This window comes from Rhinoraja longicauda, chromosome 42 (genome assembly GCF_053455715.1).
Source record: "Rhinoraja longicauda isolate Sanriku21f chromosome 42, sRhiLon1.1, whole genome shotgun sequence".
Lineage (NCBI taxonomy): Eukaryota > Metazoa > Chordata > Chondrichthyes > Rajiformes > Arhynchobatidae > Rhinoraja > Rhinoraja longicauda.
Genome location: NC_135994.1, coordinates 6732246 through 6985721, shown reverse-complemented (window position 1 = coordinate 6985721; position 253476 = coordinate 6732246). Strand labels below are relative to the sequence as shown.

General features: G+C 45.2%; 1 protein-coding gene across 10 annotated transcripts; it reads right to left on the bottom strand.

Moving 5' to 3' along the window:
• Positions 1-24282: 24282 nt before the first annotated feature.
• r3hdm2 (R3H domain containing 2) lies at positions 24283-228511 on the bottom strand. Of its 10 annotated transcripts, none has more exons than XM_078431560.1 (26): positions 228250-228511; positions 149044-149253; positions 144974-145183; positions 132568-132609; positions 131869-131958; positions 123119-123251; positions 118206-118284; positions 116303-116362; positions 110514-110654; positions 106732-106840; positions 103434-103529; positions 99995-100026; positions 99839-99892; positions 97423-97649; positions 94960-95114; positions 85616-85717; positions 71937-72167; positions 60449-60572; positions 59044-59201; positions 56204-56355; positions 52158-52258; positions 46013-46182; positions 39437-39581; positions 35893-35993; positions 35164-35248; positions 24283-24948 (listed from the first exon to the last, which is right to left on the bottom strand). In XM_078431560.1, exons 3-26 carry the CDS (start codon positions 145136-145138, stop codon positions 24608-24610), a joined length of 3093 nt encoding a protein of 1030 aa, XP_078287686.1. In that variant the 5' UTR covers positions 145139-145183; positions 149044-149253; positions 228250-228511; the 3' UTR covers positions 24283-24607. The 10 variants fall into 10 exon arrangements, 9 of the variants coding, with proteins under 9 accessions (XP_078287686.1, XP_078287689.1, XP_078287687.1 ...); XM_078431563.1 differs by lacking the exon at positions 228250-228511 and adding an exon at positions 178552-178628; XM_078431561.1 differs by lacking the exon at positions 228250-228511 and adding an exon at positions 176262-176497.
• Positions 228512-253476: the final 24965 nt, after the last annotated feature.

Here is a 253476-nt window from a genome sequence, read left to right as displayed (position 1 = left end):
AATTCCCGTACACTAGCACTATCCTACACACTAGGCACAACTGAAACCCAATTAACCTACAAACCTTGGAGTCTTTGGAGTGTGAGAGGAAACCGGGGATCTCGGACAAAACCCATGCGGTCACAGGGAGAACGTACAAACTCCGTACAGACAGCACCCTTATTCAGGATCAATCCCGGGTCTCTGGTGCTGTGAGGCAGCAGCTCTTCCGCCGCGCCACCGTGCCGCTCAGGATAAGTTGATGGGAATGTTGGGAGAGCATTCGTTATTGGGAAATAAGTGGGGGAATGGGATATACATAAACATGATGGATATAAGGAAATATAACACGAGGAGTGTTGGACAAACCTAATGTCATTAAAAGATCTAACATGCGCAAGGTAAAGCACCTTCTGTCTTGTCTATTGTTGGTAAAATTGGCTCCAGAGCAAGTTGATTACAGAGCTGGGAAGGTGAGCATGCAAGGATGATAACATCTGTGGAACACAAGCCAATGGCCTGCAGCAAAATCATCTGTTGTTATTGGCAAGGGGCCTGGCTCGGGTGATTTAGCAAGTATCAAGTTATAAGGTGAGCCACACATTCACTAAACAGGAGCAGGCAAGAAAGATATGGAAGATAACACAAGAAAATACAGATGCCGGAATCTTGAGAAAAGTGCTGGAGGATCTCAGTGTGTCAGGCAGCATCTGTGGGGCGACATTTCAGATGATCAGTATCAGTCTGAGGAAGGGTCCCGACCCGAAACATCTGTCTATTCTTTCCACAGATGCTGCCTGCCCCACTGAGTTCCTCCAGCACTTTGTGTTTTACTCTAGAAGAGAACAAATTGGGGCCATCGGTTAGGTGGAGCCCAGCGGGATCTCCAGAAAGTGTTCTGTGGCAATTTCACATCAAATGAGATCTTTACAATGTAATCCTGGTGTACATTTCAGCAAGACATGTGTTGCCCTGGGCACAACTGACGATGTATACTGGAGTTAGCAGTTTCAGAGAGGTGAACCTCTGATAATGGCGGGTTCTGGCTCTCTTTGCCGTCGCCCCGGCCCAAGGTTGAGCTCAAGTAAAGGAGGTCCCGTCATCTTGGCCTTGGCTCCAGGGCTAGAGTCCTGGGAGGGAGGGATGGAGGGAGAGATGGTTTGAGGCAGGGGAGGGGGAGAGGAAGGGAAGGACTGGAGCATTAACAGCAGCAGGAGGATATTCAGCCCTATTTCGTCTGATCAGCCATTCAGTGAATTCAGGGCTGATCAGCAACTCCACACCATGCAGCTGTCCACCTCTGAATCTTACGATACTTTTGTACAGGAACCCCAAATCTGAAGCTTTAAAACTTGGCCAATCTCTGTCTGGGGCTTTGCCTCAGTTGCTCTCTGGTCAAGGGCTGGCTCGAGTGGAGCACCCACAGTGGGCCACACTGAAACGCACCGACATTCAATTCCTCATGTGTGGGGAAGAACTGCAGATGCTGGTTTAAATCGAAGGTAGACACAAAATGCTGGAGTAACTCAGCACGACAGGCAGCATCTTTGGAGAGAAGGAATGGGCGACGTTTCGGGTCGAGTCCCTTCTTCAGACTGGTCAATTCCTCATTGCCCTGCTCTCCACTGACAGTCGCCCTTGAAACCTGCTGTACAACTCTGCCTTTCCATCTGTTGATGGGGCCATGGGTTCATACAGCACCGAAACAGGCTTTTCGGCCCACTGAGTCCGTGCTGACCATCAACCACCCATTTACACTGATCCCATTTTATTCTCCCCACATTCCCTTCTACTCGCCCCAGATTCTACCCTTCACCCACACATTCGAGGGCAATCCACAGCGACCAGTTAACCCACCAATCTTCACGTCTACGGGATGCAGGAGGAAAGCGGAAACCCACGCGATCACAGGGAGAACGTACAAACTACACACACAGACAGCACCCGAGGTCAGGATCGAACCCGGGTCCCTGATGCTGTGAGGCCGCAGCACTGCGCCGCCCTACATGGTTCCGGCAGAAGCTGAGACGAAGGAACCTGCGGATGCTGGAATTTTGAGCAAAGCGCAAACGGAACTCAACGGGCCTGGCAGCATCTGGGGAGGGAAAAGGACCTCCAGTCTGAGGTGAATGCATGACTTAACAGCAATCCCATTCCTTGTCATCGTTCCACAAACCACGGGACTCCATCCCGCGAACACAAGTCCCAGAATTTAATGCAAATTGATTTTCAGAACGTTATTGTGCACCTTGTATCATCACACGTTGCTCTCCCATTTTAAACCAAAGGCCCACCACACTCTTCAGACTGCCTGTGCCCAGCATAAAGGAGAGATTTCAGTCTTACTACGACGTAGCATAATTGGCACGCAACAAAAGCTTTTCAATGTACCTCGGTAAATGTGACAATAAACTAAACTGAAACTTAGAGGGCCCGTATCACAAGAACCATTTTTCTCAGAGGTCTGGCCACTGCTTCCCCTGCCATGTCTCTCTCAGTATACTTCCCTCAATTGGACATTGGACTGCCTGTGTATGAGGTTCTGCGGGGTGGGGTGGGGTGGTAGCCGATGGTGGGGGCGGGGAGTTCCAGCAACTGTTTCACTCCAGAACTATCTGGGCCCAGAGAGAGACGCGGGAGCTCGCTATTAATAGAAAAGAAACTGCACTGGAATCCAACACCGTTCTCAAATATGGCACCTTGCTGCTTCTGCCTCGTCTCATCTCCTCACTGGACTGGGCTACAGTGGGTGACAGGACCTCAAATCTATCCAGCTTCCCACCTCCCTTAGTCTTCTTGCTTCCTCCAGCATTCTACAAGGCCCACCTGCCAGTTTCAACCTTGTTAATGTCCATAATACCATAAGACATAGAATGGACTGCACGGTGGCGCAGCGGTAGACTCACAGGGCCAGAGACCCGGGTTCGATCCTGACCACGGGTGCTGTCTGTACGGAGTTTGTATGTTCTCCCGTGACCTGCGTGGGTTTTCTCCGGTTTCCTCCCACACTCCAGAAACATGCAGTTTTGTAGATTAATTGGCTTGGTTGTGCACCCCCTAGTGTGTGTGGTGTGCGGGGATCGCTGGTCGGCGTGGACTCGGTGGCCCAACGGGCCTGTTTCCGCGCTGTATATCTAAACTAAACAGAATTAGGCCATTCGGCCCTTCGAGTCAACTCTACCATTCAATCATGGCTGATCTATTTCTCCCTCTCAGTCCCATTCTCCTGCCTTCCCCCTATCCTTTGACAACCCGTATCAGACAACAGGCCTCAATTCTTCACCTGGGCTTCACTATAAATCAAACTCAAAGTCATAAAACGGTAGGTAGTCCCACGCATTTGAGCTTGGCGAACAGTCTGCTGTGGGTGAGACTGCATGCACATTGTTTACACGTGACTATCCTCCGCTCACTGCATCCTCCGCTCTCTGGGGAAATTGTTCTGCTTTTTCTGGGAGGACTTGCTGCAATCTCCCACCATTTCGCTTGCCCTTTCAATCGACTATTTACTGAGTAAATTGACGTCATGTTCTGTGGAGTATTTTGCTCCCCATGAGTACAGTGGTGAAACAACTGAACCACTGGACCAAAGAAATTGGGCCGACTCATAGAGCCGAGCTCAAATGCCACCGCGACTGTCGATTCAGTTGATAATGTGGAGTTGCGAACCTCCACTCCTGATCTGATGGTGGAACGAAGGTGACTGATGGCTGGGTCTGGGACACATTGCTGAAGGACTCCTGCAGTGATGTCCTGGGTCTGGTGTGATGGACATCCAACAACCACAAACATCTTCCTGTGTGTAAATAATGACTCCATCTAATTGGGGTGTCGCCCCTTTGATGCCCATTGACTTCACTTTTACCAGGGCAACCTTGATCCTACGCTCTGTCAAATGCTGCCCCAATGTCAGGGGCCAGTTACTCTCATCTCCGTGGCCCAACGCTTTGGTCCAAGCACAACTGTGCCGGTGCTGCCCAAACCAGGCTTCTATGAGCAGGTAATTGCTCAGACGCGCCACTTGGGAGCAAAGGACAGACTCCCAAGACTTTGCCAGTAATTGAGAGCAGACTGAGCGACAATGAGTTGGGTTTGGGTTGGATTTGTCCTCGTGAATGGGGCAGACATGGGCAATTGTCCACACTGTTGGGATGTTGCTGGCTTTTAATGCAGGGCTGGGGGTGGTGGGAGAGGAGGGGTGGGGGGAAAGATGATGTGTGGACAGGGATGGAGGGTGGGGGGGAGGGGTGGTGGGAGAAGATGGGGAGACAGGTTGGGGGAGGGATTGGGATGGGAGAGGAGTGGGACGAGAGGATGGAGAGGCATGTGGGAGATGGGGGGTGGAGAAGATGGGGAGGGTGGGAGAGACGATGAGAGGGAGAGGTGGGGAGGGGATGGTGTGAGGGGGAGGCAGGGTGAGTGTGGGGAAAGAGTGGGTGGGGAGGATGGATGGAGTCACTCTCTGGTCAATGAGGAAGGATATTCTTGCTATTGAGGGCGTGCAGCGTAGGTTCACGAGGTTAATTCCCGGAATGGCGTATGTTGAAAGACTGGAGGACTAGGCTTGTATACACTGGAATTTAGATGGGTGAGAGGGGATCTTATCGAAACGTATAAGATTATTAAGGGGTTGGACACGTTAGAGGCAGGAAACATGTTCCCAATGTTGGGGGAGTCCAGAATCAGGGGCCACAGTTTAAGAATAAGGGGTAGGCCATTTAGAACGGAGATGAGGAAAAACCTTTTCAGTCAGAGAGTTGTAAATCTGTGGAATTCTCTGCCTCAGAAGGCAGTGGAGGCCAATTCTCTGAATGCATTCAAGAGAGAGATAGATAGAGGCTTTAAGGATAGCGGAGTCAGGGGGTATGGGGAGAAGGCAGGAACGGGGTACTGATTGAGAATGATCAGCCATGATCACATTGAATGGCGGTGCTGGCTCGAAGGGTCGAATGGCCTCCTCCTGCACCTATTGTCTATTGTCTATATTATCTTTGGGAGGCAGTTCCTGTCTGGGTCGACGTCCAACCCTTCCGTGGCCGACCATAAATCCGAGAGGACACCAGAAAATCTCCGGGACCCCACCCGTTCCCACCCCACCCAACCCCACCCCACCCGTTCCCACCCTTTCCCACCCCACCCCATTCCACCCCTTCCCACCCTATCCCTTCCCACCCCACCCCATTCCACCCCACCCCTTCCCACCCCATCCCTTCCCTTCCCACCACACCCCTTCCCACCCCACACCACTCCTTCCCACCCCACTCCACCCCTTCCCACCCCACTCCACCCCTTCCCACCCCACTCCACCCCTTCCCACCCCACCCCATTCCACCCCACCCCATCCCTTCCCACCCCATCCCTTCCCACCCCACCCCATCCCTTCCCACCCCATCCCTTCCCACCCCACCCCATCCCTTCCCACCCCACCCCATCCCTTCCCACCCCACCCCATCCCATCCCACCCCATCCCTTGCCACCCCATCCCTTCCCACCCCTTCCCACCCCACCCCTTCCCACCCCACCCCATTCCACCCCACCCCATTCCACCCCACCCCATTCCACCCCACCCCTTCCCACCCCATCCCTTCCCACCCCATCCCTTCCCACCCCACTCCTTCCCACCCCATCCCTTCCCACCCCACCCCTTCCCACCCCATCCCTTCCCACCCCACCCCTTCCCACCCCACCCCACTCCACCCCTTCCCACCCCACCACAGTTACAGAGCAGCGCCCGTTCGCATTAGCGACCGCCGCCTTCTGTTCCATGAGACAACTTGGCACTTACTGAAGGCAGGCGATTGAATTTCCCCACAGGGGCGCCGATAGCCGGGCCCGGGGCAGCTAGCCTGGGCTCTGTCCCTGGGCTATTCCCAGCCCGGAGACGAGGAGACCATGCGGACTTCTCAACGCCTTAAATAGGACATCAGCTCTCACTCAACTTGCAAATCGCAGAGTTTAGCAAACCCACATTACAACTACTCCCCGAACAAAGTTTTAAACTCAGCGTAACTTTCATGTATTTCTTTCATCTGCTCCACATCACCGTCTTTTTCTCTCGTTTCCCTCTTCCCCCGACACAGTCTGAAGAAGGGTCTCGACCCGAAGCGACACCCATTCCTTCTCTCCAGAGATGCTGCCTGACCCGCTGAGTTACTCCAGCACTTGGTGTCTATCTACAAGTTTACCGCGGGCGCTTTAACGCGGTGAGAGAGAGTGGGGAATGGCCACTGAACCCACCTTGCTGCGGTTTGCTGGCTGTCCTGGGTGTAGAGTCGCCTGTCCGCGGCCGCCCAGCGGGCCGATGTGTCCCACCTCGCTTTCAGCTTCCACTGGGAGCCGCAGGGGCTCGCACCGAGACGAGAAGCTCACCCCGGGCTGACTGCGGGTAATTGGAGCCGCTCTCCGCCCGGAGCCAAGCATGAATGAATGGGCCCTTCCCTAAAGAATCGCCCTTGCGTAATCCGCAGGAGTCCGGCGCTGGGGTCGCGATCTGCCTCGGAAACCCGTGGGAAGCGGGTAGGGTGTGATCCAGGGTGCGGGGACAAGTTTCGAACAGTCACCCGCTCCCCACCGAGATCACAGTCCCTCACCCCACCCGCTGCACGGTAGCTCACACACATTGTACACACACACACACACACAGCGCACACACATAGCACATACCACAGGCACACAACACATACATACAAAGCACAACACATACAGAGCACACACACACAACACATACAGAGCACACACAACACACTCAATACACACACAGAGCACACACACACACACACAACAAAGCACGCACACATAGCACATACCACAGACACACAACACACACATACAGAGCACACGCACACACACAGAGCACTCGCAAATACACATCACACACAGCACATACTGACGCACACAAACACACACAATATACACACAGAGCACACACATACAGCACACACAGAGCATACGCACACACTGAGCACACGCACACACACCACATACACACAGAGCGCACGCACACATCACACACATGCCACACACACACAGAACACATGCACATACATCACACACACACAGAGCATACACATATACACAGAACACACAGACACACGCACACAAACATACAATACTGAACACACACGGACAACGCACAACACACACACGAAACATACAAAATACATGGCATACACACATACAAAACCACATACACATAACATACACACAAAAACACATACAAAACAGACACAAAACACGCATACACAGGAATACACAGATACACCTGCACATGGACAGTGTATGGTGGAGTACACTTGATGAGCCAAATGGGCTAATTCTGCTCCTTGAACTTATGAACCTGTAGATGTCCACAATGTAATGGCACAAAAAGAAATGACTGGACAAAATCAAATGGACAATGGATGCAGAACGGCAAAACTGGGAGCAAAATAATCTCCAGCAATATTGTCGAGCAGAGGGATTTTGGAGTACAGGTCGATAGTTCCTTGAAAGTGGCGTCACAGGTAGATAGGGAGGTCAAGAAGACCTTCGGCACATTGGCCTTCATCAGTCAGGGTACTGAGTATAGAAGTTGGGAATGTTGTGTTACAGATGTACAAGGCGTTGGTGAGGCTACATTTTGGAGTATTGTGTTCAGTTTTGGTCACCCTGCTACAGGTGGGATGTTGTTAAGCTGGAAAGAGTGCAGAGAAGATTTACGAGAATGTTGCCAGGTCTCGATGGCCTGAACCATAGGGAGAAGCTGGGTAGGCTAGGACTTTATTCCATGGAGTGCAGGAGGATGAAGGGGATCTTATAAAGGTGTATTCATCACGAGGGGAATAGATTGGGTGAATGCACCATCTGGGTGAGACTTTTACCCAGTTTAAGGAACCAAAAACCAGTGGACTTAGATTTAAACTGAGACGGGAGGGATTAAATAGGAATCTGAGGGGCAACTTTTTCACATAGATGGGTATATGGAATGAGCTGCCAGTGGAGGTAGTTGAAGCAGGTACTATAACAACATTTAAAAGACATTTGGACTGGTGTATGGGTAGGAAAGGTTTAGAGCGATATGAGCCAAACGCGGGCAAATGAGTCTAGTGTAGATGGGGCATGTTGGATGGCGGTGTGACTTCAAACTATGAAGGTAGGCAGGCAGATTGGCTAGGGTAAAGTGGGAAACTACATTGAAGGTTGAGACAGTGGGAAAGCAACGCCTGTTTATATTCTTTTTAGGCACAAAAATACAACAACAAAACTGGGTCAACAGGAGAGTTTAAAAAATAATATTAGATCCAAGGAAGAGGTTCTTAAAGTTGCCAGAGGTAGCAATAAGCTGAGGATTGGAGCTTTTTTGGTGCTCCAGTGTGTACAGTGAGGAGCACACTGACTGGTTGTATCACAGCCTGGTTCGACACCTCCAACATCCAGCCTTGAAGCACTGCCTCAACAAGGCAGCTAACATCATGAAAGACCCACACCACCCTGGTCACGCTCTCATCTCGCTGCTACCATCAGGGAAGTGGTGCAGGAACCTGAGAACGATGACCTCCAGGTTCAATCACAGCTTCTTCACAGCAATCTTCAGGCTGCTGAACCACTATGCACAACCCTAACCACAGCCTCAGCGACAAACCACCACGGACTTTGTACGAGGTAGCACTGCGTACATCGGTTTTCACTATTGTGGTCTAGTTTAGTTTAGTTTAGAGCCACAGCGCGGAAACAGGCCCTTCAGCCCACCGAGTCTGTGCCGACCAGCGATCCCCGCACACTAACACTATCCTAAACACACACGGGATAATTTACAATTTTACCAAGCCAATTAACCTACAAACCTGCACGTCTTTGGAGTGTGGGAGGAAACTGGAGATCTCAGAGAAAACCCACGCAGGTCACGGGGAGAACGAACAAACTCCGTACAGACAGTTCCCGTAGTTAGGATGGAACCCGGGTCTCTGGCGCTGTGAGGCAGCAACTCTACCGCTGCGCCACCGTGCTGCCCAGTTACTGATACTATATTGTATTACTGTTGCTGCATATTTATTTGTTGTGTTGTTGCGTTAATGTGCCTGTAGAGCTGCAGCAAGTAAGAATTTCATGGTTCTGTCCCTAGTGTATATGACGATTAAACACTCTTGACTCTGGACGACTCTCGGATGCAGTCTGCATTTAGAGACAGAACCTTTAAATGGGACTCTAACTTTTTTCCATCCTCCGCCCCCCTTTGCTCCCTGCCTTTGCTTTTGTGGCCTGTTTACTTTGCTCAGTACATTTCTCACTTCCACATTGGCTTTATTTCTCTCCTGGTGGTCTCCCCCCTCAGGTTGCCGCCCCTCTGCCCAGCATGAAGATGCCCACCCCATGGGGCAATCGGTGCTGTTCTTGCCCGTCCAACACGTACAGGTCACACCCGCTCCACAAACCCTCCCAAAGTCTCCAAAGTCCAAAGCTCCCTCACCGACCCTCCAGCCGCCCCTCGTCACTGATCCAAGATGGCGCCCAAGCCAGGCGACACTTTGCGTGCTAGTCACAGAAATGGATCTGCAATCACACATTACAATCTCCACTCTTTTATCTGTACACTGAGGACGGCTCAATTGTAATCAGGTATTGTCTTTCCGCTGACTGGTTAGCACGCAACAAAAGCTTTTCACTGTACCTCGGTACACGTGACAATAAACTAGACTCAAACTCAACTCAACCTGCCTTGTTCCCCTATTTCTCAGATAGTTCTCAGATTGGAGATGGCAACTGTAATCCCACTAGAAGACCATAAGATCATAACGATGTACGAGGAGAATGAAGGCATTCGGCCCATCGAGTCTTCTCCGCCCTTCGATCTCTCCCTCTCAACCCCAAATCTCCTGCCTTCTCCCCATAATCTTTGACACCCGCACTAATCAAGAATGAAAAGGTGGTTGCACATGAAGGTAAGTTGCAGGGGTCTGGGGAGAGGGGGAGGCGGGACAGGTGGCATTGCTGCTGTGTGAGCTGACATGCACTGGATGGGCCAAAGACCATCTGTGTTGTAGTTAATAAGTCAGCCTTGATGTAGTGATCTCTAAAGGTCAACATGCTCCTAACTCCAGGTCTTTACACCGATCAGCCAAAACATTATGACCTGATGAGCAAAACATTATGCCCACCTGCCTAATATGCTGTTGGTCCTCCGTGTGCAGCCCCATACGCAGCAGGGTGCGATGCACTGTGTATTGTGACACATTCCTCCCGTGACCACCATTAAAGTTTTCTGTGACTTGTGCCATAGTAGACCTTCTGTCGGTTCGGACCAGACGGGATAGCCTTCGTTGCCCTCACGCATCGATGAGCCTTGGGCGCCCAACACCCTGTCTGTCGCCGGTTTGTGGTTTGTCCCTCCTCAGATCACTGTCGGTCGGTACTCACCACTGCTGACCGGGAGCACCCCACAAGCCTTGCCGTTTCAGAGATGCTCTGACCCAGGCGTCTGGCCATAACAATTTGGCCCTTGTCAAAGTCGCTCAGGTCTTTACTCCTGCCCATTTCTCCTGCATCCAACACGTCAACTTCAAGAACTGACTGTTCACTTGCTGCCTAATATATCCCACCCCTTGACAGGTGCCATTGTAACAAGAGGATCAATGTTATTCACTTTGCCTGTCAGTGGTCATAATGTTTTGACTGATCGGTGTATATACACCGGGGCTCCATTCGACACAGGAGCTGTTCGACACAGGACACTGTTTACTTTGATTATTAGATTAACATTCATTAAGCACCATTTAATGAAGTGCCTCCTGGCCTCTAACCATTTTGCTCTTTCTGCTGCCACATTGACATTTGCAAAATGCATCTTATCAACTATTTTATTAACGTTAATATGTGCCATTTAGAAATCCGATGGAGTACTGCCTTAATCATCTGCACTCTCTTAAACGGCATTTGCTTTGTACAAATCAATTCCTGTTCTCAATTAGCCCATCTTTGCAGATGGGTTGTGATTTGATCTGATGCCCACTAGGCAGCATGGCGGCGCAGTGGTAGAGTTGCTGCCTTACAGCGCCAGAGACCCGGGTCCGCATCGACCAGCAATCCCCGTACACTAGCACTCTCGTACACACGAGGAACAATTTACAATTTTACCAAGCCAATTAACCTACAAACTTAGACGCCTTGAGAGTGTGTGTGTGTGTGTGTGTGTGGGGGGGGGGGGGGAGGACTGGAGCACCTGGAGAAAACCCACCCAGGTCACGGGGAGAATGTACAAACTCTGTACAAACAGCACCCGTAGTCAGGATGGAACCCGGGTCTCTGGCGCTGTGAGGCAGCAACTCTACCGCTGTGCCCAAATGTCATCTGCCCAAATGTCTTTTAAAAGTCATAATTGCATCTGCTTTCATCGCTTCTTCTGGCAGCTCGTTCAAGATGCAGACGACCCTCTGAGTGAAAACGTTGTCCCTGATGTCCCTCTCCCCTCTCCCCTCAAACTGCCTTCCTTGCATGTTCCTCGTCCACTCAAAACTACCAATGACTCACCTGGCAAAGGTTTTTATGTCAATAGACAATAGACAATAGGTGCAGGAGGCCATTCGGCCCTTCGAGCCTGTACGCACCACCATTCAATGTGATCATGGCTGATCATTCTCAATCAGTACCCCGTTCCTGCCTTCTCCCCATACCCCCTGACTCCTAATCAAATGTACAGCACTTTGGTCAACGTGGGTTGTTTTTAAATGTGCTATACAAATAAAATTGACTTGACTTGACTTGACTATCCTTAAGAGCTCTATCCAGCTCTCTCTTGAATGCATTCAGAGAATTGGCCTCCACTGCCTTCTGAGGCAGAGAATTCCACAGATTCACAACTCTCTGACTGAAAAAGTTTTTCCTCATCTCAGTTCTAAATGGCCTACCCCTTATTCTTAAACTGTGGCCCCTGGTTCTGGACTCCCCCAACATTGGGAACATGTTTCCTGCCTCTAACGTGTCCAACCCCTTAATAATCTTATACGTTTCGATAAGATCTCCTCTCATCCTTCTAAATTCCAGTGTACACAAGCCTAGTCGCTCCAGTCTTTCAACATATGATAGGCCCGCCATTCTGGGAATTAACCTAGTAAACCTACGCTGCACGCCCTCAATAGCAAGAATATCCTTATCCTATCAATAGTTCAATGATACTTTATTGTCATAGAGTGATACAGCGTGGAAACAGGCCCTTCGGCCCAACCTGCCCACACCGGCCAACGTGTCCCATCTACACTAGTCCCACCTGCCCCCATATCCCTCCAAACTTGTCCTATTCATGTACCTGTCTAATTCTTAAACATATCGATAATCCTCAACTACCTCCTCTGGCAGCTTGTTCCATATACCCACCACCCTTTGTGTGGAAAAAGTTACCCCACAGGTTCCGATTAAATCTTTTCCCCTTCACCTTAAACCTATGTCCTCTGGTCCTCAATTCCCATACTCTGGGTGAGACACTCCGTGCATCTACCTGATCTATTCCTCTCATGATTTTATACACCTCTATAAGATTCCTTCGCATTGTGAGACCAGCCGCATATTGAAAAATTTCAGGTTCACATCCTTTTTTCCCCCAAAATGTGCACTTTGACTTATTGTGGGTTAAATACATAGGTGGCAGCACTGTGGCTGAGTTATGGTCACCAGAAACATGTGTAGGCATTGCCACCTAGTGGTGGCAGAGTTGGCCGCCCTGCCACTGCTGTGACGGCTCCCATTACAGACATGCCCTCTTTGCCCTTTCTAAAAAGTGGACCAGCAAACATTTGGAGAAAGTTAGCCAAAAACAAAAAAAAGCCAAACTTGTTCAGGCCTTGATAAAGGTTGTCTGTCTAGAAACTCCGAAGATAGACACAATGTGCTGGAGTAACTCAGCGGGTCAGGCAGCATCTGTGGAGAACATGGATAGGTGACGTTTCACAGAGTGCTGAAGTAACTCAGCGGGTCAGGCAGCATCTGTGGAGAACATGGATAGGTGACGTTTCACAGAGTGCTGAAGTAACTCAGCGGGTCAGGCAGCATCTGTGGAGAACATGGATAGGTGACGTTTCACAGAGTGCTGGAGTAACTCAGCGGGTCAGGCAGCATCTCTGGAGAACATGGATAGGTGACATTTCACAGAGTGCTGGAGTAACTCAGCGGGTCAGGCAGCATTTGTGGAGAACATGGATAGGTGACGTTTCACAGAGTGCTGGAGTAACTCAGCGGGACAGGCAGCATCTCTGGCGAGAAGGAATGGGTCAGGATCGAGGGAAACTAGAGATATGGAGGGGTAAAGTGTGAAAAGGAAAGATCAAAGCAGACGGTGTTCATGGAAATGTAGAGAGGTTCATTGTTGGCTGAGGGGAAGGTTACAATGAGGTATTACAATTAATCAGAGAACTGGGAAGGGGAGGAACGAAGAGAGAGAGGGAAAGCAAGGGTTACTTGTTGAGAAGTCAATGTTCATACCGCTGGGTTGTAAGCTGTCCAAGCAAAATATGAGGTGCTGTTCCTCCAATTTGCGTGGGTCACCAGAAACCCCAGTGTGTTTCACACAATCAAATTACGAAGAGGAGAAAAAACGTGAAGTTGTGGGCCTGCGATGCCCGTGGACTGTGGTTCTGTTGGATTAAAGGGGAATGACTCAGGCAGATCTGAGCCCGGGGTGCCAGCACCTGGACCCCTCCTCCCCCACCGTTCTCAGCTCCCTCTTTGCTCTATCTTTTTTTAAGGATATTTTCAAGGCGCAGATAGACAGATCCTTGATTAGTACGGGTGTCAGGGGTTATGGGGAGAAGGCAGGAGAATGGGGTTGAGAGGGAAAGATAGATCAGCCATGATTGAATGGCGGAGTAGACTTTCGTTTAGTTTAGTGTAGAGATACAGCACAGAAACAGGCCTTTCGGCCCACCGAGTCCGTGACGACCAGCGATCCATGCACATTAACATTATCCTACACACTAGGGACAATTTACAATTTTACCAAAGCCAATTAACCTACAAACCAGCACGTCTTTAGAGTGTGGGAGGAAACCGGAACACCCGGAGAAAACCCACGCAGGTCACGGGGAGAACGTACAAACTCCACACAGACAGCACCGAACACACAGTCAGGATGGAACCCAGTGTGTGGCGCTGTGAGGCAGCAACTCTACCGCTACGCCACCGTGCCGCCCATGATGGGGTGAATGGCCTCATTCTGCTCCTCTAACTTATAAACCTATTAACTTACAAACTATCCATTGTACAATCCGTTTGAACTGATTGGCATCGTTTCAACGTTGACGTTGGGAGAATCTGTCATCCAGCATTAAAGTGTGTGGGAGTGTTGTCCGCAGTTGCTGTTGACACCTCGAATGAAACCCGATGAACTGTGTGCGTGGAGATTTGCTGGACTGGAACCTACAATCCACCTACATGGGGTTAGCACCAGTGATAAAGACAAATTGCCTAGGAAGAAAACTGCAGATGCTGGTTAAAATCGAAGGTAGACACAAAATGCTGGAGTAACTCAGCGGGACAGGCAGCATCTCTGGAGAGAAGGAATGGGTGACGTTCTGGGTCGAGACCCTTCTTCAGACTGATGTCCCTGCTTCCCCTCTCTATCCCCTCCCCCTTCCCAGTTCTCCCCCAGTCTCCTACTGCATCCGATCTCTGTCCCGCCCCCTCCCCTGACATGTCTGAAGAAGGGTCTCGACCCGAAACGTCACCCATTCCTTCTCTCCAGAGATGCTGCCTGTCCCGCTGAGTTACTCCGGCATTTTATAGACAATAGACTATAGGTGCAGGAGTAGGCCATTCGGCCCTTTGAGCCAGCACCACCATTCAATGTGATCATGGCTGATCATTCCCAATCAGTACCCCGTTCCTGCCTTCTCCCCATACCCCTTGACTCCGCTATCCTTAAGAGCTCTATCTAGTTCTCTCTTGAAAGCATTCAGAGAATTAGCCTCCACCGCCTTCTGAGGCAGAGAATTCCACAGATTTACAACTCTCTGACTGAAAAAGTTGTTCCTCATCTCCGTTCTAAATGGTCTACCCCTTATTCTTAAACTGTGGCCCCTGGTTCTGGACTGCCCCAACATTGGGAACATGTTTCCTGCCTCTAACGTGTCCAACCCCTTAATAATCTTATATGTTTCAATAAGATCCCCTCTCATCCTTCTAAATTCCAGTGTATACAAGCCTAGTCGTTCCAGTCTTTCAACATATGACAGTCCCGCCATTCCAGGAATTAACCTAGTGAACCTACGTTGCACGCCCTCAATAGCAAGAATATCCTTCCTCAAATTTGGAGACCAAAACTGCACACAGTACTCCAGGTGCGGTCTCACTAGGGCCCTGTACAACTGCAGAAGGACCTCTTTGCTCCTATACTCAACTCCTCTTGTTTTGAAGGCCAACATTCCATTGGCTTTCTTCACTGCCTGCTGTACCTGCACTAGGACACCCAGATCTCATTGTATGTCCCCTTTTCCTAACTTGACACCATTTAGATAATAATAATAATAATAATAATAATAATGCATTACATTTGTATAGCGCTTTTCTAAAGACTCAAAGACGCTTTACATGGTTTACTAAAACATAGAGAAAAAAAATAGATAAGTAAACGAACAGAAAAGGAAAATAAGGTGAGGTGACGGTCAGTGGTTGAAGGCAGTGCTGAACAGGTGAGACTTCAGTGATGTTTTGAATGTGGTGAGTGAGGAGGAGTCTCTGATGGTCTGAGGTAGTGAGTTCCAGAGGGTGGGAGCAGCGATGGAGAAAGCCCTGTCCCCCCAGGATCTGAGTTTGGTCCAGATGGGGGGGGACAGGAGGTTAGCAGCAGCAGAGCGGAGGGTGGAGGTGGGAGTGTGCCTGTGGAGGAGGTCAGTCAGGTAGGATGGGGCCAGGTTATGGAGGGCTTTGTAGGTCATGAGGAGGATTTTGTACTGGATTCTCTGGGGGATGGGGAGCCAGTGGAGCTTGTAAAGGACAGGGGTGATATGGTCACGGATCGGGGATTGGGTGAGTAGACGGGCAGCGGAGTTCTGGATGTGTTGGAGTTTGTTGATGATTTTTGAGGGTGAACCATAGAGGAGGCTGTTGCAGTAGTCCAGACGGGAGGTGATGAAGGCGTGGATGATGGTTTCTGCAGCTGTGGAGGAGAGGGATGGACGGAGACGGGCGATGTTTTTGAGGTGGAAGAAGGCTGTCTTGGTGATGTGTTTAGTGTGTTTGTCGAAGGAGAGGGTTTGATCAAGGATGATTCCAAGATTCCAGATGCGAGGGGAGGTGGATACTGGGAGACCATCAATATTGAGGATGAAGTTGTGGGTGGATTTGGTGAGCGTTTTTGGTCCAAAATAATCTGCTAATAATCTGCTTTCCTATTCTTACCACCAAAGTGGATAACCTCACACTTATCCACATTAAACTGCATCTGCCATGCATCGGCCCACTCACACAACCTGTCCAAGTCACCCTGCAACCTCATAGCATCTTCCTCACAGTTCACACTGCCACCCAGCTTTGTGTCATTTTGTGTCTACCTAAGACAAATTGCCTCCCATTTTGCAATTCAGAGAATAGGTAAAGAAATCTTCCAGACACAAACACGAAAGGCCTTGGAAAGATATCAACAACCTCTCATTCATTTCACCCTATCTTTAGTATATCTGCTCTGTTTGGATGGCATACAAAAACAAAGCTATGCGCAGGACCTGGTTATACGTGACAATAATAAACCTGCCTATAACCCGGAGCCCCTACCCACCGGTCTGTTCAGCCAAGTTTTGTCCCTCCTGCCCCCACACCCACCTCCCATCCTTCCCACCCGCGTCCTGTCCCTGTAGCCTCCGTTCCCGGCTCCCGCTGACAATAACACCGGCTAACATGCCAAAACCAGCGGTTGGAGAACTGAACTGGCAGCTCAGGTGAGAGTGGCCGAACTTGTGCAGTAAAGCTCTCTTCCATCTGCGGGAGGGGCCTGCAGAGGCTGGTTGTCACCGAGCGCCTCAAGTTACATGGGAGGTTGTGGGTGTGGAGCGGGAGGGTCATTAAACAAAAATAATAAAGCAGGCACTGGGCCTGTACTCGCTGGAGTTTAGAAGGACGAGGGGGGACCTCATTGAAACGTACAGAATAGTGAAAGGCCTGGATAGAGTGGATGTGGAGAGGATGTTTCCACTAGTGGGAGAGTCTAGGACCAGAGGGCACAGCCTCAGAATTAAAGGACTATGTGAGGATGCTGTTCATTGACTTTAGTTCAGCATTCAACACAATAGTCCCCAGCAGACTGGTTGAGAAGCTGCTGGAACTGGGGCTTAGCACCCCTCTGTGTGCCTGGGTCCTGGACTTTCTCACTGCCAGGCCCCAAGTGGTCAGGATGGGGGAACACACATCTAGCTCCCTCACCCTGAACATAGGATCCCCCCAGGGCTGCGTCCTTAGCCCCCTACTGTACTCCCTGTACACACATGACTGTAGGGCCAGGTTCAGCTCAAACTCCATCATCAAGTTTGCTGATGACACTGTGGTGGTGGGCCGGATCTCCAACAACGATGAGAAGGCCTACCGGGAGGAGGTGGCTGATCTGGCACTCTGGTGTCAGGACAATAGCCTCCTCTTGAATGTCACTAAAACAAAGGAGCTGATTGTGGACTTCAGAAGGGCTAAACATCCAAGGACGTACACGCCACTGGAGATAAATGGGTCTATTGTGGATAGGGTGAGCAGTTTCAAATACTTGGGAGTCCGCATCGCAGAGGATCTGACGTGGGCAACGCACATTGCCGCACTGGTGGGTAAGGCTAAGCAGCGCCTTTACCACCTTAGACAACTGAGGAAATTCAGAGTGTCGCTGAGGATCCTTCATTGCTTCTACTCTGGGGCTGTAGAGAGCATCCTGTCCGGCAACATTACAGTCTGGTTTGGGAACAGCTCTGCCCAGGACAGGATGGCCCTGCAGAGAGTAGTGCGTTCGGCAGAACGCACCATGGGAACTACACTCGTCCCCCTGCAGGACCTATACATCAGGAGGTGCAGATCCAGAGCAAGCAAGATCATGAGGGACCCCTGCCACCCCAGTAACGGACTGTTCCAGATGCTACGGTCAGGCAAACGCCTCCGCTGTCACGCTGTGAAAACGGAGAGGATGAGACGGAGCTTCTTCCCACAGGCCATCAGGACTGTCAACTTTGATAACCCCAGAGACTAAATTTTTGTCGACACTTTTTGTGCTATGTTTAGTAACTTATTAACTTTATTTATATGCTGTAACTGTAATTATTTTTGTGCACAACCCGCAGGCATTGCCACTTTCATTTCACTGCACATCGAGTATGTGTATGTGACAAATAAATTTGACTTGACTTGACTTGACTTTAGAAAGGAGATGAGGAGGAATCTCTTCAGCCAGAGGGTGGTGAATCTGTGGAACACATTGCCATGGAAAGCTGTGGAGGCCGAGTCAGTGGATATTTTTACGGCAGAGATAGATTCTTGATCAGTGCGGGTGTCAGGGGTTATGGGGAGAAGGCAGGGGAATGGGGTTAGGAGGGAGACTTGATGGGCCGAATGGCCTAATTCTGCTCCTGTCACGTGTGAATTTATGACCTTATGATCCCTCAGCGGCCGGGACCGGCGACTGAGGCCGGTCGCCACTCTTCACACGAGGACAGCACACGGCTGGCCCTGGGTGACTAAGATGCCTCTTGCAGCGCCCACTTGGTTCAATATCACAACTCTTTGCAAGCTTGCCAGCCATCGAAAAGTTCAGCGAGTCTCAGAGAAATCGGCAGCCGATTGTTGCGAGACCCTGAAGGATTGGCATCCGGCTCACTAGTGCCACCGGGGTGGGGGCGGCGGGGGGAGAGGGGCAGAGTATCGGCAGGGAGGGGGGCAGAGTACAAGAGGGGCGGCCGGAGCCGGGCTTTGCTGTTGCCCAGCGCTGGCTCTGCGGATGGAGCCGGCGTTGGGGCAGGGATAGCGGGGTTGCGAGGGCGCAGGGCTCCGGAGTGCTTGTGTTTTTCTGCCTCCCTGTAAACTCCCAGGGCCCGAGTGAGACCGCACCTGGGGTACTGAGTGCAGTTTTGGTCTCCAAATTTGAGGAAGGATATTCTTGCTATTGAGGGCGTGCAGCGTAGGTTCACTAGGTTAATTCCCGGAATGGCGGGACTGTCGTATGTTAAAAGAGTGGAACGGCTAAGCTTGTATACACTGGAATTTAGAAGGATTAGAGGGGATTTTATCGAAACATATAAGATTATAACCATATAACCATATAACAACTACAGCACGGAAACAGGCCCGTTCGGCCCTACCAGTCCACGCCGACCACTCTCCCTGACCTAGTCTCATCTACCTGCACTCAGACCATAACCCTCTAATCCCCTCTTATCCATATACCTATCCAATTTACTCTTAAATAATAAAATCGAGCCTGCCTCCACCACTTCCACCGGAAGCCCATTCCATACAGCCACCACCCTCTGAGTAAAGAAGTTACCCCTCATGTTACCCCTAAACTTTTGTCCCTCAATTCTGAAGCTATGTCCCCTTGTTGGAATCTTCCCCACTCTCAAAGGGAAAAGCCTACCCACGTCAACTCTGTCCGTCCCTCTCAAAATTTTAAAAACCTCTATCAAGTCCCCCCTCAACCTTCTACGCTCCAAAGAATAAAGACCCAACCTGTTCAACCTCTCTCTGTAGCTTAAGTGCTGAAACCCAGGCAACATTCTAGTAAATCTCCTCTGTACCCTCTCCATTTTGTCGACATCCTTCCTATAATTTGGAGACAGGAAGTTAGAGGGAGATCTGGGAAGGAGGAGGCAGAGGAACTATCTAAAGTTGGAGAAGTCAATGTTCATACCGCTGGGCTGCAAGCTGCCCAAGCGAAATATGAGGTGCTGTTCCTCCAATTTCCGGTGGGCCTCACTATGGCACTGGAGGAAACCCATGACAGAAAGGTCAGACTGGGAATGGGAGGGGGAGTTAAAGTGCTCGGCCACCGGGAGATCAGTTTTGTTAATGCGGACCAAGCGCAGGTGTTCAGCGAAGCGATCGCCGAGCCTGCGCTTGGTTTCGCCGATGTAAATAAGTTGGCATCTAGAGCAGCGAATGCAATAGATGAGGTTGGAGGAGGTGCAGGTGAACCTTTGTCTCACCTGGAAAGACTGTTTGGGTCCTTGGATGGAGTTGAGGGGGGAGGTAAAGGGACAGGTGTTGCATCTCGTGCGGTTGCAGGGGAGAGTGCCCGGGGTTGGGGTGGTTTGGGTGGGAAGGGACGAGTGGACTAGGGAGTTACGGAGGGAACCGTCTCTGCGGAACGCAGAGAGGGGAGGGGATGGGAAGATATGGCCAGTGGTGGGGTCCCGTTGTAGGTGACGGAAATGTTGGAGGATGATATGTTGGATCCGCTGGCTGGTGGGGTGGGAGGTGAGAACGAGGGGGATTCTGTCCTAGTTGCGAGTGGGGGGAGGGGGAGCAAGAGTGGAGCTGCGGGACATAGAGGAGACCCTAGTGAGAGCCTCATCTATAATGGAGGAGGGGAAGCCCCGTTTCCTGAAGAACGAGGACATCTCGGAAGCCCTAGTGTGAAACACCTCATCCCGGGCGCAGATGCGGCGTAGACGGAAGAATTGGGAGTAGGGGATAGACTTTTTGCAGGGGACCGGGTGGGAAGAAGTGTAGTCCAGATAGCTGTGCGAGTCGGTGGGTTTATAGTAAATGTCCGTCACTAGTCTGTCTCCTGTGATGGAGATGGTGAGGTCCAGAAACGGGAGGGAGATGTCGGAGATAGTCCAGGTATATTTAAGGGCAGGATGGAAATTGGAGGTGAAGTGTATGAAGTCAGTGAGTTCTGCATGGGTGATAATGAGAGAAAACTTGCAAGAGATATCAAAACCGATAACCAGAGCTTCTATGGATAATAATAATAATTATTAATTAATAATAATTATTATTATATATAAGATGTTGGGGGAGTCCAGAACCAGGGGACACAGTCTAAGAATAAAGGGGAGGCCATTTAAAACAGGTGAGAAAAAACTTTTTCACCCAGAAAGGTGTGAATTTGTGGAATTCTCTGCCACAGAGGGCAGTGGAGGCCAATTCACTGGTTTAATGTAGATATGTGTGAGGTTATCCACTTTGGTGGTAAGAATAGGAAAGCAGATTATTAGCAGATTATTTTGGATAGAGTTCTAGGGGCTAGTGGAATCAAGGGGTATGGGGAGAAGGCAGGCACGGGTTACTGATTGTGGATGATCAGCCATGATCACAGTGAATGGCGGTGCTGGCTCGAAGGGCCAAATGGCCTCCTCCTGCACCTATTTTCTATGTTTCGAAGATTATTATATATAAAATGGTAGCTCAGGTAAGTGGGGGGGGGGGGGGGGGGGGAGTCCTGGGGAATTAGACGGGGGGGATTTAAAACAAAGACAAGGAAATGGGAGATAATTGAAACCAGCATTCTTCACAGTGGAAAGCATTGCAAAATATCCTAAAGATAATGGATGGGCTGGTTTCAACAAGGAGGGAGTAATATGTAACAATCCCTATCACACAGGACAAAGTATTAGAAAAACTAATGGGAACTAAAGATAGGGAAGTCACCAGCACCCAATTGCTTGTAGCCGGGGCGTTGGAAGGAATTGGCCACAGGGATAGTAGAACCTTTGGTTGAGGTTTTACAAAACTCACTGAGTTCCAGCAGGGTGCCAGTGGATTGGGAAACCATGCATTGAGGATGGAAGGAGGCAAAAGGCAGGAAACTATTTGTGAGCAAGCTCAATATCTGTTGGAAAGATGCTGGAGTCAACATTCAAGGAGTATTCATATTCAAGGAGTATGCTGGAGTTAACATACTGCTAGTCACTTAGAGAAGTTTAATGCAATCAAACCAAGTCAACACATGTTTATGAATTGGAAATGGACAAATTTGCTGGAGTTCTTCGAGGATATAAAAAGCAGGGTTGATGGAGGAGAGTTTGCGGAGGCAGTCCATGCAGGTTTCCACAAGGCATTTGATAAGGTGCCATATAAAAGGCTGGTGCATAAGATACAAGCTCGTGGTGTTAGGGGAAGCGTATTAACATGGATTGAGATCTGGTTATCTCAAGGAAGGCAGAGTCAGATTGAATGGGTCCTTTTCAGACTAAATAGACAAGACGAGTGTAATGATCAACGATCAGGTCTTGGCCTTTAGTATTTACTGACTGAGAGGAGACAAAGTGTAAGGTATCTATGTTTGATGATGACACAGTAAGAGGTGGGAAGACATGCTCCAATGAGGATATTTGGACACTGCAACAGGATACAGATAGGCTGAGTGAGCAAGTGAAAACCTAGCAAATGGAGTTGAATGCAGGAAAGTATGGGGTCATGTACTTTGGCAGTAGGAATCAAAAGGTAGTTATTATCTAAATGGAGAGACTGCAAATGCGTGAAGTGTTCATGTACACGAATCACAAAAAGATATTGGCATGCAGATGCAGCGAGTAATTGGCTCGGTATGTGGAAAATTGGCATTTACTGCTCGGGTTAAGAGTTTAGAGATAGGTAGGTTTTGTTGCAATTGTACAAGGTGTTGGTGAGGCCACACCTGGAGTACTGTGCACAGTTTTGGCCGAGATATTTAAGAAAATATATACTAGCGTTGGAGATGTTTCAGAAGAGGTTCACTTGGGTAATTGTGTGGGAAAGAACTGCAGATGCTAGTTTAAATCGAAGGTAGACAAAAAATGCTGGAGTAACTCAGCGGGTCAGGCAGCATCTCGGGAGAGAAGGAATGGGTGGCGTTTCGGGTCGAGACTCTACAAGGGTCTCGACCCGAAACGTCACCCATTCCTTCTCTCCCGAGATGCTGCCTGACCCGCTGAGTTACTCTAGTATTTTGTGTCTACCTTCACTTGGGTATTTACTGGGGTGAAAGGGCCTATTGAGAGAGATTGAAGGAGGTGTACCTGTATTCTTTGTAGTTGTGATGATCTTACTGAGACGTGGGTGATGATAAGGGGTGGGTCACAGGAAGTTTCAAGCAGTGCCAGAGTCACACGTGAGGGGGACATCACTACGGGACTTGGGGACAGTCATTTAAAAGTGGGTCGCGTAGGAATTTCTTCTCGAAAATCTCTGGAATTCTCTGCCCCAGTAGGTTATGAAGGCTGGATCATTGGGGATAGAGTAAAGAGGTAGATCACCTTTCAAGACAATAGAGCCCTGCATGGGTGCAAGACCATAACCTTTATATGGGAGGAGGCCCTGGTACATACCGGGAATAGGTTATACAGTCAGCAACTCACTCAACAGGGTATGCTGTGCAGGCGATGGAGGACCATTGATTCATTGAGGTGCAGAAACTGTATAAACGGAGGAAACATCCCATCTGGTAATGGGCCCCTTCTAGTGCAAATAATTTTATTCCAACAGGATAGGAATGTTTGAGGTTGGGCTGCCAGTGGAAGTCCTTTGTGAATCTTTCCCACTCTTTCACCCAGGGTATTATCCTGTTGTCATTATCATGATGCATCTTCCTTCATCCTCCCAACGTTGCCACGGATATGACAGCCACCTCCTGTCCTTCCACCTTCTCTACTCTCAACCCCAGCTGTTGCCTGTCCGAGGGGTTTGTGCGTAACCAGCGCCTCTCATCATCACCGCCACGCATGAGCAAAGGTCAAGTCTCAGTCTGCCCCAATGGACAAGTTCCAACTATGTCACATCACCAGCAAGGGTATGGATCAACAGTGTATCATTACAATTCCATTCTCTGATCTCTTTCAACCCGATGATCACTTCTGGCCCACTAGTTACTATTTTCATCACCCAAACCTAGGGATGGCCAAATCCATGGTGCCCATCCTTGACTTAAAACCCATTCCCGAACCAATTGCCCAGATGCTTACAAAACTATGACGTCCCATTCAACCTAGTTCAGCAGTCTGAAGAAGGGTCTCGACTTGAAACGTCATCCATTCCTTCTATCCAGAGATGCTGCCTGTCCCGCTGAGTTACTCCGGCATTTTACGTCCATCTTCGGTTCTATACTCTACAGGCCACCAGGACAACTTAATCCGACCGTAATATAGTCTATAATATATATAATATATCTCAAACATCAAATATCCCTCTACTAAAATCCCAATCCAGGTTTGTGTCACCTTTTATTGCCCCTTGTTGTTATGAAGTGCCTTCGAGTGTTTCTCATTGAAGGCATTGTATAAATACAAGTGGTTGCATTTATATAACTTATACACGTTAGATACGGGGGAGTAAGTTGTGTCACCTTGCAAATAAAAGACAGCTTAAAACAAAGAAGATATTGAGAGTCTGGACTGGCAGACAAACTTTTATAATTAAAATCAAAAAAACAGGTTAAATAAAATTTGTCGTGACCATACACAGTCAACTGTTTGTGTCACTTAAATAAGCTTCTTCTAATACGTTTGCACAACAGAAAAAATACACATGGGTTGTGTGGGTGTGTAAAATGGAAGTTAAGGGAAAAAACAAACTTTTTTTTCCAACTGATCACTAACTTTCCTTAATTATGTCTAAAGTGATATTTGGACAAAACAATGCACTACAGGAACAACGCTGACTTAAAACAAAGCCAATACAGTCATTCAAAGGAGAGAAGAAAAAGGAATTTTCAAATATCCATTGGCTACTGGGAACTGGCTCTTTCTAGAATGCGAAGATCATAGCTTCTCTTGGCTGTTCGCAGTTTAAACCTGTTTGTTGAATTATTCAGTCTGATAGTTGCATTTTGGGCTGCCATGGTCGAAGGGAACACGGCAACAATTGTATAAAGTGCAGCTAGGTCCCCGGCATTCTTTGAGTTCTCTGTCGCTCTGTTACAGTCCCCTGAGCCACTGCTGCGCTGCTGAGAGTCTTTGAGCCACTGGATTTTGGCACCGGACATTGAAAGTTGACTGAAAAGTTTGTCTGCTTCAGTGCGAGTGATTCCCTCAGGAAGATCTGTTACCTCTAAGATTCGGCCGACAACTGAAATGAAAAGAAGAGAAACATGCTAAGTGGCTCCAAGGCACAGAAATGTCACATGTTCATCGTTCATCAGTATATTATACTAGGCTCACATACCTGCAGCCGGGCTCAGCTTTAAACCAATTTAACCTATTCACGGTGAGCAAGATTACACATGAGACTTCAGTAACCGTGCTCTCTGTAAAATCATTTGTGGGCACGGTCCTATGAATTTAATGAGCGCTTTAGAGCACAGTGGGTACTCTCACCAAATCTCACTGTACAAGTAGAGCTGTTCTCCCCTTTCTAATTTGCAAATGTCACAGATATCTGCAGCCAGTATCTCCAAATGCGCATTCAAAACGTGGAGGTAGACACAAAATGCTGGAGTAACTCAGCAGGTCAGGCAGCGTCTCTGGAGAGAAGGAATGGGTGACGTTTCGGGTCTGTGAAACGTCACCTATCCATGTTCTCCAGAGTTGCTGCCTGACCCGCTGAGTTACTCCAGCATTTTGTGTCTACCTTTGATTTAAACCAGCATCTGCAGTTCTATTTCCTTCAAAAAGTGGAGTTTGATCATCATTGCTGCCAGCGTTTCCTGTCGGGTGGGAAGGTATGCAACTCCAGAATGGCGACAAATCTTTTGTGCAGGGGTATAATACCGTGCCAAATAAGTGAGGTTTCTTTGTGAACTGGGTAAGTGGCAAACTGTGCAAAACAACCAACGGTAGCATCGTTCCAAAACTCAATGCAATCCCATGGTGGCACCATGATAACCTCACTGTTCATTGTCTCCTGAAATCCTCTTTGAACGACACATTGACAGTTAAACCACATTTTATATGCATATTTAAGTAATATTACTTCATATCTGTCGTGGACTCGCCACAGAAGGCACACCAACGCCTCTTCTCCCTAAGGAGATTGGGGCAGTTCGACATGTTGAGGTTTATTATTGTCACACGTACCAATGTACAGTGAAAAGCTTTATTTGGCATGATATCCAGACCGATCAGATACCACACGTAGGAGAAAAACTGCAGATGCTGGTTTAAATCGAAGACAGACACAAAATGCTGGAGTAACTCAGCGGGCCAGGCAGCATCTCGGGAGAGAAGGAATGGGTGACGTTTCGCCCGAAACGTCACCCATTCCTTCTCTCCCGAGATGCTGCCTGGCCCGCTGAGTTACTCCAGCATTTTGTGTCTACCTTAGATACCATACAGAGATACATTCAGTTCAAACAAAGAGCAAAGGGGAAGATACAGAGTGCAGAATGTAGTTCTCAGCATAGTAGTGCGCCAGTTCCTTAAACAAAGTCCAATGTCTTCAATGGGTAGAAGTGAATCAAAATTAAAAGAGAAACACGCTAAGTGGCTCCAAGGCACAAAAATGTCATTTAGTCATCGTTCATCAGTATATTAAACTAGGTTCACATACCGGCCACCTGCAGTGAATTGAACAGCAGCCTAGCTTATGAAGGGACGTTCAGAAGACGGATAACAGAGGGAAAGGAGCTGTTCCTGAGTCTGGTTGTGTGTGGTTTTAAGCTTTTGTACCTTTTGCCTGACAGGAGCAGAGAAGGAATGGACGGGGTGGGCCAAGTCTTTGATTATGTTGGCTGCTTTTCTGAGGCAGCGTGAATAGTAGATGGGGCCAGTGGTGGGAGTGTGGTGTGTGTGATGGACTGGGCTACATCTACAAATGGTGGGGAGTGTGGGTGTGTGTGATGGACTGGGCTACATCTACGACTCTCTGCAATTTCTCGTGGTCTTGGGCAGAGCTGTTCCCAAACCAAGCTGCGATGCATCCCGACGGTCTTCTTTCCATGGTGCATCTGCAGAAATTGGAAGTGTCATGGAGACATGCCAAACTTCCCCAATCTCCTCGGGAAGTAGGGGCATTGGTGTGCCCTCTTGGCTGTCGCATCAGTGTGGCTCCAGCTCTTACAAACTTCTACAGATGCAGCCAACATCATCAAAGACATGTCTCACCCTCTGCACCCTCATTGTTTCTTCCCTCTGCTCCTGTTGGGCAAAAGGTACAAAAGCTAGAAAGTGTGCACCACCGGACTCAGGAACAGCTTCTCCCCCTCTGTTATCAGAATTCCAAAGGTGCTTCTCTCAACTGGGGTACTGTCCGATTCACCTCTACCCCATTGCGGACATTGGACTTGTTGTATGGAACTGGCGTAGGAAAAAAACTGCAGATGCTGGTTAAAATCGCAGGTAGACACAAAATGCTGGAGTAACTCAGCGGGTCAGGCAGCATCTCGGGAGAGAAGGAATGGGTGACGTTTCTGGTCGGTGTCGACCCGAAACGTCATCCATTCCTTCTCTCCCGAGATGCTGCCTGACCCGCTGAGTTACTCCAGCATTTTGTGTCTACCTATGGTCTATGGAACTGATGCGCTACCATGCTGAGAACTATATTCTGCACTCTGTATCTTCCCCATTGCTCTACTGTTGTACTTGAGTTTGACGTGATTGTATTTATGTGTAGTATTATTTGATCTGACTGAATAGCATGCAAACAAAGCTTTTCACTGTACCTCGGTACATGTGACAATAATAAATCTAAATCTAAAGAGAGCCTGAGACTTATTTCCCATTGTGCAACATTAATATAGAGCATGAACACTTATACAATAGGCTTAAAGAATACACATCCCAATAAGATCCTGGTAGACTGGTGTGTTCCACGGTCGTGCTGAGACATGTATAGAATTAACATGTACGCACATAGTGCTTCTGACTTTCCCTTTACATTCCACAATTAATCATCGATATATTGACTCTGGCATTTCTTTCAACATTAATTTATGGCAGGGATTATTTGAGTTTGTAGATTGATTCTCATGGGAACAAATCCCTTTGCCCAGAGGTGAGATTGGATGTTTATTTCAGTGCCTTTGATCCACAAGTAACCATATCTGCATCGTTTTACATCGTTCTGGAGCTTCGACCAGGCATTTGTGACGTAAGCATTAGGGAGGCATCGAAAGATGCCATTCCCTGTAACTTTCGAAGCATTATGGACTCACCATTATTCGGCATTCCCAGGAAAACAAGGTCTTTACAGTCCAGCGCCAGACAAAACCCAAATAAGGCCAGTCCCACATGTAACCCTTTTTTTGCTGGGGTCTTCCACAAGCTGATTTCCCCCCTCTCTAATCCACTGGGCAGTGATCAGAACATAGAACAGTACAGCACAGGAACAGGCCCTTTGGCCCACACTGTCTGTGCCAAACATGATGCTAATTTAAACTAAACCCCTATGCCTGCATGTGATTTATTCCCTGCATATCCATGTGCCTATCCAAATATCTCTTAAACCAGCAGAAGCTCTGGTTCATTTCCCCCGTTCTTCCATTCACCGAGGAGGAGTTTGTACCTTCTCCCTGTGACCGTGTGGGTTCTCTCCGGGTGCTCCGGCTTCCTCCCACATTCCAAAGATGTGCGGGTTTGTAAGTTAATTGGCTTCTGTGAATTGGCCCGAGTGCGTGAGATGGGAAAGTGGGATGACGTAGAACTAGTGAGCCATGGTCGGCGAGGACTCAGTGGGCCGAAGGGCCTGTTTCCACGCAAACCTAAACGAGACCTTTTTCCTCGACCCAGCAACCCCCGAGGCCCCGATTTCTACCATCTACCTCCATCTGGTCCTGAATCAAAACTCAAGGATGAGGATAACCTCACCAATGAGAAGCTCACATTCCTCCTCATGCGGCCATTTTCCAGAAACACATGCATTGTGCCAAAGCAGCATTATAAATGTTGTTAATCCCAAATGATTGTTTGAACAGCTCGGAATTTGTAAAATAAACACTGAGGCAAGATAGTGAGATCCTGGTACTCCGATGAAAAAAAACCTTTCTTAATAATTCTGTAAGTGGTCATCTATTCATCTTCTTTATTTAAAACATTCTAAAAATTATCAAATTGTAAATTGAAAATTGGATCGAGAGAGAAAAAAGAGACAAAGGATAAGTCAGTTTGATCAATCAGTTCCATTTCAAACCTTCTGCACTGAATGGTTTGTTCAACTGGCATAAATGCAGCAATTCCTTGAAACTCACCTGGGGATGAGGGCAAAATTGCCTTTCTCACAAAGCTCAAGAAAAGCCAGCAGCGGGGAAGGAACAACTACAAAAATACTTTGAGAATGTACCTCACAAAAACACAGTCATCACGTGGTGGGAGAGCTGGCCATGAGCTGATGTCAATGATTAGAGTCATGCAGTCTTAGTGTGGAAACAGGCCCTTCGGCCCAACTAGCCCACACCGCCCAACATGTCCCAGCCACGCTAGTCCCACCTGCCTGCATTTGGCCCATATCCCTCCAAACCTGTCCTATCCATGTACCTGTCTAAATGTTTCTTGAAAGGTTGCGATAATCCCTGCCTCAACTACCTCCCCCGGCAGCTCGTTCCGTACACCCACCACCCTTTGCGTGAAAAAGTTACCCCTCAGGTTCCTATTAAATCTTTCCTCCCTCACCTTAAACCTATGTCCTCTGGTCCTTGATTCCCCTACTCTGGGCAAGAGACTCTGTGCTTCTACCCGATCTATTCCTATCATAATTTTGTACACCTCTATAAGATCACCCCTCATTCTCCTGCATTCCAAGGAATAGAGTCCTAGTCTTGACCCAAAAGTCACCTATTCCTTTTCTCTAGAGATGCTGCTTGACCTGCTGAGTTACTCCAGCATTTTGTGTCTATCTTTGATGTAAACTAGCATCTGCAGTTCCTTCCCACACACATTACGTCTCTCTTTCCCAGTTCTGAGGAACAGTTAGGGCTGAAACTTTTACTGTTTAGCTCTCCACAGATTCTGCCTGGCTTGCTGAGTGTTTCCAGCACTTTTTCCTTTTGTTCGGGAAGCAAATACTCGTGTGGCCATTGGAAATAAACATTGCTCAGTTTAAAAAAAAAATATGACCAGCATTATTTGCTTTTAAGTTTATAAAATTAAGAACATCAGATGAAGTAGACCCTAAGATAGTCACAAAAAGCTGAAGTAACTTAGCGGGACAGGCAGCATCTCTGGAGAGAAGAAATGGGTGATGTTTTGGGTTGAGACCCTTTTTCAGATGAGGGGGAGTCGAAGGGAGGAGACCCTAACTCTGTCACTAATAAATGCAACACTTTCAGCTTTGGATTGTCATGTAGCAAAGGATTTGGGAATAGTTTAAACAATGAGTAGCTTGATTCTTCATTGCTGGGCTAGAAAACATTAGTGAGCAGATTATTGCGCTCACTGTAAATGTAGCACACACTGGAGCATCTCACAAACCTGCAACCTCTACCACCAGGACATGTAGCAGCACATGGGAATATCTGGAAGTGTAGGTTCCTCTCACCGCCCTGATTTGGAAACACTGCTCCCTCCCCGTCTCTGGGTCTAAATGCTGGAACTGCCTCCCTAACAACACCCTGGGAGCACCATCACCGACTGCGGTGGTTCCAGCAGATGGCTTTCCACCACCTTCTCAAGGGGCAATTGGGAGCAGCAAGAAATGCTGGTCTTCCCAGTGGCACCCAGATCCCCAAAAATCTTTACAAAAAGCGTACATAAAATAGCCCCTGCCCTCCTAAATCTGACCGTCCAATAACAAAGGTAGATGCAAAATGTTGCAAAAAGTCTGAAGAAGGGTCTCGACCCGAAATGTCACCCATTCCTTCTCTCCAGGGATGCTGCCTGACCCGCTGAGTTACCCCAACATTTTGCATCTACCTTTGATTTTAACCAGCATCTGCAGTTTTTTTCCAACACGTCCAATAACAAATATGTTTATTCAAACACACTGATGGCCCATAATAGACAAGACAATAGGTGCAGGAGTAGGCCATTCGATCGTTCAAGCCAGCACCACCATTCAATGTGATCATGGCTGATCATTCTCAGTCAGTACCCCGTTCCTGCCTTCTCTCCATACCCCCTGACTCCGCTAGCCTTAAGAGCTCTCTCTAGCTCTCTCTTGAATGCATTCAGAGAATTGGCCTCCACTGCCTTCTGAGGCAGAGAATTCTGCAGATTTACAACTCTCTGACTGAAAAAGTTTCTCCTCGTCTCCATTCTAAATGGCCTACCCCTTATTCTTAAACTGTGGCCCCTGGTTCTGGGCTCCCCCAACATTGGGAACATGTTTTCTGCCTCTAACGTGTCCACCCCCTTAATAATCTTATACGTTTCAATAAGATCCCCTCTCATCCTTCTAAATTCCAGTGTATACAAGCCTCGTCGCTCCAGTCTTTCAATATAATTTCCCTTTAATCCATAATTTCAGCGTGCAGAATCTCACAAAGAAACGCATGATATCACTACACTGTGACGGAAGCAACTTCATTTTACTGGGGTGGGGGGGGAATAGTGAGCAAAACTTTGTGTCCTGCCTCTCAAAGGCACTGAGCATTTGCAAAGGTCATTGCCGGCATGAATTATTCATTTACTGAATTGGTGGGAGGATTTTGTTACCAAAGAGGTTTATTGGCAAGCAAGCCCGAGCAAAGTATTACATGGAAGTATAAAGGCTTTTAGGACTAGATAGATCCCTTGAGCCCGATAGCATATCGAGTATACAGATGGAAGAGGCCAGTGGCAAATTCACAAGGCACTTTCTCCAGCATGGAAACATTGGTTGCCAGAGAGACTCTGCAAAAAACGTTCATGTAAAACAGCAATCAATTTAATACAGACAACTATAAACTAGTGGCTTACCACTGGCTTATGATTAATGGGTAAAATAACAATAGTAAAACCAGCTCAATAATTTCCACACAGAGGTAGCTCTCTGCAATTGTTTTGGAAAGTTAATAAGGACTTCATGAGGCTTTAAAATGTTAAAAAACACCAAATATTGGAACTAGGAAGGAGATGAGGAAGACTTTCTTTAGCCAGAGGGCAGTGAATGTGTGGAATCCATTGTCACAGAAGGCTGTGGAGGCCAAGTCAATGGATATTTTTAAGGTGGAGATTGACAGATTCTTGACTAATACGGGAGTCAGGGGTTATGGGGAGAAGGCAGGAGAATGGGGTTGAGAGGGAGAGATAGATCAGCCGTGAATGGATGGCGGAGTAGACTTGATGGGCCGAATGGCCTAATTCTGCTCCTATCACATATGAACTTACTCAGTAGGTCAGACATTATTTGGCCTGTTGAGTGTTTCCAGCAGTTTTGACTTTTGTTCGGGAAGCAAATACTCAAGTGGTCACTGGAAATAAACATTATTCAGTTGTTTAAATAAAATATGACCGGCATCGTTTGCTTTTAAGTTTATAGAATCAAGATCTTCAGAGGAAGTAGACCCTAACCCTATCACTAATAAAAGCATCCCAACCCTGACACTCCCAACTTTAGATTAGTCATGTAGCAAAGGATTTGGGAATCATTTAACAATGGATTATTTGGCTTGACAATTCATTGACAAGTAGAATTTTATTTTCATTTTCAGCAAAACGTTAACAATAGTGTGTCGTAGGTGTGGGGGGAGGGGGTGCAGGACACTGGTCCTACCTATAATCAGGAAGCATATGAGAAGGGCAAGCTTATGTATGTAATCTTTAAAGTACCCCTATAAAATCAGTCACATTTAAATTCCACTGCATACATCTGGCAAAATGCTACTGATATTGGTAAACCATTTATTTTAAGTGGGTTACTGCTGATGAGAAAATATCAATTAGAACATCTAGGCTAAATAGTACACACAGGTGTCATATTGCAAAGTAGTACTTACGCTTCTGTCACTTAAACGCACACAAGGGAACAAAGTGTAAGCTTGTTAAATTGGAAATAAAATAGGGAAAGTAATGGAGGGATGGAGTTAATTGCTGAACGGCTTAAATTGGTTATGCAACCAATACTGACCGTTGATGAATGTAAACGAGTTTTGGGAGAGAACGCTCAAAACAACAAAAGATGGGTTCAACATAAGGAAACTAAGGGACCTGGGACCTGGGGTTTGTGTTTCCAAAGGTTATAGTGAGGCTTCATAATGCACTGTGTGGAGCTCACCGGGAACACTTGGACTGTGAGGTAGATCGCAGAAGGTAGAAGTTAAGCAGAAGGTACAGTCAATTATTTTAAGAATAACTGTGACAGGTAAGGTGAAGCCAAAGCATTCTAAGATCATGCCATTAGACACATGACTTAAATGTAAACGTCAAACAATTGAAAAGGCTTTACTGAAATGGTGATAAATAATGAGGCAAAACAATAAAATGTGTTAGGTGAGCACATTACCAGGTGAGCACATTACCAGGTGAGCACATTACCAGGTGAGCACATTACCAGGTGAGCACATTACCAGGTGAGCTTTAAAGTGAGCAGTAAGCCTTTTCTATTGTCCACTTTCTCAAATCCTTACCCCAAAAGTCATTATTTTCTACATACAATTGACAAAATAATTTCTAAATACAGTCTCAGAGACAGGAGTGTTGGCCATTTAGGCTCTGAAGGCTATTCCACTACTCAGTGAGACCGTGGGTGATAAGCCACTTCACTCCATATACTTGTCTTTGCCCAATCTTCCTTTGGTTAACACAGGTCTGTCCATATCCAACCAGCAGTTATATACGATGGTTCACTTATTCTGCCTGTGGGTTTGAAGGATCTCTCCAATGGCTTGAGATGTATTACATGTGTATTTGATATCTCAGATGCCTGTAGGAGGGGAGGGATCACTGCTGCCTGATAGATCTGCCATGAGATTTGTGCACAGTCTGAGGGGTTGATCTTCAAATACCCTTTTCCTCACTCGATCAGAGGCTCTGCTAGTGCACTGATGACCAGAGAGATGAGGAGCGGTCTATGTTTTTCTAGAGTGCGTTTCCTTGCGTTCTTGCATGAGCGTTGGCATCCTGAAGCAAATGTACGGTGGAGATAGATTTCCATGGACAGCCAAATTCGAGTAGGATGCTCCATTATGCCTCTCAAACAAAGAAGTCGAAAGCTTTAGTGGTCAAATCAAGTCATGTGGTATTGGTCCTGCTCCTTGTGTCTCTCGGTGTTGATTGTAGTGAAGATCATATCTACTGTGCCTCGAGATGAACGGGATCTTCACGAAGGGGCTGGGGAATATTTCTTCGACCAGGTGGCTGAGGAGGATCTCACGGTCTCCTCTCAGGGTCCATCCCCAGTATTGTGCCGTGAATACACGAGGTCGGCTCCAATCGGCACACACTCTTTTTCAAGCTCTTTCATGGCAAAAGATTAGCAGGTTGATAGATTCAAGGTTGTCCTCAAAGCTTGCTTGAAAAGGTACAACAACCCATTGACTCCAGGCCATCCCTGACCCATGACCATTGATAAGGTCAATCAGTCCATGAATCGGGAGCACACAGCCACCCTGTGTATGTAGTGGAAGGAGAACACCACCTCACAAATTACACACCTACTCGGATAACCATCTCTCGCTCAACAGGAGATAGAGTCTTCAGGGTCCACACTGGCTCCAGTTATCCCAGAGCCCACAGGACAGGAGTGGAAGCAAGTGATCCTCAACCCTGAGGGGATGCCTAAAAACAATCTATAACTGACCCAAAATATACTGCCATTTCAGAAAGATTATTTCTGATTTCCTGGCTTCACTCCCGAAGAGCCGATATCTAATTTTTAAGCTGTGCTGTCTTGCCTTAGACTCCCCAGCCAGCAGAAATATTCAGAGGCACAAGAGAGTGCAGGTGCTGGAATCTGGGATAAAAAAACAAAGTGCTGGAGGAACTCAGCGGGTCAGGCAGTGTTGAATGCCCATTCAATGCCCACAGATACTGCCTGACCCGCTGAGTTCCTCCAGCAGATTATTTTAGCAGACATATTTTCTCTCTCCTTAAACCAAAGTTCCTCTGGTGTTGTCCTCAATGAAAAATCAAGCAAATTAGCTGCATGTTCTAAATTCCAGGGAAATGTAATCTCCCTTTGTAATTTAACGCATGGAGAACAGGTATTATTCTGGTAAATCCCACATTGCAATCTGTCCAATTTCCTCTTAATTAAATGTCTTCATTCAAATGATCCAATAAGACAAGTATTTGTGCTTGAACTCCCACTCTGCTCTATTATTTGCATTGCTTAATTGGAATTATTGGATAATTGAAAGTTGGTACAGCAACAAATTAACAGCAGGCAGTACATGAATCGTGATTCCACCTTTAATAAATCTCATTCCCCAGCAGTGAAAACTCTGAAGAGAAGACAAATTATTGACATAATTTCTGTGATGGTTCAGATACTAACCAACATCACCTGTGCCAAGATCGGTAGATGCAGATTTCAAGGTTGGCTTCTTCCCTCGTTTAGTGTGTTTTGTACTGCATGGACCCTTTAAATAGAAATAGATCAATGGAGTCTGTTTATATGGCAGCATGAAACTTAAAGCAAGAAATACAATGAACTGGCAGAGGGCTCCAGATTAACTAATAGTCTGCATCATGGCTACAGGTTATCGATCCACCCTCTCAACCAATGAACAGAACACAAAGCCTAAGGATAGGAAATAACTACAAATAAGTGAAATAGAGAACATGCAAATAGGTTTTTTATATTTTATTTAACAAATAATCTATAGAACAGTTTATGAAACGGCATTTCTTTCAGAGAGACTTATTCGGAAAATGCAGGGAAGTGTTTCAGTGGCAATGGGAGAAAGTTAGAGAACGATGCGATGGAACTTGTTCGCACAGGCATTGAGGAACAACGGTTGTCCCTTGCACTGTGTGTGCAAATATTGACACATCCCCAGGATCCCAGTGCAAATACTAGTGGTCTTAGAACCACTCACCACTCTGACAAATCTTGTACACTGTTGGGAAATATTTAAAGATTCATCTGCAAATATTCTTAACAATATACAGTATTTGTTCTATTTTCACAGAGCACGTACGGTTAACACAGAAGCAAACCAAAATTAGCCCTAAGTTGTTGTTGAGAACAGCTCTTCCCTCATGCGCTTTTCTCAATCCATACCTGATGAGCTGAATACTGGCACTGTCCATGGATTACTGGAGGTGGACATACTGGGAGGTTGTACTGCAAAGGCTGACCGAGTAAAGAATAGCGAGTATCACCTGATCAAGAGAAACAGGAAAATAAGCAACTGCTTTGCAAGCACACGGAGTACCTTCAGCCACCTGGACCACAAGGGTGGTAAGACTGAGAAACGTACAAAAGGCACAGGCAGTTCAGGTTTCTACGTAGCTGTGGCTCAGTATTCAGCTGACCTACTGCTCCCTTCCTTGCCTTAGTTCTCATATCACATAATCAATAAGTACACTATAGTGAGCATCAACTGCTAAAGTAACATTACCTGCCATGTTGGTTAACAAGCATCTTGATTTTGTATAATAGTGCCCTCAACCCATTTGAAATATCAATGCAATTTGTTTCATATGGTTTTAATGTTTTCCCTTTACAGTTTTTTGACCAAGGGGTCTGGCCGATATCTTTTGACCAAAATTTGTTAAGCTAATTGAAAAAAAGACAGGGGCAGCACAGCAGTACACCTGCTGCCTCACAGCTCCAGTCACCCAGATTCAATGCTGATCTCAGCTGTTGTGTGTGTATGGTGTTGCATCTTCACCCAGTGATCACTTGAGTTTCCTCCGGATGCTCTTGTTTGCCCGCACAAGCCAACACGTGCCCACTGGCAGGTGAATTGGCTTCTGTACATTGTCTCTAGTGTGCAGAGTGACAGGATCTGGGAGGGGGGGAGGGAAGTTGATGGGAATGTGAAGAGAATAGAATTGGATGGTGGTGTGGCGGTAGAACTGCTGCCTCACAGCGCCAGAGACCCGGGTTCGATCCTGACTACGGAGCTTGTCTGTACAGCGTTTGTACGTTCTCCACATGACCTGTGTGGTTTGTAGGTTAATTGGCTTGGTATAAGTGTAAAATTGTCCCTAGTGTGTGTAGGGTCGTGTTAGTGTGCGGTGATCAATGATCGGTGTGGACCCGGTGGGCCGAAGGGCCTGTTTCCGCGCTGTATCTCTAAACTAAACTAAACTAAAGAATAATATGTGTTAGGCTGATATTGTTAGGCGTAAATGGCTGGGCTGATGACTGAGAACTCAGTGGGCCGAAGGGATGGGTGGGAGATGAGCAGATGGAGGGGGTGGAGGAGGGAACTGGGCGACTGGCGTGGTGGTAGTGGAAAGAAAGTTGGGCGCAGTGGGCCGGGGCAGGGGGAAGGAAAAGCTGGGTAGAGTAGGAGGGTCGAGTAGGAGAAATTGTAGAATTCAATGCCCATACACCCACGGAATATGTGTTCTCAGTTAGCATTCTTCACACTGGTAGTGGAGGAGGCCGAATGCAAGTAGGTCAGGATGGTGAGGGGAAGGGGAATTAAAATGGTTAGCAGCTGGGAAATCCAGCTGTCCCTTGCTTGGCTGACCGAGTGCAGATGCCTGAGATAAGGTTCCCCCCTTGACTAAATCCATGCTGATACTTATTTATCAATGAGTCAAGTTAAATAATTAAGGGTGTAACATGTAGAGAAGAGTGTAACTTGACCCACAGACTATGATTACATTGGGAATTGCAATGCCAGTAACAGAAAACCTAATCTGTCCCTGAAGAAAACAAACTCCTTCCATTATTGGATTGCAAGACAATTCAATGCCTACTGCAGCAGGTTAATCAAAGACTGCTCGGATAGGTGGTTAAAGGTGAGTCACATCTGACAAATTGAGTAAGAGTTTCAATGGATAAACTGAAGGCTGGAGTTGTACTGGATATGGATTATCAAAATATTTATTATTTTAGGCACATGGTAAATAATGAAAAGTAACAACATGGATAGAATGTTTTTGTTTGGACCAGAAATAAAGAATTGGGATAAATGTAAGATAATCAGACAGGAGAAGAGATGGAAGTGATGTACGTAACTAACCTATAGTTGTTAGGTTGCCCCTGAACCTCCTCACTCCCAGCTTTCTCCCACAACCCCCTCCCTACAATCAGTATGAAGAAGAAGGGTCCTGACCAAAATGTCACCTATCCATGTTCTCCACAGATGCTGCCTGACTCGCTGAGTTACACCAGCACTCTGTGAAACATCACCTATCCATGTTCTCCAGGGATGCTGCCTGACCCGCTGAGTTACTCCAGCACTTTGTGTCTTTTTTTAACCTATAATGTATTGTAAGTTTATGTTCTAAAGTTCTAGGAGCAGCATTAGGCCATTCGACCCATCAAGTCTACTCTGCCACTCAACCATGGTTGATCTATCTTTTCCTCTTTAGGCAAGGCAAGGCAAGTTTATTTATATAGCACATTTCATACAGCAATGGCAATTCAAAGTGCTTTACACAGAGCATAAAAAAATACAGAACAAGGAGAAAAGGTAGGAAAATACAAATAATATGAGTAAAAAGATAAATAAATAAATAATAGTTATAATTAAGATTAATAGAGTAATGGGGGATCATGACAGAAGCCTCCTTTACCCATTTTCCTGCCTTTTCCCCTGACACCCTTACTAATCAAGAATCTGTCAATCTCCACCTTAAAAATACAATTGATGGCCTCCACCACCATTTTTGGCAATGAATTCCACAGATTTACCACCACTCTATTAGTGTCCCAAATGTACACAATTGGTCTTAAAGAATAGGAACTGAGTATGGGGGTTGTGAATGACTTTTTCTTGTGTGGTAAAGAGACTGTATGCGTGTGTCTATGTGCATGCATGTGCCCATGAGAGGAGGGAGAGGGGAGGAAATGCCTTGAAGAGGACATTCTCGACAATGTTGCTCAGTTGCCTGTAACTTGTTAGCTGTAACCCCACGACGGATTCTTTGCCTGTGCCAACACTAGAGCAGCAGAGGTTACAAATATCAAAACCATTTAAACAGTCTGTTAAAACACACTACAGTACCTTTCGATAGGTGCTATTTCTACAAATCTAAATATCCGTTAAAAGTTTAGTGAAGTAATATATTTTGTGTTTAATGTTCGCCAGGTTGATCCCCGGGATGGCGGGACTGACATATGAGGAAAGATTTGAAAAAATGGGCTTGTATTCACTGGGGTTTAGAAGGATGAGAGGGGATCTTATAGAGACGTATAAAATTATAAAAGGACTGGACAAGCCTGATGCAGGAAAAATGTTCCCAATGTCGGGGGAGTCCAGAACCAGGGGCCACAGTCTTAGAATAAAGGGGAGGCCATTTAAAACTGAGGTGAGAAGAAACTTTTTCACCCAGAGAGTTGTGAATTTGTAGAATTCTCTGCCACAGAGGGCAGTGGAGGCCAATTCACTGGATGAATTTAAAAGAGAGTTAGATAGAGCTCTAGGGGCCAGTGGAATCAAGGGATATGGGGAGAAGGCAGGCACGGGTTACTGATTGTGGATGATCAGCCATGATCACAATGAATGGCGGTGCTGGCATGAAGGGCCGAATGGCCTACTCCTGCACTTATTTTCTATGTCTATCAAGTTTCTGTGCACTATTACAATCAATATACATCATATGTTCAACACATTTTACACATCATTGGCAGCATTATTCACCTTGTGCTGGCCCCACAGGTCTGGAGAACTGGGCAATAAGTGGCAGTGGTGCGAGACCAGGACAGACGTTTGTCACATTCGTCACTGGAGATGGCGTTGGAGATTGTGTTGGTGAGTTTAGAGGACTGTTTAATTGTGCGTTGACCTGAGGAAATAAACATCAAAAGTAAAAAGCAACCACGGGTAAATAATTTTAATTTAAAACTGTACAGTATTTATTTCCCTGCAGACCTTTTCAATACAATTAAGTATTAGTTAAGTTTTAGTACTGCTCAGCACAAACCAACCGAGAATTCTTTAAAAATGAACCTGGTAACTTCTGGTGGAAGGATTGGTCAATTTAGCAGCGGTGGAGTTGGCATATCAGTGGCACAGCAATAGAGTTGTTGCCTTACAGTGCCAGAGACCCAGGTTCAATCCTGCTGTGCAGAGTTTGTATATTCTCCCGGTGACCGCATGGACTTTCTCCGGTTTCCTCCCACGTTCCAAAGACGTGCAGATTTGTAGGCATCTGTAAATTCTCCGTAGTGTGTAGGATAGAACTAGTGTATGGGTGATCATTGGTCGATGTGAACTCAGTGGAATGAAGGGCCTGTTTCCGTGCTGTATCTCTAAACTCTGCCCAGATTAAAAACATCAGGTTTGTGAGTACATTGTGGGTCAACTTTTGTATTAACATCTATGTACTAAAACTCTTGTTTGTTTGTTTGTTTGTTTGTTCCTGAACTACAGCCAAAACGGTACACGATAGCGTGACAATTTTAGGCCCACCTTACTCACCGTCGTCCCTTTGGTGCTAATGGAAGTAGTTTCATTGAAATCGGTGTTATATTTTTAAATGTATTTACATTTTTTTATTTAAATCTATCTCCCAGGGAGGGAGGAAGGATAAGGGGGGTGGAGGGGGATGGAGTGGGGGGAGGGGAGGAGGGAGGGAGGGGGGGAGGGAGGGGAGGAGGGAGGGAGGGGGGGAGGGAGGGGAGGCAGGGGGGAGGGAGGAGAGGGTGCTGCACCAATGCAGGAGATGTTTGGGCCCAAAGGGTCCACTTGGTCTAGTTTTCTATTAAAAAGTTCCCTGACAATATTCAGAATGGAAACTGTGTACACAAGTGTAATTAAGGCGGTATCGTGAATTAATTATATTTCCCCCAGTTTTTCCGCCTGCTTTGCAAGACGAGCCCTTGTATTTCAAAACACCCTGTTTCCCAAATTGCCATTTGTCTTCTTAACTTTAATAATATCAAATCAAGACCGTATTAAAAAGGTGGAATAATCAACTTTCAAGTGGTGACTGTCTTATGTGTGAATGTCATTGTCCAATAACCGGTGCTTCATTCAGGTACTCATGATATCTACATCTGTTATTGTGACAGTTGTGTTTTACGACCTCAGATCTGCAAATATTATACATTATGCTCTGGACAGTGCTGTTGTCTGTACTTCATTTCAATGCATCTATTCCATGAGTACAAGACTTCACAATATTTATAAAACAATTCAGTTGATTGCACAAATGAAACAAATCTTACAAAATCTATCAAAGGTATTAAATTCAACTGCTCAACACAGGAAAGAGCCAGGATTTAACACGTGAAATTGAGTTACTGCACAAAACCTGAAGAGACTGGTAAATTGTTCACTAATGATGTCTCGTCTACTAACTGTGGAAGAAAACAAAAGAAAACAAAAGAAAACAAAAGCTTGATGCGACTGTACAAAATAGTTCATTTAAAAAAAATCCCCAGTCAAGTGCTTTAACTAATTTGAGGTATCCTATTTCAACATAAGATCATAGTCGTAAAAGTGAATGCTCTGGTTAAAAGCTGTACAGTGACCTCCCAGATTCCTTCATTCCAGCTTGTCTGCTAAGCTGTCAATTCCTGAGGAAATGATTGACTGGCTCAGATGAATGTGTAAAATGCTACGCCATTAACAACACACTCACAGCGTTCATATAAAAAAAACATGGAGAAACTGAAAATGATAACTTCACAAAGCATAAATCACAGGGGAATGGATTGTTAAACAAACCTTTCTCCAAGAAAATCTATGTGTTACTATTTTTGTCCATCTTGATAGAAATTTGGCCTGAAGATTTACCTTGATAGAGCCACAACACCAAATAATAGCGTGATAAGGGTGAAGTGATAAAGACTCAGGTGATGCAGATTACTTTGGCAATTACCAGAAATAATCGTTGTTATAGTCCCCGTATCTCACGAGAAGATCAAGCCAGCAGTTCAATTGAAGGAATCGAGAAACTCTCCAATTCCCAAGATACAGGCTTGTGAGATTTTATTTATTTTTTGCTAAAGTTGATTTATTCATAGATCCATTCACAGAGAGATGGTGTTTGTAAATGTACAGAATAGTTAAGGGGCATGTAAAGAAATATATTTTCATCTACCTCCCTTAGATGCAGTCTTTCCTTAACCAACAGTACAGAAATCTTATAAATAATGCTGCACAAAATTGTGAAACAATTCTTGTAAGGAAGGAAAAATGGAGTTCTTCCTTGCCACTACGCTCTTTTATGCTGTGTGATCAGTCACTAGTGAATGTTGGAAACTAAACTGATCGGAAAGGATGATTAGCCAATGCTGCCCTTGGCTTTGAAGAAGGGTCTCGACCCGAAACGTCATCCATTCCTTCTGTCCCGAGATGCTGCCTGTCCCACTGAGTTACTCCAGCATTTTGTGCCTGCCCTTGGCTTTCCCACTGGCTGAAGAGGCCAGTGGCTGTCTCCTCCGTGGGACTCTGCCAATATTTCCATGCAACCCGAGTGCTCAGAGGTGCACTGCTGGAGTTGTTAGAGGCTCACATACCATTATGTTTTTTGTAGGAAGGAACTGCAGATGCTGGTTTATGCCGGGGATAGGCATGGGGTGCTAGGGTGGCTCGGCGGGTCGGGCAGCATCTCTGGAGAGGAGGGATGGGTGACGTTTCGGATCGGGACCCTTCTTCTGACTGGAGGTCATCTGTTGCCGGCCTTGACATATCGCCTCCAGTTCTTTTCTCGCCTCCAGTTCTTCCCTACCAACCCTCTCCCCTCTACTTTCAGTCTGAAGAAGGATCCTGACCCGAAATGTCATCCATTCCTTCTCTCCAGAGATGCTGCCTGCCCCGCTGAGTTACTCCAGCTTTTTGTGTCTATCTTCCATTATCTTTTTTGTTGCAAAGTGCCCTGCTTAACATTGTAGCCAGGACATGATCACAGAACAGCTTCAGAGGAGCCTAAGAGGCAAACTTCGACATAAAAAAGACGGAGGAGGTCAAGCTGACCAGGTCTTTAATTTTACCGTGCCCATGATTTATAATAATGATTATAGGATACCAATTTAAAATAATGGCCTTCATTGACCCAGAACAGGAATGGAGCAAAACATTATTTCCTAATAACAGTCAATGGAGTTTGGCAATGTGTCCTTCAACAGGAGGGAAAGTAACTAATATCATGGACACGACACACAACTAAGCTCCCATTATATTATTACATTCAAAAGTCTGACGCAAGTACATACGATACGATAATACTTTATTGTTCGATCAAGTCTAAATTTGTTTCTTGCTTCTCAGCAGCTCCACTTGCAACATCAACAAAGACAAAGAATTTTATTCAAGAAACGAGGATACATATATTCACCATAACATTACAATCACAAATGACGACACATTCAAGACCCTTCAACGTACATTTGATTTGTTCTATGTTTAGTTTCAGGATTGACTGGTGCACAAAAGAGTGCTTCAGTCTAACCTTATTAGATCTTTGTACCCTCATAATCACAGAAGTATGATCATATGTTTGTTCCAATGGAAGGGAGGACTCTTTCTCTACACTTTTAGTAGCTGTTCTTTCTTATCAGTCTGATGTGCTTTAGATGCCATTCATTACAATACTGTGGTGGTATGGTCACAACATTGAGTGATTTTTTTCTGTATTTTCTGACTTATGGATAAAATCAACTTATGTACGTTTGTTAACACAGAACCCGGGCATGCCTGCACACATGAGTAGCAGCGAGGACATTAGTGGAGCTGAGTTAATTATTTTGTTGCACAATTGACTTATGCTATTGAAGGAAAATATGATTAAAAAATCTGAAAACCGAGGTGTGGTTTCAAAATATTTATTCTTTCCACTTCTCTTTTTTTTTTTAAATGATTATATCTGGAGCGTTTGGCACTCCTGAAGAGAGGTTAAGCCCACATTTGGGCTTTATGGTGAGAGGCAAGGGATAATTTGACCACACACATTATTGAGTCTGGATTTGAAAATCACATATACTGTTCTTAAGTTTATATTCCCATTATAAATTTTCATGTCTACATTTACAGTGGAAACTTTAGAGATAATGCGTGGAAACAGGCCCTTCGGCCCACCGAGTACGCGCCGACCAGCGATCACCCTGTACACTAGCATTATTCTACACACGAGTGACAATTTTAAAACAATTTTACTGAAGCCAATTAACGTACAAACCTGCACGTCTTTGGAGTGTGGGAGGAAACCGGAGCACCCGGAGAAAACCCACGCAGTCACAGGAAGAACGTACAAACTCCGCACACAGACAGCACCGGTAATCATGATCGAACCCAGGTCTCTGGCGCTGTGAGGCAACAACTCTACCTTTGCACCACTGTGCTGCCCTGCCTATTTAAACCGTCTATTTAAGTTGTATGACTGCAATTATATATCTTTACTGGACATATGATGACAAAGGCAATAATTTCAGGGCAAAGGACAAAGAGCAGGGTCATCAAACTAATTGCATAGTGTTTTAAAAGAGCTGGAACAGCTACAGGAAGGTCAATGGCCTCTTTCTGCTGCATTAATATGATGTTCCAAAGGCAGGGGTGGGGGAAGGCAGGTATTAAAATCATCCCCTCTCCACCGAAGAGCAGGTCATGGATGTCTCTACTATGAGCAAGTCAACTTCATGCTGCCTTTCAACAGTGAATATCGACACGAGTTCCAGCAGATGGTTAATTGCAGAGAAAACAGCCGTCCTGCAAACTTTCGTATCAAAATTGTCATCTCGTGACTGATACTCAGAGTATTAACTCTTATTTGCTAATTATAAAGGAGCAAGTATAAATCAGAACAAATGTCTTTAATGACACTTTTGGGTGTTAAAGTCAACGGCACTAGAAAATGAATGTTGGGGGTCACAAAATGGGATTAAGCCATTGCCGATCCACACCATGGAGTCGACACATTAAATTTGTGCTGGTTGTTTATTATGGTTTCAACAATCAGCCAGGGTCAAGGAAAGAGCGTTCACGTCACGGCCCTGTTTCCACCAATCTTTCCACCGCTACGCACAAGAGGCGCAAGACGCCATTGTATGCAGATGCCGAGAAGTGTGTCCAGCTCTGGCTCAGCAATTTCTAATCTTGTGATGTGGACTCAATGAGAAGAAGCAATCAGCCAACACTAACCAAGCCCTTAGTGCTTCCCCAGCACCAGATCAAGGCCACCCAGCGCTGCCTGTGCCTCTAGTATGTGGTCGGTGAAACCAGTGATGGAAGTCAATCCAGAGGATTTAACAATTACTTGGAAGAATTCAATTTTGAGATACAAAACGAGAAAGTTGTTCAAGATGCGGACTCTTATACATCGGCAAGACCAAACGCAGACTGGGCGATCGTTTGGCGGAACACCTTCGCTCAGCCCGCGTGAACCTACTTGATCTCCCGGTTGCTGGACACTTTCATTCTCCTTCCCATTCCCACACAGACCTCGGTCTCCTCCACTGTCAGAGTGAGGCTAAACGCAAATTGGAGGAACAGCATCTCATATTTTGCTTGGGCAGCTTACAGCCCAGCGGTAGGAATACTGATTTCTCTAACTACAGGTAGCCCCGGCATTCCCTCTCTTTCTATCCCTCCCCCACCCAAGTCGCACCAGCTTCTCGTTCTCACCCAACAAACAGATAACAATGGCCTGTTTGCTTTACCATCGTTACTTTTTTTGCACGTCTTTCATTCATTGTTCATTATCTCTCCACATCACCGTCTATATCTCTCGTTTCCCTTATCCTTAACCAGTCTGAAGAAGGGTCTCGATGCTGCCTGTCCCGCTGAGTTACTCTAGCCTTTTGTGTCTATCTTTGGTTTAAACCAGCATCTGCAGTTCCTTTTTACACGAGTGATAGGTGGATACAGATTAGCCTTTAAAAAATCCACAAATATGTGGTCCTTCCTGCTGTTGAATGTAGGGTCCTTCATGTGTGCCCAAAACATTGCCACATCTATCAAGAGCAATTTGGCACCAATTCCACAGTGTACAATGACAGACGTCACAAGCTGTGCACTCTGGTTTAGTTTAATGATAGAGCGCGGAAATAGGCCCTTCAGCCCACCGAGTCTGTGCTGACCAGCGATCCCCACACACGAACGCTATCTTGCACACACACACGCTGGGTCAATTTACAATTTTACCAAGCCAATTAGCCTACAAACCTGGATTGTAACCTGGATTGTACCTGGGTACATGTGACAATAAAATATAATTGAATCATTGACAGGCAGTAGCATGAACCAAAGGCAGATAATGAAAGGTTAATAAGATACCTGGGTGGGATTCTCAGGATTATAAAGCTCAGTGGGTTTCTGCCCTCGCTGCTCCACACTATAGTATTTGCACTGGTTCCACTGGGGTAACAAAGGAGGCTGAGAGGGCTGAGGGCCATTGGGTACACTCAGCTGCATGACCACAACTCCATGACTGGGTGCTGGCACACCTGAGATAGGGAGACAAAAAAATAAAATGATCAATGTCCCCACAAAAGTTAAAGCACCATCAAAGTAACAGGTTGCAACTCACTTGCACACAATCCCACTCTGAGAGTCTTCATTCAAAATATACTCACCTATTTTAGGATCAGAGGGTACTGGCTAATACAAAATAGCAGCCAAAAGACACCAGTGACAGCACAGTTTAGAGAGACAGTGCCCTCCATAATGTTTGGGACAAAGACCCATCATTTATTTATTTGCCCCTGTACTCCACAATTTGAGATTTGTAATAGAAAAAAAATCACATGTTGTTAAAGTGCACATTGTCTGATTTCAATAAAGGCCATTTTTATACATTTTGGTTTCACCATGTAGAAATGACAGCAGTGTTTATACATAGTCCCCCCATTTCAGGGCACCATAATGTTTGGGACACAGCAATGTCACGTAAATGAAAGTAGTCAGGTTTAGTATTTTGTTGCATATCTTTGCATGCAATGACTGTTTGAAGTCTGCGATTCATGGACATCACCAGTTGCTGGGTGTCTTCTCTGGTGATGCTCTGCCAGGCCTGTATTGCAGCCATCTTCAGCTTATGCTTGTTTTGGGGGCTAGTCCCCTTCAGTTCTCTCTTCAGCATATAAAGGCATGCTCAATTGGGTATCATCAATGAAGTGAGTCAATTGGGTATCATCATAAGTGAGTCAGTACCTTCAGCAGCCGTACATGCCCAGGCCATAACACCCCCACCACTGCGTTTCACAGATGAGGTGGTATGCTTTGGATCGTGAGCAGTTCCATCTCTCCTCCATACTTTGCTCTTGCCATCACTCTGATATAAATTAATCTTCGTCTCATCTGTCCACAAGACCTTTTTCCAGAACTGTGGTTGCTCTTTTAATTACCTCTTGGCAAACTGTAACCTGGCCATCCTATTTTTGCGGCTAACCAGTGGTTTGCTGCTGTAATTTCTACATGGTGAAACCAAAATGTATAAAAATGGCCTTTATTAAAATCTGACAATGTGACTTTAACCACATGTGATTTTTTCTATTACAAATCTCAAATTGTGGAGGCAAATAAATAAATGATGGGTCTTTGTCCCAAACATTATGGAGAGCACTGTAAATCACTTTATTAATGTGCCTGTCTAGGTTATATTTAAATCAAATTTGCAAGCCTGGTCAGGTTCTCTGCCATCCCACAGCAGTAAACGTTCACATTTCAATATCTGATTTGCTCTAGTTTAAGTGAATAATTTTGAAAATCATCTCAACACATTTGCAGTCTTCTAATCTTTTATTTTAAAGTGCTAAATTTGAGCAGCATAAACTGCACCTGCATGAGACTAAATATGAAACCATTGATGTTTAACTTAAAAGCTGCTTCCCAAACTTGCTGAAAAGATACCACCTTTTATAATCCCAGTATATCAGGGTATTGTTGTTAAGTGTTCAGTGCGATCCTTTTGAAACCAGTGATTTCAAGTGTCTGGATAGAGAGCAAAGAACAGGTTGTAAAGGTCCAGTCGGTGATGAATTGGAATGAGCAGCTCCAAGAACGTTGGAATGAAAGATGATCAAGTCTCTTCACTGTTGGAACCAGGGAACATTGAGTAGAACAACAATATTGATCATGTTAGTCATATGGCCAAATAATAGCTGGAAGAGTTATTGCACTTCAGGATACTTTGGAATCCTTAGAAAATAAGAACAAGCACTCACTTGAATCCTGATTTCAGTATCGTTCTGGAGGACAAGTTCAGGGCAGTAAAAATACAATGAGACAAGCAACAGACCATCTCTCTGTCCCTGGACACTTGCAGACTCCTGCACACAAAGGCAGTAAATAAAGACAGTGGGCCAAATGTGGATGGAGTAAAGCATTTGCTGCGTGCCCACTCGTATTTTTGCTCTCTTTTTGTGCATGTTTTGGTTTTACCTTCATTTTGCCCACAACATTGTTGGAAATGCAAGCTGGTAACGGCGCAGTGAGGGCAACTGGGTGTCTGAGACCTTGGTGAACAGAATCAACAGCATAGCTTCTTTACTAGCAAGATTAAAGCATTGAGAAATAAACATCCTCTGACTAAACCATCTGTAGTCAGAGGGTGGTGAACCTGTGGAATTTATTGTCACAGATGGCTGTGGAGGCCAAGTCATTGGGTATTTTAAAGGTGCAGATTGATAGATTCTTGATTAGTACGGGTGTCAAAGGTTATGGGGAGAAGGCAGGAGAATGGGGTTGAGATGGAGAGATAGATCGGCCATGAATGGCGAAGTGGACTTGATGGGGCAAATGGCCTAATTCTGCTCCTATCACTTATCAACATGTAGGGCTGAGAAGGGGAAGTGATTTAGAGAGGAAATTCAATGTCAAACCAGAGACGCAAATAGAGGAAAAGGAATGGATTAAGAGCAAGCAAACAAAGGTAAACCTAGTCATAAAAGAAAGAATTGACATTTTAAAACCCAGAAATGATTCACAACCCTACGAAATGAGAATCCATGCACGTTTACTTTCTAAGCGAGAGAAGTTAATTTGTAATCACTAACATTTATTGTACAGTTAGAAGTTTACTTACACTGATAATGACTAAACTTTCTGTGGTGAGTTTAATGTGCAAGCTCCTGAAAATCAAGGAAAGGTTAAGCGCAAGATGCTACTTCCTTGAAACTGGTGGTGATTTGCAATCTCTCACCACAATTGCTGGCCAACTTGCGCTTTGATAATGCTGTCAGTCGTTCATACATTGTTACATTTTTGAAAAAAAATCTGTCCCAGATTTAATGCTGTCCTTGGGTAAATTCCAGCCAAAATTGAAAGAGAATTTGCGACTGCAATCATCCCAAGCAATACCACAAGATATTTCCTCCATTGGTATCCGTTGGAGTATTGGAGGGACTGCATCTCAGCTCAGCTTTTGACTTTTTTGAGGGTGTACCTCCCTTTGCAGCTAGTTACACGGCTGTAGGTGCTGATGCCAGTGATTCGTGCATTCACATGAAAGTACCAGAGGCCCGCAAACTAGATGCCAGAAATACTTTAAGAGCGCTCATCTCAAGAATGTCACCAAATGACTTTACCACTCGCTGCCCAATGCCATGAGATTAGGGTCCCCCAGTTTATCAATGAGAAGATTCCAATTACAGCAGTACGTCAGTTATTAGGCTAGTCAATTGTGACTTACGGTTCCCTCCGCAACTCCCTGGTCCACTCGTCCCTTCCTACCCAAACCACCCCCTCCCCGGGCACTTTCCCCTGCAACCGCAGGAGATGCAACACCTGTCCCTTTACCTCCCCCCTCAACTCCATCCAAGGACCCAAACAGTCTTTCCCGGTGAGACAGAGGTTCACCTGCACCTCCTCCAACCTCATCTATTGCATCCGCTGCTCTAGATGTCAACTTCTTTGCATCGGCGAGACCAAACGCAGGCTCGGCGATCGTTTCGCTCAACACCTTCGCTCAGTCCGCCTTAACCAACCTGATCTCCCGGTGGCTGAGCACTTCAACTCCCCCTCCCACTCCCAGTCTGACCTTTCTGTCATGGGCCTCCTCCAGTGCCATAGTGCGGCCCACCGGAAATTGGAGGAACAGCACCTCATATTTCGCTTGGGCAGCTTGCAGCCCAGCGGTATGAACATTGACTTCTCCAACTTTAGATAGTTCCTCTGTCCCTCTCTTCCCCTCCTCCTTCCCAGTTCTCCCTCTATCTTCCTGTCTCCACCTATATCCTTCCTTTGTCCCACCCCCCTGACATTAGTCTGAAGAAGGGTCTCGACCCGAAACGTCACCCATTCCTTCTCTTCTGAGATGCTGCCTGACCTGCTGAGTTACTCCAGCGTGTTGTGAAATAAATACCTTCGATTTGTACCAGCATCTGCAGTTATTTTCTTACACTATGTTTTTTCTAGGTATATTTTAAGACTGTGTCGAGGAACAGTCGCCATTTTGAAAATAAAACAAGGTAGTTCATTGCAATGAAAGCAGTGTATATTCCTCTCTCTCCCATCTCTTCCAGTTTCCCCCCATTCACACCCAACAAGACTGTCACAGTCAGCCTTCATGCCTCACAGAATCAATGGACTTAATATCTCACTGCACAATACAACAGGACTACTGCAGGAAGGTGGGGGAGTCCAGGGCATTTTTCAAGACAGATCCTCAGTATTTCTGCTTACTCTTAAATATATTTTAAGAAATCGAATTTCTTGCTGTAACTGAGCTAAAATGTATCCTCTGTTGAATGTGCCCTTTACTCTGGAACCTGGTCCCATTAATTGTCCATGGCATTGTTAGTCGGTCCACTTCCTTAGAAAACTGTAGTAGGTTGGATCCGCAGATGCTGGTTTAAACCAAAAATAGACACAAAACGCTGGAGTAACTCGGCGGGACGGGCAGCATCTCCGGAGAGAAGGAATGGACCAGAAGGGTCTGGACCCAAGACGTCACCCATTCCTTCTCTCCAGAGATGCTGCCTTTCCCGCTGAATTACTCCAGCATTTTGTGTCTATCCTTAGAAAACTGATTTTTATAAGTGCTAGTTTTGGTGTGATTTTTTTCTCTCCATGCACAACTGTCATTGTTGTTGGCCAAGCAGAAAACCACTTATTACCATGCCTTGTAGAGATTAAATGAATCTCTGAATCGTCACTAAAAGACCAGGAACTGGACACTTAGCTGCTCGAACCAGCTCTGCTAAACAATAAGATCATGACTGATCTGATATTGACCTCAGCTCCATTTTCCTGCCTGTTCCCCATAAACTGTCATCCCTACTGAATGGCTGAGAGAGTTCTGTAGACATTACCATTCTCCGCAAGGCAAAAATTCCGAATCTCAGGTTGTTTCTCATTCCTCATCACACAAGGAGGGACTCGTGGGTAGGCAAGAGTGACTGAACAATCCAGAAAGCACAGAACCTACTAAATACAGTAGGGTTTTATTACCACGGTGGCGCAGCGGTAGAGTTGCTGCCTCACAGCGCCAGAGACCCGGGTTCCATCCTGACTACGGGTGCTGCCTGCACGGAATTTGTACATTCTCCCCGTGACCTGCATGGGTTTTCTCCGGGTGCTCCGGTTTCCTCCCACTCTCCAAAGACATGTAGGTTTGTAGGCAAATTGGCTTGGTATAATTGTAAATTGTCCCTAGTGTGTAGGATAGTGTTAGTGTGCGGGGATCGCTGGTCGGTGCGGACTCGTTATCTCTAAACTAAACGAAACTACCATTATTGTGGTTACTTTCCGTAAACCAGGGACCAGGCCATAGGTGGATGGAATTGGTTGGATGTGGGGGTGGAAAAAGGGAGGTCAGTGATCAGACTCTGATCCCTGGCTCTGTAAGAAAGGTGGCAAGCAAGTGTTCCTGCACATTAGGGGTGCATTCTCTGTGGGAAATTTTAACACTCGGAGTCTTGTGGACATTCTTGTGGACCACGATGTTAACTTCCAGCTGAGCGTAGACTTAAAAGGAAACTGCCAGTCTGCAAAGCATCGACAGACAGTACTGCTTGGAATAACGCTGCCTGACCTGAGCTTTTCCAGCTCTTTTGTGTTTTTAGAATGATCCTTAGTTTTAAAGCCACGGAACTTAACAGCCACAGTCAAACCAAGTCTGGTCAAAGGGTATGTGCCTTCTGTTCTCCCTGGGACAGTGCCCCAAGATCCTGGATCACTCTCACCAGGTTCTTCAGACATTGCTGTCATATTAGCCATTTCCATTCATTCAGGCAACACAAATGGATTTACTCCTGGGGATTCTTAATATTTTTCTGCCACCAAAACCCTTCTAAAGAGATCTACAGTTCATGCCGTGTTTGTGACTAATTAGGCTCGGTATGAAACAGCAGAGAGGGGGTGATGAGCAGACAAGTTTTTACAGATGCCCTATCAAGAGTGCTAGCACTGATGGCCGCTGGTGCTTTGCCAAGTTGCCGAACGCTAATCTGAACGTGTGCGAGAGTAAATTTGCACTAACCTGTATATTGTTGCTGCATTTGCGCTGGGTTACAAGGAGAGGGAGACTGAGGCATCTGGTACTGCTCTGGACCAGGTGGCTGAAGGAATCCAACCGATTGGCTGAAAAAGTTTTGCCCAGTTTAGTTTTATATCAAGCAGCTGTACACAGATTAACTCACACAATCTATCTATATCAGTCAAAGGCAAGTGTGCAACACGAGTGTGTCGTGTTACACCTGCAAGTGTGGCCTCAGAGGAGTCGCACCTTAAAAGTGTCACCCCTCAGGTCATCACTCCTCCAAATCGTACGTCCAAAGGGGCAGAACAAATCCATGGTTGGCTCAAAGAACTACGTATCCCTTGTTGTCAATTGATTCCCCCAATGCTACTGTTTTTGACAGTATGAAGCAAACCATGTCAATCACTTAAAATCACTGTTTTTAGCTGCCAAATTCGTTAATACTTAGTTCACTTTATATCGCCACCAATGACATTTACAGAGTAACACAAAATTTGTGCAATGATGGGGGGGAAAAAAAAATCATTAAACTTACCCATGAATTCATTTACTTAATATTAGAAATGGACGCAAAAAAAGAAATCCCATCATTTTGGCCTGCCTTGCTGCCTGGAGTTTGAATTACAAACTGCACCTATGCCTTGGATGCTGGGGTTACCATCTACTATGGACAGATTCTGTGTGCAAAAGCAGCGGACTATGGGGATTGTTTCCTCACCACCGCCTGCAGAACTACAATACAGATAGGGTGCCATAATTGACCTGCAGAGAGAGATTGGGGGAAATAAACTGTGTGACATGCACATGTACAAATGTGACAAAGCAGCGAATTGTGACTTGCAGTCTTCAACCATTCCCTGTGGAACTTTAACGCTCTGAGAACATCAGGAGAACCCGTTTCACGTAACAGCAGGCAAACCAGTTACCAAAAATAACTGAAATTGGAGCAGCAAAAAAAAGAGAAAAAAACATTCAGCGATTCAAACAAGTTGTTAAATCAAAACTTTCAGCTGAAGAAATCTTACTGGGATTAATCTTTGCGCAGAGCTGAAGTGGCATGCTGCAAGAGCTTGACTAGTGATCTTGGACATTGAAGCAGAGGTCAGCCTGTGAGGCCCAGACTGTGACGAGGAACGGCAATTCAAGTTGCCAGCCAACATGACGGTGGGCAAGTTGCCGGTTGACAGACTTGCCCACACCGTGGACAAACGGCAGCAAGAATCAAAAACTCATCTCAGAAAGCAAGCCAGGCAGAGGGAAATATAATTAAAAATCAGGAGAATAACCAAGAAAAAGAAGCAAGTGGGATAGAACGCAGACAACAGAATGTTTGATGAATGACATCTATGGAGGGTGTAAAGAGGGAGGTCAGCCCAGGGGACCACTGGATTTATTGTGTGGGAAGGAACTGCAGTTTAAACCGAAGATAGACACAAAAAGCTGGAGTAACTCAGCGGGACAGGCAACATCTCTTGAGAGAAGGAATGGGTGACGTTTCGGGTCGAGACCCTTCTTCAGACTGAAGAATGTTCAGGTCCAGGGCCCAGTCTGAAGCAGGGTCTCGACCCGAAACGTCACCCATTCCTTCTCTCCAGAGATGCTGCCTGACCCGCTGAGTTACTCCAGCACTCTGTGAAACGTCACCTATCCATGTTCTCCACAGATGCTGCCTGACCCGCTGAGTTACTCCAGCACTCTGTGTCTATAACTGGATTTATTGGTCTGTCGGAGACAAAGACACAGATGGGGGATTCTGCACCTTATGGGTTGAGGACATGGTATAGCTGATATTCAGGGGGTCTACATAGGCAATCTTTGGGACATAACGAGGTTGAAAGTTCAGCTTGGGTCAAATAGGACACCGTGGTTGCAGTCTGGGACATTAACCATGGCGGGGAATATCTTAATGGCTGAGAGTTTTCCTGTATCTAGCAGCAGTAAATTGCAACTCATCAAAAACTGTACTTCAGCCAAGCCATCTGCTGGAACGGAGGTACTGGAGGAGCAAAAGAGGTAGTAAACAGGTCGAGCTGGATGTTATTAGTGTACGTGTGGATGCTGAGTCCTATCTGTGGTTAGTTTTCCAAAGGGGCAACATGTAGATGGGGGAAGAGGGGTGAGGATTGGTCCTAGCATCGGAAGCAAACACTACAAGATTCACCATGTGAGTTATGGAGGTTGTATGTTATGGTGTAAGGAGCTGGAAACATGAGGTTTTGGAGAGTTAGAATAAAGTTACTTACACCCCAAGCAAGTTTCAAAAAGTGGCCGGTAAAAGATAATACCAATGTAGCATCTGAGAGACCTGTACTCTTCAGCATGAGTACAGTGTGCATTTTTTTTTAACCTAGAGTCAGTTATGATATATTGCTGCAGTAAATTTGCTGCATTACTGCGATGAGCGAAATGCGATTGCGTTCAGGCTGAGTTGGGGCTGCAGTGAGCGTTAAAAAGCATGTTCAGGTCCAGCGCGACCCGGTGATCATCATATAGGAGATCTACTTCTGCCCTCAAAGCTCAAAGCAAAACAATACACTCATGTAGTGTGAAACACAATGCAAATCCCCACACGTTTTGCTTTTGTTTTCCAAAGATAACAACACCCTTTACTTTCCGAACATCCCCATTATCCTCCTTCAGTTGGCAAGGCCGGGTCCATGGGGATTTACAATGCCTCTTGGAACAAGTGTTAATCATTCATTAAAACGAACCTTTGGTGAAATTCCAAGTTAGGCTGTTCAAGCTGAACCTTGAACATGGGTTCCCAGTGTGGTAGAAAGGAACTGTGCACTGCTTGGCTCAGGATTGAAACACGGGTTAACAACCTGTAAGCTCCTATGATCACATTTCAAGAAAAATACAGCAGCAGCAGAAAATCCCATTACAGCTTTAGGGAGAAGACCACAAAGACTGTGTCATAATGAACAAAAAAAATCTATTTTAAAGCTTGCATTCACATGTATGTCAAAATCACAGATTTTCTAAAGACAGATTTATGTGTTTATAGGTTTCTGGACAAAGTAGTGGCGCGGTGGCGCAGCGGAGAGTTGCTGCCTCTCGGCGCCAGAGACCCGGGTTCCATCCCGACTACGGGCGCTGTCTGTACGGAGTTTGCACGTTCTCCCCATGACCCTGTGGGTTTTCTCCGGGAGCTCTGGTTTCCTCCCACACTCCAAAGACGTGCAGGTTTGTAGGTTAATCGGTTTCGGTAAACTGTAAATTGTCCCTAGTGTGTGTGGGATAGTGCTAGTGCTTGTCGGTGTGGACTGGGTTAGGCCGAAGGGCCTGTTTCCACACTATCTCTACAGCCTAAAGTAAAGTTGTACCTGCACTCGGAGTAAAAAGAGATGAAATGGATGGGGTTCTTTCTTCCTGTCTGTGAGTTAGCATTGGTGTTGAGGTTGTCCACACCAAATTGTATGCCAATTCCATGGTATTATCCAATTCTAGACAGAGCGTGAACATCTGATTGCGATATCGACCATGTACTTTTGCCGCAAGCTTATTTTGTGCAAGGTTGCGCTCTGCCAAACAGGTAAGATGGAGTTGCTGCTCGGCCTTTGGCTCTGCAGTGAGCCGCCTCAGTAAGTGAGCTCAGTTCACTGGAACACCAAGGCTCATCATCATACCTGTGGTTTCGCGGAAAACCACCCAAACTGGATGAGTCCAAGGTCAGGGCAGAATGTATGCATGATCTTTCTTCATCAAAATGATGTGAAGAAATCACACACATGGACTTTGGAAATGTTCGTTACAGTATATGATATTGAAGTGCATTTCGCTGCAGAGTCACCCTCATAACTCTATTTACCATTCCTCTATTCAAAGGCACTGCTTCAGGATTTTTGCACTGGTTAGGCTTAATTCAACATTAAATGCAGAAGCTTTAGTGCAGTGGAAAAAGAAACAGTCACAATCAAATGATTTCTCCGTAGTCATTCCGATTCCAGGTTAGAAACCGTGTCTCAGATTTGCGAATGAGCGACACCATGCTTCTTAAAACACGAGGTGCTAACGGGTGCATCTGCGATATAGCAGTCTCTTACCTTGTGCTATTTTGCTGCGATGGTGGAATTACACTGTAATACACTGGAACTCCTCCACCAGGCAGTGTTCCCTGCACAGACTGACTCGGTACCATGACAGGCTGCTGGTAGGTCTGCTGTACGACTACTTGAGAATCACTGGACATTGGCACCTGAGTGGTCAATAAAAGAAAAAATCAGTTAGCAAAGAGAGAGAAAGCCTTTCTTGGTAGATTGTCATTGTTATATAGCGAGACACTGCCCACTGAAGTGCCTCCTCCAGTGCCATAGTGAGGCCCACCGGAAATTGGAAGAACAGCACCTTATATTTTGCTTGGGCAGCTTACACCCCAGTGGTATGAACATTGACTTCTCCAACTTTAGATAGCTCCTCTGTCCCTCTCTTCCCCTCCCCCTTCCCAGATCTCCCTCTGTCTTCCTGTCTCCACCTATATCCTTCCTTTGTCCCGCCCCCCTGACATCAGTTTGAAGAAGGGTCTCGACCCGAAACTTCGCCCATTCCTTCTCTCCTGAGATGCTGCCTCACCTGCTGAGTTACTCCAGCTTTTTGTGAATAAACACTGCCCACTGAACCTGTGCTGACCTTCAATCACACATTTACACTAACCCCATTTTATACTCCCCACCTTCCCATGAATTGCTCCCAGATTTCACCACCTACTCACACATTCAGCACAATTTACAGCGGCCCATTAATCTGCCAACCTGCACGTCTTTGGTGGTGTGGGAGGAAACCAAAGCACTCAGGGAAACCTACACAGACACAGGGAGAATGGGTGTGGCAAACTCCACATAGACAGCACCCGAGGTCGGGATTAAACCTGGGTCGCTGGAACTGGCATCCACATAATTAAAATAAAAGTTTCACATCCTAGTGACAAATCCACAACTAATTCTTCCACCTACTTATCAACACTGCCTGTGCCTGGTTATACAAGTGTCAGGACCAACCCTCATGTTATAGTTCCTGTAACCTCCTCACATTTCTTGATTCTACAGGTCTTTACCACAATACTTTGAACCAGCATCCAGGGGTCAGCAACTCATTCTATCTGTGCTCTCAACTGCTTGGCCAGCCTGTGCTGTTCTGCTGTTTCAAATAATTCCACCACGGTGGCGCAGCGGTAGAGTTGCTGCCTAACAGCGAATGCAGCGTCGGAGACCCAGGTTCGATCCCGACTACGGGTGCTGCCTGTATGGAGTTTGTACGTTCTACCCGTGACCTGCGTTGGTTTTCTCCGAGATCTTCGGTTTCCTCCCACACTCCCAAGACGTACAGGTTTGTAGATTAATTGGCTTGGTAAACGTAAAAAATTGTCCCTCGTGGGTATAGGAGAGTGTTAGTGTGCGGGAATCGCTGGGCGGCGCGGACCCGGTGGGCCGAAAGGGCCTGTTTCCGCGCTGTATCTCTAAACTAAACTAAACACTTATTCTCTCTCTCAGCCAATATCTCTGAAGCCCGGAGTTGCTACTATCTTCGAGTGGTAACTCCAGGGTCCAGCCACCCACTAACTCAAGTATATGTAGGAAGTGGTTTAAATCAAAGATAAACACAAAATGCTGGAATAACTCAGCGGGTCAGGCAGCATCTCTGGAGAGAAGGAATGGGTGACGTTTCAGGTCTCGAGGTCTCGACCCGAAACGTCACCCATTCCTTCTCTCCAGAGATGCTGCCTGTCCCGCTGAGTTACTCCAGCATTTTGTGCCGATCTTCACTAACTCAAGTCCTCTCCACCTTGTGTTTCCAGTCTTTGCCCTCGAACATCTATGGTCATCCAATATTTATGACTTTGACCAGAACCACATGCCAGAGGTACACATGCAGAAGAGGAGATAAAAGGATCAGGTACCTAGAATTTGGAAGGAGAGGTTTAAGTCTTTTACCTGTCACAAAGGGAATCAGGTTTGTTTGGAGCCCAGGCTTGGGTTTTGGGGGCTGGTGGTGATGTGTGGTAAGATGGGGAGAGGAAATTAAGGCAGAGGAACAAGGATACCTGATAAGCAAGGAAGTGAAAAGCTACCCATGGGAGATGGGAATGTGGAGTTAAAGTTACAGATTGGCATGATTTTATCAAATGACACCTCCGTGACACACCGGTCAACCTGAGGAGCACCTTCAGCAACAGACTGGTTCCACCAAGATGCAGCACAGAACGAACGCCACAGGACATCCTTCTTCCCTGTGGCTGTCAAACTGTACAACCCCTCCCCCTTCTGTCGTGGTGTAGACTGACTCCCTTACCTCCCCAGGACCCGAAACGTCACCCATTCCTTCTCTCCAGAGATGCTGCCTGACCCGCTGAGTTACTCCAGCATTTTGTGCCTCCCTTCGATTTGAACCAGCATCTACAGTTATTTTCCTACTAAATTTCCTGGAGGACAGTTGACAGTAAATGAAAATTCCCCAGTGAAAAGAACGAGGCAATGGAGCTGCAGAACCAGACTCAGTTTAACGTTTGCTCAAACTCCAGCATTGCATAAAACCAGCAGTCATTGGAGGTGGTCACAGATCAACCTCATATTCTTCCTTACATTGCATGTTTGGATGATAGGCAGCGAAGAACAGATTATGCCCACTGCAACTTTGCTTAATTGTTTAATGGTGCAGCCATATATTTTATCCCGTTTGACAAGCACTCACACCAATCTAATCAGAAGCACCTTCTCACATTTTCTTTTCTTTGAGGAGAGGAATGAACTAATGCACACAGGTAAATAATGCTTTGCTCGATAAATACGATCAATAACAAATCTATTTATGGAACAATATTTTATGAAAATTCGGTTCATTGCATATCTTACAACATTAGAAACCTGGTGTTTCCCCCCAGAATCATTACCTGATACGATGGAACGGATGAGTATTGGACCATCATTCCCTGCATCTGATTTCCGAGATTGTTTCGCGGACTGTTCATCAAGCCTGGTGTCTGAGGTTGCTGTACGCCCATCATTCCCTGGTAGGTCTGCTGCTGGTTTGGTATCACACCCTGTAAACCTAGGTTCCAAAGCGATAAGTTGACTAAGAACTGGACCATTGGTCACATCGTCACCAACAAAAGAACAAGCGCCGCAAATGTTAGAAGCACAATGTCCCGCTGCGTCCGAGGAATGTTGCTGCACACGGAATTTCCTTGCAAAAAGACACAGGGGCAAACTCTCTCCCTCTCCAGGGCAGCCAGTGAAGGATGCCAAAAGAAGAGAAAATGGATGACTGAAAATCAGCCTTTAAAAAGGTTGTACGCAAAAAGAGAGAAGCAACTTCAGATACATTTATATCGATCAAAGTTGAAGAATAACTTCACTGAAGAGCCTCTGTTGGTTTCTAGGGGGTTAACGTGATTAAATAAACTTGTTGATGTGAGGAAAGGGCTTTTTATTGTTTATTAATATTTCTGGATGCAGTTACCACTGACATCCCCAATCACCCTTAAGGTGGTGGCGAGCTGTCTTCTTGAACGTGGACAGTCCTTTTGATGAAGTTGCTTCCACAGTGTGGTTGTAGAGAGGGCTCCAGGATTTAGATCAGTTGATGATGAAGGAGGGCCACTAGATTTCCCGTCTGGACAGCACGTGACTTGGAGGGGAAACTGTGGGTGGTGGTGTTTCCCTGCACCTGCTGGCCTTGACTTCTCGATGGTACAGGGTATGAGTTGGGGAGGTGCTGTCAGAGTAACTGGTTTAATATATGTCATCCTTGTAATCGAGGCAGTGCAGCGTAGGTTCACGAGATTGATCCCTGGGATGGGGGGACTGTCATATGAGGAAAGATTGGAAAGACTAGGCTTGTATTCACTGGAGTTTAGAAGGATGAGAGGGGGTCTTAAAGAGACGTATAAAATTATAAAAGGACCGGACAAGCTAGATGCAGGAAAAATGTTCCCAATGTTGGGCGAATCCAGAACCAGGGGCCACAGTCTTAGAATAAATTGGAGGGCATTTAAAACTGAGGTGAGAAGGAACTTTTTCACCCAGAGAGTTGTGAATTTGTGGAATTCTCTAACACAGAGGGCAGTGGAAGCCAAATCACTGGATGGATTTAAGAGAAAGTTAGATAGAGCTCTGAGGGCTAGTGGAATCAAGGGATATGGGGAGAAGGCAGGCATGGGTTATTGATTGTGGACAATCAGCCATGATCACAATGAATGGTAGTGCTGGCTTGAAGGGCCAAATGGCCTCCTCCTGCACCTATTTTCTATGCATCTTAAATCATCTTAAGCCCGCAGAGCAAGGCACTTTGCTTACCTGTTTGTTGCGCTGGCTGAGGCAGCTGTTGACTGCGTTGAGAGTTGTAAGGAACCTGGGAGAGAGGCCGATACTGCTGGTTGGAGCTTTGGTACTGCCCGGGGGGATAATACGATACTGGTATCTACATCAAGACAAAGGGACAAAATAATCCAGTTGACACTGTTACTGTAAGTACCTGGGCCATCTATCATTATCCTACATCCATAAGGCCAAGATGTCATAACACATTACGGTAAACATTGACAACGTACCAGAGCCTGTTTTATGATATCGAGGTCGATAGTCATTGGGGCATGAGATAAGATGCAGTATTTAACCAAGGGATTCAGATAAACGTTCCATTAATAACTTTAAACGCCAGTGTTAGACACGCTCTTCCAAGAGTAGGAAAAAAACTGCAGATGCTGGTTAAAATCGAAGGTAGACACACAATGCTGGAGTAACTCAGCGGGACAGGCAGCATCTCTGGAGAGAAGGAATGGGTGACGTTTCGGGTCGAGACCCTTCTTCAGACTGATCGGTCTGAAGAAGGGTCTCGACCCGAAACGTCACCCATTCTTTCTCTCCCGAGATGCTGCCTGTCCCGCTGAGTTACTCCAGCACTCTGTGAAACGTCACCCATTCTTTCTCTCCCGAGATGCTGCCTGACCCGCTGAGTTACTCCAGCATTTTGTGTCTAAGCTCTTCCAAGATAAAACAAATAAAGTACCATGCACTACGCAATCCCCAGGTGGACACTTGCATGATGTGCAGCAGCTGTTGATGTGCAGCAGCTGTTGGTGTGACCTTTGCAGAAGATACCCTTGCTGACTCAGCATCAACTGACATTGAATTTAGCAATTTCCGTTGTGGCCCCAACTACACCGAAATATTGATATTATTACACTAAATAATAATAATAATAATAAACATTTATTTTTTATAGCGCTTTTCCAAATGCTCAAAGACGCTTTACAAAAACAGTCAAGACATAAAAACAAACGGACAAACTATCCTGACGGAGAAGCGGCGAACAAATAGCGTCAGCATCCTCTCACGTCAGGGTCCGGCAGTCAACAATAAAGAACACAAGACACACAATTACAATTTTTAACACAAACAGCCATCACAGTGATTGCTCCAGGCACACCCTCACTGTGATGGAAGGCAAAGAAAAGTCTTATCTCCTCCTCATTCTTCTCCCGTGGTGCCACGAGTCGATCGAGGCTCCCGACTTTTGAAGCCCCCAACGGGCGATGGAAAGTCCCAGGGCCGAGCCGAGCAGGCCGATGAAGGTCCTGAGCCCCCACCGGGCGATGGAAAGTGCCGCGGCCAGGCCACGCAGGGCGATGAAGGGCCTGCGAGCGGGTCAATCAAACCTCGCGCTTCGGGGTGGTCGAAACTGCTACGGCTGGAGCTCCCGAAAGCCGGTCGCCAGCCAGGGACCTGCGAGCTCCCGATGTTGTGGTCTGCAGGGCCCACGGCCGAAGCCTCCGAGATGGTAAGTCCAGGCCCTGCGACCGGAGTCTTCAAGGTCGATCCCAGCTGGAGGCCGCCAACTCCACGGTGTTAGGCCGTAGCACGAACGGAGACACAACACGGTAAAGGTCGCATCTCCGTTGAGGAGGAGATTAGAAACAAAGGTTTCCCCCACCCCCCCCCCACATATACAGAGTTAAAAATAAATCAAAAGAAACATTTAAACGATAACAAAGACAAAAACAAAAAAAAAACAGAGAGACTGCCGGTGAGCCACAGCTGCAGAACACAGCCACGCCCCCTATCTGCTATCCTTAAAACAGTAACAAGAAACATGAAAGCTGACCAATGCTGGTCGGATAATGAATGAGAATGGTGAACAAGTCCACCGTGGGTCAGTTACGCTTTGCAGGAACTTCTTAATATATTCACCTTTCTGTAACTTCAAGGAATTGTTCTGTAAACAGATGAGAGGCATCCCAAGTGGAGATCTACTCCCACTGCTAAAACAATTTGCAAGCATCAGTAGCTATGGATGGGGTAATTAGCCTGATGTGACCAGCTAGTGCCTCTTCACATTCATCTCACACTGCTTGGCAGCTTGGAATGCTGCAGCTATATAATCAAGCTACCATTGCTGCCACCTAGATTAATTACTGATAGCTGCGAGAATGCTTCTGAGGTCAGATCCTGCGAACATCTTCTCATGAAAGCTGTTGGATGAGACCTCATGGCCACGTGAATAAGCGTGTGACATTTTACTAACGGATCCTGATGCAAATGCCGTGGTGTGACTGAGAAGAAACCGGCAGATGAAGGAGTGAAAATCCTTCAAACTGTGAACAGCACGACTCTGTGTCACGAAGCAGGGGTAGTAAGAGAGGTGTCTTTTGGCACATCCAGCATCACAAGGAGCAATACACCAATCAGCCAAAACATTATGACCACTGACAGGCGAAGTGAATAACATTGATTATCTTGTTGCAATGGCACCTGTCAAGGGGTGGGATATATTAGGCAGCAAGTGAACAGTCAGTTCTTGAAGTTGATGTGTTGGATGCAGGAGAAATGGGCAGGAGTAAAGACCTGAGCAACTTTGACAAGGGCCAAATTGTTCCGGCCAGACGACTGGGTCAGAGCATCTCTGAAACGGCAAGGCTTGTGGGGTGCTCCCGGTCAGCAGTGGCGAGTACCTACTGACAGAGGTCCGAGGATGGACAAACCGGCGACAGGCAGGGTGTTGGGCGCCCAAGGCTCATCGATGCGCGAGAGCAACGAAGGCTATCCCGTCTGGTCCGAACCGACAGAAGGTCAACTGTGGCACAAGTCATAGAGAATGTTAATGGTGGTCACGGGAGGAATGTGTCACAATACACAGTGCATCGCACCCTGCTGCGTATGGGGCTGCACACGGAGGAATAAAAGCATATTAGGCAGGTGGGCATAATGTTTCGACTGATCGGTGTATAACAGAGGTCCTGGGCTAAAGAGAGAGGACAATCCAGGCTGTAACATTGGAGGTACAATAACTACTACTGTTCTGGTTCTCAAGCATTCCTCTTTATCCTCTCAAAGTTTATATTAATCCAAAGTAACATACATCCTTTGTATGATATGGTTTATGTGCAAGTCGCAACCAAAAATGAAGAAATCTATTGGCAAAAGAAGCAGAGATAACCAATAATATGTTGTAAAAGGGATTTTTTTAAAAACCTGATACAAGTAATGCTATTGTGCATAAGAGGTGCCTGTAAACACACCAACTTGAAGGACTGCTTGGACCTACATTTTACGGGTAGTATTGACGATCATGCCTAAAGCGATTGCTTCACGCCTTCCCTTTGGCATTTAAACAGCATTGTTGGACACCCAAACATTGCTTGTGAAAGTCATGTTGGGATTGAGAAGTCATGGTGCTCCTGGGTTCCCCTGTGCAATGCCATCCTGAAAGTGACTGCTGTTTCAACATTGTCTGTTCCCCCCCCAGCTGTTTCGCAAATTCTTGCAATTTACAGCCTGCAATTTACAGGTGCAGTTTTACTGCCCGCTCTTAAAGGGGCACACTGCAGTATGAGAACAGTCTTTGAGATACAGGGAATCGTTGCTGCAGAATGAATGATCGTGCAATAGAGGGGGGGGGGGGCGGGAAGGGGGTGACTGCATGCTCCTGGGCATTGGAGAAACTTGGACAGGCCAATGCTAGAGCAGAGACGGCAGGAACCATGTTTGTACAAGGCACCACAGACACCCTCCCGAACAACAGGTCTCTGTGGGGATATACGTGGTCCCTGAATCCCTACTCTGCAGCAGCCTGCAGTGGAGATAAATGACTGTTGTCACATTGCCTGCTCTTGGGGGCTAGACACGAAGTTGATGAAGTCTCCTCTCTGAGCGTGGAGTTTGGGAGAAGCTTGGACTTTATTGCCTTCCATCACAGTGAAGAATGTGGGGAATCCGCTGTGGTGGATATTTACGTTAACATTTATGTGGTTGTGTGTCTTGTTGCTTTTTTTTAGTATGATTGTATGGTAATTTGAGTCTCACTTGTACCTTAATTGGTACATGTGACAATAAACTGACCTTTGAAGATGTCCTAAAATACTTGCAAAACTGGAAAGAGTTGCTCTCATGACTTTCTAGCTCATGAAGTTCAACATGGAAGCACCTAATGAGATGATTTTCAGTAAAATTACTTTTTCATACAATTTTTGACCCATAACATGATGAAGCGGGCACATTTGCACATCTAACTTCTGAAAGCTTTCTTCGAGGGGCCTGGAAGTCACTAGCAAGGCTCATTCCTAATGGCTGTGAAAAGCTAGTGTTGAGCTGAACTTTTGAACCCTTGTCGTCTGGGTGCTGGCATCCTCAAAGGGCCACTATGTGGGAGCTATAAGATTTCAACCCAATAAAGAAGGAACAGCTTAAGTTAAGACAACGTGTGACTGGGAAGGGAATTTGGAACTATAAAATCCAGTTTTATATTTTTATGGCTGCTTCAAGAATGGCACGGAAAAATTGAAACAGAAAAATAGAATGGGAACGAAAAAATAGAAGCATAGACAATAGGTGCAGGAGTAGGCCATTCAGCCCTTCGAGCCAGCACCGCCATTCAATATGATCATGGCTGATCATCCAAAATCAGTACCCCGTTCCTGCTTTCTCCCCATATCCCTTGATTCCATTAGCCCTAAGAGCTAAATCTAACGCTCTCTTGAAAACATCCAGTGGATTGGCCTCCACTGCCTCCTGTAGCCAAACAATGCAAGTGTTTTACATTATAATTCCTGAAAAAAGTTATTTTTAATAATCTTGTGTGCCATTTAACAGCTGGAGTCAAATTGGAAAGAGAGTACTTTATTCCAGATAGGTTAAGGAAAAGTTTTACAATATCAGGAAAGTCCATTGAACTTTCTGTCAGAGAATATGATGAAGCTATCATTGGCTAATATATTGCAATGGAACTGGGACACGAAGAAACTGTACCATTCTTAGCAGATGGAATAATCATCAATTAGGGCATGGTGATGAACAGTGCAGAATGGTACTCAGGCATACAGACAATACTGTAAAGAGTTGCAACCTCATTGGTACTGGTATCAGCTTATTATTGTCAGTGAAAATCTGCATGCTATCCAGGCATGCATACCCCATGTACGAGTACACGAAGGTTGTGCATAGAGAAAATAAATATAGTGTTTAGGAAAGAACTGCAGGTGCTGGTTTAAAATCGAAGGTAGACACAAAATGCTGGATTAACTCAGCCGGTCAGGCAGCATCTCTGGAGAAAATGAATGGGTGACGTTTCGGGTCGCGACCCTTCTTCAGAAATAGTGTCACCGCTGCAGAGAAATCCCGGATATAACAAAATGTGCAAAGGCCGCAACGAGGTAAAATGGAAGATTGGGAATTTATCCCGAGCATATGAGCGGTCCAGATAAGACAGGGTCCTTGCATCTGGTCCTTGCATTTGTCCTTGCATCTGGTAGTACATGCTTTCAAGCTTCTTTATCTTCTCCCCGATGGTAGAGGGAAGAGTAGAGACTGACCAGCATGTGATTGCTCCTTGATCATGTTGGCTGCTCTCTCTCTCTCTCTCTCTCTCTCTCTCTCTCTCAAGACAGTGTGAAGTACCGATAAAGTTGATGGTGCGGGGAGAGGCTACTTTGCTTGATGAACTGGGCTACGTCCTCAACTGCCTCTCATTTCTTGTGGTCTTGGGCAGAGCCGTTGCCATACCAAGCTGTGGTGAATTTGTACAGGCTGATTTCTATAGTGCAGCCGTAGAAATGGTGAGAGTCATTGGAGACATGTGGAATTTCCTTAGTCTTCTGAGGACGTAGAGGCATTAGTCTGCTTTCTTGGACACTGCATAAACATGGTTGGACAAGTACAAACTGTTGGTGATATTTCCGCCAAAAAACTTGAAGCTGGTATCGGTTTATTATTGTCATGTGTACCGAGATACAGTGAAAAGCTTTTGTTTGCATGCTCTCAGTCAAAGCAAATCATACCATACGTGAATAAAATCAAGCCATACACAAGTACAACATCTAGTGCAAAGAGATAAACACCAGTATGCAGAATATAATGTTACAGCATTATAGTGTTACAGCTGTAGAGAAAAAGCCCAAGGTCCACAATGAGGTAGGTTGGAAGATCGGGACGACACCCGCAGCTTGTTGGAGGACCTTTCAGTAATCTAATAACAGCGAGGAAGAAGCTGGTCTGGATCTGGTGGTACGTACTTTCAAGCTTTTGTGTCTTCTGCCCAAGGGAAGATGGGAGAAGAGGTGATGACCTGATGTGAAGAAGGTCTTGTGTAGGAAAGAACTGCAGATGCTGGCTTAAATCGGACATTGACACAAATAGCTGGAGTAACTCAGCAGGACAGGCAACATCTCCAGAGAGAAGGAATGGGTGACGTTTCGGGTTGAGACTGAAGAAGGGTCTCAACCCGAAACGTCACCCATTCCTTCTCTCCACAGATGCTGCCTGTCTTGATCCACTGAATACTGAAGAGTTACTCCAGCTTTTTGTAATAAAAGGTCTTTATGTTTGCTGCTTTGCCAAGGCAGCGTGTAGTGTAGGTGGATTTGATGGTGGGGAGGCTAATCTGTGTGATGGACTGGGCTACAACCACATCTCTGTGCAATTTCATCTAGTCTTGGACAGAGCTGTTGCCAAGCCAAACCGTGATGCATCCCGATAGTGTGCCTTTTATGGTGCATCTGCAGAAGCAGGTAAGAGTTGTTAGGGACATGCCAAGCTTCCTTACTATTCTGAGGCAGTACACGCATTGGTTTGCTTTTGTGGCCGTGGCATCAATGTGGTTGGTCCAGTACAAATCGTTGCTAATGGTTACACCTAAGAAGCTTACCACCATTATCACTTCAGCACCATTGATGCTTATTCGGACATGTACTCCTCCTCACCTCCTGAAGTTAATAACTAAGTCAACCTTTCCCACGACGTTTTGGTGCCATTGAGGGAGAGGTTGTCATCCTGACACCATGCTACTAAGTTCTCTATCTCTTTTCTGTACTCCGTCTTGTCATTGTTCGAGACCTGGCCGACCATGGTGGCGTCACCCGCAAACGTGTAAACAGTTAAGAGCAGAATTTGGCCGCGCGATCGTGAGTGTACAGGGAGTATTGTAAGGGGTTGAGAACACATCCTTGCGGGGTAGTGGTGTTGAGGATGCTCTATCCTTACTGATTGTGGTCTCTATGAGTCAGGATATCAAGGATCCAGCGGCAGAAGAGGATGCGGTCTCCCAGTTCCCGAGTTGAAGGCGAGTTTGGCTGAGATTATGGTGTTGAAGGCAGAGCTCTATTGAGAGGATCAAGACTGTCTGGGTCACTGGAGTTGATGGGCACCATGACCAACCTCCCAAAGCACTTCATGACAATAGATGTCAGAGCTATCGAAAGGTCGTCATCTGACTTGTTTTGGCACTGCAGCGACTGTGCTTTTCTTAATGGTAGGAACCTCGGATTAAAGGAGGTGGTTATAGATGTCCATGACTACTTCTGCCAGGGGTTCTGAGGTCATGCCAGGGCCATTTGCGTCCCACGGGTTCACTCTCGGGAAGGGGAATCTGATGCCAGCGACATCATCTACACGCCCAGAACTAAAATTACTGCGGTCCTCGGCTTCAATGGCCATCTTCGGATGTGACAAAAGTGACTCAAAATGTGGACTGTTATTCTCTCTCTGCAGTTGCTGCCTGGATGTGTGAGGATTTCCAGAACTCTCTGGACGTAGTACATATTTCCAGAATGTGTAGTATTCTGCTTTTGTGTTCTTATCAGGGCAATTCCTGGTGCGTGGTGCTAAAACATCCAATGTGCTCATTCAATGCCTTTGTCTTTATGTAGTAAAAACATCCTGTAAGACGTGTGCATTGCCGGTGGTAATAACTTTGTCTCCCAGTTCCGTAGGAATGCGGATGACTCCACAATTAACTGATGAGCTGTAGGAAATACAGTTGAGTTGCTATCCATATCTGCAACTAACCCAGCTGGGCCTAGGTCACTGCAAAAGCCCCTTTACAGTTGTGGTTGCAACTCAATCATTCCTTCCAAAGGCGGCATATCCCTCTTGCCGGTTGAGTATTTAAGCTGCTCTTGCAGTAGACTATACATAGCCATGCAGGTCAGTATTTCATGATGTCTGCCCATGGGTTATATGAATTTCTCTCTCATGGTTCCTTCAAAATGGACTCCAACTTTATTGAAGTAGGCTTGACTGTCATATGAGGGCTATAAGAAACGAAGGAGCAATGCTGAGATGCTCGGGCGGCACGGTAGCGCAGCGGTAGAGTTGCTGCTTTACAGCGAATGCAGCGCCGGAGACACAGGTTCGATCCTGACTACGGGTGCTGCACTGTAAGGAGTTTGTACGTTCTCCCCGTGACCTGCGTGGGTTTTCTCCGAGATCTTCGGTTTCCTCCCACACTCCAAAGACGTACAGGTATGTAGGTTAATTGGCTGGGTAAATGTAAAAATTGTCCCTAGTGTGTGTAGGATAGTGTTAATGTACGGGGATCACTGGGCGGCACGGACTTGGAGGGCCGAAAAGGCTTGTTTCCGGCTGTAGATATATGATATGATATGATATGATATGCCTCGCCACTGTACATACGTGTATGACTGAGATCTCCACACAGGTACAACTTACACAATCTTTTATAAACTGTCTTGCACTCAACTTTTCTCAAGACGTCTCGGGTGGAAAATATCAGTACATATTTAGTTGCTGGCACAGAATTCAGATCATCTATCAATGCAGGCACTGCTTTCGTGTCTACATGTGAAAACAGGCCCAAAGTGTGCAAGTGGTGAAAGGTAGGCAACGCTGGGCAGATGCCCAAAAGCTTGCTCAGTAGAGTAAGCTACTTCTGCTATGCTGTGCACATGTGCGCGTGTGTCTGGTTGAAGTAGGGAGGTTGACTTGCTAAGTGGCATTCTCCAGCTTCAGTCGTTGGATGAGTACATCCGCCTTGCCCTGTGAAGAGAGCACACAGTACAAGGTGAGCAAATTAAGACAATTATTTGCATGATCATTATAATTCAATTATGGATTTGTACAAATTCACTGCGTGTGCAAACAACAACAAAAAACATCTGAATACAGGATACATACCGCAAGAATGGCATCCTCCTCCAATCTCCACAAACCCCATGCTTTCCAGCGTGCCCTGCTGAACAGAACTGCAACAGTTTACTTCTAAGGAATTAACGTTCGCCATCTGGGGCCCTGCCCACCTGTTGCATGGTGCCAACATCCATATATGCAAACAGAAGAGTTTAAAGACACGAGCATAGGGGATTGAGACGGGATATTTACAAACATGCAGATTCTCCCTGGAGAACCTCGGTCAAGTCATCACAGCGTGCAATACAATTCGCATCACTTGCTCTCTCATTTTTCTAAGTACAGTCCTTTGTAATCTGAATTACTTTTCTTCCTGGATGCTAGGGTCTGCTCCTCCTTTAAGACAGATCTTAACCAAATGTTTGGTCTTCGGTCTACTTATCTTATACCACTTGCTATTAAATGTGTGTTTGAAAATACTCCCTTGATGTCCTTCAGGAGAGTTAACTTTAAAAAGCACAATGAAAATGCAAGGGCCTCAACATCAGGCCTTGCCTTGCCTTCTCAATCTGATAAGGCACCTCACAGAGAATCCTTGTGTGAAGCAGATTTCAAGTGACTTTCAACCCAATCATCTCGGGTGAGCTTAAAATCCAGATGCAAGAGTTAAACCAAAAAACCCAAACCAGTCACTGCCATGAGAGATAAGAAAACTATTTTCTGGTAGAAGTGGCAAGACCACAAAAAAAATTACAACACAAAATATAACTTATAACAGCTTTGCTGAAACAAAAGATTTTCACTTATTTCAACCATGATGAAAAGCAGAGAAGGGTAACTCAAATGCGCAGGGGTATGTTCCTGCCCTGACCAACAGCAACACCAAATGGACCAACGCCCCATGGGGATGGGATTGTCTTTAAATATACAGGCCTGGCTCCAGTGTCAAAGGTGTGACCTGGAAAAGCACATGTGGCATCCCAGCCGGGTCAGACCTGCAGGGGGGCCCGAACAAAGAGCCAGATGGGTGGCACGGTGGCGGGAGGGTAGAGTTGCTGCCTTACAGCACTAGAGACCCGGGCTCGATTCTGACCTTGGGTGCTGTCTGTACAGTTTGTACCCTCTCCCTGTGAGTTTTCCCCAGGTGCTTTTGAGTATCTCCCTCACTCCAAAGATGTGCAGGTTTGTAGTTTAATTGGCTTCGGTAAAGATTGTAAATTGCCCCAAGTGTGTACGACAGGTCTGGTGTGCGGGGATTACGGTCGGTGCGGACTCAGTGGTCAAAAGGGCATGTTTCCGCTCTGTATCTGAAAAATAAACTTTAAAAAGCTCTTTGTAAGGTATGCCTGAACAAAACAAATTGTCCCATCGGATCAGGAGGAACAACAATGAGCTTCAATAGTAAGCTTCCGGCAACCATTGAACCAGGGAAGGTTCATTGAACCAGACTAATCCTGTTTACAAATTATTACCCAAACGTGTTCTCCGGGAAGAGGTGCTGGGTAGTTTCAGGGGTAGGAAATGTGGCTGATTATCTTCTCTCCAGAAAAAGTTGAAGTTAAAGTACATCAAAGTTATAAATGAAAACTAAGACCTTCTTGGTCTCCACAGCTTTAGTCCATACCAAGCAACATATTTACTTTCATGTCATTTATATAATTCAAAGCCTCTTCGGATCGTTCACCTTGTCGTGGTGAAGAGGCTTGCGTGCCCCCATGATTCTGAGAGCGATGCCGTCGGAAGCACTAGCTTCTGGTGGGGCCACCCATGGCGGTACGGTCGAGGATGAGGGTCCAGACTAAGAACCATCCAACGTACAAGACCTCAACGGCGGACCAGGCGGACGGAGTTATCTTGAACTCAACGGCTGTGAAGGCGGATGAAGGCTGCAACAGGTCTCTCGGCTCCAGTCGTCTTGGTTCCCTTGCCATTGGAATGAGTTGATTGATTTGTGAAGGGCCGTGTGCCTCTTGGAGTGCAACATCAAGTACACGTTGAACAAACACACGCACAGGCGTCTTCGTTCTGTGAGCAGCGCAAAACTTCACTCAAGACGTTCGGCGATGGGGGAAGGGCGACGGGATGGCTGGAAGCTCCGAGTCAAGAACCCGCACGGACGCGGAGAATACTTGATTCAATCGCTCAACGTTGGACTCACAAACCACCCGAGTTCATAAAATCAACGGAACGTAGACCAGCATCCTCGACCTCGAGGGATAGCCACGACGACGACGATAATTCAAAGATCACCGACGATTTATATTTTTTATATGTATCAGTAGTACAGCTCAACTGCACTATTTTAGCATTTTGGATTTCAGGGAATCGTACGAATGATCATAGACATCGTTGTATTGCAATTCAAATGTGCACCAAATAATTGCTCATACATTTCGAACACCAGAAAAACGTGCAACAAAAAAGGTACCTGCTGGGGAGGCTGGATGTAACCCTGAGGCTGAAGCACCTGTTGAGGTGTCGGATGTCCAGATGTTGAATACGGAGGAGCAGAGAGAGACTGCCCTGGTGAAGCTATGATGTAGCCAGGTTGCTGAGACATCACTGGGGCTTGAAACACAGCAGAGGTAGTCTCAGGAGCTTCAGCAGAACCCTGGCGACTGAGTGTCATCTGTCCAAATTGGTTGCCAAGATCTTCAGGCTAGTTTACACAGAAAAATAGAATTACCCAAGATTCGTCTTCACAATTTGAGTAATAGATTTGATACATGAACTTTCACACAACAGAAATACATTGTTTTATTTGATGCCCTTCATTTACACAAAGTATAAGCAATGTCAGAAGCATTGAAATAAGTTTATTGATACTGATATTGATACAAGTTCGGCTGGAGTAATAAGGTGATGCTCTGCGGCTTCTGCATAGATTTGGATTTAACACAAATTAATCCATTTTGCTCCGTGTATTTAAGTGATGGAATAACATAATGCTGGAGACACTGAAAGGGAAGGTGCACTTTACAGAATTTCACTGTAGGAGGCGGCCATTCAGCCTACACACCTAGCTAACACCTACTTAACCTCTTTGCCCTTCCAATACTCCCTTATTTTCTTCTTTATCAAACAGTTAGCGACTTCCTTTTCAGAAGATCCTTGGAAAATAAAGGTCATTTCCTCCTTTGTCCTATGATCTTGTATTTATCTCCACTGATTGAGAGCTCACTGACTGATGGAAATATTTCTCCTCTATTTATATCAACTCACACTTTATAACTTTAAGTGTAGGAAGGAACTGCAGATGCTGGTTTACACCGTAGACACAAAATGCTGGCGTAACTCAGCGGGACAGGCAGCATCTCTGGATAGAAGGAATGGGTGACGTTTCGGATCGAGACCTTTCTTCAGACTGACCCAAAACGTCACCCATTTTTTCTATCCACTGATGCTGCCTGTCTCGCTGAGTTACTCCAGCATTTTGTGTCTATCTTCTTTATAATTTTAAACTCCTTATTATCCATTTCTCCTGAAAATTTGCCCTAGTTCTCACTGGTTTGTCCAGGCGTCTAAAGTCTTGGAATCATCCCAGCAATTCTGATTTGCAACGGCTGAGCCTTTGATAAGGCTCCACATGGTAGGCTGATTTGAAAGATTCGATCGCACAGAACCCAGGGAGAGCTAGCTAATTGTATACATAATTAGTTTGACGGCTATTTTTTGGACTAGAGGCCCCTGTGACTGGTAGTGTGATGAGTCCACTGCTGTTTGTCATCTACATCCAGAACTTAGATGAGAATGTACATGGCATGGTGAGTAAGTTTGCATATGATACTAAAATAGGTAGTATTGTAGACAGTGAAGGTGGCTATCAAAATTACAGTGGGATCTTGATCAGCTGGGTAAGTGGGCTGAGGAATGGGGTTTACTTCAGATAAGCGAGAGGTGTTGGGAAGTCAAACAAGGACAGGAGTTTCACGGTGAATGTCAGGGCTCAGGGGAGTGCTTTAGGACAAAGGGACCTACGAGTGCAAGTAGTTTCCTGAATGTAGCGCCACAGGCAGACTGGGTGGAGGTGGTTGTTTCTGGCATGCTGGAGTTCACCAGTCAGGGCATTGAGTATAGAAGTTATGATGTTATGTCGCAGTTGCAGGAAAAGGGGACGTACAACGTGATCTGGGTGTCTTAGTGCATCAGTCACTGAAGGGAAGCATGCAGGTACAGCAGGCAGTGAAGAAAGCCGATGGAATGTTGACCTTCATAACAAGAGGAGTTGAGTATAGGAGCAAAGAGGTCCTTCTGCAGTTGTATACAGGGCCCTAGTGAGACCGCACCTGGAGTACTGTGTGCAGTTTTGGTCTCCAAATTTGAGGAAGGATATTCTTGCTATTGAGGGCGTGCAGCGTAGGTTTACTAGGTTAATTCCCGGAATGGCGGGACTGTCATTTGTTGAAAGACTGGAGCGACTAGGTTTGTATACACTGGAATTTAGAAGGATGAGAGGGGATCTTATCGAAACGTATAAAATTATTAAGGGGTTGGACACGTTAGAGGCAGGAAACATGTTCCCAATGTTGGGGGAGTCCAGAACCAGGGGCCAGTTTAAGAATAAGGGGTAGGCCATTTAGAACAGAGATGAGGAAAAACTTTTTTAGTCAGAGAGTTGTGAATCTGTGGAATTCTCTGCCTCAGAGGGCAGTGGAGGCCAATTCTCTGAATACATTCAAGAGAGAGCTAGATAGAGCTCTTAAGGATAGCGGAGTGAGGGGGTATGGGGAGAGGGCAGGAACGGGGTACTGATTGAGAATGATCAGGCATGATCACATTGAATGGTGGTGCGTACAGGCTCGAAGGGCCGAATGGCCTCCTCCTGCACCTATTGTCTATTGTACAAGATGTTGATGAAGCGACACTTAGTTCGGCTTTGCTGTGTTCAGAGATGGTCACCTTGCTCTTGGAAAGATGCCATTAAGCTGGAAAGAGTGCAGAGAAGACTTACGAAGATGTTTCCAGAACTTGAGGGACTGAGTTATCGGGAGGTGGTGGTTTGGCTAGGACTTGAGTCCTTGGAATGTAGGAGACTGAGGGATGATCTTATGGAGGTGTAAAATGATGAGGGGCAGGGACAGGATGAATGCACATAGCATTTTCCCCCAGGGTTGGGGAAAGCAAAAACTAGAGAACATCGGTATGAGGTGAGAGAGAAAAGAGTTAACAGGAGCCTGAGGGGAAATTTCTTCACAGGCGACATTACGTAGATGGAACAAGCTGCCAGAGGAAGTGGTTGAGGTAGTGACATTAACAACATTTAAAAGACATTTTGACAGGTACATGGCTACGAAAGGTTTACCATGGTAAGGGTTAAACGTGGGCAAATCTCCGTCAGCATAAATGTTTCCGTACTGAATGACTCCATGATTCTCTAAAGTGGGATACTCAAAATTTTGAATCAATTACAAAATTTGGATTCACAATCATTCGCCAAAAATTTAGCAGAAACACTAGAATTTTTTTATAATAGCCAAAAACAGCTGTTCATGCCGATTCTAATGCTATGGGCAGGAATCACAAGAACGATATAGAAATTCTCCCCTGCACTATAAACAAACTAATGAGTTGCACAGATTTAGCATGGGGCCATTTATACTTGCCACTATTTATAAACCTTGGATCAAGTTTGTGCTTTTACATCTCTATCAACGTCATCTGACTTTTATGAATAATGTATCTGGATACGAGTGGCTCTCGCCCTTTTAAAAGTTGGTTCACTTTTGCGGACTCAGTGGGCCGAAGGGCCTGGTTCTGCGCTGTATCTCTAAACCAAAACTAAACTAATTTACGAGAGGAATCAACATGCAAAAAAGGGCAGTGGTAGAGTTGCTGCATCACAGCGCAGGAGACCCGGGTTCGATACTGACTACGGGTGCTGTCTGTACGGAGTTTGTACATTCTCCCCCGTGGGTCTTACCCGGGTGCTCCGCTTTCCTCCCACACTCCAAAGATGTACAGGTTTGTAGGTTAATTGGCTTCGGTAAAAATTGTCAATTGTTCCTAGTGTATCGGACAGTACTAGCATGCAAAGATCGCTGGTCGGTGCGGACTCTGGTGGGCCGAAGGGCCTGTTTTCGCATTATATCTCTAAACTAAACTTAGTGTATTTGTTCTCTTTCTTTCTCCCCAAATATTCTCTAAAACAAATATAGCGAGCATTCGTCGCAAGGTCATGAGGTGCTACACCCTGTAGAGCATCGAGACACGGGCAGACACAGAGTGCTGGAGTAACTCAGCGGGTCAGGCAGCATCTCTGGAGAACATGGATAGGCGACGTTTCACAGAGTGCTGGAGTAACTCAGCGGGACAGACAGCATCTGTGGAGAACATGGATAGGTGACGTTTCACAGAGTGCTGGAGTAACTCAGCGGGTCAGGCAGCATCTGTGGAGAACATGGATAGGTGACGTTTCACAGAGTGCTGGAGTAACTCAGCGGGACAGACAGCATCTGTGGAGAACATGGATAGGTGACGTTTCACAGAGTGCTGGAGTAACTCAGCGGGTCAGACAGCATCTGTGGAGAACATGGATAGGTGACGTTTCACAGAGTGCTGGAGTAACTCAGCGGGTCAGACAGCATCTGTGGAGAACATGGATAGGTGACGTTTCACAGAGTGCTGGAGTAACTCAGCGGGTCAGGCAGCATCTCTGCAGAACATGGATAGGTGACGTTTCACAGAGTGCTGGAGTAACTCAGCGGGACAGACAGCATCTCTGGAGAACATGGATAGGTGATGTTTCACAGAGTGCTGGAGTAACTCAGCGGGACAGACAGCATCTCTGGAGAGAAGGAATGGGTGATGTTTCGGGTCCAGACCCTTCTCCACTAGTCTGAAGAAGGGTCTCGACCTAAAATGTCATCCATTCCTTCCCTCCAGAAATGCTGCCTGTCCCGCTGAGTTACTCCAGCTTTTTGTGTCTATCTATGGTTTAAACCAGCATCTGCACATCAAGATAGAGACAGTTAGTTTGTGCAGAGCTCTATCCATGTTCTCCAGAGATGCTGCCTGACCCGCTGAGTCTGTGGGAGTGGTGAGTTGCTGTCAGTAGCACTGTTCATACTATGCAGAGCCACTTCTGGCAATGTTACTCCACACAGAAATTCAAGTGGATTCTTCAGTTTTTATCAGTCTACATAATACAGGAATAAATTTCCACAGCTTGAGAGGGGAGGAAATATCATACGAGTGGCAGATCAGTGGGATGGCATGCATTTCTCAATCCCATGCCACACAAGCAGCACCAATGTGCCAACTCCTTGGTTTAAATCGTGCTTCAGATCACGGTATCCCAACACTCCTGAGGCAATCCGTTTGTTGTCGTCGATGTGGGAACCAGTGGCACGGATACTTCACAGGAGGCACCTGGGGTTCAAACTAAGATGGTCAGTCTTTCTATTACTACTTCAACTACTTGGACTTTGGCAGAGTATCAATAAAATCAGAGTTGAGTGTGTGGCTCAAAGATTGCCATGGGGAAGCGGATTTTTATTCCTATGGCATTGGTACTGGGGAGAGAGGGAGGTGCCCTGTTGGGACAGGCATCATTTTTAATCAGGCTGGGACCAGTGTCTGTGCGAATGGAATAAGTAGTGCTGGAGAGAAGGCTTTAAACTAAACAATGTGTGAGTATTCTTTCTTCAATGCATTTCTGGGATGTGCACGGCAGCTTTTATTGTCTATCCCTAATTGCCCTCGAGAAATTGGTGGCGAGCCGCCTTCTTGAACTGCTGCAGCCCTTCTGGTGAAGGTGCTCCCACAGTGTTGTTAGGGTGGGGGTTCCAGATGAAAGAGAGAATGAGAGAGAGAAGAGAGAGAGAAAAAATAAAAAGAGGGATCAAAATTGGCTCATGTGGCAGAGCAGAGTTTTGGGATAGCATGAGAGCACGCTTACATGCTCTATTTGTTATTGACTTTAAAAAATTGATACCTAGCAGTGATGTATTTCTGAGATGAATGTTGTAGACACATTGATGAAACCAAAAGATGTAAGCAATCAAGAACGTGGACCAGAGCTGTGAAGCAAGCAACACCTATCAAGAACTCCAAAATTAGAAAACAGATGTCTTTGATTTCCTTGCTTATTTTGGGCAGCAAAGTGGCACAGCAGATAGTGCTGCTGTCTCATGTGTCCATAAAGCCGGATTCAATCCTGACCTCGGTGCTGTGTGTGTGTGTGTGTGTGTGTGTGTGTGTGTGTGTGTGTGTGTGTGTGTGTGTGTGTGTGTGTGTGTGTGTGTGTGTGTGTGTGTGTGTGGAGTTTGCAGGTTCCCCTTGTGATCGCGTGGGTCTCCCCCAGGTTCTCCGGTTTCATCCCACGTCCCAAACACGTGGGGGTTGTTGGGACTCAATGGGCCGAACGGCCTCCTTCCATGTCGTAGGAAAACATGAGAAATCACAGCCACCAAACAAGCCTTGCTAACTCCCAGCAGGACAACCCTTGGTCACATTCCCCTGCAGCAATCTCACTCACCTGCCCAACAATGCCTCTTTATGCCTTTTGCTATTTAGTTAAAGAAATTTCAAGCAGCCAATTAACCTACCAGCACATCTTGTGATGTTGCAGCAAGCCAGCGCACCCGGCAGAAACCCACATGGTCACGGGGAGTACACACAAACTCCATTCGGGTCAGAATCCAACCAGAGTCCCAGAGCCGGCAGGATTTTTTAGATTTTTAGATTTTAGAGATACAGCGCAGAAACAGGCCCTTCGGCCCACCGGGTCCGCGCCGCCCAGCGATCCCCGCACACTAACACTATCCTACACACACTAGGGACAATTTTTACATTTGCCCAGCCAATTAACCTACAAATCTGTACGTCTTTGGAGTGTGGGAGGAAACCGAAGATCTCGGAGAAAACCCACGCAGGTCACGGGGAGAATGTACAAACTCCGTACAGACGGCGCCCGTAGTCGGGATGGAACCTGAGTCTCCGGCGCTGCATTCGCTGGAAGGCAGCAACTCTACCGCTGCGCCACCGTGCCGCCCGGAGGCAGCCCTAACAGTTGTGCCACCCCATACACTAACTTCCTATTCAACACAAAGGGCCATTGAACTGTTTCTCTCTCTACAGACGCTGCCCGATCTGCTGAGAAGATTGTATTCATTTCAGATTTCCACCATTTATAGTTTTGGGAACTCACTGAACTTGGTCTAATATTCTAATTTGCGCCCAAGTCTCATTTGTCTATCCGTTCTGTTTTAGTTTGGTAACATTGCATAGATGATATGATTGTGGGTATTAATGAACAATGCTCAGTGTGTTAGTTATAACATTGCCTCGTTATTTTGATTGCATAAACTAGCCTATTAAATTAATTGAACAGCGGAATCTTGATTCCATGACATGCTCTTTAGGACCTGGCTGGTATGAAACTTTAACACGAGTAATATTTACCTCATCAAACCAAACCCAACAAAAATCGGAGACCTTTGATTATGCTTAAAAATGAGAAGTATTGTATTACTCCTGAGAGCCAGCTCTGGGGCCACATATTAGAGATGCAGCGGAAACAGGCCCACCAAGTCCGCGTTGACACATTAACACTATCCTACACACACAAGGAACAATTTACACTTACACCAAGCCAATTAACCTACAAACCTGCACGTCTTTGGCGTGTGGGAGGAAACCGGAGCACCCGGAGAAAACCCACGCAGGTTAAGGGGAGAACGTACAAACTCCGTACAGACAGCACCCGCAGTCAGGATGGAACCTGGTCTCTGGCGCTGTGAGGCAGCAACTCGACCACTGCGCTTATAATGAGGAATAGGAGCTAAATTCTCTAACCTTTGGCAGCAACAAAATGCAGCTTTTCCAGATTCCTGTTTGCTAAACCTGCCGATACACAGAGCGAGTGGAATGAAAGTAAATGTTTTTCTAATCGTCTGGCCGGAATGCCAGAGAGCATATGAATAAGGGATGGTTCATGCTTGGAATATTTCACATTTTGGAACAATTCCGAAGAACATCTGGATCATGTGAAGCCCTGCTGCACAACAGGTGGTTACTTTGAAAACATTTCTCTGGAATACTGTTGAGTCAATTGGCTAATAAATGGCATAGCTGATGTAAAGGCAGCATTACTGCAACTAACCTCAGAACTTGGGAGTTGGGAGGAGCAACATTGGTTCCAATTCTTGTTGCTAACCTAGTGAGCCAGGTTGAAAGTTCACACAGTTGGAGTTTGACCAAGGATGGGAATGCAATACCTCACTAGACAGTTCCATTCCATAAGTTCTAGGATCAGAATTAGGCCATCAAGTCTACTCCGCCATTCAATCATGGCTGATCTATCATTCCCTCTCAACCCCATTCTGCTGCTTTAGCACCATAAGCCCCCGACACCCGAACTAATCAAGAATCTGTCAATCTGTGCCTTACAAATATCCACTGACGTGGCCTCCACAGCCGTCTGTGGCAATGAATTCCACAGATTCACCACCCTCTGACTAAAGAAATTCCTTCTTATTTCCTTTCTAAAGGTAGGTCTTTTTATTCTGAGGCTGTGGCCTCCGGTCGTAGGCTCTCCCACCAGTGGAAACATCCTCTCCACATTCACTCTATCCAGGCCGCTCACTATTCGGTTTATTCTCCACGGGCGAAGGACATCGCAGCCTGTAAAAACGTACTAATGGGTACGCAGTGCAAAGTGGGAACGACAGAGAACTACTATTATGTTACGGCCATTAAGGTCTGCCCGCTTACAAAAAGTGGTTTATGCAGCTTACAGAATTCAATTTTAGTGTTGTTAATGGACACCAATTTGTTCTACACATTCCAGCTTTAATGCCCCTGAACTCCTTATTTCTGTTACGTACAAGAGCTCTGATTCATGCTTCTGAAACTGGTCGCGGGAGGATGCAATCATGCTCAACTTTGTGAATCGTAATTATGTTGACAAAGGCTGTGCTGAAAATATCAGTCCCCACAGTGCAGCTTCAAAGGGGCGGTAGAGGCAGTGCCACACCTTTAAGATATTCTTCAGAGGGATCCATTATTGTATTATACGATGGACATTGGACCCAGGGCAGAGGACTGAGCCCATATCCCAAACTATTGCGGCCAAATTTAAAGTGCAAATACACTAAATGTTAGTTAAGAAAATAACTGCAGATGCTGGTGCAAATCGAAGGTATTTATTCACAAAATGCTGGAGTAACTCAGCAGGTCAGGCAGCATCTTGGAGAGAAGGAATGGGTGACGTTTCGGGTCGAGTTACTCCAGCATTTTGTGAATAAATACCTTAAATGTTAGTTAGAGCTACACTCTTCATGAAGTCTCTTCACAAGTGATGCAGTTGTACGCTCTGGTGGAAATGCTGATTTCAACCTCCGATACTCTCTGGAAACTATTAAGTGTCCTTGTTGGAATATCTAGTATTGCACATTTTCCTACGAACTTTTACTTTGCTAATCAAAATGAGAGACGGTAATAATAGAGGTTAGATCCTGTTGGCTTTGGCCTGATTAGAAGAACACTGAGCAAACAGCCTCTCGGCATCTCACCAATCAGCCCATTTCATAGATACATAGAAAATAGGTGCAGGAGGGGGCCATTTGGCCCTTCGAGCCAGCACCGCCATTCAATACGATCATGGCTGATCATTCTCAATCAGTACCCCGTTCGGCTTTTTCCCCCATTTCCCCTGATTCCCTTAGCCCTCAGTCGGAATCTTATCATTTTAAAATCAGATTACTTCTTATTCTTCTACACTCCAACCAGTGCAGTTCCACTCACTTCCCCACTCTCATGGTGGGATAACCTTTGCACCCCAGGAAATAACAAAGCGCGATAGTCCCTGCCTCAACTACCTCCTCCGGCAGCTCGTTCTGCAGTTACAAGTAGACTTCCTTAGAATTGCACTCCCCAGACCTTTGTGATAAAACCCAGCACAATACTTGCATATGCGTGTTAACCTTTTGTATTTCACATACCAGCACTTCCAGTCCTGTGTGTACCTAAATTGACTAAATTCTTGCCACTTGTATTGGTTTTGCTATTCTTCTGAACAAATTAATATCATACATTCCCAGCAATGATTTTGTAGCCTACCACATTCCAAGAGCCTGACAAAGTAGAAATATGTTTTTAACCCCAACACTCTATCAATGATAATATATTATTTCCAACCCTGTTAAGTTATATTTTATATCGCAACTTTTTTGTGCAGCCTCCAAACAAATAATTTTTGAAAGTCCAGTTTTACTACATTCGCTGGTTTTTAAACCTGCATTGTCAACAAAAAAAACCTCCCATAAAATCATGCTGATTCTGCAAAATCATATGATTTCTCCAATGGTTGTCGCATTTTCCTGATGTCAGACTAATAGTTATATAGTTCCCCATTTTCTCTCTCCCTCAGTTCATGAATAGCAATCGCGCATTTGCTGCCTTCTAATCTCCCTGGACCGTTCCAGAACCTGTGGAATTTAAATGAAAGCAGTCGTCCATCGATCATCCCCACAGTCACCTGTTTTGTAAACCTGAGGTGGCAGGCTATCTGGAGCAGGGCGTTTGTCGGCTGTAGGTCTCCTTGACTTTTGTATAAGTTTCTCATCCAACTTAAATCCATCATTTTTAAATACAATGCAAAATTTTATCATGCTGCGATGACCTTTCATGAATTGTACGTAACTAAACCGGAAATAACATGCTCCTTTGCTGATCTTATGCTGCTCCATGAAACTGTTCTTGCTTCAAACCAAAGATACTACAGGAACAAGGTGGACCACTCCGTTGAAGTCGCCTACACTGAAGTGTAGTACACAAAGGAGAGGAACGTCCGCCATTTTAGTAGGCAAAACCCGCCGTTCGCTCTGCCTCTCGCAGTGTGATCAGTGTTGTGGGGGAACAGTATATGTGATGATACCATTAAAATGCAGAATATATCTCATCTATCAATTCACAGATTTTTGTTATTTTTCTTTAAATGTTTCTGGAAGTTTCTGCCTATTAAAATGGCGCCGTGACAGACTACGGTTTTTAGGGTCGAGAGGTCTATCTTGCTCCTCTAGTATCTTTGCTTCAAAACTACATTTGCCAATTTGATTTACCCAGTCTACATGAAGATTAGAGATCGCTCCCCACCCAACAATTATTGTATCATCTTTGCTACAAACTTTTGATTCATATTCTCTTCAACAGTGTGGTCTATAAATGACCGCTAATGTCGCTGTTATCTCTCATCTCCAACTAGATTAACTAGAAAATAGGTGCAGGAGGAGGCCGTTTGGCCCTTCGAGCCAGCACCGCCATTCATTGTGATCATGGCTGATCATCCACAATCAGTAACCCGTGCCTGCCTTCTCCCCATATCCCTTGATCCGCTAGCCCCTAGAGCTCTATCTAACTCTCTTTTCAATTCATCCAGTGAATTGGCCCCTACTGCCTTCTGTGGCATAGAATTCCACAAATACACAACTCTCTGGATGAAAAAGTTTTTTCTCATCTCAGTTTTAAATGGCCAACCCTTTATTCTTCGGCTGTGGCCCCTGGTTCTGGACTCCCCCAACATTGGGAACATTTTTCCTGCATCTAGCTTGTCCAGTCCTTTTATAACTTTATACGTTTCTATAAGATCCCCTCTCATCCTTCTAAATTCCAGTGAATACAGGCCCAGTCTTTCCAATCTTTCCTCATATGACAGTCTTGCCATCCCGTGAACCTACACTGCACTGCCTCAATAGCAAGAATATCCTTCCTCAAATTAGGAGACCAAAACTGCACACAATACTCCAGATGTGGTCTCACCAGGGCCCTGTACAACTGCAGAAGGACATCTTTACACCTATACTCTAATCCTGTTGTTATGAAGGCCAACATGCCATTAGCTTTCTTTACTGCCTGCTTCACCTTGTTTACTTTCATATTCTTCTGAGCCCATTCATCCTTTGTTACTCCTGACATATTGCTCTTTGTCAAGGCTTCCATTTCTTGCCCCATCTTCCCCCCCCCCCCCCCCTCTCCAAGTGTCAAGTTGTGCAAAGTATTTTGTTTCCAGCTTTGGTCACTATGCAAGTACGTTTCATTTTCAAATTCAGGACAGCACATTGCTCTCCATTTTACACAACATCACAATTAGGCCCAATTAAAGTTATATCTTAGTATTGAATTATACCAGATATGCAGATCACACAGGTCTCTTAAATATAAACTGAGGTTATTTTATCCCATTAACATGACCTGGATCTGAACTCCAATCTGGGCTGTGAAGTAGGAAAGAACTGCAGATGCTGGTTTAAAATCAAAGGTAGACACAAAATGCTGGAGTAACTCAGCGGGACAGGCAGCATTTCTGGAGAGAAGGAATGGGTGACGTTTCGGGTCGAGACGTTTCGGGTCTGACTAAGGGTCTCGACCCAAAACATCACCCATTCCTTCTCTCCAGAGATGCTGCCCGTCCCGCTGAGTTACTCCAGCATTTTGTGTCGAGGCTGTGAAGTGAAAGTCTCATGCCTAACCCAGTTCCCAGCAAAACAGTTTCACAGCTCATAACCTACCTTTCCGATTTGAAGTCACTCATGAAAGGTTATTTTTACTTTGGACATGCCACCACTGGTGGCTTGTCAGAGGTTCACTTTCACTCATCCAGCAATCTGATTAGAACTTCAGTGACTGAATGAGATCACGTTGAACAAACAATAGTACCATCACCTGACCACTTATCTGGGTCACCTGATTGCTATTTACTGAATTTAGAGCAGAGGCACAGCAAATTAGTTTGAGAGGCAGCTTCAGGTTCTAATTTGGGATGTGCCAATAACATATAAATAATGTTTTCCTTCTAAATGGCATATGCCTGTCCTGTTACTGATCACATTGTTAATTCCCATGAAACTGCAACACGCAAACTGTTATTTTTAATTTTGGCATGCTGTGTGTTAAATGAATCCACAGGGTCCCCCACTTTTTCCTCAATAATACACCCTCATGTTGGTGGCAAGATTGTGAAAGACATCTGCAAACCACTCGATTGGCTTGCTGCTCCCATCACTTGCTCCACTTAACATTTTCCATGTGACTTTATTCTGAAAATGCATTTGAGTCACAATTTGATTGATGACATCTTGAGATTTTGAAAAAAAAATCATTCATTACTGTTTAAAGAACAAAAAAAGACAGAAAATCACCACACAAGACAAGCGTGCAGAACTATATACTGGATTAACAACTTCCAAGTTAAAAACAAAAACATTTTTCACTTTTGAAGAAGCTGTTAAGTCATACTGCAGCATCTCATTAAATGGCTATTTCGGTGCAGATCTACCCGATGGATGTTGGAGGACCAACGTGTACAATGATGGCTTACATCTATCCCATTCGGATTGAACACCAACACATTTTCTAGCAGGTGTCAAGAAGGGTGGTCATCCTAGGAAGTAAACCGTGCCAATTTTTCCCCATCCCAGTTTAAGATATTGAAGCTATTCCTACCATTTTAGCCCTGGCTCAGATGACCTTAGCTCAGGGTAGTGCATGAACCCAGTGTCTTACTTGTCCAAATGACCAAGTTCCACCATGGACAGGGCATTTATCCAATGTGTCAAGGGGCGATTTCTGTCCGAGCACTTCTGTGAGTTATGAAGTCAGAATTACAGGTCAGTTTGTTTCGGTGGTGGGAATGGTGATTCTTTAATGATGCATTCATGTGGTTTACAATGTCAGTCACTAGGACAAGGAGATGTAGGCTTAGGATGATGAGCAGATAAAGGGAGAATTAATGAAAGCAGCAAGGTCCTTTTGCCACACTGCATCTCAGCCAATAAACAAAACCCATCAGCAATGTTGTACAGATAGACAGTATTTGAATTTTCATGTAAACGCTCCCCTCCCAGTTTGAATGGTCACTGCTCCGTTCCCACCAAAACAACGAAGCATGACAACTGGAAACCGTGCTCTCGCGGGCTCAGTCTGCTAGTCCTCCAACCTCATGCTTCTGCTTACCACTGTCAGAGCCCCCTGTACACTCAAACACTTCCTTACCATCCAATGGCATTCTTTACACATTCAATCGTAAGGCTTTTGCTTGTGAGGACAGCACAGAGAAGCATGCAAAACTATTGACGTACACAGGCAAAACTAAACATACAGAACATGTACCATAGTGTACTGCTGGGGAGGCGAGACTGGCAGGAGAACCTGGGGGCAAGAGGTCGCAGAATACTGGATAGGCTGTGCAGAGGGCTGCAGAGGTGGCAAGGGCTAAGAAAGCCAACAACATAGATAATGTATTGGAAAAAAAGAAACACAAGGTTAATGTCATCATCATCACCATCATCATCTTTGCACAATAACCATACAAAATATTAGAAGTCAAACCAATATTTTTTTCTTTTTAATAATGATATCCATTGCTTTTTTCCCCCCCACCAGTTATCCTTAATCTTTCTGGACCAAGCGTAAACCGCCTTCTTTTTGCTGACAAAGACCTCACAGCAGAGTCTGAGGCAAGCTGCTCTGAAGTCTGCCAACGGCATTCTTCAGCGAGCCGATCAGTGAATCGAACGGCATGGCCCTGTAATGACCACCAATCGGAGTTCACCCTTTCCCTCAAGGGACTCCATTTTATGCCAACAAAAGCATTCTGGTTGAGATTAGCCCGAACAGCGCCCCATCAAAGAAAAGCTCGATTCTCATGCACCATTGTGAAACGTGACACAGAGGGCTTATATACAAAGATACCAAAAGCAAAGCAAATATACAAGGTATCAACAAAATTATTTTTGAAAACTTCATATTGGATAACAAAACCACATGTTGTTTTCTCCAGAATGCATCTTCTTGATGATATGTAGACAATACACGGGCAGAATTTACATTATGAATACATAATAGTAATCTAGAGGCTGCTGAAACCAAAATGGTATCCGAGACAACAAACCAACGAACTATAAACTTTAATTTTACAACTTCTAAAAGTTAATTGTAAAATGGCATTTGAAAGGGGGAAGATGTCATGTTACCTACTGCAAGGAAAGTTTGCTGATTTTTCAGTTTTCAATCTCCACAAATGTACAAGAACAAGAGTTATTTCAACAAATGGGGGTCGGGAAATCAAATTCTTGACTCAAGGTATTCTTTTAAGATTGTTCCACCGTGCAAAGTGACTGAAACTAGGCAGCTTCTGATCCAGAAGATGAACAACTGTTTAGGGGGTGGGGGTGTTAGGTTCTGCTCAACCTCTCCTTTGATTGATGCACTTCAAGTTATTTGTGCCAGACGTTATAAGCGCAAAAAGTAGGTCTACTATTTCAGGAAGAAATCCTCCATTTGGTATAGCCCCAAGTGTCTCTGTTCCTCCTCTCCACTGAAAGATTTAACGGTTAATTTATATTTCTTCAACCCAAAAGGTCACATTTCTCTGCATTGTTTCATCTGAAATCTCTGTTCAATCTACTAATCAGCTCCATGGTTCAAAGGTCCTTTATTGTGACGTGTAATTTGATTTACCATACAGTAATACCAAAAAAAAAGCAACAAGATACAAAACTACATAGAGATTAAACATAAACAACCACCACAGCGGCGTGCGAGAATCCCTGTGGCACAGAGCATAAGCAAAGACCCACAGCCATCAGTCCAATGTGTCCTTGAGTCCTGATCACCTTATAATTAACCACGTTGACATGGTGTCCGATTCAGAGCTTCTCAAACCTTTGTACTATAGCTTAGTATTAGTTTTAGAGACACAGCATGGAAACAGTACCATCGGCCCACCGAGTCCGCGCCGACCAGCGATCCCCGCGCATTAACGCTATCCTACACACGAGGAACAATTTTACAATTATACCAAGCCAAATCTGCACATCTTTGGAGTGTGGGAGGAAACCCATGCAGGTCACGAGGGGACGGACAAACCCTGTACAGACAGCACCCGTAGTCAGGATGGAACCCGGGTCTCTGGTGCTGTGAGGCAGCAACTCTACCGCTGCGCCACCCTGCCGGATGCCCACCCTTCCCAGATTTACCAGGTGCCCACGTACCTCAGCAGCATTCACTAGCGAGTGGCAGCGGCAATGTTGGCCAGTGGATGGAGGGGCCCTGGGGAGCAAGCTGTTCAGGCTGTGCACCAACTGCATCCTGGGGAGGATGAAGTGGGAGACACTGGGCCATCCTGCAGACGCAGTGACTAACAGGTAACTGGGCCGGGGAGAAGCCCCATCTGGCTGTTGCAGTAGCTCCCGGTTCAGAGGAGCCGCCTTCACTGACTTTGGTGGTCCTCCCCGATTACCTGCAACCATATAACCGTCCAGTTCAAGGATCGTACAAGGTGCTGAGCACCGGAGGAAACGGGAGACTCAGCAAGGCAGAGCATCACTGCACCAACTTTAACCCCTCAAGTCTTCAGTTCGCCCTGCTATATCCAGCTGCAGCAGAGTCCAGCAACTAGCTTCTGACCACTACCTAGTTGCTGAGCTCAACGTCCAGAGCCAGCAGTGGCATTATTACCCCAGCTGGATACGAGTTATCCGATCAACCGCTGGTGAATATTCACAGCCTTGCTCGACAATAAACATTAAATTCACTAAGTATTTGACACTGGATAGGGCAGGTTTAGATGGAAATGGGCCAAATGCAAGCAAGTGGGACACAGTGTAGATGGGACATGTTGGTCGGTGTGGGCAAGTTAGGCCGAAGAGCCAATTTACACACTGTATGACTCGATGAGACATTTTCACCCCTATACCCCTGAAAGGTGTTTTAAGTATCCGTACAAGTGGGGGTACCGAGGTTTGGAAACATTTATTGTATACAAGTATGGTTTAATTTACATTAACTAGAAAAAAGCTATGGTTCATGGTGGTTGATAACGCTTACACAATCACATTCAAAATAAAACATCCCAGTCCACTCTCCGTCCTGCTCAACTAACTTCAGACCCATGTCGCCAATTTCTTTGATAGCGCGTCTGAACTTTATCTAGCCTCACACAGCACTCTTCATCAAATGGCCTGTGAAAATTCACAGACACAACCACCACTACAATTCTTTTACTTCTACACATCACGATTTTCCCAAAGGGTTCCTCCAAATATGACAGCTACAACCTGGGCCTTTAGAAATCCACGTTGCCTGCCCTTAATTAACCCAAACTTTACCAGGTTAAATAGCTCACGCTTTGGCAAGGTAGGTCCATGCAACTTAGTGACTGCCAAGTCCACTGTTAACCAGTTTATCTTTTCTGACCCGAGGTGTAACAATGGTGGAGATAACTACAAGTCTGACTGATAGCCAGCCTATACCTGACTTATAATAGAATAAATTGTTTAAAGGGACAGCACGGTGGTGCAGCGGTAGAGTTGCTGCCTCACAGCGCCAGAGACCCGGGTTCCATCCTGACTACGGGCGCTGTCTGAACGTAGTTTGTACGCTCTACCTGTGACCCGCGTGGGTATTCTCCGGGTGCTCCGGTTTCCTCCCACACTCCAAAGACGTACGGACTTGTACATTAATTGGCTTCGGTAAAAGATTGTAAATTATCCTCAAGTGTGTGGGATAGTGCTAATGTATGGGGATCGCTGGTCGGCGCGGATTCGACAGGCTGAAGGGCCTACTTCTGCACTCTATCTCTAAACTACAGAATCCTTCCTTACCACATGAAGCACAATTAATTGAATTACTAATTTGCAGATCATTTTATAACTGACAAAAAGGGAGCTCAATACACAGAAATGTGGTCTGGATCTCCTGGACAGTAATGGGTGACATTTTCTCCCAAACTGCCCTCTTCCTGAGGAAATTGACAGCCAACGTCAACATTATAAGAACCAACAACTTCAAATGAATAAGAGGAGAAAGTACAAATTTACAGGGTGGCACTGAAGTGGTTAATCTCCGCTGGTATTGAAACCAGCACCTGGGTAAGGTGGTAATGCCACCTATTACAGCAACACAAGAGTCCAGTTAGTAAATTGGTGGAAAGGAAAACCAGTAAACCGTACAGAGTTGTACATCATGAACAAACATCAAAGAGAATGCAATAGGATTGAAAGTTTCAGTTTCAGTCACAGCGCCAGAGACCCGGGTTCGATCCAGACTAGGGGTGCATGTCTGTACAGAGTTTGTACCTTCTCCCTGTGACGGCGTGGGTTTTCTCCGGGTGTTCCGGTTTCCTCCCACACTCCAGCTTTGTAGGTCAATTGACTTTGGTAAAATTGTATATTGTCCCCAATGTGCAGGACGGTGTTAGTGTTACTGGTTGGCACGGACTCGGTGGGCTGCAGGACCTGTTTCCACGCTGTATCTCCAAAGTCTAAAATGTAAAACCAGTGATAAATGATGGCCGGTGTCTGGAACCATTGAGTGGGACCAGAAGCTATTCAATATGGCAGAGGTGATATGTGTTTGCATTTCCAATAACCTAAATATTTCCTGTGGCTGCATTGAAGCACTTGGAGGCACTGCACGTGCCTAGCTGCCCTTTGCCACCTATCAACAGGCTCTGTGTTCCCATTAGAAATCATTCCCTTCCACTGTAGTATCCTGGGAAGAATAAAGATATTATCATTTTCAGTGGAACCTGGTTACATTTATCATCAACCTCTTAGGTCGCCCCTCATCGGCACAGATAATTTGCTTCTATAGACAATAGACAATAGGTGCAGGAGGAGGCCATTCGGCCCTTCGAGCCAGCACCGCCATTCAATGTGATCATGGCTGATCATTCTCAATCAGTACCCCGTTCCTGCCTTCTCCCCATACCCCCTGACTCCGCTATCCTTAAGAGCTCTATCTAGCTCTCTCTTGAATGTATTCAGAGAATTGGCCTCCACTGCCTTCTGAGGCAGAGAATTCCACAGATTCACAACTCTCTGACTGAAAAAGTTTTTCCTCATCTCCGTTCTAAATGGCCTACCCCTTATTCTTAAACTGTGGCCCCTTGTTCTGGACTCCCCCAACATTGGGAACATGTTTCCTGCCTCTAACGTGTCCAACCCCTTAATAATCTTCTACTGCAGTTCTGTGGATTCTGAAGTGACTTGTGGGACTGGAGACTGACACAAGTGGGGCCGGGGATGGTTGATAGAAAGGGTGGGGTCGCAGATTGGGAAGTGGCGTGCCACCATTTACGCCGGGCTTCTGTGCACTCCTGATGCAAGGACTCGAATTTCTCAGTGCCGCCCAAAACGCTTCCCCCCACTTTGAGTGGTCAAGTCAGTGTCAGGGGTTCTTCGGAGTACAAGGGAACGCTTCACTTTTTCCATGGAGAATTTTGAGAACATTTTAAAATCTTTTCCTCGGCCCACCTGGCAATCTCGAACTGTGACAGAGCTTGGAATCGAGTGCTTGCTTTGGAGCCTGGTGTTAGGCGTGTGAGCAATGTCTGACCACCTGACTGAGGCCTCAATGAGTAATTAAGTCCTCAATGCTGTAATTGTACCAAATTTGACCCAAGGCAATATTGATAAAGACTTGGTCATGCATAGCCTGGGTGAACTTTTATGGATATGCCCAATTTTGTTTTTGTAAAGGAGCCTGAAGGCAGCTCAAGGCTACTTACGTGTCAGACTACAAAATGCACCTCACCAAACCTATTCCAGTGGAGCGGCTGATGATTTTTGCCTTAATTATACAGTGAAAGGTAAAATGGGACCAAAGAATACAACCAAGGTAGCTGATAAAAACCTGCTGGAATAATGCAAACCCTGGTGCAGAAAGTAGCGACCCTGATGATATGTGCTGCTGGGCTTAGAGATTCTCTTCAATGAATCAAGTTTGGCTTTACTCTGATAACGTGTGGCGAACATGGTGGTGCAGCGGTAGAGTTGCTGCCTCACAGCGCCGGAGACCCAGGTTCCATCCTGACTACGGGCGCTGTCTGTACAGAGTTTGTACGTTCTCCCCGTGACCTGCGTGGGTTTTCTCCAGGAACTCTGGTTTCCTCCCACACTCCAAAGTCGTGCAGGTTTGTATATCAATTAGCTTCGATAAAATTGTAAATTGTCCCTGGAGAGAGGATAGTGTGCAGTGATCGCTGGTCAGCGAAGACACGGTGGGTCGAAGGGCCTGTTTCCGCGCCATATCTCTAAATTTAAAAAACGAAGTACTTAAATAGGAATAATACTTTATCCACTTATCTATAAATTCTGCCACAGCACCATAGGTCTTGCAAGAACTTCTCAGCTGTTGACCATACCTACAAGGCAAGTTATGGGTTGCCTTATTACGAACCATCTTATCGAAACGTATAAGATTATTAAGGGGTTGGACACGTTAGAGGCAGGAAACATGTTCCCAATGTTGGGGGAGACAAGAGCAAGGGGGCACAGTTTAAGAATAAGGGGTAGGCCATTTAGAACTGAGATGAGGAAAAACTTTTTCAGTCAGAGAGTTGTGAATTCTCTGCCTCAGAAGGCAGTGGAGGCCAATTCTCTGAATGCATTCAAGAGAGAGCTAGATAGAGCTCTTAAGGATAGCAGAGTCAGGGGGTATGGGGAGAAGGCAGGAACGGGGAATGATCAGCCATGATCACATTGAATGGCGGTGCTGGCTCGAAGGGCCGAATGGCCTCCTCCTGTACCTATTGTCTATTCTTTTCCATCTAAACATAACATGAACCGTTGCAACAGAATTTTCATGTTATGATGAGAAACGACGACCAAATGCAAAAGAACCTTATTGTGGCTGTAACTTTGCAGACTACTAAGGGACAAACCTAACCTAGTGGCGATATGCTGCCAGGATCCAAGTAAATTCTTCCAGGCAAATCTATTGGCAATGCATCCATGTACTTGGTATCACGGTGCAGAGCATCATTTTTATACATTTCCATGTCAGGGAAGGAAGCCCACCAAAGCTGGAACCGGGGTCTTGTAGATGGATTTTACTAACTCCCTGGTGACAGCCATAACTCAAGAGGGAAGTGAGCATTCAAACCCAAAAGTATAAGTCGTGGCAATCAGTGTGAAATATGGAGAAAAGGCTTGACTCCAGCATTAGGGACCCACACACAAATAGATCAAGGGTACGAGGGATTGCACACAGACATCTGATAAGGATGCAAAAATAGGATCCTCTTCCTAAAATGTCAACTTTAAAGTCATCCCAGGTCAAGAGACGAGAGGAAATAGCTTTGATGACTCTTTCAGTCCCTTGTAAAGAGATCAGGTCGTGGCGATCCCTCGAGGTCGAGGATGATGGTCTACGTTCCCTCACAGAACGAAGACGCCCGTGCGTGTGTTTGTTTAACGTGTACTTGATGTTGCACTCCAAGAAGCACACGGCCCTTCACAAATCAATCAACTCATTCCAATGGCAAGGGAACCAAGACGACTGGAGCTGAGAGACCTGTTGCAGCCTTCATCCGCCTTCACAGCCGTTGAGTTCAAGATAACTCCGTCCGCCTGGTCCGCCGTTGAGGTCTTGTAGGTTGGATCGTTCTTAGTCTGGACCCTCATCCTCGACCGTACCGCCATGGGTGGCCCCACCAGAAGCTAGTGCTTCCGACGGCATCGCTCTCAGAATCATGGGGGCACGCAAGCCTCTTCACCACGACAAGGTGAACGGTCCGAAGAGATCAGGACACTTGTGTTTTATTTGGGCCACTTTTGCAAGTCTATAGCCTCAAAACCTTCAAAGCCGTGTACCCTGAAGACCTTAGTGATACCTTTCTGAATACAGCTTGAATCTTTGTTGAATGCCCTCCGTCCGAAAGGAGGAAGTTTAGCATGATGCTTGGCACGTGCAGCAAGTAGAGATCTTTGTGGAAACCGTCCGTGGGCACAAAGCATGACGAGATACGTCAAGTTCAACAGCCACTCTTTTTGCTTTCTATAAGCCACACTCCCACAGCATCTTTCAGCTTTACATGGGGTTTAGGAAGTAAAAGGTATCTGTGGAGGCATTTTAAGAGCACAAAGGAAATGTTAAGAATTTTGTGCATTAAAAGTGCCCGTCAATATTCAGGAATTTTGCTCTTTGTTAAAGCCCTTGATAGAGATATTTAGCTTATTTTGATACAGGCAATAAACTGCATGGATTAGAGTTGGCAGATATACAAAATAGCAGCTGTAGAATTCAGGGGTTGGCAGGATGCAACCTAAGCTGTGTTTGATGTCCTAATTTGTGTCTCAGCTCCGGCACCTTATTTCTTAAGCTTACTTCTATGTCAAAAACAGTATGAAGGAGCTGGTGTTCTACTCTAGATTTTCCAGCAAGCATAATCAAATGTTGAATAATCCCTTTCTAAAATTCTGACATCTGGCGTTTACATGAAGCCGGGTAATCCACTTGCTCTTGTCTGCCACAGACACAGACAAAAATCATTGATCCATTTAGCGACTGCTCATCAACAAGTGCTTAAACAGCCAGCTTACAGATAAATCTGGAAAACAAATGGCAACTAGGCTCCTCTCTGTCACAATAGTGACCAATCTAATCAATTGGACAATAAAGCATCAGATAAAGGGATTCTTCTATTCTCATTAAGCAAAATCTGTCGAGTACTTAACAGTAAACCCCAGGTTAAGTCCCATTCCGTAATGTCAGCCAACTACAGAGCCCTTAGGTTAGACAAGAACGTGCAACAGTGATCGCTAAATCAGTCGTCTCTCGCCACCATGAGCGGCAACAACAGCCTTGTGAACCGGTGAAGAGGGGCTCGCTGGTGCAGACCAGTGGCACCGGCGCCTAATTTTAACATGCAACGCCACACAAAGTGCTGGAGTAACTCAGCCGACTGAATTCAGTCTGAGGAAGGGTCCCGATGTCGCCAATCCACGTTCTCCAGAGATCCTGACCCGCTGAATTATTCCAGCACCGTGTGTCCTTTTGGTGGGTGAAGAAAGGCTCGCTGGTGCACCTTGTGAGTTGGGAGTGGGGTCGGAAACCGGGGGTCTAAACGGCCGGGGAGATGGTGTGGGCCGGGCATGGATGGGCAGCTGTTTCCATTCACATTCAGTTTACATTATATTTAAGATTCTGGCACGCCATGGTGCTTTAGATACATGGGAGGGCTGTCATTAGCGGGCCAAGGGTGGATTGTCGCTTCATTACCACGTGACCTCTGTTTGTCGAGAAAAACGGACAATCCATAAAGGCTCTGGAACTGAGGGTGCCGGAAAATCAGTGTTCAACCTGTACATGCCTAAAGGTGCTGATCAGCTGCCATCATCGTGTGGAGCAAAGCCATGCCAAACATGAACAACTGCCAACACCAGCGATTAACAGGCTAGTTAAGAGAAATCTGTTGACTGAGATTCCCCAACATCAGGAGTACACAATCAATCAACAGTAATGATACAAGTGGGGATACATTTTCATGCACAAGTGAAATTCTGATACTGAGACAATAACATGAAGTGTTTATTCCCAATTCTTCACAAGTTGGCAACGCAAATCGATTATGGATGGAACACAGTAAGTTTTGCCCTCAGTTCATGCAACATCCCGGGCTAATTTCATACACTTTATGTGAAGGGGAGGGAGACAGGATGCTGACTCACCTGTGACATCAGGTGGTTGGTCATTGGCTGCTGCTGAGGAGTGGGTGGCAGTTGCTGCTGTTGTGCAGAGTTGGACAGGACCGTCCTCCCAGGCTGCGGGGCAGTGGCTTGCACAAAACCCGACGAATTTAATTCAGGAGTCCCAAGTGGCAAGCCTAGAACAAGAGTTCCAATTCTCATCACACACAGGGAGTGATCTTTCAAATAGTGGCTGCTGCACTTGCTTCGAAGCAGCTCCCAATCAAAATCTACTCACTTTTATCGTTCAATTCCGCCTGGGCACAATGCCAAGTTCATAGCACTTTAAAACAGTAAGGACCGAGACTTTTAGCACGTGCAAGAGGAAAGACAGCTACGGTTGTTACAGAAACATTGTTACAGAAAACCCAAAAAAGCATGATATTATGGATATACATCAACTGGCAAAAAAAATTAAAGTGCATTCCTTTTCTTCCTTAATAAACAGAATTGAAAGGAATCCCGACTTATTTTCAATTCAATCTGTTCCCTTTCATAAACGTGGACAAAATATAAAACAGTCGCAGGGGTTATAAGACTACACAATATTTCTGTCTCAATTCAACATCCAAATATTTCCACCATATTTTGTAGTTTGAACTGATCAACATATGCTCAAAAATCCTGCCAGAAACAGATTTAAATCAGAGGTGCTCCAAGAAAATGCTTTCTGTCCATGGATCTCTCAAAACAAAGGTAACAAAATGTACAAATCATTAATTTTCTCTATTATCATTAGATAACAAGTGATAGAGGAAGAATTAGGCCGTTCAGCCCATCAAGTCCACTCCGCCATTCAATCAGGGCTGATCTATCTCTCCCTCCATTCTCCTGCCTTCTCCCCACAACCCCCAACATCCGCACTAATCAAGAACCTATCTATCTCTGCCTTAACTATATCCACTGACTTGGCCTCCACAGCCGTCTGTGGCAATGAATCCCACAGATTCCCCACCCTCCGACTGTTGGTTGGGAACGTTTTCACATTTAGAAGGAAATAGATGGATATCAGCCTTTGTTCTATACAAGTCTGAATCCTGTCAGAGTTGTGATATTTTAAAAGTTCAATAGAAGTGAGGTTTTCAGTTACTTACCAGTCTGATATAGATATAACCCTCAAACACCAGGTGGAAGTGTCTAGTACAAGCACAAAATAAGCCCCTCTGAAAGTGGGACAATCCATTCGAGGAGCGCAGTACGAAAGGAGTAATGGCACGAAATGGTGCAATCTGGCAGTGAGGCAACTCATTACAGCAGTACATCAACAAGTCACACTACCGAGTAGCAGAAACAGTTTGTTCCTGTGATTCTTTGTGTCTAGCTTCAAACTTGTTGTCAGTGGGAGGGTGTTAAATAAAATCTTCACCTCTCCACATGGAGGGGAAAAGTAAAATGGCTGCCCAGCCCAGCAACTCAAATAGAATTTGTTAGCATCTAATAGACAAGACAATAGGTGCAAGAGTATGCCATTCGGCCCTTCGAACCAGCACCACCATTCAATGTGATCATGGCTGATCATTCTCAATCAGTACCCCGTTCCTGCCTTCTCCCCATACCCCCTGACTACGTTATCATTAAGAGCTCTATCTAACCTTCTTGAAAGCATCCAGAGAATTGGCCTCCAGTGCCTTCTGAGGCAGAGAATTCCACAGATTTACAACTCTGAGTGAAAAAGTTTTTCCTCATCTCCGTTCTAAATGGCCTACCCCTTATTCTTAAACTGTGGCCCCTTGTTCTGGACTCCCCCAACATTGGGAACATGTTTCCTGCCTCTAGCGTGTCCAATCCCTTAATAATCTTATATGTTTCAATAAGATCCCCTCTCATCCTTCTAAATTCCAGTGTATACAAGCCCAGTCGCTCCAGTCTTTCAACATACGACAGTCCCGCCATTCCGGGAATTAACCTAGCGAACCTATGCTGCACTTCCTCAATAGCAAGAATGTCCTTCCTCAAATTAGGAGACCAAAACTGCACACAGTACTCCAGGTGTGGTCTCACTAGGGCCCTGTACAACTGCAGAAGGATCTCTTTGCTCCTATACTCAACTCCTCTTGTCATGAAGGCCAACATGCCATTAGCTTTCTTCACTGCCGGCTGCACTTGCATGCTTCCTTTCAGTGACTGTAATACAAGTAGTATATTGAGTGAGATCTGAAAAAAACATGTCATCCCGTCAGGAATGACATCAGGACCTTCAAAAAGATTGGACAGCAAAAAAAAAAAAAAATGGAGGAAGGAACTGCAGATGCTAGTTTACACTGAAGATAGACACAAAATGCTGGAGTAACTCAGCGGGTCAAGCAGCATCTCTGGAGAAAAGGAATAGGTGATGTTTCAGGTCGAGACTCTTCTTCAGACTGATGGGGGGGAAAAAAATATGTACATGAAGCCAACTGATTATTGTGTAGACATCAACTTTGAGCACCTCAGCAGAATGCACACCTGTTTTGGAGACCCTGTTCACACTCTTGTTGCTGCCAATGCTGTCTCCGCGGGTCAGGATGGAGATTCCACTAAAGCTGCTTGCTTTGGTTACTGGTGGCTTCAAACTGCGGTTTGAGCTGTCAGAGTCTGTGCTACTCCACGGCCGAGGCTCAGAGGATTTCAGCTCATTCTCAGTACTGCTTTGACGGCTGCTCGAAGCTCTGCTTAGGCACTCTCGGTTCCCTCTGTAAAAGTGGACACACAAGTCAGTGGCACTAGCATGATCTGTTCAAAATAACTCAGCAGTGAAGATCCCTGTTCTACTGCACTGTTCTATAATGCTTCACAGTTCTTTAATCCATTTTGGTTACTACAGACATTGAAGTAAAAACAAAAGACATGATCTCATTAAACCGCAGAGCGGGCAAGAGGGGCCAAATAGTCTACAACTGCTTCTGTTTCTTATGTTCTGAAGAATTTCCTCCCTATAAAAAGACAATTATTGAAGATTACTGTTTCTTGTGACTTCAAACATTAACGTGGACAATTTAAACACCACACAAAAGTTACCATAATGTGGCTGCAATACTATTCAACCAGTTTTGATGCCCAACTGGTTCACCATTGCTTTGAAAGAAAACAAAAATATAGGCACATCAAACAGTTATTTATTCCAGAGATTATAAACTGAATTTGCAAATCCATGACACATATGAATGCAACGGGTATAGAGCAAGTACTCTGTGTGAAACCATCTGGTCAAAAAATAAACAAGCATTCAAATTTCAAGTACTGTTAATAAGAACAACGGAATTCCAGTAGTACAAAATCATGAACACACACACACTTTAACCTTAAGGCACAGCCTCAAATTGTTGACATGGATTACAGGCACACTTTTATCCACAATGTTGATCAGGCACAATCAGACCACAGTGTAAAAGCTAGCAGAGGATATTTTTGAAGAGTCACACTAAGTTCACTTGTGAAATACATCAATTTTATTCAATTGCATGGAAACACTCCAACAAATGACTAGAACGGGTTTGTCCTCTCAGCTACAGATGTCCTCTCAGTACAGCTAGTTGAGCCGCTGCCTCTCAGCGCCAGAGACCTGGGTTCAATCCTGCCTCAGGTGCCATCTGTGTGGAGTTTCCCCCCCGGGTGCTCCGGTTTCCTCCCACATCCCAAAGATGTGCAGGACTGTAGGTTAATTGGCTGCTGTAAATCGCCCCTAGTGTAGCTGAATGGATGGGAATGTGAGGAGAATAAAATATGGGATTAACGTAGGATTTATGTAAATGGGTCGTTGATGCGGACTGAGTGAACTGCAGGGTTTATTTCTGTGCTCTATCTCTCTTAAGACTCGAAAGTCTCGTACAGACAAAAATTGAAGCAATATTTTCCCCCAATTATTGATGATCTCCATGCAATTTTCAATTCCTGTGCAGGCCCACGTCAGTTATTTTCTGTGTGGCACAGAGAACCAATAAAGTTGTTAAAAAAATAGAAAAGAGTATTTTATAAATCGTGGATCAAATTTTTAACAATGGAATCTTTCTCATTGGAAATGGTTGAACAACAGTCAACATAGATTTGTTGCCAATCTGGGGGCTATATTAAATTTGTGTTTAGCTAAATTTTTGAGGACATATAAACCAATCACTGAACTCCCTTTACAGCTGTAGATGGGCTATTGCATGCTAGCCAATCGTAGTGCTTGTTAGTAGTAGTCCCGCCTAGTCCATATACAACAGCTAACCTGGAGCTCTCAAACGGTAAATAAGGTCCAAAACATAAAGTGTTAGAGTAACTCAGCGGGTCAGGTAGCATTAAGGGCCCATGATTTTGTTGCAACTGACTAATACTAGGGCCGGCATGGTGGCACAGCGGTAGAGTTGCTGCCTTACGGCGCCAGAGACCCGGGTTCGATCCTGACGGGTGCTCGTTTGTACGTTCTCCCTGTGACCAGCGTGGGATTTCACCGGGATCTCAGGTTTCCTCCCACACTCCAAAGACGCACGGGTTTGTAGGCTAATTGGCTTGGTATCATTGTAAACTATCCCTAGTGTGTACAGGATAGTGTGCGGGGATCGCCAGTCGGCGCGGACTCGGTGGGCCGAAGGACCTGTTTCCGCGCTGAATCTCCAAACTAAACTAAAAAATGAATTTTTATTCAGTGCTGATTAAGATTGAAGTCAAGAGAAACGGAAAATTGATTCCCAAATTTAAAACACGTTTGATCAAATTAGTTTTGGAAGTTGGAACCTGTGCACTCTCAGACATAGACCAGCAAAATAGAAAAGCTTGTCAATGACAGAAGAGTAAACGGGACCATGACAAACAGACTGCAAAGCCATCCAACAACAAACACCCATGCACTGGCATAGCACTGCTGTTTAGGAAGCTAGAGCTTCAATAAATAGTTGAATACCTAAAAAGCTGCCGCCTTTTTTGCAAAATAGAAGAACTGCCTTCTTTGGAGAGTCTGTTGATTGTATTACAAAAATAAACATATTTCTGAAGCTTTGCAACATTTTTTAGATAAGAATACAGAACGACATACACAAGTGCTGCGGGTGACACTAACCTGCTCTCCATTAGGTAGCCATTGTACGAGGACTGAAAGAGAAAAGAGTACTTTACAAATCTTAAGATTGTAGATCAAATACTTTCTTACACAGAATGGTCTTGCTATTCCAGTACCTGAAAACCGTCGTATACTTCAAACGTTCTGCACTATTGCGTTTTGCTTTTGCGACAAAAGGATTAACAGCACTATTGATATTGCAAATAACCCAGGCTGACACCTCAATGTTATAAGGCAATTGATATTGATCTCAATGAATATCCTAGATATTCTGAGGCACAAGAGACCGCAGATGTTGGCATCTGGAGCAACAAACCAATCTGCTGGATGAACTCAATGGGTAGACCAGCAACTGTTGGAGGGAGGAAAAGAGGAATGTCTCAGGTCGAAATTCTGCACCAGAGTCCTGGTGCAGGGCTTTAACCTAAAAAAATGATTATTTAATTTCCCTTCACATTTGCTGCTCGACCTGCTGAGTTCCTCCAGCACATTGTTAGCCTAGATACTCCTTCACTATTTTTAATGGAAGTGGAGCAGCGTTGTGAGAACCATCTTGGTATGTAGCTCTCTCAGAGAGATTTAGGTAGATGCAAGCATCTCTGTAAACGCTAGATGGATAAAGGCTGAGGTGATGGGTTCCACTTCACCCTGTCTCACTGATGCTCATGATCCATGTCCACAACCAGCAGCTGGGGATGCGTTAGGTAGAGAGTGTAAAACAAGGGCGCAGTTAGTAGACGTGCTGCCGCACAGCTCAAGAGACCTGGATCCAATCTTGACCTTGGCCACTATCTGTGTGGAGTTTACACAATCTCCCCGAGACCGTGCGGATTTCCTCCAGATGCTGTGGTTTCCTCTCACAGCTCGAAGACGAAAAGGCTAGTGGGTGAATTGACCACTTTAAATTGTCCCGAGTATGTAGGTGAGTGGCAGAATCTGGGGGGAGTTGATGAGGATGCGAGAATTTAAAAAAAAATTTTTTTTTTAAAAAATAGGGATTAACGCAAGATTATTGTAAATGGGTGTTTAACGGTTGGTGCGGACTCGGTGGGCTGAAGGATCTGTTTCCATGCTATAACCCCCTGGAAACAACATTTGGCTGCAGAATTGTCACTGAGGACCCAAGCATGACTCGGTCTTACGTGATCAGCCTGCAGCCAAGCAAGCAGTAAGGCTGCAGTGTGCTGTGCGGCAGCCTGGCAGAAACGACACTTTTGATTGTCACCTCATTAAACAGCCTGGGTTCAGAGGAAGCAGCGCAACTGAAAGCTGGTGATTCTGTGGGTGGACGAGAGCTGTTCGTTTACAGACCAGCGAGATTGAACATCACAGTGGAGACTAATTTGGGGCCCGGCACTTTGTTGGCATCATTTTGGGAGAGATGGATAGATTTACAATGGAAAGACATTTCCTTCACTAACTAAAATCCCACAGGGAAATCAGGGGTCAAATTTCCTGCCAGACAACAAGTGATTGGTGCTATTTTCCCCGACTCCCATTTCCAACTGCACAGCACTATTTGATTTGGCATTGTGAATGCCAAGGCCCTGATGTCGTTATGTGACGAGAAGAAAGTTTTCCTGCTGTCCTTGTCAGCAATCTTGCCTCCATGTTCGCAACTAGAGCACGCTAACTTGCCAATCATCTGATTGCAGTTTTCAGTGTCTTGCTGTGTGGAAAATTGATCCCTGTCTGCCCATCTCAGATTCACAGCATATGCAAACAATTCATCATATCTGAAATTCGTGGAAATGTGGAATAAAGATATATTACTATGCTGAAGAGAAACAAAAAAACCTCTGTGTGTTCTATGTGTTCAACCAACTTGTGCTGGTTAACTGTTTAGGAAAAAAACTGCAGATGCTGGTCTAAATCGAAGGTGGACACAAAATGCTGGAGTAACTCAGCGGGTCAGGCAGCATCTCGGGAGAGAGGGGATGGGTGACGTTTCGGGTCGAGACCCTTTGAAGAAAATGCTGAAGTAACTCAGCGGGTCAGGCAGCATCTCGGGAGAGAAGGAATGGGTGACGTTTCGGGTCGAGACCCTTTGAAGAAAATGCTGGAGAAACTCAGCGGGTGAGGCAGCATCTCGGGAGAGAAGGAATGGGTGACGCTTCGGGTCGAGACCCAAGGGCTGAGTTACTCCAGCATTTTGTGTCTATCTGTGGTTGAATGTTTGCTCATTTCAATTGATCACCTTCTACACATTCAAATCAATGGTGCCAGGATAAACATCCAACTTGAATTATCATGGGTAGAACTGTAAATTCTGTAAAATAGATTTTTGCAGCTTGATAATTAATTGATAACTGTATGATGAATCGCCATCCACTGACCAAGAGACTATGATGAGAAAAAAAAATCAGGTGGGGAGGAGGAGAGTCGGGGGGGGGGGGGGGGGGTGAGGGGAAGGGGGCGAGAGGAGGGGGCGAAGGGAGGGACGCACTGCCAAGTGTGGTCGTGAAGGCAGATACAATAGTGGTGTTTAAGAGCCAGTGAGACATAGAGCCTCTTCCTGTGCTGTACTGTTCTATGTTCTGCATTCTATGGTCGCCAGTGCATATGTCCTGACCTTGGAAGCTATGAATGAGACCAAGGAGGACTGCCACAGATGGCGGCACGGTGGCGCAGCGGTAGAGTTGCTGCCTTACAGCGAATGCAGCGCCGGAGACTCGGGTTCGATCCTAACTACGGGCGCCGTCTGTACGGAGTTTGTACGTTCTCCCCGTGGGTTTTCTCCGAGATCTTCGGTTTCCTCCCACACTCCAAAGACGTGCAGGTTTGTAGGTTAATTGGCTGGGCAAATGTAAATAAAATGGTCCCTAGTGGGCGTAGGATAGTGTTAGTGTGCGGGGATCGCTGGGCGGCGCGGACCCGGTGGGCCGAAGGGCCTGTTTCTGCGCTGTATCTCTAAATCTAAAAAATCACTCTGACCATGGAGAAAAAACACTCTGGCTCGCGTCATTCTGGGTGACGTCAGTTCTATAGTTGGAAGAAAAAAAAAACACAATCCTTTGGAAAAGCATGAATGGGTAGACAGGAGAGGGGAGAACTACTAAGAGTGGAGGAGCCCTCCAGACAAGTTGTTTGGGGCACAATCTTGTCTTAAACAGCACCATTGTGTCAGGGACACCAGCACAAGCAATGACTGCAACACCCTGATCCCGGCACTGGGACCCGATAGGTCCGACATCTTCCAGGCTGAAATATGTTGCCACAGAAGAAAAAAAAAATCAATGTTGAAGGTCATTAAGACCACCCAAAAGTAAATGAAAATCAAAAATCTGCAGAAGCTGAAATTTGAAATGAAAATTGAAACAGCCGGAAACATTCAGCAAGTCAGGGTTCTCATTTTTCACAATTTGTTACTTTATAGAAAATTTCCAGCTTTGCAAAAATCAAATAAACTTATTCCAGGAATAATTATCGTGTGCCTTACTTCTCGAGCAAATATCCGATCTCTGACCCGCTGATATTCCTCCTCCCTTTCTTCTATCGATTTACTCCTCCGGTCATCACGCAATGGAACTCTCATCTGCAACAGGACCAAACTATTAGGTGCAGGAAAGTTCTTGGAACTGTGAACCTATGAACGGCAAAACCTTGGCACACTGCTAAAGCATCAAATAAGAGATGGCAAATTATAATAATAAAATCACAAAATGCTGGAGTAACTCAGCGGGTCAGGCAGCATCTCAGGAGAGAAGGAATGGGCGACGTTTCAGGTCGAGACCCTTCTTCAGACTGAAGAAGGGTCTCGACCCGAAACGTCGCCCATTCCTTCTCTCCTGAGATGCTGCCTGACCTGCTGAGTTATTCCAGCATTTTGTGAATAAATACCTTTGATTTGTACCAGCATCTGCAGTTATTTTCTTATAATAAAATCACGATCTCGACTGCCATTTTAATATGGCAAGAACAATGTTACGCAACATTTACTCTGTTCCATGCGTAGTAAAGCCCTCGGTATCACAAAATGCTGGAGTAACTCAGCAGGACAGGCAGCATCTCAGGAGAGAAGGAGTGGGTGACGTTTCGGGTCGAGACCCTTCTTCAGACTGATGTCAGGGGGGCGGGACAAAGGAAGGATATAGGTGGAGACAGGAAGATAGAGGGAGAACTGGGAAGGAGGAGGGGAAGGGAGGGACAGAGGAACTATCTAAAGTTGGAGAAGTCGATGTTCATACCGCTGGGCTGCAAGCTGCCCAAGCAAAATATGAAGTGCTGTTCCTCCAATTTGCGGTGGGCCTCACTATGGCACTGGAGGAGGCCCATGACAGAAAGGTCAGACTGGGAGTGGGAGGGGGAGTTGAAGTGCTGAGCCACCGGGATATCAGGTTGGTTAACTTCGATTTGTACCAGCATCTGCAGTTACTTTCCTACTGCAGTAAAACCCTCAATCCATTTATAAAGAACGATCTGTGTAGGAAGGAACTGCAGATGCTGCTTTAAACCAAAGATAGACACAAAATGCTGGAGTAACTCAGCGGGACAGGCAGCATCTCTGGAGAGAAGGAATGGGTGACGTTTTGGGTCGAGACCCTTCGAAACATCCCCCAATCCTTCTCTCCAGAGATGCTTGCTGCCTGTCTTGCTGAGTTGCCCCAGCATTTTGCGTCTATAAAGAATGTTCTGATGGTTTCTTATGACATTCCTTGCCTCAATGCAAGTCACAACACCAAAACAACACTGCAAATTCACGATGAGGTCTGCCGTTATTGCATCCAACGAGAATTACCCCTACCCTTCCCCTCAAGGACAATACATACTGCCCTTGCCAGAGATGTCCTGCGTGTTGACCGTGTCTGCTGCACAAAGTTGCTCTCTCCGGCGTCTGGTGTGGCAATTTCAGCACACGGGAACACAAGCGGCCGCGCAGTGGTGTATTAAGCCCGGTCTGTCACGGCAACAGACCTCCCCACCATCGAAAGCATCTACGCCAGGCGCTGCCTCAAGAAGGCAGCATTTATCAGCAAACATCCCCAGCATCCGGGACATGCTTTCTCTCACTGCTACGTCGGCAAGGAGGTACGCAAGCATGAAGTCCCACACCGCCAGGTTCTGCAACAGTTTACTTCCCGACCTTGAACCGACCAGCACAACCCTAATCCTACTTATCTGGGAACACTATGGATTTCTTGCACCACTGCTGACTTGTTTTATTTTTTTAAATGGTGTTTTGCATTCATATCGTGTTTTTTTTTACACGCAGTTGTAGGGACATAGGGATTGGCTAGAAGAGTTCGAACCCTCGGATTGGCTAGCGATGTCACGAGGTGTGATAGCGCGGTAGATTCGAGTCTAGCGTTGAAATCTGTATAGGTAAGACGTTAGGTAGTTGTCTAGAGTTTGGAACGTTGCGAATTGTCACGGAGTTTTAGAACTATGCAATAAGCTTCGTCTGCAACATCCATTCGCTATCGGACTCACTACACAGTCTTCTTTCTTTTTACTGTGTTTCAGAGATTTTTGTGAACTTTATCTATATTTTATGCTCTGCCCGTTTGTCTGAGGCCTTGTGGCTGGCCTTCACACTGACGTAGCCATGAGCATTTGGACTGAGGACCGAGAACATCATTAGTGAATCCTCACTCTGTGGGTGGCACGATAAGAGTGTCCATGTACTGTGTTACTCTCCCTCACACCCAATAAACTACTCACTCATTTCCGATCCTATTTCCTTTTGCCTCGTCAGCTGTTCAGAAAAGACCATTTAAAATCTGTTCAACTCCACATTCCAACATGACCAACGCCATTTACTTCCATTGTCCCAAAAAATGCCCATGTCAGCCTCACCCTGGGCCTACCGTCACTGAAAGTCTTACGCACACTACTTCTACTTGAAGGTTTGATTTCTCCGATACCATCCATGCCAACCTCCAATCCTCTACAGTGGTGCAGAAAACTTATAAAGCAGCTATTCAATATTTGCTCAGAGAGGTTTGGTTAATGCCATTCATAAAGTTGGTTTAAGGTCAATAATTTTAAAAAAAACATTTACTGCATACACACGCAACGATCCCTTTTAGTAGGAAATATTGGAACAAATCTGCAAACAACTGGTGGCGCAGCGGTAGAGTTGCTGCCTCACAGCGCCAGAGACCCAGGTTCGATCCTAACTATGGGTGCCGTCTGTGCGGAGTTTGTATGTTCTCCCCGTGACCCGCGTGGGTTTTCTCCAGGAGCTCCGGTTTCCTCCCACACTCCAAAGAGGCACAGGTTTCTAGGTCAATTGGCTTTGGTAAAATTGTAAATTGTCCCTGGTGTGTAGTGTAGTGGTGGTGTGCAGGGATCGCTGGTCGACGCGGACTAAGTGGGCCGAAGGGCCTGTTTCTGCTGTGTATCTCGAAACTAAACTGCTGTTAAAAACAATGGATTAACATTTCAAGAGGAATTTTTCACCAGATTCTTTGCATGTAGAGCGTACGTGTTTTTTATTTGATAATAACCTCAGAAATTTGCCATCAGTACTGCTCAAGTGGATTTCTAAATGTGCAGAATATGGTAACATCTATCCTTCTGCCATTATTTTTTTATAACCCTTTAAACACAAAAATCAGGAGTTCAGCATAAGTGCAGCTGCAATCCTATACAGTACGTTCTTAATGTAATTCACAGAGTTCAGAATGTCTGAAAAATAACGAAACTATATCAACTGCGCCACCATCTCACAATGACGGAAGTGTGGCTTTTTAAATCTTTTCTGTAAATGAACTTCACACCATGCATGAACTCACCTGGTTGTCATCCTTATCTAGACTCGTGTCATCTCTTTTCAAGATAAATCTCTTTTGAAAATCCATACTCTTCTCATCTTTTATATGGTCGGAAAACCTCTGCTCTGGTCTACGTTGAAGAAAAAGAGAGAAGAAAAAAACTTTAAATGAAGAACTAGCAGCTTTAATTTCAACATTGGGAAGCTCAAAGTGTGTATGATTATTTCCGATTCTGGTCCACTTCCTCGGCACTGTCTTAAGGAGGATAGTATGCTACATCCGCTGCATTTGTAACCCCTTACTCTCCCAACCTGACCAATGGGTTGAATGTTCTACTGATCCTACATTTCATCATAAAGACCACCCTTCCCACAACTCTGCCAGCCTCTGCCCTTACTTCAAAACCCAGCTGCATCATCTATGCGATTGCCATTTCCAAATTCAACGATTTCATTACTCTCCAAGTTGCCCTTTCATCCCTTGTCCTCCAAATTTCAGCTCATTCAAAGTGCCACTTCCATTTTCCCATCTTATACAATGTCCCACTTATTGCCACGAGTGTCCTAGTACTTCGAATTTAAAATATTCAATTCTGTGTTCAAACTTCTTCACAGGCTATCCTGACCACCTCCAACCCTGCAAGTTTACCCTTTTGTGAATATCATCCGCCAACCCCACCCACCTCATCCCACCAGTGGAGTAGTGCCTTCACCCACCCAGCTCTCAAACTTTCCGGCACCTTTGCTCCTCTCTCAACACCCCACATTTAAACCCATCCATTGAACAAATCACACACCTCAACGCTTGACTTAGCACTTAGCATCTATATATTAAAACTCTTGTTTGTTTGTTTGTTCCTGAACTACAGCCAAAACGGTACACGATAGCGCGACAATTTTAGGCCCAACTTACTCACCGTCGCCCCTTTGGTACTAAGGGAGGAAGTTTCATTGAAATTGGTGTTATGTTTGGGGAGAGGGAGGAAGGGGGGAGAGGGAGGAAGGGGGGAGAGAGACGAAGGGGAGGAAGGGGGGAGAGGGAGGAAGGGGAGAGGGAGGAAGGGGGAGAGGGAGGAAGGGGAGGAAGGGGGGAGAGGGAGGAAGGGGGAGAGGGAGGAAGGGGGGAGAGGGAGGAAGGGGAGGAAGGGGGGAGAGGGAGGAAGGGGGGAGAGAGAGGAAGGGGGGAGAGGGAGGAAGGGGGAGAGGGAGGAAGGGGGGAGAGGGAGGAAGGGGGGAGAGGGAGGAAGGGGGGAGAGGGAGGAAGGGGGGAGAGGGAGGAAGGGGGGAGAGGGAGGAAGGGGGGAGAGGGAGGAAGGAGGGAGAGGGAGGAAGGGGGGAGAGGGAGGAAGGGGGGAGAGAGAGGAAGGGGGGAGAGGGAGGAAGGGGAGGAAGGGGGAGAGGGAGGAAGGGGGGAGAGGGAGGAAGGGGGGAGAGGGAGGAAGGGGGAGAGGGAGGAAGGGGGAGAGGGAGGAAGGGGGGAGAGGGAGGAAGGGGGAGAGGGAGGAAGGAGGGAGAGGGAGGAAGGGGAGGAAGGGGGGAGAGGGAGGAAGGGGAGGAAGGGGGGAGAGGGAGGAAGGGGAGGAAGGGGGAGAGGGAGGAAGGGGGAGAGGGAGGAAGGGGGAGAGGGAGGAAGGGGGAGAGGGAGGAAGGGGGGAGAGGGAGGAAGGGGGGAGAGGGAGGAAGGGGGGAGAGGGAGGAAGGGGGGAGAGGGAGGAAGGGGGGAGAGGGAGGAAGGGGGGAGAGGGAGGAAGGGGGGAGAGGGAGGAAGGGGGGAGAGGGAGGAAGGGAGGAGAGGGAGGAAGGGGGGAGGGGGAGAGGGTGCTGCACCAATGCAGGAAAGGTTTGGGCCCAACAGGTCGATTTGGTCTAGTTTCTGTTAAATTGCAACATCATGAGGTGTTCTTCTGTGTTAAATATGCGATGTAAATACAAGTCATAGTTCTGAAGCAAGCTTCCAAACATGGATATCCATGAATAATTTGTTGTTAATGCCACCTTCAGAGTTGCCGAGTCACAGCATTTTCAGTGCTCTTTATATTTTGGGCAGGAACACCTGTGCTGAACACACAATTAACTGCTTCTGTATGCAGCCTTTTCTTCCAATTTTGCTTCTTTTTTTTTTTAAAGGACTTTTTCATTTGCTGCAGCCTGACCTCCTTGCCCAGTTTGTATTCTGCTGGTTTTGCACTTTCAATTGTTGGCTCTGAAAAGAACTATTTTTAAACCAAGATTATTTCCATATCTGCTCCTCTGCCTTTATTGTGACGTGGAATTGCATCACATAAATAGTGACCCACGATCTAATATTATAGACAGCACCTAAAGAAAGTTGTCTTTCTCCTCTCCCTGTAATAACCTTTCCACATATTTCCAATTTCCGACCCCTCCTTTGGGAATAGAAGGATAGTGAAATGTTCCTTTGGTGACCGTCTCTGTCTGACTCCCAACTTTGCAAGAACCACAAACATTTGGGAATCTGGAAGTTTTGGATAACTTATCAGAGGCCAAGGGAGAAAATGTTTTCTTCAGGCAAATTGGTACTGGAATTTTGGATGCTCCACCTCGATGGCAATAACCACAAAGAACTGAATGAGATTTTGTTCAGTGAAGTTGACAACCAGGCAGCTCAAAACAATTGTTTGAAGATCCTAAGAAGGAGGAGTATCCAACATCACAAGAAAGCCAATGGAATGTTGGCCTTCATAACAAGAGGAGTTGAGTATAGGAGCAAAGAGGTCCTTCTACAGTTGTACCGGGCCCTGGTGAGACCGCACCTGGAGTACTGTGTGCAGTTTTGGTCTCCAAATTTGAGGAAGGATATTCTTGCTATTGAGGGCGTGCAGCGTAGGTTCACTAGGTTAATTCCCGGAATGGCGGGACTGTCGTATGTTGAAAGGCTGGAGCAATTAGGCTTGTATACGCTGGAATTTAGAAGGATGAGGGGGGATCTTATTGAAACATATAAGATAATTAGGGGATTGGACACATTAGAGGCAGGAAACATGTTCCCAATGTTGGGGGAGTCCAGAACAAGGGGCCACAGTTTAAGAATAAGGGGTAGGCCATTTAGAACGGAGATGAGGAAGAACTTTTTCAGTCAGAGAGTGGTGAAGGTGTGGAATTCTCTGCCTCAGAGGGCAGTGGAGGCCAGTTCGTTGGATGCTTCCAAGAGAGAGCTGGATAGAGCTCTTAAGGATAGCGGAGTGAGGGGGTATGGGGAGAAGGCAGGAACAGGGTACTGATTGAGAGTGATCAGCCATGATCGCATTGAATGGCGGTGCTGGCTTGAAGGGCTGAATGGCCTACTCCTGCATCTATTGTCTATTATTGTCTAAATAGAATTATGTCTCTTGTGATGTTGGATACTCCTTCTTCTTAGGGTCCTCAAACAATTGTTTTGAGCTGCCTGGTTGTCAACTTCACTGAACAAAATCTCATTCAGTTCTTTGTGGTTATTGCCATCGAGGTGGAGCATCCAAAATTCCAGTACCAATTTGCCTGAAGAAAACATTTTCTCCCTTGGCCTTGTATAGTGAGGGAACCCTCCCCAACCTCCTTTCACATTTCACAGCAAGAATTCGTGAGTTTTAAAATGGGCACAGGTCATGATATGCAATTAACTAATTAAGGACATGGCCATTTTCGTGTGAATGCTTGAAATGATGGAGATTGTACCAGCATTGTTATTAGACCAACCACAAAAAGGCACTTGGAAACAAGTCAGCTAAATCGCACCTCTGAGGATTTCACTCAGAAACAGCATATTAAATTGATTTCCAATAATTTTTAACATTTGATACTTACATTCTTGTATTTATTGTTTTATTAATTATAACAGCCTTCCCAGTTTGGTCAACATTGTGATCCATTCCAAAGTACGCAGCGACCCTGTGCAATAGCATTCTGTGGTAGGAGGTCATCTGAGGGAATTTCTTGTATTGATTACTGAAAATAACAAAGCAGTGGGAAAAGGTTTGCTCAGACACTGCACAAAACAACTTTTCTCATTTGGAGGAAGTGGACTCTTAATGAAGGAGAAAAGGGAAGGCTCGATAAAGTACTTGGATTTCATTTTCCAGATTTTTAATCAGCGAGGGATTTTTAGATGTCGTTCTGTGGATGATACACAGAGGTCTTGGCTGTCTGTTAAGTGAAAGTAAAACGGTCCTAGGGTACTACAAAATGCCAATATTACTACTTTATTCACTACCAAAACAGATCAATTGGTAAATTAAAATGTTTTTAAAAAAACCTGCAGATGCTGGAAATCTGAAATTAAAAAGAGAAAATGCTGGAAAATTCAGGTTAAAAAAAATAAATCAATCTGAGTTGTTAATTCTATTTATCTGTCTATCGATGCTCATAAGTTCATAGGTGAGAGGAGCAGAAATAGGCCATTCAGCCCATCAAGTCTCCTCTGCCATTCAATCATGGCTGAACTATTTCTCCTTCCTAACCCCATTCTCTTGCCTTCTCCCCATAACCCCTGTACTGACCAAGAATCTATCTCTGCCTTAAAAATATCCATTGACATGGCTTCCACAGCCGTCTGGGGCAAAGAATTCCACAGATTCACCACCCTCTGAGTAAAGAAATTCCTCCTCATCTCCTTCCCAAAGGAAAGTCCTTGAATTCTGAGACCTCTAGTCCTCGACTCTCCCACTAGTGGAAACATCCTCCCCACATCCATTCTATCCAGACTGTTCACTATTCCCCTAACCTGCTGAATATTCCCAGTATTTTGTGTTTTATTTCATCTGGTAACTAATCTCATTAATTTTTGCAGGAGTTTTGTTGTACAGAACTGACCACGCAACAAGAATGGACGTACTCCAAAAGTGATTAATTGGACCTGTTCTGCAAACAGATTGCATAGTACAATTCTTATTCAGCACTGCATGCTCCAAAATCAATGTGAGCCAAAGAAAATGATGCCAACGACCAAATCCAGGAGAAATTGGCATCAACTGAACCGGGCAGTGGATTGGGTCCATGCTCGGAGTCTGATTTTTGCCTAGCATCCAGCAATGCACCTAATGACATTAATTGTGTTGCTATGCATATTCGAAGCTTTCCCAACACAAATTGGAGCTCCCAGCTCCAGGAAAATGCTGACATGAGGCAGCCGGAAAAGAATAAGAACACGACTCAGCGAGTTCACAATTTAGGCACTCCGCTTACAATGGGAGACATCACGGGGCATCTCCAAAACTCACTGGAGTCTGCTCATATACCTTCCACTGTTCACATTAGCACGAAATGAACCATTGAGGAACTCAGTGACACTGGTCCATCTGCCCAAAGGAGTGGACCTATCAAGTCCAGCTTGTTGTACACTCTGCCTGAGAGCTCCCTTACTTTTTTAGTTTAGAGATGCAGCGTGGAAACAGGCCCTTCGGCCCACCGAGTCCACACCGACCAGCGATCCCCGCACACTCACACTACCCAACACACACTCGGGATAATTCACATTTACACCAAGCCAATTAACCTACAAACCTGTACGTCTTTGGAGTGTGGGAGGAAACCGGAGCACCCGGAGAAAACCCACGCGGTCACAGGGAGAACATACAAAGTCCATGCAGATTGGAACCCGGGTCCATGGCGCTACAAGTGCTGTAAGGCAGCAACTCTACCGCTGCGCCACCGTGCCGCCTATTTACTTATTCCCGGCAGTAACTGCCTTGATGGAAAATATACTGCACATAACCATTTTATTGAAAATATATAGACATCATCCACGTGTAGGGCATCTATTGGGAGTTGGGAGAGGGGTAGGGGTTATGCAGGGGAGATGAGGGCAGGCAGGTGACAGAGATGGGGGAGGGAGAGGAAACGAGAGAAAATTAGATTGAGACCAAACCTCAACATTAAAGAGCAGTATTTATTGTGCAATTATAGACAATAGGTGCAGGAGTAGGCCACTCGGCCCTTTGAGCCAGCAAACCCATTCAATGTGATCATGGCTGACCATCCACAATCAGTACCCCGTTCCCGCCCTCTCCCCATACCCCCTGACTCTGCTATCATTAAGAGCTCTATCTAACTCTCTCTTGAATTCACATCATCTTGACATTGCCAATGGTCATCTTTATCTTCACATGTAGACCTCCCTTTACTGGACATCATTCACGAGTACTTCAAGGTCTTTCCCAGAGAACCTTGGTGCTCTTTCCACTCTAGCTCAGGCAGAATGGGTTTCACTGCTGCCCAGGCCCCACAGGGAGTGTGCTCTTAAACAAAGAAGCCCTTTCCTTATTGCGAGACAGCAAAGTAGTGGAAGTAGATTGGCTGCCCTCCTCTTTGGGACCGACGCAGGTTATGAGTTGTCATTTGTGGATGAAATTCTATTTCTAGCCAGAGAATTTCTGGCCTGTGGTCAGGTGCAATACAAAACCTCGCCCTCCTCTTCCTCATCAAACTCTTCCTTGCTCTGCTACCAAGTCTGAATGTATTGTTCGGGAAGAGAAAATAAGAAAAAAAAATGGCGAGGATACTCAACCGATCAGGCAGCACCCGTGGAGTGAGGAATAGAGTTAAACATTTTAATCGATGATCTTTCATTGGGACTTCCTTCATCCACAGATGCTGCCTGACCTGTGGAGCACTCCCAGATATCTTTATTTTTTCAGCTTTCCAGCATTCACAATATTTTGATCGAAGAAAAAAAAAAGTACTTCAGATCACTGCTTCCTGCACTATTTGGATCACTTTACAGTATTTAAGTGCCGATTTCAAACGATGGCACTTTTATTTGCTTAAAAATTGAAGCAGAAAGTCAAAAAGACAAAATGAAAACAAAGAGGCAACAAATGTTAAGCGTCAAAATCTCCGATTCAAATCAACAGCCAAGATAATTTTGGCATACTCAAAATAAAGCTGCAGACCAAAATCTCACTATAATTGGACCCCTTTTTCTGTGCATGTAAACAATTGAACAATTTTTGAATGATCACATACATTGATATTTATTCACAAAATACTGGAGTAACTCAGCAGGTCAGGCAGCATCTCAGGAGAGAAGGAATGGGTGACCCTTCTTCAGACTGATGTCAGGGGGGCGGGACAAAGGAAGGATATAGGTGGAGACAGGAAGTTAGAGGGAGATCTGGGAAGGGGGAGGGGAAGAGAGGGACAGAGGAACTATCTAAAGTTGGAGAAGTCAACGTTCATACCACTGGGCTGTAAGCTGCCCAGGCGAAATATGAAGTGCTGTTCCTCCAATTTCCGGTGGGCCTCACTATGGCACTGGAGGAGGCCCATGACAGAAAGGTCAGACTGGGAATGGGAGGGGGAGTTGAAGTGCTCAGCCACCGGGAGATCAGGTTGGTTAATGCTGACTGAGCGCAGGCGTTGAGCGAAGCGATCGCCGAGCCTGCGTTTGGTCTCGCCGATGTAAATAAGTTGACATCTGGAGCAGCGAATGCAATAGATGAGGTTGGAGGAGGTGCAGATCTCCCACTGTCTTCCTGCCTCCACCTATATCCTTCCTTTGTCCAATGCCCCCCTGACATCAGTCTGAAGAAGGGTCTCGACCCGAAACGTCACCCATTCCCTTCTCTCCTGAGATGCTGCCTGACCGGCTGAGTTACTCCAGCATTTTGTGAATAAATACCTTCGATTTGTACCAGCATCTGCAGTTATTTTCTTTTACATACATTGATATGATCCTGCAATTTTACTCATCATCCGAAAAACAAAGACAACTTGTTGCGTTTGTGGAAACAAATCATCGGAAAAACCTACCATCTTTGAGCGAGGCATTGCTCAATTCAATGGAAACTAACTTTTGCAACTCAGTTCAAGGACTGTGCATTTGTTTTGACAGTGCTACAAAAGTTGACCAATATCGATGCATCAACGTTACAGAAAATAACACAAACAAGGTACTTCCAAAGATTAAATGCAAGGGTGGAGTACGTGATGGGATATTAAATTCAAATCTGAAAGGATGAAGAAATAAAGAACCTGCAAAATAGTCAGCTGTGCAAAGTGCAAGTTCCCAACTGTGCAGAGCTGGGCATCAAGGCAAGACAGAGTTCACAGATCAATACTATTACACACAAACATGGCTACAGTAACAGCAAAGACAAAAACAACATAACTGAACAACCTCAATCTAATTGATGGGGGTAATTTCCTTCAAGTACTTTAGGTACGGATTGACCTCCAAGGTAAATATAATGACACCTTAACCCGAAATGCCAGTTTGGTCCAAGACACCATTAGAAACGGTAAGAAATTGAAAGTTCCATTAGAAATTCCATTAGCCGTTGCAGCTTGCAGCACTTGCTGGAGTTCATTAAGGAGGCTGCACAGCATTTGGGTGGACAGTAATCGAGTCAACAACCTTCTTGCTACAGTGGCCAGCTTTCAAGAGCATTGAAAATTTCTTGAAGTTATATAACCTTTTACTGTATCGATGGCTGCTGGAGGTTTGAAACTTGGGAGACTTTATCCGGATTTAACCAACCCTCCTTCGACCAATTATCCAGGAAATTCTCCAAGCACTTTAAAAAACTGCTTTACTGCTTCATTACAGAAGGGTTCCAAGGACAAAGGGACGGCTTGGTCTTTCTGAGTGTTCCTCCTTGGACTGGATAAGGAATAGGACACTAGAACATATAGAGTAGCATCAGATGCCACGTCGGACAGCAAAGTGGCACCCTAACTGTGCCACCCCACCCACGTCCTCCCACCACCCCTGAGCAGAGGACACCCTCTTCCACCAGCGCAGCACGGTAGCGCAGCGGTAGAGTTGCTGCTTTACAGCGAATGCAGCGCCGGAGACTCAGGTTCGATCCTGACTACGGGTGCTGCACTGTAAGGAGTTTGTACGTTCTCCCCGTGACCTGCGTGGGTTTTCTCCGAGATCTTCGGTTTCCTCCCACACTCCAAAGACGTACAGGTATGTAGGTTAATTGGCTGGGTAAATGTAAAAATTGTCCCTAGTGGGTGTAGGATAGTGTTAATGTACGGGGATCATTGGGCGGCACGGACTTGGAGGGCCGAAAAGGCCTGTTCCCGGCTGTATATATATATATGATATGATATGATAAGCTCCACAGCCAAGAATCCGTACAGCCCAGGCTTTGGAGCACAAACTATCCTGAAATGTGCTGGTGTGGCAGCCCGTACATACTGTGGAAGTGAGTGCATTGAGCCACAATGTACAAGGACGTTTTATCTCATCATCACATGAATCATTGTCCTATGGGGTTCTGTGTTTTAGTATCTCCAGAAAAAGAAAATCAAGTTAGTGTGATCAAATTTAAGGAATAAAATTGGATGTGATAAATGCATATTCAAACAAAGGCGTGTAAATATATAAACAATTTTGGACCAATTTTCACAAACATTATTTTAATCAGAAACAAAAAATATAGACCAGTATTTTCCAATTAAAGTTTAGCTCTAAAAGGTGAAAATGTTCAAAACTAAACTAAAACTGAAAATATTATTCACATGTGAAATTTATTTTAATGTACAAATATGTCTGCAGGCTCATAAAAGCTCACGTTTGCCTTCATAGACAAGCTGGTCATCACACTCAATGCTATTTATGCCAACATAGACACCAAGATTTTACTCACTTATCATCACTGATAAAGTCCAGAAATTCGTGTTCTAATTTTAGCAGCATCATCCTGTCCCTAGAAAAGACAAGTACATATTTACACGATGTAATATACACATGATAAACATGCTAACATTGAGAAATATGTCAAAGTAATCAGTTTGACTTCCCAAACTTGGGCAGAAGCCTGCGCAGTTTAACAGCTGGGAAATGCCTTGGGCATCATTCTGACTGCGGCTGTTATTTGATGTTCCAGCCTAAGTAGTTCATGGCAGAGGATGGTACTGGACCAGACACAAAAAGCTGGAGTAATTCAGTGGGACAGGCAGCATCTCTGGATAGAAGAAATGGGTGACGTTTCGGGACGAGACATTTCGGGTCGAGACCGTCTGAAGAAGGGTCTCGACCCGAAACGTCACCCATTCCTTCTGTCCAGAGATGCTGCCTGTCCCACTGAATTACTCCAGCTTTTTGAGTCTGCTCCAATACCAATTGGTACCAATTCCACAGTTCTCTACATTGTTTTCTCTTGAGATCACACCTTCCACAGGCAACAATGGGCCTACCACGCACCACCCTTCCCAAAGCCATTTGTGGCCAGCCCTGATTGATCCTGGTCCTTTCTAGCCTCCAGTTCTTAAACATCCCCCCCCCCCCCCCCCCCCAACTTTCCATCGGGAAAGGGATCCAAACCCAAAACATCACATATCCTTTTTCTCCAGAGATGCTGCCTGACCCGTGGAGTTAAAAATATAAGAGTCTGGAGTTTCTATTTGATTACAAAGTCCCTTCCCCCCCCCCCCCCCTCCCCAGTACAAGTTACCCAAAGTCAGCCACATTAACATGAAAGATAAAGGAACCTCAAGCACAAAAAATTGGCGATGAGCTCATTTGCAGCTATATCAACAGAAGTACATAGTTATAACTCTTAAATACATTAAGTAGTAGCTTCAATTAAAACAAAATTAAATGGTGCCTCATAATGGGAGCTTATTCCAATAGTGTATGGAAGGGTTAGATTAACTAATGCTAGCACAATCAAAACCAGAACAATAGCTAATTTTTTATAGGACATTTTAAAGTGTCAGACAGAACATTACAAAATGTTGAGGAAGGACATAGGGCAGGGTTAAGATCCAAGGCACCAGGTCAAACTGAAGATAGAAACAAAATGCTGGAGTCACTCAGCAGCACAGGCAGCATCTCTGGAGAGAAGGAATAGGTGACGTTTCAGGACGAGGCTCTCTTGACCCAAAGTGTCACCCATTCCTTCTCTCCAGAGATGCTGCCTGTCCCGCTGAGTTACTCCAGCATTTTGTGTCTATCTGCGGTTTAAACCAGCACCTGCAGTTCCTTCCGACACAGTAGCTCCTGAGAAATTATTGTCATGAAATGTTGATGAATGTGCCACCTGATCTTCGGTAACAACATCGGACACAAGCTGCAATTAGAATTTCAGCTTCTGGAAAGCGAGTCGAAGAAGCCACATCGATCTGAGCTGCAAATTTACTTTGCAACAATGCGAACATAAATATTCCTGTCAATTATATTTCTTATTGTTATATAATTTCTTATTGCTAACATAAATATTCCTGTCAATAATAATTCCTGTTAATTCCTCGATTAACAAAGAGCTACAATCCCAGAAAACAATTTTTTAAGACATAATTTTGTACGACAAAAGAGGTGTGTTAGATGCATTACGGGCAATTTGGTACAGTGTATTCCAGCATGCTGAGAGTGTAAAATAGCGCCGAGACAAAGTATGCACCCTGAAGAGTCAAAGGCATTACTGTGGAACATTTATGGAAAGGACTTACTGCAGACTTCTGAAATTCACATTAATCTCATAAGAATTTATATACTTTTGCAAGAGCCCAACATTGCAAAAGAAATTCTCAAACATAAGCAAGGTTTACCTGGGGTTATTTTTCAGTGTATTTACTAGAAACTCATGAAGATCAATTCCGGTGGAGTCTGTGTATTCTTGACTAGAATCTGAGAAGACGAACACAAATTTGTTGCATTAATAGAGGAGTGTTACCTTCTGAGAAAGTATATGGCTATATTTTGTTATTCTGTTTCTTTCGTTTGTGGATCAAAACTTTAGCTGTAGCATCACTGTTCTGGGACTGCTTTTGATACAGTAGCTGGTACAGACTTGCAAAGCAATAACGAAGCCACCTCACACTGAAACAAAGTTCAACGTCACACTGAACTGGGATCAAAATTTAAATCCAAGCAGCAGAATATGGACTAGAGGCCAAGGCTTCCATAGTTCAAGCTTCCCAACCTGAGCTGCTCTATCCACGACACACACATTAGCCACATAGTCATCTTAACATTGCGAGGTGCTTCACTGAGGCCTAATCAAATCGGAGATACTTGGAGAACCAAGAAAAGCTTGTTCAAAGTCACTTTTAAAGAGGAGAAAGAGGGAACTGCAGAGCTTGGTGTTTGCTCCTCAGGTAGAGAAGGGCTATTTGCTTAATTGGGGGAATTAGAAGTAAATTCTGATGCGCGGAATATTTAACACACTTCAATTTACATTGATTGCACTTTGGTCAATTACATAACATTCTGTTCATTAAAAATCATATTAGCAATGTAATTTTTGTGAGGAACTTTATTTTGATAATAATTGAAGGGAAAGACTTTGCAACGTTTTAAAGCTGTGATCGAGCCCTGCAGAAAACTACCAGCTCATGAAAGCATTTTAGCATCCTGTCAGGCCGCATTCTAAGTGCAAAAAAAAGTGCAACTTCAGGTTCAGGGAAATCACAAGCATAATCCTGCTTCCCAATATCCTGTAAAGGAGCAAGACTATTAAGGCGCTTTATAATGATTAATATGAAAGGCATCCCGGTCGTCTGTTTTAACATTCCAGTAGCTTTGCCAAATATCTAAGGTACTTCCTCAAGGTAAAACGCAACAGTTAAGGAGAAACAAAAGAACGAGATGTCTAGGTGGACTTGTATGCTGTATGCAACTGGCTGATCAAACACTGGGAGAGAGCTGGGCAAACAACAGATCTCCGCATCGCCAAAATAGGATGAGACGAGTTCACTAAAAAAGGATCGTCAGACCTCCTGCTTTTAAGGGTAAAACAGGTGGAGAATTTGAAATTGACTTGTGTAAATAGCTCCTCGTGTCCCAGTAGGTTGGAGAATCTGGGGAGAGCTGATGGGGAAACTCATGAAGATCAATCCCGGTGGAGTCTGTGTATTCTTGACTAGAATCTGAGAAGACGAACACAAATTTGTTGCATTAATAAAGGAGTGTTACCTTCTGAGAAAGTATATGGCTATATTTTGTTATTCTGTTTCTTTCGTTTGTGGATCAAAACTTTAGCTGTAGCATCACTGTTCTGGGACTGCTTCTGCGCTTTCTCCAGAACTATCCATATTCTATAGAGATGCTGCCTGACTCGCTGAGTTACTGCTGGATTTTGTGTCTTCTTTTGTAAACCAGCATCTGCAGTTCCTGGTTTCTTCAAATTGTAGAGTGCTCCAGTCAGACCACATCTTGACTATTCCGTATGGTGCTGATTGCCACAAGATCCGAGCAATTCTTTTAATGCAAACATAGTGTCCCCACTCTTGGTGGATATGCAGTTTCCAGGGTCAGTATGAGCGATCTACCTGAAGCTGCCTGATGTTTGCAGTGCCTAAATGATACAGCTGTCACTTGACAGCTGATGCAGAGAATATTCGTTTTACTTTGGCCAATTACACGATAATTCTGTTTATTAAAACCAAATTAGCAATGTAAAGTGTGTGGGACTTTTACCGTGACAATTAAAGGAAAGCACTGCCCTGACTTGACAACTTTGGATATTGTACTGCATACATCAATGCCCATAATTCTGCTAAAAGCAGCGGGTTAAGTCTAATACTAGATGTGAGGACGTGTGGGTAATGCCAGTCAACTCGTTCCTAATGCTAAATGTCATTAATGTCTGTGTGAATGATATCAGCAGATCCAAAAAATCTTTTTTAGATCGATCAGCACTTAAAAATATTACAAATATATTTGAAGAAATACTTGAAAATGTGAGGCGGTTGCACACTTCAAACATTTTTCTGTAACTCCAAGAAATTCATACAGTTAAACAAAGAGTTTTTCTTTGCAGCCTTGCAAACCCCCAGCCTCTGTAACTGAGCATTCCTCCTTTGCAGGTTATTCATAGTCAGCTCAGCTGTTTCTGCCCAAAATAAATAGAACAACTTAAGATTCTATCACCAGAGTTAAGGTTAAATCTCTGATTTGAAGCAAGTACTTCGCAAAATATTGAACTACTGAAAATATTGAAACTACTATTGAAAATACTGAAAACCACTGAAATATTGAAATATTGAACTTTGCAAATGCATGCTGATAATGGTTCACACTCTCAAACATCCTGGAATTTATAAGTGACAGGATCCACACTGACTGCATAGATTTTCTTTATCCCATTTTTATTCCCTCCTCCTGTACAGAGAGAAATTTGTTCTGCAGGAGCTGATAGCCATGCACAGTTAATTCAACTGGCCATTCATCCCAGGGCTTCAGCAAGCAATTTGATAATTTGGTCCACTGTCCAAGCAAACTATTTTATACTGGAATTTAGAATATTGGCAACCAGGAATGCAAACGACAGCAGATTTGCCCCTCCCAAGCCCAGGGATTTCACATAATTGCATCAACTTTACCGCCCGAGCTGATTTCAGTTAGCTTGGTGCAGACCTGGGTTTGAATCCTTCCTGGTCTAAGTGATTGCCCATGATATGATGAAGAAACTCTGATTTACAAATCCAACATGAGCATTAGGTAAAATAATGGGCAAAAATAGATTGTCCTTTCACTCCAGAAACGCAAGTTCAAAATTTGCTTAACGAGCTGTCTTTAGGTGGGCCTGACACACACAGAAGTGTATGTGTAACAATCTTGGTTTTGGCGCACTTTTCAAAGTAGTGGGGGTGTTACCCTGTGGTTAACTGTGCTAGAGCAGGCGTGGGGTTACATGGCAGTAACAATGGGTGGCTAATGTTGTGCAGGTTAAATTTACCACAGCACGCTCCATATCTTGATAAGTGCAATATTGTTAGAATTCAGATTTATTTTGTTGGAGGCAGTGAAGTGGGTTAACAGCAAGCCAAAATTTAGAAAACCGAAACATAAATTAATCTGATCTTCTGATGTTCATTTGCGAGAAATGACCCAAGCAAATTTTAATTTTTGATTGCTAGATATCTTATTTGCTGTCTACAAGAATGGAACCGTTAAAAGTTTAGAAACAAAAACTTTGGCATGGTGGCGCAGCGGTAGAGTTTGCTGCCTTACAGCGCCAGACAACCGGGTTCGATCCCGACTACGGGTGCTGCCTGTACAGTTTGTACGTTCTCCCCGTGGCAGTGCTGCAGTTTCCTCCCAAACTCCAAAGACGTACAGGCTTGTAGTTTAATTGGCTTCGGTAAAGAGTGCAAATTGTCCCTGGTGTGTAGGATAGTGTTAGTGTACAGGGATCGCTGGGCGGCACAGACTCAATGGGCCGAAGGGCCTGTTTCCATGCTGTATCTCTAAACTAAATTAAACTAAACAAAAAATGCTGGAAATACTCAGCAGGTCTGGCAGCATTTGTGAAAAGAGAAACAGAGTTACGGTTAGAGCTCTGTCTTGAACCTAAATCTCTGTTTTGAAGCTAGTAGTTCTCAAAATATTGAACTACTGAAAATATTGAAACTACTATTGAAAACCACTGTGATATTGAACTATCAAGTGGAGCAAACTCCCAAGCTCTTCAAATTCTAGTACCTTCAACCAATCTAATTCAGGTGGATCATACAGATCGTACAGGGATGTAATGCTGAGGCTCTATAAGGTCAGGCCACATTTGGAGTATTGTGAGTATCTGGAGAGGGTCCAGAGGAGGCTTACAAGAATGATCCCAGGAATGAGTGGGTTAACATATGATGAGCGTCTGACAGCACTGGGCCTGTACTTGATGTAGTTTAGAAGAATGAGGGGGGACCTCATTGAAACGTACAGAATAGTGAAAGGCCTGGATAGAGTGGATGTGGAGAAGATGTTTCCACTAGTGGGAAAATCTAGGACCAGAGGTCATAGCCTCAGCATTAAAGGACGTTCCTTTAGGAAGGAGACAAGAAGGAATTTCTTTAGTCAGAGAGTGGTGAAACTGTGGAATTCCTTGCCACAGAAGGCTGTGGAGGTCGTCAATTAAAATTTTAAAGCAGAGATAGACAGATTCTTGATTAGTACGGGTGTCAGGGGTTAAGGGGAGAAGGCAGGAGAATGGGGGTAGGAGGGAGAGATAGATCAGCCATGATTGAATGGCGGAGTAGACTTGATGGGCCGAATGGCTTAATTCTGCTCCTATCAGTTATGACCTTATGAGAACAGACTCAAGGTGTGCAAGTAAAATTGTATCCTTAATTAGGCCTCTGCACATATTTACCAACACCTTGTATTTGCACTAAGAGTAGGGAGTAGAATAACAGCAGTGCCAGACTTTGCTCAAGTGACTGCCCCTGTAACACAAAATCTACTTGGACAAAATAGACTTTTTTTTTTTTTTTAAAGGCACACAACACCACTTCATTGCAAAGTCACTTTGCTGTCATTGCAAAGTGAACTTATCCTGGGGCTTGATCTTCACATTCATTCATGCATCGCTTTTTACTTTTACCAAACTGCAATTTTGCACAATCTTTGTTTTATTATTGTTTTTAAACAGTGATGCTATTTAAAAACTCATTCCACTGAAATGAGTCAATGTCAAACTTTGCATAAAATCTTCAAAGACTTATCAAGCAGGAAGTTAGCTTCTGACCTCGTGACAGCATTTTTCTAGGTACTTTCTCCAGTTTCTCTTTCTTTTCCTTATCTTCTTTCTCAGAGCCATCCTTTGAGGATCGTTCTTCTTCTTTATCAGAAGGGCAAGTGAACTGGAGTTGGATAACATCCTATAAAGCACAGCACAGGCAGAGGTCACGATCAGATTTTACAGAACAACGCAAACAAGGTTACAGGCAGCCATCAGCGATCTCTCTACCACTGAGGACAAGAAAGCCATCTAGTATTCCTGCCCGTACATAGGTTTGATACCAGCCCTCAAAATAATAAACACTTGGTGGTACATCTGACAGAAAACTTCGACAGATAAATTCATCAATTCATGTTCATTCAGGCCATTCGGCCCATCAAGTCTACTCCACCATTCAATCATCTCTGATCTACATTTCCCTCTCAACCCCATTCTCCTGCCTTCTCCCCATAACCCTTGACACCCGCACTAACCATCACGAATCTGTCAATCTCAAACCTTGAAAATATCCATCAGCTTCTGTGGCAATGAATTCCACAGTTGCACCACCCTCTGACTAAAGAAATTCCTCCCCATCTCCTTTCCAAAGGTACATCCTTTTATTCTGAGGCAGTGGCCTCTGGTCCTAGACTCTCCCACCAGTGGAAACATCCTCTCCACATCCACTCTATCCAAGCCTTTCACTATTCGGTAAGTTTCAATGAGAGTCCCCCCCACCTCATCCTAAACTCCAGCGAGTACAGGCCCAGGGCCGTCAAACGCACATCATGTGCAAACCCAATTATTCCAGGGGTCATTCTCGTAAACGTACTCGGACCCTCTCCAGAGCCAGCACATCCTTCCTCCAGTCGGTGAGCAATACCCATCAGTAACAGCAGAAGAATGGGCTGATGCATTTTGGGCTGGTCGAATAAAGGATAACTGAGGAACCTTGCTGCACAAGTCCAAAGATCCCTGAAGTTGGCAGCACAGGTAGAAAGGATGGTAAAGCACGTATACAGGATATTGGCCTTCATTCGCTGAGACACAGAATGTGAGAGCAGAGACGTCTTGGTACAATGTTGCAAATCATTGGTGAGACCACAACTGGAATACCGTGCAGAGTTTAGGTCACCACACGAAAGGTGTGACTGTATTGCAGAGGCGACAGAAGAGATTCACCAGACTGTTGCCAGAGATGAAATGTTTCAGTTCTGCGGATAGACTCGGTTCAATTTCCTTGGGACAGATGATGCTGAGAGTGGACCCGATTAGAGATGTACAACATTACGAGGGCATAGATAGCAGATAGTAAGAAACTTTTCCAATGACCATGGCGTTTAAAATTAGCGGGCATAGGTTCAAGATTGAGGAGGAGAAAGCTTTAGATGGGATCTGAGGAAGAACATTTCATTCTGATGGTGGTTCCAACCCACTGCCCGAGAAGGCAGGGACTCTCACAACATTTAAGAAACATTTTGATCAATGCAAGCAAACTAAGTCATAGCAGGCTATGAACCAAGTGCTGGTAAACAAGTTTAGTGCAGATAGATAGTTGATGATCAGCATGGACCTCACATTCATGGGCATTAACATTTTGATGACTTGTCCTGGGGCCAGCACAAAGGGATGATCAAGAAGGCATGTTCGTCCCTCCACTTTATTGGATGTTTGCAAGAGATTTGGCACGTTCATAAGTTCAAGGAGCGGAATTAGGCCATTTGGCCCATCAAGTCTACTCCGCCATTCAATCATGGCCGATCTCTCTCTCCCTCTCAACCCCATTCTCCTGCCTTCTCCCCATAACCCCTGACACCCGCACTAATCAAGAATCTGTCAATCTCCATCTTAAAAATATCCACCGACTTGGCCTCCACAATGAATTCCACAGATTCACCACCCTCTGACTAAAGAAATTCCGCCTCATCTCCTTTCTTTAGGTACATCCTTTTATTCTGAGGCTATGGCCTCTGGTCAGACATCCCCATCAGTTACTCTATCCAGGCCTTTCACTATTCGATAAGTTTCAATAAGATTCCCCCAATATTCCAACAAACTTCCACAGAAGCATTGTAGAAAGTATCCTGACTGGTAGCACCATGGCCTGGCAAGGCAATTCCAGCACACGGGAATGCAAGACGCTGCAGAACATGGTGGACTCAGACCATCCACAGGCACAGGCCTCCCCACCATCGACAGCATCCACGAGATGTTGCCTCAAGAAGGTAGCATCTATCTCAAGAATCATCCGCCATACATTCTTAGATCACTGGGATCTGTTTTGGGGTAAGGGGGAATTGTACAAAAGGGATGGATTGCACCTTAACAGGTGGGGGACCAGCATTCTGGTGGGCAAGTTTGCCACTGCTACACAGGTGGTTTTAAACTAAATAAGGGTGGGGGGGGGGTGGTGTCAAACGGGATAGTCAAGGATGGAGTTAAAGGGAAAGAGAGTAAAGGGATAGTTAATGACCCCAGAATTAACAGGAAAGAAAGCTCATAAAGGGATAGGAGAGTATGGCCAAGTGTAATAGGGATCAATGTGAAGGGTGAGATAAGGAAGGAATTAAAAGTATTGTCTATGAATGCGCGAAGTATAAGAAGTAAAGTAGATGAGCTTGAGGCTCAGTTAGAGGTTGGTAGATATAGACAATAGACAATAGGTGCAGGAGTAGGCCATTCAGCCCTTCGAGCCAGCACCGCCATTCAATGCGATCATGGCTGATCACTCTCAATCAGTACCCCGTTCCTGCCTTCTCCCCATACCCCCTCACTCCACTATCCTTAAGAGCTCCATCCAGCTCTCTCTTGAAAGCATCCAACGAACTGGCCTCCACTGCCTTCTGAGGCAGAGAATTCCACACCTTCACCACTCTCTGACTGAAAAAGTTCTTCCTCATCTCCGTTCTAAATGGCCTACCCCTTATTCTTAAACTGTGGCCCCTTGTTCTGGACTCCCCCAACATTGGGAACATGTTTCCTGCCTCTAATGTGTCCAATCCCCTAATTATCTTATATGTTTCAAGAAGATCCCCCCTCATCCTTCTAAATTCCAGTGTATACAAGCCTAATTGCTCCAGCCTTTCAACATACGACAGTCCCGCCATTCCGGGAATTAACCTAGTGAACCTACGCTGCACGCCCTCAATAGCAAGAATATCCTTCCTCAAATTTGGAGACCAAACCTGCACACAGTACTCCAGGTGCGGTCTCACCAGGGCCCGGTACAACTGTAGAAGGACCTCTTTGCTCCTATACTCAACTCCTCTTGTTACGAAGGCCAACATTCCATTGGCTTTCTTTGACATTGTGGGGATTACAGAGACGTGGCTGCAGGAGGATCGGGCCTGGGAACTTAATATTCAGGGTTATGCATCCTATAGAAAGGACAGGCAGGTGGGCAGAGGCGGTGGGGTAACTCTGCTGGTGAGGGACGAAATTCAGCCCCTTGCGAGGGAAGACATAGGGACTGACGACGTAGAGTCACTGTGGATTGAGTTGAGGAATTGTAAAGGCAAGAAGACACTAATTGGTATTATCTACAGACCCCCAAATAGTAGCCCGGATGTAGGGTGTAAGATGCAGCAGGAGTTAAAACTGGCATGTAACAAAGGTAATGCCACTGTGGTGATGGGGGATTTCAATATGCAGGTAGACTGGGAAAATCAGATTGGTTCTGGACCCTAAGAAAGAGAGTTTGTAGAGTGCCTCCGAGATGGATTCTTAGAGCAGCTTGTAATGGAGGCTATCAGAGAAAAGGCAATTCTGGATTTAGTGTTGACCGATGAACCAGATTTGATAAGAGAACTCGAGGTAAAGGAACCGCTTGGAGGTAGTGATCATAATATGATTAGTTTTAATCTGCAATTTGAGAAGCAGAAGGTTAAATCGGAAGTGTCAGTGTTGCAGTTGAACAAAGGGGACTACGAAGGCATGAGAGAGGAGCTGGCCAAGGTCGACTGGAAAGGGATCCTAGCAGGATTGGCGGTGGAACAGCAATGGCAGGAATTTCTGGGCATAATCCGGAAGACGCAGGATAATTTCATTCCAAAAAGGAAGAAAGATTCTAAGGGGAGTAGGAGGCAACCGTGGCTGACAAGGGAAGTTAGGGATGGAATAAAACTAAAAGAAAAGATGTATAACACAGCAAAGAGTAGCCGGAAGCCAGAGGATTGGGAAACTTTCATAGGACAAGAGAAGGTAACAAAACAGGCAATACGGGCTGAAAAGATGAAGAACGAGGGGAAGCTGGCCAAGAATATAAAGAAGGACAGGTAAAGCTTCTTTAGATATGTTAAGAGAAAAAGAGTAGCAAAGTCAAATGTGAGTCCCTTGAAGGCAGAAACGGGTGAAATTATTATGGGTAACAAGGAAATGGCAGAAGAGTTGACCAGGTACTTCGGATCTGTCTTCACTAAGGAAGACACAAACAATCTCCCAGATGTACAGGAGGACAGAGGATCTAGGGGGGTAGAGGAAATGAAAGAAATTTTCATTAGGTGAGAAATAGTATTGGGTAGACTAAAGGGACTGAAGGATGATAAATCCCCTGGGCCTGGTGGTCTGCATCCCAGGGTCCTCAGGGAGGTGGCTCTAGAAATAGTGGACGCATTGGTGATCATTTTCCAATGTTCAATAGATTCAGGATCAGTTCCTGTAGATTGGAGGATAGCTAATGTTATCCCACTTTTCAAGAAAGAAGCGAGAAGAGAAAACAGGGAATTACAGACCAGTTAGCCTGACATCGGTGTTGGGAAAGATGCTGGAGTCAATTATTAAAGAGGTAGTAACGGTGCATTTGGATAGCAGTAAAAGGATAAGTTCAAGTCAGCATGGATTTATGAAAGGGAAATCATGCTTGACTAATCTTATGGAATTTTTTGAGGATGTGACAAGTAAAATGGATGAAGGGGAGCCAGTGGATGTAGTGTATCTAGACTTTCAGAAAGCCTTTGATAAGGTCCCGCACGGGAGATTGGTGACTAAAATTAGAGCACACGGTATTGGGGGTAGGGTGTTGACATGGATAGAAAACTGGTTGGCAGACAGGAAGCAAAGAGTAGGAGCAAACGGGTCCTTTTCAGAATGGCAGGCAGTGGCGAGTGGAGTGCCGCAAGGCTCGGTGTTGGGGCCGCAACTGTTTACCATATATATTAATGATTTGGAAGAGGGAATTAGAAGCAACACTAGCAAGTTTGCGGATGACACAAAGCTGGGTGGCAGTGTAAACTGTGAAGAGGATGTTAGGAGGTTGCAGGGTGACCTGGACAGGTTGAGTGAGTGGGCAGATGCGTGGCAGATGCAGTATAATATAGATAAATGTGAGGTTATCCACTTTGGCGGCAAAAACAAGGAGGCAGATTATTATCTCAACGGAGTTAGGTTAGGTAAGGGTGAGGTGCAGCAAGACCTGGGTGTCCTTGTACACCAGTCACTGAAAGTTGGCGTGTAGGTACAGCAGGCAGGAAGAAAGCTAATGGAATGTTGGCCTTTATAACAAGAGGATTTCAGTATAGGAGTAAAGAGGTTCTTCTGCAGTTGTATGGGGCTCTGGTAACACCACATCTGGAGTATTGTGTACAGTTTTGGTCTCCTAATTTGAGGAAGGACATCCTTGTAATTGAGGCAGTGCAGCGTAGGTTCATGGGATTGATCCCTGGGATGGCGGGACTGACATATGAGGAAAGATTGAAAAGACTGGGCTTGTATTCACTGGAGTTTAGAAGGGTGAGAGGGGATCTTATAGAAACATATAAAATTATAAAAGGACTGGACAAGCTAGATGCAGGAAAAATGTTCCCAATGTTGGGCGAGTCCAGAACCAGGGGCCACAGTCTTAGAATAAAGGGGAAGCCATTTAAAACTGAGGTGAGAAAAAACTTTTTCACTCAGAGAGTTGTGAATTTGTGGAATTCTCTGCCACAGAGGGCAGTGGAGGCCAATTCACTGGATGGATTTAAGAGAGAGTTAGATAGAGCTCTCGGGGCTAGTGGAATCAAGGGATATGGGGAGAAGGCAGGCACGGGTTATTGATTGAGAATGATCAGCCATGATCACAATGAATGGCGGTGCTGGCTCGAAGGGCCGAATGGCCTCCTCCTGCACCTATTTTCTATGTTTATGTTTCTATACAGGCAATGCCTCTCACTGGTACTGTCAGGCAGAAGATATAGAAGCCTAGAGTCCCAAATTCAAGGTTCAGGAACAGCTACTTTACTACAACCATCAGGCTCGTGAACCAACCTGGACAACCCTAATACTCGGCACTAGGACACCACAGACCACCTCTTGCACTACTTCTTCAGTCTGAAGGGTCTCGACCCGTAAAGGCCGTCCATTCCTTCTCTCCAGAGATGCTGCCTGGCCCACTGAGTGACTCCAGCACTTTGTGTCTACCTTTTGCACTACCGTGACCTTCCTTGTTTTTATAATTGTTTTGCACTAACATCTTGTTTGGTTTTTTTTGCAGTCTTTTTCTATTACTCTCTAACAAAATTTATGCAGTGTTTGTGTTTGTGTGAGATGTCTGAGTCAATGTGGCTGGAATGCTGCTGTAACCAAGATTACCATTGTACCCGTACCACACCGTACTTGTGTAGATGGAAATAAAATCAATTTGACTCGCTCCTGAAGGGCCAAAGGTTTTGTTTCTGCGCAGTCTGACTCCATGAGAAACAGTGCACATGGACAATGGCCAGAGATATCTTGCTTTATGTCACCATCAGTATTACCAGGCATGTTTCATGAGTGGTAATGGTTAAATTGGTTTTTTTTCCCTGATGACTTGGAGAAGCTCAGCACCAGGAAATTCTAAGACATGCAGTGGCTGGATGAATTTTTAAACAACGTCTCACTCGGATTGGGCCTCTTTTCTTACATCCTGGAATAGTTTAATTCCCCCATCAATTAATTTTGTTGTGCATAATACATAATGTTCGATTTAGGTCTCCATGAAGTATCCAGATCCAAATCCTAAAGCAATTGTCGTAGGTTAGTTAGCAATCCAGTGTTTGTGGAAAGCAAGGCAGGCATCGACCAATGCCATCAGCAGTGTTAATTAGCCCAGCGCATTTAATGCAACACTTACAGCCTCAGGCAGAATGGGAAATCACACCACATTGATTCCTTATCTACGGTCGTTAGCTCTCTCAAAATCTATACATGTGGGAGTTGCACTTCGTTCCTCTTGTTTTTGTTCATAAAATATAATCAAGAAGACAGATACTGCTTTTTGAGCTGCAGGGATCAAATGTTGTCAAAAATTGCAGCAGGATCTTGATCCGTTGGGCAGGTGGGCTGAGGAATGGGTGATGGAATTTAATACAGAGAAATGTGAGGTGTTGCGTTTTGGGAAGTCCGACATGGGCAGGACCTACACAATGAATGGTAGCGCTCTGGGGCATGTTGTGGAGCAGAGGGATATAAGAGTGCAAGAAAGAACTGCAGATGCTGGTTTAAATCGAAGGTAGACACAAAATGCTGGAGTAACTCAGCGGGTCAGGCCGCATCTCTGGAGAGAAGTTTTGTGACGTTTCGGGTCAAGACTCTTCTTCAGACTGATGTAGGAGTGCAAGTACATAGCTCCTTGAAAGCAGCATCTAGCTGATAGAATGGTCAAAAAGGCTTTTGCCACATTGCCACTCATCGGAGTATTGAGTACAGAAGTTGGAAGGTCAAGTTGCAGTTATATAAGACATTGGTGAGGCCACATTTACAGCATTGTGTTCAGTTCTGGTCACCATGTTATAGGAAAGATGTTGTCAAGCTGGAAAGGGCGCAGAGCAGATTTGAGGATGTTGCCAGGACTCGAGGTCCTGAACGATAAGGAGAGGTTGAGCAGGCTAGGACTCTTTCTTGGAGTGCAGGAGGATGAGGGGTGATCTTATAGATATGTACAAAATCTTGAGAGGAATAGATTGGGTAGACGCACAGAGTCTCTTGCCCAGAGTAGGGGAATTGAGAAACAGAGGACATAGGTTTAAGGTGAGGGGAAAAAAATTAAATAGGAACCTTTTCACACAAAGGAACGAGCTGACCGAGGAGGGAGTTGAGGCAGGGACTATCGCAACATTTAAGAAAAATTAGACAGGTACATGGATAGGACAGGTTTAGGGGGATATGGGCCAAAAACAGGCAGGTGGGACTAGTGTACATGGGACATGTTGGCCGATGTGGACAAGTTGGGCCAAAGGGCCTGATTCCACGCTATGTGACTATAATTTAGGATGAAAGCTGGAACTGGATACTGAATTTGGATGATCAGCCATGTATTGAATGGTGGGGCAGGGTCACATGGCCTACTCCAACTCCAATTGTCTACACTTTGATCTCTATTTACTCGAGCCACAGTCACTATCAACCAACTGGCAATCCTAGAAAAGCAGACATGAACCAAGAAAAAAAAATAGCAGTAACCTATTATACTAAATAATTTGATGTACGGGGGGGTTTAAATATGGAGTACGATACTGTGAAAGAAAACGGAAACGGTTGGCCTGTTGATGCCCCGAGGCATCTAGCCAATATTAAATAAAGTTAAGACTGCACGTGCAACTCTTTGGGTGACTAAAAAATGATCGCATTACTGCGTGCCGATTACATTTCCTATAAAGTATCTACTTCTGGATTAATTCTAATCTCCAAGCTGTATCTCTGAACTAAACTCCTACAATGTAGGAGAAACATGGAGTGAAAAAATTACAACTTGCCACACCGTCACATTTTCACGCAATGGTTGACTGCTTTGCACATTCAGCCTGTTATTTCTTTAGTTTTACCTGAATTTCCTGAGGCCCATCACATGTGAATGGGTGTGAAGATTCTTCACATACAGCAAGACTTCGTACCAACTTCAGCTTGGAATTGGACTAGAGAGAATGAAAAAAGAATCATTGAAAGATATCAGGGGAATATTTTCTATGTTTCTATGTTTAATACAGACAGTTAATAACTCTGGCTCATTCCCTCTCCCCCATATCAATAGCTCAATGATGCAAAGGTGAGTTTTAACACCCTAAACAACACCACAGTAATTGCCTGCTCTGACAGATTGATTGATTAATGATAAGATGGACCGTTGACCTTGAGTTTTTAAGCATGGATTTATGCAATGCGTACAATCAGCCCAAACAAAACCCAGCAGGTCACTTAAACTGGTCAATCAGCATTCAAGTCCAAATTCTATCATAGAAACATAGACAATAGGTGCAGGAGTAGGCCATTCGGCCCTTCGAGCCAGCACCGCCATTCAATGTGATCGTGGCTGATCATCCACAATCAGTACCCTGTTCCTGCCCTCTCCCCGTGCAGCATCTCGTTCCGAAAACACCGGTAGAATTTTCCAAAAAGGATTTATCCGCGCAAAAAAAGAGTTAACTTTTCCAGGAGGTTTTCCTTCCAAACTCAAAAATTACATTTTCATCCCAGTGAGGGCAAAGTTAAGGTAGGTTTTCCATTTATTACGAGCACATTCTGACCTTGGATCGCTTCCTCGAGTGCCCGTGGTTTTGTGTTCTTCGCTGCAAAAAGAAACCACACCAGTACGTTAGGAACCTTTCTATGGGTGAATTCATGGACAATACAAGGCCAACTGCAGACCAGGGAAGTGTGCATGCAGAGCAAAAGTATTCAGATGGATTCCACACCACCGATACACTATAAAGGAGGTGTCATGGGTCATAATGCCCTGGATGAAGCCAGCTGCACAAAGGCCCCGTCCACTTGCATTATATTTCTGAATGTGGAGGGATGGACAATCTGCCCCAGCATCCATTGGGAATTGCGTACGGTGGAGCAGTCCTGGGCATCACATTCTGAGGCAGCCTTTATGAGCTACTCAAGGCTTTTTAAGGAACTTGAATGTCTTTCAAAGACAGTGACATTTCAAAGAAATCTAAATCTATTTGTATAGTTTAAAAACAATTTAGAAATGTGTTAATTAAAAATCACATTAAAATACTAATAAATGCTTAAAACATGAAAACAAGTAAGCTACTTTCTCTGTCTACAGGGTCATAGAAACATAGAAAATAGGTGCAGGAGACCATTCGGCCCTTCAAGCCAACACCGCCATTCCATGTGATCATCCACAATCAGTATCCCGTTCCTGCCTTCTCCCCATATCTTTATTCTTTATTGCTTTATGCTTTATTCTTAATTGCTAACTGTATGCTTGTGTTGTCATTTCCATTCCTTGCATATGCACATACTTGGCCAATAAATATGAATTCATTCATCCCTTGATTCCTTTAGCCCTAAGAGGCTCTAGCTCTCTTTTGAAAGCATCCAGTGAATCGGCCTCCACTGCCTTCTGAGGCAGAGAATTCCACAAATTCACAACTCTCTGGGTGAAAAAGTTTTTCCTCATCTCAGTTCTAAATGGCCTACCCCTTATTCTTAAACTGTGGCCCCTGGTTCTGGATTCCCCCAACATCGGGAACATGTTTCCTGCATCCAGCTTGTCCAATCCCTTAATAATTTTATATGTTTCGATAAGATCCCCTCTCATCCTTCTAAATTCCAGTGAATACAAGCCCAGTCGTTCCATTCTTTCATCATATGTCAGTCCTGCCATTCCGGGAATTAACCTGGTGAACCTATGCAGCTCTCCCTCAATCCTCAAATTAGGAGACCAAAACTGCACACAATACTCCAGGTGTGGTCCCACCAGAGCCCTGTACAATTGCAGAAGGACCTCTTTGCTCCTGTACTCAAATCCTCTCGCAATGAAGGCCAACATGCCATTAGCTTTCTTCACCGCCTGCTGTACCTGCATGTTTACTTTCAGTGACCGATGTACAATGACACCCAGGGATCCCACTCAGGCACTGAATACAGATCCTCACTTCAGGAGGGCATTTCTCCATCACTAAGGCCAATGACAACTCAGCAGTCAGGTGCAGCGTATCTGACGTGTAGGACGGAACTGTAGATGCTGGTTTACACCAAACATTGACACAAAATGCTGGAGTAACTCAGCGGATCAGGCAGCATCTCTGGAGAGAAGGAATGGGTGACGTTTCGGGTCTGAAGAAGGGTCTCGATCAGAAACGTCACCCATCCCTTCTCTCCAGAGATGCTGCCTGTCCCGCTGAGTTACTCCAGCATTTTGTGTCTACCTACAGCTTACCTGGCCTTCAGTCCACAACAGGCTTCAGTGGTTTCTGCACATGAGCAGAGGTCCAAGACTTCCTGACGCACATGCCTGATCCAGGGGCAATGGCTCCATGTTCTCCAATGGTGATTGTAGTTATTTTGTGCTACACGGCAGTTGCAAAGGTCCAACTCCAGCAATTATAAACATGTGCTCCAATGTCAGCTCAGACAGAGAATGTGTACAAAACCTTTAGCCAGGATGCTTTGATGCTTTAAAAAAAAAGGTGACTAAGTAGCCCCGACACAGTGGTACCTCACTTAGCACTCGGTGTGTTTCTGGGGATGGGAGTGCAAATGGAATCAGCTCTATTATGTACGATGGTCTCATTGTCTGAGCACCAATAACCTAATGCGTTCCTGCTGGTGCAGCAAACAAAAAGAACATAGCTGGATTTGGCAAGCTGATAAACTGGTATGTTTCATGGATTTTGTTTTTTTATTTTCTCACATCCTGGATTCTGGACTACCTCACCAACCGACCACAGTATGTGAGGACAAAGGACTATGTTTCGGACATGGTGGTCTGCAGCACAGGGGGTTCCGCAGGGAACAGTGACTTCAGGCACAGCTCAGCAAACTGCTATCTACAGAAGTTCTCTGACGACTCTGCCATCGTCGGCCTCATCGCAGACGACAATGACAGGGCGTACGGAGAACTGACCAGGGGCTTTGTGGACTGGTGCCAACGGAACTGCCTCCGGATCAACGCGGGGAAAACCAGGGAGGTGGTGGTGGATTTCCACAGGCGCAGCCAGGTCCCCCCGACACCGGTGAACATCCAGGGAATGGACATCGAGAGGGTGGACTCTTATAAGTACCTGGGTGTCTACCTCAACAATAAACTTGACTGGACCAAAAATATATTGCGCTGTACAAAAAGGGCCAGAGCAGACTTTACCTGCTGAGGAGACTCAGGTCGTTTGGAGTGCAGGGGGCACTCCTAAGGACCTTCTACAACACTGTGGTGGCATCAGCCATTTTCTATGGAGTGGTCTGCTGGAGCAGCAGCACCTCAGCGGCGGAGGGGAAGAGACTCGACAAGCTGGTCAGGAAGGCCAGCTCTGTCCTGGGTTGCCCCCTCGACTCAGTGCAGGTGGTGGGAGAGAGGGGGATGATGGCAAAGATAACATCGCTACTGGACAACAACTCCCACCCCATGCAGGCCACTCTCACTGCACTGAGTAGCTCCTTCAGTGACAGACTCCTTCACTCCAAGTGTGTGAAGGAGAGATATCGGAGGTCCTTCCTTGCTTCCCGCTGCTGCGAGACTGCACAACCAGCACTGCTCCCAACAGACCAGTCAACAGACCAGTTAACAGTAACAGTTTTTTTTTAAAAACACAGTAAATTATGACAATTATTCTTATCTTTATTTTGATTTATAATGAATGACTCTTGCTATCCACTTTGCTGCTGTAACACTGCAAATTTCCCCGGTGTGGGACAAATAAAGGAATATATTAGAGTTTATTTTTAGTCAAAATATTTTCTCCCCAGGCCAGGTTCATTGTAACACATCTGCCTGGCACAGTGGGAGAGTTGCTGCTTTATAGCGCCACAGATCAATCCTGACTACGGGTGCTGTCTGAAAAAAGTGTGTACATCCGCCCCGTGACCGCATTGGTTTTCCCCTGTTTCCTCCCACACTCCAAAGACGAACAGGTTTGTCGGTTAATTTGATTATGCAATTCTGGCCAATTTCCCTGGGATAAATAAAGTTCTATCGTATCGTGTGTAGGCTGTGAAACTGGGACAACATAGAACTCGTGTATCATTGGCCGGCACAGACTCTGTGGGCCGAATGACTCTGTGGGCCGAATGGCCTGTTTCCCACACTGTATTTCTAATCTAAACTAAACTCTGCCGTGTTCCAACGGGTCAAAGGTGCTGAGTCATACAAATGCTTTCATTCAACTAAGACTTCCCTGTGGTGGAAGAGGAAAAAGTAACACAATGCATGAGTAACTTAATGTAGGAGAGAGATGTGACTAGACTAATTTAGTCTTGTACTCTAATTTTTAATAATAAGACGTGGCAACTCACCAGATTCAAAACTTGCTTACTGCTGTTACCACTAATGTTCTACAACATGGGTTTGAATCTCTGTCCCAAGATATGCTACCCAATATTGCTAAAAAAGGACAGAGTGTTGGAGTAACTCAGCGGGTCAAGCAGCATCTCTGGAGAACATGGATAGGTGACGTTTCACAGAGTGCTGGAGTAACTCAGCGGGTCAGGCAGCATCTCTGGAGAACATGGATAGGTGACGTTTCACAGAGTGCTGGAGTAACTCAGCGGGTCAGGCAGCATCTCTGGAGAACATGGATAGGTGACATTTCACAGAGTGCTGGAGTAACTCAGCGGGTCAGGCAGCATCTGTGGAGAACATGGATAGGTGACGTTTCACAGAGTGCTGGAGTAACTCAGCGGGTCAGGCAGCATCTCTGGAAAACATGGATAAGTGATGTCTTCAGTCTGAAGAAGTGTCCTGACCCAAAATGCCACCTATCCATGTTCACCAGAGATGCTGCCTGACCCGCTGAGTTACTCCAGCACTCTGTGAAACGTCACCTATCCATGTTCACCAGAGATGCTGCCTGACCCACTGAGTTACTCCAGCACTCTGTGAAACGTCACCTATCCATGTTCACCAGAGATGCTGCCTGACCCGCTGAGTTACTCCAGCACTCTGTGAAACATCACCTATCCATGTTCTCCACAGATGCTGCCTGACCCGCTGAGTTACTCTAGCACTTTGTATGCTTTTGTGCATTAACCAGCACCTGTAGTTCCTTGTTTCTACCCAACAGAGTCACAGAGTGATACAGTGTGGAAATAGGCCATTCGGCCCAACTTGCCCATGCCGACTAACATGTCCATCTGCACTAGTCTCACCTGCCTGCTTTTTGTCCCATATCCCTCTAAACCTATCTTATCCATGTACCTGTCTAAATGTTGCGATAGTACCTGCCACAACTACCTCCTCCAGCAGCTCGCTTCATTCACCGACCTTAGACGAAGGGATTAAAAGTACCATTAGCAAATTTGCAGATGATACTAAGCTGGGGGGTTGTGTGAATTGTGAGGAAGATGCAATAAGGCTGCAGGGTGACTTGGACAGGTTGTGTGAGTGGGCGGATACATGGCAGATGCAGTTTAATGTAGATAAGTGTGAGGTTATTCACTTTGGAAGTAAGAATAGAAAGGCAGATTATTATCTAAATGGTGTCAAGTTAGGAGGAGGGGGAGTTCAACGAGATCTGGGTGTCCTAGTGCATCAGTCAATGAAAGGAAGCATGCAGGTACAGCAGGCAGTGAAGAAAGTCAATGGAATGTTGGCCTTCGTAACAAGAGGAGTTGAGTATAGGAGCAAAGAGGTCCTTCTACAGTTGTACCGGGCCCTGGTGAGACCGCACCTGGAGTACTGTGTGCAGTTTTGGTCTCCTAATTTGAGGAAGGACATTCTTGCTATTGAGGAAGTGCAGCATAGGTTCGCTAGGTTAATTCCTGGAATGGCGGGACTGTCGTATGTTGAAAGGCTGGAGCGATTGGGCTTGTTTACACTGGAATTTAGAAGGATGAGGGGGGATCTGATTGAAACATATAAGATAATTAGGGGATTGGACACATTAGAGGCAGGAAACATGTTCCCAATGTTGGGGGAGTCCAGAACAAGGGGCCACAGTTTAAGAATAAGGGGTAGGCCATTTAGAACGGAGATGAGGAATAACTTTTTCAGTCAGAGAGTGGTGAAGGTGTGGAATTCTCTGCCTCAGAAGGCAGTGGAGGCCAGTTCGTTGGATGCTTTCAAGAGAGAGCTGGATAGAGCTCTTAAGGATAGCGGAGTGAGGGGGTATAGGGAGAAGGCAGGAACGGGGTACTGATTGAGAGTGATCAGCCATGATCGCATTGAATGGCGGTGCTGGCTCGAAGGGCTGAATGGCCTACTCCTGCACCTATTGTCTATTGTCTATTGACCACCCTTTGTGTAAAAACTTTACTCCTCAGGTACTTATTAAAATTTTCTCCCCTCACAAACCTGTATCATCTGGTTCTTGATTCCCCTACACTGGGCAAAGGACTGTGCATTTACTATTTCTATGATCTTATACACCTCTATAAGATCACCCCTCATCCTCCTGCGCTCCAAGGAATAGAGTCCCAGCCTGCTCAACCACTCCCTATAGCTCACACCCTATAGTCCCGGCAACATCCTTGTAAATCTTCTCTACACCCTTTCCAACTTGACAATATCTTTCCTATAACATGTAGTGTAAGAAAATAACTGCAGATGCTGGTACAAATCGAAGGTATTTGAAAGTAGGCATGCAGGTGCAGCAGGCAGTGAAGAAAGCGAATGGTATGTTGGCATTCATAGCGAAGGGATTTGAGTATAGGAGCAGGGAGGTTCTGCTGCAGTTGTACAGGGCATTGGTGAGACCACACCTGGAGTATTGCGTACAGTTTTGGTCTCCTAATCTGAGGAAAGACATTCCTGCCATAGAGGGAGTACAGAGAAGGTTCACCAGATTGATTCCTGGGATGGCAGGACTTTCATATGAAGAAAGACTGGATAGACTCGGCTTGTACTCGCTGGAATTTAGAAGATTGAGGGGGGATCTTATAGAAACTTACAAAATTCTTACGGGGTTGGACAGGCTAGATGCAGGAAGATTGTTCCCGATGTTGGGGAAGTCCAGAACAAGGGGTCACAGTTTAAGGATAAGGGGGAAGTCTTTTAGGACCGAGATGAGAAAGTTTTTTTTCACACTGAGAGTGGTGAATCTGTGGAATTCTCTGCCACAGAAGGTAGTTGAGGCCAGTTCATTGGCTATATTTAAGAGGGAGTTAGATGTGGCCCTTGTGGCTAAAGGGATCAGGGGGTATGGAGAGAAGGCAGGTACGGGATACTGAGTTGGATGATCAGCCATGATCATATTGAATGGCGATGCAGGCTCGAAGGGCCGAATGGCCTACTCCTGCACCTAGTTTCTATGTTTCTATGTATTTATTCACAAAATGCTGGAGTAACTCAGCAGGTCAGGCAGCATCTCAGGAGAGAAGGAATGGGTGACGTTTCAGGTCGAGAGCCTTCTTCAGACCCATAACATGGTGACCAGAACTGAACACAACACTCTAAACGTGGCCTCACCAATGTCTTATATAACTGGAACATGATCTCCCATCATCTATACTCGATATTGCTCTTGGGTTTTCCAAAGTGAAATGATGTTTCAAGTTTCCACTGAAACGTATTGAGATAAATCAAACGGGAATCTACAAAGGATCACCACAATCTGTAACGTTTCGTAGCCTAGTTCTACATTTTTGATAGGTGTAAAAGTAACCTGCTGCAGCTCAACACAATAGGCTTATCATAAAAAAATAAACATTTAATCAAAGTACCCATTCCAGTATCTGACCATAAATAATTGAAAATAATGTTAAAAATCTACATAGCACCATTTGCAAGTTCTATCAGTTTTTAATTTAAATATTTAATATTGAAGAGCTTCTGAAAGATGCCTACAAGCCTCCAGCAATTTTAAAAGAGTCTTCAAAGGGTACAAAGGGGCACAATTTGCAGAAACTGCCAGTGCTGATTAATTCAACCTGGGGGTGTCGCCAGTTTTATGAACCCAGCCAGTTTCCTTCACAATGCTTTTTAAAACCAGCTCAAAAGATTTGCAAATGGTCAGAACTTTCACTTGAAATTAGTTAATTTCTTGTGCTAAACTTGTCTAAAAACCAGAGTAGAAATTATTTTCCTGACACTCAGTCTGAAGAGTCTCGACCCGAAACGTCACCTATTCCTTTTCTCCACAGATGCTACCTGCCCACTGAGTTACTCCAGCATCTTGTGTCTATCTTCGGTGTAAACCAGTATCTGCAGTTGCTTCCTACAGAAATTATTTCCCACCCGTTTTACTCTTCAACAACCAAATCGAGGTTCAAAAGAACAAGAAAAAAAAAAGTACAAACATACCGGAGATTGAAATAGTGCTCTGGAATACAAGAGGCTTGCACTTTTGATATCAACTCTCAGCAACACTGAAAAGAGGTGTCCACAGGAGAGGTACAGAATAACTTACTTCACTCCACCTCTACAATGTCATTTAACCCGTAACTGCAGTAACGTGACATTTTCCTCATCTATTACCCCCAACCACTCTTGAAACACTGGAGTAAAAATAATAATTTTGTACAAATCTGAAAGCGTGTTTGGAATCAAAGCCATTAGTGTATTTAAGAAAGTCCAAACATCTTTCATGAAATAGTCTTGCAGCTAGCAAAAATAACTTTAGTTTCCAATCCAAAAATGGAGTTAATAGTTGATAGTTACCTTGCAGATTGTGAAAAAGGGAGCAAGGTAAAACCTGGGAAAGCTATAAAAAGAGAGTTAGGTCTAACGAGAGGTGCCATATGGAGCAGCCATTTTGAGAATGGTGTGCCTGAGGTCAAAGTGCAGAGGCTCTGTCTGACAAGGGTTGCTTCAGTGAGAAGGCCAAGCAAAGACAGTAAAGCAAGGTAAGATTTTTCATTTCCTTTTAAGCCACCCCAGAAGTTACCAGAAGGTTAATAGGAGCAGTCAGTGGAGTGGTATGCCCCTCCTGTTGCATGAGGGAGCTCAGGGGTAAGTCAATTGTCCTTGACAACTACATCTGCACCTCCTGTCAGACCACATGGATGGGGCTTGAGCAGTAGCTGAACATATTAAAGTGCACACAGAAAGCACCATACAGGAGCTTCAGAGGGGTTTAGGTTTTAGTTTAGAGATACAGCACAGAAACAGGCCCTTCAGCCCACCCAGTCCGCATGATCTCCGCTCACTAATGCTATCCCACACACACTTGGGACAATTGACAATTTTACCGAAGCCAATTAGCCTACAAACCTGTACATCTTTGGAGTGTGGGAGGAAATCGAAGCACCCCAGAGAAAACCCACACAGGTTACGGGGAGAACGTACAAACTCCGTCCAGACAGCACTGAAGACAGGTCTGAAGAAGGGTCTCGACCCGAAACGTCACCCATTCCTTCTCTCCAGAGATGCTGCCTGTCCCGCTGAGTTACTCCAGCATTTTGTGTCTACCTTCAATTTAAACCAGCATCTGCAGTGCTTTCCTACACACAAGAGAAATAAAGTTGATCCTCAAGTTGGGACCTTCAAGTGGGTGAACGCAAATTTCGATTGTGTAAGACAGGATCTGGGAGAAGCAGATTGGGAGCAGCTGCTAAGAGAGAAAATGACATCCGGCAAGTGGGAGGCATTTAAAAGTGAGATAGCACGAGTTCAGAGTTGGCATGTCACTGTTAGAGCAAGACGCAAAGACGACAAGTTTAAGGAACTCTGATTAACCAAGGATCTTGAAGGTTTGATCAGGGTAAAGGATCAAGCTTATGTCAGGTGTAGGGTAGACACAAAAAGCTGGAGTAACTCAGGGGGACAGGCAGCATCTCTGGAGAGAAGCAATGGGTGACGTTTCGGGTCGAGACCCTTCTGCAGGTATAGGGAATTGGATCTAAACAAGTCACTTGAGGTTTATCGGGCATACAGGAAAAATACAAGAAATTAGGAAGAAAAAAAGGGTCTACGAAATGACCCGTGCATGTGGGATGAAAGAGGATCCTAAAATCTCTAATGAGCATGTTAGAAGCAAGAGGATAGCCAAGGAATAAATAGGTCTCCTCAAGGACTGGAGAGGTCATCTATGCATGGAGCCAGGTGGCATAAATGACATCCTAAACACATACATGAAATTGGTATTCCAATTGATGTTTCCAACAGTGGGAGAGTCCAGGACTAGAGGTCATAGCCTCAGCATTAAAAGACGTTCTTCTAGGAAGGAGATGAGGAGGAATTTCTTTAGTCAGAGGGTGGTGAATCTGTGGAATTCTTTGCCACAGAAGGCTGTGGAGGCCGTCAGTGGATATTCTTAAGGCAGAGATAGATAGATTGTTGATTAGTACGGGTGTCGGGGGTTATGGGGAGAAGGCAGGAGAATGGGGTTGGGAGGGAGAGATAGATCAGCCATGATTGAATGGCAGAGTAGACTTGATGGGCCGAATGCCCTAATACTGCTCCTATCACTTATGATCTTATTCACCAGGGAGAAGGACACAGTAGCTTGAGAGTTAAGGGAGGGGTACGATAATATTCAGGAGAATGCCTGGGAGTGCTGGCAATATTGAAACATGTTACGTAGATAAATCCCCACGGCCTGTCGGCATCTATCCCAAGATGGCAACGGAAGCGAGGGAGATGTCTAGGTCTTTGATGGAGATTTTTGCATCTTAGTTAGCCACGGGTGAGTTCATTAGTTACAGGAGCAGAATTAGGCCATTCGGCCCATCAAGTCTACTCCACCGTTCAATCATGGCTGATCTATCTTTCCCACTCAACCCCATTCTCCTGCCTTCTCCCCATAACACCCGATACCCGTACTAATCTAGAATCTGACAAACTCTACCTTAAATATATCGATTGACTTGGCCTCCACAGCCTATCGTGTCAACGAATTCCACAGATTCACCACCCTCTGACTAAAGAAATTCCTCCCCATCTCCTTTCTAAAGGTACGCCCTTTAATTCTGAGGCTGTGCCCTCTGGTCCTAGACTCTCCCACTAGTGGAAACATCCTCTCCACATCCACTCTATCCAGGCCTTTCACTATTCGATAAGCTTCATTGATTCTCCCACCAATCCCCCCCCCCCCCTCTCTCTCATTCAGTACAGAGGAGATTAAGTATCACAAATGTGATTGTTTTTTTTGTGGGGATGACTTAGTAAATTGATGGGAGCAGAGCAGTAGATAAGGTTCAACATGGACTTTTGTAAGGCTTTTGACAAGGTTCTGCATGGTAGGCTTAGTGGACAAGACTAAGGCATAGGGGATCAAAGATGTGTTGGCAAACTGGTTCCTAATTGGCTGGGTGACAGGAGGCAGAGGGCTATAGTTGGTGTGCATTTTACTGACTGTAATGTACTGCAGTGATCGGTGCTGGGATCTTTGTTGTTGGGAACATATATAAATAAATTGGATGTGTTAGGTAAATTGCAAATTACGTGAAAATTGGGAGACGTAGAGAACGAAGAGATGGTGGAAGTATGTAGGGGGACATATATCAGCTGGAAAGTTGGGCAGAGTAATAGCGGATGGAATTTTACCTGAACAACTTTGAGGTAATGTACTTTGAGAGGCCAAATTCTGGATGGGCGGCATGGTGGCGCAGCGGTAGAGTTGCTGCCTTACAGCGAATGCAGCACCAGAGACTCGGGTTCGATCCTGACTACGGGCGCCGTCTGTATGGAGTTTGTACGTTCTCCCCATGACCTGCGTGGGTTTTCTCCGAGATCTTCGGTTTCCTCCCACACTCCAAAGACGTACAGGTATGTAGGTTAATTGACTAGGTAAATGTAAATATTGTCCCTAGTGTGTGTAGGATAGTGTTAATGTGCGGGGATCGCTGGGTGGCGCGGACTCGGTGGGCCGAAGGGCCTGTTTCCGCGCTGTATCTCTAAATAAACATTTAAAAAATGGGGAATATAAAGTAATTGTCAGGGACTTTAGGAGTGTTGGTGTATAGAGACCGCGTGGTGCATGCCTATAGCTCCCCGAAAGTGGCATCACAAGTGACCAGGGTAGTGAAAAGGGCATTTGGTATGCCTGTTTTCATAGGCCAAGGCACAGACGATGCCACATTGCAGCTATACATAACGTTGGCTCGAGCATTATGTACACTTCTCTCCACACACGACAGGAAAGATGTGGTAGCAAAGGAGAGAGTGGAGAAAAGATTCACCAGGATGTGGTCTGGAATGGAGGACTATTTATAGGAGAGATTGGAGAGGCTGGGTTTATTCTCAATGGAATGTAGAAGTCTGAGGGGTGACCTTATACGTGTTTCTAAAATTGCGAGGGGCTCAGATAGGATAGATTGACAGAATCTTTTTCTCCCGTGTCTCTATTTCCCAGGGCAAGGGTTAAGGTTAGGTTTAGAAATTTGAAAGAGACCCGAGAGGCAACTTTATCCACACAGAGGATGATGTGGGACGAGCTGTCACAGGAGGTAACGGAGGCAGATACAATTACAATGTTTAAAATGCATCTTGACAGGTTATGGAAATGCGTGGAGGGATATGGGCCGAATGCAGGCAAATAGGATTAACGTCATAGAGTCATAGAGTGATACAGTGTGGAAACAGGCCCTTCGGCCCAACTTGCCCACACCTGCCAACATGTCCCAGCTACACTAGTCCCACCTGCCCGCGCTTGGTCCATATCCCTCCAAACCTGTCCTATCCATGTCCCTGTCTAACTGTTTCTTAAACGTTACGATAGTCCCAGCCTTAACTACCTCCTCTGGCAGCTCATCATAAAATGCTGGAGTAACTCAGCGGGTCACTTGACCCGCTGAGTTACTCCAGCATTTTGCAATACCTTCGATTTGTACCAGCATCCACAATTATTTTCCTACCCTCCTCTGGCAGCTTGTTCCATACACCCACCACCACCCTTTGTGTGAAAAAGTTACCCCTCAAGTGGATAACAGTGGATGAGGTGGACTGAAGGGCCAGTTTCTACACTGAATTTGTCTATAATTCGCAGATTCACAAGAACACCATTAATGACTTGATATTACATCAACTCTAATTTTACAAGCACTGTGAAAGCTGGTTCTGAAAACCACAGGGGGTGAACGAGTGTCAAAGGAACTTATGATTACCTGGAACTCTTGCTGTGTGTTTGGGTCTTCGCCATCTTTCTCCAACTCCTCTTTACTGGACGTTCGACAGGCAAGTTTATTTTTAATTAACGATTCCTCCACCAATTTCTTTTCAGATTCCTTCATAATTTCCAGAGTTTCTTGAGTATTATTACTATTGGACATCTTCAGAATGAGAAAACAATTAAGGGTGTGCTATACAGCAGAAACCTGTAACAGAGACAGAGAGCTTCTTGGAAAAATGTAAAGAAAAATAATTATACTGATAGCTCGATTCTTGTGCCTTTCAAGCAATGAATGGTGTTTTCCAAGTTATCATATTCCCCAATACACATAGTCAACATTTGGATAACAGACATTTCGTGATTACTAATCATAGATTTTCTTTCAATCATTACAATAACATTTTTATTTTAACTGAGCTGGGCAATACAACATCCATGACCCAATGGAACCACTCTTGTCCGAGTTAGGTGGTCGTGCATATAAATCCCTTGGCAGAGGCTCGTGAATGTAATCTAAACTCTCACGTTCGTGCAGTACTGAGTGAACTCTGCACTGCTGGAGGTATCACCTTGAGATGTTAAACCAAGGCTGCCTGCTCAGGTCTCGGCAAATAAATGCTAAAATTCGTTTTGAATAAGAGTATTGAGTTATCCCTGGTGTCTTAAACTATATTTACTACACAGTACTCATTTGTAAACCACATTATCCAGTTGTTGTCACATTCATGTTAAAAACATGCTGCGTGCAATTTAGCTGCCACTTTCGTACATTACAATGTCACCACTTAAAGATGAGCTGCATCGGCTGTGAGGCACTTTGGGAAGTCTTAAGTCATAAAAGCGCCGACATAAACTGCATCACTGAAATAAAATCTTGGCTTCAATCAAATTTCCTCAAACTCAACTGCAACAAATCTGAAATCATCATCATTAGTCCAAAAACGCTCACCAAATCCACCCAAAACTTCATCCTCAATATTGATGGTCTCCCAGTATCCACCTCCCCTCACATCCGGAATCTTGGAATCATCTTTGATCAAACCCTCTCCTTCGACAAACACATCAAACACATCACAAAGACAGCCTTCTTCCACCTCAAAAACATCGCCCGTCTCCGTCCATCCCTCTCCTCCACAGCTGCAGAAACCCTCATCCACGCCTTCATCACCTCCCGTCTGGACTACTGCAACAGCCTCCTCTATGGGTCACCCTCAAAAATCATCAGTAAACTCCAATACATTCAAAACTCCGCTGCCCGTCTACTCACCCACTCCCCGATCCGTGACCATATCACCCCCGTCCTTTACAAGCTCCACTGGCTCCCCATCCCCCAGAGAATCCAGTACAAAATCCTCCTCATGACCTACAAAGCCCTCCATAACCTGGCCCCATCCTACCTGACTGACCTCCTCCACAGGCACACTCCCACCTGCACCCTCCGCTCTGCTGCTGCCAATCTCCTGTCCCCCCCCATCCGGCCCAAACTCAGATCCTGGGGGGACAGGGCTTTCTCCATCGCTGCTCCCACCCTATGGAACTCACTACCCCAAACCGTCAGAGACTCCTCCTCACTCACCACATTCAAAACATCACTGAAGTCTCACCTGTTCAGCACTGCCTTCAAGCACTGACCGTCACCTCACCTTCTGTCTCCTTTTTCTGTTCGTTTACTTATTTATCTATTTATTTACTTCTCTATGTTCTAGTAATCCCTGTAAAGCGTCTTTGAGTGTTTGAAAAGCGCTATATAAATGTAATGCATTATTATTATTATTATTATTATAAATATGTGCACTTTATCATAACACATTAGCATTTAAAACAGATTAACAACATCGTTGGTGATTCACAGAACACTGAAGGAGGGTCTGGACCCGAAACGTCACCCATTCCTTCTCTCCAGAGATGCTGCCTGTGCCGCTGAGTTTCTCCAGTGTTTTGGTCTGCAACATCAATATGCCTGTGACCAGCTTGATGCTAGATTGTACGATAACTAATTGTAAAATTGGACGATCCAGGACCCACCTTAGTCCCAGTGTACATATTTCCCCCTGCTCTTCTCCCCACCACCAGCCTACATCACTGCCACAAAATCACCCTTAAATTAATCGAGGTTTCGCAAGATCCACGTCTCCAAGAGTTTGTTCCTGATCGGTCATTTAGTCAGCGCTAAAATTTGCTTTTTACAATTTGAACCTGTGGCCTTGCGTTTTTACTTTTGCAAATTAATATTTTGTATTTGGAACCGACTCAAAATTATTCATAACTTTACACACCAGCTCACTTCTCAGATGTGTAAGAAAATAACTGCAGATGCTGGTACAAATCAAAGGTATTTATTCGCAAAATGCTGGAGTAACTCAGCAGGTCAGGCAGCATCTCAGGAGAGAAGGAATGGGTGACGTTTCGGGTCGAGACCCTTCTTCAGACTGATGTCAGGGGGTCGGGATAAAGGAAGGATATAGGTGGAGACAGGAAGACAGTGGGAGATCTGGGAAGGGGGAGGGGAAGAGAGGGACAGAGGAACTATCTAAAGTTAGAGAAGTCAATGTCCATACCGCTGGGCTGCAAGCTGCCCAGGCGAAATACGAGGTGCAGTTCCTCCAATTTCCTGTGGGCCTCACTATGGCACTGGCGGGGGGCCATGACAGAAAGGTCAGACTGGGAGTGGGAGGGGGAGTTGAAGTTGCTCAGCCACCGGGAGATTAGGTTGGTTAAGGCGGACTGAGCGATGTCATCACTCAACACTAAAAAGCCCAAGTTGATCCCATCTTTCCTCATAGCCCTTGATGCCAGAGATCTACCTTATGACTTCTTCTATTGTGTCCCTCAGTGACTAACATTATCCAGAGTTACAGTCATAGAGCCATAGGTAGAAACAGGTCCTTTGTCCATGTTGACCAAGCTGGTCCCATTGACCAGCACCTGACCCATATCCCACTAATATCACCGTGACCATATCACCCCCGTCCTTTACAAACTCCACTGGCTCCCCATCCCCTAGAGAATCCAGTACAAAATCCTCCTCATGACCTACAAAGCCCTCCATAACCTGGCCCCATCCTACCTGATTGACCTCCTCCACAGGCACACTCCCACCTGCACCCTCCGCTCTGCTGCTGCCAATCTCCTGTCCCCCCCCATCCGGACCAAACTCAGATCCTGGGGGGACAGGGCTTTCTCCATCGCTGCTCCCACCCTATGGAACTCACTACCCCAAACCGTCAGAGACTCCTCCTCACTCACCACATTCAAAACATCACTGAAGTCTCACCTCTTCAGCACTGCCTTCAACCACTGAAGGTCACCTCATCTTCTGTCTCCTTTCTCTGTTCGTTTACTTATTTATCTATTTATTCACTTCTCTATGTTTTAGAAATCCCTGTAAAGCGTCTTTGAGTGTTTGAAAAGCGCTATATAAATGTAATGCATTATTATTAAATCATTCCTATTGATGTATCAGTCTTTTAAATGTTGTTATTGAACCTGCCTGAACTACCGCACGTGGGCTCCAGATGAAGCCACGCGCAGTTCACTCACAAATTTCTGTTGTTTACATCCTGACATTCTGTGCATGGCAATTTAACATCATTCATTTTGATGGCAAACATTGGTTAGAAATATCAAGCTCGTCAGGTGCAAGATCCTTGGTTCTTTTTCTCCATCATCCCCAGCTGTTTTCACAACAATCAGAGAGTGTGCTGTTGCCTACTTCTCCAAACAAAGAACCTAAGTTATAAACATCTGGCGACAATAGACTTTAATGGAACGATGTTCAGGAAATGTTATCTGCCTTTGTTCTGTCCATTCAACCAGAAAGCTTGCATTCATTTCCTGCTGCCCCCACACAAGTGTAACGTTCATTTAGAGAAGTAAAAGAATGACCTATATTCTCAATGAAAAAGGAATTCCCAAGTAAAACAAGAACTTAAATGCTGACATTTTGAAACGCCTTAAAAACCGTCATGGCCCATTCTGGACCTCTGCTCACACACAAATTCCAACACAATACATAACGTCCAGGTGAATCAAGTTAATTCAGAAAACCTCGCCTAAAGCACTCACCAGGAGCTGTAGCCTGTTGTAAATTTGTGCTAAACCCGTATCACGTAAAAAGCAAACTTTTTTTTGTGGTCAAAGAAGTGGTGTCTCAATGGAACTGGACTTGCTCAGCGTTGGCAAATGCGTATCTCATGTTGCTGATACTTGTGGTGTTTTCTGGATCGAGTACAGTATGTCTATGGTCAAAGCATGCCGTTGTCTCTCCTGTGCTTCCTGTGAAGATAAAGGAGAAGCTATCAGTTAACATGCACCCCTTCCGGGAACTTTTGCTTTCGGCAGCACATTTTCTTAAGAGGACCAAGTGACTGTGGCGGGCGACCGGGATGACCACGATTCTTAAAACACGCTCTCGCTATCAACAGGCCGATCGGTAGATTAACGTGGACTCCATGTACTTCACAAAGGAAGCAGAGCTCAAAAGCAACATCCAGTCTGGGTTCATGATGGTTCACTGTCAAATTAAGCTGCTGAGTTTCTAAAGCAGAAATCAGTAGAGATCCGTGAAAGTAAGGGAAGTTGAAAGAATCAAGGGGAGCTTGGTTGCAAATAAAAACACTCCCCTACCCCACACTACAGACTTCATGCGTTCATTTATATCTTATTTTTCAAATATTTCTGGCTTCCGTCTTTCTGTCTGAAAGGAGAATTGGAGGTTTTGATTTTGGAAAGCCACAAGGTTCAAGAAGACTTACTTAACACATTGGAAGAGATCATTATCCTTAAGCTCTGAAAAGGTTTAGCGATTTCTATTGATTTAAAAAGACCAGTCAGGTTCCTGATGACAAACATGCTTTACTTGAGCCCAAACCCAAAGAATAAAGGCAAGTGGCATTGATGAAGACCCATCATATTTAATGCTTGGTGAAATATAGCAATGCCTCGTGTGCCTGTCATATTCCAGTTGTGCATTAAATATGGCAATGCCTAGTAATTTAATCCTGGGTTATTACCAGAAACATAAAACATAAGCAACTCATTCACGAATGAAACTCTAAAATATTTTGGAAGTATCCCCAATTACGATCTCCACTGATATTCTCTGATTTATTGCACAAATAGCATTATTTGCAGTACCATAGGAATGAATTATAAAGGTGCTACATATATCATGTTAAGCACAACAGTTGTTTCAAGCAATTCAACATATTACAGAACTTAGAACTGGACAGAGGATAGACAAAATGCTGCAATAACTCAGCGGGTCAGCCAGCATCTCTGGAGTAGAGGAACAGCTGACTTTTTGGGTCGAGACCCTTCTTCAGACTGAGAGTCAGGGGGGAGAGGGAAACTAGCGGCATGAAAGGGTACAAAAAACAAATGAATGAAAGGTTTGAAAAGAACAAATCAAAGCCAGAACGATGATCAAGTAGTGGTAGAGCCCACAATGGTCCATTGTTGGCTGTGGAAAGGGTGATAACGAGTGGAAACTGAGCAGGGCGACAGTGAACCCAAAACATCACCTATTCTTTTTCTTCAGAGATGCTGCCGGACCCACTGAGTTACTCCAGCATTTTGTGTTTATCTTCAATGTAAACCAGCATCTGCAGTTCCCACATGTAGAACTGGTCAGGACAGGAACCATGATATTTCCTGGTTTAGCCCATGATGTTTGTGCCAAACATGATGCTAAATTAAACTAATCCATTCTGCCTGCACATAATCCATATCCCACCTTTAAACTTTGCCCCTCTCACCTTGAGCCATGCCCTCGAGTGTTTGACATTTCCATCATGAGAAAACGTTCTGCCTCCCCTACCTATGCCTCTCATAATCGTACACACTTCCATCAGCTCTCCCCTCAGCCTTTGACACTCCAGAGAAAACAATCCAGGTTTGTCCGACCGTTCCTCATAGCTTATGCCCACTAATCCGGGCAGCATTCTGGCAAACCTCTACTGCACACTCTCCAAAGCCTCCATGTCCGCCCTGTAATGGCGGCTGGAACTGCACTCAATATCCCACATGTGGCCCAACCAAAGTTTTTATAAAGCTGCAACATGTTCCTGAAGAAGGGCCTCGACCCGAAGCATCACCCATCCCTCCTCTCCAGAGACGCTGCCTGTCCCGCTGAGTCACTCCAGCATTTTCTCTGAACCTTGGCTGACCATCTGTTAATCCCCTAAACTATATTTTGTTATTAATAACTAAGGCGATTGAATTGGAATCCAGACAGCTATTTGTTTCTTCCTCACTTCTTCTTGTGATTGTGGATGAAATACTAATACTGAGCCGATTGTGCCTGCTGTAATTGGTGAAGTTCACTTATATTCCGAACGACATTCAGGAAATGTCAACACAACACCTTTCCCTCCTTGACCTTTTCCCATTGCCAGAGTGAGGCCACACTCAAACTGGAGAAACAGCACCTTATATAGGTGTTGCTTCGGCAGCTTACAACTCAACAATGTGAACATCCAATTCTCCAATTTCAAGTAATACTTCCCCCACCCTCCCACTTTTCCAGCTTGCCCTCCTCTATTACAATCAGTCTGAAGAAGGGCCCCATGCCGAAACGTCACCTGTCCATTCCCCCCCCCCCCCACCACGGATGCTGCCTGACCCGCTGAGTTCCTCCAGCACTTTGTGTGTTTTGCTCAAGCTATCAGCATCTGCAGTTCCTTGCAGTGTAAACACAGTCTGTCTGTTCCAAAAGAGGACAACCGATAACACCATGCAAATCAGTGGTTGCAATAATTTATGAAGCTAAAATTTAGTATTAATAGACAATAAGCACATTCAGTACACGTCGATTTTGATGAGAAAAAGGGAAATCAGATTAAATATGTAAATTAATGAAACAGTTAAGGCGCATAATTATTGTCGGCAAGCACAAACAGTCCTTTAGTGACGCTTCAGATATATAATGGAATATACAGTGATATACAGACACGCACGCGCATGCATTGCTGGTTTACATGTATGTACAAATAAATATTTTGGATGGGAGCTGGCAGGAACATGACAGGGCAAGGGGAGAGGGCAAGGGGAGAGGGCAAGCAATAAGGGGCGTGAAGGGGCGACGTGGAAGAGAGGGAACGTTTGGTGGGGGTGTGTCAGCAGAGAGTGGGGGTATGCAGTCAAGGAGAGGGTGGGGGAGAGAGTGGGGGTCTGGTGCCAGGGGGAGAGAGTGGGGGTCTGGTGCCAGGGGGAAGAGAGTGGGAGTCTGGTGCCAGGGGGAGAGAGTGGGGGTCTGGTGCCAGGGGGAGAGAGTGGGGTTCTGGTGCCAGGGGGAGAGAGTGGGGGTCTGGTGCCAGGGGGAGAGGATGGGGGTCTGGTGCCAGGGGGAGAGTCAAGTCAAGTCAAGTCAATTTTATTTGTATAGCACATTTAAAAACAACCCACGTTGACCAAAGTGCTGTACATTTGATTAGGTTCCAATAGAAAAAAAATGAAAACATACAGTAGCACGCAAACAGTTCACAGCGCCTCCTCAATGAGCCTCAAACGCTAGGGAGTAGAAATATGTTTTGAGCCTGGACTTAAAGGAGTCGATGGAGGGGGCAGTTCTGATGGGGAGAGGGATGCTGTTCCACAGTCTAGGAGCTGCAACCGCAAAAGCGCGGTCACCCCTGAGTTTAAGCCTAGACCGCGGGATAGTGAATAGCCCCAAGTCGGCCGATCTGAGGGACCTGGAATTAGAGAGGGGGGTTAGAAGATTTTTGATGTAGAGGGGGGAGTGTCCATTTAGGGCTTTATACGTGAATAGGAGGAGCTTGAAGTTGATTCTGTACCGTACAGGGAGCCAGTGGAGAGAGGCCAGAATCGGGGTGATGTGGTCCCTTTTACGGGTACCCGTCAGGAGTCTCGCTGCGGCGTTTTGGACCAGTTGCAGGCGGGACAGGGAAGATTGGCTGATCCCAGTGTATAGGGAGTTGCAGTAGTCTAGGCGGGAGGAAATGAAAGCGTGAATGATTTTTTCTGTGTCGTCGAATTGGAGGAAAGGGGGTCTGGTGCCAGGGGGAGAGGGGGAGGGTTGAGCAGAGAGAGGGGCCTGAGGAGAGAGAGAGAGGGGGTGGGTGTCAGCAGAAAGCTGGGAGTGGCCGTCAGGGACGGGATGGCTGGCAGAGGAGGAGAAGTGTTGGCATACAGTGAGGTGCCGTGGTCAGCAGACTGGAGGGGTGTTGGCAGAGAGTACTGGGCTGCCAACAGAGTGGGGGGTGTTGGCAGAGAGTACTGGGCTGCCAGCAGAGGGGGGAGTGTCAGAGACAACTGCAGCGTGAGAATGCTTTGCTCCTTCTCCAGCCTCCTCTCTCCACCTCTGGAAATTATAACCTGCACTGCCATTCCATGGCACAATTAAAGCTTTTAACCTTGCTGCCGAACCATCCAACCCAACGCATGGGAAAAGAGCTCCACCTTGAAAGAACTAAATGAAATCCTAAGCATGTGAAAAATAGATTCAATTACAGTGTCCGTGAATAATTCAAAGTGCTTCATTAAATGATCTGAACAGTTAAAAAAAGGCATCTCTAAATAACACATCTTGAAGGCATGTTGCAAATGAATAAAATCATGATTTACAATAAGTTTAAACAGAATATATGTAAAGCTAATCTCATGAATAAATCCGTTAACATCTCCTCAGATATTGTGCTGCCGAGAGGGGAAAGGGCTGCTATGGAAACCGTGAGGATGACGACAGTGAGGGAAAAAATGGGATTAACATTTGGCAACCTGCTGGCTGTCAAAGCTTTCACTTAAGACTTTTAGAGCACAGAGAGATGACGTCATACTCTGTCAGGCATTCCCGGTCCTTTGAGCTAAATGCAATCTGCCCTGCATCCACCCAAAACACCATTTAAACACACAGGCACACACTTGGAACAATAACATGATGAACCGCTGCGGTCAAAATCAAGACAACTGCCAACCATTGCTATCATGCTATCATGCTAAGATCGACACAAAAAGCTGGAGTAACTCAGCGGGACAGGCAGCATCTCTGGAGAGGAGGAATGGGGGACGTTTCGGGAAGGGTCGAAGGGTCTCGACCCGAAACGTTTTGTGTCTATCTTCGGTGTAAACCAGCATCTGCAGTTCCTTTTATTCACAAAATGCTGGAGTAACTCAGCAGGTCAGGCAGCATCTCGGGAGAGAAGGAATGGGTGACGTTTCGGGTCGAGACCCTTCTTCAGACCCATCTGCAGTTCCTTGCTACACATTGCTATAATCCTTATTCTTTCACCAACGTGTACAATGCAACCTGTTCTGAGCACTGGTAGCATAAACAACTGCTTTGGAAGCAAGAGATACATGGCTATTATAATATAAGAAAATAACTGCAGATGCTGGTACAAATCGATTTATTCACAAAATGCTGGAGTAACTCAGCAGGTCAGGCAGCATCTCGGGAGAGAAGGAATGGGTGACGTTTCGGGTCGAGACCCTTCTTCAGACTGATGTCGGGGGTGGGACAAAGGAAGGATATAGGTGGAGACAGGAAGATAGAGGGAGATCTGGGAAGGAGGAGGGGAAGGGAGGGACAGAGGAGCTATCTGAAGTTGGAGAAGTCGACGTTCATACCACCGGGCCGCAAACTGCCCAGGCGAAATATGAGGTGCTGCTCCTCCAATTTCCGGCGGGCCTCACTATGGCACTGGAGGAGGCCCATGACAGAGAGGTCAGACTGGGAATGGGAGGGGGAGTTGAAGTGCTGGGCCACCGGGAGATCAGTGGCGTTAATGCGGACCGAGCGCAGGTGTTCAGCGAAGCGATCGCCGAGCCTGCGCTTGGTTTCGCCGATATAGATGAGTTGACATCTAGAGCAGCGGATGCAATAGATGAGGTTGGAGGAGGTGCAGGTGAACCTCTGTCTCACCTGGAAAGAATGTTTGGGTCCTTTGATGGAGTTGAGGGGGGAGGTAAAGGGACAGGTGTTGCATCTCGTGCGGTTGCAAGGGAAAGTGCCCGGGGTTAGGGTGGTTTGGGTAGGAAGGGACGAGTGGACCAGGGAGTTGCGGAGGGAACGGTCTCTGCGGAATGCAGAGAGGGGAGGGGATGGGAAGATATGGCCAGTGGTGGGGTCCTGTTGTAGGTGACGGAAATGTTGGTGGATGATATGTTGGATCCGCTGGCTGGTGGGGTGGAAGGTGAGAACGAGGGGGATCCTGTCCTTGTTGCGAGTGGGGGGATGGGGAGCAAGAGCGGAGCTGCGGGATGTAGAAGATGTTATAATTGTGATTCAGGATTATGAACCATGCTGGGATAAAACTTTCATTGATCTTTGTTTCGTGTCAGGAAATGCAACCCAAGATTAGAGGGCTTGTCAGCACAAAGTAAACAATACACAGTTTTGCTTTTACAGAGGATAGAGTGGTGAAAGCAGAAGTATCAAGTTGGCATCCACCTTGTCAAACACAGTTTGCAACAAAAAGAGAAAACACTTTTCAAAAAGAAACATTAATCATTTAGCAGATCAAGTGGAAATCATGGTCAGCCTTGAACTAGAAGTACGTACACAGAAGAAGCCAGCTTTCTAAGATGTTAGTTTACCGAAGCAAGACTGTGGCTGCTATCTTGAAACATCATAAAAAGTAAATTGCTGACATTTTCATTTGGTCAGGGAAGCACGATGGAGGCTTACGTGCGCATATTAGCACAAAGCTTTGATTTCCATTTACTTTCACCAGCAATAACACCAATGTGTTCAACAAATCCCTTGATATTCACCACCCTTTACTTTCTGGAAACTTCCTCCTCTTTAAGTTTTATTCTAGAATTTGCAGTTTTTAAAACAAAGTCATTTTCCACCATTGGATGCCCATTATTAAGTCCTGCGTTATTACTTTCATTATTAATAGCCTTCCCATTCCTTTGTCTCTTTCATCTCCAGCCCTAGTTTGTTTGAGACAGCAATTGTCTGTCTTTTTGTCCTTTTTGTTATTTTTAGTGTTTTTTAAAAGTTAGTGTTAATGTTCTCTGGTTTGTTTTATGTGGGGGGTGGGGGAGGGGGTCGGGGGAAACTTTTTTTCAATCTCTTACCTTGCCGGAGATGCGATTGTTTTCCGGATCGTATCTCCAGTCGCTCTGCGGCCTAACATCGTGGAGCTGGCGGCCTTGCCTGGGGACTGACTTTGAGCCCCACCGTGGGGACGTGGACTTGCTATCGGAGCCTACGATCCCTTGCCTGGGATCGACGCTCCAATCGCGGCCTGTGGACTTCAACATCGAGGAGCTCGCAGACTTGGGTAGAGACTGATGTCGGGAAGCTCCAAAGTCGCAGGAGGTTAGACTAGCCCCGACCCGGGGTCTGATCGCCCGACACGGGGAGCTGAGATCCCCCCGATGCGGGTGCTTGATCGCCCCGATGCGGAGCGCTCGACCGCCGGCTACGGGAGCCAAGATCACCCCGACAACGGAAGGTTCGAGTGACCAGGCCGCGGGAGAACAAAGAAGGGAAGAGATTGAACTTTTTTTTGCCTTCATCATAGTGGTGGTGGATGTTCATGTTAAAAATTTGTGTGTCTTGTTGCTCTTTATTGGTATGACTGTATGGCAAATCAAATTCCTCGTATGTTGCAAAACATACTTGGCTAAAGTACTATTATGATTATGATTATTTGTAAAGACACCTCAATAATCCTGCTGTAACAGTTGAAAGTGAGCAGCACATGAAAGGAGCTTTGATTAAAGTTTAGAAGCCTTTGTACACCTTCTCTCAACGTAACGAATTGATACTTTGATTGTAGTCACCAAACTGATGCGAGATCACATGGATGCGAGACCCAAGTCAGGGCTAATTGTTGATTATTTTATCCACGCGATATACAGAACACTGAATAATTCAGCACCAGACTATAAGCATTGAATAACTTCATGCGTATCATTTCACATTCACTTTTGCCAGCTCCTGCATTGGATTTGATACCAATGGATGGAGATGTTTTGGGAGGTTACGATTTCCCCTACAAACCTTCAAGCAATAATACATTCCAGGTGAAAAAGGCAATTATAATTACCAGACTACATCGGCACAATGTAGAAAATTCTCAAACAAATCCTTTCAGCCTTATATCAAAAGTTAAAATATAATAAGATATATCTGTGATCTCCAGGTATTCAGTGAGTGCAGAATTTCCTGCCCAAAAAACTATGCCCACAAAATTAAAAGATACAGGTGCAACATGACTGGCACAATGTACAAGTTGGACCACACGACATACAATTTCATTTGCTTTCCCAGTTCCTTAAATTTCCATATGTAATGAGAGCCTGATTAAGACCATCAAACACAGCGCTTGGATCGAGTCATTTGTGCTACGTAGGCCTGAGCCAGTCATACTGGAGAGAATAAAGCTTTCTTTTTGAAATGGCTCAGCTATTTAAGTGCGAGGTGATGATGACCCCGTTGAGAATCTGAGAATTTCATTCACCCCCCCACAAAGCTTCACTAACAATTGCCGTGTGGAGAATAGATTCATGAATTACTGCGGTGAAGTTCAAATCAACCAACTGCCTGCAAGACACATGTTGAAATCAGATCAAGGAAAGGAAGCTAATGTTCAGTTAGAGAAACGCATTTTATGAAAAACTAGGTCAAAGTCTCAGGCCACTTTTCTATGAAATTGAACAGAATGTATAACAACGTAAAAGCGAGGAATTTAGTCCACCTGGCAACTGGTTCATTGTAAACTGCTAGCAATACATAATGTACTTCACCCCATCAAATGGTTAAAAGAATAGGCTGCATTCATGATGTAGAAATAGTCATTAATCTGGTATTCCAGACAAGATACTTCAATGTACACCAGCTACATTCGCCCAATGAATAGGTACATAGATGTCGGCTCCCACACAACAAATTGGATTCCAGTGAACTATGATTGGTGCAAGCCTTCTACTTTTTGCATTAAACTAGCATTGTTTTGTTGGAGTTCACTATCAGACATTTTTGTAGATGCACTCTTACTCTCTCTCTCTCTCTTTGTGTTTGGGTGAAAAAAGTGTGCATTTTTCTCCCCTAAAGGCTGATCCAAATAAATCTCCACCGCCACCACTAACCTACCAGTGAATCCCAAAACAAACGCTAAATCCAGTAATTCCCACAAATGCAACTGGCATATTTAAATCTTGATGGGATAAACACATTTGGCGGAGGGTGCGTTTAATCTTTAGTGTACAGTACTTGTTGCGTTGATGTCTCCTGCTTGCCAGAGGTCTTCTGCATCACATACAACAATAATTGGGAAGAACCAAAGACATCGATTTTTTCCCCATCTAAACGAGTGCAAGCGAGAGACCACACACGAAAAAATAAAGTCTTAGTGGCAAACTCTTCATAAAAGAAAACAATACTAGTTAAGCTATTTTAGTTGACTGAGAACCTTTTTAATAAAAGGAAGCTAGATGTTTGGTGGAGCAGTCAATGCTGGCTCATAAGTTTCTCCTGCCACTTTGTGCTGGGAACTGCAGTATCGTTTCTCCAGGGGCCGAATCGTACGTTTAGTCCCAGAAGAGCAGAAACCAGCAAGAGAGTGTTTTCAATTGCATAATACACTGTCCTCACAAAATCAAAAATGTTTTGCAGTCTAATGCCATCTCCTGCATTCAGTACATGCAACAGAAGACAAATGGTTAGAAAGTTGACAACTACTCAAGCATGGTTTGTAATTATAATCATTGGCCCACATGCAAGCCGACAGGTTTTAAGGTTTCACCTAAGTGTGATAACATCCCACAGCACAAACTGTCGTGTGTGCGTTAGCCAAGTATCTGTATTCTCAGAACAGATAAAAATCTGAAAGGATAGTCAGAAGAGAGGCAGCATTTAAAGTGCTCTTCAGGGTATTGTGCCCATATGAGTGAAATAAAGTGTTCCTGGACTGACATTTGAGATTAGAGTCCGACTGCCCGACACAACCGAACTTGGTGTCACAATTGGATATCGTTATAATTCCAAGTGCTCAGACTTGGGCTGAATCAGAATGGATCCCAGCAGCTCTTTACACACATTTTTTAAATTGCCACCATTTGGGGGCCGGAGGTTTTCCACATCAGAATCAGAATTACCTTTATTGTCATCCAAAAAACAAGTCTTTTGGATGAGATTTCGTCACCCACAGCCCAACAGTAAGAGCAATAAAATAAGCAATTACACAACCACAAACCAACACAAAACCAAAAAAAAAAAGAAACATCCATCACAGTGAGTCTCCTCCAGTCACCACCTCACTGTGATGGAAGGCCAGAATGTCATTTCTCTTCCCCTGCCGCCTTCTCCCGCGGTGTGGCTGTTGAACTTGCCAGGCCGCGCCGGAATGAACTGCGTGCCCCAAGAAACCAGGAACAATGCTGGGAGATGAATGTGCCGGTGAAGAGCGGCCTGGTGTTTGCAGCCCCAAGGACAGTGCCTGTGGCCATACCAACCACAATGACCATCCCAGCTATGCAATCCCACTCCAAATAGATCAAACCGGGGCATTCATAACATCCTCAGATAAGACGCAAAAAGCTGGAGTAACTCAGCGGGTCAGGCAGCATCTCTGGAGAACATGGATAGGTGACGTTTCACAGAGTGCTGGAGTAACTCAGCGGGTCAGGCAGCATCTGTGGAGAACATGGATAGGTGACGTTTCACAGAGTGCTGGAGTAACTCAGCGGATCAGGCAGCATCTGTGGAGAACATGGATAGGTGACGCTTCACAGAGTGCTGGAGTAACTCAGCGGGTCAGGCAGCATCTATGGAGAACACGGATAGGTGACGTTTCGGGTCGAGATCCTTCTTCAGACCGACCAAAAACATCACCTATCCATGTTTTCCGGAGATGCTTGCTGACCGGCTGAGTTACTCCAGCATTTGGTGTCTATCTTCGGTGTAAATCAGCATCTGCAGTTCCTTCCCAGATATAAAATCCTCAGGTCTGGTTAGGTCATGGTTGGGTTCAGGCGAGGTTTGGATTTTATACCAGAGTGAACCTCTAGTTTGGAGCAAAGTACACGCCCAACGGGGCATCAGAGATCAAATTAAATTTTAAGTTTAAAGTGGCGAGAGAAATGTGGGTTATGGTTTCACTTCAGGTCTCCATAAACTTTTAAAACAAACTGACAACTCTTAGCTCGTAGGGCTAAAAGAATCAGGGGAGATGGGGAGAAAGCTGGAACAGGGTACTGATTTTAGATGATCAGCCATGATCATATTGAATGGCGGTGCTGGCTCGAAGGGCCGAATGGTCTACTCCTGCACCTATTTTTCGATGTTCTGTTTCTAACCAAGGAAAGTACTTGGAAAAAAGGACCTTTACTCTCCGAATGATAACAGTGCAAATTACTTACAACTATGCATTTAGCTATCCACTCTTGTTCAGCAGTTCATCTTCAATCTTCTCATCATGATAAACAATGATTGAGACATAGATGTTAAAAATAAAAAAATCAGGTAGTAACTTCAAGCTGAGATAGGCCAGAATCACAGACTGGCATGGGTAGAATGGCCTGAGCTGCATCATGCCTTGGCTGAAAGCATGCAATGACCAGCACTGGTCCAAATGGCCCAGAACAGCTTTTACAGATGGCATGAAACTCCTTCCATCTACGCCACCTGGAGCTATCAATTCAATCTATTCCTTTCCCCATTTTGCCTATCTCACTTCCAATCAAGTGCATCTCCGCTGTTCGCCTCACCCTGTTGGAAGGAGGACATTTCAATCACTTGTTGGTCAACAAAGTTTCATCTCATTCCCTCGAAAATTTATTTCAGACAATCTGAAATTGATGGCTTCCAGTTTTAGATTGAACGCAGCGAAGGTCACGTCTCACAATTTTTTTAAATGTTTGTTTTCAGGACCTTGCCATGATCACATTGAATGGTGGTGCTGGCTCGAAGGGCCATGTGGCCTACTCCTGCACCTATTGTCTATTTACCTGGGACTGGGAAAATTGACGTGGGCAAGGCGGCAGATGTGATTTACATGGACTTTATTAAGTCTTTTGACAAAGTCTCTTATGGTGGGCTGGTCCAGGAAGATGATGCACAAGGGCTCTGAGGCGTGTTGACGGACAAGGACTAAAATTGGCTCGGTGATGGGAGGCAGAGTGTGGCAGTGGGCGTGCGCTTTTCTGACTGCAGGTCGGTAACAAGTGGTGCACTGCAGGGATAGGCGCTGCCAACATTTATAAGCCATTTGTATAGGTATATAGGTAAGAAAGGAGTAGGGATGCATGCTGAATGCATGCAAATGTGATTAGTGCAGATAGGCATCACAGAAAGCAAGAACAAAGTGGGCTGAAAGGACCCAATTCTGTGCTCTACAATTATATGATTCTATCTCCCCCAAAATGGAAACTTCTTCCTGTCATGTATTAATTTCTACAGAGGTCAGTATTTTACAGCGCCAGACCCCCCGGGTTCGATCCTGACCATGGGTGCACACAAAATGCTGGAGTAACTCAGCGGGTCAGGCAGCATCTCTGGAGAGAAGGAATGGGTGAGGTTTCGGGTCGCGACCCTTCTTCAGACTGACTATGGGTGCTGTCTGTATGGAGTTTGTACGTTCTCCTTGTGGGTTTTTTCCGGGTGCTCCCTTTTCCTCCCATGCTCCAAAGTCGTACAGGTTTGTAGGTTAATTGGCTTCAGTAAAATTGTCCCTAGTGTAGGCCGGTGCTAGTGTACGCTGGTTGGCACGGACTCAGTGGCTTGAAGGGCGAGCTTCCGTACTGCAGCTCGAAGGTTTAAACTCTAAACGCTCAGTCTTTCTTGATACATATAACCTCTGTTTTTTTTCTCAACTTCCCCAGAGTCACCCCATTAATTTTATCACAGGCAAGTCGATCAACATAAGAAATGGTAGTTGGCCATTTGAATCCTTGTGCCTTCTCCACCATTCAATGAAAGCATGGCTGATTTTTTTTAAACCTCAGCACTTCCTTCCTGCACATACCCTTTATCTAAAAATCTATTCATGTCTGTCTTGAATATTCTCAGCGACCAGATCTGCACAGCCCTCTTGAATACAGAACTCCAAAGATTCGCCACCCTCTCCAGATAAGGATTTTTTAAAAAGTTTTTTGTTTACAGATACAGCACAGAAACAGGCCCTTCGGCCCACCAAGTCCACACAGACCAACCATCACCCCGTACACTAGCACTATCCTATACATTAGGGATAATTTACCAACGCCAATTAACCTACAAACAATAGACAATAGACAATAGGTGCAGGAGTAGGCCATTCTGCCCTTCGAGCCAGCACCGCCATTCAATGTGATCATGGCTGATCATTCTCAATCAGTACCCCGTTCCTGCCTTCTCCCCGTACCCCCTGACTCCACTATCCTTAAGAGCTCTATCTAGCTCTCTCTTGAATGCATTCAGAGAATTGGCCTCCACTGCCTTCCGAGGTAGAGAATTCCACAGATATACAACTCTCTGACTGAAAAAGTTTTTCCTCATCTCCGTTCTAAATGGCCTACCCCTTATTCTTAAACTGTGGCCCCTGGTTCTGGACTCCCCCAACATTGGGAACATGTTTCCTGCCTCTAACGTGTCCAACCCCTTAATAATCTTATATGTTTCGATAAGTTCCCCTCTCATCCTTCTAAATTCCAGTGTATACAAGCCTAGTCGCTCCAGTCTTTCAACATATGACAGTCCCGCCATTCCGGGAATTAACCTAGTAAACCTACGCTGCACGCCCTCAATAGCAAGAATATCCTTCCTCAAATATGGAGACCAAAACTGCACACAGTACTCCAGTTGCGGTCTCACTAGGGCCCTGTACAACTGCAGAAGGACCTCTTTGCTCCTATACTCAACTCCTCTTGTTATGAAGGCCAACATTTCATTGGCTTTCTTCACTGCCTGCTGTACCTGCATGCTTCCTTCAGTACCTCGTTCCTGCACCTTTACAACCTGTACGTCTTTAGTGTATGGGAGGAAACCAGAGCACCTGGAGAAAAACTCGCGTGGTCGCAGGGAGAACGTACAAACTCCGTACACAGCCCCTGTAGTCAGGATCAAACCTGGATCTCTGGTGCTGCAAGGCAGCAACTCTACCGCTGCGCCACCGTCAAATCTCTTCTCATCTCTGCCCCGAATGGCCGATGCCTTGATTGAGATTGTAACCCATCGTTCCAGCCATCACAGGCAATGGGGGGAAAAAAATCTACTTTTACTCTGTGAAACCCTGTAAGAATCTTGTGTATTTCAAAAGATCACCTCTCACTCTTCTGACCTCTCGAGACAATAAGCCTCATTTGCTTAATGTCTCTAATACAATATCACCACCACCACCACGACTGGCTCAGCCCAGCCGCGCAACTCTCAAAAATCAGTCACGTAAAATATTGTTGCAGACCCATCACAAATAGTTCATGGAGACGTCCATAGTTTAACAAAAATTGTACACAAATTCAATTAGAGAAAGAGTATTGCAGAATGTAACTGGAAATGCGGAAATAGGCATCTTGTGTGAATAGCCAAAAACAAATCCTTATTCATCCAAGTTTGCCTATGATAAATAACCTAAACTTCAGGGAAAACTTAAAGTGGGAATGGGGAAAATCTGAGGGAGGACAAAAATGTGTTCAGTTTAAGGCATGGACTTTTTTTTTCCTCTCCATTTCCTTCTCTTCAGCAGACCAAATTGACAAACTGGGAAACAGCAGAAGGTGCTACTGGGAACAGTCTCCAGAAATCCCAGGGAGGACGAGCAGACGAAGGTGGAGGAAAAGCTGGAGGTGATTAGGAAGGGAGTAGATCCCAATGTCGAATGGGCACTGGTATGCAGAGGGAGATGGGCGTGATCCTCTGCAATTACGGTCGTGGAGGTTGGAGGCAGAAGAGAGGTTGCAATCAATGAAGGGAGAGCTGACAGCTTCGCTCAGGGGCTCTGAAGTCTGACCATTCTCCTGGCACGCTAGGAACTCTAAACGTCACTTTGCCTTCATATGTCAGCCTCCATCTCCTCCTGCTGGCAGCTTTGACGCTTCCTGGAAACCCATGTAATAATGTCACATTTAAATGGTCATGAAACGTGCAGCTGGCATACTTGCATATCATGAAAGCCAGCGCCACAAACATGGGTTGGCAACATGTTCTCCTTTGTTCCATTGTTGGCTTGCCCACCACCAATCCCCACTGCCGCTCTTCTGTGGCCGTCCTCAAGCTACCCCTCTGCTGATTACACACCAATTTCAAAATGAATAGGTAAACCTTGCTGACACCAAAGATTTTTGATTCTACTGTTAACTTCCAGAGATGGTTTAGTTTAGTTTAGAGATACAGCACAGGAACAGGTTCTTCGGCCCACCGAGTCCGGCGATCCCCACGCATTAACATGATTCTACACACAAGGGACGATTTACAATTATACCAAGCTGATTAACCGACGTCTTTTGGAGTGTGGGAGGAAAACGGAGATCCCGGAGAAAACCCACACAGGTCACGGGGAGAACGTACAAACTCCGTAGACAGTACCCGTAGTCAGGATTAAACTCTGGTCTCTGGAGCTGTAAGACAGCAACTCTACTGCCGCGCCCAATATGCAGACTGCAGGAGGAAAGAGAGAATGCAAACGCCCGATCGTTATCAAATGGTTCCTGGTGGAAGTGTGCAAATGGCACTTCAGATGAGAACAGGCATTAAATCAGCTGTGCTCAAATATCCTTCTAATATGGGTTCTTGTGCCACTAATAGCCACACGGGCAAGATGCTGGGGGAGTTGTACGATAGCAACCTCAGGAGAGAAAGGGAGAAAATGAGAGTAAAATGCGCGCCACTCACTCAACAGATCCAATAACTATGATACTTAACATGATATCACTACTTAAACAGTTAGCAACATACACTCGAAGCCAAAGCTTAATGGACAATGAGGAAAAGGAAAAAAAAAAGATTTAGCATTCCTATTAAGACTGAGAGATGGAAAGCAGTATTTACAGTGCTCAAAATGAGAGATTTCAATAAGCTGACAATTAACACTGTAAGGCTTCAAATTATTCTCTCTTTTTCTTTCCAGATATTAACTTATTCGTTTAATCAGTTCCCATTATACAATACAATACAATATATCTTTATTGTCATTGTACAGGGGTACAACGAGATTGGGAATGCGCCTCCCATACGATGCAATAAATTAATTAGCTAGTCAGTATTCTGTTTTAAAACTGTTCCAATTTGTTTCATTGGGTTGTTTAAATTAATAAAGTGCAAGTAGATCTGTGCCGGTTCACTGTGCGATGTGACCATTCGGCTCAGCAGGACCAGTTCATGGCATCTATGGCCCTGGGGATGAAGCTGTTCCTGAGTCTGGAGGTGCGGGCGTAGAAGGCCTTGTATCGTCTGCCTGATGGTAGAAGTTCGAACAGACTGTTGCAGGGGTGTGAAGAGTCTTTGTGGATGCTGGTGGCTTTTCTGAGGCAATGTGTGTTGTAGATGCCTTCCAAGGCTGGTAGCTGTGTTCCGATGGTCCTCTGAGCTCTATGGACGACCCGCTGAAGAGCTTTCCTCTCTGCCTCCGTGCAGCTGAGGTACCACACAGGGATGCCATGTGTTAGGATGCTCTCTATGGTGCAGCGGTAGAATGTCATCAGCAGCTGTTGGGGTAGACCACACTTTTTCAGTGTTCGTAGGTAGAACAGTCGTTGCTGTGCCTTCTTGACCAGCGCAGCAGTGTTATTGGACCATGTTAGGTCCTCCGAAATGTGAGTGCCCAGAAACTTGAAGCTGGACACTCTCTCCACACTGTCCCCATCGATAAAGATCGGGGCGTATTCCCCGTTGTGTGACCTACGGAAGTTGATGATCAGCTCCTTGGTCTTGGTGGTATTTAGGGACAGGTTGTTATCAGAGCACCAGTCCGCCAGGTTCTGCACCTCCGCTCTGTATTTTGTTTCATCGCTTGTTTTATAAGGGAACAGCAACACTAACTTCTGATACACACAACTCGATTTACAGAAGAATCCCTAACCAGCTAACCTATAACGTATCACAATTAAAAATGTCTCCCTCTTCGTTCTGCGTCCAGCACAGTGATTTTCACCGCTTGCTGGACGTAGTCCCCTCTTCAAAAACAGAGATTTAAAGTAACTGGTGGAAGGAGGAGAGGGGAGATGAGGGAAAATTTTCTCACACAGAGGTTACTAGGGATCTGGAACTTATTCGTTGAAAAGGTGGTAAAGGCAGAAACCTCAGTACATTTAAAAAGTGCCTGGAAATCCAACTCAAAAAAAGAACACCGGTAACCACGACAATAGCACCAAAGACCCACGCCACCCAGACCATGCTCGTGTTTCACCGCCACCCTCGCCAAGAAGGTTCAGGAGCCTGAAAACCACCACCAGGTTCAAGAACAGCTTCTTCCTCGCAACCACCAGGCTCTTGACTCGCCCGGCACAACACTAACCTCAGCAACTATGATCTTCTTCAGACTGCATTCCAGCTTCTTTGGTTTTTGCACTATTATAGTTTCCTTAGCATTAGAGTAATTTTTTTCACACAGAGAGTGGTGAATCTGTGGAATTCTCTGCCACAGAAGGTAGTTGATGCCAGTTCATTGGCTATATTTAAGAGGGAGTTAGATGTGGCCCTTGTGGCTAAAGGGATCAGGGGGTATGGAGAGAAGGCAGGTACGGGATACTGAGTTGGATGATCAGCCATGATCATATTGAATGGCGGTGCGTACAGGCTCGAAGGGCCGAATGGCCTACTCCTGCACCTATTTTCTATGTTGCTATGTTACTGCATTCGTGGCATTATCTGGTATTCTATGGTATTATCACAACCAGAGAGCAGTGCTGAACTACTATCTACCTCATTGGTGACCCTCAGACTATCATTGATCAGACTTTGCTGGCTTTACCTTGCACTAAGCATTATTCCCTTATCATGTATCTGTACACTGTAACTGGCTCGATTGTAATCATTCATGTATTGTCTTTCGGTTGAGTGGTTAGCACGTAACAAAAAGCTTTTCACTGTACCTCGGTACACGTGACAAGAAACTAAACTGTAAATCTGCGTGTTGTGACGCTTATGGGCCCAGTAAGACGCAGCCAGTAAGAATTGTTTGGTTCCGTTGTTGGTACATCTGACAATCACACATTCTCGACTGGATTCTCTTGAATCTTAAAGAGTCATGACCTGCAATGCCATGTGGACTCCTCTCCATACAGTCAAACAGCACAGAAACAGGTCCTTCAGTCCAACACCCCTGCCGACCAATCTACACCATTTGCCCGTGTTTCACCCATATCCCTCTCCCCTATCCATGTACCAGTCCAAATGTATTTTTAATGTTTTTATTGGACCTGCCTCAATCACTTCCTCTGGCAGGTTCTTCCAATAACTGGATACTTCCTGGGTTACAAAGTTGCCCCTCGGGATCCTATTTGATTGTGTTCCATTTTTGAGCACCAACTTCCTTCATCTTGATCATGAAATTCCTCTTTCTCCGCTTCCCGAGCCTTATGCCCCCCCCCCCCAAAAAAAACGATGAGAGCTCTCACTAGCTTATGAACACAGCCCCGTGCAACCTGCCACAAATACCCCCCTTCCCTGCAAGAACGCAGTACAGCTCGACCTCCGAAAACTAGGGAATACCCAGACTATTCTACCCAATAATCTACGGTCACAATTACTAGATGCGACAATTATTGCAAGCTTTGGCCTAATTGAATGTCAGAACAGTAACTAAACTGTCACCACTTAAAATCTACCTCCATTTAGACAATAGGTGCAGGAGTAGGCCATTCGGCCCTTCGAGGCAGCACCGCCATTCAATGCGATCATGGCTGATCATTCTCAATCAGTACCCCGTTCCTGCCTTCTCCCCGTACCCCCTGACTCCGCTATCCTTAAGAGCTCTATCTAGCTCTCTCTTGAATGCATTCAGAGAATTGGCCCCCACTGCCTTCTGAGGCAGTGAATTCCACAGATTCACAACTCTCTGACTGAAAGTTTTTCCTCATCTCCGTTCTAAATGGCCTACCCCTTAAACTGTGGCCCCTGGTTCTGGACTCCCCCAACATTGGGAACATGTTTCCTGCCTCTAACGTGTCCAACCCCTTAATAATCTTATATGTTTCGATAAGATCTTCTCGTTATCAACTAACTATAATAGTTGTTTGCAAGACTCCCCTTCCCTGTTTAAGTCGCATCAGTTAAAAGGCCGACCAAGCACACACCACCATGTCTTAACCCATCAAAACGTTTGAGTATAGTGCAACATGACTGCAGTGGTACCCAGTTTCCTATTGAATGTATTTTTGTGTCTCATTCATTTTCAGTTTTGATTTAATTCTAGGTCATTTCCCATTGCAGTAATTTGACGTTTCCATAATAGCCCAATTAATTAATCAGAGGAAGCTTTTCTTCATAATGTTCCACTGTCCTACCTATGGCAGCCTCAAAACCCATTCACCCCAACTATGTAAGGATTGCCTGCTCCAGGGCCTACACAGCCATGCCCGCAGTGTACGCTTAAATATAATATCTGCAAGAATTTACTAGACTGGAATAGATTAGATTTGTGCCAGAAAACAAACAGATCATAAACTCATTAACTTTTTGGCACATGGTGCAAGTTTGTCAGTATTCCAGCATTCATAATATAGAAATTTACAGCAAAAGAGATAGCCATTTGGCCTTGTGGCCAAAATGCACCAAAAATGGACATTGGGTTAACCCCAACCTCTCGGCTCAGTTCACTGCCCTGCAGGTTATAACTCTTTTAAATGATCAGACAGGTACTATTAAAATGTGATGAAGTATTCTACTTTCATCACCATTTTAGGCAGAGAGTTCCAGATCCCTACTACTCATTAGGAAGAAAGAATTTTTGAAATTAAAAAAAATTAAGTTATAGGAGCAGAATTAGGCCATTCAGCCCTTCAAGTCTACTCTGCCATTCAATCATGGTTGATTTATCTTTCCCTCTCAACCCCATTCTCCTGCCTTCTCCCCATAACCTCTGACGCCCGTACTAATCAAGAACCTACCAATCTCCATCGTCAAAATATCCATTGACTTGGCCTCCACAGCCTTCTGTGGCAATGAATTCCACATTGTCCAAATTAACTCCAATAATTCCACCAGTTAATTTAAACATATTCCACCTCGTTTTAGTCCACAAAGAGAGATGGGTAATTCTTGCTCGCCCGGTCTAGGCCTCCCAAGATTCTGAAGTAAATCTATGCTCAATCTCTTTCCCCTTCCCCACACTTCACCTCACCCCTCAACAAAAAAAAAATGGAAACAACCCTAGCTTATTCACTCTCCTAATGCTACAATCCTTTTAACTTGACAACATCTTAGTAAATCACCACTGTACCTTCTCAAATGTTCCTGTAGGCTGGCGATGAGAGCTTTATCAAGTACTCCAGTGAACAAGATCAACTTGCAGGAGGCAGTTTAAAGATGTGCACCAGATTTAACACAATTCTGCTCCAGAATTATGACCAATACTACAATTGTTTCAGCACTAAAGCTGCAATATAAGTCTTTGTAGATATAGAGAATGAAAAGACAAAACATCAACTTTGAAGGTATTTATTTCACAAAATGCTGGAGTAACTCAGCAGGTCAGGCAGCATCTCAGGAGAGAAGGAATGGGTGACGTTTCGGGTCGAGACCCTTCTTCAGACTCGACCCGAAACGTCACCCATTCCTTCTGTCTTGAGATGCTGCCTGACCTGCTGAGTTACTCCAGCATTTTGTGAAATAAATACCTTCGATTTGTACCAGCATCTGCAGTTATTTTCTTAAACATCAACTTTGGCTCATATATTCGAGTGAATGGTTTCCATTGAAGTGTAAGCAGAATACTGGCACTTCATTCCTTCTTTTCTTTCTTGGCAGTTTGTATCTGGTGCCAGATGATGTTTGCATGTTCCAGACATCCTGAGAAACCACGTACCCCTGCTTTCTGCACTGACGTGTCAATGAAGTTGTTGCTCTGCAAAAACCCTGAGAGTCTTTGGGCCACAACACCAAAGAAGATCTTTCCTTCCACATTCAGAGGGCTGATCTGGCAGAATTGGCTAATGGTTGAGGAGTTCTTCTCTTTGTGAATTAGGATCCCTCCTGCCCTTCGCCATGCCTTAGTAATAACCAGGGGGAGAAATGGAGGAAAGTGGCCAGAATAAAGTTTATAGAAAATAACCTAGGACAATATTTTCTGTCTTACAAATATTTTATTGAAGAAATGGTTTTGCTGACTGTGGGCCTGATAAAGCAGAGATGGAAAGTACTTTGTGATGCTTTCACTGCAGATGCAAAACTCACCATTGTTCTCTGGAATGCTATCACCAAGGGACAGCATACAGATGAAAACTAGGAAGAGGGCCAAGGATACAGGGGTAATGGTGCAGCAGTGGGAGGGGAGGCTGCAGATGCTTTTCAAGTTATGACAATTGCAAATCCAGAGAATCATTCTGAAGCCTTCAAATACGGAGTTGCTGCAAAGATATCATATCATATCATATCATATATATATACAGCCGGAAACAGGCCTTTTCGGCCCTCCAAGTCCGTGCCGCCCAGCGATCCCCGCACATTAACACTATCCTACATCCACTAGGGACAATTTTTACATTTACCCAGCCAATTAACCTACATACCTGTACGTCTTTGGAGTGTGGGAGGAAACCGAAGATCTCGGAGAAAACCCACGCAGGTCACGGGGAGAACGTACAAACTCCTTACAGTGCAGCACCCGTAGTCAGGATCGAACCTGAGTCTCCGGCGCTGCATTCGCTGTAAAGCAGCAACTCTACCGCTGCGCTACCGTGGATTCGTCAGCCAGAAACAAGTTCAAAGATATTGGAAATGGAGTATGTTCGCAAGGTTAGAGGGAATAACAGTCTGAAGAAGGGCCTCGATCCAAAACATCACCAATTCCTTCTCTCCGGAGATCCTGCCTGTCCCACTGAGTTACTCCAGCATTTTGTGTCTATCTTCGGGAATAACAGTACTTTTCTTTGAATGTGCAATAGCAGCAAAATTGTAGAGGTGATGGAGAGTATCCAGAAAGGAAGTATTAAAAATATCACCTAAAATGGGAAGGAAGAAGGGAAGTCATATGCCTGTAAATTTGTTGGGGCAGGGTCGAGGAAGCAGAAAATGGGTCGCATGGAGAAAACGATCACAGAAAGCATGAGCTTTACATGTGAGCACAGCAGATCCAAGTCTTTTTACGACTGAACAAGAATCTTGTGCAATCTTTCAGCAGCTGCAATTAAGACTGTCAGAGCCAAATACAGAAAGTGATAATTAGCAATATAAACTACAGCCCTGTCTGCTGAAATTCATGATCAAGAATAGTGGCACATCCCCCAGCACCCCACAAAAATAACAGTATCGCCAGCTCATTTGGAATTGAATTAACCATTTAAAAAAATTCGATTACCTCAACAACAAACAAAAAAATCAGTTTTCGATTATAAACATACTTGAGTGAAAGCATACACTGTGAAAGGATCGAGCCTATTTTTAACTGCACGTTACTAATATGCGATTTTAAGACATCATAAAATCCCTCGCTATAGTCCACCTACATATTGCAGAAGCACCATGGCTCTGGAAGGATGTATTTGTGTGTCGCAGAAAGTCACGCCCACACTTGCACTTCAGTTCAAAAAATACTTGGGTCTAGCTTGATCACTGTTATATTTGTGATTTGAGTTCATTTTTAAAAATTGGGGGAAAATAAAAAAGACAAATTTAATTAAATTAAGAAATTAAACATTGGAATGTAATGCATTACGTTTTTTCGTATTGTATCTTTCCTTCAATAAAAATAAATATTTTAAAAAAAAATTTAAAAAATGAAACATCCAGCAAACTGAAATTTCGAAGTTAAAAGATCATAGGAGTTATTGGCACATATGACAAACTGAGAAAGGATCTACGATTGCATGCATCCAGCACAGCAGGACAGATATTTTTATGATACAAGTTCGCATGTATGACACATATACAAATATATGCACATGGTGCAGCATGACTCAATGTGTCAAGGCTGCACTTATCAGCTCTGCTAAAACAATCTATTTGCAGTTCTTATTAGAGGTGGCAGTGTGGGTATGATTTGGATCTTTCGAAAAACCAAGATATGGTATGCAGCTCAGCATAGATGCGTCTTTGATGGCCTGTTTTTTCACTTTCTGCTCCCTTCCCCCCTCCCGCACTTTTCCTGGTTATCCAGCTTGCACTCCCCTTCATTCGGCCTAGGCTCTTCCGCTCATTAAAGGTTTCTGGCGGAGAAAAAAAATGCAAGCAAGTAAATGAATGAATCAGCAGCAGCCCCTGAGGGCAGTGTGGGCTGCTTCAGCCTGTGGGAGAAAGGCTCTTTATGTGAGATGCTTGGCCTTGGACAATGAGGGAGGCGACAAGGCAGTTTCAAAGCTGCCTTCATAACAAAGCCCCACCTCCAGAAAACAGTGACGACTTTAATAACAAAAAGCCGATTGAGATCCTGACCCATCACTTTGAATATTTAAGCATTTTACTAGCTTTAAAAAAATTAAGACATTCTCCTCTCTCTCTTTCTCCCCCCCCCCCTCTCCCCCTTAACACACAATCAGTGCAAAACCTCTATTTCTGTGGAACTAAACGATAAATGTGGGATTTCAGGAATATTCCATTGAAAAATATGCCGCCATTCATAACATTTAGTGAATAAACTTCAAATTGCAGTAATATATTTGCGATTATTTGCCCAGAAATGCTGCTGTAAACTCGCGGGGCAGAGGAATATTAAAATTGCAAAGATGCAAGAACTAGCAGTCAGGAGGTGCTTCCCTGAAAATAATACGACATCACTTTCTAAAAATAACAATAGATTTAGACAGGGGTTTCACTGCAATCCTCTGCTAGGTAGCTTCCTGTTCATTGGCCTTGTCATGGTCCAATAAGGGTCTGATCTTCATAGCAACACTGTCGTAGTCAAGTTAACCATTTGTGGGTTTTTGTTTCCATCAGTGATAATTTATAAGATCAGAGGGAATCAAACCACTGAAGTTAATGAGTTACTTGAGAAAAAACATTCTAAAACAGAAACAATTGATAGCGTGGCATGCGTCAGAACACATTCTGCAACAAAAAAAAAGGGCTGGCCAAGGAGCAAAATATGCAGAGTTAGCCACGGGACTGCAAAGGACAACTCTTAACAACGTACCTCACCGCTTCAGCTTGAAGTGTGCCCCACAAAGACTTTCCACCCATGGTACTTGTTCGTTGGGATCTGCGTTTCACATAATTAAATAATTCTTCCATTCATTTTGCTCATTGATTTGCTTTGCCCTGCTGTGACCTACTTACAGATATCCTTCCTCTCCCTCTTATTCAGATCATTCAGAACTGCAGAGTAACGCACTTGCATTCATATTGAAGGGAATTAAAAAATATATATATCTCAAGGATTAACTAGATTTTTCCATTAGCTTTAACAAACACCTAATCAAAAACGGCAGCTGAATGTGACTTTACTGCAGATAGCTCGGACAAAGCGAATAAAAAGAGCTTTGCTGATATCAATGCAACGTAATGTAATAATGCTGCTTTCAATCGTCCTAAAATTCCATGGCATCCTGGCCAATATTTATCCCTCACTTAACATTACTAAAACAGATGATCTGATCAAAATCACATGGTTGTTTGCGAGATTATATTGCGCACAAATTAGCTGCTGTATTTTGTGCACTGCCAACAGTGACACTTTGAAACTTATTAACTGTAAAACACTGCTGGGATCCTCTGAAAGCTGCCATATAAATGCAAGGTAGACACAAAATGCTGGAGTAACTCAGCGGGTCAGGCGGCGTCTCGGGAGAGAAGGAATGGGTTACATTCCTTCTCTCCCGAGATGCTGCCTGACCCGCTGAGTTACTCCAGTATTTTGTGTCCACCTTCAATTTAAACCAGCATCTGCAGTTTTTTTTCCCTGCTACATAAATGCAGGTTATTTAACCCCCCACCCCCACCCCCCCACCCTTCTCTCCAAATTGCTAAAGAAAGTATGATCAAGAGAGAGATTTTATAATCTAGTGTGTAATCTAAGATTATTAAGGGGTTGGACACGTTAGAGGCAGGAAACATATTCCCAATGTTGGGGGAGTCCAGAATAAGGGGTAGGCCATTTAGAACGGAGATGAGGAAAAACGTTTTCAGTCTGAGAGTTGTGAATCTGTGGAATTCTCTGCCTCAGAAGGCAGTGGGGGCCAATTCTCTGAATGCAATCAAGAGAGCTGGATAGAGCTCTTAAGGATAGCGGAGTCAGGGGGTATGGGGAGAAGGCAGGAACGGGGTACTGATTGAGAAAGATCAGCTATGATCACATTGAATGGCGGTGCTGGCTCGAAGGGCCGAATGGCCTACTCCTGCACCTATTGTCTATTGTCTATAGTGTGGAATGCAGTACATAATAATTCAACAAGCATGCAGAAGATTTCAATTGCCCCAAAGACTCAGCGCTTCTGACAAGAACAAATAGAAAATACATCCCATCAACAAGGAGCTACTGGAGTCACCAGGATACAGGAGCAATTGGGAGGGGGGGGGGGGGGGGGGGGGGGGGATTGAAAGGAAAATACACTGGACGTCATGAAAAGCACAGCTACATGCTGCAATTGCTTAGTAACTCCAAATCTTAATGGTGACATTTACCACTAAGTGATCAACTCTATTCGGACTCACGAACCAAAACAAAAAAACTAGGATGCCAATAGATGCACAATGACATGAAAGTTGACCAAACTGAACCAACATTTGGACTACTTAAGCATCTGAGAATTCAACTTATACTGCATCTCAGTATATTAAAGCCGCCTCGCCTACCACGTGGCATTCATTTATAATTAAGAAATAACACAAACAAAACTTTCAAATACAGCCTTGGCATATAACACTCTGCACCTACAGTCACACTGAGGATTTGGTGTTCTCCCAATTTTTTGATTTAAAAAAAAAAAAGGGACATGCATTCAAGGATATTTCTAGTTATGCGACAGAAATTTTTCACAGTGCAACCAAAATAATGTGCAATATCCAGGTCCTAAAATGCAAAGTATAGTTTCTTACAAATAACCACAGCCAAAACAACTTTTTGCCACGTTTTAAAAAAATATTCTAGTTATCTGATCTTTAAAATTCAGTATACCAAAAACCCATCATAAAGTTTTAAATGGTAAAAATAAGTGACTCCAGATACAACAAAAGGTATTAGTGAAAATGCAAACTTGACTCTCTCAATGAAGGGCCACCTCTTTGGAAAGCTAGTGGTCAGCATACAGCAAAGAACAGTTAACCTTCCTGGAAACAGAAGTAGGAAATTCTAATTACTTTGAATGAGGATTGACCCTATAATAAATTATACCTTCCTTTGCAATTACATTTCTTGCTCTTTTATCGGGTCTCCATCATAATCTGACTGATGCTGACCACATATCAATGTAGATGCGAGACACAGCACAGTTGGCTTACTTGACCCGAAAATAGATGTATATCGAAAGATTGTCAATATATTTCATGCTATGTACTGTGTTTTATAGTTATTTATTGCTCATAGTTTCTTTAAAGCACTTAGAGAACTAAAAAAAAAAGCCGTTGCATTCCATTCTCCTTTCCATTAAATAAATCATTTCTAAATCAGAGTTATTTTCCCCTCTATGCAATTACGCTAAAATCCTTCTGCCTTTTAACAAGGCTTTAATGGCATTTAACAAGCACATTTTCTCTTTGCTAATTTCATAAACACATTCTAATCCAGAAGGAGCGATGGAAATGTGGTCACTTTGACTGGACTTCATCACTTATTTACACATATTGGCAATTTCATAAAAACTAATACTTTCAGTAAAAGATTGCCTGCGTGACTAACCGATCAATGGCCCAGAGCCCGTGTCTGGAAACCTGTGGAGAAGTAAACGGGGAAAGAAAGAAGGGAGAAGTGATGGGGGATAGACTATCCTGAAATATCAAGACTTTAATCAATGTAGTAAGGGGCATCCACTCACCACAGCATTTCAATTCATCTCATTTTGTCAGTATTCAACCAGACAACATTCATTATGTAAATCAAAATCTCTACTGAGTGACAGAATTTGCAAAAGATTTAGTCCAGTCGTTTTAGAAGACTCGTTCCGGTCTTCAAAAAGACAAAATCTAAATACCAACTATCTTTAATGTAGACTTCAAAAAAGCATCTGAAATTTCAAGTACATGCCAATGTGCCAGCAGCGCTCACCAAAAAAAACTAGAACAGCTTCAAAACAATGTAAAATCAACTTACCACAGCAGCATTTGTTGGTTTATATCGGAGAGGGCATTCTGTTTACACAGGGGGACTTGCTTGCTGGAATCGATTGCATTATAACATACCGTGCATCCAATTCACCAAATGACTAAATCCTCTTCTCTGAGAAAGCCCCCATTGCTGCGACAAGCCAATTGTTCTTACAAGGAGCTCAGCATCAGACTTCCTCCAGCTGCTGAATGAGAGGTCACTGGGAGCCGAGCCAAATTTGAACACTTCACAGATGCAGCTCCACCACGTCCTTTTTTGTAGGAGCGTAAGAGTACGCTGCTATTCCTCCCCTGTGCTTATTTTAGCCCAGACAAGATGATTTGCTGAAAACAAAATCAATGCAGAGCTTTCTCTGTGCACTTGCAAAAAAAATAAAAAATGTTTCATTCAAATTGACACCACAGCTGCCGTCGACAGACTTTTCCATTTGTGGAAAGCAAACTGCTTCCCGTTAAGATTTTTTCTTTCTAATAACAATCCGTTGCAAAACTCAAAAGCGATGAAAATAGCATTTTCTTGAGAGCAAGTCGCATCAGTCTGGGGCAGTAGGAGCATTAAAAAAAAAAAGGGAAGGAAAAACTAGCTGGGGGAATTCCTTCCATGTCACATCCATGAATCAGTCTGCACCCGAGCTTGCTCACGTGCCACATCCCGCCCATCCTCAAAATAGGTAGGGAGGAAAATCAAGCACAATTCTCAACATCTTTTTTTACAAAAATGCACAAAATCAGCAAACAGAACAGAGATCCATTGAAACGTCAGATTTTGGGATTTAGCAAACTCATGGCAAAATGTCTACAGTGTTTCTCAGTTGCTCGTTAGTACGGGTGGCACCTTCTCTGTTGTAGCATCTCTAATTGAGCACATTGCTGATCATTGATAAGAGAGCAACACGAATTGGGACTTGCTACCACAGCACGTGGATGAAGCGAATAGATGCACTCACAGTGGTGTCTTTCTCCATGCCAAGGGAGACACCAACTGCCCTCTGCTCTCCCACATTAACAAGACTAAGATTGCTAACTTTCTGTTGGCAAGATTGCCATCAAAACAGTACCGAATTTCTATTGCACCACCTCTATTAAACCAAGGAGAGCCTCCACCATTTAAAAAAATAATTGAATTTCAAACTCTCAAAAATGTGACCTGGTTTATGCCAGTAAAAGGTCAACCTTGTGGTGATATCTCAGTAGAAATGAATATTAAAAGAAGCCATGCAATCCACTTCTTGGCAAATTCTTTTTTAATTAAAATTTCTGCACCTGCTTTGAGCATCAGGAAAAGCATTTTAAAAAATTAAGAAAAAATCATGGTCCTTCAAGGTTGGGCAGTTCAATATTGTTCATTATTAATAGAGCCATGAACATAGAGGAGTTATCTCTCTTCCCCTTGGAGAAAGCTCTGAGCGTGGGCAGCAACAATCTTAAACTGCATTCATTCAATGGCTGACTGTAGTTTACAATGAACTAGTTCTGTCAGAACTCAAAGGAGACCTCAATGAGCAACGATGAAGCAAAGCAACTAAATACTGAACATGAATTATTCAAGTTGTGAACTGGTGTAGGGCTCAATTCTATGGAGAGAGGGAACAGATGACGTTCCAGGTCTGAAGACGGGTCTTGACCCGAAACGTCACCCATCCCTTCTCTCCAGAGATGTTGCCTGTCCCGCTGAGTTACTCCAGCATTGTGCGTCTATTTACCATACAGCAAATTTGTTTATGATCAAACACATCAATTTGTTCACACTTTGCACACATTGGTAATCGACAGAACGGGATCAGTATATTGTCTCAATGGCGAACAAGTCAGACGAGGAATAACTCTCGATTCCACGTGCTTCCCCTGAAAACAAAATAACGCACTTGAAAGAATGTTACAGAAGCAACAGGGCCTTGAAAGTATTTCATCTGATCCCAGTAAACTGTGGCTCAAATTGGGCAAACCTCAATCAGTAGTGTAGTTGTCTGGGATCTAAAGTGACAGCAACAGCTCCTAGGTTGGTTCAAAGTTGCAGATCCAACCATTAATATTACATTGAGTAGAGTGTGAACTTCGAACAGAACGAGGATAGGCTTCTTCCCAAGATTAAGATGCCATGGGTTTTTTGGTCAGAATTAATTTGGTAGGTCACTCCCACAATGTTATTTACAATTTTCTAGTGCTAACGCTCCCCCAGAAATCACGTGTTTGCTGTTTGAGCGGGAGGAGAGAGGCAGATAGAGGCTACCAACCATTTACACAATTCGCACAACATTCTCGATCCAAAAACTCACCAAGCCATGTTCTCCAGAGATGCTGCCTGACCTGCTGAGTTACTCCAGCACTCTGTGAAACGTCACCTATCCATGTTCTCCAGAGATGCTGCCTGACCCGCTGAGTTACTCCAGCACTCTGTGAAACGTTACCTATCCATGTTCTCCAGAGATGCTGCCTGACCTGCTGAGTTACTCCAGCACTTTGTGTCCTTTCATAAAATTGTCTCCTCGGAAGTAGATTTCCCATTGGGAAACATTGAAACAACTCACATCCTTGGGATGTGGGAGAAATCCAGAGCCCCCGGGGAAAAGTCAATAGTTCATGGACAGAAGGTGCAAACTCCACACAGGCAGCATTCTAAATCAGGGTTGGACCCAGGTCACTGGAAGCAAGTACTGCACCTTCCTTCCTTCTGATCCAACCCTACAACATTTCCTTCCTTCTGATCCAGTACCCTACAATGTTTCCTTCCTTCTGATCCAGTACTCGACAATGTCAAATTCCCAGACCATATCTCAGTCATCCCAAAACGTTTGGTTCCTCACAACGTCCCCGTTTTATTCTGGAGACTGTTTGCACGGCTGTCAATAGTTCAGCGTATTTTTTGCTGGATTGTAATCAAGAGGAATTTCTCTGTTGCGAGGGTTGAGAATCTTTGAAATGTCATACCCAGAGGGCAGTGGATGGTCTGATGTCAAGTATATTTAAGGGAACAAAAAATAGATTTTTACACTCAAAGGAAATGAAAGGAATACCTGGACCATGATGTTGGACCTCTATCCCAGACCCATGAATGGAAGAGGTGAATCAAGGAGAAATTATGACCATTGCAATACTTCTCAAAGATTCTTAATGACCACGACTTATGTGGGACCTGAACGGGCAGGTTTATGAGTGCTATTATGAAGGGTGAAACTCGTCTGGCAGCAGGAAGGATTTAAATAGTAGGAAAGAAGAGCTGGAATTGGAAGAGTCAGAGTGATACAGCGTGGAAACAGACTCATCGGCCCAACTTGCTCACACCGACCAACATGTCCTATCTACACTAGTTGTACCTGCCTGCATTTGGCCCATATCCTTCTATAGCTATCCTATCCATGTACCTGTCCAATTGTTTCTTAAACATTGCGATAGTACCTGCTTCAACTACCCCCTCTGGCTGCTTGTTCCATATACCCACCACCCTTTGAGCAAAAAAACTTTAGTCCTCAGGTTCCTATTAAATCTTCCCCCCCCCCCCCCCAACCTCACCTTAAACCCATGTCCTTGGTTCTCGATTTCTCTACTCTGGGCAAGAGATTCTGTGTGTTTACCTGATCTATTCCTCCCATGATTTTGCACACTTCTATAAGATCACCCCTCATAATCATGCGCTCCAAGGAATAGATTCCAGGCTGCTCAGCCACTACCTATTGTTCATGCCCTAGAGTCCTGGCAACATCCTTGTAAATCTTTTCTGCACCCTTTCCAGCTTGCCAACATTTTTTCAAAATCATGGTGCCCAAAAATGAACACAATACTCTAAATGTGGCCTCACCAACATCTTATATAACTGAAACATGATCTCCCAACTTCTATACTCAATACTCTGACTGATGAAGGCCAATGTGCCAAATGCCTTATTGACCATCCTATCTACCTGCAATGCCACTTTCAAGGAACTGTGTGCCTGCACTCCAAGATCCCTCTGTTCTATAACATTCCTCAGATCCCTCTGCTCTATAACATTCGCTGTGTAGGTCCTGCCCATTTTGGACTTCCCAAAATCCAACGCCTCAATTTCTCTGTATTAAATTCCATTAACCATTCCTCAGCCCACCTGCCAACTGATCAAGATCGTGCTGCATTTTTTGACAACGAACCCTGAGGCACTCTACTAGTCACAAGCCTCAAGTATGAAAAGGAACCTTCCACCATCACCCTCTGCTTCCTCCAATGAAGCCAACTTTCTATCCAACCAGCTATCTCTGCTTGGATCCATGTGCTCTAACCTTCCAAAGCAGCCTACCATGTGGAACCTTGGTGAATGCCTTGCTGAAATCCATATATACAACGTTCACAACTCTGCCCTCATCAACCTTTTTGGTCACATCATCAAAAAACTCAGATTCATGAGACACGATCTCCCATGCTGACTGTCCTGAGAGAACAAACAAGATTGGAAACAAGACAAATCAAGAGTTTTGCTGTGCTTAATGATATAAAACTAAATAAGAGTATAGTGAATAAGGCAACCAAGCTTAAAGCACAGAATGGACAAATGGAAGTACAATGTTTTAGCTGTTCCTGAAACATGACTTGAATGGCAGTTTAATGTTAATGGCTTCAGGGTTAAGTGATAGGTTTAGCAATATTGCTTACAGAAACAATCACAGCTGTGAAGAGATGAGAGATTAGAAAGACTTTTTTTAAATGAAGCTATGTGGGTTGAATGAAATAAAAATACAAAAAGGACAGCTGCTTTTCGGGGAGTGCACTTTAAACTTCAAAAATCGAAGGGAGATAGAACAAATCGGAGGCAAATTTCTGATATGTAAAACAATAATATTGGGGACACAAAATTCCTATATTGCCTTCAGAATAAGGCAACAAACCCAACAAAATGTAACAGTGGTGGTTGGCACAGGAAAGAGGTAGCAATTCTGTATTAAATTTAGGGAATGAAGCGAGGTAGGTGGATGGACGAAAATAAATTAGGTGTCAAGATTCTAACTTGGTAGAAGGCCAATTTTACCAGGCTGAAGGTATTTAGCGAAAGCAGACTGGGAACAGTGACAAAGGTAAATCAGTCCCAGAGTACTGAGATTCAAGGGGTTGAAGGTAAGAAAATGTTGGGGGGGGGGGAAGAGAAACTGCCAAATCTCAATGCGCCAAGACAACACAGGGCATTTTAAAAAAAGACATTAAAAGGGAAGCTGACACCAGATGCCATAGAATGCGTAGAAAAGTACAAAACTGGTGGTGGAGGAAACAAAAACGGGAAACTAGGAGAGCAAAGGCCAGACAAGAAAAAAATACTGAGGAGAAATAAAATACTTTAAAAAGTGCTTTAGAGGAAAGGAAGAGCATGGCCAATTAGGGACCAAATAGGTGACCTGTGCGTGAGATTCTTAATGAACACAAAAGGGGGAGGCGATGCTAGATCTCGCTGCTGTGAGACTGCACAACCAGCACTGCTCCCAGCAGACGAGTCAACAATAACAGCTAAGAACACACAGAAAACTGATGACAATTTATGTATGTTTTATTTATAATGAATGATCTCTTGCTATCTACTTTGCTGCTGTAACACTGTAAATTTCCCCGGTGTGGGACGAATAAAGGAATATATTATTATTATTATTATTATTATTATTAGATTGCAGTTCAGAAGGAAAGGTGTTAAATTTTCGATGGGATAAACATCGTAAAAGAGGAAACATTTTAGCATCGTTAAAATAGACAAATTACCTGGTCCAGATTAAATATATCATGATAGACACAAAAAGCTAGAGTAACTCAGCAGAACAGGTAGCATCTCTGGAGGGAAGGAATAGGTGATGTTTCGGGTTGAGGTGGGGGGGGAGGAGGGAGGAGGTGGGGGGGAGGGAGGAGGTGGGGGGGGGGGGGAGGGAGGAGGTGGTGGGGGGGAGGGAGGAGTGCACCAATGCAGGAGAGGTTTGGGCCCAACGGGTCTACTTGGTCCAGTAACAAATAAAATATTTCCATTCAATCGCTGTAGAGCTGTGGCCTCAATTATGACCCATCTTCTCAGATAATTGGATAGCAGGATTCAGCAACTAACACTGGACTTCAAGTACATCATGCAGCCTCACAATTCTGTTCCAGGAGTGAAAGCGGTATTTATTCTCATGTTTTGTTTTAGCAAGTACCATATATTAGCTACAAGAAGAAACAAGTGCTACACAATTTCTTAAAATGAGATTCAGCAGCGATGATTCATAGGAGTGAGCTGCAACCACCTACTCACAGCTGTCAAATTCTTGTTCTCAAAGATTTCTTCACATGATACTAATGGCCTTTGCATTTTTTTTTAAATTACACATTTTAAAAATATTGCCATTTTAGGATACTGGCGATTGAAAAAATAGAAAGAAATTACAGAAATTATGCAATAGGGGATTAAAATGGAGGTTGTGCGTTTATTCACAGGGAAAGGTAGGGGGAATAAAGAGTGCCATGGTGACAGTGAGTCACCTTGGGATACTTGAGCATCTAACAACTAAAAACAATACTAAACAGGAGCCCAAAAGGAAGTGAACTGACAGCGCTCTCAAGAGAACAGTGCGAGGGAGGGTCCAAGCATTTAACGAGGGCACAAAAGCCTTGCCAAAAAGAAAAAGCCCACTAACAATCTTAGTTTATCCATAAATATAATGGCCTGTGATTGAGGCGATTTGGAATGGCACAAGCAGCAACACATAATTCCTGGCAAATCTACTAACACACAAATTATTTTCAAATCCCAACCCTGCTCAGTTATAGTGCAGAGTGCTATTATTAGCAAGTCTGGTTGACAACCTATTACACTGATTCCACGATCTCAATTAAAGCTCGAGTGTCTTGCTGCGAAAAAAAACCAACCCCCATATATCGGCAAGAGCTAAAATGACAGAGGCCGTAAAAAATGTGTAATTAATTATGTAGATATCTGATCACATATCTCTCATCATTTCTTATTCTACTTGTGTTTTAGTAAACTTCATCATTTTGAACTATATATGAAACATTATCTCATTATGACTCAAAATATCCTGTTTCACACTGCTTCTATTCCATATATCGGCACTTTGGAAAACTAAATCTGAACTTTGGACTTTAGAAGTTAGAGATACAGCACGGAAACAGGTCCTTCGGCTCACCAGGTCCGCGTCGACCAGCGATCCACACACATAAACACTGTCCTGCACACTAGGGACAACTTTTACCAAAGCCAATTAACCTACAAGCCTGTATGTCTTTGTAGTGTGGGAGGAAATCGGAGCACCCGGAGAAAGTGCACGCGGTCACGGGGAGAACGTACAAACTCTGTACAGACAGCACCCGTGAATCTGTATCTGGGGTGAATCTGTATCTGGTAGACAGTCTGATAGAGAAGTCGACACCTGCATTTTGCACCAGTCTGACATAAAATCTAACCACTTGCCCAGAACACTCAAAACAATATTCCTACTGGGGCTGTATAGATACGATGCCTAGCATTTCAAGAATGAAGACAGCCCTACCTTCCTTTCTACTGTGCATTCCAATGCAGCACAAGGATATATCTAAACCAACACAACATTAAGGTCATTAGCCCCCTGCATAGAAGCTGCACCAACTGTCAGACTGATCTGCCATAGACTTGGCTGTACATTGGAGCCAAATCTAGGCAGCATTTAGTGAACGAATGCCGACTGCTGCATAAGGCAGACTTAGGAATGCTAACAACGAGCACACATGATAAAGGGAATTACTGCATCTGATCATGGTTCTTAGAAATATACAGACGCTTTTCAGACACAAGGAATTGCAACGGAATGTGTTCCGGGCCTAGTGGCAGTGGTCGCAACAACTTTATGTTCGGCACGACCCCCAAAACACTTCAACCGAGTAAAGAATGATCGCCTGGATACCCAAATGACTTTCAGCCTTTCTTTGAAATGGGCCACGTAAAATCCATGAGCTGCCTGCCCCGTTCAGGTTCAAAATAATTTGATGAGGCTATTTGAACAGCAAGATAATTCTCTGGATTTGCAGATCTAACGGCCTTCCCAACAGGATCACCAAAACACGTCAACTGTAATTTATCTCAGAGGGTGGTGGGTATGCGGAAGGAGCTGGCAGAGGAGGTATGTGCAGGAAGGAACTGCAGATGCTGGTTTAACCCGAATACACAAAAAGCTGGAGTAACTCAGCGGGACAGGCAGCATCTCTGGAGAGAAGGAATGGGTGACGTTTCGGGTTGAGACCCTTCAGAGGTAGTTGAGGCAGATACTGTAACAGCATTTACCAAATGCTTAGACAGGTACATGGATTGGAAAGATTTAGAGAGATACTAGACCAAGTGGACCCGTTGGGCCCAAACCTCTCCTGCATTGGTGCAGCACCCTCTCCTCCCTCCTCCCTCCTCCCCCCTCCCCTCCCTCTCCCTGCCCCCCTTCCTCCCCATGCTGTATGACTGTGAGTCCATCTCAGTGTTATTTGTGGAACCTTTGTGTATTAGCTTGCTGCCATATTGGCAACAACAGTGTTTCTACTTCAAAAGCAATTCATCATCTTGAAGTACTTTGGAACGCCCTGAATAAATGAAAGATGCTCGTTCTCTGTTTTAATCTACCTTTCGCATGATTAATAACTGCTTCATCATTTAGTGCATCATGCCTCCTACTCTTTACACCAGAGTTCCTTAAATGATAAGCCTACCACATCAGTTCAAATTTAAAAAAAATCTACGGGACATGTATTTTAGTACAGGATTTTTGGATACAAAATGCAGTTTTGCACAATTTGTTTTAACAAAAAACCTTTACTTTTTGCTTTTGAAGCATGTTCCTCAAAAGTTCCCAAATCAACTGAAATCAAAATTCTTCCAAGGAGGTTAACACAAATAAATTACTATTTGGGATGTATACCTAGATTTTTGAAATGAAAAATAGGACTCTCGACTTTCAGTCTGAAGAAATCTCAACCCAAAATGTCACCCATTCCTTTTCGCCAGAGATGCGGCCTGACCTGCTGAGTTACTCCAGCTTTCTGTGTCCATCCGATTTAAACCAGCATCTGCAGTTCCTTCCTACACAACTATACTTTGATGTTGTGTGCAAGATACAGATTTAAGCCTGCTTCCACTGGAATTTAGAAGGATGAGAGGGGATCTTATCGAAACATATAAGATTATTAAGGGGTTGGACACGTTAGAGGCAGGAAACATGTTCCCAATTTTGGGGGAGTCCAGAACCAGGGGCCACAGTTTAAGAATAAGGGGTCGGCCATTTAGAACGGAGATGGGGAAAATCATTTTCAGTCAGAGTTGTAAATCTGTGGAATTCACAGCCTCAGAAGGCAGTGGAGGCCAATTCTCTGAATGCATTCAAGAGAGAGCTAGATAGAGCTCTTAAGGATAGCGGAGTCAGGGGGTATGGGGAGAGGGCAGGAACAGGGTACTGATTGAGAATGATCAGCCATGATCACATTGAATGGTGGTGCTGGCTCGAAGGGCCGAATGGCCTACTCCTGCACCTATTGTCTATTGTCTAAAATTATACAAGAATAGTAGCTGATATTTACAAATTGTACAAAGGTACTGGAGGACGAGAACTGTCTTGGAATCGCCAAGAATTGAGAATTAATCAACTGGACATTGTCACGAGCAACTTAAGATAAGAAATATTATTTGAATAATTTAAAAGTTTTCTACCTATTTTCTGCTAACCTAATTGTTCATGAGTCAAAAATGCTGGAAATGAGACAAAAGGTCACCTGACTGGATCAGATTGGTTTGCTAAATATGTGAGGTCAAACAATTAAACCACAAAGAATGCAACCAGAGTTCACAACCCGATTGAGGGCTGATTTCATCCTGAATTGGATGCAGGAGCAACAACAGTAGTGATGGACTTGGCCAATTATTGCTAGTCTTTCCTTCCACTGCTACACATTTATACTTGTGCAACAAATACACCCAACAACCTCAGAAACAGTTACTGACAGGTGCAACTGTGACACAGGTGCTAGGACCTTACAAGTCTTTTTTTTTTTTTTACTGTTGATAGATTGTTCTGGACAGCATTTGGTAAAAGGCTTCCCATCAAACTTAATTTACTCACGAATATTTTGAACTCAAAATAACACCAAAATAGCAAACTTTTAACTGCCGTTGCTCTACTCAATTGTCATAATGATGAAAAGATGTCAAAATTGAAGACCATGCAGAGGAAAAAAAGTTGCAGCCAAAACATTATGACCACTGACAGGCAAAGTGAATAACACTGATTATCTTGTCAAGGAGTGGGATATATTAGGCAGCAAGTGAACAGCAAGTTCTTGAAGTTAATGTGTTGGATGCAGGAGAAATGGGCAGGAGTAAAGACCTGAGAGACTTTGACAAGTGCCAAATTGTTATGGCCAGACGACTGGGTCAGAGCATCTCTGAAACGGCAAGGCTTGTGGGGTGCTCCCGGTCAGCTGTGGTGAGTATCTACTGACAGTGGTCCGAGGAGGGACAAACCACAAACAGGGTGTTGGGCACCCAAGGCTCATCGATGCACGAGGGCAACAAAGGCTATCCCGTCTGGTCCGAACCGACTGGTCCACTTTGGCACAAGTCATAGAAAATGTTAATGGTGGTCACGGGAGGAATGTGTCACAATACACAGTGCATCGCACCCTGCTGCGTATGGGGCTGCACACGGAGGACCAACAGCATGAGGCAAGTGGTCATAATGTATTGTCTGATTGGTGTATAGTCAATAACCCCCTGGTGTGTGGTCATCTATCATAATTCAGTGGACAATCAGCATGAGTTATCATAGCATTTCTATTATTCTTCCATAGAGAGCTAGGTAATCAAAGTATTGTGCTGCAAATCATGGCACCCAAAGATTATTTTAAATCATCTCAGCTGCACACCCTTCGTTTCATTTCTGCCAAAAAAAAAATCACATCAAGAATATTTCTCGTTTATATTCAGCAAGGAGAAAGTCACGGAAGCTAGCAAATTCAGCAAACAGAATAATGATGGCCTGAAACATATCAGTGTTACAAAAGAAGCAGTGCTGGTGGTCTTGAGGCTCATAAAGGTGGAAAAATCCCTGGGGCCTGACCAAGTGGATGCTAGTACATTGTGGATATTGCAGAGATGTTTCCATCTTCCTCTCCATGGCTGAGGTACTGGAAGACTGGAGAGTGGCTAATGTTGTGCCTTTATTTAAGTGCTGCAAGACAAACCAGGAAACTGCAGGCCAGCGAGAGTAACGTCAATGAGGGCAAAGTTACTGGATGGGATTCTGCTAAGACAGGATCTATCCGTGTTTGGAAAGGCAAGGACTGATTAGGGATAGGCAGTACGGCTTTGCGTGTTTGAAATCATGGCTCATGAATTTTGAGTTTCTGTTTAATCCTCTTGGTCACCATTTCAAAGCGCAGGACAATGTCTGCATGGCCTTTTATCAAAGTTTATGACAAGGTCTCACATGGCAGGCTGGTCCAGAAGGCGAGATCACATCTGATCCAGGGTTAGCTCATCAATTGGATACCAAATTGGCTTGGTGGAAGGAGAGAGAGGGTGGTAGCAGAGGGTTGTTTTTCAGTTTGGAGGCCTGCGACCAGCAGCGTGCCACAGGGATCGGTGGCGGCTCCTTTGCTGTTTATCATGTATTTGGATAAGAATGCAGGTGGCGTGATTAGTATGTTTGCAGATGACATCAAAACTGGCAGTGTACTAGACAGTGAAGTAAGTTGTCTCAGCTATTACAGGACCTACTTCAACTGAGAAACTGGGAAGTGGAGCACAAGTACATAGGCACAAGGGACACAAGTACATTGTTCCCTAAAAATGGCAATACAAGTAGACAAGGTGCACGGCATGCTTGCCTTCATCGGACAGGGCATTGAGTTCAAGAGCTGCGATGTTCTGTTACAGCTATATGGGATGTTGGTGAGATTGCATCTGGAATATTGTGCGCACTCTAAAGTCTCCAGTTCTAGTCACCCAGCTTTTGGAAGGATGTGATTAAGTTGGAGAGGGTGCAGAAACGTTCAGAAGGATGTTGCCAGGAGTACAGGGCTTGGGTTATAAAGGGAAAAATGGATAGTGGGACTATTTTCCTTGGGGCAACAGAGACTGAGGGGTGGACTTAGAGGCTCATAAAAGTCATGAGCAGCTTAAACAGGGTGCATGATCATAGTCTTTTCACCAGGACGGAAGAATCTAAAACTAGAGGACATATAGCTTTAAAGGAAATTAGACCAAGTGGACCCGTTAGGCCCAAATCTATACTGCATTGGTACAGCACCCTCCCCTCCCCCCCCTCCTCCTTCCCCCCCTCCCTCCCCCCCACAATCCATCCCCCTCAACCCCCCTTGTCCTCCCTCCTTCCCCCCTCCCTAGGAGATAGATTTAAACTTTAAAATGTGAACAACTTTAAAAATATAACACCGATTTCAATGAAACTTCTTCCATTAGCACCAAAGGGACGACGGTGAGTAAGGTGGGCCTAAAATTGTCACGCTATCGTGTACTGTTTTGGCTGTAGTTCAGGAACAAACAAACTAGAGTTTTAGTATATAGATGGGAAAGATTTAAAGGGGACTCGAGGGGCAGGTTTATCCACACAATTGGGGGGGGGGGGGGAAGAGAGTGGAACAATTGCAACTTTTTTTTTAAATTGGACAAATTTGTGGATAGAGCAAGGTTTAGAGGAATATGTAGAGACATGGGGGTAACTCATGAAGGCACTTAGTCTGTGTGGATGAGTTGGGCCACAGAGCATGCTTCTGTGTTATACAACTTTATGACTCACTGCTCTCTCTGTTCTATATAACGCTCATGACTCTATGCTCTATGAACTAAGCAGAGGATGTGCTCCCTGCAACATTAAAGGTGCATGTCAGGCTCAAATTCAGCAATTCTCTTGACCTCAAAATTGAAAGCAAACAATGGTAAACTTCCTTGAAGAGGAGAGGCAAATTCCAAAATGAAAAATCCAGAAACATTCTGAACTATTGGAAAATTGTTTAAAAGTGATCATGGTTTCTGGGTAGATGTGGATTATTTTTAAAATATTTAACACAGTAATCTACACTTTGTCCATAACCAGGCATTTCAGAGTTAATGATGGAACAGCAAGTGCATTTTGCTTTTAAATCAGAAGAAAACAGGAAATTATAGACCAGTTAGTCTGGCATCAGTGGTGGGGAAGATGCTGGAGTCAATTATAAAAGACGAAATTGCGGAGCATTTGGATAGCAGTAACAGGATCGTTCCAAGTCAGCATGGATTTACGAAGGGGAAATCATGCTTGACTAATCTTCTGGAATTTTTTGAGGATGTAACTAGGAAAATGGACAGGGGAGAGCCAGTGGATGTAGTGTACCTTGACTTTCAGAAAGCCTTCGACAAGGTCCCACATAGGAGATTAGTGGGCAAAATTAGAGCACATGGTTTTGGGGGCAGGGTGTTGACATTTTAAAAAAGGAGGTGGGAGAAGAAAAACGGATCGTGCGACCGTGACTAAACCAACTAAAGATGTACAATCAAAAGAATTGCACAATTCAATGGCAAAGAAAAAGGACAGATCTCAACAAGGGTACTGACATGGATAGAAAAATGGTTGGCAGACAGAAAGCAAAGAGTGGGGATAAATGGGTCCCTTTCAGAATGGCAGGCAGTAACTAGTGGGGTACCGCAAGGCTCGGTGCTGGGACCGCAGCTATTTACAATATACATTAATGACTTGGATGAAGGGATTAAAAGTAACATTAGCAAATCTGCAGATGACACAAAGCTGGGTGGCAGTGTGAACTATGAGGAAGATGCTATGAGGTTGCAGGGTGACTTGGACAGGTTGTGTGAATGGGCGGATGCATGGCAGACGCAGTTTAATGTGGATAAATATGAGGTTATCCACTTTGGTGGTAAGAATAGGAAGGCAGATTATCTGAATGGTGTCAAGTTAGGAAAAGGGGACGTACAATGAGATCTGGGTGTCCTAGTCCATCAGTCACTGAAAGGAAGCATGCAGGTACAGCAGGCAGTGAAGAAAGCCAATGGAATGTTGGCCTTCATAACAAGAGGAGTTGAGTATAGGAGCAAAGAGGTCCTTCTGCAGTTGTACAGGGCCCTAGTGAGACCGCACCTGGAGTACTGTGTGCAGTTTGTCTCCAAATTTGAGGAAGGATATTCTTGCTATTGAGGGCATGCAGCGTAGGTTCACTAGGTTAATTCCCGGAATGGCAGGACTGTCGTATGTTGAAAGACTGGAGCGACTTGGCTTGTATACACTGGAATTTAGAAGGATGAGAGGGGATCTTATTGAAACATATAAGATTATTAAGGGATTGGACACGTTAGAGGCAGGAAACATGTTCCCAATGTTGGGGGAGTCAAGAACCAGGGGCCACAGTTTAGAACGGAGATGATGAAAAACTTTTTCAGTCAGAGAGTTGTAAATCTGTGGAATTCTCTGCCTCGGAAGGCAGTGGAGGCCAATTCTTTGGAAGCTTTCAAGAGAGAGCTAGATACAGCTCTTAAAGATAGCGGAGACAGGGGGTATGGGGAGAAGGCAGGAACGGAGTACTGATTGTGAATGATCAGCCATGATCACATTGAATGGCGGTGCTGGCTCGAAGGGCCGAATGGCCTACTCCTGCACCTATTGTCTATTGTCTATAAAATAAACCAAATGTATTCCTTCATCTAAGAACAATGTACCAATGCAAATAATAAATCTTGTTCTGAGCACATGGTTGCAACCAAGTATCAAGAATAGATAAACTGGCCATAGCTTTGGATGTTTTACATTTTAGTACAAAGACAGAAATGCCACCATCTTAAGAACAGTTCAGAGTATATTCATTGATATAACTGCTGAATGTTTTATAATCCACTATGTGGGTGTCGGAAGGATGCCAAGATTTTTCCTTGTGCAGCACCTGCAATGAAGTAAAAGGAGCTTCATAAGTATAAAACGTATTTGGCAAAACACTTTTTGTTTAGGCCACGAGAGCTGTCAGAAGAGCCAGATGTCACTCATTGCACAAATGTTGACAGAATTTGCCTCATTCAAAAGAAAATGCTCCTTTAAAGACTAGAAGAGTGTTCTTGAGAAAGAAAAACAGAGCAAAACATTCCAAATATAATTTCAAATTTGGTGCTGACCCAAACGCTTTAATGCCTTAAAGATGGATGCAGCACACTACAGCTCAAAACAGCATGTTATGGCGAGTCCGAAAACTTGTTGGTTGTAGAAGAAGTTTATTGCAGCCGCAATATTCGAATACAGAGTTAAACAACAAGGTAAAGGACAACCATCAAAGACTTACTGTCTTCTTCGAAGACTTCGCCGAACTCAACATTTCGGGCGCCAAAAGAGCACATGACCACGCTGGCCAATCAGCGATGTCGCTCTCTGGACCAATCCCCATGGTCGCGTTCCCACGTGACCTCGCTGGCCAATCTGAGGGTTCGACGACCTGGACCATTCTCTATGGTCGCTACATGACCCCCCCCCAGAACCCGAGGTACGGAACCTAGCAGGGAGCCGGATTTCGCGACCATAACGAGTACGGAGAGGGGCAGCCTGAACCACAGGAGCCGGGGGTTCCGGACTTGGAGGAACTGCCGGAACGGGGGGTCCAGGAGGAACTGCCTGGAACGGGGGGTCCTGGAGGAACAGCCGGAACGGGGGGTCCTGGACTGAGCGGAACTAACGGAGGTCGGCCTCTCCTAGGGGTTTGGCCGACCAGGACTGGTTGATCCGGATCCAAGTGTGCAGGTTTGAGCCGGGACACCGAGACGAGCTCACTCTTGCCGCACATATCTAAGGTGAAGGTAGCCGTTCCCTTACGCAAAACCCGGAACGGCCCTTGATAGACCCTTTGTAACGGGGCGCGATGGGAATCTTTTCGCAGAAACACAAACTCACAGTCCTTCAGGGAAGGCGGTTCATGTACCATGGGACACCCATGACGTGAAGTCGGAACTGGAGCCAGGGAACCCACCCGTGCCCGGAGAGATGCTAACACTGATGGGACTGTAGGGAGCTGGTCTGAAGGGTCCGGAAACAAATCTCCGGGTACACGAAGTGTCGAGCCATATACTAGCTCCGCGGACGACGCACCGAGATCTAGCTTAGGAGCAGTCCGGATGCCCAGAAGGACCCAGGGGAGCTGGTCTACCCAGTCCGGGCCGTCAAGCCTTGCACTGAGGGACGCCTTAAGTTGACGGTGGAACCTTTCTACAAGTCCATTTGCCTGGGGGTGATATGCAGTAGTGGGTTGTAACTTGGAACCGTACAGTTCTGCGAGCGCGGCCCAGAGGGACGAAGTGAACTGCGGCCCCCTGTCAGTGGTAATAACTGCCGGGACCCCGAAACGAGCTACCCAATGGAGGGCCAAAGTCCTGGCACAAGACGCTGACGAAATATCAGTCAATGGGAAAGCCTCTGGCCACCGGGTGAACCGATCCACCACCGTGAGGAGGTGGGTGTAGCCCCGGGAAGAAGGCAAAGGCCCGACTAAATCCACGTGGATGTGGAAAAAACGACTTGCTGGGACCTCGAACTCCTGTACGGGGGGCTGGACATGGCGCTGGACTTTAGCGGTCTGACAGGGAACGCAGGAACGCGCCCAACCCGCTACCTGTTTCCGTAGGCCATGCCAGACAAACCGAGCTGCTACCAAAGCAGAGGTGGAGCGGATGGACGGGTGCGCCAGCCCATGAATGGCATCAAAAACCCGGCGCTGAAGGGAGGGCGGTACTACCGGCCTGGGACGGGGAAGAGAAACATCGCACCAGACTTTCGTGCCTTCCGACCCGCAGGCTACCTGAGCCAACTTCAATCCCGAAGTGGTGGACTGGTATGCCGAAGCGGTATCCGCTAGAAGCTGTGCCTCCGCAAGCTCCTGGGGATCCACCTCGCAGTCCACCGCCGAAATAGGGGAAAAAGCAGGTCTAGACAGGGCGTCAGCAACGGCATTAAGCTTACCCGCGACATGACGGACATCGGTGGTAAATTCGGAGATAGCAGTCAGGTGCCGCTGCTGGCGGGCCGACCATGGGTCAGACAATTTGAAAAATGCAAATGTTAATGGTTTGTGGTCCGTAAAGGCCACAAATGGGCGGCCCTCAAGGAAATACCTGAAATGACGAACAGCTAAATAGAGGGCCAGAAGCTCTCGGTCAAATGCGCTATACTTCAGCTCAGCCGAATTTAGTTGCCGGCTGAAAAACGCCAAGGGCTGCCAACGGCCACCGACCTGCTGCTCCAAGACCCCGCCCACCGCCACGTCAGAGGCGTCAACCGTCAGGGCCGTGGGGGCGGAGGGGCTCGGGTGGACCAACATGGTGGCGTCTGCTAACGCTGCCTTAACTGCTGTAAAAGCCGACTCTGCGGCCGGGGACCATATCAACTCTACCGGTTTTCCCGCAAGGCACTGGAAAAGCGGGCGCATGACCCGCGCAGCTGCCGGAACGAACCTATGGTAGAAGTTAACCATGCCTACGAACTCCTGTAGTCCTTTTACTGTGGTGGGCCTGGGAAATGCCCGGATAGCCTCCACCTTCTCGGGCAAAGGGGAGGCGCCGGCAGGGGTAATTCTGTGCCCTAGAAAATCAAGAGAAGGGAGGCCGAATTGACACTTGGAGGGTTGGATAATGAGCCCGTGGTCTTGGAGCCGCTGGAACACGGTCCGCAAGTGGACCTGGTGTTCCTGCACTGAGGGGCTGGCTACCAGGATGTCGTCTAAATAAATAAACAAAAAAGGTAAACCCCGACCCACACGGTCTATCAGTCGTTGGAAAGCCTGTGCCGCGTTCTTTAAACCGAAAGGCATACGCAACCATTCAAACAACCCGAACGGAGTAATCGTTGCAGTTTTCTGTATGTCCTCCGGACGCACCGGAATCTGGTGGTATCCTCGCACCAAATCGATTTTGGAGAACACCACCGCTCCTTCCAGCCCAGACGAAAAGTCCTGCAGGTGCGGTATGGGGTAGCGATCAGCCGTGGTGACAGCATTGAGACGCCGATAATCGCCACATGGTCTCCACCCCCCAGATGCCTTGGAGACCATATGCAACGGCGAGGCCCACGGGCTGTCGGACTGACGGACAATTCCCATTTCCTCCATCTTCCTAAATTCCGCCCGTGCCACCACCAGTTTGTCTGGCGGCAGTCTCCTGGCCCGAGCGAAAACGGGAGGGCCCTCGGTGCGGATGTGATGGACCACGCCGTGCTTGGCCGAAGGCGTGTCAAAACGTTGGATGAGCAGCTCTGGAAACTCCGCCAGGATCTCAGCATACGAGTCAGGGGCCGCGACGACAGCCTGGACAGTAGGGCTGGGCGGGGAGGCGGTTGTCGGAGCGACGGGCTCCTCGCCGGCGGAGGGTCGGAGGTCGTTACCGCGGACATCAGGGACCAGTGAAAAAGCCCAGAGAAAATCTGCGCCCAGGATCGCTTGTCTGACGTCTGCTATGATGAATGGCCATTCGTACGTGCGGAGGCCTAACACGAGGGACATCTTCCGTATACCGAAAGTGCGAATTGGGCTGCCATTAACCGCGATGAGGGTGGGACCTGTCTTACCCGTTCTGGTTTCGAGGTCGGTCGGCGGCACTATACTGACGATGGCTCCCGTGTCCACCAAAAATTCTGTGTCCGTGAATCGATCATGGACGTAGAGGCGTCGGTTCTGGCCAATCGTAACTGCCGCTATGTACGATCGGCCGAGGCATTTCCCGCGAAGGTACAAGGTGAGCGGCAGTTGCGGGATTCGCTACCCCATCGTAGGTGATAATAGCACCAGCCGCGCTTGTGCGGATCTTTTTGGCGGGCTTTCGGAGAACTGGCGGGAGACGCGGCGCCATCTTGATGTCGCTGTGGCGTGGTCACTGATGTCGAGACCTTGTTGATCGAACCGCTTGCCTTGTTTTTAGCCGCTATGAGCGCGTCCGCTTTCGCTGCATATGCTTCGGGGTCCTTAAAAGAACAATCCGTGAGCAGCAGTCGGACATCCTCAGGAAGCTTCTCTCAGAATGCCTGTTCGAACATAAGGCAATCCGTATGCTCACCGGCTAGCATCATCATTTCGGCCATGAGAACGGAAGGCCGTCGATCTCCGAGGTCCGGTAGGTGCAGAAGTCTTGCAGCGCAATCATGCCTATTAAACCCGAAGGTTCGCAGTAACACTTTCTTCATGGCCTCGTACTTGCTTTCCGCAGGCGGATTAACGATGAACCGCATCACGCGTGTGGTCGTCTCCGGTGATAGAGCGCTGACGAGGTAGTAATACATCGTCGAGTCGTCCGATATCTTCTTTATATGAAATTGAGCTTCGGTGTGGACAAACCAAGATTGCGGTGAATGTGTCCAAAACAACGGAAGGTGAACGCTTACCTCGCTTAACTCCGGTGTGCCCGGCGCGGCAATCAACAACGAGGCGTCGTGTCCCTGCATAGTCGGTGATCGTCCAGATCACGTCGGGGTCACCAATATGGCGAGTCCGAAAACTTGTTGGTTGTAGAAGAAGTTTATTGCAGCCGCAATATTCGAATACAGAGTTAAACAACAAGGTAAAGGACAACCATCAAAAACTTACTGTCTTCTTCAAAGACTTCGCCGAACTCAACATTTCGGGCGCCAAAAGCGCACATGACCACGCTGGCCAATCAGCGATGTCACTCTCTGGACCAATCCCCATGGTCGCGTTCCCACGTGACCTCGCTGGCCAATCTGAGGGTTCGACGACCTGGACCATTCTCTATGGTCGCTACAATATTATCGTTTTCAGATTTGCTATTGAATCCGCATACCTGACTATTGTTGAGTACGGTATGCAGATTCAATCAAATATAAACTGGAAAAACTCATTAGCATCAAAGCTATCAATTGGGAACATAAAAACTGTCACAGATTTATTATGGTGTTTACAGAATACTATGTTTACAAGAAGGGTCTTGACCAGAAATGTCACCTATTCTTTTTCTCCAGAGATGCTGCCTGTCCCGCTGAGTTACTCCAGCATTTTGTGTCTATCTTCGGTTTAAACCAGCATCTGCAGTTCCTTCCTGCACATGTTTACATTTCTGTTGTGTTGCTGCAAGTAAGAATTTCATTGTTCCCTTAAGGCACATGACAATAAAACACTCTTAACTCTTGCTTTTGGTTGAATGCCTGACTTATGGACACTCCTACAGATGAACGAGCTGCCATACTATTATTAAATTCAAAAATTCTACATAAACACTCTTTCTTATGAATGGCAGAACAGGTTTCCTCTCTCCAATTTTAGTAATTGTTCTTTCTTATCAGTCTTAAGTGATTTTGATGCCATTCATTAATATACTGTGGCATTCTCGCTACCATAGAGCTATTTTTGTGTGTTTTCTGACTTAAGGCAAAATCAACTTATGGACGCCTGTAAAAACCAGTTCATTATCTGGGGCTGGTCTGGAATTGGGGAGAGGAAGCGTTTATGTATGTTGGATTTTGTAAAAACGATGGCATTTTATGATGATGATGATGGGAGCCATATATCCAGGCTCTTGCCATCACAATAATGGCAAGTCGTACCAGAGAAGGCAGCTACCAAAACGTTGGAGTGATGCACTCTTTTCATGCATGTTTGGCCAAAATAAAACTCAAAATTGCCATAATTCCTTAAATGCCATTAAAAAAACCCTTTGATAGCCTTTCCTAAAACTCTTTGGTTACTTGGCCTGCCAGACATTTTCCCTATGCACGGCAAAGTTTCCTCTTCTCATTTGCAAGGTAACCCAATAAATGTTAAAACCACTTGATGGATCACTTACCAACTAATGACCAATACATGGAAGAGATCATTCTCAGAGTACAAAAGTCGTCAGTGAATGCAATTAAAATATGTCCAGAAAAATCAAAGGAAATAGGGCAGAGGTTAGAGGAGTAGAATATGAGCAGTTGGTTGTGGACAGATTACACTTTGGGACTGAAGTTACAAAACTACTTTCAACGTGTTGCAACATGATTATGGGCGACTGGGCCTTGCATATGGCATCGTTAAGTAGTCTCTCAATGCAGAGTGGATTTCCCTCCAGTTGCTGGTGACCTAAGGGGTTATTAAAAGGTTGCACGCCCTGTCAAAGCATCAGAACTGCATCACACAAACACTGCAACAGATTATGCAGTTCATTTGTTGATGTACTGAAAGACATAAATTGAAAGGCTGACAGAGTTTTCTTGGCTTGTGTTGAATGTCTGGTGCTCTCAACAAAATAATCAATTTTTAATAACCACAAAAACATGGAGGAAGCATATACAGACCCTAAATGTATTTACTATTCTTAAAATAAAGGATAGGACAAATACAGGAAAACCCATCAAGAATGTATGTAGTCAATAAAAGCAGAATTAAACAGCAGGGTTTTTTTGGCTAAAAGGGAAACTTCTAAATGGACCAAAACATAATTACTGAAGGTTCATGATTCAATTTTTATTTTATTTCCGTCCTTGAAAAATCAAACAAATGTAATGATTTGTGGTCTATGAGGTGTTTAGTAGATAGGTATGGTAAAGTAACATGGCGATAATTTGTTTGTTATTAGGGTTTATAAATTACGACAAGTTTACTTTCAGAAACCACGGTGAGGAGTAATGTGGATAAAATAACATACTTATGTACAAAACAGAATATATAAACTAATTAGGTTTTAGAACTTTATCTGTAGAAAGATACAAGAAACAATACATTATAATGGCTAATAAACTTAGCTGTGGTAGCTTTTTGTGGGGGTTGGGGTCGGATGAAGGCAGGGGGGCAGATGGAACGTTTCGGGTCGAGACCCTTCTCAGTCTGAAGAAGGGTCTCGACCCGAAACGTCGCCCATGCCTTCTCTACTGAAATGCTGCCTGACCCGCTGAGTTACTCCAGCATTTTGTGAATAAATAAACTTAGCTGGACTTCTTGAAAAGATAAGAATGCAGTTCATTAAACTACAGGTTCCATGTGCACATGCTATTAAAATTGGAGGGACCAGTTCATTCATTTGTGCCTCAGGTTTGTGTAGAATGGGGCTGCTGCTATACAACGACCTTCGCACTGAAAGATTAACGATTGAGACATAAACTGGTGCTCTATGTAAAAACAATTTGCAGTTCATTAAGTTCTATAGCCAGCATATGTTTTATGGCGCCAGCTCGGCTAAGTGGCAGCACTCTCACCCAAATCAGATGGTTATGGGTTCCATAATCTTGGCGAAGTGTTACATTGTGGGAGGCATTGCCTTTTAGATGTGACATTAAATTGAGGCACTTTTTACCAATTCAAATGAAAGTTTATATTATAAAATATCACAGATACTGAAATACTGAATTAAAGTTTAAAAAAATGCTGGAAATATTCAAGTGGCATAAAGCACCTGTGAAGAGAATTTTTAAAAAAACATTTTAGGTTAATTACTTTTCATTAAAACTGGAAAGATTACGGGGAAACAAATTTTAATGGGAGATGGGACGGGGAGAAGAGAACAAAAGGGGAGGATTATGATATGGTTAAAATTAGGGACAGATTAAACGTCAAAAGGACAACTGCAAGAAAGAAGAGTGGAAGTGGGACAAGAAACAAAAGATTTTTATTTTTATTGCTTCTTATTGTTGGACTGTGGGTAACGGAATTTTGTCCAAAAGACATGTTTTTTGGATGACAATAAAGGCCATTCTGATTCTGAAAAAAAATCATGTTAGAACAGATAAATAGGAAAGCAGAATTAGTGGGTCAGGCAGCATCCCTGGAGAAAAGAAATGGGTGATGTTTCAGGTCACGACTCTTCTTTAGTCTGAAGAAGGGTCTCGACCTGAAACGTCACCTATTCTTTTTCTCCAGAGACGATGCCCGACCTGCTGAGTTACTCCAGCATTTTGTGTCTATCTTCAATGTCAACTAACATTTGCAGTGCCTTCCTACACAAAGCAGAACTTCTATTGGAAATGTCAAAATGAAAATTCTGTAGACACTGGAATTCTGAAATAAAAATGTTGGAATTAATCAACTTCAAGTTCAACTGTTTGAGATGATCTGTTCAGAAGTTTGTAATGTATCTAATCCACAAGATGAAGCACTGGTTTTCCACAAAGCGATCACCGATCTACTTTTGGTCTCTCCATTCTAGAGACCACAGTGTGAACCAGTAAATATTAAATTAGAAGTACAATTAAATCACAGCTTCACACAGAAAAAAAGTGGTTTTGCTCTTGATGATGGGATGGGAGGTCAAAAGGATTAACTTTCCTTCCCAGTTGCATGGAGAGTGGCTGTGGGTACATTTGAGATGGAGAAGTGAACCAACATCCCGGAAGAAACAGTCCCCTGAGATTGCTGAGAACGTAGGATTTGCTTGGTTGTGCCATCACAGTGGAGGTGGCAGAAATGGTGGAAGGTGATCTGTTGAATGTGGAGGCTGGTGAAATGGAAGGCGAGTAAAAGGGGAACCGTACCACTTCATTCCAACGCCAAACATTGGTAAATCTGATCAGCAGGCTGTGCTTCTACACCCTGCAGTACAAGCATGTTGCTTTTTAAATAAGATGTAAAGTTGACATCTAGAGCAGCGGATACAATAGATGAGGTTGGAGGAGGTGCAGGTGAACCTGTCTCACCTGGAAAGACTGTTTGGAAGAAGGATCTCGACCCGAAATGTCACCCATTCCTTCTCTCCTGAGATGCTGCCTGACCTGCTGAGTTGCTCCAGCATTTTGTGAATAAATACCTGCAGTACAAGCAGAAACTGAAATGGGAGGATCCCGTATAGAAAGTGGTCTGGTGCAGTGCTGGTCTGATGAAACAGATGAGATCCTTTGCAACTGCTTTGAGCCGGTGGACTGGTCCATTTTCAAGGACTCTGCGGCGAGATGAATATGTCACTTCTGTCACGATACCAGTGTTCCCCAACCAGAATCCATGGATGAACCATGAGGTCCACTCTCAGGTGAAGTCTGCAGTGTTGAATTCAAACAGTCCTGAGCGTTACAAGAAATCTATCTATAACCTTCGGCAATACGCAAATTGGAGGAACAGCATCTCATATTTTGCTTGGGCAGCTTACAACCCAGCAGTGTGATTATTGATTTCTCTAATATCAAGTCGGCCTTACATTCCCTCTCTCTCTCTCCGTCCCTCCGCCACCCTAGTCATCTTGCTAGTTTCACTGTTTGTTCCCTTCATTACCACCTCTTCCATAGCCAACGATGAACCATTGCAGACTCCACCTTCCTTGAGTCATCGGTGCCAGCTGTGATTTGTTCTGTACCTTTTCCTACCTCTAGTTGCCCACTCCCCTGACTCTCAATCTGAAGAAGGGTCTTGACCCAAAGCCTCATCTATTCCTTTTCTCCAGAGATGCTGCCTGACCCACTGAGTTACTCCAGCACCCAGTGAAACGTCACCTATCCATGTTCTCCACAGATGCTGCCTGACCCGCTGAGTTACTCCAGCACTCTGGAGAACGTTGTTAGGTGACGTTTCACAGAGTGCTGGAGTAACTCAGCGGGTCAGGCAGCATCTCTGGAGAACATGGATAGGTGACGTTTCACAGAGTGCTAGAGTAACTCAGCGGGTCAGGCAGCATCTCTGGAGAACATGGACAGGTGACGTTTCACAGAGATGCTGCCTGACCCGCTGAGTTACTCTAGCACTCTGTGAAACGTCACCTATCCATGTTCTCCAGAGATGCTGCCTGTCCCGCTGAGTTACTCCAGCATTTTATCAAAGTGTCTATCAAAGGAGTGGGCTGTTGCACAAGGCGATCACACAAGAGGGTCAAGATGTCTTTTTTTTTTTAAGCCCACTCATGGGCCTTCGAAACCTTCTTCTAGAAAGATTTACCTACAATTTCTTTCCCGTTTATTTTTTACCTTAATCATCCATATCATCAGTGGATTTTATTTTAAAAAGGCATGGTTTTTATCAGCATCGTGCACGGAGATTCTTTTTGTCGTCTAATCCTTCCTTTGCTCCTCCCTATCACAGCCTGTACGCAGTTGGTCAACACACTCTTGACCCTTGGGATTGAGGTTGAGGGTTCAAGTTCCACATGCTGCTACTCCAGTGCAATACCATGAACAAAAGCTTTACTGCTGGAGAGATCATTTTTTTGGGTGAAGCAAAGATAAATTTGGTCTCCAAATTTGAGGAAGGATATTCTTGCTATTGAGGGCGTGCAGCGTAGGTTTACTAGGTTAATTCCTGGAATGGCGGGACTGTCATATGTTGAAAGACTGGAGCGACTAGGCTTGTATACACTGGAATTTAGAAGGATGAGAGGGGATCTTATTGAAACATATAAGATTATTAAGGGGTTGGACACGTTAGAGGCAGGAAACATGTTCCCAATGTTGGGGGAGTCCAGAACCAGGGGCCACAGTTTAGGAATAAGGGGTAGGCCATTTAGAACGGAGATGAGGAAAAACTTTTTCAGTCAGAGAGTTGTAAATCTGTGGAATTCACTGCCTCAGAAGGCAGTGGAGGCCAATTCTCTGAATGCATTCAAGAGAGGGCTGGATAGAGCTCTTAAGGATAGTGGAGTCAGGGGGTATGGGGAGAAGGCAGGAACGGGGTACTGATTGAGAATGATCAGCCATGATCACATTGAATGGTGGTGCTGGCTCAAAGGGCCGAATGGCCTCCTCCTGCACCTATTGTCTATAATGCAAGAGAACATACATCACCATTATAAATGGAGCAGTGCACAGGCCAGTGGTCATCGACCAATCAACATCATTAAAACTAATGATTTGGTCATTATTATATTGCTTTATGTGAGAGTTTGCAGTGACCAAAACTACTTTGTTTTGAAACTGCTTTGCCAAACACACTGCGTTCTGGGGACAACAGTGCTTCTGGTTCCACTATTTTAATCCAATACTCAGACTGAGGCCACACGCAAACTGAAGGGACAGCACCTTGTTCTGCTTGAGTAGCCGCCAACCCAACAATAAAATGGCCCATTTTAGGCAAATCCCTGCCTTCTTATCTCCCCAATTTCCCCATACTTTTCATTCCACAACCACCACCCCCCCCCCCCCCCCCACCAGCCAGTTCCTTTCTCCTCCATCTGCTCATCTCCCACCTCTCCCTACACCAGAACCCCTATTCTTTTCACCACCACCCCCTTCTTCCCAACAAGCCTCCCTCCGGCTCTACATTTTACTCCCCATCTTCCTTCCTTGGCAGATTAGACAAGACAATAGACAATAGGTGCAGGAGTAGGCCATTCGGCCCTTCGAGCCAGCACCGCCATTCAATGTGATCATGGCTGATCATTCTCAATCAGTACCCCGTTCCTACTTTCTCCCCATACCTCCTGACTCCGCTATCCTTAAGAGCTCTATCTAGCTCTCTCTTGAATGTATTCAGAGAATTGGCCTCCACTGCCCTCTGAGGCAGAGAATTCCACAGATTCACAACTCTCTGACTAAAAAAGTTTTTCCTCATCTCTGTTCTAAATGGCCTACCCCTTATTCTTAAACTGTAGCCCCTGGTTCTGGACTCCCCCAACATTGGGAACATGTTTCCTGCCTCTAACATGTCCAACCCCTTAATAATCTTATACGTTTCAATAAGATCCCCTCTCATCCTTCTATTTGCACCATTCCACTATTTGCACCATTCTCCACCTCCAGACGTGGTCACTATCTCCACCCTTCTCCCCCACCTGACTCATGTGCCAAGAAACCCCTCCTCACCTGGATCCATGTATCACTGGCTCCTGTAGCTTTCCTCCCACCCCCCCCCCCCCCCCCCACCCCTTCCCTTCACCTCTTTCCACCAGCTAGCTCTGCTCTAACCCATCAGTGCGAAGGGTCCGAACACAAAACGTCTGTCCAAATCCTTCCACAGATGCGACTCCACCCACTGAGTTCCTCCAGTAGTGGTGGTTCTTTCTGCACAAAATACTGCACTTACTGGAAAGCTGTTGGGATATCCCAGTAAGTGAAAGGAGCCATTACAGTAAAGCCTTCTTTTACCACAATCCCCTCCCAACCCTTGCCCCTGCACCCGCTTGTTCTGATCATGCAACTTTCTTTACTTGTTAAGGCGATCTGTAATCCCAAAATGCTGGAGTAACTCAGCGGGTCAGGCAGCATTTTGTGATACCTTCGATTTATACCAGCATCTGCAGTTATTTTCCTAAGGCAATCTGTAACATCTTCCAGTCTTTGTGCAACATTGACCGGAAATATTGGTCCGGTTTCCCCGCCTACAGAAGCTGCCTGAGCTGCTGACCATTCCAGCAGAGTTGCCACTTCAGATTTCTTGAATCAGTGGGGTACTTTGCTTTTAATTGACCACATTCTACCTTTTTCCATTCCAATTCATTTGAAGTAAGAATTCAGCTGAGTCTTGAAGAAAGGCTCTACCTGCATGTTGAAATCAATCAATCTGTTCTCTCTCCAGATATTCACTGGGCTTTTGTGTTTGTTGTTTTACCACCACCACAGGTTTGGTCTTTCAAATTCCCAAGCTTATTTGGGAGCTGTAAAGAAGCACCCATGGTTGACCACAAAACCAATGGGAGAAGGAGCACTGCAGAGAGTAGTGCGTTCGGCTGAACGCACCATGGGAACTACTCTCGCCCCCCTGCAGGGCCTATACATCAGGAGGTGCCGATCCAGAGCCAGCAACATTATGGGCGACCCATACCACCCCAGCAACAGACTGTTCCAGCTGCTACGGTCAGGCAAACGCCTCCGCTGTCACGCTGTGAAAACGGAGAGGATGAGACGGAGTTTCTTCCCACAGGCCATCAGGACTGTTAACTCTCATATCACCAGGGACTAATTTAATTTACTGTATTCATTTATTTTTTGTGTTAAAATTTTTTTTTCTATTCCGTTTTGTAGTTTTAACACAATCCGCAGGCGTTGCCACTTTCATTTCACTGCACATCTTGTATACGTATGTGACAAATAAAGTTGACTTGACTTAAGGACTTCATAAAAGAGACAAAAACATTAGGCATTCTGAGCTACAAGGTGTCCGTCTATGCGAGCCACCATTCTTATTTATTCCCAAGAGCATCCCTCGACGTACAGAGAGCGAGGTGTACACTCCATAGGAGGGTTTATTCTCTTGTGGAAAATTGAAGGCGATTACTCTCAAAAGGGAAACAAATGGTCCCACAGGACGCAACGTCGCTAAATTGAAGCAGGCTTTGTTCACGTGTAGCACAAGAAAATAAAACTTGAATAGTTGTTATGATTGTTGCAATCAGAAGCCAACCTCAAAATCAGTTCCAGCACCAGCCTGTTCTAGCTGATCAACACAACAGCACGTTTTGGTCAATTGATATCATAGACAACAAATCTCTTCCATCATTTTGACAATCATTTTCGTGATTGAGGCTAACAAGATTTAGGAAACTATGCATGGGACATAGTAGGATGAAGCTTGACGCACAATGCAAGTTAACCAAAATACCTGACCAAGGAGCTTGTGTCTCCTCATTTATACAGAAACTGAATGAATGAGGAAAATGATGAAAATTGAAAGTATTTAAAATATGCAGAATAATGAGAAGACCTTTAAAAAGCAGCTCGCAGAGGTCAGAAAGACATGGGAGATAATGTACCCATAAATCTACTTGTGGTTTGAAGGTTGGTGGTGATAACTTCTCAATTCTGTTATAGGTGAAACAATGCACGTTTAAGTACTCCCAATCAGGTAACTTTCATTAAAAGGTGAAATAATTAGGCATTCTCCAACCAGCGTTTCTATTGATAATCTTCCTATGTTATAAGCAGCACCATACCTAGGACAAAATGTGTAGGAAGGAACTGCAGTGGCTAGTTTACACTGAAAATAGACACAAAAAATTTGGAGTAACTCAGCGGGTCAGGCAGCATCTCTGGAGAAAAGGAATAGGTGACATTTCGGGTCGAGGGTCTTGACCCGAAATGTCACCCATTCCTTATCTCCAGAGATGCTGCCTGACCCGCTGAGTTACTCCGGCTTTTGATGTCTATCGTCCGTACCCAGAACATAGCCGATTCAGAAACAAAACTAACCAAAGGAAAGGTTTCTGAATTGTAGACCGTAGCAAATTCAGACAGAAGACAACCAAACTGATGCCTTCTCAAAATTTTAATTAGGTTCTTTGTATCAGGAAACAAACATCCCATAGCACACTTGAGATCATGTGATTTTCAAATACAGAAGAAATGTTAAAAACTGAGACACTGTCTGTCCAGGTGAAAGAAAGATATTTGCTGTAAGTGGCCACACTTCAAAAAGTATTCAATGAGCATCCTTTGAGACATTTGAAGATATCCTGAAGATATGAAAGATACAATGGGAAGCTTCTTGCTTTATGATGTACTGAAAGGGAACATTTAACACTGCAGGTGCCATCTGAGACATTACAATGTGGGATACCTGCAGTTTGCGATCATACTTAAAAACGCATGGGCTGCGACTGGAGATTAAAAAGCATAGCATGACAAAAACTAGAACTTTTCTCTTTAGTTTCAAATGGGCTCAAGCAACCAGAACTTCAAAAAAATGTGGACTGCAATTTTCTCATGTACAAGGGTAGGCCAGAAACACATTCTGTGAGGAGAGGGTGGGTCTGCTGTCTACAAATAACACAATATTACACATTCCATCTGATGTCAGCAATACCATGTTTCTAATGAACTCTGAGATCTTGTCAGAACAAGGTGCAATTTTTGAGGCTTGCCAAGGCATCACGTGAAAGCAAAAAAATACAAAGGATCATGCCATGCTTTACATAGATACAAAGGCCTAACATTGGGTTTGTTTTACTACAATCGTGTTCCATTTTTTAAAAACTTGGTATCGGCAGTGGTTATTTATTGTCATGTGAACAAAATACTGTAAAAAACCTTTGCTTAAGTTCACTTAGTACGATGCCGCAGAGTGTCAATTTGTTACAAGATCTTTAGTCTTGGAGTCTGAATACTGACTGGAGTATACCCGTCTGTACTTTAAAAAAGGCACTTGTTCAAGCTTGAGCTGAGGAACCTGGCACTCTGACAATTACTGTACAAGACAGTGACACTCGACTCAGTGTGCAGTGAACCAGTAAGGTAATGTGCAGGAAGCTGCTGTCTCCCCATCTTTCTGTCTGGTTGCACACTCCTCCCTAGTCCAGAGATAGTAACAAGCTCAACGCTGGTCACTGAGATCATGAAGTGGTCATTGTGTAGGAAAGAATTGCAGATGATGGTTTTAAACGAGGAATGTGGAGAATCTGCTGTGGTGGATGTTTATGTTAACTTTTATGTAGTTGTGTGTCTTGTTGCTTTTTTTCTAGTATGGCTGTATGGTAATTCGCATATCACTGTACCTTAATTGGTATGCGTGGCAATAAAAGACCTTTGAAATCGAAGGTAGACACAAAATGCTGGAGTAACTCAGCGGGACAGGCAGCATCTCTGGAGAGAAGGAATGGGTGACGTTTCGGGTCGAGACCCTTCTTCAGACTGAAGAAAGGTCTCGACCCGAAACGTCACCCATTCCTTCTCTCCAGAGATGCTGCCTGTCCCGCTGAGTTACTCCAGCATTTTGTGTCTACCTATGAAGTGGTCATTGTTGTTTGTGGAACTTTGCTGCACATATATTGAATACTGCATTACTTATGTGGAAAAGTGACGACACTTCTAAAGTACATAAATAATTACCCTGAAGACAATCTAAGATTACCTCCAATTTCTTCATCTAACATTTCACGAGTGTCATGATAATTCCTCTTTAATGGTTAAATTAAGACAATCGAGATCTATGGGGCAAGTTCCCCCCCACCACACACTGAGTGTGATTTCAGTGCGATTTCAAAGACATATACTTTAGTCAATCCTAGCACAGTGCCCAAAATGCACCAAATGCACATAAACCCGCTTTGTTTATCGTGGGAATATGGTTCATGAGATTCTTGGCCAAACCTTCCAGCAAAATGTGCACCTTTGTGTTCAGACAGATTAAAGGAGATTTATTTATTCAGAAAAATAAAGGAAATGTGATCTACACGTTTCCACTGGTATAGCAAATGGGTGTCCACAACCCAAAGCAGATTCCAGTACAGCTATGAATGAATGAATGAATGAATGAATGAATAACTTTATTGGCCAAGTATGCATATACAAGGAATGTGCCTTGGTGCTCCGCTCACAAATTACAACACAAACATACAGTTAACAATTAAGAATAAAGCATAAACACATTAAAACAATAAACACATCAAAACAATTACGGTCTAAACATAAAATGGTGAAAATAAACCAGAGCAAAAAAGAGACTACAGACATTGGTTGTTGAGTAGAACTATTACTCGTGGGGGAAAAAAAGCTGTTTTTATGTCTGGCTGTGGCTGCTTTGACAGTCCGGAGTCGCCTCCCAGAGGGAAGTGCTTCAAAGAGTTTGTGGCCAGGGTGAGAGGGGTCAGAGATGATCTTGACCGCTTACTTCCTGGCCCTTGCAGTGTACAGTTCGTCAATGGGGGGAAGGTTGCAGCCAACAACCTTCTCAGCTGATCGAATGATCCGTTGCAGCCTCCGGATGTCGTGCTTGGTGGCTGAGCCAAACCAGACCATGATGGAGAAGGTGAGGACGGACTCAATGATAGCAGTATAGGACTGGACCATCATTGCCTGTGGCAGATTGTGTTTCCTCAGTTGCCGCAGGAAGTACATCCTCTATTGGGCCTTTTTGACTGTGGAGACGATGGTGGCCCCCATTTCAGGTCCCTGGAGATGATGGTTCCAAGGAACTTAAATGACTCCACACATGTTGTTGATGGTGAGTGGGGGGAAGGTGAGCTCTTCAAAAGTCTACAATTAGTTCCACTGTCTTGAGAGCATTGGGCTCCAGGTTGTTGCGATGGCACCAGGACGCCAGCTGTGTCACTTCCCATCTGTAGGCAGATTCCTTCCCATCCTGGATCAGTCCAATCAGGGTAGTGTCATCCGCAAACTTGAGGAGCTTGACAGAGGAGTCTGGAGGTGCAGTCGTTGGTGTAGAGAGAGTAAAGGAGAGGGGAGAGTACGCAGCCTTGCGGTGCTCCTGTGCTGAGGGTCTGCGGGTCCGAGATGTGCTTTCCCAGCCTCACATGCTGCTTCCTGTCCGTCAGGAAGTTGGTGATCCACTGACAGAGGGGTTCAGGCACAGACAGCTGGGAGAGTTTAGTAGCTCTGGCACAATCGTGTTAAAAGCAGAGCTAAAGTCCACAAACAGAATCCTGGCATAGGTCCCCTTGTGCTCTAGGTGCTGGAGGGTGAAGTGCAGGCCTAGATTGACTGTGTCGTCCACTGATCTGTGCAAACCGCAGGGGGTCCAGCAGGGGGTTTGTGATGTTTTTCAGCTGGGCCAGCACAAGGCTTTCAAAGGTCTTCATGACTACAGAGGTAAGTGCGACAGGCCTGCAGTCATTAAGACCAGTGATCCTTGTCTTTTTGGGTACAGGGACAATAGTGGAGACCTTGAAGCAGGCAGGGACAGTGCAGGTTTGCACTATGAAGAGAGAGTAATGTCATTCTTCCTCAACCAGCAATTTAGGCAATCTTATTAAATGTGTACTTTTGTCCTTTTGGTAGATAAGCAGATAAAGGCTTAAAATACGCCCAGTTACAGATACTCCCAGACTTAAATCTCCCAGAATGTCACGTTGTCACATTCTGTAAACCCTTTTGCAAGTCAGATCTTACGCAAGTCAAAATCACCGTAAACTAAGTAGAAACAAAGAACTGCAGATGTTGGTTAATACAAAAAGAGGACACGAGTGTTGGAGTATACAGCGATCAGTCTGAAGAGGGATCCCATCTCGAAATGTCACTTATCCATGTTCTTCAGAGATGCTGCCTGACCCGCTGAGTTACTCCAGCACACTGTGAAACGTCACCTATCCATGTTCTCCAGAGATGCTGCCTGACCCGCTGAGTTACTCCAGCACTCTGTGAAACGTCACCTATCCATGTTCTCCACAGATGCTGCCTGACCCGCTGAGTTACTCCAGCACTTTGTGTCCTTTCACCTTAAAACTAGGCGCCGATGGTGCTGGTGTGCATCAGCGAGCCCTTTTCCACCAGCTGCCGCACGGTCCGATTTACCTGGCTGTTGTTGCGGCTCACGTTGTAGCCCCTGGCCGACAGAGCTTTCCTCAGGCCGCTGCCACCAACAGGACGCACTCGGTCACGGTGGGGCTCCCTCCCCTCTCACCAGCTGCCGCTTCTTCCTGACTGCAGTCGTTTAGTCCGCTTCCCCCTCCACCACCCCTCCTCCTCCTCCAGTCACCAAGACGTCCACGAAAGGAGGAGGAGGAGGCGGCGGCGGCAGTGAAGGGGGGAGCGGTAGAGCGGACAAAGCGACGGCCGACAGGGAGAAGCAGCAGCTGGTGAGAGGGGAGGGAGCCCCATGGTCGTCCTGTTGGTGGCGGCGACCTGAAGAAAGCTCTGTCGGCCAAGGCCTACAACGTGAGCCGCAACAACAGCCACGTCAACCGGACAGTGTGGCAGCTGATGAAGCAGGGCTCACTCGTGCATCTTGTGGAAGACGTTCGCGACTCGGCCGGGAGTTGCTCTCCACCATCTCCCTTGATCGCACTTGCTTTCCCAGCGTCGCAAGGATGGTGGCCAAAACTGGAAGAGCAGCGAGGCGGGGCGATGCTTTTATATCTACGAAACAGACACAAAACCCTCACCACCCTCCCATTACAGTCGCACAGGTCATTTAGGACACAGGACCCATTGTGAATTGTTTACGCAAGTTACCTATTACGTAAGCCACCTATTTCGTAAGTAAGGGTGTGGCTGTTCTGTACAATGGGCAATAGAATTTAATATAGAATATGGATTAGTTCTTGTATACACTATTTCTGCACAAACCGATATCAAGCTTCAACTGTATGTAGATTAAAATAGCTTTAAACCGCAAGGAAGGAGTGAAGTCCTATTGCTTTAACGCATCACAGGACAATTGAGTACAGCAAAAAGCAGGCTGCTGGAGGAAATCAGTGAATCAGGCAGCATCTGAGAAGGGGAATGGACAGTCAATATTTTAGGTTGAGACCCTTCGTCTGGGCAGTCTCGACCCGAACACTGACTATTTCCCTCCACAGATGCTGTCTTGTTCCTCCAGCAGCTCTTCTTTTGCTCCTGATTTCAGTATCTGCAGCCCCTCGTGTCTTTATTGGGTACAGCAAGTCATTTGATCAACTCGCGTAGTATTGAACAGATGCTCTCAATAAAAATAACTGCCGTTTCAAGCACTGAAAAAAAAAAAAAGGCTTTTCAAAATGCAAAAAAGCTTTACACTCTATCTCACTACATGTGACAATTATAAACCAAATCAAACCAAGATCAAGGACAATGACAGACATGGGAGTCATATCACAATAAGAACAGCCTTAAAATTGACACAGAAACATAAGTGCAATTCTTAACGAGTATGGCAACTGTGGGAAGAGAAAACAATTTCTTGTGCTCATATTGTGTAAAAGCAACCCAAGCAAGTGTAATCAGACAGGGTTGGACACCAAGCCACACAAGGAAATATTAGACCAGGTAAGTCATTTTAAAAAGAATCTTAATAAGAACAGAGGGGTAGGAGGTTTAGGGAAAGAACGGCAGAGCTCGAAAGACTAGGAAGATGCAGGCAAGGCTACCAATTGTACACCGAATGAACATGGTGGCTGCTCAAAAGTTAAAAAATCAGAATTTAAAGAAACTCTTGAGGGTTGCCAGGCTGGAGAAGGTTATGAAGATAGGATAGGCAAGAAAATAACTGCAGATGCTGGTACAAATCGAAGGTATTTATTTCACAAAATGCTGGAGTAACTCAGCAGGTCAGGCAGCATCTCAGGAGAGAAGGAATGTGTGACGTTTCGGGTCGAGACCCTTCTTCAGTCACCCATTCCTTCTCTCCTGAGATGCTGCCTGACCTGCTGAGTTACTCCAGCACTTTGTGAAAGAAAAATGAAGATAGGATAAGAACGTCAAAACCATTGTGCAGGATTTAAAAGCTCGTGTGAATCCATGCATCTGTATTCATCACTAGGTAGGATTTACAATAAATGCAGTATGCTCAAAACACCATTAGAGATTTTATATGCCTTGCAAGTAAAACAACGGTATAAGGCTGGCACAACTGATACTCCAGCCTTATACAAAAGTATGCAAGGTCTTTTAATGACACAGGATGCCACCATTAAACAACAATTGTTTATTGTTTACTGTATGTCGTATTACTTGCGAGCAAAGCACCAAGGCAAATGCTTTTAATGTACACATACTTGGCTAATAACATTTATTCAATTCAATTCATTTCAGCCCATCAAGTACATGTGGAGGGAGGAATCCCATTAGCCCTCTCATTTTCCTTCACCTCTGCAAGTTATTCCCTCGCACGCATGCCTTTGACAACTTCCCTTTGACTACTTTTTGCCATTAATCTCCACGAAGGGGAAGTTTACAGTAGCCAACTAACCTACCAGCACATCTTTCCGATCCAAGAAGAAATCAGAACCCGCAGAGGAAACCCATATGCTCACAGGCACAGATCAGAGAGCAAACAAACAGCACCCATAGTCAGGACCAAACTCGGCTCTTTGAAACTGACACACAGCAGCATTAATGACAAGGAGAAATAAGGCACAGGCTTTGCTCTTGATTTTTATCCTACAATCTTTCCTTGGACATAGACACAAATTTTGAAGAGGGTGCAAGGTACATTGCAGGACATCAGAAACTTGTTAGGGGCAGCACGGTGGCACAGCGGTAGAGTTGCTGCTTTACAGCACCAGGGACCTGGGTTTGATCCCGACTGCGGGTGCTGTCTGTACAGTTTGTACGCTCTCCCTGTGACTGCATGGGTTTTCTCCAGTTGCTCCACTTTTCTCCCACACTCCAAAGACGTACGGGTTTGTAGGTTAATTGGCTTCAGTAAAAAATTATAAATTGTCCCTAGTGTGTAGGATAGTGCGTAGGATAATGTGGGGGGATTTGGTGGGTCAAATGGCCTGTTTCCACACTGCTTATCTATGTATCTCCTTCTTCCCTGGCATCACTGAAGGGTCTTGACCCCAAACGTCACCTATTCCTTTTCTCCAGAGATGCTGTCTGTCCCGCCGAGTAACTCCAGCTTTTTGTGTGTCTTCGGTTTCAACCAGCATCTGCAGTTCCTTCCTACACATGACCCATCCTGACATGAAGAAGGGTCACCCATTCCTTCTCTCCCGAGATGCTGCCTGACCTGCTGAGTTACTCCAGCATTTTGTGAATAAACATCTTCCACTGTTGTCAGCTGTCATAAAGAAGCCCATTTCAAGAAATTGTTTTTTGTTCTAACTACTTACCAAACTGGACACCTTGCCAAAATGACAGCTTCAGTCACTTACCGACAACCAGCTTTTTGTTTGCAGATTACTGACAATAAACGTAAAATTCAACCATTCGAACAGCCACGATTATGTTCGTGATATTTGGATGAGTAGATTGCATCTACGGCTTAAAGTCCAGTACCATAATTACCCCACCACAATAACGCATGACAGCAGAGACATTCTGGAATAAACGTTATATTAAAAAAACAAGTTTTATTGTTAACTTAAAAGTCATAGCTCAAATGCTTTCTGGATTTTGTTAATGTCTTCAAAAGAAAGAGCCGCGGAAACCAAAACCACAGCCTGATTTGTATTGATTCTCTACAATTATTTCTCATGAGCAACATAGCGGGAAGAACAGGAACGAGGGAACAAGGTATAAAGAAAAACTGATACCATTAAGCCAACCAACAATCAGAACAGGTCATAGAAACTGCTTTTATGGAGCCACACAGCAGTTCTAAAAGTTCTGGCAAAACAAAATTCGCACACCAAAATCTAAAGATAAAGGTTAAACGGAAAGTTTCAAACAGCACAGATCATGAATTTTAAATACGGGTTATTCATACTTGGAAAACGCACTCAATCTAAAATAGCAAAATTTCGGAAGCACTTTACGATTTTTCTGCCTGAAAAGTGAGAAAAAAAAGCTGGAAATACTTACCAGGTCTGGCAGCATCTGTGGAGAGCAAAACAGACTTAAAGTCTCAGGTCAATGACCTTTTGTCAGAACTGTCATCAAGCTGATAAGTGATAATACTCCGCAGACACTGCCAAACCTAGTTAGCATCTTCACCATTTTCCTTATTTTATATATACGGCATTTTGCAGCGTTATTGCTCTTGATGACTTGTCCTGCTGTTCACCATGGCTCTGATGAGGTGCAACAGATACATTATCTGGACAGCTGAGGCTGTCAGTCAGGAACTCAATGGACCTTCGGAGAATCTAACCAACTCGCTTCTCTTCACCCACAGACAGCATCCTGTATTTAAACTTTTAAATATTCATAAGTGCTAAATTCAACGTCTCGGTTTCATTTGGGCAGGAAATGCCACACAGACAGAAATACATCAGACCTTCACCAGTAAGACTGCAGCATTCGAGGCAGTAGCTCCCCACTACCTTCCCAAGGCAATCAAATTAGTAATAAATGTTGCCTTTCCCCAGGTGGACACAAAATGCTGGAGTAACTCAGCGGGTCAGGCAGAATCTCTGGAGAGAAGGAATGGGTGACGTTTCAGGTCAATAGACAATAGGTGCAGGAGTTGGCCATTCGGCCCTTCGAGCCAGCACCGCCATTCAATGTGATCATGGCTGATCATTCTCAATCAGTACCCTGTTCCTGCCCTCTCCCCATACCCCCTGACTCCGCTATCCTTGAGCTCTATCTAGCTCTCTCTTGAATGCATTCAGAGAATTGGCCTCCACTGCCTTCTGAGGCAGTGAATTCCACAGATTTACAACTCTCTGACTGAAAAAGTTTTTCCTCATCTCCATTCTAAATGGCCTACCCCTTATTCTTAAACTGTGGCCCCTGGTTCTGGACTCCCCCAACATTGGGAACATGTTTCCTGCCTCTAATCTTATACGTTTCGATAAGATTCCCTCTCATCCTTCTAAATTCCAGTGTATACAAGTCTAGTCGCTCCAGTCTTTCAACATACGACAGTCCCGCCATTCCGGGAATCAACCTAGTAAACCTACGCTGCACGCCCTCAATAGCAAGAATATCCTTCCTCAAATTTGGAGACCAAAACTGCACACTGTAGTCCAGATGCGGTCTCACTAGGGCCCTGTACAACTGCAGAAGGACCTCTTTGCTCCTATAATCAACTCCTCTTGTTATGAAGGCCAACATTCCATTGGCTTTCTTCACTGCAAGACCCTTCATTCTGGGGGGGGGGGGGGGGGGGGGAGGGGGGGAGTGGGTGCTGCACCATTGCAGGAGAGGTTTGGGCCCAACGGGTCCACTTGGTCTAGTTTTCACTAATGCTAGCAGGATGACAACGCAAAATGTTTTCAAATAAAGGCAACAAATTTCCCAAAGTTTCATCTCTCTTGACCACCTTTCCAATGCATGATTACTTGGGAGTGGGAAATATGTGGAGTTGGATCACCTCGGTACAAGATTGTATGGATTATGGGGCATTTCAAACTTTTTTTTTTCAAGAATATTTACTGAATGCATAATGGAATACATAAAGTATGAAGAAAGGAGGAAAGATGAGAAGGTAACTCTGAAAATGACTGCAATACAGAGTTCAAAATGTAAAGTCTTACAGACTACAAACAGGGATGTTGCAGTAATTTGAAACTGCAAATAGCAATAGAGCAAGTCTCAAGCCAAAAACCTGGGGCCTGGGTTAAGGAGGTTCTCATGCAGCCGAGAATCCAATTAGACACTGAAGAAATTGAATTCAATTCAGTAATATTAGGCTCCCTTAGCTTGTTATTCCTTTTCAAATGATGTCAATTGATAATGTTCAATTGTTTAGAACGACAGTTCTCTTTTTTTTTTGCGAAAGGCTGAAACGGCAAACTTGTTATCGTGCATAATGATAGATCAATGAAATTCTTGAAAGGCCTACTAGTAATTAATGCTGGAGCAGGAGTACTGCAATGATTCTACCTCTGTTGTTATAAAATAGTAACCTGGTTCACTTCGACACGCTTTGTTAGTTTGTGCTCTGGACTTCATAAGATGCATCGTCGCCACATCCTGCGGCTGCAATGATTATTTGAGATGCAAGAGCTCTGGACCGGGGCGGGAGCTGCTTTAAGTCCTCGTCGTCCATCCTGGGTCGTTCTACGGAACTGGCAACATTTGCAGCAAGGCGTCAACGACTACTCTGAAGCACCGATTGCCACTTTTGATTGGTGTAGTTGACATACAGCAACTCTGGACCAGCGATTCTGAAAACCACCAGCTACATAAAAAAGGGTGTAAGCCCAACAGCGTGTTGGGTCAACTACATCATTTAATATCAGAGTAGGTCAGAAATTAATCTACACATCTATTTCCCCGCTTAATCCCCACGTGTAAATTCACTAATGCCCAAAAATCCTACTAATGCCCACTATCACCCGGCTTAACTGTATTCAACAAGAGCATCTGGGGTAAAGTACCGGTGCTTACGATGCTTCGACTTACAATATTTCGACTTTGCGATGGTGCAAACGGCAGCGACCCGTAGCCCGCTTCCGGCCACGTGATCACGTGCATTCAATGCATTGCGACTTACGATATTTTTGGTTTCCGATGGGTTTCTCGGAACGGAACCCCATCGTAAGTTGAGGAGCACCTGTATTCTGAAAACTTACAATCTTATGCATACTTTCTCCTCTCAGTTCAAACTGGCCGACTTATTTTCCTGAGACAATGTTGTCTTGTTCTGGACTCTAAAGCCAAAAGGGAACAGCTTCCCAAGTACCTACCTTATTAGTCTTCTTCCTGAACCTGGTTATGTCAATAAGGTCACCTTTTATTCTTCTAAACTCCAGTGAATCAAACTCAATCCTCAACATAGGAGAACACTCTCTCCGCATCAATCAATCGAGACAATGTCCTTTCTTCGGCTTTGAGACTAGGTGTGGGCTCACCAAAGCCTTGTACACTACCACATAACTTTCTCCTTGTTCTCCGACTCTTTGCAATAAAGGACAACATATTTGCATGCTGTTCTATATATCAACATTTCCTAGCTTCTTGCCATTTAAAATAATATTGCTTTTCATCTCTTCCGATTGGTGACTGTCGCCATACTTTCCACTTCATACTCCACATGCCACCTTGCTTCCCCACCCGTTTAACCCGTCTCCATCCCTTCAGACGCTTTGCATCCTGGATGCAAAGCATCACCGCGTTTTGTTCACTTCACCGCGTTTTGTTTCACCAGCCAATGTGGACTCGATGCATTAATCACTCCAAGTGATGAATACAAATTGTATTTATTCACAAAATGCTGGAGTAACTCAGCAGGTCAGGCAGCATCTCAGGAGAGAAGGAATGGACAACGTTTCGGGTCGAGACCCTTCTTCAGTCCAGCATTTATGAATAAATACCTTCGATTTGTACTAGCATCTGCAGTTATTTTCTTACAATACAAATTATAAATAGTTCCTTGTGACATCTCAATCGCATCAGTTTGCCAACCTGAAACTCATCTACTGTTTTCCTACCCTTCAACACCAATGTTCTCCACAATCCCCTAAACCCTTATCAAATACACCCAGATTCCCTCCCCTTATTTTCCTCAAAAATGACAAATAAAATCTGAGACACAGCAAAATAAAATGATCTAAATGCCAGGCCTTAATATTGAATCCTAACATTTTGTTGACATCCAACGTTAGATTAACATTTATAAATGCCATATTTTCTTTCTCCCTTCCTTCTTGATTATCAATGTTACATTTGCTATCTTCCAATCTACTGAGGCTATTCTAGTTGTGGAGATTCTGGATGATCAAAAGTAATGTATCCACTAGAACCCCAGGATGGAAGGAATTTTTCAGCTTTTAGTCCCTTTAATTTCCACTGTATTTTCTCTTTCGTGATATTAATTACTTTACGTACTTCTCTTCATTAGACACTTTCTGCTCAATTATTTCTGCTACAAATATTGCCTCTTCTAGAGTGACGATTTACAAAATACTTGCTTACTGCCAGTCTGTTCTTTATTCCCCCTGCCCCATTAGAATTCCTTATGTCTTTACCTCAGGGACCAAAGTTTCAATATACTATCCTTATTAACTTAATTATAACAGCAAGGAATAGTTTTAATTTTTTTTAGTTAAATTACTCTAAAACTATTCTAACTTCTCCCCTCGGTCTATTTATTTGTCATTTTGTAGCCGCTTCCTAAAACTTGATCTATTGTCAGTTTTACTACTCTTTTGGCAACAGTATGAGCCTCTTCTTTCAATCTAACATTATCCTTAATCTCCCATGTCATTTTTCTCATGGCATTTTTATTTCTTTATTTGTTGAGAATTATGAAACACGAGGTACTATTGCCAATTCGCACCTCACACCTATGTATTTTCCAATAATTTCAGGATATAGAAAGCAGTTTTGGACAGGCTCAAATTCACAGAAGATATAAGATAGAAGGCCATCCAGATCATTGTATTAGTCATCGACTATAGATGACAAAAGCATGCATGAGGGGCTCAGCCACAGCAACAGGGGCAAAATGAGCAATATCACTGAGCTTGAAATAGGTGGAATTAAGGTACTACTTCCCAGATTTACAGCATTTCTAATTATATTTCAAGGGACGATGTTGCCAATTTAATAGCTGTAAATAGAAAGCTGATTAATCCCCACTGAACAATTTTCATTTTAACTTGCCAACTTTTTTTAAACCATAATTCAATCACAACTTGGTGAAGCACAGGATTTCCAACCATCCTCGCTCATGGAAATAAAATTCCTATTTCATGGTGATGAATTCAACAACTGTTATGGCCCATATTAAATATTTAAAGACAATCTGGAACACAGAGACCGTTAGCTGAAAAAAACATTTGTAATTGGGTTGCAGTCGATCTCAATTCTGATTTAAGATGGAACATTTACATCCACAAAGATACAAACGCCAAGTTTAAAATAAAACTCAGCTGTTATCTGCAGCAACAAAAGTATCTGCAAATATTTTTATGAAGTGGCAAGATGTTAATATAGTTCCTTTTCTCATTGGTAACTGAGTTTTCGAACTTTTAAGAAATTAAGAGATTGAAAGTTGGTTAATTAAAGCAACAGGTGACTAGTTTAGGGCAGCACAGTGGCACAGCGGTCGAGTTGCTGCCTTACAGCGCCAGACACCCGGGTTCCATCCTGACTATGGGTTTTCTCCGGGTGCTCCAGTTTCCTCCCACACGATAAAGACGTACAGGTTTGTAGCTTAATTGTCTTTGGTAAAATTGTAAATTGTTTGTAGTGTGTAGGATAGCGTTAGTGTACAGAGCGATCGCTGGTCGGCGTGGACTCGGTGGGCCGAAGGGCCTGTTTCCCCGCTGTATCTCTAAAGTCTGAAGCTCAGGGGCACCCATACAGACTGAACCAAATTGCTCCACACATTGGATAAATCAAGTGTAGATGGGGTGTCCAATGTAGACATATCACGAGCATAGATTGCAATTACACAAAATTGGAAGTAGTACAAGTGAATCATTGCTTCCTCTGGAAGGACTGATTGATCCCAGGAAGGAGGGAAAGAAAGAGGTAAAAGGATAGTGTTATGCCTCCTGGGCTGGCAGAGGGAATTACTGTGAGAAGACGTCTGATGATGGCAATTACCAAGGTAGGCCCCTTTGAAGTGGAGGCTGATGATATGGAAGGTGAAGACGAGAATGCTACCTTTTGTTTAGGCTGGGGGGAGGTGGAGGGGAAGGGGGTCATTAAGAGCAGACATGAGGGATGTCGAGGAGAACTGGTTGAGCCTCAATTACAATAGAACGATAGCCCATCTCCTTCCACTACATCTGTCCTTCACATGGCTGAACTTGCTCTTACGCAAAACAACTTCTCCTGTAACTCCACTCACTTTCTCCAAGTCAAAGATGTAGCTTATAGGGACGCACATGGATCCAAGCTACACCTGCAGCAAGCGAGAGGAATAAGCCAACAACTTCTAATCCATTTAAACTCCAAAGCCGCAGTTTCTACTCAACAAGTAAACAAAAACAGAAAATGCTGGAAAGAGTCACAGGATGTCAAATGCTTAGCAGTTTATGAAATGGCTTTCACGACCATATCAACAGCAGCAAATTTTTCACAACCCAAGGAGCTGAAGATGCCAAGGAGCAAAACCTCTGATGGACACAATAAATCATTTAAAAAGTCACAATTTAATCAATGAAAGTAGGCGTAGATTTGGTCCGGGGAAGTTGTGCCTGACTAATTTTACATAGCTTTTTGGTGAAGTAACAGAGGAGGTTTTTTTTTTGCAGGTAGTGCAACTGATGTAGTCTACGTATATTATCAGAAGCATTTGACAAAATCCAACCTGGCAGATTGATCACAAAAGTAAAAAGGTCATGGAGCTCAAGGAAAAGTGGCAAGTTACAACCAAAATAGGCTCAGTGGCTAAAAACTTACAGGTAATAATATTCAATGGAAGCTTTAGTTACAGGAAAGGCAAAAGATCCAAAAGGTTCAGTGGTAGATTCTTCCTTTTTGTGAAACAAAGCAATAGTTCAGACTGGTATGTAGGAAACAAGATTTAAAAGGAAGCAATGGAGACTGATAATGTCAGAGTGGTTGACAAGATGATTTTCAGAAGATATCAATGGACTTGTTAGGCAGGCAGACAAGTGACAAATGGAATTCAATCCAGAGAACCGTAAACTGATACATCTGGGGAAGGGAAACTAGGTGAGGGAATACAGAATAAATGGCTGGAGACTGAGAAGTGCAGAGAAGAGGGATGTTCATGTTCACAAATGCCTGAAACAGCAGGACAGGTGGATAAAGCGGTTAAAGAATGCATGGGCTTTTTTATCATTTAAAAAACAGGCATGAAATAGTATATCAGAGCTGGAAAGTCACATTAGAACTACATGAAGCTTGTACAATTGCGGCCCCCACATTGCTGTACGGTTGCCATTGCTCTGGAGACGATGCAGTTGAGATTTACAAGGAATTTGCCAAATAATAATAATAATAAATAATAATACATTTTATTTGTCATATGTAGGTTGGCACAGGGTCAACGGTACAATGAAATGTGTTTGACAAGACAACGGGTCACCTCAGCAGTAATATTCGAAGGATAAATAAGATTAAAAAATGACATTAATAAGGTAAAAAGACAATATTAAAAATAGGTAAAAAGACAATATTAAAAATAATCAACATATATGATTTGAAATGTGTTTATGAGTTCAGAAGCCTGATGGACACCAGAGTTGAACATAACAAATGTCAGTATGCCATTCAACCCTTGAGCCTGCTCCACAATCTAGTAAGACCTCAACCTCACTTTGCCTCCCAATATCTAGATCCTTTCGATTTTCTTAATATCCCCCAAAAACATAATTCAGCCTTAAAATGCCCAATTGAACAACAACAGCCTCAAGGTATAAAATCCCATTGATTTACAACCGATCATATATGGAAATGTTACCTAACTTCAGCTCGATATGCTGTCCTTCCCATCCTGTGCCTCAGTTCTAGATTCTCGCAAGGAATTTCTCAGGTAAGAACAGTAAAATTCCTTCTGCATTCTCTCACAGTAAAAGCAGCACGAGTTAGACAAAGTTCCATTTATGCTGCCCCATCATACGTGCCCAGAAATTCAAACAACCTTAAAACAAAATATATTCTTGGCCATAGTAAATTTTATCTATCACAGTGATCAAAGTTTGTAAAATTGTCCATAATCCAGCACCAGTTTGGCAAAGAGCTAAGGATTTCTGCTACGAGGGATGGGGTGAAAACAATTCAAAATTCACTCAGAACACACACTGCTGCCTACTTGAAAGTGCTTGTGAATCACACATGCACTCCAAGCAGAACTTGTATCATTTTGTTTCATTCTAAAGGAAAAGGAGACAAAGGTTTTAAGTTTACATTTGCCATTTCTCAATGTGGTCAGACTAAACTGAATGGGTGAAAAATAAGTCAAAGGGTAATTCATTGGAAAGCACCACTAATAACAAAAAACTATCACGTTCTAATCTAGATCTGACATATTTCATTAATCAAAGATCAGAATGGCAACAAACAGCAACCCAGTCAGAATTGGATAAGGAAACATTTTCCCACTATACTGAATAACACACTGTTACACCTGCAAGCTTTATAAGCTTGTTAATGAAAAGAATGATGCTGAAGATGACAAAATATACATAAGAGACCTACACCACCATGGCATAACTTCTGCACACCACCACTTCCATTCGACCTTCAACCATAGAAAAGACAAACAATAGAAATACATTGGACAAATTCACAAGAAAACAAAATGTGAAATCATACTTCAACTACTGAAAGTAATCAAACCCAAGAACCTCATAGCCATTGGTTGGCAGTTCCTTTGAATTATCTCCCCACGTTTAATTACATTGGTCACTCTCCGGAACTTAGTCTGCACTTGCAGGCTTGAAATGACCTACACTCACTGCACTCATCAGCAAAGAGACCTCCTAGAGTTAATGGAGGTCAACCTAGCATTTCTCAGTGCATTGTGGAACAAGAGCATGTATATTCTCATGCATTAGACCAGTTGAAACCAAACAGAAACAGGAAGAACCCTCTCTAGTCAGCATGGTTGGTCACAACTCCTTGTTGCTGTATGCTTCTGAGATCCCCTGGGTATTCATTCCTGACTCATGGATGCACATTGGAACCATTTCTTCACCGTGTTTTGTACTCTAGAAGAGATTTTGTCTGTTCCAGAGCTCTTGTTGTTTTCAGCTAATGGATGACCTTTATAACATCTTCCCACTCCAGGGTTAGAGTCAAGATTTCAGTGGATTGCACACAGCGGGATGGAGTCAAGGACATAAATGTCTACGGGTTGAAAGTTTGTTGTTGGGCCTCGGCCTTCAGTGGCCATTACATCTGCTTGTCCACGTACACGCATCGTTGCTGACCCGAGGCATGATGTGCTTTAGGTTCAAGAATACTTTGTGTTTACAGTGAACCTACTGGCCTGTTATCCAACCAGTAGCAATGTTTTTGGGTTGAGAAGCCGAGAATCTCTTCACAGGAGTTAACTGTGGTGGACTTCCGAACACACAATGGGCACAATGCAGCTCCTATTAACTGGATGTTCTGCCAGGGTTGTCCACGTGACAATGACTGAGTGGAGCTGGGGCAAAGTCGTTGCAAAGACAGCGCTCAGCGCATGCTCCCAGTGACTGAAGAGCTCCTCCCAGAGTTGCAATGCGATTCCTATCGTGAGAACAGCACCGATGCTAGCATGTACAACAAATATCTGAGAAACAAAAATGCTTCCCAAGCCACACAATACTTCCCTCAATAATCACAAAGGCATAATAGGACTCTACAAAACATGGATTACTTTCCATAACATTAGGAATCTCAATGATGATCTATTTTCTCTCTCTCTCTCCGTGCCTTGGGTCACTTGCTTCCACAGATGGGTCAAGGGATGGCTAACAAGATAGGTGGCTGGGCGGGTATTTTGGAAATTGGTGCATTCAGGACACTGGAAAATACTACCAAAGTCAAAACTATCTGCAAACTTAAACAAACCAACAGCAGTGTTCTCTCCCAGGTCAACATCCCCAGCATTGAAGCCCTGGGTACGCGCGGTTGTCTACATTGAGCTGGCCATTTAGTTCATGCACCCAGAGCTCTCCCATTGGAAGCGATTACCTGGAGGACAGAGTAAGATCGAGGACGTGATGACGTGCTCCTTGAAGTGCAGCACCCCACTGACACCTGGGAATCTGTGGCTCCGACTGCTCAAAGCGGAGGTGGAGTATTTGGGATGGTATTTAGAACCTTTAGGTCTTGTGCCAGGATCGCACAGGAGCAAAATATAAATGGCTGAAAGAGTCCACCAATTTCCAGGTGGAATTTCTCAGGGTTCTCCGGTTTCAATAGACAATAGGTGCAGGAGTAGGCCATTCGGCCCTTCGAGCCAGCACCACCATTTACTGTGATCATGGCTGATCATGCACAATCAGTACCCCGTACCTGCCTTCTCCCCATACCCCCTGACTCCGCTATCATTAAGAGCTCTATCTAACTCTCTCTTGAAAGCATTCGGAGAATTGGCCTCCACTGCCTTCTGAGGCAGAAAATTCCACAGCTTCACAACTCTGAGTGAAAAAGTTCTTCGTCATCTCCGTTCTAAATGGCCTACCACTTTTTCTTAAACTGTGGCCCATGGTTCGGGACTCCCTTTCCTTCCACATCCCTAAGACTTGCAGGTTTGTAGGTTAATTGGCTTCTGCAAATTGTCCATAGTGTGTAGGATTGAACTAGTGTATGGGTGATTGCTGGTCGGCACAGACTTGTTGGGCTGAAGGGTCTGTTTTCACACCGTATCTCTGAACTAAACTAAAATACTGCAGAAAAAAGGGGAATTATTCCATTATCCCTGCTGAGCACTTCAAAAACAAAAAAATAAACTCTTAGATTCATCTCTAGAAGTGATTCCCATGTTTCAACCCACACTCCAATCCCTGGTTCCCAATGTTGGACATGCTCCAGCTTCCAGCCACACACCTAGTTCCATTCTTGACTATCAGGATTCAATTGGCACAATACTAGTTTCTGCAATGATGTTTACAGCATCGGCAATCTCTGGTGTCTCCAGCAGCTTGCTGATGCCCAGTTTGTTTTGCCAGAATTGCTCTGCTCCAGATCTCATCACAGCCTTGATCCAAACATGAACCAATGAACTGGATTCCAGTGATGAGGCAAGGGTGACAACATCAAGAGGCATTTAATTGAGAATGGTATCAAGGCAGCCCTGGGAATCGTAGAGATTCACCATTCTACATTTTCATTGTGTCTTCCAACAGCTGCCATGTGTACCATCTACAAAATACAGTTGTTCATAATGGCTACTTCAAGAGAATCTCCCAAATCAAATGCCAGCTATTGATAACTTGTACATTCATTTTTAGTTTGGGCTCAGTATGAACATCCTGTTCCTGGCCTCATTACAAGGTTGATTCATTGATTGAAAGGTACAGCATGGAAACAGGCCCTTCAGCCCCATCTGAAGAAGGATCTCGACCCGAAACGTTACCCATTTCTTCTAGCCAGAGATGCTGCCTGTCCCACTAAGTTACTCCAGCATTTTGTGTCTATCTTCAGTTGAAACCAGCATCTGCAGTTCCTTCCTACACCTTCAGCCCACCAAGTCTATATCGATCATCCTTTCACATTGTGCTGCCTGTTAACCCAATTAAGGATGGAAGAGCATCCAGAGGCAAGGCAAGAGTAACTACACTGAAAAGTAAATAGTGTTTGAGCAAGTGTACTATCAAGGAGGCCTTGTAAAACAAAGTCAATGTTCCACACGCTGGAACCATGACTTATATGAAGGAGTGTGTTGTGGGAGACCAATCTAGTCAACCCTTGGAGTTCAGCTGCTTGATTAATGACCTTTTCTCCATCATAAAGGTCAGGAATTAGGATTCCAGTGATTCCACAATGTTCAACTCCTCAGAACATGAAACAATCCATTCCTGCATGCATTTAGGTGTGGGCTGAAATTATTCATGCTACACAGGTGCCACAGAATGATAATCTTCAACAAGAGTGCATTTCCTTCAACTGTATTCCCCAAACCTCACCCAATCCTCCATTAATATCCTGGATGTCACCAATGACCGGAAACTCAGCTGGAAGAGTTACATAAAAACTGTGGCAACAAGAGCAGGTCATACGAATTTAGGAAGTCACAGCCGGAGTACAATATGGCCTCCCAAGCCTGTTCTGCCATTCAATAAGATCGGAGCTGATCAGATTGCAGCAACACAAACTACACCCACGCTTATCAAGAATACATCTCTGGCTCAATAATATTCAAGGACTTCGTTTTCACCACCCCTGAGAAAGATGATTCCAAAGACTTACCATACCCAGAGAAATAAATTCCCTCATTTGTCACGAATTAGCAATTGTTTATTCTTGGGTAGACACAAAATGTTGGAGTAACTCAGCGGGTCAGGCAGCATCTTGGGAGAGAAGGAATGGCGGGACTGTCATATGTTGAAAGACTGGAGTGACTATACACTGGAATTTAGGATGAGAGGGGATATTATCGAAACATATAAGATTATCAAGGGGTTGGACACATTAGAGGCAGGAAACATGTTCCCAATGTTGGGGGAGTCCAGAACCAGGGGCCACAGTTTAAGAATAAGGGGTAGGCCATTTAGAACGGAGACGAGGAAAATCGTTTTCAGTCAGAGAGTTGTAAATCTGTGGAATTCTCTGCCTCAGAAGGCAGTGGAGGCCAATTCTTTGAATGTATTCGAGAGCTAGATAGAGCTCTTGAGGATAGCAGAGTTCTCTTCCTCCATCAGTATGGGGAGAAGGCAGGAACAGGGTACTGATTGAGAATGATCAGCCATGATCACATTGAATGGTGGTGCTGGCTCGGAGGGCCGAATGGCCTACTCCAGCACCTATTGTCTATTGAATGGGTGACGTTTCGGGTCGAGACCCTTCTTCAGACCATTCTTAAGCAGTGAACCCTAATTCTAGATTCACCCACAAAAGGAAACATCCTCTCCACATCCATCCTGTCAAGGCCAGCAAGTGACGCATTTCCTGATGCCTTTCCATCACCAACAATGCACCGCATCAGAAGTGTCACCACTGGCTCAAAGAATACAGCTTTAATAACATTCTAAGCTTGACACCAAACCCTACTTGATTGGCACCTCATTCACCATCGTACACATTCTCTTCCTCCATCAGTGCAGCACAGTTGCAGTGTGTACCATCTTCAAAATGCACTGCATTAATGCTTATTCAAATTTTCTGAGCCTCTGATCTCCACCACATAGTACAGTGGCTCCCAACCTTTTTCATCCGCGGCCAAAAATTGATCAAACATTTGGACTCATGGTCCATGATTTAAAATAGCACGATAAATGAATCGATAATTCTGCCAAAAATGATTCGATTTTCAAAACATTTTACTTTGGCTTTTCAGCTTATTAATCACAAAATTAAAGCATTAAATAAAAATCAAATTAAATAATTGAAAACAAAATTAAAGTTTTAAATAAATGACTCATAATGAATATTGTGATGACACCAATCATCACCCGCCTGCCCCTTGCATGCTGAAACTTGCACAACAGCTGCAAGACTGCGCAGCAACCGATTCAACATTTGCTGCAATTTCCCATCATTCGTCTTTAACTTTTGGACCCCCTGACAACCCAGTTTCAATCCTTCACAGCCCAACATTGGGCCACGGGCAGAGGCTGAGAACCAGCGACTTAGACCACAGGCAGATAGGAACGTCACCACCTACAAACTTCACACCAAGCTATACGATTCTGACTTGGAAAAAGATTCCGACATCATCATTGCACCTGGACCCTTAAAATCCTTTTCCAAATTTGAGGGATTAATTCCACTAAAGACACAGCTACGGCTCAAAGAAAACAATTGCTAGCCTTATCAGTGATGTTCACATGTTGTCAATGAATTAAAAAAATTACTTCCCCAATAAAGTACAGAGTGACAAGTCAAGGGTCATGATAGTCCAAACCCACAACCCTCTTGCATAAGTGCATTTCACTGCCATATCCTGGATCTCGCACTCAGTGGGATCTTTCTGGTACTTTGCTAGGAGCTGTGACACAAAGAATTGTTTGCTATCATTGAGGATGAAAAGGATCAAAGTCCCCACAATGTTTTCCTTGGTAATCAGGAAAAAAAAGCTAGACCTTTTAAGGCACAAAGATTCAAAAGAAACAGCACTTATGGATGCTGCAAAATTATGTCACATTCCAGAAGTTCTCACATTAGGTGGACAAATTAAGTGGACCGTGACCAAGTGAATTTGCAAAGATTCAGCACACTCAATCTAAAAATGAAAGCATATCAGAGAAAAAGTACAGTACAAAACAAACACTCCGTGACAAACCTTAATGATGATTTGCATTTAAACCAAGATTTATCCTCAACATTCATGGAACAAAATTCCTGACCTCAACATCATTCAATGAATTCTGCCTTATCCAATTTGCTACACACAAGAACTTTGTATTATTTTTCACCATGGCATTAGTAATTGCACTCACAAAATTGCCTTGTTAGCTGCAAAATGTTTCTAGATATTCCAAGAATATGAAATTGCTTTAGAAATGCAACCCTTTCTTTCAATCAGCATGGCCACAGCTAAGATCCTGCAAGCCATCAATGGCTTTTAGTACCAATGGAACTTTGAGGAATTATCATTGGCCATTCCATTCCAGGGCAAGGATACAACACATCAATTCACTGGATACTTGAAGGTCCACATAATTTAGGCTCTACCTTCTACCACATGGAGTTGTTGACTAATTGTAACACAAGCAAAATCTCTATTATTCCAGGGAAAGGAAAAACCTGATCCAAGGACTTGAATCCTGAAAAAATGTTCCAGGTGATAGAAGAGGTCATGCTTTTAGCAGGAACCGTTCACGTTTCATCATGGTACGTTCTTAATTAAGTTCAGGATATTGGCCAGCATGTCATCCAGGCAAACACACAAGCCCACCTACACGTGGCTAACAGAATTCAGCACATTTTCACTCAGTACATCAAACTGACCCTCCCTATCCTCCAGATGTCAAGCCAACCCTTTAGAGGGTCTTGATGTTGGAAAGACATCATTAATGTGCGGCGAGTATTAAACCCCGATGCCTCTCAAGCACAATGGGATCATGCCTGCCCTCTGGCATAAAACAAGCATGTGAAACGATTGAAAACCAGTAAGTGTGACCCTGCAGTGAAGACACCCTGGAAGTACATTGACTAAAACTTAATTTGACTGGGTCGTGAGCAAGCATGCTCCCTGGTGCTTTTCGCATGTGCCCCTGGAGCCCTGACCCTTTCCCCCCACCCACCACCGCCCGCCCGCCGTTGCACTGTCCCCGCCCCCCCTGTACTCCCCACCCCCCGAAGGCCTCCCACGCTTTGCCTCCCACTCACCGCCTCACAACTCGCCTTCAGGCCGACGCCTCAGAAACTCCGCGCTCGGCGCTCGGCGCTCGCACCGCGAACCGACCGTTGCCGACCAGGGGGAGGGGGGGGGGGGGAAGAGAGAGAAAAACCCAAAGCTTCGCCTTGCGAGGAGTGAGTGAGTGAGAGAGAGAAGGAGGGAGGGGAAGGAAGAAAACACAAAGAAGGAAATGAGAAAGAAACCAAACGGCGGAGAAATAAAAAGAGAAAAGAAAGAAAATAATCTCGCCGGCTCCGGCGCCTGCGTGCTGCGTCACACCTTCCTGCCCACTCAGTGACGTCAACAGGTGCTCCGTGCTTGTGACGTCACGGGTTTGTGCGTAGAGGCCGGCCGGCCGCCGCTGAGCCGCTCTGCACGACAGCGTGTGCGGAATGTGGCGGGAGCTGCGCGCCTTCACTGATCGCCTCCCCCGTCCCTGCACACAGACTTCAGGCCGTGACTCGCCCTGAAAAGTGTAGCATGCGACCCATTTCCACCAGGACTTCCATGGAGGCGGCCTTGTTCCAGAGGCAGGAGGAAGTGGACACGTGTAAACCCAGCAGTAACGCTTTATTACAGCTCAGCGGCTGCCACTGAGTGCAATAGTTATGCATTCAAATCTACTGCAAAGACTCGAGCACAACAACAACAACAACAAAAACATCCAGGCTGATGTTCCCGTGTAGTGCTGTGGAAACTGCGCAGTGCTTGCCTCAGATTAATTAGATTGACGCTCAGGTTACAATTCTCAGGTGGGTGAGAAAAGCTTCCTTTAACAAGTATTTCAAAGGGCAGAGCAAATGTTCGCACTCGTCTGACTCTGGCAAGATTTAGCTAACAACCAAACATCATCAAAGACAGACACAAAATGCTGGAGTAACTCAGGGGGACAGGCAGCATCTCTGGAGAAAAGGATCTCCAGAGATGCTGCCTGGCATGCTGAGTTACACCAGTATTTTGTGTCTATTGTGTAAACCAGCATCTGCAGTTCCTTCCTACACAAACATCATCATAACCTGGTTAGTGTCACAGTGCCTCTTGCAGGAGCTTCTTGTGTGAGCCCCATTTGGTCTGCCCCATTTCCTGCCAAACAACAATGACTGCATTTTAAAAAATACTTAATTAGCTTTGGCTTTTCGATATCCTAAGTTTATAAAAAAGATGCTACAGAAATATTAATCTAGGAAAACAAAACTAGATTATTTGCAGAACACTTGCTGGGAATTCCTTCAATACATTTCAGAGTAGATGTAGTAAATCAGCTTGGAGAAAATTTTCACTCGGTGCACTTGCATAATTTTTAGCATTTACCCTTATGTACATAGTATTCCATTACCAGCAAGCAAAAAGGAGAAAGAAGGAACCTTTGGTCCAGGATCTCTGATCACTAACAATAGACAATAGACAATAGACAATAGACAATAGGTGCAGGAGTAGGCCATTCAGCCCTTCGAGCCAGCACCGCCATTCAATGCGATCATGGCTGATCACTATCAATCAGTACCCCGTTCCTGCCTTCTCCCCATACAATATGGCGACACTCATAATTGACTACAAAGAAAGATGTCTGTGTAGATTTAGTGATCCCTGAACCAGAGAGTTTAGCTTTCCTGGCATTAATACTTTTTCTTCAATAATACAATTACTTTAATCCCAGACACAAGTAATCATACAGTTGGGTTGAAAGCTACCCAAGGGGAATATGAGGTGCTGTTCCTCTAGTTTGCATGTGGTCTTACTCTGACAATAGAGGAGGCCCAGGACAAGAGTGGCCCCCTAATGCCACGAGTAATTGAATGGGAAAATACAGCATGGAAACAGGCCCTTCGACCCTCTGAGTCCGCGCCGATCATCGATCACCTGTACACTAGTTCTATCCTACACACTCAGGACAATTTACGAAAGCCAATTAACCTACAAACCTGCACGTCTTTGGAATGTGGGAGGAAACCGGAGCATCCGGAGAAAACCGACGTAGTCACAGAGAGTTCATGCAAACTGTACAGACAGCACCCATGGTCAGGATCGAACCCGGGTGTCCAGTGCTGGAAGTCAGCAGCTCCACCGCTGCACCACTGTGCTGCCCACAAAGTCAATGGAATATAATTTTATTGAGGATTTTTCCAAATATTTATTTAAATCAATACCATTGCTCATCTGCTGTCTTAATGTTTTAAACTAATTTTCCAAATTTCCATCTTAGCCAAAGTTCAGAAACCTCTGTTTTGAATGAACTCACAATTAGCCTCCACAGCCCTCCAGGGCAGAGAATGCCAAAGATTCACCACTATCTGAGCAAAGGAATTTCTTGTCTCCTTCCAAAATGGCCTGCCCCTTATTCTAAGACTGACCCCTAGGTCCATTCTCCTCAGCCAGGGGAAACATTCTTCCTGCCAAGCCTTGAATGAATTTTGAAAATTTCAATGAGAACTCCTCAATTTCTTCTGAACTCTGGACAACATAGGCCTAGTCTACTCAATCGCTCCTCATACAGCAAACCCACTATCCCTGTAACTAGTCCAGTGAATCTTTACTGCATTCCAACTGTGGCAAATCTATCTAGTTCAGTAAAGATATTAGGGCGGCACGGTGGCGCAGAGGTAGAGTTGCTGCATTACTGCGCTTACAGTGCCAGAAACCCGGGTTCGATCCCAACTACGGGTGCTGTCTGTACAGAGTTTGTACGTTCTCCCCATGACCTGCATGGGTTTTCTCCGAGATCTTCGGTTTCCTCCCACACTCCAAAGACGTACAGGTTTGTAGGTTAATTGGCTTGGTATAAATGTAAATTGTCCCCAGTGTGTGTACGGTAGTGTTAGTGTGCGGGGATCGCTGGTCGGCACGGACTCGGTGGGCCGAAGAGCCTGTTTCTGCACTGTATCTCTAAAACTAAACTAAAGTTCAGGAATGTAAATCTACACACAATATTCCAGGTGTGGTTTCATCAAGGTTTGATATAATTGCATTAGGACATCCTTACTCCTGTGCTCAAATCCTCGTGTAATAAAGTTCAAACATTATCTTTTGCCACTCTAACTGCTTGCTTACCTGTAAGGTAGCTTTCAGTAAATTGGGTACAAAGACACCCAGGTGCCCTTAGGAAATCAACTACCCAAACTCGTAAAAAATACCAGGTATCAAAAAATGCTGGAGTAACTCTCGACCCGAAATGTCACCCATTCCCTCTCTCCTAGATGCTGCCTGACCTGCTGAGTTACTCCAGGATTTTGTGATACCTTCGATTTGTACCAGCATCTGCAGTTATTTTCCTACACTATGTAAAAAATACCCCACACTTCCACTTTGATAATGTCACATTTTTCTATATTATGTTTCATCCGTCACGTTCTTGCCCACCCACTCAGCTTGTCTATTTTCTCTTGAAGCCTCTTGATATTCTCCTCCCTATGCACAATAGTTTAATAGCATCAGCAAACTTGGAAATATAGCATTTGATCCCTTCAGCCAAATTGTTGAGATAGGTCATGAATCGCGGGGACCAAAGCACTAATTCCAGCAGAGGCCCACTTTCTCTAAAGAGATCGAACTTTATCTTTAATATTCCCCTGCACTTTCTACGTGTAAACTTTTACAGTCTATTTTTATAATTCTTAGTAGTTCACTCACATATTCTATATTTACTTTCTTCATTTTTATTCCTTTATTTTTCATATTCTCCAAATACTCATGCTTATTCCTCTTTTTTTGCAGCATTACAAATCCCTTCTTTTAATCTAAGAGAATTCTCAACTTCTATAGTTGGTCATTAAAAGATATTTGAGCAGGTACATGAGAGATTTGGGGATATATGGGCCAAATGCGGGCAGGTGGGAATAGCTTAGATGGGGCATCTTGATCGGCATGGACAAGTTGGGCCGAAGGGCCTCTTTCTGCCCTGTATGTTTAGTTCAGTTTGGAGATACAGCGCGGAAACAGGCCCTTCGGCCCACCTAGTCCGCGCCAACCAGCGATCCCCGTACACTAATACTATCCTACACCCTAGGGACAATTTACAATTTTACCAAAACCAATTAATGTACAAACCTGTTTGTCTTTGGAGTGTGGGAGGAAACCAGAGCACCTGGGAAAAACTCACCTGGTCACAGGGAGAACGTACAAACTCCGTACAGATAGCATTTGCAGTCAGGATCGAACCCGGTCTCTGGCGCTGTAAGGCAGCAACTCTACTGCTGTGCCACCGTGCCACCCTATGCTGGCGCTGTAAGGCAGCAACTCTACCGCTGTGCCACCCTATGCTGGCGCTGTAAGGCAGCAAGTCTACCGTTGTGCCACCGTGCCACCCTATGCTGGTGCTGTAAGGCAGCAACTCTACCTCTGTGCCACCGTGCCACCCTATGCTGGCGCTGTAAGGCAGCAAGTCTACCTCTGTGCCTCCATGCCACCCTATGCTGGCGCTGTAAGTTAGCAACTCTACCGCTGTGCCACTGTGCCACCCTATTCTGGCGCTGTAAGGCAGCAACTCTACCGCTGTGCCACCATGCCACCCTATTCTGGCACTGTAAGGCAGCAACTCTACCGCTGTGCCACCATGCAACTCTAAGACTCCATGAATGGTACACTTTTCCATTAGGGGCTCGTATTTCTCAGTGGAATGTAACTTTAGTGAGATTTTCTTCAAATATTTATTTAAAGCAGTACCATCGCTCATCTGCCGTCTTAACTTTTTAACCTAATTTCACAAACTCCCACCTTAGCCAATTCACCCCTCATGCACATTAGGTAATTGGATTTAATGAAGTTGAAGATCTAGTTTCAGATGTAAAGTTGTGGCTATCAAACTCAATATGATGTTTTATCATATTGTGATCCGCAGGGAATTCTTTACCAAGACATGAACAATTAACCCTGTCCCATTACAAAATATAAGATCTAAAATAGTCTATTCCTTGGTGGATTTAACTACATATTATTTCTGGTAATTGCCTTAAAAGCATACCAAAAACACATCCTCGGAACAATTCTTACTAATGCGATCTGCCCAGTCTTGGGTAATACTCTTCCTAATGGTGTAACTGATGTTCGGAGGTTTATAAACTACTCCCATTAGTGTTATTTGTCCCTTTGTTATATCTTATCTTCATCTATTCTGTTTCTTCGATACTATCTAAATGGATCCCCCGTGCCAGCAACATGGATGTGATCAAGCAAGCTGAGAGGCCAATTATAAAGAGGAATTCACACAGCCAGGAAACAACCACAACTTTTAATCAAAAACTTGCACATTATACAGAGCACTAAGTACAGTGCCCTCCATAATGTTTGGGACAAAGACCCATCGTTTATTTATTTGCCTCTGTACTCCACAATTTGAGATTTGTAATAGAAAAAAAATCACATGAGGTTAAAGTGCACATTGTCAGATTTTAATAAAGGTCATTTTTATACATTTTGGTTTCACCATTTAGAAATTACACCAGCGTTTATACATAGTCCCCCCCATTTCAGGGCACCATAATGTTTGGGACACAGCAATGTAATGTAAATGAAAGTAGTCGTGTTTAGTATTTTGTTGCATATCCTTTGCATGCAATGACTGCTTGAAGTCTGCGATTCATGGACATCACCAGTTGCTGGGTGTCTTCTCTGGTGATGCTCTGCCAGGCCTGTATAGCAGCCATCTTTAGCTTATGCTTGTTTTGGGGGCTAATCCCCTTCAGTTTTCTTTTTTTTTTTGATTGACTTGGCCACTCAAGAATTGACTATTTTTTAGCTTTGAAAAACTCCTTTGTTGCTTTAGCAGTATGTTTGGGATCATTGTCTTGCTGTAGAATGAACTGCTGGCCAATGAGTTTTGAGGCATTTGTTTGAACTTGAGCAGATAGGATGTGTCTATACGCTTCAGAATTCATTATGCTACTACCATCAGCAGTTGTATCTTCAATGGCACGGTAGCGCAATGGGCGGCACGGTAGCGCAGCGGTAGAGTTGCTGCTTTACAGCGAATGCAGCGCCGGAGACTCAGGTTCGATCCTGACTACGGGTGCTGCACTGTAAGGAGTTTGTACGTTCTCCCCGTGACCTGCGTGGGTTTTCTCCAAGATCTTCGGTTTCCTCCCACACTCCAAAGACGTACAGGTATGTAGGTTAATTGGCTGGGTAAATGTAAAAATTGTCCCTAGTGGGTGTAGGATAGTGTTAATGTACGGGGATCACTGGGCGGCACGGACTTGGTGGGCCGAAAAGACCTGTTTCCGGCTGTATATATATGATATGATATGAAGTGAGCCAGTACCTTCAGCAGCCATACATGCCCAGGCCATAACACCCCCACACCATGTTTCACAGATGAGGTGGTATGCTTTGGGTCTTGGGCAGTTCCTTCTCTCCTCCATGCTTTGCTCTTGCCATCACTCTGATATAAATTAATCTTCGTCTCCTCTATCCACAAGACCTTTTTCCAGAACTGTGGTTGCTCTTTTAAGTGCTGGGTGATTGTCGCAAGCACATTACTTTAATCATTTCTGCCTGAAAACGCACATCTCCAGATTCAGGGACAGGCTCATCCTAGGTGTTATCAGGCAACTGAACCATCCTACCACAACCAGAACACTGCTGAACTACTATCTACCTCATTGGTGACCCTCGGACTATCCTTGATCAGACTTTACTGGCTTTACCTTGCACTAAACATTATTCCCTTATCATGTATCTGTACACTGTGGATGGCTCGATTGTAATCATGTATTGTCTTTCCGCTGGCTGGTTAGCATGCAACAAAAGCTTTTCACTGTACCTCGGTACACGTGACAATGAACTGAACTGAACTAACCCTGAAGTTGCACTAGTTCCATCTCGCTGTGGAAATTGCATACATTAAACAGAAGCTGAGAGGCAGGTCAGTAGATGAACAGCGGCAGATATTCAGCAGCTGTTCCATAACGTGGAGCAGGAATTCATCCTAATTTGAACGAGGGATTCCAAGCAAAGGATGTCAAGGATAATGTTAAATTGAAAAGGGCATACCAGTCAGCATGGGCTGGAGGTACTGCAGAGGACTGGGAAGTGTTTAGGATCCAGCAGCGAAAGACTAAAAAGCTCACAAGAAAGGAAAAATTGACTTTGAAAGAAAACGTATGTAATATCAAAACAACCAGTAAGAGTTCTGCTCCTGTAAGTTCATAACTTAAAGGAGCAGAATTAGGCCATTCGGCTCATCGAGTCTACTCCGCCATTCAATCATGGCTGATCTATCTCTCTCTCAACCCCATTCTCCTGCCTTCTCCCCAAAACCCCTGACACCTTTACCAATCAAGAATCTATCAATCTCCGCCTTAAAAATATCCATTGACTTGATTGACCTCCACAGCCACCTGTGGCAATGAAGTCCACAGATTCACCACCCTCTGACTAAAGAAACTCCCCCTCACCTTGTTTCTCTAAAGGTACGTCCTTTTATTCTGAGCCCATGCCCTCTAGTCCGAGACTCTCCCACTAGTGGAAACATCCTCTCCGCATTCACTCTATCCAGGCCTTTCACTATTCGGTACGTTTCAATGAAGTGCCCTGAGTACAGGCCCAGTGCCATCAAAAGCTCATCATTCCTGGGATCATTTTATTCACAAAATGCTGGAGTAACTCAGCAGGTCAGGCAGTATCTCAGGAGAGAAGGAATGGGTGACATTTCGGGTCGAGACCCTTCCTCAGACTGATGTCAGGGGGGTGGGACAAAGGAAGGATATAGGTGGAGACAGGAAGTTAGAGGGAGAACTGGGAAGGAGGGGGGGGAGGAAGAGAGAGGGACAGAGGAACTATCTAAAGTTGGAGAAGTCAATGTTCATACCGCTGGGCTGCAAGCTGCCCAAGCGAAATATGAGGTGCTGTTCCTCCAATTTCCGGTGGGCCTCACTATGGCACTGGAGGAGGCCCATGACAGAAAGGTCAGACTGGGAGTGGGAGGGGGAGTTGAAGTGCTCAGGCACCGGGAGATCAGGCTGGTTAAGGCGGACTGAGCGAAGGTGTTGAGCGAAACGATCGCCGAGCCTGCGTTTGGTTTCGCCGATGTAAAGAAGTTGACACCTGGAACAGCGGATACAATAGATGAGGTTGGAGGAGGTGCAGGTGAACCTCTGTCTCACCTGGAAAGACTGTTTGGGTCCTTGGATGGAGTGAGGTAAAGGGACAGGTGTTGCATCTCCTGCGGTTGCAGGGGAAAGTGCCCGGGATTGGGGTGAGATGGTGAGATTCCTGGGATCATTCTCGTAAACCTCCAATTGTTATATAAACAGGAAGAAGGTGGCCAAAGTAAGTGTGGGAACACTAGAGAACAAGACTGGTGAATTAATAACAGGACATGTAGAAATGGAAGATATACTGTGTTAAATCAATTTTATACATCAGTTTTCGCAGTGGAGGCCACTGCAAAAATCCCTAAGAAAACAAATGGGCTGATTTCACACAACATGAAGAAACTTGTAAAAATCCCAATCACAAGGGATAAAGTATCACAGGGCTAATGGTGAATAAATTGTCTTACTAACGTGATTCTTTTTTTTTGAAGAGGTGATGAAGGAGATTGATGAAGGTCGGGCAGTGGATGGTGCATTTGTGGATTTTAGTAAGGCTTTTGATAAGGTCCCTCATGGTCGGCTGATCCAAACGTTTAAGATGTACGGGATTCACGATAACTTGGCCGTATGGATTCAGAACTGGCTTGTTCATAGAAGGCAGAGGTTTGTGGTTGAAGGTAGATATTCTGGCTGGAGGTCCGTGACCAGTGGAGTTCCGCAGGGATCTGTGCTGGGACCTCTGCTGTTTGTGATATATATAAATGACCTAGATGTAAATGTAGATGGGTTAGTGAGTAAGTTTGCTGATGACACTGAAACTAGAGGAGTTGCAGACAGTGAGGAATGCTGCCAGAAGACCAGCTGCAGAAATGGGCAGAGAAATGGCAGATGGAGTTGAACCCAAGGAAGTGTGCGGTGTTGCACTTTGGGGGGGTGAATGTACCTGAATGCACTTTTCCCCACCCACTGCCTCACGGTGTCCAGCTCCACCTCACTACCAGTCTTGACTACTTAACTGTCTCCCTGAGAACCCCAGAGAACTTCCAGACTCCTTGTCCAAGTTCTGGTCCTGAAACTGAGTATTGGTAAGATTGAAATGATTGTCTTCAGACCTGTTACAAAACTCCATTCCCAAGTCACCAACTCCACCCCTCACCCTGGAAACTGCCGAATTTGACCCAGATATCAACCAACGACCTGTCCATTCACTATGACCACCTACTTCCACCCCCATAGTTTCACTTGACTTCCTGCATGACCATTCATGTCAACTGTGGTTCTGTTGGTGGATCCACAGCCTCTGATTCCGAGGGTTCTGGGTTCAAATCCTGAAAGTAACTCAAGTTGGCACACCTATGCAGCATGAGAAAGCTTTATTGTTTAGCCTAGAGACGCAGCATGGAAACAGGCCCTTCGGCCCACCGAGTCCATGCCAACCGATGATCACCCCTTCACACTAGTTGTATGGTATCCCACTTTCTCATCCACTCCCTACACACCAGGGACAATCTACAGAGGACCAATTACCCAACAAACTCACACGTGTTTGGGATGCGGGAGGAAACCGGAGCACGCGGAGGAAACCCACGCGATCACAGGGAGGTAGACACAAAATGCTGGAGTAACGTACGGCTCACAGGGAGGACGTACACATTCGGGCGGCTCAGCGGTAGAGTTGCTGCCTTACAACACAAAAGACCTGGGTTCGAAGCTGATTGTGGGTGCTGTCTGCACAGAGTTCGTACCTTCTACCTGCGACCGTGTGGGTTTCCTCCGGGTGCTCCGGTTTCCCCCCACTTCCCAAAGTCATGCAGGTTTGCAGGTTCATTGGCTTCTGTAAATTGTCCCTAGTGTGTTGGATAGAGCTAATGTATGGGTGAACACCGGTCATCGCTGACCAAAGATACTAGAGGAGCAAGATGAACCACTCCGTTGAAATCACCTACACTGAAGTGTAGTACGCAAAGGAGCGTAACGTCCGCCATTTTAGTAAGCAAAACCCGCCGTTCGCTATGCCTCTCGCAGTGTAATCAGTGTTTTGGGGGAACAGTATGTGTGATGATACCATTAAAATGCAGAATATATCTCATCTATCAATTCACAGATTTTTGTTATTTTTCTTTTTAAATGTTTCTGCAAGTTTCTGCCTACTAAAATGGCCGCCGTGACGTACTACGGTTTTTAGGGTCGAGTGGTCAATCGTGCTCCTCTAGTATCTCCGGCGCTGACTCGGTGGGCCGAAGGGCCTGTTTCCACGCTGTACCACCAAACTAAAACCCACACAGAGTGTACCTGTGGTCAGGATTGAAACCAAGTCCTGTGCCACTGCTGGAAGTTAGAGAAGCCAGAGAACATGAACGAGGTCCTAACTGAATACTTATCATCACCACTTACCTAGGGGAAGGACTGGAGAGTTAAGGGAGGGGTACGCTGTTGCTTGATGGTCAGCGTGGACTTGGTTTCTGTGCTGTATCCCTCTAAGATTTCTATGATTTCAGGAGTGGAATTCTGACGTGGTGGTTATCTTCTGTGCCACAACCGATGATAAATTCGTTGTTCATTTTAAAATGGAAACAGATTTTTTTGGTCAACCAGTGATATCCTAAAATGAGTACATGGAATTCGCCACAATTTCATTAAAAATGGCAGAACAGGCAAGGGGATAAAGATGTGCTTTTGTCGAAATGCCCCAAGGTCCACCTTTGCAGCACAAATCTGATCTTTGTCCGTGTGGTAACAAGTGTGCCTTTGATGATAAGTTGCACCCACTTGCTTACTGGTGTTAAACACATCGAAGCTATGACCAAGAAAGCCCACCAATACCTCTGCTTCCTTTGAAGGAAGTTCGGCATGTCCACAACAACCCTCACCAACGTCTACAGGTTGTGCAGCAGTAGAGTTGCTGCCTCTCAGCTCCGGAGACCCGGGTTTGATCCTGACTATGCGTGCTTGTCTGTACGGAGTTTGTACGTTCTCCCCGTGGCCGCATGGATTTTCTCTGAGATCTCCGTTATCCTCCCACACTCCAAAGACGTGCAGGTTTGTAGGTCAATTGGCTTGGCATGAATGTAAGTTGTCCCTAGTGTGTGTAGGATGGTGTTAATGTGCGGGGATCGCTGGTCGGTGCGGACTCGGTGTGCCGAAGGACCTGTTTCCGCACTGTATCTCTAAACTAAGGCTAAACTAAACTAAGATGCGCCGTAGAAAGCATTTTATCAGAATGCATCACAGCACGGTTCGGGAACAGCTCCATCCAAGACCGCAAGAAATTGCAGAGAGATGTGGACCTTCACGCAGATCTTCACCAAACCAACCTCCCTTCCATTAACTCCTCACGCTGCCTCGGCAAGGCCAGCAGCCCAGACCATCACACAAACCAACCTCCCTTCCACTGACTCCATCTACACCTCACGCTGCCTCGGCAAGGCCAGCAGCATAATCAAGGACCCAGTCTCACCTTGGCCACTCCCTCTTCTCCCCTCTCACATCAGGCAAGAGGTACAGAAGTGTGAAAACGCACACCTCCAGATTCAGGGACTGTTTTATCCCTGCTGTTATCAGGCAACTGAACCGTCCTCTCACCAATTAGAGATCGGTCCTGAGCTCCCAACCACCTCAGACTATTTATATTTAGACTATCTTTAAACAGACTTCACTGGACTTTATCTTGCACTGAGCATTATACCCTCTATCCTGTATCTGTACACTGTGGACAGCATGATTGTAGTCATGCATAGTATTTTCTTTGACTGGATCGCACGCAACAAAAAGCATTTCTCTGTACCTCAGTACGCGTGACAATTATAAGCTCAACTGAACTTTAGCTTGCAGGCCTCGCATTTCTTCCCTGTTGAATAATGTGGGTGACTGGTTATTTTCTCGGTACGACTTCTGAATCCAGAGTGTCCTGTAAAATAATAACTGTTGCATCGAGTTTCTCGATAATTCTTTCATCAGCCTGTGGGGACGGCTATCAGGTCTTGGAAACGGGCAAGTGCAGCCCTATCATTTTCTCCGGTTGAAATTATAAAAAATAATAATACATTCCTGTTACATTTTCAGGCTTCCTTAGATTCTGTTCTCCACCTCCATTGTGAGGATCTTGACAGAAAGTACTTCTTTCAAAAGCTTCGACGTTTGCCTTGCTCTCGATTATAGTTTCAGCTGCATCTCCCTCTGTTGCTTTTTTATAAGACTCCCTGATCACTAGACTGCCACTTCTCACATCTTTTCACCCCTGTGATTATGTCTCGCACCTATATTGATTCTCTTTCTCTTTGCCTCATTTCTCGATAGCTTTCTGAAGATTTTATCACCTGGGTTTCGACCTTGCCACACTGTGTGTAGGAAGGAACTGCAGATGCTGGTTTACACCGAAGATGGACAAACCAGCAGTATGAATATTGATTTCTTTAATTTCAAGTAACCCTTGCATTCCCTCTCTCTCCATCCTTGCCCCATCCTAGTCGGCCTGCTAGTTTCACTGTTCGTATCCCATTGTTATCGCACTTCATATTTCGCTTGGGCAGCTTAAAACCCAGCAGTATGAATATTAATTTCTCTCATTTCAAGCAACCCCTGCATTCCCTCCCCCACCCTAGTCATCGTGCCAGTTCCACTGTTCGCTTCCAGATATCCCCTCGTTATCACCTCTTCCACAGCCAACAATGGACCATTGTGGGCTCCACCTTTCCTGGGCCATCGGTGCCGGCTCTGATTTGTTCTGTACCTTTTCATACCTCTAGTTTCCCTCTCCCCTGACCCTCAGTCTGAAGAAGGGTCTCGACCCGAAACGTCACCTATTTCTTTTCCCCAGAGACGCTGCCTGACCCGCTGAGTTGCTCCAGCTTTTTGTGCATATATATATGTATATTTTTATATATAGACTGAACTTTTTTGGTTGCTTGTTATGGTTCCAGAGTTCCATGTTTACATATGTGCTGTGCCACTGCAAGTAAGAATTTCATTGTTCTGTTTCGGGACATACATGACAATTAAACACCCTTGACTCCTGCCCCTTGACTCCTCTTATGCAGCCCGGAGTCAAATTCTTTTTGATTATCCTTCGGGGAACGCCTTGGGATGTTTCACTGTGCTCGTGCTGTTTTGCCCAATGAAGCTAGGTTTATGTCCAACAACCGTCTTGAATAAATTATTTAAAAAGCTAGACCTCCATGTTTAGGCCAGAAACTGCGAAGCTCCAACATCAGACATTGATCCAAATTGAATATTTAATGCATAGCCCAACCGCTGTCTGATGAGCCCTCTGCTGGTGTGTTGTTGTGTTATTACCCCGAAACCTTATTAGTATAGATTTACATTCAAAGATGGACACAAAAAGCTGGAGTAACTCAGCAGGACAGGCAGCATCTCTGGACTGAAGGAATGGGTGACCTTTCGGGTCGAGACCCTTCTTCAGACTGAGGGTCAGGGGAGAGGGAGACACAAAGATATGGATGGGTAAGGTGTGTAAACGAGATATCAAAGGGGATGAGTATCAAGGATAATGTAGAATAGATTATTAGCTAGGGGAAGGTGACAACGAAGCATATAAAGATAAAACTAAATCAGAAGGACAGTCAGACTGGTTGGAGAACTAGGATGGGGGAGTGATGAAGAGAGGGAATGCAAGGGTTACCTGAAGTTAGAGAAGTCGATACTCTTTTAGTTTATGCCGAAGATAGACAATAGAAAATAGACAATAGAAAATAGGTGCAGGAGAAGGCCATTCGGCCCTTCGAGCCAGCACCGCCATTCAATGTGATCATGGCTGATCATTCTCAATCAGTACCCCGTTCCTGCCTTCTCCCCATACCCCCATACCTCCGCTATCCTTAAGAGCTCTATCTAGCTCTCTCTTGAATGGACACAAAATGCTGGATACCGCTGGGTTGGAAGCTGCCATATCTCTGTGTCTCCCTCTCCCCTGACTCTCAGTCTGAAGAAGGGTCTCAACCCGAAACGTCACCCGGTCCTTCTCTCCAGAGATGCTACCTGACCCGCTGAGTTACTCCAGCATTTTATGTCGATGTCTTTGGGGTAAACCAGCACCTGCAGTTCCTTCCGACACATGAGGTTTACATTCAGTTACACTCACGTTGGGTGATCTCGGCTCTTGGTTCTTGCAGTTGTTCAGGGTGGGTATTCAGCACACGTTTCAATCAAGGAGCCACGTTAGAATTGGAAGCCTATTTGGAAGTTCACTGGTGTTGCACAGTAATAGAGTCATGGAGAGATACAGCACAGAAACAGACCCTTCAAACCAACAAGTCCATGCCGACCTTCAATCACCCACTAATCCTACATTCATCCCATTTTCTTCTCCCCACATTCCCATCAACTCCCCCCGGATTTTACCACGAACATACACACTTGGGGCAATTGACAGTTGGCAATTAATGTGCCAATCCTCACATCCTTGGGAATGTGGGAGGAAACCAGAACACCGCGGGAAATCCCATGTAGGCACAGGGAGAACATGCAAACTCCACACAGACAGCATCTGAGATCAGGATTGAACCCCAGGTCTCTGGAGCTGTGAGGCAGCAGCTCTACAGTTGCGCCATTGGGTTGCCCTTAGACCTGGTACCTTATTTCTTTGGTAGGCATGAGGAGTCCTCACCTTGCCCCATCTCCAACCAGCTAAACACCTGGGAGGACTTGTTGAAGCCGGATAGCTTCTTCACTAGGATGCCCCTTCGCAGTTTCCAGATGGGCGGCCCAGTGAGCTGCTGCCTCACAGCGCCAGAGACCCAGGTTCAATCCTGACCTCGGGTGCTGTCTGTGTGGAGTTTGCAGGTTCTTTCCGTCACCACGTGGGTTTCCTCCCACATCCCAAAGACGTGCGGGTTTGTTGGTTAATCGGCCCCTCTGTAAATTGCCCCAGGTGTGTAGGAGGTGGATGTGAAAGTGGGATCCCATAGAGCAAGTGCGAACGGGTGATCGATGGTCAGTGTGGACTCGATGGGCCAAAGGGCCTGTTTCCGGTGTTGTATCACTGAACTGAAGATATTCACTGCCATTGCACATGAGGACGCTCATAAAACAGTGGAGGCTTTGGAGAGGGTGCAGGAGGGGTTTACCAGAATGCAGCCTGGATCAGAGGGGATTCGCTCTAAGGAGAGGTTGGATAAGCTTAATTTGACATCTCTGGAGTGCCCAAGGCTGAGGAGAGACCTGATAGAAAGAAGTATATAAAGTCATGAACAGCAAAGATAAGGGTAGGAAATGGCAAAGACTGGAGGGCATAGCCTTAAGGTGAGAGGGGCAAAGTTTAAAGGACCTGTGCAGGGCAAGTTTTTTACACAGGTTGGTGGGTGCCTGGAACACACTGCCAGGGGTGGTCATCGAGGCAGATACGATAGTGGCGTTTAATAATGTTTTAAGATTGGAAACAGGGAATGCAGAGATATGGATCATGTACAGGGAGAGGAGAATAGTTTAACGTGGTGTCACTGTAAGCACAGCCGATGGGCCTTTTGCTGTGTTCTATGATGATGTTCTGAACCCAGGGGTGATGCTGTTGTGTATTGTATAGATAGCACACTATGCAGTCAAGCTATGCAGGTAGATTGGAACAAGCCAAACAATATAAACATAGCACAAAAAGTAAGGACATTTGTAACAATGCTTCTTGGCAATAAATCTTATACCGTTGGAAAGCCTGTTTATTCCCCTTTTAAATGGTGCCACATTTGTAAGGAACATGCATTTGTGGGATGAGCAGCAGAGCTGAGTATATGGGTTGCCCCCATGAAAAATTAGCCAAATCTTCTCTGCCAATGCCAAACAGCTTATTCTGCTGTTGCTATTGACTCTTGTTTTGAGCTTCTGGTACCACCAGGTGCTGACAATCACAGATGGCAGCATCTGTGAGCATGGGCCCTGCTACAGTGGTCAGTAGGTGTCTGCTCCAAGAATCGGCATGCCACGTTTGACTGATCTGGATAGGGCCCGTGCGATAGGGCAACTTCAAGCTGGTGTTCCGCAAAACCAAGTTGCGGCATTATTTGGAGTGAGCCCTAGTACCATCTCCAAAGTGAAGGCCAAGTTCCATATAACGGGGGATGTCAGAGACAGGCCGCGAAGTGGGCGTCCCAAGAAGACGACACCCGAAGAAGACCGTTTCCTCACCCTGTCAGCACTTAGGAACCGTAGGCTGTCTTCTACAGATTTGCAGTCAAGGTTTGCAGGACGATATGGCCGACGGCTCTCTGCCCAGACAATTCGGAACAGACTGCACGCAGCCGATCTCCGGTCTCATAGGGCTGCCAGGAGACCTGCCATGACTGCCCTTCACCGTCAGGCCCGTTTGCGCTGGTGTCGGCAACACGTGCACTGGAACCTGAACATGTGGAGGAACGTTATGTTCAGCGATGAGTCCAGATTCTGCCTACGGCAGTTGGATCATAGGGTCAAAGTGTGGAGAAGACGCGGAGAACACTATGCTGATTGCTGCACCGATAGAGTAACATCTTTTGGTGGAGGCAGTGTGATGGTGTGGGGCGGCATCTCCCTCACTGGAAAAACTAGGCTTGTCATCATTGGAGGTAATCTCACTGCAGAGAGATATCGAGATGAGATTCTGCAACCAGTGGCAATCCCATATCTCCACAGTCTGGGACCGAACTCTATCCTCCAAGATGACAATGCTCGCCCCCACAGAGCAGGGTTTCTCAGAGACTACCTCCAGAATTTGGGAGTGGAGAGGATGGAATGGCCTGCCAGCAGTCCTGACCTCAACCCCATTGAACCCTTGTGGGATCAGCTTGGGCGTGCTGTTCGTGCCAGAGTGACCAACACAACCACGTTGGCTGACTTGCGACAAATGCTGGTTGAAGAATGGGATGCCATCCCACAACAGTGTGTGACCAGGCTGGTGACCAGCATGAGGAGGAGGTGCCAGGCTGTTGTGGCTGTGTATGGTTCTTCTACACGCTACTGAGGCTCCTGTTTATTAAATGAATAAATTGTTAAATTGCCAATATGTCTTGTTTCTTCAGACTTCAATCATCCAATCCACCAAACAACACCGAACAAGAGTCAATGGCAGAATAAGCTGTTTGGCATTGGCAGAGAAGATTTGGCAGATTTTTCATGGGCGCAACCCACAGACTCAGCCCTGCTGCTCATCCCACAAATGCATGTTCCTTACAAATGTGGTACCATTTAAAAGGGAAATAAACAGGCTTTCCAACGGTATAAGATTTATTGCCAAGAAGCATTGTTACAACAAAGAAATAATCTACCAAACACAAATTTCCTTACTTTTTGTGCTATGTTTTTTATATAGGCACAGGACACGTTTATAATGTGGGCAGCTAGCCTTAGAGGGAGTACAGAGAAGGTTCACCAGATTGATCCCTGGGATGGCAGGACTTTCATATGAAGAAAGACTGTATAGACTGGGCTTATACTCGCTGGAATTTAGAAGACTGAGGAGGGATCTTATTGAAACATATAAAATTCTTAAGGGGTTGGAGAGGCTAGATGCGGGAAGATTGTTCCCGATGTTGGGGAAGTCCAGAACCAGGGGTCACAGCTTAAGGATAAGGGGGAAGTCTTTTAGGACTGAGATGAGAAAACATTTCTTCACACAGAGAGTGGTGAGTCTGTGGAATTCTCTGCCGCAGAAGGTAGTTGAGGCCAGTTCATTGGCTATATTTAAGAGGGAGTTAGATGTGGCCTTTATGGCTAAAGGGATCAGGGGGTATGGAGAGAAGGCAGGTACAGGTTACTGAGCTGGATGATCAGCCATGATCATATTGAATGGCGGTGCGTACAGGCTCGAAGGGCCGAATGGCCTACTCCTGCACCTATTTTCTATGTTTCTTTACAGTGTTTCCATTAACTGGAGAATTAATAAGATTGTTTATTAGAAGAAAATGCAAAGTCACTTTGTTTAGTTTAGAGACACAGCACGGAAACAAGCCCTTCGGCCCACCGAGTCCGCGCCGACCAGCAATCCCCGTACACTAGCACTGTAGGAGCCTACACACCAGGGACAAGTTACCATTTTACGAAGCCAATTAACCTACAGACCTGCACGTCTTTGGGATGTGGGAGGAAACTGGAGCACCCGGAGAAAACCCACGTGGTCACAGTGAGAACGTACAAAATCCATACAGACAGTCCGGATCGAACCTGGGTCTCTGGCAACGTGCCACCCCATGTCTTCCCACTTATGTGCGAAGAGCTGGTAAAAAAGTCGAGGTGGATGGGTTAACATACGATGAGCGTTTGACAGCACCGGGACTCTACTCACTGGATGTTAGAAGGATGAGGGGGGACCTCATTGAACTTACTGAACAGTGAAAGGCCTGGATAGCGTGGATGTGGAGAGGATGTTTCCACTAGTGGAAGAGTCTAGGACCAGAGGGCACAGCCTCAGAATAAAAGGACGTTCCTTTAGAAAGAAGATGTGGAGGAATTTCTTTAGCCAGAGGGTGGTGAATCTGTGGAATTCTTTGCCACAGACGGTTGTGGAGGCCAAGTCAATGGATATTTTTAAGATAGAGATGGACAGATTCTTGATTAGTGCGGGTGTCAGGGGATTTGGGGAGAAGGCAGGAGAATGGGGTTGGGAGGGAGAGATAGATCAGCCGTGATTGAATGGCGGAGTAGACTTGATGGGCCGAATGGCCTAATTCTGCTCCTATCACTTATGAATTTATGAACCATATACCCAATCGTATGCACGCCCCCTACAGGATGCCCAGGAGGTGGCATCGTGCTAAGGGTAGGTGCACGCAGACAGTTCATGGCTTCAAGAATTGAACGGTGTTAATCTGGCCCCAGATGATGTCATGTTGGAGCGTAAACATTCAGTGCCCTTGCATAACCAGACCAGATTTTGTGTAAAATCAGGAGAGGAGTAGATCGGGTAGATGCACAGAGTCTCTTGCCCAGAGTAGGGGAATCGAGGGCCAGAGGACATGGGTTCAAGGTGAAGGGGGAAAGATTTAATAGGAGTCCGAGGGGTAACTTTTTCACACAAAGGGTGGTGGGTGTATGGAACGAGCTGCCAGAGGAGGTCGTTGAGGAGGTAGTTATCCCAACGTTTAAGAAGCAGTTAGACAGGTACATGGATAGGACGGGTTTGGAGGGATATGGGCCAAACGCGGGCAGATGGGACTAGTGTAGCTGGGACATGTTGGTTGGTGTGGGCAAGTTAGGCCGGAGGGCCTGTTTCCACACTGTATCACTCTGTGACTCTATGAAGGGCCTGTTTCCACACTGTATCACTCTGTGACTCTATGAAGGGCCTGTTTCCACACTATCACTCTGTGACTCTATGAAGGGCCTGTTTCCACACTGTATCACTCTGTGACTCTATGAAGGGCCTGTTTCCACACTGTATCACTCTGTGACTCTATGAAGGGCCTGTTTCCACACTGTATCACTCTGTGACTCTATGAAGGGCCTGTTTCCACACTGTATCACTCTGTGACTCTATGAAGGGCCTGTTTCCACACTGTATCACTCTGTGACTCTATGAAGGGCCTGCTTCCACACTGTATCACTCTGTGACTCTATGAAGGGCCTGTTTCCACACTGTATCACTCTGTGACTCTATGACACGGAGCACAGTGCTACTCAACATGAAGGACCCTCACAACTGGAACGATCGGATCCTTGCGGGTAAGTTTCCGTCTGCTTTCCCCTGGCTGCTGTGACAACGCTTTATTGCTTTCCGCAGTTGCATCAAGTTTCAGACGAGAGTGGCAGGGCAGGTGCCGCGACGGCCCGTGGTGACTTCAAAGCTCCTGCACTGACCAGCTGTTCCTAGAAGTGGGAAAGTTTCGGCTCTTCCCCGAGGGACACAGCACGAGATGGGGAATGTGCAGGGCAGGACAAACCGTGGGGGGTGGAGGGGGTGGTAGGAGGGGGGGGGATGGGCACCCAGCAGCAGGCCACACCTCCCCAGGGGCAGGCCAGGAGAAACCCTCTTACCCGACTGGCGCTGTGCGGGATTGGCACTTGTTCCTGCCAACCACAGCGCAGGCCAACGTCAGCACCGCCAGCCGTTGCCAGGGTGACTGTGGCAATGGCTTAGAGTTTAGAGGCACAGTTGAGAGATACAGCGTGGAAACAGGCCCTTCAGCCCACCGAGGGAGACCAGCGATCTCCGCACACTAACACTGTCCTACACCCACTAGGGACAGTTTAGAATTTTAGCAAGCCAATTAACCTACAAACCTGCCCGTCTTTGGAGTGTGGGAGGAAACCGAAGATCCCGGAGAAAACCCACGCAAGTGACGGGGAGAACGTACAAACTCCGCACAGACAGCACCCGTAGTCGGGATCGAACTACGTAAGGCAGCAACTCTACCGCTGCGCCACCGTCTCGCCCTTTTATGGGCTTGGGCTGTTCCTCGCCTGGAGATGAAGGCATTTGCAACAAAACGGAGAAACTACTGCCGTATCGAGGGTCAGGTCATTCCAACACACACCCCGAGATCCCAGACCGTCTCCAGCATCTGCAATTCCAATCCAGCATCTACAATGTAAACGCAATGCTATCATTTATTTCGAGAGGACTAGAATTTAAAAACAGGGATGTAATGCTGAGGCTCTGTAAGGCACTGGTCAGACCACATTTGGAGTGTTGTGGGCAATTTTAGGCCCCGTATCTGAGGAAGGATGTGCTGGCTCTGGAGAGGGTCCAGAGGAGGTTTACGAGAATGATCCCAGGGATGATTGGGTTAGCATATGATGAGCATTTGTCGGCACTGGGCCTGTACTCACTGGAGTTTAGAAGGATGAGGGGGGTATTCATTGAAACATACAGAATAGTGAATGGCCTGGATAGAGTGGATGTGGAGAGGATGTTTCCACTAGTGGGAGAGTCTAGGAACAGAGGGCACAGCCTCAGAATAAAAGAAAGTACCTTGAGAAAGGAGATGAGGAGGAATTTCTTTAGTTTCCCTTTGCCCTAACTAGTCTGAAGAAGGGCCTCGACCTGAAACGTCACCCATCCCTTCTCTCCAGAGATGCTGCCTGACCCGCTGAGTTACTCCAGCTGTTTGTGTCTATCGTTGAATAGTTTCTCATAGTTGTAAAAAATGTCTATTCTGTCTGCTCATAACGTCACAGATCTCAACTTTAGACTCTGTCTACCGCCAACCTGAATCATTAAACTCAGTCCCTTCATTAATATAAATTATAAAACGTCAAGGCTGCAGCAGTGACTGTGGATACCCGCTTGTGGCAGTCGACAATGACATTTATTCTTACACGCTGCTTTCTTTCCTTTAATCAATTCTCTTCCTATGTTCATATATTACCTCAGTCCCACAGGCCCCTCTCTTGTTAAAACCGCATTAACTCTGCCTAATTATATTCCGACTCTCTATGTGACCTGCTGCAAAGTCCTTAATACTGGATTCCATGTTTTCCTCGTGACTGACCACAAGCCAATTTCCTTCCCTTCCTGAGTGGTTAGGGCTACATCTGCAAACTCCCGATCACTGGGACCATCCAGAGAGTTGTGGGCGATGTCCTTTAGCAAATCCTCCATCTGTGCTTGAATCACCAAGCCTATCCACCAAGTGATGGTAAATTGGATTCGTAGAGATGGGTACCTGATGGGTAGCATGTACCTTGAGGGCCAAAGGGCCTGTTTATGTGCTGTTAACTTTTTAATGGAGTACTATCCGAGTCTGGTACAATTACTCCTTGTCACTCTGTGCTTGGAATCCAGCTTACCATACTCTGCTAACCATACCTGCACTCCCTCCATGTCCTGGTTCATAGTACCTGCTACATGGTGGCGCAGCGGTAGAGTTGCTGCCTTACAGCGCTTGCGGCGCCAGAGACCCGAGTTCGATCCTGACTACGGGTGCTGTCTGTATGGAGTTTGTACGTTCTCCCTGTGACCTGCGTGGGTTTTCTCCGAGATGTTCCGTTTCCTCCCACACTCCAAAGACGTGCAGATTTGTAGGTTAATTGGCTTACTATAAATGTAAATTGTCCCTAGTGTGTGTAGGATAGTGTTAGTGTGCGGGGATCGCTGGTCGGCGTGGACTCGGTGGGCTGAAGGGCCTGGTTCCGTGCTGTATCTCTAAACTAAATTAAACTAAACACATCGGCGAAACCAAGCGCAGGCTCGGCGATCGCTTCGCTGAACACCTGCGCTCGGTCCGCATTAACCAAACTGATCTCCCGGTGGCTGAGCACTTCAACTCCCCCTCCCATTCCCAGTCTGACCTTTCTGTCATGGGCCTCCTCCAGTGCCATAGTGAGGCCCACCGGAAATTGGAGGAACAGCACCTCATATTTCGCCTGGGCAGTTTGCAGCCCAATGGTATGAACATCGACTTCTTCAACTTTAGATAGTTCCTCTGTCCCTCCCTTCCCCTCCTCCTTCCCAGATCTCCCTCTATCTTCCTGTCTCCACCTATATCCTTCCTTTGTCCCGCCCCCCTGACATCAGTCTGAAGAAGGGTCTCGACCCGAAACGTCACCCATTCCTTCTCTCCCGAGATGCTGCCTGACCTGCTGAGTTACTCCAGCATTTTGTGAATAAACGAAACTACCTCCTCTGGCAGCTCGTTCCATATACCCACCATCCTCTGTGTGAAAAAGCTGTCTCTTTCCCCTTCCCACCTTGAACCTATATGCTCTAGTTCTTGATTCCTCTACCGGGGCTCACGTTGTCGACCTCCCCGTGGTGAGCCCTGTCAACTGACCTCAGCCAGGCGAACGACAACAAACAGAGACGGCAGAAGCAGAAGCAGCTTCATAACTTCTGATGCCTCAAACGCAAGAAGAAGAAGATTCCCCTGCCTTGGTTAAAAGACTCTGTGCATCTACACTATCTATTCCCTTCATGATCTTATACAACTACACAAGATCGTTCCATCTGTTGGTTCTAAACATCTACTGATTTCCTCTTTGTCCACCCTATTGTTTACATCCACAAAGAACTCCGACAAATTTGTCCAGCACAACCTGCCTTTCCCAAAGTCATATCAATTCAGACTGAAGAAGGGCCTCGACCCGAAACGTCACCCATTCCTTCTCTCCTCAATGCTGCCTGACCTGCTGAGTTACTCCAGCATTTTGTGATACCTTCGATTTGTACCAGCATCTGCAGTTATCTTCCTACTCAATTCTGTTTAGTTGTATTATGGTTTTCGAAACACCCTGCTATATTCTACTTAATAATTGTTTCCAGCAATTCCCCGATGAGAGATGTCACATATCAAGTGGGTGTGGAGAGGATGTTTCCACCAGTGGGAGAGTCTAGGACCAGAGGGCACAGCCTCAGAATTAAAGGACGTACCTTTAGATGGGAAACAAGGAGGAATTTCTTCAGTCAGAGGGTGGTGAATCTGTGGAATTCATTGCCACAGACAGTTGTGGAGGCCAAGTCAATGGTGGAGATTGGCAGATTCTTGATTGGTGCGGGTGTCAGGGGTTATGGGGAGAAGGCAGGAGAATGGGGTTGAGAGGGAGAGATAGATCAGCCTCGATGGGCCGAATGGCCTAATTCTGCTCCTATGACATGAACGTTTGAAGATGTGAGACTAACTTTCTGTCTCCCTCCCTTCTTGAATAGCCAATTCCCTGCTGGTTCGCTCAGCGATATGTTTTCAAGTTTCATTAATTTTTCCAATTATCTTTTGACAGTTCTGATTCAATCTGCTTGCACTGCCACTTTGACAAGTACATTCCAGATCACAACAATTTTCTGTGTAAACCTATGTGAATATTTAACCCCCTGAGCAGCGACTTTAACTCCCCGATTCTGGACACTCTTCATAGATATTGTTGGAAACTATCAGATGCTAACATATTATTCTGTACCCTGGAGTAGTATAGACTACTAGACCAAGTGGACCCGTTGGGCCCAAACCTCTCCTGCATTGGTGCAGCACCCTCTCCTCCCTCTCCCCTCCCCCTCCCCCCTCCCCCCTCCCCCCTCCCCCTCCCCCCTCCCCCCTCCCCCTCCCTCTCCCCTTACCCCCCCTCCCCCCACCCCCTCCTTTTCCCACCTCCCCCTCCATCTTCCCCCTCCCTCCCTCCTCCCCTCCCCCTCCCTCCAACCCCCGTCCCCCTCCCCCTTTCTCCTTCCCCCACTCCGTCGCCCTCAACCCCCCTTATCCCTCCTCCCCCCTTCCCTCCCCCCTTCCCTCCCCCCTCTCCCTCCCTCCCCCCCTCCCTAGGAGATAGATTTAAACTTTAAAATGTGAATAACTTAAAAAATATAACACCGATTTCAATGAAACTTCTTCCATTAGCACCAAAGGGACGACGGTGAGTAAGGTGGGCCTAAAATTGTCGCGCTATCGTGTACCGTTTTGACTGTAGTTCAGGAACAAACAAACAAACAAACGAGAGTTTTATAGATGAGCAGCTGTTGCTTGGTGACTAGTTCATCGATGGTTAGTGTAGTTATGGCCAGGCTCATACAGCATGGAAACAGGCCCTTCGGCCTACCGAGTCCACGCTGACCATCGATCACCCGTTCACACTAGTTGTATGTTATCCCACTTTCTCATCCACTCCCTGCACACAGAGACCACTGCACAATTTCCTCAAGGTATGCCTACTTTGAAGAAGTTCTCCTCCTCTCTCCGACGAGAACCAGGGCCCACAGTCTAAGAATAAAGGGGAGGCCATTTAAAACTGAGGTGAGAAGAAACTTTTTCACCCAGAGAGTTGTGAGTTTGTGGAATTCTCTGCCACAGAGGGCAGTGGAGGCCAATTCACTGGATGAATTTAAGAGAGAGTTAGATAGAGCTCTGGGGGCTAGTGGAATCAGGGGATATGGGGAGAAGGCAGGCACGGGTTATTGATTGTGAATGATCAGCCATGATCACAGTGAATGGCGGTGCTGGCTCAAAGAGCCGAATGGCTTCCTCCAACACCTATTTTCTATGTTTCTATGTTTCTATGCAATAGACAATATAGACAATCGACAATAGGTGCAGGAGTAGGCCATTCGGCCCTTCGGGCCAGCACCGCCATTCAATGTGATCATGGCTGATCATCCACAATCAGTACCCCGTTCCTGCCTTATCCCCATACCCCCTGACTCCGCTATCTTTAAGAGCTCTATCTAGCTCTCTCTTGAAAGCATCCATAGTTTTGCTTTTCGTATCCCTTCGTTATCACCTCTAGCACAGCCAACAATGGACCGTTGTGGGCTCTGCCCTTCCTTGGTCATCAGTGCCGGCTCTGTAT

Coding starts and splice junctions, on each gene's coding strand:
- r3hdm2 (XM_078431560.1), bottom strand. CDS start 145,138: ATGTCCAATAGTAATAATACTCAAGAAACTCTGGAAATTATGAAGGAA. Junction 100,027..103,433: donor ATCGGATATTTGCTCGAGAA/GTAAGGCACACG, acceptor TTTCTCTTTCAG/TCCTCGTACAATGGCTACCT. Junction 72,168..85,615: donor CTCCCCAGCAGTACACTATG/GTACATGTTCTG, acceptor TGTGTAAACTAG/CCTGAAGATCTTGGCAACCA.